The sequence below is a fragment of the Astyanax mexicanus genome, chromosome 20 (assembly GCF_023375975.1).
Source record: "Astyanax mexicanus isolate ESR-SI-001 chromosome 20, AstMex3_surface, whole genome shotgun sequence".
Taxonomy (NCBI): Eukaryota; Metazoa; Chordata; class Actinopteri; order Characiformes; family Acestrorhamphidae; genus Astyanax; species Astyanax mexicanus.
This window is the reverse complement of record NC_064427.1, coordinates 17064667-17314239: the sequence shown is the minus strand read 5'-3', so window position 1 is coordinate 17314239 and position 249573 is coordinate 17064667. Positions and strand designations below refer to the sequence as shown.

At 37.8% G+C, this 249573-nt stretch overlaps 3 protein-coding genes and 3 long non-coding RNA genes across 13 annotated transcripts; 5 read left to right on the top strand and 1 right to left on the bottom strand.

Annotated features, from left to right (window-relative positions):
- Positions 1 to 52004: 52004 nt before the first annotated feature.
- si:ch211-127i16.2 (probable flavin-containing monoamine oxidase A) lies at positions 52005 to 181335 on the bottom strand. The gene is made up of 12 exons (XM_022685306.2): positions 181007 to 181335; positions 180797 to 180884; positions 178658 to 178838; positions 177410 to 177524; positions 175645 to 175802; positions 168519 to 168608; positions 152212 to 152299; positions 106267 to 106367; positions 100733 to 100891; positions 90534 to 90620; positions 58790 to 58890; positions 52005 to 53449 (listed from the first exon to the last, which is right to left on the bottom strand). The coding sequence occupies exons 1-12, from the start codon at positions 181122 to 181124 to the stop codon at positions 53104 to 53106; spliced, it is 1632 nt and encodes a 543-aa protein (XP_022541027.2). The 5' UTR covers positions 181125 to 181335; the 3' UTR covers positions 52005 to 53103.
- On the top strand, positions 119545 to 120444 carry LOC125784880 (uncharacterized). The gene is made up of 2 exons (XR_007427489.1): positions 119545 to 119822; positions 120326 to 120444. It is a non-coding gene; the product is annotated as an uncharacterized LOC125784880 (long non-coding RNA).
- Positions 181336 to 183537: 2202 nt separating the features above from the next.
- On the top strand, positions 183538 to 204450 carry vsig8a (V-set and immunoglobulin domain containing 8a). Of its 2 annotated transcripts, none has more exons than XM_049469042.1 (9): positions 183538 to 183623; positions 184004 to 184088; positions 187670 to 187749; positions 189781 to 189950; positions 191443 to 191641; positions 198136 to 198288; positions 199030 to 199152; positions 200871 to 201009; positions 202519 to 204450. In XM_049469042.1, exons 2-9 carry the CDS (start codon positions 184054 to 184056, stop codon positions 202685 to 202687), a joined length of 1068 nt encoding a protein of 355 aa, XP_049324999.1. In that variant the 5' UTR covers positions 183538 to 183623; positions 184004 to 184053; the 3' UTR covers positions 202688 to 204450. The 2 variants fall into 2 exon arrangements, with proteins under 2 accessions (XP_049324999.1, XP_007229973.3); XM_007229911.3 differs by lacking the exon at positions 183538 to 183623 and adding an exon at positions 183804 to 183875.
- A 590-nt stretch (positions 204451 to 205040) lies between these two features.
- On the top strand, positions 205041 to 243148 carry atp6v1b2 (ATPase H+ transporting V1 subunit B2). Its single transcript, XM_007229909.4, has 14 exons — positions 205041 to 205264; positions 207446 to 207501; positions 209903 to 210001; positions 210132 to 210225; positions 211748 to 211825; positions 212140 to 212279; positions 232183 to 232284; positions 233196 to 233293; positions 234165 to 234288; positions 235891 to 236041; positions 237124 to 237206; positions 239457 to 239561; positions 239645 to 239774; positions 241092 to 243148. Exons 1-14 carry the CDS (start codon positions 205132 to 205134, stop codon positions 241226 to 241228), a joined length of 1530 nt encoding a protein of 509 aa, XP_007229971.1. The 5' UTR covers positions 205041 to 205131; the 3' UTR covers positions 241229 to 243148.
- On the top strand, positions 212650 to 215535 carry LOC125784853 (uncharacterized). 7 transcript variants are annotated; one of them, XR_007427446.1, is made up of 4 exons: positions 212650 to 213447; positions 213604 to 213681; positions 213738 to 214049; positions 214285 to 215535. It is a non-coding gene; the product is annotated as an uncharacterized LOC125784853 (long non-coding RNA). The 7 variants fall into 7 exon arrangements; XR_007427445.1 differs by having other exon boundaries at positions 212650 to 213473; positions 213630 to 213681; XR_007427447.1 differs by having other exon boundaries at positions 212650 to 213473; positions 213946 to 214049.
- On the top strand, positions 223008 to 228413 carry LOC125784852 (uncharacterized). Its single transcript, XR_007427440.1, has 3 exons — positions 223008 to 223651; positions 225504 to 225681; positions 225717 to 228413. It is a non-coding gene; the product is annotated as an uncharacterized LOC125784852 (long non-coding RNA).
- Positions 243149 to 249573: the final 6425 nt, after the last annotated feature.

Below are 249573 nucleotides of genomic sequence, written 5' to 3'. Positions count from 1 at the left end.
AACAAAATTGCATGATTTAAAATGTGTGCATGGTTAACTACAGTAGTTTGGTTCTTCAAGGGTTTGTTAGTAGATACTAATTTTAATTTATAGAAACATTTGAGTGCTAAAAAGTCTGTTTATTTTTTTAATCTATTTTTTTATGGTTCCTTTCGATAAAGAACTGCATGAGTACCTTTGTTTAAAACATCAAATAAGGTGTTTTATAGAGCCTGTATGTTAGAGAAACTGTTATTATTGAGTATCCACTATGAATTATCCAGTATCCACTGTGAAGTGTTTTGTGTCCATTATAAAATTGTCATATTCATCTATGGATAATTTAGGTTCTATTAGGTTCTATTAAGGTTCTCTAAGGTATTCAGTTTCTTTTATGAATTTTATCAGACCATTTTATCAGACCCTTCTGTTATTATGACTTAAGGGTCCACTATGAATCATGCAGTATCCAGTATGAATTATTCAGTATCTCAGACCCCACTAAGAATCATGCAGTATCTAGTGTGAATTTTTCAAACCCCACTATGAATTATCCAGGGCCCACTAAGAATCTTGCAGTATCCAGTGTGAATTATTCAATGTCTACTATTAGGTATTCAGACACCACTATGATTCATACAGTATATATTATGAATTGTTTAGGGTCTACTTTAAAGTATTTAGGGCCCACTATGAATCATGCAGTATCTAGTATGACTTTTTCAGACCCCACTATGAATTATCCAGGGCCCACTATGAATCATGCAGTATCTAGTATGAATTTTTCAGACCCCACCATAAATTATCCAGGGCCCACTAAGAATCATGCAGTACCTAGTATGAATTTTTCAGACCGCACTATAAATTATCCAGGGCCAACTATGAATCTTGCATTATCTAGTATGAATTATTCAGTGTCTACTATTAGGTATTCAGACACCACTATGATTCATACAGTATGTATTATGAATTGTTTAGGGTCTACTGTAAATAATTTAGGGCCCACTATGAATCATGCAGTATCTAGTATGAATTTTTCAGACCCCACTATAAATTATCCAGGGCCCACTAAGAATCATGCAGTATCTAGTATAATTTTTTTAGACCTCACTATGAATTATCCAGGGCCCACTATGAATCTTGCAGTATCCAGTGTGAATTATTCAATGTCTATTATTAGGTATTCAGACACCACTATGATTCATACAGAATATATTATGAATTGTTTAGGGTCTACTGTAAAGAATTTAGGGCCCACTAAGAATCATGCAGTAACTAGTATGAATTTTTCAGACCCCACTATAAATTATCCAGGGCCCACTAAGAATCATGCAGTATCTAGTATGAATTTTTCAGACCCCGCTATAAATTATCCAGGGCCCACTAAGAATCATGCAGTATCTAGTATGAATTTTTCAGACCGCACTATGAATTATCCAGGGCCCACTAAGAATCATGCAGTATCTAGTATGAATTTTTCAGACCCCGCTATAAATTATCCAGGGCCCACTAAGAATCATGCAGTATCTAGTATGAATTTTTCAGACCCCACTATAAATTATCCAGGGCCCACTAAGAATCATGCAGTATCTAGTATGAATTTTTCTGACCGCCCTATGAATTATCCAGGGCCCGCTATGAATCTTGCAGTATCCAGTGTGAATTATTCAGTGTACTATCAGGTATTCAGACACCACTATGATTCATACAGTAAATATATTATGAATTGTTTAGGGTCTACTGTACAGACATCATGGCCCACTATGAATCACACAGCATCTAACATGAATTGTTAATGGTCTACTTTGAATAATTCAGGGCCCACTATGAATTATGCAGTATTCAGTATGAGTTATTCAGTATCTACTACAAGGTATTCAGCCCCCATTATGAATCATGCCGTATTGTGTATAAATTGTTTAGGGGTCTATTGAAAAGTATTAAGGAATCTCTATTAATCATGCATTAGCCAGTATGAATTGTTTTGGGGTCTACTGTAAATTATTCAGGACCTACTATGAATCATGCAGTATCCAGTATGAATTAATCAGAATCTATTTTGATCCAAATCTTTATGAATTGTGCTGTATCCATAAATAACCCTTTCAGTATGATCTATGGATTATTACCTGCTATAAATTATCCAGGGCCCACTTTCAATTATGAAGTATCCACTATGTCGGTGTACACTCATGATTATTTTACACCCTCTATGAAGTATTCATAATTTACTGTAAAATATTTAATAATAATTTTGAATCATTCATTGTCTTCTATGTCATTATTTAGTATCCAGTATGAATCACCCAAGGTGTAAAATAAAAATGTATTCACTATCCATTATGAACTATATTCTTTATGAATATACTATGGAATTAGTTCGGAAGCTCTATAAACAATTCATGATCAACTATGAATTATTTAATATGTGCTGCGGAATATTTAGTATCCGCTATGAATTGTTTTAGTACATCCTTCAGATTCTGCTATGAAATATTCAGTTATCTATAAAGTTATGAGTCTTATGTTGGTTTTGTTGTTTATGTCTGTACAACTTTCAGTTCAGTCTTGTAATTACTGGCATGAGCTGTTAGGGAATGGTTTTAAAGTCATGGTTTATGAATGTGTTATTCACTGCTTATGCATGTGTAATAAAGTCTCTGTGCAGGCAGACCATCAATAAGGGTCAATAAGTACTAAACTGATTAAATGCCTCAGCAGTGCTCAGAGTTATTAACTACAATGTTACTCTCTTTACATCTCTCTCTCTCTCTACACCTTTATCTCTCTTTCACACACTCTCTCTTTCTCTCTCCAAATCTTTATCTTCTTCTTAAAGTCTGATGTTACTCTCTTTCTCTAGCTCTCTTTCTCTTACCCTCTCTCTCTCTAATTCACTTTCTCTCTCCCTGTCTCTCTCCACCTCTCACTCATACCCTCTATTTATCCACCTCTCTCTTTCTCTCTCTCTCTAAATCCCTCTTCTTCTTACAGTCCGATGTTACTCTCTCTCCATCTCTTTTTCTCTTACTCTCTTTCCCTCTCTCTATCTCTCTCTCTCTACACCTTTCTCTCTCTCTCTCTGTCTTATTATCTCAGTCACTCTCTTACTCCTACATTCTCTCCCTCTCTCTACACAACTCTCTCTCTCTTTCTCTGTCTACACCTCTCACTCTCTTTCTCTCTTTCACACACTCTCTCTCTCTACACCTCTATCTTTCTTTCACACACACTCTCTCTCTCTTTCACACATATACTCTCATTATACACATACTCTCACACACACACACACACACACACACATCTTTCTCTCTCTTTCTATCTCGCTCTCTAAATCTCTCTCTTTCTCTTACAGCCCGATGTTACTCTCTCTCTCTTTCTCTCTCTCTCCTCATGTCTCTCGCTCTCTCTCCACCTCTATCTCTATCTTTTTTTCTCTCTCTCTCTCTCTCTCTCTCTCTCTCTCTCTCTCTCTGTCTCTTCGTCTGATTGGAGGACAGCCTGTAACTGTTTACATTATCTTCTCGGGAGCTGGTCAGTGTAACGGAGAGGACACGGACACGGCACTGATCCCAACTCATCACACACTGACTCTGTGCCAAATCAACATGTGTGTGTGTGTGTGTGTGTGTGTGTGTGTGTGCATGAGGTTAGGATGTCAGCACTGTGTGTGATGGCATTTTAGGGCAAATTGTATGAAATAATGTTTTTTTTTTTGTTTTGTTTTTCCGGTTTATTTGTTTGTTTTATGAGCTTCTTTAAATCTGTATTCACTGTTGCGTGTGTGTGTGTGTGTGTGTGTGTGAGAGAGAGAGAGAGAGGCGAGTGTGTGTTTTGCTTACGTTGAGATTTGACCTTGATGCTCAGACTTAGCCTGTCACTTTAAACTAGCGGTTTTGTAATCTCTACCCACGCTCCCCCCGTTATAATTTAATAACTGGATTTTGTAATGAACTGTATAAATTGTACACGGCTCTAATGTTCTGTTTTATAATGGGAATACTGTCCAATCAATGGTGAGAAATATACATTTGTCAAAAGGAAATGGCTATTGATGTGCGTTAATGATGCCTGATGAATAATGCATCTCAAAAACCCACAGGAACACAGGCAGCTGTAAGTATACTGCATGGACAGAAGTAATGGGACAACTCATCGTTTGCTTTTTCTTTTAAAATGTATGGGATTTAAGCAGAATTCAACTTTCCTCATAGGATAACACCTCACAACATATACAGGTGTGGCTATTCATCCTTACATACTGCTCTCCCATGACTGTTGGCTTTTGCTTACAGGTTAAGTCATAAAACATTAGTAACACTTTACAATAAGGGTCACTATTAACAGTTATAACAGTGCTTATGACAGTAGTAATAAACATTTAAATGAATTTCTGCAACATTTTAATGCTAGGAGTGTTTTAAATAATTATTGAGACTTTAATTTGAATTAGTTTAATTAGTTTAGACATACTGTTCATACTGTTAATTATGTAGAACAGAAAAAAAAGAATCAGTTAAAAAATCCAGTCCAATAATCATAAAATCATAGGTAAGAAAATCAAAGGTAATAAAAGCATCATAAGCATGCAACTACAGATGAAATAAAAGTTAAAAGTACATTAAGGAGTAAAAGAAAAAAAAGGAAAAAAATAAATAAAATAAAACTATAAAAAGAGATAAAAGGACAGCTAAAACAAACCAAAATTAACTTAACACAGTTTTTTAAGCTGTATATGAACGGAGATTACTGTTTTTTGTAAAGTAAATCCAAAGCTAACCAGTACATTTAGAATAAACATATAACTTACCACCACATGCTTTCTCAGGTTTAATGTGAAGGCACATTTTGTACTGCATGAGGAATTTATTGCTTCGTCATTCCACATGCGGGAATTTTATTTATTTTTTTTTTCAATTCAGGCAATTGTTTTTTTTTTCCCCAGCATTTTTTTATTTACTCAGTAATTAGGAGTTTTCCAATCTAGCAAAGTAAATTACTTGTGTCAAAATGTACTTGAGTAAAAGTAAAATTACCTATTTTAAAAACTATTTTAAAAATGACAAATTACTCATAAAATCTACACAGGAAATTTGGCAGTGTTAAATCAACACTGTTAGTGTTAAATCAACACTTATTAGTGTTAAACTCTACACTCCCAGTGTTAATTTAACACTAATAGTGTTGGTTTAACACTGCCAAATTTCCTGTGTACTCAATTACAGTAACTTGAGTAAATGTAATTAGTTACTTTTCACCTCTGTATATAATACAATTAACAATGTTTAAGAATATAAAACACTTGCTGAACAAACAAACAATTTAATATATAGCGTATAGCCTACGTCCAAAAACACACAAAAAACATCAATAAGGTTATTTACAATATATTTACATATTTATAATTTACAGTATAATTTATAGTGATTTTTCTCTACTCTAATATACGTAATTAACAAGGTTCAAAAATATAAAACACTATTTAATTTTTTTTTATTTTAAGCATATAGCCTGAGTGTGAAAACATGCACTTTGCAGGTCAAAGCTGCATAATTATAATGTGAGTCTAACTTGTGCAACTTTGTTTAAAAACAGAGTTTGATTTGTTACTTTGTTATACTGAGATTATCACACTTTAGCTTTATATAAAATAAAAAAAGCATTAAAAAAACAGACGCATACATCACAGACCATTTTCTTGAGCCTGACCCGACCATATTGAAGCTTGTTTCCTGTAGAGGATTTGTTGAGGGATTTTTTGAGCCTGTTTGTTGAGCCTGTTTTTTACCCAGTTTTGTTCAAAAGATCACTAATATCCAGCATCTCGCCCCAAATATGAGCATTGTAAGGATGAGTGATGTCCCATTTCTGTGTTCATAAGACCTTTTGAGAAGCTTTATAATAGTCATTACCATCCATGTGCTATGTCAAGGAGTCTATGAAGAGAGGACAACCCATAATAACCTCATTGTGACCCTCAGGAATGGATCCATTGTCAGTGTTTTCTTATTATTTCCTCTTCTTTTCTGAACACAGAAACGCCAGCAGCCCAAACAGCGCTTCTGTAGCCATGATTGACAGTTCTTCTGACTTACTTCTTTCCTGAGGACCTATTAACTCACACATGTGCTGACATCATATTTAGGCACAATTTATAGCACAATTAGGTCTTAATATGGCATTTTGAAGACAAAATATAGTGTATTATGGGATTAGCTATAGAAAATAACACAAAAATGGGTTTAAAGAGATTCAATCTCTGATATAAAGACAGAACTCTATATTCTATACCTAGCACAAGGTGCATTTTGATGCTCATTGCTATCTTACACCCCGCCAACAGCCTGTTTTCACACCTTCACCTGCCTGGTTTAAAAACCGACAGTGCTTCTAGATGTATCTACACCGATGGATGTGGTGGTCTGGAAATGAGGAGTGTTCTCAGGTACATTTCAGACGTTCATTGCTATCTTGGCAAAGCAAAGCAAGGTAAGTTTATTTATATAGCTTATATACCTTATCGTTATACTCAACGGTCACTCAAAGTGCTTAACAAATTAGAATTAGAAATACAAAGAGAAACCAAATTACAAACATGTAAAAGATAAAAAATAAATTTGAAATATAAATGAAATAAGAATGAAGCATGAATAAAACATGATTCAAACATGATTAAAAAAAATATATATATATATATATATATATATATTTAATATATATATATATTTAAAAGAAGGACAATTAACAATATGGATGCAGTGTTTTTTTTTTTTTTTAACTGATCTGGAGTTCTACTCAAACATGAAGGTTTCTAACCCCAGGTTCACAAAACCCAACTTTAACATCCACAATAAACAGAATAGAAAATAAAATAACATTGGAGTTCCATTAAATAAGTTCCACACCGGGCTCTCAAGGGAATGGTGAGTAATGCTCCTCTGAAAACACACCCATGAATAATTAAAATAATTAGTACATACCTTTTGCGCATTTCAAGACATGCAAGGTTTACTTTTCCCGTCGTTATGATAGCAAAGACCTAAAGATCATTGTCAAAAAGCAACGAGTACATCTGCACTTAGGTTATTTTTGCTACTTTTTAGTGTTTATATGTATTTGTCCATAATATTTATCAATAAACATCAAATTACAATCATACTATTAGTATTATACACTACTAACAGATTTTACAAGTACTTTAATTTCAGTAATATCCACAAATTGTGAAGAGAAGAAAAATAAAAAGGGGAGTTTTGTTAATTATACTAATGACTATGGGTCAACAGTGTTCTTGTATTCAGATATATTTATTCTTATTTAACTCATTTAATGTGGTGTCATATATATTTTAGATTTTTTTTTCCAGTTATCAGCACATTATCACAGCTTTTCCCCTTAATCAGAGCTTAAAAGTCTTTTTCTTTTTCTTTTTCTAATACATAGATTTGTTTAACAGTTTCTATCCATTCTTTTTTTTCATTAAAAAAAACTCTGACAAAATGACACTTTAACACAATGAAAAGTAGTCTGTGTGCAGCTTTTTATGTAACAGTGTACATTTATTCTTCTTCCCTTAAAATAATTTACTATACAGCCATTAATGTCTAAAAACCACCCGCAACAAAAGTAAGTACACCCCTAAAAGAGACCACACCCCTAAATGTCCAAACTGAGCACTGCTTTTAATTTTTTTTTTCCTCCAAAATGTCAAGTGACTCATTAGTGTTACTAGATCTCAGAGGTGCATAGGGAACAGGTGTGTGTTTGTAGTACAGCTCTCACACTCTCTCATACTGCTCACTGAAAGTTCCAACATGGCACCTCATGGCAAAGAACTCTCTTAATGACCTTAAAAGATTAATTGTTGCGCTACATGAAGACGCCAAGGCTAAAAGAAGCTTACCAACACCCTGAAACTGAGCTGCAGAAAAGAGACCAAGATCATCCAGCGTTTTAAAAGAGCAGAGTCCACTCAGAACAGACCTCGCATCGGTCGTTCAAAGAAGCTGAGGTCACGTGAAGCTCATATTGAGTTATTTTAGGGAAAGAATAAATTTACACTGTTATATAAGCTGCCCACAGGCTTCTTTGATTGACTAAACTCAATTAGGGAGAAAACTGGGTAAAAGAAAATACACTTTGGACAATGCGCCAGTGTGATACGCCAGGATTCAGGGTACCACACACTTTCATTCACTCACACACTCAAACCCAAAGCTAATTTAGCATCGATATTTTACCTACCCTGTATATGTTTGTCCTAGATGGGAAGAAACCAATGGAAACACCAGTGTCTAAAGAAAACACAGATCTTTAAAAGACAAGACACAAACCCAGGCCTCTGAATCTGCTCAACCCATATTACTGTACATATACTACCTGTGGCACAGCTGTGCTGCCGCCCTATAAATACAAAAGCAATATAAATGTTAAATTCCTTTATGGAAAAAAGAACAGGATCATTTAGACGGAGCTGGATTCTCTCAAGTGGAACCGGAGTCAAATCTGGTGTAAGAGGCGGAGGTGGGTTTCCATAATGCCTCACAAAACACGTCTTACAAAAAGGTGTTTATGTGAAACAGGTTTCCTGTAAGAAGTTTAATTATATCTCAGTAAAAGAAGAGTCAAATTCAGCTTATTAGTTTATTTATATAGCACCTTTTATACACAACGGTCATTTAAAGTGCATTACAAGTTAGAGAGTCACATAAATATATATGAGTATGAAAATAAACATGGAAATAAAAATACAATAAGAATAAAGCATTAATAAAACATGATTAAAACAATATTAGAATTAGAATAAAAGTGAAGTTACAGCTAGAAAAAACATTACAATGTATAAAATTTGAATATAAAAAAATACATTTAGGAGATAATACAGAACAATTTAAAAAGAAAATTACAAGAACTCTGATTTTTATGCCATTTCTTCCAACCACCTCCACCTCTACATCATTGGAAGGATCATCTCAGGATAATCGCAGGACACCATTAGGAACCTCTACAGCTCTATACCATGACATTGTGCTACACACGTGTTACACACTACTTCTACATGTGTAGCTAAAAAATATATATATTGGCCAAATCAATGAAAAATGTATATAATTTATTCTTCCCGGTACCCAACGATTCAATGATCTCGAGGTACAATTTTATTTTTTAATGATGTGTATAAAAAAAGTACATAAATAAGTTAGTGTTCTCCATTCAGGAATCCCAAGGGTTTTCAATGGACCTAATGACTTCCTGGAATGGGAAAATATAGAATTCCATATGCATTTCTGTACATTGGCATGATATTCCATAGCTTCTGGGCAGATACAGCTTAACAAGCTTTTCCATTGGTTAGGACGCCGTTTTTTGGAGAAAAAAGGATAAAAGTATAAATCTGAAAACTAAACTAAACCAACACATGCTATTATGGTCAGTGTAGTGTTTATCAGTTCAGTTTTCTGAGAGTTTAAGGGTAAATTTAAAATAAGGTGTAAAACTTTTTTATTTATGTTTGTATGTTTTCTTCTTTTTCATTTCTGCCTCATCAGGATTTGAATGTTCAATTTTTATCTCTTGTAAAAAAAAAAGTAGGTTTGTTACGAGTGAGGAAGGGATGGACGTAAGTGCAGAATATAATTATTTGTTAAATAAACAAACTAAAACAAACAAACAAACAAACAAACAAGATAAACCAAAGTTACACTGAATACAAAACTACAGAAGACTTAAACTAGAAAACAGGAACCTAACAAACAGCATGAGACAAGAACCAAACCTGACAAGACTACGAACCACAAACAAACCAACAAAAGACTAGACAAGGAAGACTTGAAACAAAGGGCTATTTATACACAAGGAGGGTGAGGACCGGTAATGAGGGGGCGGGGTTACAAACAAGACACAAGGTGATAACACTAATGGCTAGGGAACAATGCCATCTGCTCAAAAACGCACATGGCTGGGGACACAAGACAGGAAAACAGGGCAGGAGCACAGAAAACCAAAAAAGGGAAAAACACAGGACAGACACAGGCTAAGGTGTGACAGGTTGAGTTATACCATCAGATTTTAATAATGCAAAAAATGTAAAATCAGAAAACTGAATAGAAATCATTTTTTTTTCATGTATATCTGATCATAATCACTTTTCTGAACAATCTTTAGGACCCAAACCAGTCTGGCTTCAAACCTGCACATTCTACTGAAACTGCCCTCATTGCAGCAAAAGCTACCAAACGGTCCTCTCTCCTGATTCTTCTGGATCTCTGTGCTGCTTTCGACGCGGTCAACCACAAGATTCTCCTTTCTATCCTCACCGGTCTTGGAATCACTGGCAGTGGTTTGCATCGTACCTGGAGGACCGTTCCTACCTGGTTACATGGCAAGGGGCAACATCTGCGCCATGCAGGCTCTCCACTGGGGTTCCACAAGGCTCTGTGCTTAGTCCTCTTCTGTTCTTGCTCTATACTCTATGCTCTCTGGGTAAAATAATAACTTCTCATGGATTCTTATAACACTGCTATGCTGACGACACGCAAATAATCCTTTCTTTTCCTCCTTCTCACACTCAGATTTCCTCCCGCATCTCAGCATTTCTCACCGATGTCTCTTCATCGGCAGAAGAACAAAGCCTTGACGTAGTAATGGATGACCAGTTATCATTTTCATGCCATGTTGCAAATCTGACTTGGTCGTGCAGAATTCTCCTGTATAACATCCAAAGAATTTGAGCATTTTTCTCACAGGAAGCCACTCAGGTGCTTCTGCAGTCTCTCTCTTGTCATCTAAAGACTTGAGGACTACTGCAACTCTCTACTGGGCTGATCTTCCACTGAGAGCCACCAAAACCCTGCAACTAGTTTAGAATCAGCAGCAGCACGACTTTTCAGTCTTCAATCTTCAGATGTTCAGTCATGTTTGGACTAGGGTTGTCACGATACCAAAATTTTGACTTCGATACCGATACCAACTGTAGTATCACGATTCTCGATACCAAAACGATACTTGGAAGAAGAAAAAAAACAATAAAAATATCTGAACATAAAATGTTTATTTTTGACTGAACTGGATTGAACACTGAACAATCGGTGCAAACGTTTTTATTCTAAAATGAAACATTTGAACAAAAAACAAGTTTCGTTATTATAACCTTAACTATAACATAATTATCTAAACACTTCCTAAAAACTAAAACTAAAACCAGAGGTAATGGTAGCCTGACTATGTGAACCTGACGGGCAGGCAGAAGTTAAGTTCTGAATAAGGAAAATAAAGAGACAGAAGAACATTACAATGTTATGTTCATTTTAACACTCACTGCTCCGTTTTATTAATCAACCGTTTACCGTTTTTAATAAGCCCATGTTCAGTGTAACGATCAAGCAGGCTACGTGCCTGACCACAGATTTGCGATGGAAACGCGAAAACGTGAACATCTTGAGTTTATGTTTCACAGCCAATGGGATAATGGAGAAATAGAGAAAACCACGGGTCCAAAACAAAACTCCTGCACACTCCTCTCCGTGTTAACGTGATTTACTAGCAGTCGCTAGTAAATCTTAGTAAAGCTACAGACAGAGTGTATCTTGACTAACTCCACTAACCTGTCGACTTCTCAGCTCTTTGTAGAGATCAGGGTGCTTGTCTGCTAAATGAATGAGCGAAATATGATCAGAATTATGTTAAATAACACTGTAACATAGAAGCATAGAACTATTATTTAATTAAAATGATTTTTAAGAACAGCTAAACACAGTGCTGCAGGTCAAACGCGGAGGCGTTCACGTGCGAGAGAGAGAGACAGAGAGAGACACAGAGAAAGAGACACAGCGAGAGTGAGAGAAAGAGAGATTTGCGTGTTCTGATGTGAGCTACTCACAGGTAAAGGTTCTCTTTTATCTCCTCGTGCTCATATTCTAGTCCCACATGTAAGTCTCCCTCAGTGTTTTCTGTCGTATTTTGCGGCTAGCGCGAGCGCTTACAACTAACACCGCGGACCGCGAGGTGCCGCCGCGCTTGTGCCGAATCCGCTACTGAATCCGACTCCCGCTTCGCGGACAGAATCGGCACAACACCGCTGTACAACTGCGGGAGTGAAAACAGCGCTAATAAATAAAGTAGTTTAGTTTCACTTTCAGTTTTCGTTATTTTATTTAAAAATAAAAATATAAATAAAAAACAGATGCCTACATCTCAGACTATTTTCCCACACTTCACTCCCCGCGCCCGTTTTGTCCACAAGTCGCGGATGAGAGACATCTGTTATTTTAGCCGTCGCCATTCTACACTCGCTGCTGCTCTGCTGGCTTGCGCGTGAATCGATTCATTTGTTCAGAACACTAAGTTTATCTGAATACTGCCACACCGACTGTTGCGGTGTGAATCAGTTTTCTTATGAACTGAATCAAATCGCGCCTACTAATTTGACTCATTTGAAGCTAGTGACTGGGCTATATACAGTATCGAAAGCATCGAACGCTAAAGAACCGAATCGTTTGTGATGACGTAGTATCGAAAAAGAATCGAACCTTCGGTACACCGTGCAACTCTAGTTTGGACTAATTTAGACTCCTTTGCTGAGTTCCCTCCACTGGCTTCGTGTTGCTTTACCTGCATCAAATTCAGAACCTTGGCTCTGTTCTACAAATCCAAAAAACAAACCAGCTCCTTCCTACTTGATGGCACTGATGATGGTCAAAGCCGGATCTTGTCACGTCTGGTGCTGTAGGCACTCCTTGCCCTTCCACACTTAGGTGGGAAGGTTACTCACACTTAGGTTAGGAGGTTCTCAGTTAAACAACTACAATACCCAGAATGCACCACCCGCTGACATCACACACTGCCGATCACGTGACACCTCACCTGGCCAGGAAGTCCCAAATATTGATTAGGACAGCTCACACACACACCTGTTCTGCGTATTGCCTGGTTTCACCCACATTACAAAGCGTTTATTCTGTGATTGTTTTCTCGTGTATGACCTTGCCTTTTGTTTTCCGACCTTGATTTTTGCCTTGTATTACCTGGACTGTTTATCGCTTCTGTTTTTGGATCACCTCTGATACTGCCTGCCTTGTGTATGACCATTGGACTGCCTCACTATCCTGTTATGGTCTTTGCCTCCAGGTATCTGTTTACTGGTGTTTTTTCTCACTGCTATTATCTCTTTTTATACCCTGTGGGTTTTTAATAAAATCCTTAACTGGTTCCACAAGTGTCTGTATTCTTTACCCCACCATGACAGATCTGTACCAACCAAGAGCTCTTCCAGTATGGCTCGACTCGAACCACCATCCCTCAGAATAACCAACAGAAAACAAACAAACATCCCGAATCTTCTCTGTTCTAGAGGTCAGTGGAACAAACTTCCACTGGGTGTCAGAACAGCGACTGAAGATTCATCTTTTTAAAAAGTTCGTAAACTAATCTTAAAAAAAATATAATAAATAAATAATTAAATTCTCCTAGTCTTTAAAACATTATCAAGCTTGGTGTATCTCTTGATCATACTCTCTACAAACTAGCTGTAGATATTTTTGAAGTAAACAATGAAGCATTGTTGTAAGTCACTCTGGATAAGGGCATCTGCTAAATAACTTAAATGTAAATGTAAATGTTTTCAGTCAACAGTACAAATAAAATGGATTGGACTCACTGTTTCAATACTTTTAGAGGGGACTGTATATCCAGTTAATTTATTTTTTTACACTGACTTCATGGCTCTACAAGACTTATTCCAAGAGGGAAATTTCCTTTACAGCGTTTATTTCTCGAGTAGACTCTGGTAGATGCAGTCTGATGAGCTCTGGGGCAGTTTCGGTTTGCAATTAGTCGCTCAAATTCAAAGGACAGAAATCAAGAATCCCCATCATCATTAACCGAACAGACTCTGCAGCTCATCAGAATGCACTGATTGGTCTTCTCTGCCCAAAAACGTCTGGGGAAATGTTGAGAACTGGAGCCAAACAAAGAGAAAGTTTATTTAAAGTTTCAGGATTGCTCCCTATGTTAGATTTTTATTTTATTTTTTTTAATGTAGAGCTTTCTAATTACTAGAGTTGGGAAAACATCAAAATGCAGTTATTGCCCACACCATATACACCCCCCAAGACTGAACACACTGATGCATCCCTACTGTAATACAACAGAGTCAATCTCAAGCCAACTGTGAGCATCATCATCTCTGAATGGTGCAGAACATGTTTTACAGTCCTCCAATCGCTGCTTAGCAACCGTTGCTACGTGTCCTTAGCTAATCTTGCAGTTTTATAGCCATGCACCCATCACATGGACATCAATTTCAAATTTGAAATTAAAGGTAAGATATAAAAAGCTACAGTATACAAAACACCTACATACACAGACCAGCCACAACAATAAAACAAAATTACTGACTGGTAAAAGAAACATAAAAAAAATAAGCTTAAAGGCTTCTGCATAGCCGACCTCCTGAAAAATAAAGAGAGTGTGAGCATTGCATGCAGCTGAAGACGTCTTTGCAAGCTGGTATACATTTCTAGAAATACAAGTACAAACAGACCCCATCATTCGATTACTTAAACCACTTCAAGAGGTGGTCTAAGGCAAGCATTTAAAACAAGTAAAAATCTCTTCATTTAAACTGTTTACCAGGTGGTTTGAGGTGGTTGCTGTGATTAACAAAGTCTGAATTTCGTTCCCACTCCAGCCTTGCTGACATCCCTGACCATCACAAAACAGTTTTCTGTACTGTAATCCATGTACTGGATTGTAAAGTTCTGTATAATATTATCTGTGGTGTACCACTAGGCTCTGTCCCGGGGCCACTCTTATTTCCCTGGATATGCTGCCATTAGGTCAGATTACTACAAAGCATAGAGTCCGTTTATACAGATACTGTATTTATAGGTTTATGTTTGAGTAAAATGAACATTGTTGTTTTATTAAAATATTATCATTTGGAGCATTTATTTGGAGAAAATGAGAAATGGCTATAATAGCAAAAAAAAAAAAAAAAGATGCAGAGCTTTAAGACCTCAAATAATGCAAAGAAAACAAGTTCATATTCCTAAATTATTAAGAGTTCAGAGTTTTTATCACAGTTTTCATGCATTTTGGCTTCACGTTCTCCTCCACCAGTCTTACACACTGTTTTTGGATAACTTTATGCTGTTTTATTCCTGGTGCAAAATTTTATTCAAGCAGTTCAGCTTGGTGGTTTGATGGCTTGAGATCATCCATCTTCCTCTTGATTATATTCCAGAGGTTTACAATTCGGTAAAATCAAAGAATCATTTTTAAGTATCTGTTTCTCTGCATATTTAATTATTATCCTCATTATAATATTATCCTGACAGGATAGACCAACACATTAAAAAAAGCATTGTAAAACACGTTTTCACAGCTATTCTAATGGCATGCAGCTGTAGCCTAAAGACATTACTTGCCATAACAGTTGATGTTAATGTCATAAATACCATTTTAAACATTTTAGTAGTGAATGAAGAAATAAAACTACTAGAATTTGAATTGCTGGTAATCGGCAACGACCCTGGACTTGGACTGGATTATTCAAACCCTAGCAAATAACTGTGTTTATAGGAGCTCCTCTGATGACTGCATTGCAATTTCTGGGTCAAAAAGCATTCATTAAACATATCCCGGGCCTTTGTTTCGGTGAGCATTATTCCAGAGCTTCTAGCGGTGGGCTTCCCTGCCATTTGTTGGAGGCTATTTCGAATAAATCCCATTTCATAGCATGCCAGTGTTTTTTTTTGTTTGTTTGTCTGGGGAAGAAGGATGGCTCCTGGATGGCTCGGGCACACGCTGCTAAGGAGAAGCCATTGGCTATACTACTGAATTATATTTAGAAAAACGCTGTTTTTTGTCTTTCTCTCGGAGAGAGAGCATGCGTGCCGTTCCTCTCGCTCTGTGCGCTAAGCTAATTTATGCAAGCTTCCGGTGCGAGGCGATTGGCCCTTGTAGGAACAGGAGGAGGTGGAGGAAGGGAGGGATGGAAGGAGAGAGGGATGGAGAAAGAGAGAGAGAGAGAGGGAGAGGAAACCAATGCTGCCTCTCATCTTTCTTGCGAATTTGCTACAGCGGTTTAGGAAGCCCTTCAGATGAAGGCTCAGAGTATCTCAGAGTGAGAGCGGTGAGAGCACTGAGAGAGGTGAGAGCACTGAGAGAGGTGAGAGCAGTGGAGCGAGTGTGAGTGCGACTATAAGCGCGAGAGTGAGACCGAAACCAAAACCTACATTCTACATCCGAGTCTCAGACGATGCACGTTTCTTCTAGATTAGCTTCCCCCTCCTCGTCCTGAAAAGAGCCCCATTGATTAGCGCGAGTGCTCATCATGCTGTCGCGCCGCCGCTCTCATGCCGCCGTGCTGTAATGAAGTGGCTTGACGAAAGCTGGCTTGATGCTCTCTCAAATTAACCAAAGTACATTCCTTGTACCAGGGATTCACCTAAATAGAAATTGTTTGTCTGAAATCAAAAGCAGAGTTATTCGTTATATTATATATATATATATATATATATTTCTAATTCTCAAATTTCTTTATTATCATTGCAAAGTTACTTTATTTCAGTAATTCAGTTCAAAATGTGTAACCCATATATTACATAGTGTAATGATCAGATATACTCAGACAAGCGCAGATGCAGTATAAAGAATATTTTATTAAATAGAGCAGATATCAATAATAACAACAGGATAGTCAGACTGAAATATAAGGTCAGCGGGAGCAAACAACAACCAGAGAGGAAAAGCACTAACCAGAGTGAGGGACAGTCCAAAGTTCATGCACGGGAAGGCAAACAAGAGAGGATAATCCAAACAATCAGAATCGGTAACAGTCCAGGTAATACACAGAGTTCCAACAATAGGGAGAAGGCAAAAATCAGAATCGAGAATAACAAACCAGAGAGTCAAAACCAGGAGATCAAAATTATAGATAACAAGAATATGCTTTGTAATGAGGGCTAACCAATCGATTACTCTGCACAGAGTGTAAGTGAAGGGGGTTTTTATAGTGTGGGTAATCAATATTCAGGGCTTCCGGGTGGTGGCAGGTGAACAGGTGAGTGCGTGATGTCAGAGTGTGGTGTGTTCTGGGAAGTGTAGTTGGGAGACTGGAGATCGTCTGCAGCGCTGAATGTGGGAGAGACAGCAGTGCTTCTAGCACCAGACCTGACACATAGATGTACTTTTATTACTTTTTTTAACAGTTTCTGTACTATTGCTGTACTATAACTTTTGTTTGATTTTATTTGTTTTTTAGTTAATTTATTTATTTGATTTTTTTGTTTTAGGTAAAAGTTAGTTTTAGCTTAATTTTGTTTAGGTATTCTTTATTTTCATTATGTTTTTTTAATTCTAAAAAAAAAAAAAAAAAAAAAAAAAAATATATATATATATATATATATATATATATATATATATTATGGCAAGCCAAACAGGAAATATATAATAAAAGCTGATATATATATAATGAAAGCCGATATATATATAATGAAAGCCGATATATATATAATGAAAGCCGATATATATATAATGAAAGCGATATATATATAATGAAAGCGATATATATATAATGAAAGCCGATATATATATAATGAAAGCCGATATATATATAATGAAAGCGATATATATATAATGAAAGCCGATATATATATAATGAAAGCGATATATATATAATGAAAGCCGATATATATATAATGAAAGCCGATATATATATAATGAAAGCGATATATATATAATGAAAGCCGATATATATATAATGAAAGCGATATATATATAATGAAAGCCGATATATATATAATGAAAGCCGATATATATATATAATGAAAGCCGATATATATATAATGAAAGCGATATATATATAATGAAAGCCGATATATATATAATGAAAGCCGATATATATATAATGAAAGCGATATATATATAATGAAAGCCGATATATATATAATGAAAGCTGATATATATATAATGAAAGCTGATATATATATAATGAAAGCTGATATATATATATATATATATATATATATATATATATATATAACGAAAGCTGTTAAGACCCTTTAAGAGGTAAACGGGTGGTCTGCACAGTCAGCCTGAGAGACTGAAGGTGGCGTTGTGGTTCAGCCGGCCGCAGCTCCTCGCGCAGGGGAGGCCGACCACCGGCAGGCAGCGCGGCGCATTCTCTTCACGGAGGTGCAGCGCGACCGGCCTCGGACTGGCTTTAAAGTGTCAGGGGGCGAAGGTGGCAAAAAAGCACCGGCCCGCGAGCTGCTTTCACTTTCCCCGAGCCGGGGACGGTCTACCAGCGTTCATTATATATATATATATATCAGCTTTCATTATATATATATCAGCTTTCATTATATATATATCAGCTTTCATTATATATATATCAGCTTTCATTATATATATATCAGCTTTCATTATATATATATCAGCTTTCATTATATATATATCGCTTTTATTATATATATATCAGCTTTCATTATATATATATCAGCTTTCATTATATATATATCAGCTTTCATTATATATATATCACTTTCATTATATATATATCGCTTTTATTATATATATATCGCTTTCATTATATATATATATCAGCTTTCATTATATATATATCAGCTTTCATTATATATATATATCGCTTTTATTATATATATATATCGCTTTCATTATATATATATCAGAGTTTATTATATATATATATCAGCGTTCATTATATATATATCAGAGTTCATTATATATATATCAGTGCTATCCTTACTTCCTTTTCCTGATGATTTAATTTCCTGTTCCTATTTTTCCCCCCAAGCTAGCTGCTGTTGTTAAAAAAACTTATGGAGTGTTATTTGTAACAATATCATATAAATAAATGAATAAAGAAATAATTGCTTAAAATGTTAAATAAATATTTAAAATGAGATTTAATTAATTAAAAAATAATTAATAATTAGTTTCCCAAATCCCTATATTTCCCTATATATATACGGAAAAAATAATTAATAATTAGTTTCCCAAATCCCTATATTTCCCTATATATACATATATAGGGAAATATAGGGATTTGGGAAACTAATTATTAATTATTTTTTCCGTATATATATAGGGAATTATAGGGATTTGGGAAACTAATTATTAATTATTTTTTAATTCCTATATGTATATATAGGGAAATATAGGGATTTGGGAAACTAATTATTAATTATTTTTTTCGTATATATATATATATATATATATATATATATATAGGGAAATATAGGGATTTGGGAAACTAATTATTAATTATTTTTAATTAATTAAATCTCATTTTAAATATTTATTTAACATTTTAAGCAATTATTTCTTTATTCATTTATTTATATGATATTGTTACAAATAACACTCCATAAGTTTTTTTAACAACAGCAGCTAGCTTGGGGGGAAAAATGGGAACAGGAAATTAAATCATCAGGAAAAGGAAGTAAGGATAGCACTGATATATATATAATGAACTCTGATATATATATAATGAACGCTGATATATATATAATAAACTCTGATATATATATAATGAAAGCGATATATATATATATAATAAAAGCGATATATATATAATGAAAGCTGATATATATATAATGAAAGCTGATATATATATAATAAAAGCGATATATATATATATAATGAAAGCTGATATATATATATAATGAAAGCTGATATATATATAATAAAAGCGATATATATATAATGAAAGCTGATATATATATAATGAAAGCTGATATATATATAATGAAAGCTGATATATATATAATGAAAGCTGATATATATATATATAATGAACGCTGGTAGACCGTCCCCGGCTCGGGGAAAGTGAAAGCAGCTCGCGGGCCGGTGCTTTTTTGCCACCTTCGCCCCCTGACACTTTAAAGCCAGTCCGAGGCCGGTCGCGCTGCACCTCCGTGGAGAGAATGAGCCGCGCTGCCTGCCGGTGGTCGGCCTCCCCTGCGCGAGGAGCTGCGGCCGGCTGAACCACAACGCCACCTTCAGTCTCTCAGGCTGACTGTGCGGACCACCCGTTTACCTCTTAAAGGGTCTTAACAGCTTTCGTTATATATATATATATATATATATCAGCTTTCATTATATATATATCAGCTTTCATTATATATATATATCAGCTTTCATTATATATATATCGGCTTTCATTATATATATATATCAGCTTTCATTATATATATATCAGCTTTTATTATATATATATCAGCTTTTATTATATATATATCAGAGTTCATTATATATATATCAGAGTTCATTATATATATATCAGCTTTCATTATATATATATCGGCTTTCATTATATATATATCGCTTTTATTATATATATATCAGCTTTCATTATATATATATCAGCTTTCATTATATATATATCACTTTTATTATATATATATCAGCTTTCATTATATATATATCACTTTTATTATATATATATCAGCTTTCATTATATATATATCGGAGTTCATTATATATATATCGGCTTTCATTATATATATATCGCTTTTATTATATATATATATCAGCTTTCATTATATATATATCAGCTTTCATTATATATATATCAGAGTTCATTATATATATATCGACTTTCATTATATATATATCAGCTTTTATTATATATTTCCTGTTTGGCTTGCCATAATATATATATATATATATATATATATATATATATATATATATATATATATTAAAAAGTTACTTGATTTTAGTAATTCAGTTAAAAATGTGAAACTTATATATTATATTTTGTACTATTGCTCTTTTATTATTATAATTATTATTTTTTATTTTTTATTAATTATACTTTTTTATGATTATTATTGCTTTTATTTTTTTAGTTCATTTATTTATTTGTATTTTTGTTTTATTATGTAAAAGTTAGTTTTAGCTTTATTTTAACTATTTTTGGTGTATTAATTTTATCTTCTTTTGATATTCTTTTAATTTCTTATCAATTAAAACAAGTTTAATTATAGTTATTATTATTGTTATTATTTTTTTGTATTCTAATTCTATTTTTTTTCTATTTTTATCTTTTATTTACTGTTATTGTAAAATGATTAAATCAACAAAAATATATATTTTCTTTGTCATGTCAATCCCTGTGTTTGTAAATGCTCAGCTATATTAAAAATGAGGGTTGCCCTCAATGTACTTCTGAGTCAAAATAAAGGTTAATTGATTGATCCATTTTAAATGTCTATTTATTTTATTTTTGAAGATTATGGTTTACAGGCAAAGAAAACCCAACAACCAGTATCTCAGAAAATTAAAATATTATACAAGACCAATTGGTAGTTTTGGCAGTGTGGGCAGTGTGCCAAGTCCTGCTGGAAAATGAAATCCCCATCTCCATAAAAGTCAGCAGAGGGAAGCTGTAAGATATGAAGTGCTGTAAGATTTTGTGGGAAAACAAAACTGCACTGACTTTAGACTTGATAATAAACACAGTGGATCAACACCAGCAGATGATAAACATGTCTCTCCAAACAAACCATCACTGATCATCAGTAAATCTTACATTTTATTTACCGAAAATCAAGTTTCCATTTTTTTTAGGCAAACTTCATACACAACCCTACCCAACACTTGGCATTGCATTGGGTATGTGTGGTGACCTTTGGTTCACGTATGGCTTGATCCATTCTACAGGTCAATTATTTTCTATGGAGAGCACAGCCGGTACTTTAAATCTGCTGATGACTTTATTACACAGGAGCAGATGAGTAAAATGATGCTGTACTTGTGTAATTATGTTAAATTATGTAGAATATGCATGTTAAATTTTACCCCACGGCCAGAAAATGAGCGATTACTCCATTAGTTAGAATGGGATTTTACACTAAGATATTTATGTTACTAATTCATGAATATATTTACACATTAAAATACCCATGATTTTGTATTTTATTTATATTTGCAAATGTATGGGACAACATTGAAACCAGACCTGGATGCAGTTGCCTATATACTATTTGCCTGTGCCTATATTGACCTATATTTACCTGACATTTGGTGTCCACAGTCTCAGCTAGTTTTTGCCGTGGGCTTAAACTGGTTGGCCATTGGATACTTGATGGTGAGCTTAAATTAACCTTCTGTTGGTTGTAAACCAGCGTTTCATGGTTGGTTTATGTTGGCCAGATGTTGGGTTTCAACAGTGGGCTTATGTTGACATGAGAATTGGTGCTTGACCTGGGCTTAAATTGGCCTTCTGTTGGGTGTCAACTGGTGCTTGACGTTAAGTTTATCTTGGTCTGACATTGGGCCAAGTGGTAAACTGGTGCTTAACAGTGGGCTTACATTGAGCTGCCATTTGATGCCAATTAGTTTTTTTCTGGTGGGCTTAGACTGGCCTATCATTGGGTGTCAACTGATGCTTGATGGTGAGTTTATGTGGTCCTATTGTTGTGTGTAAACCAATGTTTCATGGTGGGTTTATGTTAGCTTGACAATGGGTGTCAACTGGTGCTTGACCATGGGCTTACCTTGGCCTGACATTGGGTGTCAATCATTGTTTGATGGTGGGCATAGATTAACCTGCCATTGAGTGTCATTTGGTGCTTAACCATAGGCTTACATTGCCCTAGCATTGGGTGTCAACTGGTGCTTGATGGTGAGTTTACATTGGAATACAGTTGAGAGTAAACCAGTGGTTCATGGTGGGTTTATGCTGGCCAGTTGTTTGCAGTGAACCAGTAAAGGTGGGCTTATGTCAGCTTTAAAATTGATGTCAATTGGTGCTTGTCCATGGGCTTACATTGGTCTGACAGTGGGTGTCAACCAGTACTTAACAGTGGGCTTTCATTAGCCTGTGATTGGGTGTCAACTGGCGCTTAATGGTGGGTTTATGTTGGTCTACTGTTGGGCGTCAACCAGTGCTTGATTGTTGGCTTACATTGACCTGCCATTAAGTGTCAACTGGTGCTTAACCATAGACTTATACTGTGCTAGCATTGGGTGTCAACCAGTGTTGACTTATGTCAGCCTGAAATGCTTGCTATTGGGTGTCAACTGGTGATTGACGCTGAGTTTATTTTGGTCTGCCATTGGACATCAACTGGTGCTTGATGTTGGGTTTAGGTTAGTCTGCCACTGGGCAGCAACTGGTGCTTAAAGTTGAGTTTATTTTGGTCTGCCATTGAACGTTAACTGGTGGTTGATGTTGGCCTATCATTGGGCGTCAATCTGTGATTGATATTGGGTTTATGTTGGCCTGTAATTGGGCATCAACTGGTGTTTGATGTTGGGTTTATGTTGGTCTATCATTGGGTATAACCCAGTGTTTGATGTTGAGTTTAATTGGACTATAATATGGCATCAACTGATGCTTGATGTTGGGTTTATTTTGGACTGTAATATGGCATCAACTGGTGCTTGATCTTGGGTTTATTTTGGCCTGCCATTGGGCATAAACCTTGACTGGCTGGTGATGTTGTAGATTGGCATCTGTTGGCCAAAAGATAGAAAAGGCATGCCTTTATCCTGACTCTCCTAGTTTTATGGTCATCTAAAGTAATAGGAGGAGGGTCCTAGTGAGTGTTTAAGAGTGTTTGAACTCTTGTGAACTTTGAGATCTTTAATAAATCCACATTTCAAAGTAAAAGAAAACTCATTTCAAAAACTGCAAACTGAAAAATATGCTTATTAAGAAAAAATCACTGCTTCACTGCTTCGCTAATCTTTTTGAGTTAGCTCGAAAAACACTATGGCTACAGGGTAAATGTCTGGAATGATTATTCTTCTACAGCTGTTAACTTTGTGCAAACGTTCCTTCCATACTCAAATATTAAGCGTATGTTCTTCAGATTGATTTGTGTGTAGAAGATGTCTGAAGTGAATTTCTGCTCATTGATTGTAAAGCCAGAATTCATCAAACTTCCATACTTATAACTACGAGCAGCAGCAGAAATGAAAAAATGCTGCTGTTAAACATTTGGGGAGCATCAGCTGAAGCGTATAAAAAGATGCTGTTACTGAAAACAGGCCCTTATACACTTTACACACAAACAGTCAGCTGTATCCCTCAGCTTATCACAGACCTTTAGAGTCCAATAACTTCTAAAGCTTCCCCCAAAACCCGGCCAGATTAGGACCGAATGCTTCTGGACAAGCTGAAACCCAGCTTCTCTGGGCTGTTATGAGGCATATAGAGAGAGCCGGAGATAGAGAGATAGATAGAGAAAGAGAGAGAGAGAGAGAGAGAGAGAGAGAGAGAGAGAGATCATTTGTATGATTGCCGATGGCCATGTACTGAGGGTACAGTTCTCTCAGCAGCCCACTCACATAGTGGCTGGGAATCGTGCCTGTGCTCCTTATGGCCGGTCCATCCCTGATACAATACTACATTTCTCTGTCCAATAATGAAATTGAGATCTTAAAAAAGCAATATATATATATATATATATATATATATATATATATATATATATATATATATATATATATATATAATAGACAAACGCAGTCTGCGTAAACTAATACCACACATGAATATGTGAATCCCTAGGCTAATTACTTTTCTAAGAGCTAATTGGATGCAGGATGTGATGAGATGTAATGGTTAAAGCTGCCCTGCCCTATAAAAACACACACCAGTTTTGAGTTTGCTGTTCTTAAAAAGCATTGCTTGGTATGAATCATGCTTCGCAAAAAAAATCAAGCTCTCAGAAAACCTACGTTCAAGAATTGTTGACTTGCATGAAGCTGGAAAGGGTTATAAAAGTATCTCTTAAAGCCTTGATGTTCATGTGTCCACGGTAAAACAGACAGATGCTCTACAAATAGAGAAAGTCCAGCACTGCTGTTGCTACTCTCCCTAGGCATGGTAAAGTCCTGTAAAGATGACTGCAAGAGCACAGCGCATAATGAGGTGAATCAATGAGGTGAGGAAGAATCCTAGAGTGTCAGCTGAAGACTAAATACAGAAAACTCTGGCACATGCTAACATTTTTGTTAACAAATTTACAATAAGGAAAACATTACACAAGAACGGAGGACATGGGAGGACACCACGGGAGGACATGGGAGGACAATGTTTTTTCCAAAAAAACATTGCTGCACATTTTGCAAGTTTGCAAAAAAAAAAAAGGCAGTGCACAGCAGTACTGGCTAAATATACTGTGGACAGACTAAACCAAAATTGAGTTGTTTGGAAGGAAAACACAGCAGAGAAAAAAGGCACAGCACACCATCATCAAAACCTCATCCCAACTGTGAAACATGGTGGAGGGGGCATCATGGTTTGGGGCTGCTTTGCTGCCTCAGGGTCTGGACGGATTGCTGTCATTAACAGAAGAATGAATTCCTAAGTTTACCAAGACATTTTGCAGGAAAACTTAAAACCATCTGTCCACCAACTGAAGCTCAACAGAGGATGGATGATGCAACAGGACAACGACCCAAAACATAGAAGTAAATCAACAACCTAACGGCTTCAACAGAAGAAAATAAACACAGCGCCTTTTGGAGAGTCCTGACCTCCTGAACCCAACTGAGATGCTGTTGCATCATGACCTCAACAGAGCGATTCACACCAGATAGTTATTGCTGAACTGAAACAGTTTAGTGAAGAGGAATGATCCAAAATTCCTCCGGACCGTTCTGCAGGTCTGATCTGCAGCTACAGGAAACGTTTGGTTGAGGTTATTGGTTGAGGTTATAGTCAACCAGTTATTAAATCTAAAGGTTCACATACTTTTCCCCCTCACTGTGAATTAGTTTAAGCCGACTGTGTTTGTCTATTGTTGTGACTTAGATAAAGATCAGAACACATTTAATTACCAATTTATGCAGAAATCCAAGCAATCTTAAAGGGTTCACATGCTTTTTCTTGCAACTGTATACATTAGTGATTCATTTACTACTAGTAAGTGGATCTAGGTGAGCATATTAGGTGGGAAATTCCACCTAAACAGCATCTCCAGTGCTGAGAGGGGAACGTCCTTACCACCAAACCACCACCAGTATGTTATTGAAGACTTTCTTTATAATGAAAAACCTTTATTTAATAAATACAAATGTATTGCTGTCTATATTAGATGTGTGGAGCTGTACAGCTACAGTATTAATATGATTTATTTTAGCATTTCTTAAAGGGTATCTTTGCAAATACCATCACCAGGTACAGATAAAGTGCAATATCACTGTATTTTATAATTTCTAACACATTAAATCAGCGTTTAACTGAAATGAAACTGCAGGCCCAGATGGAGACCTCATTCCAACTGTGAAACATGGTGGAGGGGGCATCTTTGGGGCTGCTTTGCTGCCTCAGAGCCTGGGTGGATTGCCGTCATCAACGAAAAAATGGATTCCCAAGTTTACCAAGACATTTCCCAAGGGGGTATCTCAAAGGGTATCTTTGTAAATACTTTTACAAGGTACAGATAAAGTACAATATCACAGTATTTTATCATCTCTAACACATTAAATCTGTGTTTAACTAAAAAGAAACTACAGGCCGAGGCGGAATTACTCACTTTTACTTACAGATGCTGCTGGTGGCACTGCTGGTAAAAGGACTGCAGTAAAGGTAATGGTAAAAGTGAGTAATGGTGATCTGAACAGAGAACAAACACAGCAAACAGCCTCGGAGCTTTCTGTGATTCAGTGGTGAAAACTGTGTGAGTAACGATATCTCAACATCACAGGCGTGAAACACACTGCTGTATACGTTTATAGAGACGAGGATGTCTCTATAAAGTCTTTGTGAGTGTTTGGTTTTGATGCTTTAAGTTCTTCAGTTTGAACAGATAAATTATATTTCTGAGTTAAATGATAAGTAAAAATAGTAATAAATCTTCTCATTGTTCTATACTGTTGATTCTTCAAAACATACATTATATAAAATCTGTATTATTTATATGGCTTTATTTATACAACAATAAATGATGAAATAGAAAAACAAAGGCCCATCTCAAGTAAACAAACAGGTCCAATCTCTAAATGTGTATATTATTTGTAAATTTGCACAAACTGTCTAAATGCCTAAAATGCCTAAAAACTGTAAGAATTTATGACAAGCTTTCGATGGCCTCTTGTTAATATTTCTCTATTGTATGTTTTCATGCTGTCTTCTATATTGGTTTTTATGTATCATCTTAAAACTTTAAACAAAAGTTTAAATATATATGAGAAAAGGTTTGACAGCATGATAACCGATAATTGCACTTAATATATAATTACAACTGTATGAGACACACAAGCACACAATCATGTGCGGGAAAAAAAAAGAGAAGTTGGCTCCCGTCGTTCATTTCTAAGAACCAACTTCATTCACTAAGGGAATTGTCCTGGTCCTCCTCATGTCCCTTCAGTCCCTGGTTTCTGTGTATAATTTGATGGTCTGACGTGGTGTTTTTGGAGCAAAGGCCGAACTTTTGCAGTTTGTTTCCACATCCGGTGCTCCTGCATCGTCAAGCTGTCCACTTCGTGGTCCAGATGGTGAACGTACGTGCTGTTCTAGTGAGCTGAGCTTTTTTTTTTTTTTTTTCTCGGTGCGACGGCTGATCAGAGCGTGCACTGTGTGTGACCTCATCTCTACGTGTGAATCATTCATTAGCTGCTCGTATCCACTTCCCTCCGACAAGCCTTCACCGAGCGGCAGGTCTCGCCCGACCCGTCACTCCTCAGGAAGAGTCTGGAAGTGCAGAATGATGTAGGAACCGCCACTGATCTCATGGAACAGTCGATTCACGACACTGTAAACTGATTTTTCAGAACGGTGTGTTTGGTATGGTTGGATAACGTGACAAAAAAATAAATAAATAAAATAACATCACGATCATGCTTGTCTGCAATTTCGCAGATGGTTATGCAATCAGTTTGCTGACGTTCGTGAAAACAAAACATGTTAAAAGCCACAGAAACTTGCATAATGGCCTGACATCCGAATGAAATCAGAGCTCATTATTATAATGAACTGTATTGAGTTTTTGTTCACAGACTGCTGCTGCTGCTGCTGTTTTTTTTTTTTTTTTGTTTACTGGCTCTTAATTACTGAACTAGAAATATTATATTATCATATAACAGAGAATATCTTATAACAATGCAAAAAACTTGCATAATAACTAAAGTAAATAGAAAAGATGAAAGTTGTTATGGTGTTGCAGTGGTGTCCATGATGGTTGGTAAGGTGTTGCTAAGCAGTTGCTCGGTTTTTGCTATGGTGTTTCTATGATGTCCATGATGGTTGGTAAGGTGTCGCTAAGCAGATGCTAAGGTGTTTTTAAGTAGTTGCTAAGGTGTTGCTAGGCAGTTGCTATGGTGTTCATGATGGTTGGTAAGGTGTGGCTAATCAGTTGCTGCGTGGTTGCTACAGTGTTGCTAAGTGGTTGCTAAGGTGTTGCTAGGCAGTTACTAGGTGGTTGCTAATGTGTTGCTATGGTACCCGTGGTGGTTGCTATGTTGCTGCTAAGTTGTGGCTAGGTGGTTGCTATGGGATCCATGGTGGTTGCTAAGGTGTTGCTAGATGGTTGCTAAACAGTTGCTAGGTGGTTGCTATGGTGGTGTTATGGTGTCCATGGTGGTTGGTAAGGTGTTGCTAAGCAGTTGCTAGGTGGTTGCTAAGGCATTGCTATGATCTCTGTGGTGGTTGCTAGGTGTTTGCTATGTTGTTGCTAAGTGGTTGCCTGGTGGCTGCTAAGGTGTTGCTAGGTGGTTGCTAAGGTGTTGCTACGGTTTCCGTTGTGGTTGCTAGGTGGTTGTGACGGTATTGCTAAACGGTTGCTAAGGTGTTGCAGGGTGTTAACAACACGCTCTAAAAATAGGTCCCCCAGTGTTTAATCAAACCACACATTTTATAATTTACATATCTGCCTAAAACCTATGTAATATTTTTTTGCCTTTTTCTGAAAAGAGATGGTGAAATCCGTCCAGTTAGCATTAACTGTTCTGCCTAATCAGAGTTTATCTTGACTTCAAATCAGACTTTGTTTGAGGGAGGGATTTGTACCTACTGTCTGTAAAGAGTCAGCAGATGAGGGAGGTGTAAGTACTTTCAAATAATAATTGAGAATTATTCTTTGCGCCCTCATGCTCTAAATCCAGCTGCGCTATAGTTCACTAAAATAACCCCCCCCAGTGTTTAATCAGTAATCAGACCACACCTGCCATAATTTACATATCTACCTGAGGCCTAACTTCATGCATGAGTTTTGCATCAATCCTGGATGTAATATTTTTGCCGTTTCTGAACTGAGGGTGAAATCCGTCCAGTTAGCGTTAGCTGTTCTGCCTAATCATTTTATATCTTCACTTGTAAATCAAAAATCTTGAATATTGAATCTGAAAATCTGTATCATCCCATTAAATATACATACAATTAAATTAGTTTTAAAGTCGTCTGAAGATGTTCTCAAATTCACTAAAAGTAACTTGGTCAAATTTTAACAGCTTGTGACTTTTGATCAGCTGCGAGTGATCTGAGAGGCGGCCGTGGCCGAGGGGCATTTATGCAAATTTAAATCTGAACCTCTGTCACAATTTAGAATAGCTGTGAGGAGATGATTATTAAACACGACCTTCAGCATAATGAGATTCAGAGCAGCGCTAGTCTTATTCTCTCCGTCCCTCTAAAAACCCATAAACCAGCAGAACAGACAGACGTCTGGCTAGAAAAGAGAAATAAATCTTACCCTGCGCAACACAACTTTCTTATGTTAAAATATCCACTATAGAAACTTGCGTCTTAAGAAGAACAAATGCAATTAATTACACTTAATCACAGATCATTAATTGTTAATAATCTGATTATATTTTATTTCAATTGACACCACTAGTTTTAGTTTTGTCTTGTTTGATCTTTCTTATTGTTATGAGATCTCTGTGAAGGTGATCACTTTCTCATTCTCTCTCTCTCTCTCTCTGCGCATGCGTGGCGTTTGTGGAGCGTGTGGAGCGAGTGTGTGTGTGAGAGCGACTGTTTCCCTTTCTTTTGTGTTTATTTTTGTTTTTCTTTGGTTATTTGGGGTTTAGTTTAGGTTTTTGGGTGTAAGGGGGGGTAGTGAGCACAGGACTGGGCGGGTGGGGGCAGTGGGGTAGGGGGTTTTTGTGGGGTTTAGCGGGGGTGGACGCCGGCGTGCAGCATGGCGGGGGTGGCGGGTGCAGGTGTAGGTGTAGGTGGGAAGTTTGACGGGCTTTCTCGCCGGCATGGCGTTAAAGTGCCGGTCGGGGTTGATTTTTCGGTTGAGGAGGTCAGTTTAAAGGTGGGGGCTGTTGTGGGGTATGACTCCATTTTTTTCAGCCTCCCGAATGAACAGTGCCGTTGTTTTATTTTTGGACAGTGTTGAAAAGGTGAATCAGCTGGTGGTGTCGGGGATTTCACTGAAAGGCACACACATCACTGTGTTTCCCCTGGTTAAACCAACCAAGAAAGTTATACTGAGCAACGTCCCTCCTTTTATTAGTGATTCTGTTCTGACCCGCGAGCTGTCCCGGCATGGCCAAGTAATGTCGGGGATAATTAAGGTTCCCTTAGGCTGTAAATCTCATCTCCTCAAACACGTCGTTTCTTTTAGGAGAAGGGTTTTTATGGTTTTAAATGACAATGCTGAGGAATTAAATCTGGCTCTCAGATTCAAGATAGATGGCTTTGATTATGTTGTGTTTGCTACTACTGAGACCATGAAGTGTTTCGGTTGCGGGGCTGAGGGGCACATGGTGCGTAGCTGCCCGGAGCGGGCAGGGGGGGCTCGGGCTGAGTCTGCCGCTGCTGACGCTGCGCAGCCCGCGGTGAGCCGGGCGGAGGCTCCGTCGGCCACGGAGCGGGAGGAGGCGGAGGAGGAGGCGGATAAGGTGGATGAGGCGGACGTTGCTGCCGCGGAGATCGGCGACACGGTAACGCTCTCTGATTCCCAAAACAGTGTAAACAGTTTTAATGCTGACGAAATGGAGTGCGGAACGAGTCAGGCGCGAGAAAAAGAGCCCGTGTTTAAACGGCCGGCTCAGAAGGAAACCTCCGGCCGCCAGGCAAAAAAATCTAAAGTATCTAAAAGCCCAAAACCCAGTGTGTCCTCTCAGCCCCGGGCTGAAACCGGTTCAGCGAGTGAGTCGGAGGATTCTGCTGCGGAGTGTGCGCGCGGATCCTCCGACTCACCGCGCTCTGATAACCGCACTCTCAGTAGTTGCAAATACACTCCTGATCAGGTGCATAAATTCTTAAATGAAACTAAAGGTAAACGAAATGTAAAAGTAGAGGATTTTTTCCCTGATCTGGAGATGTTTTTAAAGTGTTCTAAAGTTTTAACGAGGAGTGAGGAGGAGGGGGGGATAGGAGAGCCAGATGTGCACAGGTTGCGTAAACACGTTACAGCTGTAAGGAAACTACTTGGCCATCCCGATGACGACTCAAAGGTATGAACTGCTCTTTTTCTCCGTCTCTGTTCTGTTTTTTAGCTTTGCTTTGTTTTTATTAATGAGTGATTTTAAAGTAGCCTCTTTTAATGTTAACGGAGCACGAGACGTGAGAAAAAGAGCAGTTCTCTTTGAACTTTTAAAAACTAAGCGAGTGGACGTTGCTCTGGTTCAGGAGACTCACAGTGATGGGGTGAACGCGGTGGACTGGCAGAGGGAGTGGGGGGGGGGAGGTGTGTCTTTCACATGGAACCTCTAACTCCAGCGGTGTTGCTGTCCTTTTCTCACCTTTTTTTAAGCCCCAGTCCTGTGTGTCTGAAGAGGTAGTTGGGGGTCGTCTTTTAAAAGTAACTGTAAAATTTGAGCTTTTTTATTTGATTTTTATTTGTATTTATTCGCCAGTAATACCAAGAGACAGGTGTGTTTTTTTAGAAAAACTCTCTGCTACAGTGGCACAGTGTGATACACAACACTTTTTATTTATTGGGGGTGATTTTAACTGTACAGGTGATGTTTTAGATCGAAACCGCTTTGAACCTGATCCAGCTTCCAGGCGCATCCTTAATAATTTTATTGAAACTCATGACTTGGCTGATGTGTGGCGCTCCAAACATAAGACTGCCCGACAATATACTTGGGCGCACACTAGGGATGGTTTTATTTCTATGGCTAGATTGGATAGGTTTTATTGTTTTAGACATCATTTGCAGATTTTTAAGGAGTGTTTTATCACCCCGGTTGGTTTTTCGGATCACAGTATGGTGTCAGGTAGAGTTTTTATTAATCATGTAAAACCTAAGAGCGCTTACTGGCATTTTAACACAAGTCTTTTACATGATCTTAATTTTAGACGTTGTTTTACTTTTTTGGGGGGCACTTGGAGGTCTAAAAAAGTTGATTTTATTTCTGTACAACAATGGTGGGATGTTGGCAAAATACAAATCCAGCAATTCTGTAAGCAGTACACTCTCAATGTCACGAACAGCATAACACAATCTGTTACTGTTTTAGAGAAAGAGATATTGTTTTTACAGAGCACTGCAGAGGCTGGGGTGGACCAGGACCGCACCCAGACACTTAAGGGCAAGAAGGCTGCCCTAGCTGACCTGCTTGGCCTTCGGGCACAGGGTGCTCTGATCAGATCTCGTTTTCAGAACCTCTCTGAAATGGATGCCCCGTCGCAGTTTTTCTTCAGTTTGGAGAAGAAGAATGGCCAGAGTAAGGTCATTCACTGTCTCCGTGCAGCCGATGGCAGGGAGCTCTCTGACCCATCAGAGGTCAGAGAGAGAGCTGTGGAGTTTTACTCGGAGCTCTATTCCCCTGAATGGATGGAGGACCAGTCGGCACAGCAGCGCTTTTTTGAAGGTTTGCCACAGGTGTCTCCTGCGGCCAATGAAGAGCTGGAGCAACCCGTGTCCATGCAGGAGCTGCATGGGGCACTTCAGGGCATGGCCAATGGGAAGGCTCCTGGGGTTGATGGTCTGCCTGTGGACTTCTATAAGTCTTTCTGGGAGGTGGTGGGGGAGGACCTGCTGGAAGTGCTAAATGGCAGTCTGGCTGGGGGGCAGTTACCCCTGAGCTGCAGAAGAGCGGTCCTTGCCCTGCTGCCGAAAAAAGGAGACCTCACGGACATCAAGAACTGGAGACCCGTGAGCTTGCTGTGTGCTGACTACAAAGTTCTCTCCAAAGTACTAGCAAACCGGCTGAAGGAGGTGATTGGGCAGGCCATACATACGGATCAGGCATACTGTGTTCCGGGTAGGTCAATTTTTGATAACATTTCTCTTATTAGAGATTTATTGGAAGTGTCTGGGTGGGGTCCCCGCTTTGGACTGGTCTCCCTGGACCAAGAAAAAGCTTTTGATCGGGTTGAGCATGAATATTTGTGGGATACTTTTAAAGCTTTTGGTTTTACATCGACTTTTATTTCCATGATAAAAGTGCTTTATACTGACATTGAGAGCGTACTGAAGGTCAATGGTGGCTTGTGTGCTCCTTTTAAAGTTGGGAGGGGTATTAGACAGGGCTGTTCCCTATCAGGAATGCTGTACTCTTTAGCAATTGAACCAATGCTTCACCGTCTTAGAAAAGAACTTTTAGGTGTTTTTATTCACTCTGAAATTCCACGCTTTTATTTATCAGCTTATGCCGATGATGTCGTTCTTGGCATCACAGGTAATCGAGATGTTGAAATTTTAACTGATATTATTGGAGATTTTAATCAAATTTCATCAGCAAAAGTGAACTGGTCTAAGAGTACAGGACTCCTGGTAGGGAACTGGGGAAGAGAGGAGCCAACCTTGCCAGAGGGTTTAAAATGGGCTAATGATGGTTTTAAATATCTAGGGGTTTTTCTGGGAAGTGATACTGTAGTTAAAAAGAACTGGGAGGGGGTTTTACAGTCGGTACAGAACAAGCTTGACAAATGGCGGTGGCTTTTACCCAGAATGTCTTTTAGAGGAAGAACACTGATTGTTAATAATCTTGTAGCATCTTCCCTCTGGCATAGGTTGGCTGTTCTTGAACCCCCTCGGGGACTTTTAACTGGTATTCAAGCTTTAATTGTTAATTTTATGTGGGATAATCTTCACTGGGTCCAGCGCAGTGTTTTGTTTTTATCAAGGGATGAGGGTGGGCAGGGTCTCATTCACCTTGACAGCAGGAGGGCTACTTTTAGATTACAGTTTTTACAAAGGTTTTTATTTGGTTCTTTTAACACCCTTTGGAGACATGTGACTGGTTTTATTTTGCGTAGAGCGGGGGGGCTGGGTCTAGAGGACAGTGTGTTTTTATTACAAACTGATGAGTTTTTATGTGCCGGAATGTCTTCTTTTTATGCAAGTGTTTTTAGGGCCTGGCAGTTATACTTGGTGGAGAGACAGGCCTCCAGTTTGTCCATGTACTGGTTTCTTCAAGAGCCTGTGGTCCATGGAGCCCGCCTGGCCATCGCAGAAGGTTCCTTGTCCAAAAGACTGATGGAAGTGGGACTGGTTACTGTGGAGCATCTCCTAAAGACTGTTGGGACGACCCTGGATGGTGTGGAGGAACTGGCTCACAAGCTTGGAATACGGTCAGTCAGGGTCGTTTCTCAGATGCTCCACAGGTTTCGGAAGGCGCTGACAACAAAAGAAAGGAACCTTCTGGAAAAATGGACACCTGGGCAGGCGGAGCTTCAGAGGACGGACCCTTTTCCATGTCTTTGGGTCAGGCCCAATTTTAACATTTTAGACACACAGAGCCCTCTTTTATCGCTGGACGGACTAACAGACATGCGGTTTGACAGTCTACATGCCAAGGCCATGTACAGGGGGTGTGTGAAGGTGTTCCATCAAGACAAACTGGCCGGGCTGGTCGACACCCCCTGGAGGGCGCACTTTGGCCTTGGCAGTGACGTCAGACCAGCATGGAGAGCACTGTACAAGCCACCATTGACCAAGTCCGCTGGAGACTTGCAGTGGAGAATCTTGCATGGAATTATCGCTGTGAATGCTTTTGTATCCATTTTAAACCCTGCAGTGACCTCTGAGTGCCCTTTTTGTTTTGAAAGGGAAACTGTTTTTCATTGTTTTACTCAGTGTACGAGACTGGCTTTACTGTTCAGGGTTTTAACCTCCCTTTTTACTTGTTTTAATGAATGTTTTACACTGTCACTTTTTATTTTGGGTTTTCCATACTCTCAAAAGAGGAAAAAGAAATGTCACTTGTTGAATTTTATTTTGGGGCAGGCCAAGAGTGCAATTTATTTTAGCAGAAAGAAGAAAATAGACTCTGGCCAAGATTGTGATGTTCTTTTACTTTTTAAACGGTTAATACAGGCCAGGGTGAGGGTTGATTTTATGTTTTATGATGCGATGGACAATCATGTTGGTTTTAAAAATGTGTGGGACTATGATGGAATTTTATGTGAAATATTAAATGGTGAACTCATTTTTAATGACCTTTTAGCATAAAACAACCTGTGTTTTTATGTAACTGATGGTCTGTTTTAACCAATATTGTTAATAAAGTGTGGTTAAAACTCAAACTCTCTCTCTCTCTCTCTCTCTCTCTCTCTTTCTCATTCTCTCTCTCTCTCTCTCTCTCTCTCTTTTTCTCATTCTCTCTCTCTCTCTCTTTTTCTCATTCTCTCTCTCTCTCTTTTTCTCATTCTCTCTTTCTCTCTCTCTCTCTTTTTCTTATTCTCTCTTTCTTGCTCTTGATCATTCTCTCTTTCTTATTCCCTCCCTCTTTCTCATTCTCTCTCTCGTTCTCTCTTTCTCATTCTCTATCTTGTTCTCTCTTTCTCATTCTCTATCTTGTTCTCTCTTTCTCATTCTCTTTCTTGTTTTCGTCCTCTCTTTCTCTCTAATTTTCTCTATTACTTGTTCTTGTTCTTTCTAATTCTCTCTTTTTCTCATTCTCTTTCTCATTCTCCCTTTCTCTCGTTTTCTCTCTTTTTCATTCTTGTTCTCTCTCTCGTTCTCTCTCATTTTCTCTTTCTCCTTATCTTGTTAGGGCAGAGATCTACCCGGCATGCCAAGATCATCCTGGACTTGTTAAGTGGCAGGTTGTCTTCAGAGGACAAATCTCTTTTGCAGGAATATGGGAATGGGAACTTAACACCACATAGAACGAACCCTTTTCCAAAAAGACTGGTATTACGCCCGACCTAGAAGGCGTGTCGGGTCCTTTATTGTCTTTTTCGTCAGGTCGGGTTTTATATAAATGTTGTGTGAAAGTTTTTAATAAGTCAGTGCTGAATGGACGGTCTGACACAGTCTGGAGGGACAAGCTTGGAGTGGGTTTAGACAAAAGACCAGTGTGGAGGGTACTGTACAAGTCCCCTCTGGTAAAGAGGTCTGGGGATCTGCAATGGAGAATTCTGCATGGCGTTTTTGCTGTTAATGCTTTTGTTTCAGTTATTCATCCAGCAGTCAGTGATTTATGTGTTTTTTGTGGTCTTAGAGAGACAGTGTTCCATTGTTTTTTAGAATGTCGGAGGCTAAGACCCCTTTTTGATACACTTGGTTTGATTTTTCAGAGGGGTGGGGTTGTTTTTAATCCTACAACGTTTATTTTTGGGGCTGGGTACAGTCAGAAGGAGAGGGTTAAGTGGTAACTGTTAAATGTTCTATCTGGTCAAGCAAAACTGGCTGTGTACAATTCGAGGAAAAACAGAATGGAGGATAAATCAGGCCAAGAGGTGTTGCCACTGTTTCTAGCTCTAGTAGAGTCCAGGATCCGTTTTGAATTTGGTTTCCATAAGCTTATGGATACAATTGAGATTTTTTAACTGGAATGGTGTTATAAGCACATTTTGTGTAGTGTAGAGGAAGGAGAGATAGCCTTCCCTTGGAACTAAGTGTGCCAAAGGATTTTTTGCCTCTTTTAATTTTGATTGTCTTAAGATATTGATTGGACTGTGTGAAGGAGGGTCATTTTTGTTTAAGGATTTAATAAAATGTATTTAAAAAAAAATAAAAAATCCTTCTCTCTTCCTCTCATTCTCCCTTTCTCGTTCTCTCTTTCTCATTCTCTTCCTCATTCTCTCTCTTTTTCATTTTCATTCTCTCTCTTGTTCTTTCTTTTTCATTCTCTCTTTCTCCTTCTCTCTTCTTCTCATTCTCTCTTTCTCCTTCTCTATTCTTCTCATTCTCTCTTTCTCCTTCTCTCTTCTTCTCATTCTCTCTTTCTCCTTCTCTCTTCTTCTCATTCTCCCTTTCTCCTTCTCTTTTTCTCATTCTCTCTACTTCTCATTTTCTTTCTCATTCTCTCTCTCATTCTCTTTCTCGTTCTCTCATTCTCATTCTCTCTATTGTTAGATTAGAGTGTTTATGAGTTGAAAGCATAAGAATACTGATGATTTGAGTTCATTACATGGCTTATTAATTATTACTTTGATAAAATACATGGAGAAACAGCATCAGACGGAGTTATTTTTCTTGATAATCACGTCTCTAGGATACATGTAGATACTAAAAACCTGACACTCAGAGCAGCCTATGCCTTTCAGTTAATCAGGACACACAAAGAAAACTATATACAAAAATGTAAACTTTTTAGGCTAAATAAATACAAATTTAGTTTAGTGCAAAATAATTACTTAGTAAAAATATGCAAGTAAAACGATTAAAAACTATATCAAGTAGTGCGCACACCATACCTAGCTTTAGTTTGAGGAAAGCAGGTAGTTTCACACTTTTTCTGTGGACACCTTTGAGTCATTTACTGATATTATTTGGTTTGAAACATCATATAAATATGTTTGAAGCACTAAAGGTAAATAATATTAGTTGGGGAAGGAGATCTCACTTTTTTAGGTGTTTTTCTCAATGGGTTTCTTGTAGATTTAGCTTTACTGCACTGGGATGTCATTGCTATTTTTAGAAAGAGTAAGCTCCACCCTTTCTAACCATATATGGATTATGTTTATGTGTGAAGGGATTCCTGAGTAATTAAGCTGAGAACACAAGGTGAGATTTTGGATGTAAAATCCGTCCGTAGGGTTCTAAGGGTTAAACAAAATGATAAAAACGCCTTATTTTTCTTTGCCATTTCCAGGCTTTTATTAATCGTGCAACTTGCTTTGGCAGGAGGAAACAACTCCGCAACTCTCAAACTCATAAATAACATCATGTTATTGACTGAATCTCTGCTTATTCGGAAGCTCATTTGACTGAAGACGTGAGGCAGTGTTCCAAAAATACAAAAATATTCATGATTCACTTTAAAAAACTGAAGCTAAAATAGTATTTATTTTGTTGATTTTATTTACAGAGCAGAAAGAGATTTTTGTGACCTTGCATTTTGTGCATTATTTTCTCTAAAGATGAATTTCTGGAGTTCAAATTTTTGGTCCATGTTTTTCTCTCTTTCCCTGATCAAACCTTACCTGATACTAAACAAAATGAAAAAAAAAAAAAAAAAAAAAAACGGAATAAGATATATCGTATTTTACTCACAATTTTTTAAGGTGCCTTAAAATCCTTTGATTTTCCCCCAAAATTTTACCAGTCAGGTATTAAGGAGCAGTAATACTGCTCTGCTAAAGTACAGAGTTATACAGGAGTTTCAGTAAAGTTTCTCCAGCACCAAGACTGGGAGCAGTATTAGCATTAATCCACTATCCATGCTAAGCGCTAGCTCTAATGCCGTTCAGAGGTGAGTATTATTGGCCTGCAGCTTACCCCGGCTAGCACTGCTGGAGCAGCATTAGCATTAGTAGCTAACTGTGCTAGGCTCTTACTCTTGTTTCTAAGTAGTTGCTATGTTGTTGCTATGGTATCCATGGTGGACGCTATGTTGCTATGGTATCAGTGGTGGATGCTATGATGCTTTAGTATCCATGGTGGACGCTATGTTGCTATGGTATCAGTGGTGGATGCTATGTTGCTATAGTATTCATGGTGGACGCGATGTTGGTATGGTATCAGTGGTGGATGCTATGGTGTTGCTAAGCAGGTGCAAGGTGGTTGCTAAGGCATTGTTATGGTATCCATGGTGGTTGCTAGGTGTTTTTTAATTAACACCACTAATATAAATATAATCATTCTCTCTTTCTCTCTCTTTCTCATTCTCTCTCTCTTTCTCATTCTATCTCATTCTCTCTTTCTTGTTCTCCTTTTAATTCTCTCTTTATTTTTCTCTCTTTCTTGTTCTTCTTCTTTTTCTAATTATCTCTCTTTTTCTCATTCTCTCGCTCTCATTCTCTCTTTCTTGTTCTCCTCATCATTCTCTTTTCAATTTTCTCTTTCTTGTTCTCGTTCTCTTTCTAACTCTCACTCTTTTTCTCATTCTCTCTTTCTTGTTCTCTTTCTCATTCTGTCTCTCATTCTCTTTCTCATCCTCTCTTTAATATCCTCTCCTTCTTGTTTTCGTTCTCTCTTTAAAGCTCTCTCTTTCTCACTATATTTCTTGATCTCATTTTCTCTCTCTTTCTCATTATCTCTCTCTCAGTCTCTCTCTCATTCTCTCTTTCTCGTTGGATCTTTTGTGTCTTATTGTTATGAGATCTCTGTGTAGCTGGTTTGCGAAAAGAGCAGTTAAATATAATAGTATTAAGTATAATTTGATTTGATGAAATTGCTGAAATAGTTAACTTTCAATCTTGATATTTATTTTATTTCCGCTTCAGAGCTTCTGCGTCAGTCGCCAGAAGCACATTTGAGAAATTGCTGTCATTAACCTTGTTAAAGACCTGAGACTTTAGTGTGTTTATGTCAGAAATCTTCAGCCATTTCCATGGAAACGGTGGAGGTTACTGTGTTACAGTACAGGATCAGGTCTGGAGAATCTGAATCACTTTTATGCTTTTTTTCCCCTGCTTTTGGTTTCATACCAAAGACCTGGTGATGATCTGCATTAGCTGTGATACATGCTGACTGATCTGATCTGAGCAGCTTCCGTCTGATTAGCTGCACTTATCAGAAATATGACGTATAGACTGCTCACTCTCCTCGAGCGAATTCTGAAGAGCTTGCCTCTGAAACTCTGCTATTAGCCAGAGCTGAATGTTCGAGATGTTTGTGAGATGTTTGTCATTGATCAGTAACCCTGAATTTTTCTGAGTGGAATTTTTCTTTCACACACTGTAAAAAGAATTACTTGGCTACGGCGAAAAGCCTTGGATCAAATAATGCAACAAGCAACATCTAATTAATGTTTTTATTAATATAAACTGAAAGAACATTGCCTGCGCACACTGCTAAAAAAATATGTGAACTTCTATCTCTGTTCACTTAGTGAATAAATGAGGTTCTTTAATCCCTTAAAATGCTTTTTTCCATATATGAGCTACAGATGTAGGTGATGCAAAACACTTTTTTTCTTTTTTTCTGCAGTAAAATAACTTTTTATACTTTGAAATCTCCTACAGGACACTTGGAGAAGCTGCCTATTCCAGACCAGTAATAGGAATCAACCCAAATTCTGCATGTGTTGGAAAATAAAGAAGTAAAAACTAGACAAACGTAATGAAACTAAAGGTTTGGTGGAGATGAACTGTTTGATTTGTATTCAGGAAAATATTGATTTTAAAATGAAGTTCAGGAAAGAGCCGATTTTATGAGTTTATTCATTATATTTTGACATTAGCAGGTTTATTAAATATTTCTTTGACTATTTTCTATTACAGTTACAACTAGATTGCAGTTCCTGCAGATACTGAGAGTGTGGTTGCAGTGCTGATTCGTGGCTGGTTGCTATGGTGTTGTTAAGCAGTTGCAAAGATGTTGCTAAGGTGTTGCTAGGTGGTTGCGAAGGTGTTGCTCTGATATCCGTGGTAGTTGCTATGGTGTTGCTAGGTGGTTGCTAAGGAGTTGCTATGGTAGCCGTGGTGGTTGCTATGGTGTTGCTAGGTGGTTGCTAAGGTGTTGCCAAGAATTTGCTAGGAGGTTACTAAGGTGTTACTAGGTGGGTTGCCAAGGTGTTGCTATGGTGTCTGTAGTGGTTGATACAGATACAAAGGCGCAAGGCGTGTAGGCATTCTGGGTACCCAATGCATGTACACTCCCTGCAACAATACACAGAATACTAAATAAAATAACATTGCAGTTCCCGTAAATGAGCTCAGTTTCCTCTGCTGAGAAGCGTTTGTTAGACATGTCCAGGTAGCTACACCATTAAAATAGCAATCCACCAAAGTCAGAGCTCATCTGATTTTTAAAGGGAATGATGAGCAAGAGACACTCTGATTGGTTTATTTCACATTACGCCCAAAATTAATTAACACCACACCCATGATTAATTAAAAGAATTAGTATGACTTTTAGCAATCTATTTGCCAATGAACTGCTAAAATAGGGCCCTAAATTTGATCAGGCATTGTACAAAATTGCTGACCATGGTACCATAAATCCATGACAGTCTGGCCTGACAACCCACCACATTTCACTCCTGTTGGTAGATTCGTTCTGGATGCAACTGGATGCAAATTTGTTTTTTTGAGTTCTTAAGTGTGTAATTTTGCTAGGCTTTTATCAAACTATTTTAATTCCAGCAGTAATATGTTCTATATTTTGCATTGAGAGCAATAACAGGTATCTCTTTTTAATTTTTAATTTCTATTAATAAAACAGCTGTTACGTGTCCATCAGATAGACAGATTGAATTAAAACAATATTCTTCTATTCTATCAGAGTTCCAGTGGTTATTTATCATTAATGCCGCAGTGTGTTTATTCTGTTTATCAGCTTCAGGTATGTATTAATTTATACAGTTAGTTATATATCTCTCGAGGCTACGGCACCGAAACCAGATTACTTCTGTCACATGCTAATTAGCAGCTTAGAGATAAAACTGTATGTCACGCAAACGCAAGCCTGCTGTAAACGTGAGGCATTACCGATAACAAAAGGCCAGCCGAGATGATTACAGTGCATTAAAACGCCCAAATCATCAAAACTGCTACACAGTGCATATAAGGAAACAAGATTTTAAGAAAATAAGGCTTTTTAGATGCATAAATGTCACGAAAACAAACTCTATCTAACTATAAAATCATTTTTATCCATTTCTGATTGGTCAGAGGTTATCAGTGCTGTTCAGAACGAAGATAAAAGTTACCAGGAACAATAAATGACTATAATTTTAGACTGATATGGGAAACCTTGGTCATATTTATTAATCTACATATACTGAAGTAGTGTACAATGTGTGTGTTCTTAATAAAGTCCAGAGGTGATGGTAACCTTAAATCCAAGATTTGCGGATTGTTATCACACATTTTTTTCAACTAAATAATTCCTAGGGTATCCTACAGAATTGGCATTAAGGAAGTGGAATTTAATTGTATTTTAGAGAAATTCAGTTTTATCACAGATCAGTGAGAATTTGATACTTTTAACAAATGCAAAAGTCGTGCTTTAACTTCAGTGTCAACACACAGGTCAGTATCCTCTGCTGAGACGCTCAAAAGTGCTGCGCTGTTAAGATACGAACGTGCTAAAGTCAGAGCTCACCTGACTCTTAAAGGGAACAACAATTCGCTCACTGTTTATTTCACGCCGTGTCATATAGAGCATTTATTTGCAGAAAATGAGAAATGGCTGAAATAACAACAAAAAAAAAAAGATGCAGAGCTTTCAGACCTCAAATAATGCAAAGAAAACAAGTTTATATTCATAAAGTTTTAAGAGTTCAGAAATCAATATTTGGTGGAATAACCCTGTTTTTTATCAGTCTTTTTTATGCAACTTGGCATCAAGTTCTCCTCCACCAGTCTTACACACTTCTTTTGAATAACTTTATGCTTTTACTCCTGGTGCAATGAGAATTCAGCTTGTTCAGTTTGGTTTAATGGCTTGTGATCATCCATCTTCATCTTGATTATATTCCAGAGGTTTTCAATTTGGTAAAATCAAAGAAACTCATCATTTTTAAGAGCTCTCTTATTTTTTTTACAGAGCTGTATGTATACATGAGTGTATATACTATATTACTTTATTTCTGTATACCGTAAATATACATGTCATGTAGACCCAGGCAGGGTGACGAGGAAAGCGGACACAAGTGCAGGTAGGGTGAAATCAATAAATAATAATTTAATAAATAAATAACAAGTAACAAAGAAACAAGAAACAAGTAAACACTTAAATACGGAACAGGGAGATAAATACAAGGAACAACCAAAAACCAATAACCAAAATAAACAGTGAAACAAAATAACATAAACCTAAACAAACAAGAGATAATAAATAGCAAAATAAACTGGGAGTAAATAAACAAAGAAACAAACGAGGGACTGAATAAATACAATACTAAACAAGGCAGGGATATATACAAGGAAAACTAACAAGAGGCTAAACTAGACAGGGAAAAACTAAACTAGACAAGAATAAATAAACTAAGCAGGGAACTAAAGGGAAGAAGAAACAAGAAGATGTAAACAAGGAACTAGGGCTAGGGCTAAGGCTGAAATCACAAAGAGACACGGAGAGACAAACAACAGGGGTTAGTGCAAAGACCGACGGAGACAAAGTGGCACAGGGGATCTATTTAAAGAAACAGGAAACACACTAGAATTGGAAACACCTGGGGAAGGGGCGGAGCTACAAATGAGAAACACATGGTGGAAATCTACTAACAAGAGACACAGAGGAGTACAGGTCACGTGAGGAAAACACACAGAGACATGAGACAGGGCTAAGACATGACAATACACAGGCATATGAAACAAGTTGAATCATATTATAGATCTGATATTATTAATGGCAGGGCTTTCCAGAGCTTTCCTTTAATAAAAAAGGGAGGAGACGAAGGCGGAGGTTAAAAAAAGAGGGATCAATTTATAGACTGACAGCTTGTCACCGTGACGTGGGAGTCAGATATCAGAGCTGCCAGAGAGAGAGAGAGCGAGCGAGAGAGAGACAGACAGACATTTATATACATATACATTTATAGTGGCTTGCAAAAGTATTCATTCTACATTATGACCGCAAACATAAATGTATTTAATAGAGATTTTAAGTGATAAACCAACACAAAATATTGCATAAGTGTAAAGTGGAACAGAAATGATACATGGTTTTCATGTTTGTTATAAGATAAAATAAATATGTATTGTTAAGTCTGTAAATAACTCAAGTTCTGTTGTTGTAATTGTATCGATGTATGTAATCATTCTCTTATTATTTGTGTTTTATGTTTTATGCTTTGGCAATAGTGTTTATTATTATGTTCATGCCAATAAAGCACTGTAGAACTGAACTGAGAGAGAGAGATACAGAGAGAGAAAGAGAGAGAGAGAGATAGAGGGAGACAGAGAGAGAGAGATAAAGAGAGAGAGAGATTTACTTGATTTACTTTTATATATAATATTATAATATATGTATTATTATATGTACTGTTATTTTTTTAACCTTTTGTAAATTAACTTATTTTATTGCTTTGGCAAAAGTAGTTAATAGCAATTCATGAAAAATCATGAAAAAATGAAACATTGAGAAAGAGAGAGATACAGAGAGATACAAAGAAAGAGAATGAAAGATAGAGATACACAGAGAGAGAGAAAGAAAGATACAGAAAAATAGAATGAAATATATATATATATAGAGAGAAGAGAGAGAGAGAGAGAAATACAGAGAGAGAATGAAAGAGAATGGGAGATACAAAGAGAGAGAATGAAAGAGAGATACAGAGAGATACAGAGAGATACAGAGAGAGAGAATGAAAGAGAATGGGAGATACAAAGAGAGAGAGAATGAAAGAGAGATACAGAGAGATACAGAGAAAGAGAATAAAAGAGAGATACAGAGAGAGAGTGAAAGAGAGAGAGAGATACAGAGAGAGAATGAAAGAGAGATAAAGAGAGAGAGAATGAAAGATAGAGAGAGAATGAAAGATAGAGAGAGAATGAAAGAGAATGGGAGAGAGAATGAAAGAGAGAGAGAGAGAGAGATACAGAGAGAGAATGAAAGAGAGAGAGATAGAGAGAGAATGAGAGAGAGAGAGAGAATAACATGCATCAGCATGCTGCGATGATCAGTTGAGCAGTGGGTCAGTAAGCAGGTCAGGGGGTTCATGTGATGCTACAGGGTGGCTGTCCGCCTCCTGACACAGCAGCTCTTACGCCGTCACGACCTTTGGCTGACCCTGAGCGAATTACACGACCCGGGAAGTGAAATAAATAAAGATGAAGGTAAATTGAATTTGATCTCACCCCGGATTCATGATCAAGCGCTGAAAAACAGAGGCGGCCAATCACGGCCCTCGTTTAAATTCTCCGCAGGAACGAGTGAAGTACCTGAGCTGACTCTAACTGCTCTACTTAACTTCCGCTGCTTTCGGAAGGTTGTTCGGCCGTAGGTTGTAGAGTCTGCTCTCGAACAGGACCAAGGACCTGGTAAATTATTTGGAAGCGATGCAGTTACTCCACTAAAACCGCTGATGAAGTCTCTGAGGTTGAGCAGATGGCGAGGGCAAGGGTGGAATACAAACCAGAAGAGCTGCAGATTAAATTATCTCCCCTAACAAACTTGAATTCGCCTCAAAAACGCTCTTTACTTGCATGAGCTTTCGCAAATAAGCTCTCGCGTATGAGCTCTCGCGCATGCAGAGCTGCTGCAGTGACTGCAGTGGTGTTTTGTGTGCACATTCACACATTCAGCTTAATAATAATAATTGTACACCTCTACATGGTGCACAAGGTACGTTGTGATGCTCATTGCTATCTTACACTCTATTTTTTTACAGTCTATTTTCATGATTTTCACCTGCCTCGCTTAAATAGCAGCAGAGCTTCTGAATATATCTACACTGATGGGCATGGTGGTCTGGAAATTAGGTGTGTTCAGCCACAGTAAATTTCTGGAGTTTTGCTTGTTTATCTTGGCAACAGAAAAAACACAGGAGCTCGTTCATTGCTATCTTGTCATGGACATAGACATGCAGCAGTGCACAAACCCATAGCGCATGCTAGTTGGCACCTATACAAACTTTAACATCAACAATACAACAGATGAGAAGCGTTGGACACGTCCAGGTAGCTGCGCTGTTAAAATAGCAATCCGCCAAGGTCAGAGCTCACCAGGATCTTAAAGATGAGGAAATGACAAGCAAGTGACACTCTCATTTGTTTATTATTTTATGTTATGGCCAAAATTAACCACACACATGAATGATTAAGAGAATTAGCACAAGTCTTTTGTGCATTTTGATCCTGTCGTTACAATAGCAAAGACACACTGACCACTCCTTAAATCAAACCGCATGGTGCACGGTTGATGGCTCGCCTATAAATTTATGCTTTATCTTTAACATTCCTGTTGCATGTATGTATTATTAAGTGAATATTAGGTGCATTTGTCATATTTCCTGTATTATTTAAAAGTATTAAATAATTCACTTGTAGTATCCTTAATTTTGTTTAGCTATTGTTTTATTAAGGGGTCCAAACACTGCATATACTAGTAGTCATTATTAGTAGTAGTCAAAGTAGTAGTAGTAGTAGTAGTAGTAGTAGTAGTTCATGTGTTGTATTTAATGTTTTTTTTACATATAAAATCTATATACAGGAATATCTAATATTATATAGTTAGTACAACTAAGCCATAGGCTATAGGTTTTATTTTTTATGTTTTCTGCTTTGAAATATATAGCAAAGCATTCTCATTCTCTAGTTCTTGAACCCTTCAACGCTCAGCTACTTTGTAAATCAGTCACCCTCTGCTCAGCATTTAATTACAGATTGATTGGTTAATTGATTTTCTTTCAATTTATATTCATTCCCACTTGGGCTCGACTAATGATCCTTCTGAGGGTTTATATATCTAAAACCATCACTCATTCAAACATTACCATTTCCCTTATTCCCAATTTTTTTGTCTATTGCTAGAAATAAACCAGCTGATGTTTAAGACTAGTATACAGCTCTGGAAAAAAACAAATAATAGAGCCCTTAAAAATTTGATTTTACCAAACTGACAACCTCTGGAATATAATCAAGAGGAAGATGGATGATCACAAGCCATCAAACCACCAAGCTGAACTGCTTGATTTTTTGCACCAGGAATAAAGCAGCATAAAGTTATCCAAAAGCAGTGTGTAAGACTGGTGGAGGAGAACATGATGCCAAGATGCATGAAAACTGTGATTAAAAACCAGGGTTATTCCAACAAATATTGATTTCTGAACTCTTAAAACTCTAAAAACTCTTAATGAAAATTAACTTGTATTCTTTGCATTATTTGAGGATCTGAAAGCTCTGCATCTTTTTTGTTGTTTTATTTCAGGCTTTTCTCATTTTCTGCAAATAATTTCGCTAAAGGACTAAATATATATAAAGCTTTATGTAAATTAGCTATTTTTTGATTTTCCATCCAACATTGTGCCTTATTTAAAATGCAATGGTGCTTTTCTTTCACTCTTTATAGTAACAGTGAGAATGGAGAATAGAAAGGAGCTTAACAGCTGAAGCCTGAACAAGGAGCAAATACAGTATATCAGTTATTTCTTATAGTTTTGAATATTAAAAATCTTAAAAGAACTAAATTCAAAAGGTAGTTGCTGTAGTTTGCAGTATATATATTAGAATATGTACTCAAATTTTACTCCACTGTTGTACAAACCCCCCCCCCCATTCCAGCTGTAAACATGCATTTCTGGACAAGCTGAGAGATACAGAACTATCATTTGAAATGAGAGAAGCATGTGGATTGAGGCGGTACAATAATATGACGTGTTTTACAGTTCTGGAGCATCAATATGATTCTGAAGTTGATATATTGTTGAGTAAAATTGCTTTATTTGCTCAAAACTGCAATGTTACTTGAGGTGCATTCGTTTTACAGCTCTAGAACAAAAAATATAGGAGACCAGGACGAGTTTCTTTGATTGGACCAAATTTAAAAACCTCTGGATTATATAATCAAGAGGAAGATGGATGATCACAAGCCATCAAAACAAATTTTTGCACCGGGATAAAAGATAAGAATTACAACTTTGAGCAAGGAAATGTTACTATTTTAATACGTATAAAATAAGGACTTTTACAGTATATCTCTATTCACCCTCAGCCCTGTGGTGGAGCTTCTTCCCTTTCGGTGCAGCCTAGATTACCTAACTCTGAAAATACGTTAGGGAATTCTGAGAGCCCGAGTAGAACAGTCTAAGCTGTTTGGGACATCCGTAATTTACTTGACGGCTCTGCCGTCGCAACTTAAGGGCAGGCGCGAGAGGAAGAGAATGCAGACGAATGCGTCGTGGCGGAGGGGATGATATTCTGGAATGCAGGAGAGGTTCAGCAGCAGGCTTGCAGTGGAAAGCCTGTGCCAGTCCCGCGAGTGCCAGCGAGAAACCTCCCGCTAAACCTGTTATACTGCAGCACTGGAAGGAAGCCATCTGTACTCACTGGCACATGTGCACCCCCTGTTAGAAATATGCTTTAAAAAAATATTATAATCAATAACTTTACTATAATGAAATATAATCAACTGCATTACTATCATTCCAAAACTAATCAGTTTAATGAAGTATAACTAAATGCATGATGAATAAGAGTGTGATACTGCGTTAGGCAACATGGCTTGACATAAAGCTTGCCCCTCTGATCTAGAGGTTAGCTAAAGAGAAGGTGTTGACATGTTACGAGCAGAGTGGAGGAAGGCAGCTGAGACAGTTCTCTTAGGGTGTTTTCACACCAGCATTGTTTGGTCCGGTTTATGCCCGAATCAGACTACGCAATTTTAGCCCGATTTTGACCCAATTTTGTCGGCGCCGTCACATTGCGTGTGTCCAGGGGCCGATCTAGCCATTTTGGGGCCCTAGGCAAAATATAAACAAGGGGCCCTCATTCTTGAAACACACACATAAACCAAATAACTAGAGATGGATTGATCGATTGGCAGTGTATCGGTATCTGCCGATTTTCAGCCAAAATAAGGTATTGGCGATCGTCAGATATTCTTCAGATTTTAGCCGATCTGATTCAGGAGTTTAGGGTTAAGCAGTTTATCAGAGCTATGTGTGGCTGAAACTAGTGAAACCGGTGAAACTGCTCGCTTACAGGAAGCTGCAGTTCCTCATCCAACCACTAGTCGGAGCTGCAGCAGCAGCACAAGCCCCGCTGTCTTTACTTACTCAGAGCTACAGCCCAGCCACGGGCTACAGTCAAAGCTCAGCTTTTCTTAAGTTCATCTGTGTAGGAAATAAAAGTTTTAACCCCACTAAACGGATAATACAGCTCTCTACACTTCATCTTTCAGCCCAAGCAGCTAACAGCAGCCTAATCACTGCTGGGATTACATTATGAACAGGTTAGTTAGCGCACTGCTAACCTCATGATGTTTATAACTACGGAGTTTAGTGGGCAGCCAGGTTAGACTGTTGAAGGCTACTGAAGACTAGCGCTGTCACAGTGATGTTTATTGACGTCATTAAAACAGATTTTGTCAGGTATTGTCTTATAAATATTTACACATAACTTAGAACTTTCCTAAAAAGCGTTTATTTTGGTCAGTAACACTCGTGTTTATTTACTAGCAGCGTAAATTACCAGTGTTTGCTTTGCCGTGGATGTAAGTAGGGGAATCAGTTCCAGGTTTGCCTGGCATCTGTGTGGCATTAATGTGGCATTTGGCCCCGCCCAATATCGGTATCGGCGATCGGCCGATCGTGGTGAAAGACGCCCCAAAAACACTGATCGGTCCAGGAGGTGTAAAAAAATTAGGTGAGTTTTGGCAGTGCATCTGCGATTCTTTTGCTCTCTGCCCGTTTCTTTCTTTTAGCACAACCACTGCTGGTATGTGTGTTTAGACAATTAGTATTTAGACATTAATTCGGTATTCTACTGATATTTCTGTTGTTTTTTTAATAGAATAATTTTTTCTTTACTTTACATAAGTAACAAATTAACATTGTTTTTGGTGTATTTACTGTTGCTGGGATGGTCAGATTTGGGGGCCCCTATGGAGGACAGATTTGGTCGAGGCCCTAGGCAAATGCCTAGGTTTGCCTAATTAAAGAACCGCCTCTGATGTGCGGACTGTGCTGCGTCACTGCTCACAGCTGCGTGACTATGTTTACATCTGCGCTGCTGCACGTCCCTTTAAAAACACTGTTTGAAAGCACAGCGTTTAAGAGTTCAGTGTTAAAGAAAGTTAAATATTGGCGCTGGAAAACAGAATCTTCACCCTATATTTACTTTTTTCGTATATTTATATTTACTCCCTTATCAGACAGCTCTGACCAATCAGAGGACACAGCCTGCTCGCGTGGTTTATTGGTGCGCATTTTGGTGCGTTTATATTTATGTCTGTGTGAATCCAGACCAAACAGAGGGAGAAAATGCTCCAAGTAAACAAACTCATCAACTGATTCGAATCAGAGAAACAAACTACAGGTGTGAAAATGCCCTAAAATACTTCTGTTTTAACTATCAGTTACTTGCAAGATCTGGCCGTTAGAGCCTAGTCCCCAAAATCGTAGTTAGGCAAAGATAATTGAGTCCTACTGTATGCGTAAGAAAGATTTTGACAGATAAACTTCTGATCACGAATCAGCCAGAACCAGTTTTTGGGGAACTTACCAGGGTGCCTTTCTCTGTGACCTTGAGGTGGGGTTTGTCTATAAATGCTTGTGTCTGTGAAAAATACTCTTTGGACTATTTCTTTTTAACTCCTTGTGAGTGGAAGTGGTTCCCAGAGGTCTCTGTACAAATACATTTTGAGGTGCACCTCAGTTTCTTTTCCCATTGCAAACAAACTCATGAGAAGCGCCAATATATAGGATTTTAGAGCGTACTCAACAACCCCATACACCGCCCAGCCTCCTCTCACGTTCCCCGTCCCTTCCCATACACCCTCAGCCACTCAGCCACTCGCCGCCAGTCTGCAGTCTTCAGTCGCTCACTCGCTCACTCACTGGCTCTTTCACATGCATACTGTCCATGCTCCACTGAGGGCGTGATGGATGAGCCATTCATTGGACGTTAACGTCCCTGTGAAAGTGATTTAATCGCGAGCTCTTGATTGCGCCTCTGATGAAGAACCCCGCTGTCAGTGCCAGACGCTCTCGCCCAGGGATATCTAACTCATTCTGGACACTGGACAGCAGCGATCAGGCCGCGGTCACCCCCACCGTCCTCCCCGCAGCACCTTATCTGTCTTTGTTATCCATCTTTCGCAGGGGATCAACTCTTCCTTTCTTCCCCTCGGTTGGATTCTGCCCCGTCAAGATTAAACTCTGCTCCCGACGACGTCCCTTTGTAACCCGTTCAATTTATAAGACCCTCCGGAGGGCAGAAAGGGACAGAGCCAGCTTCCTTCCACTTCCTTTCCTTTGCTTAGTCCCAGAAAGCCTAGTCTTTGGCGAGGCGAGGCCTCTGGCGATGGCGAATCTGATTTTCCATTCCATTTAGTAGATTAACTCCACGTCCTGTCGGCTCGCTGCACGTCCTCGTCCGTCGCCCCTTGCAACTCGCTTCTCGCTCCGCCGTGTGGATTGGCCATTATTTAGCCTCCCCCAAAAAAACACTTCATGATTCTGTCTCAGGGTGGGTGAGCAACTTCCTCGCCGGACACCAGACGCCGGAGGCTCGAAAGCTTAAAGCTTTTTCATACAGGCCTCTTTTTTTTATTTTCTTTTTTATTCCGCACTCTGGCAGCTTTCCCACGTCACCCACTGTCTGCTTTCTGTAGCTACTGGACACAAACTGACACCGAAAAACTTTTTTCCGGATTAGCCCTTAAGGACCTGAGTGAGAAATGAGTGCTGAAAAAAGTCCTGATGATGAACCGAACTTTCAGGACTTGAAGGTCGCGCCATTCGTGTTGCTGTTATTGTTGCTGTTGTTGGTGATGGAGTTTCATGTGTGACTCTACGCAGCAGCCTGTGAGATTAAACGTATTTTAAAAAAAAAAGCGTATTTACTTGTGCTTCAATTGCAGCTGTTACTGCAGGGAATGTTTTCACACTTACCTTACAGACTTACAGTACTTTAATCAAAGGAAGGGACAGTTAAGTCCAAGTCTAAATTTGGTAAAACCTTTACAGTAATACAACTCTGGAAAGAAATTAAACCACTTCAGTTTCTGAATCAGTGTAATTTTCTTTGATTTTGCTATTTATAGGTATAGGTTTGAGTCAAATAAAAAAAAAACATTGCTTTATTCTATAAACTACGGACAACCTTTCTCCCAAATTCAAATTCCAAATACAAATATTGTCATACAAAGCATTTATTTATATAAAATTTACAAAAAAGACGCAGGGCTTTCAGACCTAAAAGAATGCAAAGAAAAAAACAAGTTCATATTCATAAAAAAGCTTTAAGAGTTCAGAAATCAATATTTGTTGAATTAACCCTGGTTTTTAATTAAAGTTTTTTTTTTTAATACATCTTTGCATAATATTCTCCTCCACCAGTCTTACACACTGCTTTTGGATAACTTTATGCTGCTTTACTCCTGGTGCAAAAATCAAGCTGTTGTCTTAAATGTACGCACAAGCCCCATGAAATCTGCATGAAAAAGGCAACTCTTGGAATTAAATTCAAAATTCAAAGTTCAAGTCTGTTTATTATTATTAATGCATCACTTTGTAAAAAGAAATAAGGATACACACTCGTGATGATATGTTGATATACAGTAAAAACAGCTCTGGAAAAAAAAAATTCAGGTCTCTCTGTTTTTGCTATTTGTAGGTATATGTTTGAGTAAAATAAAAAAAATGTTATTGTTTTATTCTATAAACTACAGACAACATTCCTCCCAAATTCAAATTCCAAATAAAAATATTGTCATTTGGAGAAATTTATTCACAGAAAATTAACGCAGAGCTTTCAGACCTCAAATAATGCAAAGAAAAAAACAAGCTTATATTCATAAAAAGCTTTAAGAGTTAAGAAATCAATATTTGGTGGAAAAACCCTGTTTTTTAATCACAGACTTTTTTTTTTATAAATCTTGGCATCATGTTCTCCTCCACCAGTCTTACACACTGCTTTTGAATAACTTTATGCTGATTTACTCCTGGTGCAAAAATCAAGCAGTTTCAAGCAGTTCAGCTTGGTTTGATGGCTTGTGATCATCTAACTTCCTCATCATTTTTAAGTTGTCCTATATTATTCTTTTTTTTCTGAGCTCTATAAGCTGCATAAAATCTGCATGGAAAAAGGCGACTCTTGAAATCAAATAAAGTTCAAATCTGTGTTTATTATTATTAATGCATCACTTTGTACTCATGATACATTATGATACTCTATGGATCTTATCTGAAATCAGAATCAGTATTTAGTGATAAGACATTTTCCAGTCGCACTTAAACCCCCTTCCTCTGGAGTAGAACCGAAACCTGGTCCATCCAATTACGGCCCCGTTCCGGCATGGCCCAAAACAGGGCTCCGCCCACAGACAGCACCCCCACGGTCACAGCCAGGCTGAAGAAGATGCGGGATGCCGTGCGGGAGGACCTGCGGTTCCAAGATTCAGCCAAGTGCGCCGGCACCCGATTGGACCGAGCCCTCGCCGCCCGGAGCTCGTCCTCAGACAGTGCTGAGGGACAGACGCCTGACAGGACCTCCAGGGCTGCCCGCCGGCCGGCTTGGACGGCCCCGCTGAGGTACCCGCACCACTGGGTAGCCGTCTCAGTTCCAGCCCAGTGAATCCTGGAAGCAGAGGTGTGAAGAAGGAGAGAGGAATTAGGGCGGCGGTGGCGTTCAGACTCCGCCACGGGCGTTTCTATAATAGCTTCAGTGAGGAAAGCCTGAGCTCAGGCCTTTGAAGTCTGGAGATATTACTGTCAATTTACTATACTATACATCTGCTTTAAATGTCATAATTATATACAGTACATGTAAGTGCATAATTAGATAATTGGTTACACACTCATCCACACATTACATCCTGTGTCGACAGATTTAGGTCTGAACTCCTGACCTAGTTCTAGGTATAGAATGTATATGTTTATTCAGACACTAAAAAGCCGGGAAAAAACATGTCAAAAACATGACGAGTGTCTTTTCGTTAAACAGAAAAAGACTGTAAAGATTATGAATCACATTTACAGTGAAAGTGGGTCACAGTTGCGCATTTGTCTCGTTCACAAACAAGGATTTCTCGCCTCTTTATGATTGTAGGATATGTATGTGGTGCTACTGTCTCTTTTTCCCTTATTTTCAAAATAAATGCAAAAAACATGCTAATTTTGCCTTCAAGTCGTGTCGGAAATATCCTACTGACGAGATAAGAGCACAGAGCACATGAAGGCAAGGCAAGCTTATTTATATAACACCTTTTAATACACAATGGTCATTCAAAGTGTTTTACAAACTAGAAAACTCAAACAGAAGTAAAAAAAAAATATGTAATAGAATAAAGAAATAAAACTAAAGTTTAGGTCTGAACTTCTGACTTAGTTCTATGTATATTTCTATAAACACCGCCGCACAAACTCGCATTTTTCAGTGGGGAAACTTTTTACATAAGCCCCGAATTTCCGCATGTCAAGTCGTAATTACAACCTCTATCTTCATAAGTAGCTTTTTTCCAGCAGGTAACTGTTGTATGAGAGCCTCAGGGAAACGTTATCTGCAGATTTTTCAGTAAGTGGATAACTTCCCTCCATCAGTTCATTAGTATTCATGCTTTGTTCTTCTCCCTAATTTTAGTATCTAGGTTAGGTTTTTAAATGCTAGATAACTAGTTAACTAGGTTAGCAAACTCAGGTTAGCTAACTTGTTAGGTGAAAATGACAGTGAAAGGCAAAGAGTAATTGAAGGGGAGGGCCTCAGTGTTTTGGCAGTCACACGGCTCTGCCTCCCACCTCTGCCGTGCCAGTTCTGGCTCCAATATGCCTCTATACTGCGCAAGCACATGCAAAGATGGCAGCTTCCATTTCGGCCATATTTTGGCTTCAAAACGCTGAAATGAGAGTGAATGGGGACGCCCTGTCCACACTCATATACAGTCTATGGAATACTACAAAAAGGGAAGTTAACATGGCCACCCCCCCTCCCAATCGAGGACAACAACTAGGTAAGTATATTTTGTATATTTAAACACCTTTATTTAAGTATTTAATTAATGTTCCCAGCAGTACTGGTGATTTGGCCAGGCCTCTGCCATCATCACACATTCATAGTCTAAAAATAACAACACCAGAAGATATGAAAGCGTTTTAAAAGCAGTGTAATACAATTGCTTTGTTTGAAGTGTCTTTATTCAAGTGTCCATCACCATTTAAAAAAAAACAAAAAAAACGTAGAGTTCTCATTTCCCCCGACGGCGTGATGGTGATACGGCGTGATGGTGATACGATGCAGCTCATCGCTGCAATCGCAAGATTACCTAAAGCTGTGTGATTCGAGTGTAGCAGCTATTCTACTCTTAATCCGCGGCTCCTTCGCTGTATTGTTACAGGTTTCTTCAGCTGGCATTCATGTGGAGCCGCCGGCACGTGCCAACATGCACGGGTTCAATGTCACCTACACCACGCTGCATCGTATCACCAACACTTGTTAGCATTGGCGAAGTGGCATCATCGCATCAAAGCCGCCGCCGCACTTCGGAGAGGATCTATAGAAATACCTGGAAGTGTGTGCTGTGTACTGTCAATATATATGCACACATGCACATGCATATCTATATACACACACTCATGAGCTTTGAGCCTTGTCACACAAAAAAATGTGCAGGTTTTTTTTATTTCATCTCCATCTCCGCGCTATCTGAGGCTGTTTCTCTGTTTATTCGTCATGCATTATGGATGCGTCAGCCGGGGCTGTGCGTGAAACCCCCGAGGCGTGTTTTTACCCATACTGCCTCTCTTTCACCTGTAGTCTAGCCGCATGCAGATCACTCGCACTTGAAAGGCGGTTCTGAGCGGGTTCTGTTCCACCGGGTTACAGCAGCGCAGGACGAGCGGGTTACGCCGCATTGGAGGACGAGCTGAGTGAGTGAGTGAGCTCTGGAGTGCTGAATGGGCCTCCAGGAAGAAAAGAAAAAACTAAAAAAGAGCAGAAGAAAAGACATAATCCTTCATCAGCCAGAATCCTGCCATCCTCTCTTCTCTTGGCACTGCTGCAATCAGTTTATTCAGATTAGGCCGAGAGACTGGCACAGCATGGCACAGCACGGTGTGGTATGGCGTGGTGCGGCATGCCATATAGTAATCTCGCGTTCATCACCCTTTGTGTTCATCTGTGTCTCATTTGTAACCCAACCCTCTTGTTATCTTCCCCAGGAGTTCCTTGTCTGTGTGTGTATATACAGTATGTGTTCAAGTCCAGTCAGTTTGTGATGTGTTTGGAGTTTATTTCAGTTTATTTAATTAAAATGACTTGCTGCAACTGTGACATTTGGTCATAATAATGTATAGTACATGAAAAAACAAAATAAATAAAATATCATTTGTGTGTATATATATATATATATATATATATATATATATATATATATATATATATATCATTTAATAACATTCTAGGGTTATTTATTATTATTTTTGTAATTTTTTGTCTTATTATTATTTATGATAAATGCATATATAATTTAATAATTTATTAAAACATTTTTTTATAATGATCCCAGTGAATTTTTAGAGGTTTGTATAAATGATGATACACCTGGTTTTAAAGGGTGCTGTATGTATTTACTGATGTACCTCTATGAGGAGAATCTGTGTTATATGGGGTTTATCAGTGCTGAAAGGACGCTGTAGGTGTATTGTGGCGTTTCTGAAAGTGGGCAAGCTGCATTTGGTCTGTGTTTAAGTGGGTCAAGGACAGATTACGGATTGCTTTCAGTTTACACAGCACGGTCCCCACCGTCCCCGCCCCCCACACCGTCGCCCCACAGCGTCCCCCTCACTCAGCCCCGTTAAGGCCGATCTTTACATCCTTCATCCTCCTGATTTGATGAGATCATTCTCCTCCCTGTGGATTTAATTCTATTATGGAAATGGATTACCTAGCCGGAACCCCCCCACCCCTAACTCCCACTTCCCTCACCCCATCCCCCCTCCCACCCCCTGGACCCAGCAGCACTGCCAACAAACCAACGGCCCACCGGCCTCGCAGTGCCCTCCCCTTCCCAGAATCCTTCATGGCCGAGCGTTCATCAGGGAGCCATTACCAATGGATTATGCGAGTGTTTTCCTCTGGAGAGTGCTGTCCCCCCGACCTCCAGCCCATCGGTCTGAGGTGCATTAGTGCTTCACACACACACACATATACACACACACACTTCTGTCCTGTCAATTAACACACTCCTAATTACACACTGGTGTCTCATCTGTCCTCTACAGAGTGGCGACTAACAGGGACCAGACAGCTGAACGCAACTGTTTTGGAGACTTTCTTGGCTTCTCTAGTATTAGACCTTCTGTAAAAATGGGGTTTGTGCAGATTCATCCATCAATCCATCCATCAAAAATTATCAGTATTAATTTAATCTGACCAAATTCCCACCTTTCATTTTTCAATAATTTGAAGTGACAATTGGTTTTGTCAGCAATTTCTGTGAATTTTAGATCGTTGTCGCAAATCACATTGAATTGAGGGGAACTTGGTCGGTCACTTAAAGCCCCTGGGAACATAATTTAATATATTGATTTTTTTTTTTTTGTATAATACCAAGGGGGAAGTGTAAGGGTTAGAAGTGGCCAGAGGATATGGTTAAGGTCTAAGGTTAGGGTTTGAGCTGGGTTTGGTCTAGGATTAATGTCTAAAGGTGCGCTAAAGTTGGGTTGGGTCTAGTATTAAGGTCTTAGGTTGGGGTTAGATTTGAATTGGAGTTAGGGATAAAGTCTAAGGCTTGGGTTAGAGTTGGGTTTGTAGTATAGGTTTGGCTTAATGTCTAAGGTTATGGTTAGCGTTGGGTTTTGCTTTGGCTTAAGGTCTAAGGGTTGGGTCTAGTATTAAGGTCTAAGATAAGGGGAAAGTGTTGAGATGTTGTTAGAGTTAAGGTGTAGTTAGAGTAAGAAATGGGTTAAGGTCTTGGGTTAGGGTTAGAGCTGGGTTGGCGTTTTGGTCTAGGGTTAAGATTAAGGCTAGAGTTGGGTTGGGATTTGGGTTTGGCTTAAGGTTAGGGTCAGATTTGGGTTGGGTGTAGGGTTAAGGTCTAAGGTTAGAGTTGGGTTGGGATTTGGCTTAAGGTCAAAGGTTAGGGTAAGAGTTTGGCTGAGGTTTAGATTTGGGTTAAGGTCTAAGGTTAGTGTTAGAGTTGAGTTGGGGACAGTGTTAAGGTTTAAGGTTAGGGTAAGGGTTGTCTTACAGTCTTACAAGTTTGGCTTAGAGTTTGGTTTGGTCTGGGATTAATGTCTAAAGGTGTGCTAAATTTGGGTAGCATCTAGTAAGGTCTAAGGTTAGTGTTAGAGTTGGGTAGGGGATAAGGGTAAAGACTAAAGTTAGAGTTGGATTGGGGATAAGGGTAAGGGTTGGGTTGGGCGTAGGGTTAAGGTCAAAGGTTTGGATCAGAGTTGAGTTGGGATTTGGCTTAAGGTCTAAGGTTAGCGTTGAGGTCTGGGTCTAGGATTAAGGTCTAAGGTTAGGGTTAGAGCTGGGTTGGGTTTGGGTTAAGGTGTAATTTTAGGGTTATGGATAGTATTAAGATCTAAGGTTAGGGTAGAGTTGAGATGGGTCTAGGATTAAGGTCTACGTTTAGGGTTAGAGTTGGGTTGGTGATAAGGTTAAGGCCTAATGGTAGGGTTAGAGTTGGATTGGGGTTTGGGTTGAGATTTTAAGAATGAGGTTAGGCATGGGTTGAGACTTGGATTAAAGTCTAAGGGAACAGGTGTTGGCTGAAGAATAGGATGGGGTGTTTGAAGGTTTAGGGATTTAATTAATGGTCAGTCAATGGGTATGTGTACAAACAAGGACACAATTATATTTTAATGCCTAACTGCAAAAGAAAACCATGCTAATTTTAAGGAAAGGTATTACTGATAAACTGGTAGAAACTTGACAATTTTAAATATTTGAATCTATTTAAGCAGTGCAGTGTGTTACCTGCCACAAGGCTTTCGGAGGGCGGGGTGGTAGTAGGTTAGCATTCCTGGAACCATGACATTGACAGGACATCCTCCATTATATTCCTCTTTAGACCAGTCCTACAATACACACACAAACACACACACACACACTTTCTTAGACACAGTTACAAATTCAGCTCACAGTATCAGTCCATTCATTTTGTATTCTCCACCACTGGCAGTGTTTACCACCCAGCACATGCTTGGAGCTGGGAGACGTGGGGGTTTCCAGCTGGCCACACGTGTCTCCCAAATAAACACATTCGTTTTCTTGACACATCGGAGATACCGAGACTAGCGTGAGAGCTAACCACGGCCTGTTGACTCAAAGGATCCATGAAACACTGGTATTCCAGCGCTGCACAAAACAGAAAGAAATAATCCAATACGGACTCCCTGCCAAACCTCCTAGTTCTCTCCCAGCAACGAGAAAAGAGACGCCAGCTGAGAAGGATCTGCTGGACCTTCTTTTATGAAGAAGCCGGGGGCTCGTGGGTGGGCAATCATTCTAACACTGGTCTGAAACTCTTCTAAAATCTTATACCCAAACCCATCTGCAACCCTGCACGCAGCTTCCAGGTCTTCAAATCGAGAAGCTGAGAAAGGCATTCATCCAAATATTGCTTCAGGAGTCCAAGAGAAAATAATTGGCATTGCTCTTTGGTGAGGATAACCTGAATCCCAACTAATTTCTGGGTTTTCTCCTTTCTTTTGTCTTAAAATTCAATTGTAGCCCTAATGCATTTCTAACTTTAACTATTTTTTTTAGTAAGACTTTAATCGTAACTCTGTTCTTTCTCTAAACCTAACTCTTAACCCTTTAGTTCCCTACAATGAAAATCTACCTTGCCAGCTGGTCTGACAACATCAATAAACACTAATTTCAGGTTGAATATTGGTCATGACATCAGATAACAAAAGATTCTGTCAGGATAACGTCTAATATCGTTTCGTGCAGGCAGAATTAATAATAACTCATTCCAATCCGTACACTTTTCTTATTTAACTATAATTTTAATCCCAACCAATCCCTAAACCAAACATTAACCCTAACCATAATACATCCCTAATCCTAATGTTTTCTTTCTTAAACCTAAATCCATTTATACCTCTGACTTTTGTCTTTTAGACCATAATCTGACTGTTTTGTTATTTATCCTTGAACCATAAACCACAGTCCATCTCTAATTCCATATGTATTCCCTTAGAATTTAACCCTAAGGTGTATCCTGCACTAGACTTCAGGAAGCTTCAGGTAAAACCATTAATATATTGTCAGATATTATCAACCAATTAAAAAATGATATATTATTATTTTGTTTTCTCTTTTCCCTATATTGAATCTCAGTTCAGCATAATTATTATTATTTTTATGTTTATATGGTCTATATTTGTGTTTCTCATTACCCATTGTACTGACCTGTCCCACTGCTCATCTTTTCAATAAACAAAAAGTTGTTCACCCCCCCCCCCCCCCCCCCCAAAAAAAAAAGTACTTTAAATATTACGACTTTACTCTCCGGACTTTTCCTGGTAGGCTACTGTTTTTTTTTTTTTTTATCAGCCATGTCGCAGCACTGTCCTTGGTACATAACATTATTTGTGTATATAGCTTATTTAATTAAAGGTGCGGCATACAGTTTGGTGTGGCCTGGCAGGTAGTGTTCTCCTCCAAGCATGTTGATCCAATTTTCTTTTTACACACGCTTCGAGCACTGTAGCTTATATAACGGTGCAACTAATATATGTTTATTTTTATTTTTTTTACGGCAAAACAAGCTTAAAAAGTGCTTTACTCACTGAAAATAAACTGTGTTCAGAAGAGATAAGTGTGTAGATGAGTCCAGGGCTCATCAGGACACAGTATTTGCAGCTACTCAACATCACGGCATGCTCTCCCACCACGGCATCTTGCGGCGGGGGTGATAAAGCTGAAGCACAATATAGCTAGGCTAAGCTACTGGTAGCGACACCGCGCAAAATCTTAACACAGTTTTATCTAACTTTAGCACTAGAGCATTAATAAGTAATAAGTAGCAGTTGATAAATGTAGATAACTGATGGTAATCACAGCAGCCTTGTAACAGATCATGGGCAGAAAATGCTCCTTTCCCTCTGAGCTTCTTAAACTGGCAGCACAATTTGAGTAATTAATCTGCTTTTCTCTTTTAGCATTATGACTTTAACTTTACTCTCGTGACTTTTCCTAGAAGAGGATAGATTTTTTTTTAATTAGCCATGTCGCAGCGCATTGCATAACCCGGAAATGATGGTATATTGTATCAGTAGCTCAATAAGATTTGATGGTCTATTACGACTTTCCTGTCTAGACTCTCTCTCTCAGTACTAAAAGGAAATTTCTACAAACCTGGATGTTTGCATCACATACATGATCACATGATCACATCGAATTTAAAGTTGATGATACTGTGCCTGAGAAACGCTGGATGACTTTAGAATCACCCCTTCAGTCAGCCTGTGGGATCCGGCTTTTCTAACCGGCTTCATTTTGGTTCTCCTCCTGCTAATGATCTCCCAGTGCAGAGAGGATGGAAACTGAGTAAACGGTTCAGAGACTCCTCCAAAGCGTGCATCATTTCCAGCTTCTGGAAGTATTTAATATGAATATGTGCTTTAATAACTAAATACAGCCAGTAGCAGTGGCCAGATCTCTTTTTTTCCCCTCATCTATTACAGAACAAAATGAGATTCCAACCATCTGCTCTGCAAAAAAAAACAAAAAAAAAAACTTTCTATGGAGTGTGCTTTTTAAAACAAAATAAACAATTGTAATATCTTCAAAAGGCTGGATTTTATGGCTTTTAAAAATATGCAAATGCATGCGCATTTTAATAGATAATGTATGATTTGCATATCTTTGTCGTTTATGGGAATTCTTCCAATGGAACAAAAAAATACAAATATTCTAGCAATATCAGCAATCCACTGGCAAAGATTCATCCTGGTATCTAATATAATCTAATAAATATCTATATTCCAAAAGTCATAGGAGAGTATATATGTATATTGGTCATTACCAATGTAGTATAGTGTCACCACAGGGGAGGACAACTTGGGTGCACGCGCACTTGTATAAGTTGTGAGGTGTTATCTTGTGAGCGAGGTTGAGAACACAGGCCAGTATGTTTATGGCAACGTCTTGTGAATTATTGATATTTACAAAGTTATATGTACAGTTGTTATGCATTTAAAATGAATTGATTCACAGAAGTCATGAAATTCCACCAAGATTGCACAGTGCATCGGGTGGTAATGATTGTGACCGGTGGTATCTGGCTAGAATTACAGAGTACAGGAGACCCCACACACATTCTAGAGCTTCTACCAGTTTCCATGATTTTTAATGTGTTCTTCATCAAAAATGACTTCACTCATGCATCATCAACCAACAGGAATGAAACTTGATGGGTAGTCGTACCAAACTGTCATGGAGTGATGGTTCATCTTCAGTGACGAGTCCTGTTTTGGTCTTCGTGGAGAAGACCATGGTCAGCACCAAAATCAACATCCAGAAGATCGTGTCGGGATGCTCATTGCTATCTTACACCCCATCAACAGTCTATTTTCACCTGTCTGCGCTGTTAAAATAGCGTCAGAGTTTGGGAATATATCTATGCTGGGAAATACAGTTGCGCCACAGACTGATTAAAACTCAGTCAACCATCTAATCTTATCTTATTCAAAACGAGGCATTAATAACTTAAAAAGTGCACAAGAAGCTTATTAAAAATGAACATAGAATCATAGAATCTCTCTTTCTCTCTCTCTCTCTCTCTCTCTATATATATATATATATATATATATATATATATATATACGTATATATATATATTATCAGTACAGTAATGGCGGTGCATGGAACTGAAGCTAGCGTTATTGGATGTAAACAGTGTTTTTTTAATAAGCTTCTTCTGCACTTTTTAAGTATCGTTTTAAGTATCAGTGTTTTTCAGATTCTAGCAAGGAGGTGTGGAGCTACTTTGAGCTGGATAACGGTGGAAACAGCAATTTATTGGGGCACATTATGCCCTTACATGGTAGTTGTACAGAGTGCTGAGCAAAAAGTATAAAATTACTGGATCACAGAAAGAGTGGAGCAGGGCTATTCAACAAAGGTAAGTACTATTTATCATGTTTTACTACACTAAAAGTAAATTTCACAACAGATTTCTCCTTTAATAAATATGAACAAAGGTTTCCTATATCAAAATTTTGAATCATTTATGGTTCTTGCTAACTTTTATCCTTCTTTCGATTAGCACTGCGATCCTACAGTTCACTGAAAAAAGGATGAGTAAAATTGACTTTTTTTGCATTTGCTTTTTTAAAATAAAAATTTTATTTCATGTAAATTTAAGTAACTTCAATTCGGTTTTAAGACTTAAATTATACATAGAGTAAAAAAGTGAACTGAACTTCAGTCAATTCTTTCTTTTATTAAACTTTACTTCATTTCTGCATTTAATATTTCCTAAATACAATTACTTTTTTTTACAATTTACAATTTTACAATTAATTTATACAATATTACTTAAATAATAATATTTTAGTTAAAACACACATATTAAACTGTTTCAACACATGGATGGCATGTAATACATTTTTTATACTACTATATAATAAAAATAATGTATTACATGCCATCCATTTGTTGAAACAGTGAGACTTGGTAAAAATATTTAAATTATAATATATTATGTATCATAAATTATTTGAGTAATATTGTATAAATTAAGTCATTGTAATTAGTGTAGTTGTGTAATATAGTATGCAGAAATGAAGTAAAGTTTACTAAAAGAAAGGATTGACTGAAGTTCAGTTCACTTATTTACTCTATGTAACATTTAGGTATTGAAACCGAGTTAAAGTTACTTACATTTATCTGAAATTAAATTTACAAAAAAAAAGGAAATGCAGAAAGTTGAGAAACTTTTTTAAAGTAAATTTTACTCATCATTTATTTCAGTGTATACAGCACGCACAACCTCTACAGCTCTCTCTCAGCTCAAACTCACTGAACTTTAAAAGGGAACAGCCAGTTCATTTTACCAGCAGATTTATTTTGGGTTGTTCAGGTTGAATTAAGCGGTCTGGAACAATCCATTTCCAGGGTCTTGCTCCTTTTCTACCGTCCAGCGTCTCGTCTCTCCAGCAGGATCTGACCCCGGCACTGAGAGGATTCCTGCACACGGCAAGAGCCAGCATCGATTCGACTCCTACTTATTATCAGAGCATCTCCCTCGCACCAGGAGATCGGAACAGACACGCTCCGCTTCACTCCAGCTCACTACCAGGAGAACATCACAGATTTAGAGGCTGAGGCTTCGGGGGAAGAACTTCCATATCAACAGAGAAGTGGAGAAATGTCGAGTTTACTTCTTCTGAGGCGATGCGTCTTTATTACCCGGCTTTGAGGATTGATTTATTGAGGTGTACCACTGCCTGTCCAAACTCTGACTCCTCCTGAAATGAGAAAACTAGACTCTTCAAACAGTTTTAGCCTTAAAATTGTGCCTGATAGCATCAAGGCTTTAACCTCTGCCTAGTTTTGCTGATGTATCTGTTTAGCAATGCTGTTATAACAATGCTATGGTTTTAACCCTGCTATGGCTGACTGTTAGCTTAGCATAACGGCTAAACCACCCTAAACCTGCAGAGACTAGCTGATGTGTCTGTTAGCAATGCTATGGTTTTAACGCTGCTATGGCTGACTGTTAGCTTAGCATAACGGCTAAACCACCCCAAACCTGCAGAGATTAGCTGAGGTGTTTGTTAGCAATGCTATGGTTTTAACCCTGCTATGTGATGTATCTGTTAGCAATGCTGTTATAACAATGCTATAGTTGTAACCCTGTATTGACTGATGTGTCTCTTAGCAATGCTATGGTTTTAACCCTGCTATAGCTGACTGTTAGCATAACGGCTAAACCACCTAAAATCCTGCAGATCCTAGCTGCTGGGTCTGTCGGCAATGCTATGATTTTAACCCTCCTATGGTTGACTGTTAGCATAATGACTAAACCACCTTAAACCTGCAGACCCCAGCTGCTGGGTCTGTTAGCAATGCTATGGTTTTAATCTGATTATGACTGACTGTTAGCATAATGGCTAAACCACTCCAAACCTGCAAAGCCTGGCTGATGTGTCTGTTAGCAATGCTGTTATAACAGTGCTATAGTTTTAACCCTGTATTGACTGATGTGTCTGTTAGAAGTGCTATGGTTTTAACCCTGCTATGGCTGACTGTTAGCTTAGCATAACGGCTAAACCACCCCAAACCTGCAAAGCCTAGCTGATGTACCTGTTAGCAATAACAAACTATAACAATGCTATAGTTTTAATCCTGTATTGACTGATGTGTCTGTTACCAATGCTGTGGTTTTAACCCTGCTATGGCTGACTGTTAGCTTAGCATAACGGCTAAACCACCCCAAACCTGCAGAGATTAGCTGAGGTGTTTGTTAGCAATGCTATGGTTTTAACCCTGCTATGTGATGTATCTGTTAGCAATGCTGTTATAACAATGCTATAGTTGTAACCCTGTATTGACTGATGTGTCTCTTAGCAATGCTATGGTTTTAACCCTGCTATAGCTGACTGTTAGCATAACGGCTAAACCACCTAAAATCCTGCAGATCCTAGCTGCTGGGTCTGTCGGCAATGCTATGATTTTAACCCTCCTATGGTTGACTGTTAGCATAATGACTAAACCACCTTAAACCTGCAGACCCCAGCTGCTGGGTCTGTTAGCAATGCTATGGTTTTAATCTGATTATGACTGACTGTTAGCATAATGGCTAAACCACTCCAAACCTGCAAAGCCTGGCTGATGTGTCTGTTAGCAATGCTGTTATAACAGTGCTATAGTTTTAACCCTGTATTGACTGATGTGTCTGTTAGAAGTGCTATGGTTTTAACCCTGCTATGGCTGACTGTTAGCTTAGCATAACGGCTAAACCACCCCAAACCTGCAAAGCCTAGCTGATGTACCTGTTAGCAATAACAAACTATAACAATGCTATAGTTTTAATCCTGTATTGACTGATGTGTCTGTTACCAATGCTGTGGTTTTAACCCTGCTATGGCTGACTGTTGGCTTAGCATAACGGCTAAACCACCCTAAACCTGCAGAGACTAGCTGATGTGTCTGTTAGCAATGCTATGGTTTTAACGCTGCTATGGCTGACTGTTAGCTTAGCATAACGGCTAAACCACCCTAAACCTGCAGAGACTAGCTGATGTGTCTGTTAGCAATGCTATGGTTTTAACGCTGCTATGGCTGACTGTTAGCTTAGCATAACGGCTAAACCACCCCAAACCTGCAGAGACTAGCTGATGTGTCTGTTAGCAATGGTATGGTTTTAACGCTGCTATGGCTGACTGTTAGCTTAGCATAACGGCTAAACCACCCCAAACCTGCAGAGATTAGCTGAGGTGTTTGTTAGCAATGCTATGGTTTTAACCCTGCTATGTGATGTATCTGTTAGCAATGCTGTTATAACAATGCTATAGTTGTAACCCTGTATTGACTGATGTGTCTCTTAGCAATGCTATGGTTTTAACCCTGCTATAGCTGACTGTTAGCATAACGGCTAAACCACCTAAAATCCTGCAGATCCTAGCTGCTGGGTCTGTCGGCAATGCTATGATTTTAACCCTCCTATGGTTGACTGTTAGCATAATGACTAAACCACCTTAAACCTGCAGACCCCAGCTGCTGGGTCTGTTAGCAATGCTATGGTTTTAATCTGATTATGACTGACTGTTAGCATAATGGCTAAACCACTCCAAACCTGCAAAGCCTGGCTGATGTGTCTGTTAGCAATGCTGTTATAACAGTGCTATAGTTTTAACCCTGTATTGACTGATGTGTCTGTTAGAAGTGCTATGGTTTTAACCCTGCTATGGCTGACTGTTAGCTTAGCATAACGGCTAAACCACCCCAAACCTGCAAAGCCTAGCTGATGTACCTGTTAGCAATAACAAACTATAACAATGCTATAGTTTTAATCCTGTATTGACTGATGTGTCTGTTACCAATGCTGTGGTTTTAACCCTGATATAGCTGACTGTTAGCATAATGGCTAAACCACCTAAAATCCTGCAGATCCTAGCTGCTCGGTCTGTCAGCAATGCTACGATTTTAACCCTGCTATGGTTGACTGTTAGCATAACGGCTAAACCACCCCAAACCTGCAAAGCCTGACTGATGCATCTGTTAGCAATGCTGTTATAACAGTGCTATAGTTTTAATCCTGTATTGACTGATGTGTCTGTTAGCAATGCTATGGTTTTATGTACTGTTAGCAGAATGGCTACACCACCCTACACCTGTAGAGCCTAGCTTATGTCTGTTACCAATGCTATGGTTTTAACCCTGCTATGGCTGACTGTTAACAGTAATTTAAAGTCATGCAAGATCTTTCATCTTTTTGAATGGGTAGAGACTAAAATACTTTCCCTACTAGCATGCATGCTACCAGCAATCTGATTGGTTCTTTTTGTCCTTGAATGGATGCCAGTTATATTAATATTTCAAGTTTAATACTGTTTATATTACTAAATATCAGTGGTTGGTCTCTTCATTAATAATAATGATCATTAATAATCTCTGATCCTGCCAAACCCAGCTGTTAGCATCACCTTGCAAACACGCTCTAACTATGTGGATCAGGGCTGTTTACCAGTTAGCATCACAGCTATCCTGCTGTAGACCTTAAATTTCAAACACTGCACTGTTTTAATATATTTGAATAGATGCTTGTATCTAAATGAATGAGCATGCTGCACTCTATCATCTTGCATGTGCAGTGCAATGTATGTTTGGTCATAATCTTGTCTGTTAGCATCACTAGTCCAACCCTGCCAAGGCTGACTGTTAGCATCTTGGGTAGCTAAGCACTGAAGCTTATTATTATCTTATTAGAATTTCCATCACACCAGGAGATTCAAACAGACTTCCATATGGTTTATCTATGGAGCGAATTTTGTGCCAAAAGTTTTACACAAAAAAAATAAAATCCGTAATTAAAATTTTAAGAATCAAAAGGAAAAAATGTATGTTGCAAATTTAAAAGAGAAATAATCAATAGCAAATATATATTTTTAAATATACTTGGTTACTTTTTATCCTTTGCAGTTAATAAAAAAAATACTGTTTGAATTTTGCCAGTCTTTGCTTTTATTTTTGTGTTTTTGTGAATTTTCTGTGGATTTTTCTGCTAAAGAATATCACAGATCTAAGGCAAAGGTTATAGCACTAAAGCTTCCGTATCTACAAAAATATATATACAATAAAATAAAGAAACACTGCATTTATTTCTTCAGACATGATGCTCCTCTTCTACCAGACTTTGAGTAACTCTTTGAGGACGGATTTATTGAGGCATGCATTGCCTGTCAAGAACATTGCTTTTTCTCCTGAAATTAAAATGTTTTCCCAGTTTGTTTTCAATTAAGTGAAGAAAAACCTGCAGATGTGGTGCTGCTTTAAACAGCCTCATGCTAATCCTTCGAGTTCGCTCATCTTCAGCACTTCAGACTGATTACTCTGCTATAAAAAAAACAGGTTCTGCTTAAATAATGATTTGACAGTTTACCTTTTTCCAAGCTATTATTCTGTAAGAGCATCGACTGAAACTGGTGCTGTCAAAGTTAACATGTTAATAATGATTTAATTATAGATTATTAATGCCACTATATAAATACACTGGTCACTTTGCTATAAAATATATGGGATTGGATGCTCTATCAACACTCCTAATGAACTGTGTAAGTATATTGGAGCTGCATGGATCTGATCTCCATTAGGAACCTCTACAACTCTTTACATGTGAAGACATCTGGCATGTTGCAGCGTTAAACATGCATTACACACTACGTCTTTTTGTGTAGCTCAGTAAATATGACTAATATGACCCTATTTTAGTGATCTATAGTTGAGCCATCAACGGTGTACCATGCATCTTGATTTAGGGTATGTCTGTGTGTCTTTGCTATCATAACGATGGGAAAAGTACACCTTGTGCAACTCAAAACATGCAAGAGGCATGTACTAATTCTCTTGATTAATTATGGGTGTGGTTAATTTTGTGCGTAACGTGAAATAAACCAATCAGAGTGTCACTCGCTCATCACTACCTTTAAGAACCAGGTGTACTCTGACTTTGGCGGATAGCTATTTTAACAGTGCAGCTACCTGGACGTGTCCAACTCTTCTCAGCAGAGGAAACTGAGCTGCTGGTTCACGTTCGTTCATGTTGATTCACGGCTAATTCACTGCCAAGATAGCAATGAACATCTCACTGTTGGCGTCTGACTAGGATGTATTCAGTCAGTGGAGCATGTGTTTTTTTGTTGTCAAGGTAGCAATATACCTCATTTCCAAACCACCACAACCATTACCGTAGATACAGCTCTGCAAAAACTGAAGAGAGCACTTTAGTTTCTGAATCAGTTTCTCTGATTTTGCTATTTATAGGTTTATGTTTTAGTAAAATTAACATTGTTGTTTTATTCTACTGTATAAACTATGGACAACATTTCCCAAATTCCAAATAAAACTATTGCAATTTAGAGCATTTTCTGTATTTGCAGAAAATGAGAAATGGCTGAAATAACAAAACAAAAGATGCAGAGCTTTCAGACCTTAAATAATGATGCAAATATATATATATATATACAAGTTCATATTCATATAATTTTAAGAGTTCAGAAATCAATATTTGGTGGAATAACTCCGGTTTTTAATCACAGTTTTTTTTTCATGCATCTTGGCATCATGTTCTCCTCCACACAGCTTTTGGATAACTTTATGATAAACACACCTGGTGCAAAAACTTAAGCAGTTCAGTTTGGTTTGGTTCTTCCTCTTGATTATATTCCAGAGGTTTTCAATTGGGAAAAATCAAATGTTTGGTAAATAACTCATCATTTTAAAGTGTCTCTTTTTTTTTTACAGAGCTATATTTTCACACACACTGTTGCTATAGTTGCTCAGTTTCCAATTCCACATCTTCCACAAAACTCCATGCATTCCTTTATTCATACTGACCCACACTCATGTATATGCAATTTTCTCTTTTTTCACACCCCTCGTTTCTCTCACTTTAGCTTTGCAGCCATCCTGGTCCACAACACCAGTTGTTCTCAAACAGGTCCTCAGGGACTCCCAGATGGTCCAGATTTCTGCTCTATTTTTTACTCCATCCTCATGTTTGCGGGATGGTCGGGCGCTTATATCGAGACTGTCTGGGGCGTCCCTGAGGAGAGGTTTGAGAAGCAGTGCTTCAGACGGTGTACTGTGAGCTGCGAGGGTGCTCAGATCAATAACCCACTAAAACTGCTTTACAAACACCAAATAAAGTGTGGCAGAGCTGTGGGAGCTTATGAAACCAGAGCAGCTCAGCACTTCTGAAGAACCTTTGGTGAAACTGGGGCTTCTTCAGCTTTTGTGGCTTGTTTATTACTGAGTTCGAGCACAGAAAGTGTTGGGACAGTAAAGAAAATACTCTCCCAGCTCTAAACTACATGTACTCTGACTTTGACTTTTTACTTCTTTTTTGGTCCTTTAACACTTAAAACCCTACGGACGGATTTTCCGTTCAAAACAGCACCTTGTGTTTTCAGCTTAATTACTCAGGAATCCCTTCACATAAACATAATCCATATATGATTAGAAAGGGTGGAACTTACTCTTTCTAAAAATAGTAATGACACCACAGTGCGGTAAAGCTAAATCTACAAGAAACCCATTGAGAAAAACACCTAAAAAAGTGAAATCTTCTTCCCCAACCAATATTATTTACCTTTAGTGCTTCAAACATATTTATATGATGTTTTCAAACCAAATCGTCCACAGAAAAAGTGTGAAACTACCTGCTTTACTCAAACTAAAGCTAGGTATGGTGTGCGCACTACTTTATATAGTTTTTAATCATTTTACTTGCACATTTTTACTAAGTAGTTATTTTGCACTAAACTAAATTTTTATTTATTTAGACTAAAAAGTTTACATTTTTGGGTTAATTTGTTGACACACATTTCTGCATTTCGGATTAAAGTTACTGCAACAGATTAAAGTTAAACAATAAAACTTGGGACAGTCAATAATTTCACTCTATAATGTTGTCATTGCTTTTTCAACACTTAAAAGAGGTTTTGGCACTGAAGAAACCAATTGGTAAAGTCCAGTATGCTCTTTTGTCACAGCCATGGCTTTGTAATAATGTGTGCAGCATGTGGTTTTGCGTTGTCTTGTTGAAAAGTGGGTGCATGGATGTCCTTAATATGTTGCTCTAATATCTCAATGTACTTTAATGCTGCATTATTTGTTGCACTGACACACCCTATATCATGACAGAACCCTGGACTTTAGACTTGCTCATGAGCAGAGAAGTGGACGGCGCTTCTGGACATGGTGAACATAAGGCTTCTGTTCTGCACAAGTAAGTGTAAAAAGCTAGTAAAAAAAAAGTAGTATTAGTGAATGTAACTCTGTATGGTAAAAAGAAAAACATAAAAAAATGTCAAAGAGGGCGCTGAGTGGTCCAGCAGTCTAAAGCGCTGCCACTATGAGCAGGAGGTCGCAGGTTCGAACCCCCGCTCATGCAGCTTTGCCATCAAGCTGCCGGCGCTCAGAGGGAGCAAAATTGGCCCTGCTCCCTCTGGGTGGGTAGATGGCGCTCTCTCCCCACATCACTCTTACGGTGATGTCTGCAGCACAGGGCGTCTGTGAGCTGATGTATCGGAACTGAGTTGCTGCGCTTTCCTCCGAGCGCGCTGTGATGCTGCTCGGTAATGCTGCATCAGTAGCAGCTCGAAAAGAAGTGGTGGCTGACTTCACATGTATTGGAGGAAGCATCTGTTAGTCTTCACCCTCCTGGTGTGTTGGGGCATCACTAGTGATAGGGGGAGTCCTAATGAGTGGGTTGGGTAATTGGCCGTGTAAATTGGGGAGAAAATGGGAAAAAATAGAAAAAGAAAAAGTCAAACAAATCAGAATATGTTCTATATTTTAGATTGTTTAAAGACCATAAAAATGTTATGATGAAACTGGCCTTAAATTATTACCACCCTACAGGTGGTAGGGTAGTAGCACAATGCAGCAAAGACAATTTTTTTTTATTATCTCTGAAAAAAGGTCTTTGAACCAATTACAAAAACCCATTTTGCTGTGCAACTTTAAGATATTTCCTTGCTTATTTCTGATTGGCTCTTTGAGTCATATATATAAAAGCGGGAGACTGTTTAGAGGAGATCATTCAGAGATGTTCTGGTTCAGTACGATGGGTCCTGTCAGTGTGAACTTGTAAGGCAGGGATATATAAGGCCAAATGAAACACTTCTTACAGATTAAACTTTAGACTTTCACACAGTAACATTTGCAAAACTGTGGTGATTTGTTGCTCAGTGTCACTGGCTTTTAACCCTTTTGTTGCTTAACTTGTAGTATTAGCAGGTCGCTGTTAAGCAAGTTACTAACTTTGTTAAAAGCAGCTGACCTCTCCCAACACAGATGTAACTTGATACCCCTCTGCACTGTAGGAAAGCCTATAATGCATCCTTTTCTCTTTACAGAGCTCAGCGCGATGGCAAGAACGAAGCAGACCTAAGCAGTCTCTGTTTAAAGATCAAGCTCCCAGACTTCTTGTCTCTTCACTGAAAACCAGCGTCTCTATCCAAGCTGTTTTAAAAGAGCAAGATCAAAGAAAGGAGCCAAGCCAAGCGCGCAGCGCACCGCACCGCAGCGCAGCACCGCGAGGTGCCTGCGAGAGCCAAGTAAGAAGACCTAATGGCGTCTGTTGCCTCACGTATCAAGCACTGGGTTAAGCTGAAGTTCATCGGCCATGACGACCCCCCTGAGAGGAACATTGTGGGCCGGATGATTTTAGATTCTCATTGGATAACTGCTCAAGATCTACTATCTTTCATTGGACTCCCCAACAAGAAGGAGTTTGAAGTATGTTTTAAGGAACAAAGAGCTTTTTCAACTTTTATTGACAATTTTAACAACAATACTGAGAAATGGAAAGATTTTGAAATTTTTTCCCCAAATGAAGATGAAGTCAAGAACATCATTGTCAAATTCTGGACAGGAAGAATTCAAGATGAAGACATCGAAACTTATCTGAAAAGATATTGTGATATCCTGAAACCTGTCATCAAACCAACAGACAATCTTGGATTATGGTACGGTGTGAGGAAATATGTGGTCAAGATGAAGAAAACAAATGGACAAATTATGCGAATTCCTAATTCAGTTTCTTTGGGGCCTTATACTGGCAAAATCAGCTATCCTGGACAAGTTTCTGCATGTTTCATATGTAACTCTACTGAGCATCAAGCAAGAGAATGCTCAGAAACAAAGTGCTGGCAATGTGGTAGCCTTGGGCATAAATCAAAAGACTGCAGCAGTGTGCCTTTGTGCAGTTTGTGTGGAGAAAAAGGGCATAATTACTTCAACTGCCCCAATTCTTACGCGAACAGATCCAGAATGTCTAATAACAACCAGACAAGTACATCAAGGGATCCAACACTGTCTGCAGTTCTAAGACCAAGAACCCAAGAAGAAGCAGCTTCAAGACCAAAAGCTCAAGATCATACAGTCACAAGACCAAGAATCCAAGAAGAAGCAGCCTCAAGATCAAAAGCTCAAGATCACACAGCCACAAGACCAAGAACCCAAGATGAAGCAGCTCAAGACCAAACAGTCACAAGACCAAGAATCCAAGAAGAAGCAGCTATAAGACCAAGACCTCAAGATCACACAAACACAAGACCAATAACTCAAACTCAAATGGTTCCAAGACCAAGAAACCAAGATCATGCAGTAATTGAAGATTTTCCACCTCTCCCAAGATCAAGTTTCCCAGTAACCCCACCAAAGAATAATAGTCACAAAGTTAAGTCTACACATCAAGACAAAGGAAAGCAAAAGATTAAAGTTCCAAGTATCCAGCCTGCAACGCCGACAAGTACTCCAAGAACGTCACCGAAACAACGTACTCAAAACACTGGGGAGACATCTACAGAAGGTGACTTTAGCTCTGATTCCTTAACACCTCAAGCACCAAGATGTCTCACCCACCATCCAAGAAAGACTCAGCAAAAGACACTGACCAATGACGAAATAAATGCGTTATGGTCTCTCTCTGTTACGGAATATAAAAGAAAGAGACATTCGTCGACTGAAACAGATGGTGGAAATTCAACGCTGCAGCCAAGACCCAGTAAACCCACCTCATGAAGACTCAGCTTTAACTCTGCACCTGTTGTGATTTTATTTCCTTTGTGGTATGTCTTTTAAGACTCTCTTAATTGCGAGCTGTAACATCAGAAGCATTCAATCAAAAAGATTTCAATCTACTAAATTAAACAAATTTAAGAGAGAAAAATTAGACATTGTCTTCTTACAGGAAACACAGTTAACATCCTTTAACGATGCAAAGGAAGCTCAGTGTAGATGGGGTATAAATACTTCTGTTTTCTCTGTCGGACCAGACAGAGCAGATGGAGTCGCTATTCTATTTTATAATAAGGTTAATATAATAAAAAAAAAGAGAAATAATTCCAGGAAGACTTCTATTTATTGATGTGTATATTAAAAATATCAAAATTAGATTAATAAATATATATGCTCCACATAAGAGGAGTGAAAAATTTAATCTGTTTAGAAAATTAGAAACAATAATGAATGTCAGTTTTCCTATTGTAATCTGTGGAGATTTTAACACAATAACAGACATAAAAGATACCACAGCAAAGTCATGTTTAAACATTACACGAGATGGTGAAATTCTTAAAGAATGTATGGAAAGAAATAAATTTAATGATATTTTTAAGTTAGTATATCCTAATAAAATTGATTATACATATTATGGTTATTTAACAAATACACGAACAGTAGACAGAACTGCAGACAGAGTATATATTAATGAACACTTTAAAGCTCTCATATAAAACTAAAATGATTATAAACTCTGACCATCTAACTATTATAAGCAAAATTCAATTTGGGAATCAGCTAAATAAATCACAAGGGTGTTGGAAAATGAATTCACTTATCCTTAAAAATAAGGACATGATAGCAACACTTTACGATCAAATAGAGGGGACTTTAACACTTAAGGATTTTCTAAACTCTGATGGTGAAATATGGGAATTAATTAAAATACGATTAGCTGACCAAAGTAAACGTTTAAGTATAGAATTAAATAAAGAAAGAAATAAAATATATAGTTCACTAGTCAGAGATTATATTAATTTAAAAAAGAAAAAAAAAAGACTAAATATATTTTATCTTTATTAAAGATAAAATAAATGAAAACGAAGTAAAAAAAATATATATGTTCCGACATCAGATGATGACAAACAAAAACTTGAGCTTGAAAATATCTTTTATAATGTTTCTCAAAAAAATTCTAATATTACTAAAATTGCACATAATGGAAATATTACTACAGAATTAGAAGAAATTAAAGAAAGAATTAAAGAGGTATGTAAAGAAATGTATAAAAAGATAGATATAGATAAAACAATTATTGATAATTATTTAAAAGCTTTAAAACTACAACAAGTAGAGCAGATAAATAATGACATTACAGAAGAAGAAATTTTGAAAGCTATTAATTCTCTAAATGATTGTAAATCTCCTGGGCCTGATGGATTGTCCGCCGAGCTTTATAAAAAATGTAAACATCGATTAGTAAAAACTTTAAAATATGCGTATGATGAAGGAATTAAAAACGGAAAAATGCACGAGTCTTTTTTACCAAGGTATTTTAACTCTTATTCTGAAGAAAGGGCCTGAAGAAAATCTAAATAATTATAGACACATTACACTTATGAACATGGACTATAAGGTTTTTGCAAAAATCATAGCTAACAAAATAGAAGAACATCTGGGCATGATTGTTGACGATGAACAATCGTGCGCCATTAAAGGAAGATATATGTGGGACAACCTAAATACACTAAGGGAGATCATTTTGACCAAACAAGAGTCACATTTTTATTTAATTGCTCTAGACCAAAAAAAAGCCTTCGACCTTATATCACAGGAATATATATGGTGTGTCCTCAAAAAATATGTTTTTTGTGAACATTTTATTAATTTGGTGAAGTGTCTGTACGCAAAATCTATAGTAAAAGTAAATGTCAATGGCCAACTGACAGAGCAATTTGAGATTTCGAGAGGTGTAAAGCAAGGTTGTCCACTCAGTGCAGCTTTATATATCCTAGCAACTAGTCCTTTAATTAAATGCATCAAAGACGATCCCAGAATACAAGGTGTCCAAATTAATGGTAATAAATATGTCATATTCGCATACGCGGATGATATTACAGTTCTGGTTAAATCTAATAAAGATCTCGAATATATATATGAACATTTTAAAAACTATGAGATGGTATCTGGTGCTGAACTAAACAAAGATAAATGTGAATGTGTATGGATTGGAGACACAGGGAGTAAAAGTAAATTTTCAATAGACATTCAAGAACAAAAACAAATAAAGATTTTAGGCATATATTTTGATAACAATCAGTGTGTTGATTTTAACTGGTCTAAGAAAGAGGTGGAAATTGATAAAGAAATCGAAAAATATTCTAAAATAAAGTTGAATTATAAAACAAAAATAAATATTATAAATACTTTTATTTTACCAAAAACCCTTTTTTTAGCTTCGGTTTTTCCGCCCACACAAAAATGGGCTGTAAGAATAAATAAGAAAACGTGCACATTCATATGGGGAAGCTACAGAGAAATAGCTAAAAGAGATTTACTATTTAAACACAAGAAAAAAGGAGGGTTAGGAGCAATAAACATCGTTCTTAAATTTAACATCTCTTTCTGTAAAATAACTGCAAACGCAATAGAAAGAGAAACTAAATGGATAGGTGACAAAAATCAGTGGGTAAGAAAGCGTGGCCTTAAACGAAATTCCATCCCTTATTATAAATTAATTTATCTAGACTTTATAAATAAATATAAACATCTTAAAATAAACTGGATTACTGAAACAAATAAGAATATATATAAAACAATACAAGAAGCCGATTATGGCGAAATGGCTAATTATAATGGACTAAATAATTTAGAAACTGAAAAAACTGTAAAAAATCTTATGAGCTTTAATCTAACAGAAAATATAAAAGATACTGCCTGGTTAATAGCAAATGAAAGATTACCTGTTAAAAGATTGTTAAAATGGAATTACAACGTGGACAGCCCGACCTGTCCTATACCAGATTGCCATGCAGAAGAAACAATAGATCACTTAATTCTTGAATGTCATAGAGCAAAATTAATCTGGGATTTTTCTGAAAAAATCTTTAAATTTAAAATAACCTTTGACTTAAAAACCATAAAATACGGAATTAGTAAAGAAAACCCCTCGAGATCCCAAATAGATTTCGTATGGTTATGGGTATGTATTGTTAAAAATAAAATGTGGAAAACTCGATGTAAGATTGCTATGGATAATTGTGTAATTCCAGGTCTCTGTGTTTTAAAACAAGCTCTTGCTGATATTAAAAAAAGAAGAAAAGATTCTGAAAAATACTTAAATGATGTTGGAAATACATTTGTTTTATTTTAAAATGTTTAGAATTTTGTATGAAACTGTAACCTGTATTTTATTTCTCACTTTTATTGATGTATGTAACAAGGATGTAATGATGAAACATGACTGGAATTTTCTGTATGTACTGTTTTCTTGTAAATTGACTTGTAAACAAACTTTAATAAAATTTATATAAAAGAAGAATATTGATGATAGTTGGATGATACATGGCTTATTAATTATTACTTTGATAAAATACATGGAGAAACAGCATCAGGCGGAGTTATTTTTCTTGATAATCACACCTCTAGGATACATGTAGATACTAAAAACCTGACACTCAGAGCAGCCTTTCAGTATTTTAATCAGGACACACAAAGAAAACTATATACAAAAATGTAAACTTTTTAATCTAAATCAATAAAAAATTAGTTTAGTGCAAAATAACTACTTAGTAAAAATGTGGAAGTAAAATGATTAAAAACTATATCAAGTAGTGCGCACACCATACCTAGCTTTAGTTTGAGTAAAGCAGGTAGTTTCACACTTTTTCTGTGGACACTTTTGAGTCTTTATTTACTGATATTATTTGGTTTGAAACATCATATAAATATGTTTGAAGCACTAAAGGTAAATAATATTGGTTGGGGAAGGAGATCTCACTTTTTTAGGTGTTTTTCTTAATGGGTTTCTTGTAGATGTTTTTCCGCACTGGGATGTCATCACTATTTTTAGAAAGGTAAGTTCCACCCTTTCTAATCATATATGAATTATGTTTATGTGTGATGGGATTCCTGAGTAATTAAGCTGAGAACACAAGGTGCGATTTTGGATGTAAAATCCGTCCGTAGGGTTCTAAGGGTCAATGATGAAGACTGAATGCAAACTTACTGAAAAGCGATAAAGAAAGCTGAAACTTTTGACGAGCCGTGTGGAAAAAAGTCATAATTCTAGATACAAACACATTTAAATGAATTAAAACTGCGTCTCTGGGAGTAGCAGCAGTAACGGCAGTGAGCCGCCAGCAGCTCATTCTTCTTAATTCAGACTCACAGCATCGGGGTGACCATGAATCTCCTCCAGCTCTGCCGCAATATCTCATAAAACCCACCGGTTCCTCCTGTGCATCTCTCGGCAAGTCGTTGCATATTTGATGAGGTCACTCCCTCAGCTGGAGGCGGAGAGAGGCTTTAATGTGATATTCGCTCGCTGTTCTCGTAACCACTTGTTCAAATCATGTTCGGGCTGCTCGCCGACCGACGCCGAAAAATACAAGTGCACTGTTTCATTATTTAGACCCAACTTTTACCGAAAACAAACTCTGACGAACTGCTTACTCCTAAAAATACGGTCTATATTAACATGAAGACAGCGTAACACTGTAATAGTGTTTTATAGCTGCGCATTATTATACTATACTAACTCATCATCTGAAGCCTGGTACTGAGATCATCAAACTAAATAGAAAAGCTGAAACCAAACCAAATCTGGTTCTTCTGTGGCTTTCTGAGGTCTTTAAATTGGGATCTAAGGATCCAGACCATATATATATATATATATATATATATATATATATATGCTTTGCTATTTACAAAAAAATGCAATTTGTTTTGTTCTGAGGCTAAATAATAGTGTGGTAAATAGGCTTTAATGATACAGGTGCATCGCAAAAAATAATTTAGAATATAATTTTTAAAAAGTTACTTTATTTCATTAATAAATCAGTAAAAAATGTGAAACTCATATATTATATAGATGTATTAAACACAGAGTGATCTATTTTAAGTGTTTATTTCTTTCATTGTTGATGATAAGAACCAAAAATGAAAACAGAAAAAATCTATAAAAAATGTATATATATTTATATAAGTTTCACATTTTGAACTGAATTACTGAAATAAAGTAACTTTTCAATGATATTGTCATATTTGAGATGCACCTGTATCTGAGATTTTTACCCCAACCAAGGGGAAAGTCACATGAGTCACATGCTGGGGTACATTAAGGAGTGAACTTGCACTGCTGAGTTAAATTTACAACTAAATTTGCACTGCTGAGGTAAATATATGACTACAATTGCATTGCTAAGGTAAATTTATGACTAAAATTGCACAGCTCAGGTACATATATGACGAAACTTGCACTGCTGAGGTAAGTATATGACTAAACTTGCACTGCTGAGGTAAATGTATGACTAAAGTTGCACTGCTGAGGTAAATGTGCCGAAACTTGCACTGCTGAGGTAAATTTATGACTAAAATTGCATTGCTAAGGTAAATTTATGACTAAAATTGAACTGCTGAGGTAAATCCATGACTACAGTTGCACTGCTGAGATAAATTTATGACTAAAATTGCACTGCTGAGGTAAATATATGACTAAACTTGCACTGCTGAAGTAAATATATGACTAAACTTCCACTGCTGAGGTATGTTTACCACTTAAGTTGCACTGCTGAGGTAAATTTATGACTAAAAATCTACCTAGCCTAGGTGTTGTAGGCTATAGTGTCATGATGTTTACTCTATAGCATTTTATGAAATGAAAATGAAACCAAGAAGAAAATAAATGTAAATCTAATTTATTTACCTATAAATTGCAAAGCAATTCATTAATCTACAATTAAGGCATGAAAACTAAATAATCTGAGTATTATTAACTTAAATAATTTCAGTTTATCTTGGCTGACATTGCATATATGCTGACACATATATTATAGGTGTTCCCCAGAGCAACTGGCAGCAAATTCAGTGCTTTTACACATTATTCGCTTCAAAAGACATAAAGAAAACTAAATTATGTGTGACAGCACAGGGAAAAGTGCAGATTTATTATATGTTTAACGTATTATTTAGTGTTATACATGCTGTATATGTGTTGTATATGTTATATCTCTGTATGTATCCTCCGTATATTGATGCATCCCTCGTTGCTGTATGATTGAAAGCTCTGAAGGGGGGATGCTGTGTTTCATAACACAGAGATCAAATCACAGAACAGTTCTCCCTTAGCATTAGCATAACTGCTAACTCTGCTCCCTTCCCCTTTCCCATCACTGCCGGTAGATTCTCATCATATTTCATTTTTATATTTCACAAATCAGCCTGTGATTAAAGTAATCCTAACTGGAGCTTCAGGAACCTTGTACAAAATGAATCACTGAAAATAGAACCAATACCCTTTTAATTAGACAGAGATATTAAAATATATGGACTTTTGATCAGTAGGAATTAGTGCTGTTGATGTTAACGCAATGCTAAACTAGCACAGCAAAATGTTTAATAACTGGGTGTCTTTGGGAGCTATTTATTGCGTTTTTTTATGTTATATTCAACATTATATTAATTTGTTTTTTTTTTCTGCCTTTTTAGGGATGCACCATATATTTGGCAACCACAATCATTTTGCCAAAAATGCCAAAAAAGCACTTTTGGTGTTCAGCTGAACAAGTAAAAAGGCTGAATAATTAATACAGAACAATGACACATTTTAAAGACTTGAGGTTCAATGCTGAGGTAAATTTGGGACTAACATTGCACTGCTGAGGTAAATTCATGATTACTACTGCACTACTGAGATAAATGTATTACTACAATTACAATGCTGAGGTAAATTTCTGAGTAAAATTGCATTGAGGTGATTTTTTATATTAGGTGATTAGGACTATAATTGCACGGCTGAGGTAAATGTATCACCAAAATTGCACTGCTGAGGTAAATATATGACTAAAATTAGACTGATGGCATAAAGTTAAGAATAAATTGCTCTTTTGAGGTAAATTTATCACAAAGTGCACTGTTGAGGAAATGTATGATTAAAATTGCACTACTGAAGTAAAATCAGGACTACAATAGCATTGCTGGGGTAAATATATGACTACAATTGCACTGCTAAGGTAAATTTATGACTACAATTGCACTGCTGAGGTAAATATATGACTGAAATTGCACTGATGAGGTAAATTTATGACTACAATTGCATTGCTGAGATAAATGTTTGACTACAATTGCACTGATGAGGTAAATGTATAACTACAATAGCACTGCTAAGTTAAATGTATGACTACAATTGCACTGCTGAGGTAAATTTAAGACTACAATTGCACTGCTGAGTTTAATTTATCACTAAAAAGCACCACTGAAGTAAATATATAACTACAATTGCACTGCTGAGGTAAATTAAATGCTAAATTTGAACTTTTTATGTAAATATATGACTAAAATTGCACTGCTGAGGTAGATATATGACTAAACTCATTCTTATTCTTCTTATTATTTTATTTGATTTTTTTCTGTATTTTCTAATTTGTGAAGCACTTTGAATGACTGTAGTGTGTGCAAGGTGCTGTATAAATAAACTTGCCTTGCCTAAAAGTGCACTCCCAAGGTTAATTTAGCACTACAATAGCACGGCTGAGGTAAATTCATGACTAAAATTGCCCTGCTGAAGTACATATATGACTACAATTGCACTGCTGAGGTACATTTGTGACTAAAATTTTATTTTATACAGTTTTATTTGAGTTTTCATGTACAGTTCACTCCAATGGTTCAATGAGATCAAAGCTGGTCTTTGATCATCTGCTTATCTAAATGAAAATATACTCTGTACTGGTAAGCTAGCTGGTTATCCAGCTCTTGACCAGCATAGAGGATGTTGCATTTGGTTTTGCTCATGCTTGGTCATGTTGGTCATCTGCATTGGTGATGTTGGTCAACCAGTGTGGTCATTCATGCCCATGACCATCTTAACCAGATGAACCAGTTTTTACCAGTTTAAGATATTAACAGCATTGTTTTATAGAACAAAGCATGTGTCTCATCTTAATGTACATATTTATAATTAATATTAAAGCAGATCTAAAATGTGCAACATTTCAACACGAAGCTCAGGAGATCTGTCTCAGAATGAGTCAGTGGGCAATTACCCCTAACCCCCGAACACGAGGCGTATAGAAAACCATCTGGACGTTTCATGAGTTTGTGTTTCAGTGTTTGGGTGAGTTGGTTAATTCATGCTGGCACCACAATCTGAAAACCAAGACCCGAGAAATTAACTTCAGACGTTAATTCCCTCATATTGTACAGATTCTTTGGAGAAGTTGATTATATTAAATATTTATTGTATAATAATGTAATAATGCCAGGCTTGGCTCGGTGCCCCGCCGGTCTGAAGACAGCGCTCTGAAGTTCTGGGCGAGTTTGCTGTCAGCCCTCCAGAACCACAGACGGCCGGCGTGCCACTCTGACCCCGCAGCCATGAACACACTCTTTAATTCAAGATGCTGCACTTTATTTGCTTTAGGCAGAAGTTTAAATAATGTAATGTAATGCAAATGAAGTTTAAGTGCTGCATTCACTACCATTTAAAAGTGTGGACAGTAAATAATTCAACATTTAGACTGGAATAGAAAACTCAGTTACCATATTTTTTCCTTGTAATGGTGAAGCTGGGAGAAGCGCTTAATTAAACAAAACTGCAATTTAAAAAAAAAAACTTATTTTAAAGATAAATGAGTGACACACAGATTTCTCTCCTAAAAACTGTTTATTTGGGTGAGTAAAGCACTTCCGTTTATTTACAGTAAGCTTAGATTTCCATAATGTTGTCTAAGGTTGAGTTTCTCCAGCACTAAGGCTAGGTGCAGCAGCATTAGCATTAGCCGCTTGCTATCTTGGCAACATAAAACACAGATGCACCACTGTATGAATACAACCTAGACAGATGTCAACAGTCAGATGTTTATTGCTATCTTGGCGCATCACATTTCAAGCATGCCCAACAAGTGTTACACCTACGCTTTTTACACAAAAACATGGACACACAGCAGTGCACAAACCCAACTTTCACATCAACAATAAACAGAATACTTTACATTGCTGTTCCTGTAAATGAGCTGCTTGCACACCCTCACAATGTGAATGAGCAGGTCAGTTTCCTCTGCTGAGAAGTGCAGAAGTGCTGTGCTGTTAGAATAGCAATAGCCAAAGTCAGAGCACACCTGGCTCTTAAAGGGAATGATAAGCAAGTGACACACACACATTGGTTTATTTCACGTTACGCCCAAAACTCAGGCATAATTAATTAATTAAGTGAATTAATAAATGCCTTTTAGGGGTTTTGAGCCATGAAAGGTGTACTTTTCCCATCGTTACGGTAGCAAAGACACACTGACACGTCTTAAATCAAGCTGCACGGTGCACAGTGGTTGACAGCTCGCCTGTAGATCGATAAAATTAGGCTCTTAGTGTTAATATTAACTGTAACACTTATTTGGATGGTCCATTTTATAGCTTCATTCATGCTTAACATTTAACTAATATTCAACTGCATGTCTATTAAATAATAATCTTTAAATCTCACCTTAAACACAATCCTAAAATGTTAAGATCAGAGTTTGATTTGATTTGGATGTAGAGTTACATTCAGTGGGCGTCATGGTGGCATAGTGGTTAGCACATTCGCCTCCCAGCACTGGGGTCTTGGGTTCAAGTGTTTGGGTTCATCTGCGTGGGTTTCCTCCCACAGTCCAAAAACATGGAGATCAGATAAATTGTATATTCTACGTATGTGTATGTGTACGTGTAAAGTGTGTAAGTAAGTATGTTGTACGTATGTACGTTTTTGTGCATGTGTGTATAAATGTATGTATGACTGGGTGCCCAGGTAATAATTGGCACTCTGTCCTGCGTAAATGCTGCAGTGCCTGATGCAGTCCTCCAGGTTTACAGTTGTTTCCGGTTGAGAGTATGCTGTACGTTATTGGCTGTCACTTCTCACCGGTGTGTGGATTATGGAGTGCTGAGTATGAATGGTTGTGTGTAAAATGTGTAAACTGTAAAGCTATATAAGTTGAACATTGATTCATTCATTCATTCAATAAAGAATTATTTACTTTCACCTTTCAGTTCAATTGCATTTAATAGACATGCAGTTGAAAGCAGTGGCGGATGCCAGTCTTTCAAGGAGGGGAAGCTCAATTTCGGCCTACATCTTAAAATGTGTCAGTTTATTTATATGAAAATTCTTCCCTCCCTGAGATGGTTTCATCAAGAGGCGTGGCCAACAGTACAGTTTATGTGTTACAGCACTTCCTGTCTGCCAGCTCACTTTCTCATACCAGGACACCTGAAAAAGACCTGTTACTTTTCAGTACACCTTTTGCACCAAATTAATCTGAGCAGTTGATCTGCCCTGCTGTTTAGGTTTTTCTTCATAAGGAAGACTATTAAATGGCTTCACCAAAATCTGGTCCACAACATTAAAACTGTCTGACATTATGTGCAGCTTTCTAGTGTTTTGTGGCAGTGAAGGGGCTCAGCAGCACCCGCTGGACAGACACTGCGATAGAAATCAGAAAGAGTGATAGAAGTCAGAAGGAGTGATAGAAGTCAGAAATAGTGATAGAAGTCAGTCTCCAAACACAAGCAGCTACAAAAAAACACCAGAAATAGAAGCTCGATTTGTCGCTAGTCGTTTTTAACAAAGAAAATGCCGCTAAAAGGATTAGCAAAGTCTCCGGTTCAACTCAGAACAGAATGAAAATTAAAAGCTCCCAGCACGGATGTTTACACCAATTTTTCTCAGACAGAGCATCCAATCATCACGCAGAAGCTGAGCGCCCGGGCCAGCCGAGGCCAGCCCACTGCCCCATAGACCCCCAGAAACGCTGAGCGTCTGATGGGCGGGACAAAGCCCAGCATTTATCCAATGAATCATCTCGTTTCGCTGCACTCTTTGCTTCACTATTGAACTCTGTGGATGCTCAGCGTCCGCACTGTTTAAAGCAGCGCTGTGAAGCTGCGGGAATGAGTGAGAGGAAAGCTGCGTCGTTATCAGTGATAAGAAACTGACTCTGAACAATAGTTGAGCGCGCTGTCACTTATTTTTCCGACATTTTAGGGGAAGCTGAGCTTCCCTTGCAGTCCTAGAGCAATCACCTCTGGTTGAAAGTTAGTTGAATGTTGAAAGTTGAGCATCAATGAGGCCATTGACCAAATGGACCATCCAAGTAAATTGTTACTGAATTAACATCCTTGCTGTTTAGATTAGATTGAAAACACTAGACTGAAAACACATTAGATTGAAAGAGTTTTCTGTATAGTGATTATATAACATTCCAGTCACGGATAAACATAACTCATAACTTGCAAATACAGGGTGTGTGTTAACAGGCAGCATGTGTACACCTTAATTAATATCACTTGTCTCGGCTCAGCTGCATGGAGAGTTCACATGGGGATCATTAGCATTAGCGAGTCTCTAGCATAAAGACACTCTGGCCTTTCCCTCCCTCCCTCTCTTTCTCTCTCTCTCTTTCTTTCTTTTTTTCTCTCTTTTTCGTAGAGTTCCTCCAGGCGAGTGTGTCAGTTGGTTGGAATGGCGAGCGCTGCACGACCGTTCTCGCCACTGAAGAAGGAAGAAGAAGAAGTGGAAAAAAGCTCTGCGGTACAGATCGGCACCGTGACGAGTGTGTCAGGCCGATGTGTCCATCTGTCAGTCTCACTTACACCTCGCGCGTCTCCGTCTGTACGCACAGGCCTGCATCTCAACTCCTTCAGGGGGGGGAATAAATAGCCGTTTTGGCTCCGACAGACAGCAGAACACCTTTTTGGATGTGACCGTGCGTCTTTTGAAGGTGCTTACCTCCCTCCTCCCACAGCTTTACTGAAAGAGAGGTGTATAAAAAGAAGCTGCTGGAGTTCTGTGGCTTCCTGACAGCACAGGCAGAACTTCTTGTGCAGGAAGTGGAAGCGTAGGGAGCGTAGGGTGTCAGGAATGAGGTGACGAACTCCTGACGTTCTCCTCCCCGAGCCAAGCTTGGTGTTCTGGAGATGTTAAACTCACGCCGGCGAGAGATTTCACTATCTGACTTATTCATGAGGAGCAGACGTACCCGTGACAGGCCGAGACGGAGGTTTACGGCACGGAGAAGTGAGCTAATGGTCTCAACCCTCAACCAACCCGACCCACGGAAAAAACCCAGACATCTGGTCAAGTTGAGGAGCAGCTGTGGACCTAAATTCGGGTGTGTTTTACGGTGTAAAACCTTCATCACTGAGCTGTAAAACCACACAGTCCGAAGTGGGTTTAGTTGATGGGAAGTAGAGCTTAGATCCTCTGCCCGAACCCGACCTGACATCTGTTAACTGAAACTAATAAAAATGGTAATAAAAAAAACATGGTAACTAACTGGAACTGTACTGTGTGTTTTTTTTTTTTATATAAATCTAACAGAACCACTTTTAAACAAGATTACCCTTATAAAGGGTTTATAAAGGTGTTTATTATTGGTTATTAATTTGGTTGGAAATACTTTAAAACCTATTAATAAGCAGTTAATAAATATATGACAATGCAAAAACTGTGTTTTTTTCATCAATTAGCGTTAAACTTGTCATAGTAATATATTTGTCAGTATGTTTATCTCTTTACTATAAATTAAATGACTAAGCAAAACCACAGATTTGACACTGTTGTCTTTTCAATTGATGTGTTTTAACTGTTTATCAAAGGTTTTTAAACATTTACAACCTAATCAATAATAATTAATTAAGGAACTTATAAACCATTTATAAACCCTTTATAAATGTAGTCTTATTTTAAAGTGGTACCAAACTAACTAAAACTAACTGAAATTACAGATAGAAAACCTCTCATTTTCGCGTTTGTTAATTTATTCATAAGCGCTGTGTCCACTCCAGCAGTGTGAAAAAAACTAATAAAAACTAGCAAACCCCAGTCTAAAAAACAATTAAAACTAACTGACTTGGAAAAAAAATAAACAAAATAAAATTAAACTATAATGAAACATTCAAAACTACTATAACCTTGTAAGTAACAAATCAAACTGTCTAAAAAAATTGCACCAGTCAGAATGTTATAATCACGCAGCTCCTCCACGTGTCCGTGTTTAATTTGCAGCGCTGTGTTTAGCTGTTCTTGCACATTTTTTTTAAATAATAGGTCTGTGCTTCTTCAGTGTTGCAATGTTCATTAACATCATTATGAACAGATTTTGCTCATTTAAACAGCCTGAAAACAGACAGTTTATGGTTCGAATCAGGCTCGGGCTCATAATGACCCTTTTTTTTTGGGTTGGTTTGGGTCAGGCTCAGGCAGAAAGTGCACAGGCTCTGGCCGGGTCAGGTCAGATTTTGGGCCCGATCTAAGTTCTAATGGTAAGTGGGTTCCTTTGCCTTTCTTTGCCTTTCTTTGCCTTTCTTTGCCTTTCTTTGCCTTTCTTTTGCCTTCCTATGTTTTAAAATTTTCAGAACATTCATGGAGCGGAGTTCACGTGGAGCCAACCTCAATGGTCATAGTCATGCATTAAGAATCCTGTCATGAATTCTTAAACTCCATAGAGGCCATAAACTCCATTCCATCCAGGCAGCTACTGGCGCTTGGTCTGAAGCAACCGGTGAGTCACTGACATCCTGTGGAGATGCCCTACCTCTGCGTCTCGGCGCGTGTGGGACACTTCAGACAGCGTCCTCGCCAAAAGATACCCTAAAAAATAGACTCCACGTCCAAAAAAAAGAGTTGAACTCAGAAGAAATCAAGAGGAATCGAGGAGAAACTTGAGTGGAAAGGTGAGTAGAAGGTTGGGTTAGTCATAGAAACTGTCATAGAGCGACTTTTTCAGGATGACAGAGGGTCATCTTCAGTGAGGAATTCTGTTTTTGCCTTGTGTGGAGGCACTGTGGTCAACGCCAACATGTCACAATGTCACATGTCTAAACAGCCCAAAGTTATTTCAATGAGGTCCAGCAACCAAAGGTTCTAGCTTTTTTTTTTGCTTTTTTTCTGATTGGTTGCTGTGGTGGTGTGGTGCAGTGGATAACAACACCGCCTGCTAGTAATGCCACCACATCATGTGGGAGACTGGGGTTCAATTCCAGGTCTGGGTGACTGAATTAAGTCATTCTGGATAAGAGTGTAAGATAAATGTCATAAATGTAAATGATTGCATGCTCTGGTGTGGTACTTTCCAACAAGACAATGCTCATCCACATGCGGCTTGCATGTCAGACACTACAGATATTATATATCCAGTTGTATCACCAGACCTATCACTTATTGAAATGTGTAGGATGCATAATTAGCAGGGTTTGTTTGAGAATATACATTCAGCTAATTGGGATCGATTTTGGTGCACACCTTTAGGAACCTCTACAACTTGTCTGGCATGCATTACACATACAGGTCTGGAAAAAAAAATAAGAGACCACTTCAGTTTCTGAATCAGTTTCTCTGATTTTGCTATTTATAGGTTTATGTTTGATTAAAATGAACATTGTTGTTTTATTCTATAAACTATGGACAACATTTCTCACTAATTCCAAATAAAAATATGGTCATTTAGAGCATTAATTTGCAGAAAATGAGAAATGAATGAAATAACAAAAAAAGATACAGAGCTTTCAGACCTCAAATAATGAGTTCATATTCATAAAGTTTTAAGAGTTCAGAAATCAATATTTGGTGGAATAACCCTGTTTTTTAATCACAGTTACATCTTGCATCTTCGCATCATGTTCTTCTCCACCAGTCTTACACACTGCTTTTGGATAACTTTTTTACGCTTTACTCCTGGTGCAAAAAATTCAAGCAGTTCAGCTTGGTTTGATGGCTTGTGATCATCCATCTTCCTCTTGCAAAGCAAAGAAACTAATCATTTTTAAGTGGTCTTTTATTATTTATTTTTTTTCAGAGCTGAATGTTACACACAAATTCTGAATGTGTAAGTCAATATCTGGTAGCTTGGTTTATTTTCCTTATGAATAGCACTGTTATCTGCAATTCGACAACTCTTTTGTTAATTATTTCTTTATTACAAGCCTTAAAAATGAAAGAGAAACCTACTATAAAACTTTTGAGCGAATTGTTGAGCATGCTAGCCAGCTAACTTCTTCTAACCTCCTGTCAAAAACGCCACCACTGCTGTAGCTTCAGGCCCGGCCACGGCTGGAGACTATCGTCAGACAGTCGCCTGTCCAAACACACGAGTTTAAATTCAGTGTTAAAGTCTGCTGTCCAAACAGTTCCTGCGAGAATTTGTCAGGACACATTAGCATGTTTTCTTAACCCACCACCCCCCTATACGCCCTGCACTGCAGCCTAGCAATTATCATAAAGCCGCCATAATTAACCTTTTGGTTTTGGTGTGTTTTTATTCGTTTTTTGTCAGTTCCTCTTTCAGATCATCTCTTTTACTCCAGAAGACATACAGCTGCTCAAAAATATAATCATTTAAAATGTAAAAGGAAGCAGAATTGTTATATTTACCTCGAACTGATCTAAATTTTACCAAGCGCCTGTTTTTTTTCACTTATTTTTGAATGTATAGACTTTAAATATATTCACACCTAAGATTTCTTTTCAAAAATGGTTAGACCAGAGTGTTTATGGGTTGAAAACATAAGAATATTGATGATAACAGTTCATTACATGGCTTATTAATTATTATTTTGACAAAGTAAGAAACATCATCAGGCGGACTTTTCGTTTTTTTCTTGATAATCACACCTCTAGGATACATGTAGATACTAAAAACCTGAGACTCAGAGCAGCCTATGCCTTTCAGTATTTTAATCAGGACACACAAAGAAAACTATATACAAAAATGTAAACTTTTTACGCTAAATAAATAAAAATGTAGTTTAGTGCAAAATAACTACTTGGTAAAAATATGGAAGTAAAATGACTACAAACTATATAAAGTAGTGCGCACACCATACCTAGCTTTAGTTTGAGTAAAGCAGGTAGTTTCACACTTTTTCTGTGGACACTTTTGAGTCATTTACTGATATTATTTGGTTTGAAACATCATATAAATATGTTTGAAGCACTAAAGGTAAATAATATTGGTTGGGGAAGAAGATCTCACTTTTTTAGGTGATTTTCTCAATGGGTTTCTTGTAGATTTATCTTTACCACACTGGGATGTCATCACTATTTTTAGAAAGAGTGACTTCTGCACTTTCTAACCATATATGGATTATGTTTATGTGTGAAGGGATTCCTGAGTAATTAAGCTGAGAACACAAGGTGCGATTTTGGACGGAAACAAGCTCATGGCCGCACAGGGCGATGACTCAGGGGTCGTGTCAGAAGCAAGTCAAGCTCAGGACTTACTTTCTCCTGGTAGTGGATGTAGGTGGTTGCTTCTGGGCCCAGGTACTTGGCCAGGCTGGAGACGACAGCATCCCTCCTCTCCTCCATCTGAAAGAGAAGCAGGAATAGATATAGGATAGAGCTTCTTTCATTTTTAGATCTCTCTCTCTCTCTCTCTCTCTGCAGAGCGAGTCGTGATGGCTTCTCTCTGGCTCTCTGAGAGGAAATGAAAATGGCGAGGGCTGATCCTTCTGGAGAGCTGGGTGGTGGAGATACAATTTAATTTCAGGAGAAGCTTCTGAAGACATGTCAAGAGTGTAGACATGACATGATTTTTAATTTTTCTTTTTTCTTTCATCCAATACTGATAATGAAGCAAAAATATTGTAGAACCATACTGTAGTTCTGGTTAGCAACTTTTTAAACTATTTAAAAAGAAAGAGAACATGAATGCTATACTGCCAAAAGTATTCATTCATTCACTCACCCATCCAAATAATTGAATTCATTGAGTTTCTTTAATTTTACCAAATTGAAAACCTCTGGAATATAATCAAAAGGGAGGTGAATGATCACAAGCCATCAAACCACCAAACTGAACTGCTTGATTTTTTGCACCAGGAGTGAAGCAGCATAAAGTTATCCAAAAGCAGTGTGTAAGACTGGTGGAGGAGAACTGTGATTAAAAACCAACCAGGATTATTCCACCAAATATTGATTTCTGAACTCTTAAAACGTATGAACTTATGAATATGAACTTGTTTTCTTTGCATTATTCTTTGAGGTCTGAAAGCTCTGCATCTTTTTTTTTTTATTTCTGCCATTTCTCATTTTCTGTAAATAAATGCTCTAAATGACAATATTTTTATTTGTAATTTGGGAGAAATGTTGTCTGTAGTTTATAGAATAAAACAACAATGTTCATTTTACTCAAACATAAACCTATAAATAGCAAAATCAGAGAAACTGATTCAGAAACTGAAGTGCTCTCTATATTTTCTTTTCCAGAGCTGTATAAGCAGTTGAAACAGGGAACAGGCTAGTGCATGCCAAATATATCAACAATAACATTTTAATATAACATTATAGTCATTATGTTATATTTTGTTTTAGAATAATGTGTTTTGGGGAAGGGGTAGGACCTTTGTGGTGCCCCACCTAAGCTTTTTTTATTAATGGCTTTATTTTTCTTAAATTATTTACACTTTTATACTTATACTATAGTTTTAAAACCATTACTTTTATTATACTTTTATTTAAAGTGTAAAAAGCTTCAACTTCTACAGAAGTATTTTAAACCCTAGTATGTATACTTTTACCTACAGACTAATTAATGTGAATATGATTAACACATTTCGGTGCCACTTTAAAATAAGACTACCTTTATAACGGGTTTATAAATGGTTTACAATTAGTTTATTAATGGTTACTAATTAGGTTGTAAATGCCTTAAAAATCATTAATAATCAGTTATAGAACATACGCAGAAAGGGCATTTGTAAACCATTTATAAACCCTTTATAAAGGTAGTACCCACATTTCTTAATACCCATTTGGTTATATAATATATTTAGAGACTCTTTTTTTCCCAAAGAACTGTCAATACTGCACCAATATGCATGGCCATGAGCACATCTACAGTTCAAGGCAGCGTTCTTTAGCTTCCATTGGACGGTATACTAGTTTGTGCTCCAATGACATTTGTCATGTCAGTATATTTTGCTATGAAAGTATTGCTATATCTGAATACAATATTATGGTACACTGGCGGAGTATTTATAGGAATATATCATCCGGTGCTAGAAGCCGTAAACCTGCCATAAAAGCTGCAGTCCGGGCTGCGTGAGGGGGCGGGTCACTGAGTGTCTGATCGATTAGAATTAATCCGCCCCTCGCTCTAACTCATACTGTGAGTTATGAATGTCAGCAAAATGGACCCAGCAGCTGCAGATCGGCTATAACTACAGACTGACAGATGCTACAGAACATCTGCAAGCTGGAGGCTAACACCGTCTTCCCGCCCTGGTGAAAAAAATATATACTTAATTGTCCTAAAAAAATATTGCAAAATGTCTTAATATGCTGTAAATATACTAACAGATTTATGTACTTAGTTAAAATATGTTAAAAATACATTAAAATTATGCTTTCATCAAATGTTTGAAAGTAAAAAGTACAATATAGTATATTTAAATATACTTCTATGAAGTACACTTTTAGTTTAATGTAATTCAATATACTTCTAAAATACATATTTCCAAATATACTTTCTTACATTTTTTTTTGCAGTGTGTAAAAAAAAACAACTGTTACAGTAGTTCACTTAAAGTACAATGTATCGTGTAACTTTTTAGAAAGTAAATCAAATTACTACTACTAATTAAAAAAATATTAAAGTAAATGTTTAACAGGCTTAAAATTGTAGCACATTATATTACAATATATGTTTATACCCAACTAAGTATAGTGCTACTTACAAAAGACAGGAACAAGAAGCATGTATATTTGTACTCTAATGTAAATATAGATCACATATATTTAACATCAATTCTTAGTACATTTGTAATATACTTGGTCACTATAGTAGTGATACAGTTGTAATACTGTGTATTAATGTAATAATGTGTATTAATGTATTATAATTTTACTGTAAGCATTTTTAAAATATGGGGTTAAATACATGAATGTTACGTATATTTAAATTTAATATTTAGTACAGTTTAGTACACTTTGCACAATTTAAGTAGGACTTTTATGCTATTTTTATACCTTTAAAGTAAAATAAAAAATGTGTTCTGTTTTAGCATTTTAGCACTCTTTAAATATACTGATTAATAATAATGTGGCTACAAGAAAACACTTTAGTGCACTATAGCATAATAATGCTTAGTATACTTTAATCTACTTTTTTTTTTTTTTGCTAGGGCGAGCAATAACTGATCTGAGGAGCAGCGGGGGGTCTGTGGAGTTGAGCCAACCGGAGATCATACATGGTGTGATCAGACAGCAGAAGATCAGACCGAAGCTAACGAGGGGGTATGAAAGTGTCTGTAAGGATCGGCCGGGCTAAGCATTAATACCTGCTAATAAAACCAGGCTTGCAGAATCACTCGGCGTGTGCAGCACTCTCTAAACTCTGACAGCTCTCTACAGTGAGATGAATGCTAAATAACTGCCAGCTTGGGCCTGGAAAAACGAAAGAGCAGCATGATGGAGCAGAAAACGTCGAGCCTCAGAAGTTTGGGGACAAACGTCCTACCGAAATATATTTAAAGTGGACATGGAACACTTCAAGTACTTAGTATAATTCACAAGATGTATTTTCACTCTAACAAATCTTATATGTTTAACAGCTGTCAGTGAAACGGAATTAAAATAATAAGCAATCTAAATGTCATTTTTTAAGTAAGCGCAGCGCCATCTTGTCCCAGCGCTGAAAGTGACGTCACAAGGTTTGTTCCTGAACGCCTCACTAACATAAACTATGAGCCTACAGAAACTTAGTTCCTCAATAGATAATAAAAGCTAAACCAAGAATCGATGCAAAGGGGGGCACTTTTGTATTGCCCCTGGATGTAGTAATACTGGGTGTAGTGACATTTTTATAGGGTAAAGAATGAGACAAAGATTTACTTTCACTTTCAGATCTCACCTCTTAAGCGGACAGCTGTTTTTCGGGGGTGGCTAGCGGCGCTGAAGTGCGAGAATCCTCCGGTTAGCTGCAATGCTAGGGGTTAGGAGCGAGCACTTTCTAGACCAGGACTATGTGTGGGAGAGGGTTTTTGAGTCAGGAGCATTAAGTTAGTCGTTGTCCGAAAAAATAAGATGAAGTCCGAGGCTTTTTTCCACTGATCAGCTGGGATGTACAGACCATCCGACTGAGGGTACTATAAAAGCAGCAGCTGTGAGCCGCAAGAAATGAGGCAAACGACGTGCCCACCCAGCAGAGCAGCGAGAGGTACCGAAAGTCTAGATAAGCTGACAGTTAAAAGATAATATAGCTAGCGTTAGCTACGTATCTAGCTATCTTACCATAGCTATCCAATGCTAGCTAACTAGCTAACGCTAACTAGATGAAGCTAGCTACCAGCAAGCCTTCTAACTTCCAAACTGAACAGTTTATCAACCAAACAGCGCCTGGGTGTTTCAATATCCACTTAAATCATGTACGTTTCATTCAGTCTTAATGAACTCTGGACTTTACATGTTAAATAGCTGAATGTATATAAAGAAGCTAATGTTAGTTAAATGGAGGGCAGTAAGTTACCTGCTGTTGACGGGCTGCAGGGTTTTGCACGGATCTCCCGTAGAGAGAGAGTAGACACCTCCAAAATGTGTCGCTCTCAGAAAAGCATCTGAAAATTTCTGCTCAGGTTTATGGAGGAAAGATCTCTAAGGAAAATGCTCCACGTTAGCCTAGTTCAGCTTCGTCTTCATCCATAATCTACACAAACAACAAGCTCTTTTTCTTAACCGTGACCGCTAGCTATGTGCCTGGACTCTTCAACCAACCATCCTCGTGACGTCACCAGTGCTGCATGGGCGAAATGGCGGTGCACTAGCCCAAACGTAACAAACATAAATATATTATAATTTAGTGTGTAAACATTTTATATAAAAATCCCCCCCAAATAAATTCCATTATATATAATCCCTTAGAAAACTTGTACAAACTGAAATGTTTCATGTCCACTTTAAAGCAGCGTTACACTGTAAGTAATTACTTAATACAGGAAGATATTAAATCTTGCACCTAACAACTGGGGTTATCCCTAGGGATAACCTCAGCCAGGGTGTATATTTATTATTCTCCCAACAAACAGAACAACCACAACTGCAACAATCAGCAATTTCATTAAATGCACAGTACAGTATCATGTACAGTATCAGTTAACTTTTTACTTGTGTCTGTGGATTTAAAAATGGTCTCCTTCCGCTAAAATCCACTTTTTCTTGTTCTTTGTGAAATACTACAGGTCTCTCTGAGTTGTTTATTATGCTGCATATGAAACTGTTTCTCAGCCTCTCTTTTCTGTAGTAGCTAGTAAAAATGAAAATCCTCAGAAATACAAGTTGATCAGGAAAGGCTCAAGGCCTCGCCCACCTCGGCTCAGGACCACCCGCAGGCGATCTTGATCTGAGAAGGACCTTACAGCTCTGTTTACAAAGCTATTTTTAGCTTTCGTTAGCTATAGTTTTCTAATCGGATCTCCGGTTGATTCTGCGTTTTACTGAGACCTTAAATATACACTGGGGAAGCACGGTTTGACAATTCAGCACAACTCAACAGAACAGCACTCAAAGGGAGCGTCGTTCACGTCAGATTTTATGACATAGAGTGTATGTACTTTCTGGGGTTTTGATGTGGTGAAACTGACTAAGAACCAAATCACCAAGTCTGAGGTAAGAGTTAAGTAGCTTTAGTTTAGCTAAAAGAAACACTATCAATACTGGGAGACAGCAGCGCTGAGAGTCTGACATTTAGCGAAATTTAAGGGTTAATTTTACCGAGCACTCAGTACTGTATCTACTGTATCTTTATAACTAATGCTGTATCTCTGAAAACATTTTGTCCTTTGAGTTTTAGCGCTGTAAAATTGACAGTGGGGGGGAGTGGGAGGCAGGTAGGCATTCTCTGCTGCAGTGCTGTTAGCCAATCAGAGACGATATGTTTGCATGTATGAATATTTATGAGCAAGAGCGGAAATCCTGTCTTTTTTTTAAGAGACCACTAGTTCAGTGATCTAAAGCAGGGCTAAATAGAAACACCTGAACGCTTTTTTTTCACCAAAAACAGTTCACATGGTGTTCATTTATACTAGAGACACAACAAAACATTTTAAAAACGATGAAATGCGATCTTTAAATGCAATGGAATCGAATAGTGTGCATTAATCAAGTCAGGCCTCAGCGTTTTAACATCTGAGGAGAAATGGACAGAACAGATTTCATTACCAAATATGTGAGTGGTCCAAATTGGAGTTTACAATGTGAAATTTAGTGTGTTTTTTGTGTGCTGTTCACACTGATGCACATATAACCCTTCTGGTTTGCAAATGATGAAATATATAAGGTTAGATAGGGACAATATTGGGACTTTTGCTCCCAATGAATTTCGTTTTTTTTTAATGGATGGAGGGATGGACAGTACAAATTTTATTAACACATCCAGCAGTTGGAATGAAACTAAAGCACCTGTCATTTTAGTGTGGGAGGTTTCATGGCTAAATTGGAGCAGCCGGGTGTTCAACCTTCATTATTGCACATTGCACCAGTAAGATCAGAGTGTGAAGGTTCAATTAGCAGGGTAAGAGAACAGTTCTGCTCAAAATATTGCAATGCACACAACATTTTGGGTGACATACCAGAGTTCAAAAGAGGACAAATTGTTGGTGCACGTCTTGCTGGCGCATCTGTGACCAAGACAGCAAGTCTTTGTGATGCATCAAGAGCCACGGTATCCAGGGTAATGTCAGCATACCACCAAGAAGAACGAACCACATCCAACAGGATTAACTGTGGACGCTGTAAGAGGAAGCTGTCTGAAAGGGATGTTCGCATGCTAACCCGGATTGTGTTCAAAAAACATAAAACCACGGCTGAACCCAAATCACGGCAGAATTCAATGTGCACCTCAACTCTCCTGTTTCCACCAGAACTGTCTGTCACCACAATAAATTATTGTGCTCTAAAACCAGGTGTTTCAGTTTCATTCTCCAACCGCTGTATGTGAGTGGCCCATTATTAGAATTTACAATGTCAGATTTAGCGTGTGTTTATTTTATTTATTTATTGTTTTATTTTTTATATAACACATTTGCTTATGCTTTAACATACAGGGTTGGATAGGGACAATATTGGGACTTTTGCACCCAATGATTTTCGGTTGGCTTTGCTCTGGATCTAACACAACCTTATAAAAAGCGAATAAAAAGAAAGATGGATGAGTTGATGGATGGACAGATGGATGGATGGATGGACATGTAATGTATTAATTAAAAAAGGAAGTGTCCCAAAAAATCGAAACAACACCCATCTGTCTGCGTTTCTGACGGGCAGCGGATTCATCACAAACATAACAGATAATAGGAAGATGGCGCACGCATGGAAGAGCCTGTTTATGGAACATGACGCGAGGATGAGCATGTCCATCTTAAAAGTTGATGATGTTGCTGAATTGGGAATGAAGGCAGCAGCAGCAGCAGCAGCAGGACGGAGGCTGAGCTGTATCTATAATGAATGAATGCCACCGGTGTGATGCTTTATCAGCGGCGGAAGGAAAAGTGCCCGTTATCAGACATGTAGCCTCAAAGAGCTCAGCGCCATGGAATCATCTGCATCTTTAGCTTAGAGACAACATGCTGTGTGTGTGTGTGTGTGTGTGTGTGTGTCTGTTGAAGCAATGAGTGATAAAGTGATATCATGCCCATGCACACACACACACACACACACACACACACTGCAGGACCAGTAAAATACCTTGAAATATTTTACTGTAGTAAATAAGGACTGCCAATAGAATAAGACCCCTTAGATTTAAACTTACTGTATCTACAATCTACAATAGATGAAACCTATCCTTATCCGGACAGTTACTCCAATTAAATCAGGATGCATTGTGAATTTTAGTAGAAGCAACAAATAAGCAGGTGTTTTACTTTTGTCTATAGATTTTATACAGTTTTTACAGTGACCACACTTATTATCCCTCTTTGTCTACAGGGTTTTCAATACATTTATTTTCTAAATTGTAAAAAATTCACAAAATCTCCTGTTGGAAACACCCCCAAAATAGAAAGTAAAAATGATTATGGCTTACAGCCAATAAAAAACGAAGAATTTGTGTCTCAGAAAATTAAAATATTATATAAGACCAATTGGTAGTTTTGGCCTGCGATGGATTGGCAGCCTGTTCAGGGTGTTTCCTGCCTTCCGCCCGTTGCCGGCTGGGATAAGCTCCAGCCCCCCCGCGACCCTTAACGGATCAAGCGGTTGACAATGAGTGAGTGAGTGAGTGGTAGTTTTGGCAGTGTGGGCAGTGTGCCAAGTCCTGCTGAAAAATGAAATCCGCATCTCCAAACCATCACTGTTTGAGGACACTTCACACTAGACCTCGAGCAGCTTGGACTGTGTGTCGCTCTTCCTCCAGACTTTGCTCCCTTGATTTACAAATGAAACGTAAAATGTACTGATGATCAGTGATGGTTTGTTTGGAGAGACATGTCATCTGCTGGTGTTGATCCACTGTGTTTTATTATCAAGTCTAAAGTCAGTGCAGTGCCCTGCTGATAACCTTTATGGAGATGCGGATTTCATTTTCCAGCAGGACTTGGCACACTGCCCACAATGTTAGAAACACTGCTTGAGATATTCTGAAATTGCTTCATATCCATATAAACAGACAAGCACCTCTAACTATCTATGGTTATTTCTTTGGGATATGGCAGAAGTAATGGCGCTCCGATATTATTCCCGTCCCTTGACTTTTGCCATGTCAGTGTATGGCTGAGAGGCTTAGTTTCTGTTTTTTTTTTTTTTTTCATATGTTGTGTTTAATATAGCAACAATCTGAGTCTGTTTATTGGATTTCCATTGGTGATAATGATACACACACCTCAGCAAACACATGCCGACACACACACACACACACACACACACAGTCATATATATTTAAAGTGCTGAAAGCCGTCACTTAGGAAATGTCTTCTAAGCTCGCTGCCTGAAGGCTGCATCCATTTGCACCTCCGTCCCTCAAGTGTGTAAATATTCCTCTCTTGCTCCTTTGCCCTTGTGCCCCCCTCACCACCCTCTCGCGCCACCCTCTCGTGCCAGGCTGCAAACAGCTCTGCCCGTGGGACACACTCACTTCACACACTCCGTACAGTTCAGTGTGCTGTTAAACCCAGTCACTCACTCTCTCTCTCTCACTCGCTCTCACACACACTTTACTCTCTCGCTCTCACTCACTCAGACTCTCACGCCCTCTTTCACTCCATCACCAGCCTATCACTTTCACATTCCTTCTGTTTTGTCTTTCCTGTGCTCTCTCCCTCTCTCTCTTTTTCTTTTCTCTCGCTTTATCTCTCTATCACCAATTAATAACTTTTTTCTCTCTCTATCACTTTCTCCTCTGCTGTTCCACTTTTTGCTTTGCTCTTCTTACACTCTCTCATCCCTCTCTCTCTCCCTCTCTTTCCATCATTCAAGCTTGCGTCCTCTCTTTCACTGATGCTTTCTCTCCATCACCAGCCTTTCACATTCCTTCTGTTTTGCCTGTGCTCTCTCTCTGTCTCTCTTTCTTTCTCTTACTCTATCTCTCTATCACCAATTATTACATTTTTTCTCTTTCTAACAATTCCCCCCTCTTTCTCTTTTGTCGTTCTCAGTCTCTCTCATCTCTAGCCTTCTCTCTCTCTCTCTCTCTCTCTCTCTCTCTGTTTTACCAATGTTTTCTCACTTTCTCACTCTTTCTTTCTTCTCTTCTCTCTCTTTCTCTCTCTATATGACCAACATTTTATATCTCTTTCTTCTTATTACTGTCTTCTGTGTTCCTGCACTTCCTTGCTTTGCTCAATTTCTTCATTCAATCCATCATCCATCTTTCTATGCTCTCTCTCTCTCTCTCTCTCTCTCTCTCTCTTAATTTTAATAACTTTTTCTCTATATATCCGTTCTTACACACTCTCACCCCACCTCTGTATCTCTCTCTCTCTCTCTTTAATTACAACTTTTCTTCCGTCTTCTATGTTCTTGCACTTCTTTCTCTCTTTATGTCTCTTTCTGTTTTTGATATTATCTCTCTATCACCTTATTTCTGTCCCTCTCTCTCTCTCTCTCTCTCTCTCTCTCCGTGTCTTTGCTATTCTCTTTCTTTGCTCAATTGCAATTTAAATGGCTTTATTAGCATGACTGCTCTGAAAACAATGTTGCCAAAGAACACAAAAGTCAATAACTGAACATATAGCAAAACAACAACAAAAATATTAACAGAACAATCATTAAAAATATATAGTAATATATTATTAATATAATATATTATAATATATAATAAATTGACTATATAAAATAGTCAAATATAAATATCTTTGTTAAGCTCACACGTTTTCTCTCTCTTTTTCTCTCTCTTCCTCTCTCTCTCACACACACACACACACACACACACACACACACCTTCTTTCACACTCTTTCACCTTCTCTCTCTCTCTCTCTCCCTCTCTCACCTCTCGGCTGTTCCAGTAGCAGGCCTGCACCCCAGCGATAAACCCCACCAGCGCAGGGCTTCCTCTGGGGGTGGAGGCGTCGAAGGTGACGGCGAAAGGGCAGTCTTCACCTGGACGAGACACGATCTCCCCGGAAAAGCCCTTCTGCTTCCAGAAAGCCTGAACACACCACACAACACACACCCTGTCAAACAACACCCTTTAAAACAGGCTGTAAACACTGTTAGATAAGCAGAGGCTGCTGATTATAGGATGTAGGTGTGCAGTTAATTAGTACAAAAGCAAAGGTTTTCACTGGAAAATGAGAAAAATGACAGTAAACATACAAAACTGGAGGAAGAGCAGCTTAGAAACAGTTCAGAGCACTTGACCAACAGACACGCTGCTGGGTTCTCATGTTTACTGTAAAATATTTTCACACTGCAGAATCTAAACTGCTCTCTTAGTTTCTGAGATCATTCTTTGCTTTTTCCAAATGAGGTTTTCAAATCATTTTTACATTTTTAGCAGAGCCTTTAAACTGGATTGAACTGAAACATCCACTGGACCATATCCAATGGGTTGTGTTAGACTGGGACATCCATTGGATTGTATAAGATTGAGACATCCAATGGATCAGAACATGCAGTGGATTAGGATTGGGATTGGATTAGACTAGCACCTCCAATAGACTGGAATGAATCAGTACAGCAAATGGATTGTATTAGAGTAGGATTTCTAATGGATTGTATTAGATTGAGATATCTAATGGATTGGATTAGACTGGAACATCCAATGAACTGTATTAGAGTGGGACATTCAATGGATTGGATTGAATGGGGACATGCAATAGATTGGAATGGATCAGAACATCCAATGGATTGAATTAACTGGGACATTCAACGGATTGGATTAAACATTCAAAAGATCGGAATGAATCAGTACATTCAATAATTTGTATTAGACTGGGAAATCCAATAGATTAAATTAGACTGGGACATCCAATAGATTGGATTAGACTGGGACATCCAGTGGATTGGATTAGACTGGGACATCCAATAGAGAGGAATGAATATAATAGATCGGATTAGACTAAGACATCCAATGAATTGGATCAGAGTAGGACATCCAATGAATTTGATTAGACTAGGATATCCAATGGATTGGATTAGACTGGGAAATCCAATAGATTAAAGTAGACTGGGACATCAATTTAATTTGATTAGAGTAGGACATCTAATGAATTGTATTAGACTTGGCAATCCAATAGATTAAAGTAGACTGGGACATGCAATAGATTAGATTAGACTAGGAGATCCAATTGATTGGATTAGACTGGGATATCCAATTGATTAAATTGGTACATCCAATGGGTTACACTAGACAGAGACATCCAATGAATTTGATTAGACTGGGACATCCAATAGATCAGAATAAATCAGTACATCAAATGGATTAGATTAGACTGGGACATCCAACAATTTAGATCAAATTGGGATATTCAATGGACTGTAATGAATCAGTACATCTAAGGGATTGGATTAGACTAGGACGTCTAATATATTGGATTAGATGGGGAAATGAATTAGATTTGAATGGATCAAAACATCCAATAGATTGAACTAGACTGGGACATCCAGTAATTTGGATTAGATTAGATTAGATTAGATAGGTCATCAGGTGTTATGGCTGATTGAAGTTAATTGAGTAAGATTGGGACATCCAAAACATTTTATTTGATCTGGAAAACAAATAGATTGAACTGATTCAGTGAATTCAATATCCTATGGATTTTGTTGGATCAAGACATCCAGTGGTTTGGATTAGATTTGGACGTCCAGTTGTTTGGATTAGAGTTGCTTTGTTATGACTGATTAAAGTATACAGTTAGCACTGACTTAACATGTACAGGTTAATTCAATAACAAAGAATATTTTCACTTTAACACATGAAACAAGACCAAGAATCGCTGTAATAATTTTCAAACAACAGCACCTACGACTCTTCATGCAGAATAAAAGACTGGATATTTACTGGAAAAGCACCAGGGAGGAGATCCCAGCATTCTCTGCATAAACGTCTGCATGCTTGTTCAACTTCATGCATTTATGATTATTCATAGCACATTCTTCGTGTGCATGCTCAGAGTCTCTGGAGCTCACAACACCACTGTTTCTGACTCTCTAAATTACTGCTAGAGCAGCGGCTTCATGCTTGTATGTAAGCAATGTAAAACCCATGTTTTTATAGTTTACATTGCTGAACGTTTGAAAAACACTTAAATGTGCTAAAAAACGCATGTATTTAAATGTATGCATTTTGAGTCATGTCTCATGGAAGATTATGCATGCATACATTGACACTGATTATATTTTTTGGTAACCCTTTACTTGGATGGTCCACTTCATGGCCTTGTTGCTGCTCAACTGACATTCAACTAACACTGAATTTAATGTCCATTAAATTTAACTTAACCACTGCTGTTCACTCTGCTGACTCATGACTGTACTGCAAAGTACAGCTCAAACCACATCATCAAGTTCGCTGATGACACAACTGTAGTTGGCCTCATCAGCAAGAACGACGAGTCAGCATACAGAGAGGAGGTGCAGTGGCTGACGGACTGGTGCAGAACCAACAACCTATCTCTTAACGTGGATAAAACCAAGGAGATGGTTGTTGACTTCAGGAGAGCTCCAGGTGTCCACCACCCGCTGAACATCAACGGCTCTGCTGTGGAAATTGTGGATAACACCAAGTTCCTCGGTGTTCACATTGCAGAGAACCTCACCTGGTCCCTCAACACCAGCTCCATAACCAAGAAAGCCCAGCAGCGCCTCTACTTCCTGCAGAGACTGAGGAAAGCACATCTCCCACCCCCCATCCTCACCATGTTCTACAGAGGCACTGTAGAAAGCATCCTGAGCACCTGCTTTACCGTCTGGTTTGGGAACTGCAACACCTCAGACCGCAAGACCCTACAGCGGATAGTGAGGACAGCTGAGAAGATCATCGGAGTCTCTCTTCCCTCCATCACCGATATCTACACCACACACTGCATCCGCAAAGCCACCAGCATTGTGGAAGACCCCACCCATCCCTCACACGGACTCTTCGCTCTGATGCCGTCCGGCAGAAGATACAGGAGCATCCGAGCCTCCACTACTAGACTCTGCAACAGCTTCATCCACCAGGCAGTCAGACTTCTCAATGCACAGAGACAGAACTGAACCCCCACCCCACCCACCACTCACCCAACACACTCGCACAAAACTAAACTGTACACCCCCCCCTTTAAACAAAACTAAAATGTACACCCCCCCCCCCCCTTTACACTCACAAAGAACTGAACTTCACCCACACACACCCAGTCAGCACACAGAGGCTGACATGACTTTATTTGCTGCACTCTTAAAAACTATAAACTCTACCTCAGTAACTGCTGTGATTATATATGTTCTATATGTTACAGTATGTCACACATCTCTGCACCTTATCCCCACTATACACTTTATTATACCGTATCGGTACTGCACTGTCCTGTCTTTAAATTGTCTCGTCTTTTGTATTTATTGTATTTATTGTTATTTAGTGTTATCATTTTATAATTTTATGTTGCACTGTCGTCACTCCTGCACTTTATGTTGTCTATTGCTTGTTGTTCTATGTTGCACCATGGTTCCGGAGGAACGTAATTTCATCACACTGTGTACCTGTACTCAGATGTAATGACAATAAAAGCCTCTTGACTTGACTTGACTTGACTTGGAGAAATGCATACAAGTAAAACTAAAACGGTGATTATAAGGTGCATAATCAGATGTCTGTGGAAGGGAAGGATGGAAGACATAATTCCAAAAGGTAGGAAGGAAGGAAGGTCAGAAATGATTCCAGAAAAAAAGAAAGAAAAAAGGAAGTCCAAAAGGAAAGAAGGAATCAATTCCTAAAGGAAAAAATGAAGTCCAGAAGGAAGGAAGGAATTTTAGAAGGAAGGAAGGAATCCCACAAGAAAGGAAGAAATTTTAGATGGAAGGAATCCCATAAGGAAGGATGGAATTCCAAAAGGAAAATAATTATTATTAATCTTATATTTTTACCATACTCAGCTTAAAATGGTTAAGTTTAATTTACCCTGTCATCGTAAAATATCACAGGAAAATCTAAATGTATCTGTTTGAATCAGAGCAACAAATCAACATGTCTGCAACTCTTACTAAAAATGCTAATTTTTGCAGACTTTTTCCCACCCTGTTGCGTAGCTTGCTTTGAAACAGTGGAGGTATGCATGCAAGAAAAAAAAGGTGATTAATCTGAAAAATCTGCTGAAAGATTTCCAGAAGAAGGAAATGAATATTAATCTCATATTGTTCTTATAGTTAAACTAATAATAAAGAGGTAAAGTATAAGCTTAAGTCCAAGCTGTCACTGTAAAATATCACAGTAATTACAATGATTTTAGAAAATCTAAATAATATTAGATTTATCTGTTTATATCTGTTTGAAACAAGAACCATGTCACCATAGCAATTCAACATGTCTGCTGCTCCAACTCAAACATGTTTATATTAAATGATAAAGCACAACTGCCTGTTGTGCATCTTGGTGTAAAAGTGTGGAGTCATGCATGCAAGTGAAATAATCTGGTTTCTGTGAAAGGGAGGAAGGAGAGAAGGAAATACTTCCAAATGGAAGGAAGGAAGGAATTTCAGAAAGAAGGAAGAAACTCCAGAAGGAAAGAAATATTTCCAGCTGGAAGGAAGGAAGGAATTCCAGAATGAAGGAAGAAACAAAATAATTCCAGAAGGAAGGAATTTCAGAAGGAAGGAAATAATTTCAGATGAAGGGCAGGAAGGAATTTTAGAAGGAAGAAACAAAAGAATTCCAGAAGGAAGGAAGGAATTCTAGAAAGAATGAAAGGAGAAAGTCCAGAAGGAAGGAATATCAGAAGGAAGGAAGGAATTCCATCATAAAGGAAGGACATCCATAAGAATAGAAGAAAGTCTACAAGGAAGGAAGGAAGCAAGCCATTCTTGAAAGAAGAAAGGAAGTCCAGAAGGAAGGAATTACAGAAGAAAGAAAGGAGGGAATTTGATCGATTGGAGACATGCATGTAAGTGAAAATAAGAGGTGATTAAAAGGTAATTAATCTGGATAATCTAAATTTCTGTATAATCTAAAGTCTTATAAACAGGATAAATGGCATGTGGGTATAGAGTCTCACTGCTGTTAAATATATAAGTCATATATACTCAGTAAAGCCGGCGGTGAGCGAGTGAGTGAATGCGCTACACAGCAGACAGTGAGCTTTATAAAATGATATTTGGGCTCCGGCGCTCGGGGACAGCGGCGGCACACCGAGCGAAAGCCCGGCTGGATGGAGGAGTGTGGATGAAAGAAGGGCAGTGGAGGAAAAAGAGGGAGGAGAGGAGGACAGATGAAAGTGAAATGGAGATGAGAGTATCGGAGGATGAGCAGAGAGAAACAGGGGAAAAGAGGACAGACAGGATGAGAGTGAGGGAGGTGGAAGAATGGAGGGAATAAAGTGCAGCACTCACGGAGGGATAAGTAATGATGAACTTGGTCATGTGACCCACGGGCATGCACTGCGTGAGGCGCTGGCGCTCCAGCGGGAGGGGGGGCTGGTACTGGATCTGAGCTGGGGAGATAAAAGGGGACACGGTGAGGACACGGCAGGGTTAAAGAGGGGACGACACAGGAGGACTGACATCTTTATGACCCTAAAATACAGCGGTTTTTAATTCTGACCAATCCAGAGCACCCAAAGATGGATGGGTTTAACCTCTTTCAATACAGTAAAACATATAATAAAAAAATAATAATAATAAAAGAAGAAGCTGTGCAGAGTCAATCACATTTTTATTCCTTCAGTCATTAATTTGCTCTTTTATATATACGATAAAATAGACTAGAGTCATATATCATACAACAGACAAATTATCTGTAATCTAATTATCTGAAAAATTTAAGAACTAAAAAATGTGTGTATTGTAACAATCTGTAAGAAAGAAGGGAACAAAGGAAGGAAGGAAGGAATTTCATAAGGAAGGAAATAATACCAGAAGGAAGGAAGGAAGGAATTCCAGAAAGCAGGAAGGAAGAAAGCACACAATATTAAAGGATGGAATTCCATAAAGAAGGATGGAGGAAGGAATTCTAGATGGAAGGAAGGAAGGAAGGAAGGAAGGAAGGAAGGAAGGAAGGAAATAATACCAGAAGGAAGGAAGATATTTTAAAAGGAAAGAAAATAATACCAGAAGGAAGGAAGGAAGGAAGCAGGATATATTAAAGGAAGGGATTCCAGAAAGAAGGAAAGGGGGAGGAATGAACAGAAGGAAGCAAGGGATTCTAGATGGAAGGAAGGGTGAGCCAACATGAAGAAAGTACTTTCAGAATGAAGGAAGGAAGGAAGGAAGGAAGGAAGGAATTTTGAGAAAAGGAAGTGTGTTTAGAAGGAAAAAACATTCCAAGAAAATGGAAGTCTTAATGCAAAGGAGGGTGAATGAGATGGGATGTCCGAATTTAAGTAATTATGGGAAAAAAGAAGGAAGTGGGGAAAGAAGGAGGGAAGGAAGGAGGGAAAGATGTCAGGAAGTCCAGAAGAAAGTTTAAACTAAGGAAGGAAATATGGACGGAAGTGCCTTAAAAAGAAAAGAAAATTGTAATTAAACCCAGAAGGAAAGATGGGAGTCTGAAAAGAAAGAAGAAAGGAAGAAAGAAAATAATAAAATAGACATGGAAAAGAAATAAAACCTTTTTTATTTAAATACATTAATCAAAAAATGCATATATATAGTTTTTCTCTAGAATATCCTGTTTTGTGATTGGGTAATTTTAGTGGTTTGTTCTTGATTTCTCTGATTCTCTCTGTGCTGCTCTGTTTTTCTTTTTTATGCATAAAACACACTTTTCCTGCAGGTGGTGGCGCACATGCCTGTGTTTGAGTTCAGCTATTTATGGAAATAATAAAGTGAAATATGACGAATGTAAAACAAAAGCTTTATTAAATGTCACACAGGGGCTCTCAGCAACATCAGCTCACTTCTTCAACTTCCTTTGAGGAAACCCACCCAACGCTTTGATATGAATACTGGAACACTGCCACCTGCTGCGCTGGTTAACCAAATATTTGATTACCCATAAACATCCTTATTAATTAGTGCCATGAGGGATTATGCAGCGTGCCTCAGATATCCAGCGTGAATACTAAAAGCACAGGAGCTCATTTCTTTATTCAGTATACAGCAGAGACCACTTAGCTCAGGGGTTCTGCTAGGGAAAGGCTGGCTATTTAAGTCTGCATCGTTTAATTAGGTAAAAAAGAAATGCGCCAAAGTATTTACAAATATGAGGAAATAGTATTTTAATAATTATACGTATTTATATAATACTATTATAAATATATATATATTTATTAAGATAAGATAAACTAGTTAGCAATAATGATATACCTGGGCACACATATTGTCATAGAGGCCAAACACAGGCTAAATACATGAAGATCTCAGTTTATTAAATAAAAAGCTTAATCTACAGTATACGAATGGTCAGGGACAGGTAAGGTCAGTAACAAAAAGGCAGCAAAGAGAAACAACATACTAAAGTGTGCAGTCAAATAGATCATACACAGGAAATCTCCATAAAATGCAAAGAAGGGCAAGGTAAAAGAATAGTCAAAATACAAAAACAGGTCACCAACAAGAAAGCTAAGAAACAACGAAGGGCTGGTCAAAAAAAAGAGTGGTCAAGTATAAAGAAAAACAGGGTTGATAACAAAATGACAAAAGCAAAGGAAAATGCAGGTAAAAGAGCTGTGTAAATATATTCAGTACAGGGCAACTTGGATCTGAAACAGGGGGCTATTTATACTAGAAGGACTAGGTGAAAATAATTAGAATGCTGGCGAGTTAGAACACTGAAGTGTTACGTAATCAGGCATGTCCAGAAGGTTAGGCGCAGGTGCATTCTGGGAAGTGGAGTCTTTAGTGCTTAAAATAAGCTCCAACAAGTTGTGATCGTGAGTTATTGTTGTTTTACTTCATTAATTTAAGTATTTAAGTAAATTACCAAGAATTTGGTAATTATGCAGTAACAATGCTTTAAAAACTACAGAAAAAAAGTGTTATAGTGCATTTATACAGCATAACGTTGTGACTATTACTACATTAATGCCCATTACAGCCTGTTTCCTTACAGTAGAGAACGCAAATAAACCTGACACCTGTTTATTTATAGCAGGTACTGAATAGAAACATGTATAAACTGTATAAAATAAGCTCCTAGAAGTCGATTTGTTGATCGTGAGTTATTGTGGTTTTACCTCATTAATTAATTGATGTACATGATTGCATGTTTATTTAAGTACTTAGCTGTGTAGTTAGTTCTATTTATTGTCATCCAGTCCTAAATATAATGAAATATCACCTCTTCTACAGTAAGATTTTGGTATTTCAATGCTGTGAAAACTATATTATTACTACATTAATGCTCATTACAGCCTGTTTCCTCACAGTAGACACAGTATAGAGTCTTTTATCTGCTTGGAGATGCTGATTTGTAGGATGAGCTAAATTGTGAGTAATTAAATGAACCCTTAGGAGTAATTATTGTGGATGTTTTGCTGTACGCGCTGTTTTCCCGCTACATTAATGACTGTGATTTGTAGCTTGTACAGCTTGTGTGTTTACAGTAGATACAGTAGTGGAGCTTCGTTCTGCCTGGAGACGCTGATTTCGAGGTAAAACCCAACTGTGACTGATTACATTAACGCTTAGAGAGCACAAATAAACCTGAAGCCTGTTTATATACAGTAGATAATGGGTAGAAACATGTGTAAAATGCTTAAAATAAGCCCCTAGAAGTCGTGATTGTGAGTTATTGTTGCTTTACCTCATTAATTAATGGATGTACATAATTATATGTTTATTTAAGTACTAAGCTGTGTATTTCATTCTATTTATGCTCATCCAGTCCAAAATATAATGATGTATCACCTCTTCTACCTACAAACGCACACTGTCTCAATGATCTGTCAGTGATTAATAATTTATATAGAGTTATTACAGCACTCTGTCATGGTGTGAGACAGCGGTGTGGCTGTAAGGGTTAAATATTGACCGGAATGAGTGAAAGGGTGAGATTTGATTTTGGGAGGATGGGAGATACAATAAATCAGAGGTGTGTGTGTGTGTGTGTGATAGAGAGAGATGTGCAGAGATACTGTATATAAAGAAGAAAAGAAAGAAAGAAAGAAAGAAAGAAAGAGGGAAGGAGATAAAAAAACTGAGAAACCCAGTTTTTTTTATTTAACCAAATTGAAAACCTCTGGAATATAATTAAGAGTAGGATAGATGATCTCAAGCCATCAAACCAAGCTGAACTGCTTGAATTTTTGCACCAGGAGTAAAGCAGTGTGTAAGACTGGTGGAGGAGAACATGATGCAAAGATGCATGAAAAAAACTGTGATTAAAAACCAGCGTTATTCCAACTCAAAAGAATGAATGAATATGAACTTGTTTTTTGAAAGCTCTGCATCTTTTTCGTTACTTCAGCCATTTATTTCTCATTTTCTGCAAATAAATGCTCTAAATGATGATATGTTTCATATTTTTATTTGGAATTTGAGAGAAATGTTGTCTGTAGTTTATAGAACAACAATGTTCATTCTACTCAAATATAAACTTATAGAAATCGATTAAGAAACTGAAGTGGTATTTAAGTTTTTTCTAGAGCTGTATATATACAGGTGTATAGAGGGGGAAATATAGGGAGAAATTATGGTTGAGAGAAAAAGAGATGGGGTAGAGAGAGAAAAGGAGAGAGAGGTTGAGATATAGAGAGATAGAGGTAAAGAAAGGCAGAAAAGAAAGAGAAAAACAAGCAAATTGTCATCCTGAGGAAAAAAGCAATCAGAATGAACTGATCAGAACCTTCTGACACATTTTGGGTCGTTCATCTGTGAAATATCTGAACTGAACGAAAAACAGAAAGTGAGGGAGAGAGAGCAAGAGGTAAGAACTGAAAAAGAGAGAGAAAAAAAAAAGAAAGTGAGATAGAGAGGAGGACTGAGGCTTCCATTAACAGAAGGATCTGTAAAAAGTACAATCAGTGAAGCAGTGAAAGGAGGATGAGATGAGAACACAGATAAAGAAGAGTGAGAAAGGGACCAAGAATTGGTAGAGATAGAGAGAAGTAGAGAAAGAGAGAGAGAGAAAGGTAAAGACATAGAGTGAGAGAGACCATGAAAGATATTGGTAGAGGAAAAGAGAAAGAGAGAGAGAGCGAGAGTTAGAGAGAATGGTAGAGGAGCATTAACAGAAGGACCTTCAAAAAGTACAATCAGTAAAGCAGTAAAAGATGAGGACACAGATAAAGAAAAAGAGATAGAGAGATAATGAGAGAGAGGAAGGTAAAGAGAGTGGTAGAGGGAGGGAAATAAAGGTAGAGAAAAGAATGGAAGAGAGATATACAGAAGGAAACAGAAGGACCTGCTAAAAGTGCAATCAGTAAAGCAGTAAAAGATGAGGACACAGATAAAGACAGAGGGTCAGAGAGAGAGAGAGAGAGAGAGAGTAAAAGGTAAAGAGAGTGGCAGAAGGAGGAACAGAAGAGAGATATACAGGGGCAAAAAAGGGTTAAAAGGGTTGAGAAAGAAAGAAAGAAAGAAAGAAAGAAAGAAAGAGAGAAGTAGAGAGATGAGTGAGAGAGATAGATAAAGAGAGTGGTAGCTAAAGAGAGAGATTGAAAGAGATAGAGAGAGAGAAAGAGAGAGATAAGTAAAGATAGAGAGAAAGAGTGGTAGTTAAAGAAAGAGATTGAAAGAGATAGATAAAATAGATAAAATTTATCAAGGACACGCATCATGGGACACGAATCCAATAGAAAAATTTCACCTGGAATTCTGCAAAGAAATTTTAAAAGTCCATCACAGCACGGTGAACCTGGCGTGCAGAGCAGAGCTCGGCCAGTTTCCTCTCTCCCTATCCATCATAACCAGAGCTTTAAAATTCCACTCTCACCTGTCCCAATCCCACCCAGACTCATACCACCACACAGCATACCTCAATACCTGCACACACCCAGAAACAGACCCTCTCACACACATTAAACACCACCACCACCTTCACACCACCACCTGCTACACCCTCAAACACACACACCTCCAAACCATCCACAAAACACAGCAATCAGACTATATTAATCACTGGCTTCATGAAATTTCCTCCATTAATAAATTAGAATGTTACAGATCATTAAATAGAGAATACACCCTCGCAGATTACCTGACTAAAATTAAAAACCCCAGAGAAAGACACACGCTGACGATGTACAGACTCAGTGCCCACAGCCTGGCGATAGAGAGCGGGAGACAGAGGAAACACTGGAGACCCAGAGCAGAGCGAGTGTGTGATCACTGCAGCTCCGGACAGGTAGAAACCGAGCAGCACTTCCTCTCCTCCTGCTCTAAATACACCCAGCTCAGACTCCAGTTCCTACAGAACATCACATCCACCATCCCATCGCTCAGATTAATAACAGAGGAAGATTTGATCAGACTATATTTAGGAGAGATTCCAGAATGTGTTGGATTATCTGCTAAATATGTACACAACTGCCACACCCTGAGAAACCAGAGCCCCACCCTACACTAAACCACCCTGCTTATATAATTATATATATATTATTGCATAAACTATATGTACATTTATTTCTTATTATTATTATTTTTTTTTTATCACATATTGTAATTTATTTATTATCCTTCAATTTTGTCATAAATTGATTATTATTTTTGTATTTGTTGAATTGTTTGCTTTGGCAACAGTTGTTGTTTACAATTCATGCCAATAAAGCCATTTGAATTTGATAGAGAGAGAGTGGTAGTTAAAGCAAGAGAGATTGAAAGAGAAATAAAGAGAGACAGAAGTAAAGAGAGAGAGAGATAAAGAGACAGAGATATAATGATAGATAGAGAGCGGTAGAGAGAGACAGAAGTAAAGTACAGTGAGATGAAGAGAGTGGTAGTTAAAGAGAGAGAGATAGGAAGAGAGATAGAGAGAGACAGAAGTAAAGAGAGAGAGAAAGAGAGTGGTAGTTAAATAAAGAGATATATAGGAAGAGAGATAGAGAGAGACAGAAGTAAAGAGAGAGAGAAGAGATAAAGAGAGTGGTAGTTAAATAGAGAGAGAGATAGGAAGAGAGATAGAAAGAGAGAGAGATAAAGAGAGTGGTAGTTAAATAGAGAGAGAGATAGAAAGAGAGAGAGATAAAGAGAGTGGTAGTTAAATAGAGAGAGAGATAGGAAGAGAGATAGAAAGAGAGATAGAGAGAGACAGAAGTAAAGAGAAAGAAGAGATTAAGAGAGTGGTAGTTAAATAGAGAAAGAGATAGGAAGAGAGATAGAGAGAGAGATAAAGAGAGTGGTAGTTAAATAGAGAGAGAGATAGGAAGAGAGAGAGATAAAGAGAGTGGTAGTTAAATAGAGAGAGATATTAACAGAAGGATCTGTTCAAAGCAGAAATAGTGAAGCAGTGAATAGTGAATGGGGGGATGAGATGAGGACACAGATAAAGAAAGAGATATCGAGAGAGAGAGAGATAAAGCGGGACAGTGAGTGACGCTACAGCGGCAGACGGAGGGCAGGATAACTCATAGCACTTTGATCAACCCATCTTATCGATCCGGGAGCGCTTCCTTTCTAATCGGACAGCAGCACTCCGGCAGATTGGATCCAGTGTCCTGCTGACTGGCTCTCCATGAAATTGCCAATCTATAAAAGAATAGCGGTGATTTAACACCACTACAGCGCCTGCTCTCTTAAAAGCCATAATTAAGCCACATCCATTTGTAGACGGCGAGCGTGGGCCGGCCTATCCCATACGGTTATCGGTGTGGTTTTGGGCCGTGCCGTCGCGTGAGAGGATGCACTCTCTCTACGCGTGAGAATGAGCTTGTTTTGGCCGTGAGTGTTAGCTGTGGCTTGTTTATGCTAAATGGCTGTCAGCACCTCGACTCGCCTTTTATCCTCTACACTGTAACGCTTACAGCTAGCTGTGCTGTTTACAATCAACACTGACTTACAGGGGTTGGACAATGACTCTGAAACACCAAGTTTTAGAGCACAATAATTTATTGTGGTGACGGACAGTTCTGATGGAAACAGGAGAGTTGAGGTGCACATTGAATTCTGCCGTGATTTGTTCAGCCGTGGTTTCATGTTTTTTGGATACAATCTGGGTTAGCACCTGAACATCCCTTTCAGACAGCTTCCTCTTACAGCTTCCACAGTTAATCCTGTTGGATGTGGTTGATCCTTCTTGGTGGTATGCTGACATTACAATGGATACTGTGGCTCTTGAGGGCATCACTAAGACTGGCTGTCTTGGTCACAGATGCTCCGGTAAGACGTGCACCAACAATTTGTCCTCTTTTGAACTCTGGTTTGTCACTCATAATGTTGAGTGCATTGCAATATTTTGAGTAAAACTGTGCTCTTACCCTGCTAATTGAACCTTCACACTCTGCTCTTACTGGTGCAATGTGCAATTAATGAAGATTGGTGACAGGTGTTTCAGTTTCATTGTCCAACCCCTGTATTTACATTCTATGTACCCTTTCGAAACTTTGATTATTTCAGTTCTACACTAGTAAGGAACAGGGGTGTCGCCATGTTTTCCTTTCAATTCAGCAGGTCTCACTGCTGGATAGTGGGGAGGATAACTAAATTAAGTAAAACTAAGTTAACTAACCAAAAAAAATTTAATTCTAAAAAAAACAAAAACAAACGAGTGCTGGATTGTAATCTACATTAATCTACTAGATTTCTCTCCCAATAAATGTGTTTATTTGGGCAACTTAAAAAAAAAAAAAGTGCTTCCATTTATTTACAGTAAGCTTAAATTTCCAGATTTCCAAGAAGCATTAGCATTAGCAGCTAATGGTTAGCAACTAACCTGAGTGTTCTGGTAAGCCAGGACGATGTTAGCTAGCGTATCGTCCCACATATCTTGTTTTAACATGGTAAACTTGCAGACTACAGTCTGGCATACTGTCAGAGCTAGTGCTTAGCGCTGTGGTTAGTGCTTATCCCCTGGGTTAGCAGCAAGCTACAGGCTGGTAATACTCACTTCTAAATGGACAAAAGAGCTAGCGCTTAGCATGGTAAGTGGCTAATGCTAACACAGCTCCAGCCTTAGTGATGGAGAAACTTCACTTAAAACTCACCCTTATGATGCTGTACTACCACAGCAGAGTGGCTTTACTGCTCTTTAATTAATACCTGACTGGTAGAATTCGTACATAAGGTGCACCTTGATGATTTTTGGAAGGTTTTTAAGTGTGCCTCATAGTGTGAAAAATATGGTAGGAAACATAAGATAAGCCATGAGTACAAGGAAGAACAACATGCGAACAGGCGACAAGATAATACTAATTACTAATACATTAAAACGTTATATACTGCCTGGACAACAAAATGTCAACTCCCATTGCATAGTAATAATAATTACTGCATGGGTGATTATTGTATGTTTCAACTGGCAACAAGTTATTTAACCCCACAAACATGTGGAAAGACACTGTGATCCTATGGTCATGGAAAAAAATAAAGAATCAGGTTGAGAACTGTGCAATGCATAATTGTAAAATGGAAGGACAGTTGAGAAATATCATCTAAATAAAGGCAATAATTTAAACATTTGGTGAAATAAATCAAATGGTAGGAAAACAACACCAGAACTAAAGGTTATGTTGTTTAATAGTGAAAGTAAGAGCTTTCCCCCAAGGGATTGGGACTAAAGAGCTGTGTAGCTATAAGAAGACCAATTATCATTGAGGATAACTAACACAAACAGCTTCTATTTGCTAAAAAGTAGAGGTGTGCCAAAAAATCGATTCACATAAGAATCTTGATTCTCATTTACTACGATTCAGAATCGATTTAAAATGTCCCAAAATCGATTCTGAGGGGCGGGTTTTAGACTGATTTTGGGCTGGGTATTTTTGTTGGACCTGGCAACCCTGGGGATAGGGCTTGTCCCTTCAAACGGAGATCTTCCAGACACACACAGAGCGTAGGTGTTTGAGAATCACCGGTAAGATGGCAGAACAAGCACTATATTACATTAGATTAACGTGTAGTTTCAATGTTTTATGGCAGAATGCTTCATAACAAGCATAAAAAAGATCGCTAGTAGTTAGTTTCAGTAACTGTTAGCTAGCTAACTAGCTAACTTTCCAGTTCCACCTTAAATAACGCTACAGGTGGCAGCGGGCTGCAGCATTTAAGGCGGAACGGAAAAATAACAATAAGCTAATCAGAGCTAATTTCAGCTCCTCATCACAGAGGAATTAAGGAATGGACAATATGAATTAATTTCTCCACCTCCTGCCCCCTTTCTGAAGAAATACAACGACCTTAAAGTTAACTAGTTAATCAGCAGCTGCTCCTGAACTTTAGCGCTTCACTGCTATCATCACATCAGCCCAGCAGCGTCACCTACACACCACCGCTAGTAGCCTGGTAATAAAGCAGTGTTATTTATTATTTATTTATTGTTCATTAACGTCATTGTGATATCCCAGTGATTTCTCTGTCACTGAGGACCCACATTCCTGCACATTTTATTGTTTTTGTAACACATTACCTGCTCCAGGACCAGTGTATATTATGGAGGGTTTTTTTTCAATAAGATTCATAAGCCAGAAGCAGAAATTTTTATAATTCAAATCGTTTTGAATCAAAAATCGATTTTGAATCGAATCGTGGCCCCCAAAATCGGAATCGAATCGAATCGTGATATAGTAAACGATTCCCACCCCTACTAAAAAGCATTAAATATTAGACTCTGGATCAATGAAAGGAGATGTCAGATCTTCCAGAAGAGCAGATGAGACTAGCATCTATGGACGTTTACAGCACAGCATAAAAAAGATACTGTATACTATCCACCTAACAGTGAACAGTGCTTTTTACTTTTCTATAGGCACTTGTGCAGTGAGCATTGAGGTCACCGAGTCCATGGATACCTCCAGCTGTATAAATGAACTCATATGGTTCTTTTCTATTTGTGGACAAGCAAAGCCTTTTTATTCTGATTGCAGAACCAGTTTTGTTGGATCCTGCAGTGAGCTAGAGGTTTATAAAGTGTCAAAGGAGTCTAAGGTATAGAGATACGTCAACAGCCAAGACTGCACAAGGCTATTAAGTCCTCCACACTCTTCACACATGGGTGGTGCATGGTGACAGATGATTGATGTTGTGCACAGACTCTTCGATTCGATGTTAACACCTTCAGAATCGTCCTTCCTTAAGTCGAGGCCACATGTTGCTATTTTCCTTTGGACACAGATTTATCATTAATTCGTTAAACAAACCAGAATATGTTTCATATTATACTTTCTTTAAAGTAGGACGACTTGGTTGCATTTTCTCAGTCAGCTTTATAAGGTAGAGTCACCTGGAATTCAGACTTTCAGTTAACAGCTGTGCTGAACTCATCAAGAGTTAATTACTTGTATTTCTCATCTCTTAATAAAGTGTTTGAGAGCATCAGTTAAAGTAAAGTAATGAAGAGGTTACAGTTACAGGTATACAGTGAATAACTCTATTTCAGTAATGTTCTAATCCATATTATGAGAAGCAAGAACTACTCAACTAAATAAAGAAAACATATATTTTCTATATTTTTCTAATACTAATATATGGCATATATTTACAAATAAAAGGTGGGAAGTAATCTGTGCTTTATTTACTGTAGGTAAAATAGTGCCTCCTAGTGAGTAGACCACTTAAAAATGATGAGTTTCTTTGATTTTACCAACTTAAAAACCTCTGGAATATAATCAAGAGGAAGATGGATGATCACAAGCCATCAAACCAAACTGAACTGCTTGAATTTTTGCACCAGGAGTAAAGCAGCATAAAGCAGTGTGTAAGACTGGTGGGGTTAAATAACGATGCCAGGATGCATGATTAAAAACTATGATTAAAAACCAGGGTTATTCCACCAAATATTGATTTCTGAACTCTTAAAACCTTAAGAATATGAACTTGTTTTCTTTGTATTATTCGAGGTCTGAAAGCTCTGCATCTTTTTTTGGTATTTCAGCCATTTCTCATTTTCTGCAAATAAATGCTCTAAATGACAATATTTTTATTTGGAATTTGGGAGAAATGTTGTTTGTAGTTTATAGAATAAAACAACAATGTTCATTTTTCTCAAACATAAACCTATAAATAGCAAAATCAGAGAAACTGATTCAGAAACTGAAGTGCTCTCTTCATTTCTTCCAGAGCTATAGATAGATAGATAGATAGATAGATAGATAGATAGATAGATAGATAGATAGATAGATAGATAGATAGATAGATAGATAGATAGCTAGATAGATAGATAGATAGATAGATAGGTAGACAGACACACAGACAGACAGATAGACAGACAGATAGAGATTGTGAACACATACCAGCAAAGAGAACAGTACATAGAGGTTTCATCATTTCAAAAATGTATGTGAGTGGGTAACAGGACACCAGATTCCACCATAATCAATTAAAATATATATTTTAGAATTATATTTTTCTTCCAATTCCTCCACATTCACATCACAGTCTTGTTTACTATGATACTTACTGTAGGAGTTCAGTACTTTTATTGGTAAACATGTTTAAAATGATGCCAAAAGCAATTAAAAAAAAATGAATTTAAAAAGTTACCATCACCCCATAGCACAATTAGCTTTATGATTACCTTACAAACAAAAAACGTATGTAAAACATTCTATCGTTGCATTAAATCATAATAAATTGCAACAAATTTCATATTTTCTATTAAACAATTAACATATCAATTTTTGCTAGTCATGCGGTGTAATGGCTCTACTTAAAGAAGGTAAAGGTAAATATTAATTTAGAAAAAAATATTAATTAGGTTAAAACAGTACAATCTCTCAGTTTGCAAAATGTGCAAGTTCAAAATTGACACAATTTATACAACAAAGAAAATAATCATTTAATTTACGACAATTTAGACTTTAAACAACAGAATTTCAAAATATTAGTCTATGAAAATGAGCAGTTTAGTTTAAAAAATATAATTTTTACCCACATTTGTCACACTTCATTATGAATTATGTCATTTTAGCTACAGTACAATAAACTAACAATGTAGAAATAGAAAAGTAAGCAAAACAGTCACACAAAGTGAACAATAATTTCATTTTTAAGCCTTAGAGGTCAGCTATCACTGATCAAAACAACTGCGTGTATTCCTTTTATATTATATTAGAAGAATTATTATATTCTCTACATAATTACATCCTTAACTAAAACTGACTGAAGTCACAGTAGTGAGGAAAAGGCTTCATCATTTTCCTCTTATAATATTCACTGAAAGAAGCAAAACACGCTGCCAAAAATGCAGATTCTAAACTTCCTCTCCACACCACGCTCACCTCCGAGAGCAGAAAATGTCATTTTTCATTATGATCTGAATTTGATTATGTAACTTGTACTGTATTTATGTAACTAATTATGTAACTGTATGTAAGTGATTATGGTAATAAGGTAAATTCAGTATGTAGCACAACAGCCGCAGTAACTCAGGGCGTGTAAGGGTTAATTGAATCAGGCAGCTGTGAAGTTTTCCAACAAATTATCTTCTACAAATCTTCCCCTACTGTAAAAGAACAGCCCGTGCAGCAAAACACAGCACAACAGAGTACAGTACAACAATACGATAATATTTAATCAGATAATCAGGTTATAAAGTTACTTTCTTTCAGTAATTCAGTTCAAAATGTGTAAAAATTCATATATTAGCTGCGGTCCAATCTGAAGGGAGCTGCCCAACTAGGCAGCATTTGCAGGCAGCATAGGCGCGCTCCCGAGAAAAGGACTGTCCCATTCGGAAGGTAGCATGTGCTGCCTACCTGGGCAGCTGCCTTATTTTACCCCGATTCTGAAGGCAGCGTGAGATGTATCCTTCACGGCGAAGGCAATCCCATGATGCATTTCACCAGCTCAGAGTTCCAGCGCTCAGATTTAAAAACATGGCGGACGGAGCCGGCCTGCCACGGAGTTTCTGTACAAATGTGAGTAATTCCCTCCTGTATTTCCACTCACCGCTGCGTGGGTTTATCAAACTAGCATATTTTAGACTGTTTTAAGTTGTTTTCCATCGTTGTTTTCGCCTGTACTTCATTTAATGTAAGACCTGACCGGCGGAAGCTACCGTTAGCTTATCGCGCTAATTTACCGGGTAAGCTAACACGCATCTAGCCGACTTACAGAGTACCAAACGCGGCTGCAGCGCTGAGGAAACCCCCGCTAGGAAACAAAGATACCCTGGCCGTCCAGTATAAATTTTTTTTAACTGTTTTAAGTCACTGTTACGTATAACTAAGTGATTTACTGTGTAAATAGTGTAAACGTGTAGAATAACCTGTAATTTAGTGATTTAATGCGTAAACAGTTTAATTGTTAGAGGGAATAACTAGATTTACCTGTAACTGAGTGATTAATTGTGTAAATAGTGGAATTATGAGCGTGTTCTCCATAAACCACTGTTACTAATTCAGATTTATTTTTTCCACAGGGATGAACGTGGGCCGGGGAAGGTGAACGCTGGTCAGACCGGCTGGAGGCAGCGTTAGCTCCCTTTATGAATATATATTTTTTTCTTTGAATGTAATAAAGTTTTCTCTCTTAACATTATTATTTTTGCTTGCTGTGTTTTATAGTCACTATGCTTATTGTAGTATCACATCTCAACTAGTGGGTATGGGTAAATAAATAAATAAAAAGTTTATGAATCATGTGTTTTATGCAACTAAAAGGTAAAGATAAATTAGCTGACTGTGTATGAATGTACTATTGTGTGAAACGTAGCTTAGTTTGATAATTTAGCTCTGATGGCTCATACAAAATATTTATTATATTATGGTTTCATTACTCATGCATTTCTATGAAGCATCTAATCAAAAATAAATTAAATACATAAATAAAACTGACCATACTCTGAGAATTAAGTGAGGAAAAGTGTAGAATTAAAGTAAATCATGAATATTTAAATATATGTAATATTTGGATGAGTAAAAGAGAAATAGCTGCCGCTGCATTTTGCCACTGATTTATCCCGAGGTAAGTGATCATTAACTTTAGTTATTTATAAACAGCTCACGGGCACAGCGCGCTAGACGTGATGACGTATGCTGACTCCAGAGCGTGTCCCGAACGCGCTGCCTTATAAGATCCCTTATGGGTGAAAATGCTGCCGAACGAGGGAGCTGCATTCGAAGGCAATGACTACCTAGGCAGCTCCCTTCAGATTGGACCGCAGCTAATATATGGATGTATTAGACACAGTGATCTATTTTAAGTGTGTATTACTTTTATTGTTGATGATCATGGAATACAGCCAATGAAAAACCAAAAATCAGTGTCTTCAAAAATCTTAATATCATATAAGACTAATTGGTACGTTTGGTACCAAGTCCTGCTGGAAAATGAAATCCGCATCTCCATAAAACTTATAGTCAGCAGAGGGAAGCATGAAGTGCTGTAAGATTTTGTGGGAAAACACTGCACTGACTTGGGACTTTGGACTTCGCAATGATATTCACATTTTTTAGATGCATCTATATATTCTTCAAGGAGAAAAAGGTTCTTCGGGAGATCATTAGTAAAAACAATGATTCTACATAAAACCTTACCAAATAAAACAACTAATGGAATGAATCTGTCTGGGATTTTGGGTGAAATAAGAGGATAATTGCTATAAATAAGCAAACATTTTAAAGTTGACTTGGTCTTTACCCAATCTCACTGTCATTTATTTTCAGTCTTGACTTGGTCTCAATATATTTAGATTTTTGGACTTTTAGAATTCTTGCTCAATCATTACTTGGCTTGATCTTGGATTTGGATTTGGTCTTGATTCAGTCAGATTTTCTTTTGAGATTAGTCTTAAAAATAATCGTTCTCATCTGGATTTGGTCTTGATTTGGTCTCAGTTTCATCTGGGCTGAAACTTGATTCAGTAATAATTGCTGTTCAGTCTTGAATCAATCTCAATCTCATCTAAATACTGCCTTGACTCAAACTCAATCTTATTTGGACTCAGCCTTTTCTCAAATTCAATCTTATTTAAAATCAACCTAATCTTACACTCAATCTCATTTAGACTCAGCCTAGACTCAAACTCGATCTCATTTAGACTCAGTCTAGACTCAAACTCTATCTCATCTGGGATCAGCCTTCACTCAAACTCAATCTCATTCAGACTCAGTCTAGACTCAAACTTAATGTCATTTGGGATCAACCTAGACTCAAACTTAATGTCATTTGGACTCGGCCTTAACTCAGACTCAATCTCATTTGGGCTCAGCCTACACTCAAACTCAATCTCATTTGCATCTAGTCTTGATTCAATCGTGCTAACTAGAACTGGTCTTGCCTCAGTCTTTCTTTTGGACTCAGCATTGACTCCATCTGATTCTTATATAGACTCAGCCTTAACTCAATCTTTCGCTCATTTGAACTCTACTTCAGTTTAGACTCAACCTTTTTCTCATTTAGACTCTAACTTAGTTTAGACTTGATCTTTCTCTCTTTTGGGCTTAGCCTAAACTCAAACTCAATCTCATTTGGACTCATCCTTTACTAAAACTGAATCTCATTTGGGTCCAGCTTTGACTCAAATTCACACATATTCGCTTACAGACTTGATTCAGTCTGTTTCTCATTTGGACTTGGTCTTGCCTCAGTCTTTCTTTTGGTCTCAGCTTTGACTCTATCTTTCTCTTATTAGGACTCTAACTTAGTTTAGACTTAATCTTACTCTCATTTGGGTCAGTCTAGACTCAAACTCAATCTCAATCTCATTAAAATCAACCTAATCTTAATCTCAATCCCATTTGGACTCCTCCTTTACTCAAACTAAATCTCATTTGGACTCCTCCTTTACTCAAACTAAATCTCATTTGGACTCAACCTTTACTCAAACTCAATCTCATTTGAACTCAGCCTTTATTAAAACTCAAGCTCATTTGGACTCATCCTTTACTCAAAGTCAATCTCATTTGGACTCAACCTTTACTCAAACTCAACCTCATTTGAACTCAGCCTTTACTGAAACTCAAGCTCATTTGTACTCAGCCTAGACTCAAAATCAATCTTAGTTTATACCTGATCTTACTCTCATTTGGGTCAGTCTTGACTCAAACTCAATCTCATTTGCATCTAGTCTTGATTCAATCTTGCTCTTATCTAGAACTGGTTATGCCTCAGTCTTTCTATTGGACTTTTTGGCCTTGACTTCATATGTTTCTCATTTGGACTCAGCCTTGACTCAACCTTTCTCTCATTTGAACTTTATGAACATATTATTGGTAAAATGGTAAAAACAAAAGCAAATATACAATTTCTGGGTGTCATTAAATTATTTATAAAATATTGCAATGCTAAAAGTGCTGCATGGTGAACTCAACTACAGCACCAGTATCGACTGTATACAAACAGGCTGCAGTTGCACACAACGTATTTAATAATGGAGTAATAGATACACATTATTAGTAGTATTATTAGTATTATTACTATTATATGGACGCAGTGATGTGAAAGGAAGCTAAGTGGGAAATGTCACTGCGAGCCGCTGTTCTACACTTAAAGAAGCTCCAGAGAAATGGCTGCATATGCAGCAGGCATGCCGGGGAGGCGGCGGGGGGATGTAATTGCGGTTAATGCTAATTTTCACTCCAGCCCTGACATTTCAAAGCCGCTCGAACAACACGGCGCCACTCGGCACGGGGGAGGGAGGAGGGGAGGCGGCGGCTGCATGAGGCGGAGGCAATCAGGCAGATATTCTGATTACATTCTTCTGTCAGAAACGAGAACAAATGATTTGGGTAGCTAATTGTACATCCAGCTCTGTTTAGCATTGCATTTCCATACCATCATCCCTCTCTCTCTCTCTCTTTCACTCTCTCCTCTCCTATATATCTTTTATCTCTCTGTCTCCCTTTTGTGCTTTTATCTCCCTCTTTTTCTAGATTTACCTCTCTCTATTTAACTTTCTTTTTGTTATACTCTCTCTTCTATATACCTTTTTGTATCTCTGTCTTCCTTTTCTGTCTTTACATTTCTATTTCTTCTCTTTCTTTCTCACTCTCTTCTCTCTTATATATTGTTTTTATCTCTGTCTTTCTTTTATCTCTTTACCACCCTCTTTCTCTAGCCTTCTCTCTCTCCCTCTATCTCTCTCTCTCTATCTATCTCTCTCTCTCTATCTCTCTGTTTTGCTCTCTTTTCTCTCCAATACATCTTTTATCTCTTTGTCTTCTTTTTATCTCTTTACCACCCTCTTTCTCAGCCTTATTTCTCTCTCTCTCTCTCTCTCTCTCTCTCTCTCTCTCTCTCTCTCTCTCTGTTTTAGTCTCTCCTGTCCTTTATATCTCTCTGTCCTTTTTTATCTCTTTTTCTCCCTCTTCCTTCAGCCATCTCTTTCTCTGTCTCTCTCTTTAACTCTCCTCTTTTCTATATGTCTTTAATGTCTCTGTCTTCCTTTATCTCCTTTACCTTTACCTTCCTGTTTCTGCAGCATCTCTCTCTCTCTCTTTTATTTCCGTCCAGAACGATCATGTACGTGTTTTTTTCAGACGTCCTCTGAGACAATTAGAGGCTGAATTATCTACTGTTTTTCTCTGAACTCCATGGTCGTCTGGTAATTTTAGTCCCATCCGGACGCACATTTCTGAGTTTCGTCTCCTCGCGTTTAATAATACAGCTATTTGTCCACTGCCGCGCACCGCAATTATTGTACACTTTGCTAGTATTGACCCACGCCCTTGATTGGGCAGAGAAGAAGAAAGAGGGGGAGCGAACTCAGAGTATTTGGGATGGAGTTCGGGGCAGCTTCGCTGTAAAGCGTGAAGCCGAAGCCCCCCCTCTCATGAAAAGAAACATGAGAAGAGAATAAAATTAAAGAAGGAGGAAGATGGGGAGGAGGTGGGTGCGAGGTTTGTTCAATGAGTAGGTAGAGAGGAAGTGACTGTTTAAATAGGGATGGAAGTGGGAGGAGTGAGGGCGTGGCTCACTCCCAAAACTTAGTTATGGCACATAACTCCACTTTGCTAGTATTGACCCACGCCCTTGATTGGGCAGAGAAGAAGAAAGAGGGGGAGCGAACTCAGAGTATTTGGGATGGAGTTCGGGGCAGCTTCGCTGTAAAGCGTGAAGCCGAAGCCCCAAAAATTAAATCAGAACTTTCGACCACTGCTAGGATTTAAGAAGCAACTGAGTATTGGAAGTCCGACCTTGTAGTCTTTGAGAAAGCCAGAGGATGAACCGATGCATGGGGAAGGCAGTGTGGAAGTCAAAGGAAAGAAAGGTAGGGAATAATTAAGTAAGGTATTTGAAGGTGCTGCCAGCCTATTCGAGTATAGGAATGTATGAGGTCCTTGGTGGCAGAAATCGGTTGAAGTGGAAAGGTAGTGTTGAGCGACCGAATGGAATGATGCACGTGTTGTACATGTAGTTTAAAGGCCCCAAAAGCAGCCACCGACCCGCATGCGCAGCAGGAGCGACCTGGTAAGGTAGAAGGGGTGCTCCTGATGGTCCAACAGAAGTGAGGGGGGGGGCCGACGGAGTGGTAAGACGGTGTGGGAAGACGGGGCGATGGAGTGGGAAGACGGGGCGATGGAGTGGGAAGACTGTGTGGGAAGACGAGGCGATGGAGTGGAAGACGGGGCAATGTAGTGGGAAGACGGAGTGGGAAGACGGGGCAATGTAGTGGGAAGATGGAGTGGGAAGACGGAGTGGGAAGACGGGGCGATGTAGTGGGAAGATGGAGTGGGAAGACGGGGCGATGGAGTGGGAAGACGGGGCGATGGAGTGGGAAGACTGTGTGGGAAGACGAGGCGATGGAGTGGAAGACGGGGCAATGTAGTGGGAAGACGGAGTGGGAAGACGGGGCAATGTAGTGGGAAGATGGAGTGGGAAGACGGAGTGGGAAGACGGGGCGATGGAGCGGGAAGACGGGGCGATGGAGCGGGAAGACGGGGCGATGGAGCGGGAAGACGGGGCGATGGAGCGGGAAGACGGGGCGATGGAGCGGGAAGACGGGGCGATGGAGCGGGAAGACGGGGCGATGGAGCGGGAAGACGGGGCGATGGAGTGGGAAGACGGAGTGGGAAGACGGGGCGATGGAGTGGGAAGACGGAGTGGGAAGACGGCAGCAACGGGAGAGTAAAAAAAAAAGAGTAGGGAGGACAGACAGAATGAGGACAGTTGGAATGGCGGTGGGAAGATGGAGGATGGGCAGGGAGGACAGACCGACTGGTGTAGCGAAGATGGGTAAGGAGGCGAAGACGAGGGTGGTGGTGACAAAGGTTAGTACAGTGAGGGTGATTGTTAAAACGGCAACGAAAGATTGGAATGAAGAGGGCGAGATTACGTCCCAGATGGTGGCGATTATGCGGGTGGGGAAGGTGCAAGCTATGAAGTTGCGGCGATGATGGCGATGACCTAGGCAGAGATGGTGGCAATGATGCCGATGGTGGTGAAGATGGCCAAAGTGAGGGCAAGATGATGCCCAAGACGATGGCGGCGAAGGCAAAGAAGATTGCGGCGAAGATGGCGATGACAGACAGATGGAAACAATGAGAACGGCCATGAAAACTGTGGCAGAGGTGATGAAGGTGATGCAGGCAGAGGTGGTGGCGATGATGACCATGGTGATGAATATGGCCATAGCGAGGGCGAGGTGATGCCCAAGACGATGGCGATGAAGACGAGGAAGATGAAGACGAAGGCGAGAAGATCGCAGCGACGATGATGTCGATGACAGAGACGACGACAATGAGGATGGCCATGACAACAGCGGCAGAGATGATGAAGGTGATGCAGGCAGAGATGGTGGCGATGGTGACCATGGTGGCGAAGATGGCCAAAGCGAGGGCAAGGTGATGCCCAAGACGATGGCGATGAAGATGAGGAAGATGGAGATGAAGGCGAGAAGATCGCAGTGATGATGGCGATGACAGAGACGACGACAATGAGGATGGCCATGACAACAGTGGCAGAGATGAAGGTGATGCAGGAAGAGATGGGGGCGATGATGACCATGGTGGCGAAGATAGCCATAGCGAGGGCAAGGTGATGCCCAAGACGATGGCAATGAAGACGAGGAAGATGAAGACGTAGGTGAGAAGATCGCGCTGATGGGATGTAGGCAGAGAGTGCGGCAATGATGAGGATGAAGATGGCTACTGCAATGACGATGATAGCCACGACAAAAACTATGGCAGCGACGATGAAGGCGATGCAGACGAAGAAGGAGGCGGAGACGATTAAGGTGAAAATGGCCACGATGAGGATGAGATGATGCTCAGCATGGCGTTGATGAGAGCGAAGAAGGTGAAAGCAACGAATATGCAGGCCAGAAGATGGCGGCAACGGAGATGAAGGCAGTGATGTAGGCAGAGACAATGGCAATGGTGATGAAGACTATGGCGGCGATGAAGGCGATGCAGGCGGAGATGGTGGTGATGACGATGGCAATAAAGAGGGCAATGACGAGAGTGAGATTACACTCAAGACCACGGCAATGACGAAGGCGATGATGCAGGCGAAGCAGGTGAAAGTGATGAAGATTGCGGCGATGATGGTAATGTGGGCAAAGATGGAGGTGATTATGATGGTGAAGACTGCCACGAAGATGACGACTACGGTGGTGACGATGGTGATGCAAAGATGGTGGTGATGACGACGATGGTGAAGATGGCCATGCGATGGTGATGATGGAGGTGAGTATGATGAGGGTGCCAAGGATCGTGGTGACGACAATGGCACAATGCAATAGACAGAGCAGCGATGGTGGCAGAGATATGGAGGCAAAGACTGCAAGGGTGAAGATGCCGATGGCAAAGATGAATACGATGGTAAGATAAGTATAATGATGGCGAAAATGATTACGATCATGGTGAGGAGGGTTATGATGGAAGCAGGGAGCATATGCGACCCACGCACTCTGTCCAGCTCAAAGGATAGACACCACGTAGGATAATTGTCTTCAATTCCGAAACGAGGTCAGCATTAGAAGGAACGCCAGTTCCGGGCCGAGCAGCACGCGACCAGCAGGCGGCGCCAAATCAGCAGCAGGAATATCACAGTGGCCATGCTCGAGTACCGCCCAGTGAGGCTGCAGGGGGGCGGAGCCACACCAAGCCAGCGTGTCAGGCGGAAAGCATGCTGGAAGGGGAAAAAGGAAAGGGCGGGCCACGGGAGCGGCGAGGGCGCCGGCAGCGGCAGTGGTGACGGCGTGGGCGCCGGTAGAGGCAGAGAGAGAAAGAAGATGCTGAGAGAGAGAGAGAGAGAGAGAGAGAGAGAGAGGGGCGCTGAACTCATATGCAGAAATACCGCTGATCCATGTATATGAAGGCACGCCGACAGAGAGAGAGAGAGAGAGAGAGAGAGAGAGAGAGAGAGGAGGCGTGGCTACGCTCTAGAACGGCCCAGTGAGGCTGTAGGAAGGCGGAGCCACACCCAGCCAGCGGGTCGGGCGGAAAAGAAACACGGGCCAGAAGGGGAAAAAGGGAAGAGCGGGCCGCGTGGGCGCCGGTAGCGAGCGAGCGAGAGAGAGAGAGAGAGAGAGAGAGAGAGAGAGGCGCTGAACACATCTGCAGAAATACCGCTGATCCAAGAAGGCACGCCGACAGAGAGAGAGAGAGAGAGGAGGCGTGGCTACGCTCAAGAATGGCCCAGTGAGGCTGTAGGAAGGCGGAGCCATACCCGGCCAGCGGGTTGGGTGGAAAAGAAACGCAGGTCGGAGCGGGCCGCGGTAGCGGCAGAGAGAGAAAGAGAGAGAAAGAGAAGGGCGCTAAACACATGTGCAGTAATACCGCCGGTCCACGGATATAAAGGCACGCCGGCACTCGCACGGGAGAGAGAGAGAGAGAGGGAGGAGGCGTGACCATGCTCGAAGCTCGAGTAACGCCCAGAGAGGCAGTAGTAGGAGGAAATGCAAAACAGACGGCTCCAAGCAGTGCAGCGAGCCGCCGGAGGGGCGCGTGCAGCGCCGAAAAGGGTTGAAGAGGAGTCCGGCGAAGACGCGAGGAAGCCCTGCGAGTGTAGCAGGAGTGGTTCAGCGGAAGCGCTGAGAGAGAGAGAGAGAGAGAGAGAGAGAGACCGCCGCGGATGACAGGGTCGCGGGGAGGCTTCGTGAAGGAAGCAGCAGCGGCGAAGAGAGAGGGAGAGAGACCGCCGAGGACGCGGAGATCGCGTGGAGGCCCCGCAGTGGCAGCAGGAGAGGATAAACAGCGGCAGCGTCGCTGGAGAGATGGCGGAAAGAGAGAGAACGCGGAGAATGCGTGGAGGCCCCGCAGGGGCAGGAGGAAGGGTTTAGCAGCCGCGGCAAGAGAGACCGCCCAAGGGCCGAGGAGACCATACGGGAGCCGCCAGACCAGGTAGAGGAGACGACAGCCACAGCAGCTGAGACAAGATAAAACCACTACCAGGGAAGGCAGCCTGGAGCAGAGGCAGTGGAGGAGTCAGGGTGGACGGGAGCAGCTGGTCGCAGGAGACAGACAGGTGCAGAACCATCGTGTACCAGGTAAGGAGCGGTCGGCAACACCACATGCGAGGTTTGTTCAATGAGTAGGTAGAGAGGAAGTGACTGTTTAAATAGGGATGGAAGTGGGAGGAGTGAGGGCGTGGCTCACTCCCAAAACTTAGTTATGGCACATAACTCCACTTTGGGCACTTTGGCACACGTTTCCACAGAGATTCACGTTAAAAACACAACTGCGAGTGGAAATGGAGGAGCTACTGAATGCCGCAATGTCATGTGACCTAGAAAAGCCTGAAAACTCATTGGTCCTCCTGCTTTTTTCAATTGCAGTCCGGATGCAGGAGTTTTATCACTGAGTAGAAGTGTGAAATATTTTTCACAGATGTCCCCCTGAGAAAATAATCCCATCTGGATAGTGCTTTAACCCCACTCTTTGTCCATGCCATGAGCACATTGACCATTTTTCAACCATTTTTCACAAGATAGCACCTCACAATTTATGATTATGGGCATTCCCAAGCTGTGATTTGAGGCAACACTTTAGGATTAATAGATTATGAGTGGATTCATAGGACCATACAAAATATATACATAATGCAGTATGAATAATAATGCAGGTCTACGTACATACAGGTGATGCAGAGAATTTAGCAGTGTCTTGAGCAAAATATGCAAATATTAGTGTGTCCAAATTTTTCAAATAACAGGAAAAATGTCAGATAACTTTAACATATTCTGCCCGTCTGTTTTTTGTTTATTCTGTAGCGTTGAAAACACGTGGCTAAAGAAAGTAAAGTCCAGTGAGTATAGAATATTTCTGTGCTGTTTATTCAGTGTATAATGGCCTTTGCTCTGTTTTCTTCTTATCCTGTTGCTGCTGCTTGGTTCCTGGAGTTTTCTCGTTACGGCGTCTGCACGCCTGTATTTTGTTTATTTAAATGAGGTGGTGCTGCACTCGCCTCCAGCACTCACATTTGTTAAAGCTGACCTGACCGGGGACACCTGACAAGACTGTTCATTAACCATTCATCATTCTGTGACAGCACTTCCCCCTTAAAAACAGACAGAACCAAATAAAACATGCTGCACTCTGAGAAATAAAGCTTTCCTAATTAGATCTGAGTTTGCATGTAGAGCTGTGAATATGCTATAAGGTATCTGAAGGGTTCTGTCAGCTGTGGACGTATAATACTCTGAGCCCTAGAGTACACCCTGTGTAAGGCACATAACAATGTTCATTTTTTTGTTACTACCATATGGGGTTAAAAAATATCAAAAAATACAGCTCTGGAAAAAATAATAAAGAGATAACTTCAGTTTCTGAATCAGTTTCTCTGATTTTGCTATTTATAGGTTTATTTTTGATTAAAATAAACATTGTTGTTTTATTCTATAAACTACAAACAACATTTCTCCCAAATTCCAAATAAAAATATTGTCATTTAGAACATTTGTATTATTTATTTGTCTCATAATATTTGCAGAAAATGAGAAATGGCTGAATTATCAAAAAAGATGCAGAGCTTTCAGACCTCAAATAATGCAAAGAAAACAAGTTCATATTCATAAAGTTTTAAGAGTTCAGAAATTAATATTTGGTGGAATAACTCTGGTTTTAATCACAGTTTTCATGCATCTTGGCATCATGTTCTCCTCCACCAGTCTTACACACTGCTTTTGAATAACTTTATGTTTTACACTCCTGGTGCAAAAAATCAAGCAGTTTACTTGAGGTTTTCAATTTGGTAAAATCAAAGAAACTCATCATTTTTAAGTGCTCTCTTATTTTTTTCCAGAGCTGTATATCTAATATCACTTTTCAGAACAAAAATATTAATATTAGCTTTGATAATATTTAGATTTTTGTATTTTTTATAATATATATTTTTTGAGCACTCATTCCATGCTGGGGTATATAAATAACACCATATAAATAGTAAGTATTCAATATAATGCATGCTTTTTTTATATTAGTAATTAATTTTACATTGTATAATTCAAGAGTCAAAGAGTTTAATGTCACGTGCGCAGGGCGTGGGAATGAGATACTAAGGCATGGCCACGTCTTATTTAGGTGTGGGAACGAGATACAAAGGCATGGCCACGTCTCATTTAGGTGTGGGAACAAGATACTAAGGCGGGGCCACGTCTTATTTAGATACGAGATACTAAGGTGCGGGAACGAGATAATTAAGGCATGGGAATGAGGTACTAATGCGTGGGAACGAGTTCATTAAGGCATGGGCACAATATCATTTAGGCGTGGGCATGACTTATTAAGAAAAAGTTGATTAAATGTAGCTGGAGAATAATAAAGCTGCTCTTCTGTAAATGAAAGCTCATGAAGAATTTTACATCAAAGCTCCTTTAAAAATGTGTAATTCTAAGTTAAAGACTCTTAATTCTCATACTAGAAGCTGACCATGCCATAATGATCTCATTCCCACCCCTTAATTATCTTGTTCCCATGCATTAGTATCTTGTTCCCATGCCTTAATGATCTCATTCCCTCGCCTTAATTATCTCGTTCCCATGCATTAGTATCTTATTCCCACGCCTTAATTATATAATTCCCATGCCTTAATTATCTCATTCCCATGCATTAGTATCTTGTTTCCATGCCTTAATGATCTTATTCCCACGTCTTAATTCTCTCGTTCCCACACATTAGTATCTTGTTCCCATGCCTTAATGATCTCATTCCCACACCTTAATTATCTCATTTCCACGCATTAGTATCTTATTCCCACGCCTTAATTATCTCGTTCCCACACCTTTATTATCTCATTCCCGCGCATTAGTTTCTTGTTTTCATGCCTTAATGATCTTATCCCCACTCCTTAATTATCTAATTCCCATGCATTAGTATCTTGTTACTACACCTTACTGATCTCGTTCCTGCGCCTTAAGTATCTCGTTCCCACGCATTAGAATCTTATTCCCACGCCTTAATTATCTTGTTTCCACGCCTTTATTATCTCGTTCCCACACATTAATATCTTGTTTTCCCGCCTTAATGATCTTATCCCCACGCTTTAACTATCTTGTTCCCACACCTTAATTATCTCTTTCCCACACATTAGTATCTTTTTCCCACGCCTTAATGAGCTCGTTCCCTCGGCTTAATTATCTCGTTCCCACACATTAGTATCTTTTTCCCACGCCTTAATGAGCTCGTTCCCTCGGCTTGATTATCTTGTTCCCACACATTAGTATCTTGTTCCCACACCTCAATTATCTCATTCCTACGCCTTAATTATCTTGTTCCCATGTATTAGTAGCTTGTTCCCACTCCTTAATGAGCTTGTTCCTGCGCCTTAGTTATCTTGTTCCCACGCATTAGTATCTTGTTCCCACGCCTTGATTATCTCATTCCCACGCCTTAATTATCTCATTCTACACATTAGTATCTTGTTCCCATGCCTTTATGATCTCGTTTCTGCGTACTAGGATCTCGTTATTTAGTTTATTTAGTCACCTTAGGTGCTCCGTAGGAAAATATATAATAAAGCAAGAAATAACAAACTAACTAAATATAAATATTAAAATGGTGTTTTAATATTTACACCCAGGATGGAAATACTGTATGTTTATGATTACAGTAATGTGTTATGGATATTATTATCAAGTAATTGGGTAATAAATCAATTTAAGCAACAAAAAATCTGACAAGCCTCTTGGAAGCTAAAAAGAGTCAAAAGAGCCGACTCTCTAAATAGAGGCAGAATTTCCATCACTATTGAGACACTATTTGTCTGCTTGTCTCAGCACTGCAGGGACGTCCCTGTCCTCGTCTTCCACAGGACCGCCTGTCCAACACCTGCACCAGAGACACAAGCATGAGCGAACGCATGCCTGTCCCCATCACCAAAAGCATCCCCTCGCTTAGCGTCCGTGTTATTTCCCCACCGCCGTGTCCCCCGGATGCTGACACCTCGTCTCCGGGGTTACTAGGCGACGGCGCCCCGCAGGACGGAGCGCGTTAGCATCGCTCCAGGCTAATGGAGCAGAAGAAGCATCAAGGTTTCTGCAGGACTGCTCTCCAGCTCTCTGCCTGCAGGGATGCAGACAGGGACGAGAGAGAGAGAGAGAGAGAGGGAGAGAAAGAGAGCGCCGGGAAACTGTCTAAATGTGTCTGAGAGAGAGTGTGTGTATATGTGTGTGTGTTTGTGTGTGTGTGTGTGTTTGTGTGAGTGTGTGTGAGGTAGGGTTACAGTGAGAGACACTTCCCACACACACACATAATAAACACACAGGTCCTCACGTATAAGACGACACAAGAGACGTGAGAATAGCCACTTAATTAATGATCCAGAAACCGCCCACTCTTAAATCACTCTCACTCAGGCCTCCTGAGGTAATTTCAGGGCCCTTAACTCTTAAATAAATGTATTTTTTTAGCGCAGGATGCTAACAGCCTTTAGCTTTGTCAATTACCTCAGCAGCCAAACTCAGAATTTCTTATCTGTGCTTTTATTTTTATATTGTTTTTACAGATAAATGACAATAAAAAACATCAAAAACATAATACATATTTTAAAAATCTACTTAAATTGTTTTCCTTAATGCGATTTTGAAGTCAGATGAACAGGAAATATTGAATTGCACTGTAAATCATAGCAAACTAATTCCCTCAAGTAACATTTTAAAGTTTCTTTTTAAACGTTGGTCTAGCTAAATAATCTGGGTTGGCAAAATTTTCTAAATGTAGATTAACCTTGAGGTCAACCTTCAGGTCAACTACTTTGCACTACTGCACATGCTCAGTTTGACTTTTCAGTTTACCAGGGTCTACCGAGCAATTCTGAAGGGGTTTTCACCTGAGGTTGGTCACGCTATTTGCATATTGGGTGTTTCCTCCAATCTCTCCCTCACCTTCAGTGTGTAAATTCACCACAGGCTACTTCTTATTTGATTTATATATGTGTTATATAATAGTTAATAGTAACTGCCTGGTCTCAGTGTTGAAGGCTATAACAGCAAATTGCTATGTTGTTTTTGGTTGAGTGTGACTTTATGCTATATTTTCCTTACCATAAATGTATATGATTGACAATAAATTCCCAGATTCTAAGTTAAATTAACAAAAAATATAGTGTCGCACCACTTCATGAATTTGACTGACGTTAAATCTTCATTTTAATTTTAGTTTTTAATTGATCCGAAAGGATTACAATACATGTACAATACACATTTCTTAGAACTTAAATTAGGCCAAATAAAAATATACATTTTTAAGTCGGTGGGACTCAATATTTTAAGTTTTTACACATCTGAAAAATGAGGCTTCTAGTCGACACAACTGGTGGTGGTTTTCCTAAAAACGTAAAAGTTTGAGTTGGCCTCAAAACTCAAAAATCTAGTGCAGTAAGTTGCCTTGAAATTTTGGCTTTTCTTAACTTTTCATTTATAAAGTGTGTTTTCTTAATTTGTGTTAATCATTTTTTACCTACACACTAAAACTCCTCATATCCTCATACACAAACCCATTGCAACAGGGCAAGCAAACCAGTTGGCCGATTTATAGGCACCGAGCTTGCGTATAAATTTAATGCGTTCTTGTGGCAGGACCACAAATGTCTGCAAAAAATGTAATATGAGTTTTAAAGCTAATTTAATGGTCAGTAAACATTGGGGTGTTTTCTACAAACTAATCCTTGGCTGTTTTTAAGGGTTAAGTCTACACATGCTATAAAGTGGGGCTGTCAATGCAGAATGTCCACTGAAAAATCCCTGTCTTCAGGACCCGGCTTAATCCGTGGCTAGAACCACGACCCAATAAATGAAAGTAAGGCCTTTTGGGCTTAATATTGATTTGATATCCACTCAAACTTCTGCGGGTGACGAAAACTCATTAAAACTCGGCAGCAGCAGAGAAATGAATGCTAATGCACTGCATACCTGTCCTCTTAAAGTATAAACAGGGCCTTAAGTAAAAAAATATAAGTGGCATTTCAGTAGGGCAGATTGCCACCGCTCTCGCTGGCTGTCATTAGCGATGACTCCATCACACGAGCCGAGAGGCCGGGCGAGGCGAGGCGACGGGAGGCGAGGGGAGGCGAGGCACTCGGCCGGCAGCCAGATACAGCTTAAGGGTGTAAAATGGCATCGAAGGAGGCATCGATCTGAAGGTGCTGCCTTGACTGCTTTGATTTTAGAGTGTTAGAATCAATTACAGTTGATTAAAATAATGTAATGCCAGAATAAAAGTCTCCAACTATTTGCAAACCGAATATTTGATGTATTGCTTGTATTGTCTAACAGTCTGTTACTGAGATTTATCCACCAGAGAAGGCTAGCATGTGATTTCTTCAAGCCTAAAAGCCACATTACTGAAGATCAACATGCTTGCAACATACATGTATTTGTAATGAACCATAATGGTACAGAGATTACTGTAGATTTTTAGATCCTGTACATTTGCAGAATGTTCATTTGGTGACAAATCTGGCAATTGAGGAGGACAATGAAGTTTTGGACAAAACAGATTCCTGGGAAACACTTACAGTGTGTAATCAAGCTTTGTGTTGATGAAAAATGCCAGTTTTAAGACTTATGAAGACCTGAACTAGCTTGTGAATGAGCAGAAGCCTGTGTCATCCTTCATAAGTCTTTACTTGAGCAGAAGCCTGTGGATGGACAGAAGCTTTTGAAAGGGCAGAAGCCTGTGGATGGGCAGAAGTCTGTGGATGGGCAGAAGCCTTTGGATGGGCAGAAGCTTGTGAATGGACAGAAGCCTGTGAATGGGCAGAGGCGTGTAAATGGGCAGAGGCCTGTGAATGGGCAGAAGCCTTTAAAAGAGCAGAAGCCTGTGGATAGGCAGAAGCTTGTGAATGGACAGAAGCCTGTGAATAGACAGAAGCGTGTAAATGGGCAGAAGCCTTTAAAAGAGCAGAAGCCTGTGGATAGGCAGAAGCTTGTGAATGGACAGAAGCCTGTGAATGGGCAGAAGCTTGTGAATGGACAGAAGCCTGTGAATAGACAGAAGCGTGTAAATGGGCAGAAGCCTTTAAAAGAGCAGAAGCCTGTGGATAGGCAGAAGCTTGTGAATGGGCAGAAGCCTATGAATGGGCAGAAGCCTGTGAATGGGCAGAAGCTTGTGAATAGGCAGAAACCTTTAAAAGAGCAGAAGCCTGTGGATGGGCAGAATCCTGTGGATGGGCAGAAGCCTGTGAATGGGCAGAAGCTTGTGAATAGGCAGAAGCCTTTAAAAGAGCAGAAGCCTGTGGATGGGCAGAAGCTTGTGAATGGTCTGAAGTCTGTGAATGGGCAGAAGCTTGTGAATGGACAGAAGCCTGTCAATGGGCAGAAGCCTTTAAAAGAGCAGAAGCCTGTGGATGGGCAGAAGCTTGTGAATGGTCAGAAGTCTGTGAATGGGCAGAAGCCTTTAAAAGAGCAGAAGCCTGTGAATGGGCAGAAGCATGTGAATGGGCAGAAGCCTGTTTCATCCTTTATAAGTCTTTACTTGAGCAAAAGGTGTTCCTTGGCAGGATCCTGCGATCTCACTAAAGACATTGTAGACGTTTTAGTTTGATTTAGAGCCCCCTGATTGGTTGGTAAGCGCGAGAAGCAATGTCCTCAAAATCACAACATATCAGTTAACCTAGTGTTTATCAAGTCCACAGTCTATATTCTGAAATATTACAAATTTAGGAAGTTAATTCATATAAGTTTTGATCTGGAAATCAACTGCCAATATTAAAAAGCATGGAGTTGAGCTTATCATAATGGTATTTCATTTTAATAAGCATCAACGTTTCATTGTCTATATCAGTAAAACTTCCACCAAGGCCTGAGCTGGCATTCTGCTAATTAGACAAATACATCAGCCAACTATATATTTACTTAGAACAACACAGCAAATATGGCAGTGTTAAATCAAAACTGTAAGTGTTAAATCAACACGGCGAGTGTTACAATAACACTAATGGAGTTGATTTAACATTGGCAAGCTCAGCTCCACAAACAGCATTAGGACTGTACAATAATAGACGTATAAATTCACAGCTGAGCATTTTATACCTCACAATAAGTTACATAATTACTCTAAATACATCAAACAATTACTCAAATACTCTATAAACCAAAAGCAGTGGTAGCAAGTTCATACACAGACACACACACACACACACACAAAAACACACACTGATGCACTAACCAAACTCAATATGAGAGTCCAAACAAGTGCTGGTGTACCAGGACAACACACAGAGAGGTGTCTCACACACACACACACACACACACACTCTCCAGAACCAAGTCAAGTGCCCAAACAAATACTGCACCAATACACACACACACACACACACACACACACAGCAACCTACCTAATCACCCACATGTGCTTCACCAAACCCAGAAATCGAGAAACTGCAGCTCACCCACACACACACTCTCTCAAACACACTCTCTCTCACACACACACTCACACACACACACTCACACATCACAGCAGCAGGGTTTCGACAGGCACACATTCCTCAAAGGCAGTGAGGATGCTGCCCACACACATACACACATCTCCTGTCTCTTCCTACCAGCCCTGACACACACACACACACACACACTGAAACACACACTGACAGAGCTCCTGTAGCACAAACATCAGCACGAACTTCAGGCCTTTGCTGTTTGCTGATCAATGACATTGAGTATAATCTGAGAGTATTACAGGTCCTCAAACACCATTGAGTGTGTGACATTTAGAGTGTGAAACAAACAAACACACACACACACACACACACACACACACACACGCTTACACAGACACACACAGATACACACACATACAAACTCACATTCGAGCTATTTTAACAGCGATGGCACACGGTGTGAAAATAGACTACTGATGGGGTGTAAGATAGCAAAGAGCATTGCGACACAATTGCAATTGCAGAGAGTGTCCATGCATTTTCAGAAAGACAGTGTGAAACCACATGCTGCACATATTGCAAATTTTGGAATGTTCCTACCAGTCCTGACACACGCACACACCCACAAACACACACACACACACACACACACAGAGCTCCTACAGCACACACATCAGCATACAGTACACATATGTGAGAGTTTTCACTAAAGCTATTTTACGATCAATGACATCGAGTGTAATCTGAGAGTATTACAGGTCCTCAAACAACATTCAGTGTGTGACATTTAGAGTGTGAAACAAACACACACACACTCACACTTACGCACACACACACTTACGCATGCAGAAGTTGAGCTCATTGGCTGCAGACAGAGCAAACACACTCGGTAAACAGGGGAAGACTTAACTAATCTCCACTCAGACCCGGCTCATGAATGATAGAGTAGAACAGAGGGGTGGTGGAAAGCAGATGCACGTGATTATAAAAGATGAATGGATGGAAGTGGGGAACCTCAGAGCTCCTAAACCCAGCAAGACCCTCAGAGAAGCAGGACTGGAGAGGGCAGATGTAACATGGAAGATGAAGATGGTACATAGTGGCATGATGGCTCATGCTGGGTTTTTTCTTCTTCTTCTTCTTCTTATAGTAGCTGGAATTAGGGACAATACGACCGCAGACTCAGAAATGTGAAAAGTGAGTTTTGAATCCGAGAAGACAGCAAGCTAAAGCTTTAACCCTTTCAGACCCTGTAGCCACTACAATGGACTAGCAGTGGGCGATATGGCTCTAAAGCAATATCACGATATTTCATGGTATTTTCGCAATAACGATACTTAAAAAAAAAAATCAAGAATACACTAATGCAACAAAATGAAAATTAGCTACATTTTAACTAACTGACATATAAAAAATACAAGAATTTTATCAGATTTGTAACAGAAGTCAGTGACCCAGAACGTCATGATACTAATAATAATAATAATAATAATAATGCACTCCAAATATTTCCATATATCCAGCATTAAAGTAAAATAAATGATACTGGACAGATATAATCTGTCTCTAGTAGATATATAATGGGAAATGAGAACAGTGTGAATTTCTTTTTTTGCTAAAAATAGTAAAACAGTAGTACCCTGATGTGATGATTAGGGGTGAGTGATATGGCACCATATTTCAGGGTATAATATCTATAATATTGTTCACAATATTCAAAATTGTTGGCGATATTATTGCGTACAATACGATATAGCACACTCCTACTACATAATAACAGTAGTTATGTTATGTTGCCTGTTGTCCATCAGAATAGATCATTAACTACCCAATGAAGCAGTAGCTTAGCCCCGCCCACTGCACTGGAAAACACGGCAACACGGACATTAGGGCATGGCAGCATTGAAACCAACTAGGCAAAGTAATTTGTAAGTTGATTTTTACTAAATGGTTTAGAACAGTTTTATATTGCATATTTGACTATTTAGGGGTGGTTTGTGAAATAAAAGGTCAATATCAAACATAAAATAAAAATGCTAAACCATGCAATGGACATTAAAAAGCAATTAAATATTCTAACTTCTATTGATTACTAGGTCCAACGTGTTTCTAGTACAGGATCATGAAGGAATGGATGCCATGTGCTTCAGACCAAACATGCAGACTGTTATCAGGAATAGGAATATTTTCAAAAGCGCGGGGTCTGTTAGGTATGAGGGTGTGTCAATACATCTCTGTGACCTTAGAGAAACATATGCTTTCTTCAAGAAGAAAAGACAAGATAGGAAAGTCATTTGTCAACAAGACAATGCAAAAACTGGCTAGCACTGCTAACCGGGACTAGCTAGCACTGGTAATCACAGCTGGCTAGCACTGGTAACCGGGACTAGCTAGAATTGGTAACCACGGCAGGCTAACGCTGGTAACTGAGACTAGCTAGCACTGGTAACAGCGGCTGGCTAGCATTGCTAATCAGGGCTAGCTAGAACTGGTATCCACGACTGGCCAGCACTGCTAACCGGGGCTGACAAGAACTGTAAGCCAAGGCCGGCTAGCACTGCTAACCGGGACTAGCTAGAACTGGTAACCACAGCAGGCTAACGCTGGTAACTGGGACTATCTAGCACTGGTAACAGGGGCTGGCTAGCACTGCTAACCAGGGCTGGCAAGAACTGGTAGCCAAGGCTGGCTAGCACTGCTAACCGGGGCTGGCAAGAATTGGTAACCACGGCTGACTAGCACTAGTAACTGTGACTAGCTAGCACTGGTAACAGCGGCTGGCTAGCACTGCTAATCTGGGCTAGCTAGAACTGGTATCCACGGCTGGCTAGCACTACTAACCGGGCCTAGCTAGAACTGGTAACCGTGGCTGGCTAGCACTGCTAACCGGGGCTAGCTAGCACTGGTAACAGCAGCTGGCTACCATTGCTAATCGGGGCTAGCTAGAACTGGTAACCATGGCTGGCTAGCACTGCTAACCGGGGCTAGCTAGAACTGGTAACAGCGGCTGGCTAGCACTGCTAACCGGGGCTACCTAGAACTGGTAACCATGGCTGGCTAGCACTGCTACCCAGGGCTAGTTAGAACTGGTAACCACGGCTGGCTAGCACTGCTAACCGGGACTAGCTAAAACTGGTAACCACGGCTGGCTACCACTGCTAACCGGGACTGGCAAGAACTGGTAGCCGAGGCTGGCTAAGCACTAGGGGTGGGAATCGATTACTATCTCACGATTCGATTCGATTCCGATTTTGGGGGCCACGATTCGATTCAAAATCGATTTTTGATTCAAAACGATTTGAATTATAAAAATTTCTGCTTCTGGCTTATGAATCTTATTGAAAAAAGCCTCCAAAATATACACTGGTCCTGGAGAAGGTAATGTGTTACAAAAACAATAAAATGTGCAGGAATGTGGGTCCTCAGTGACAGAGAAATCACTGGGATATCACAATGACGTTAATGAACAATAAATAAATAATAAATAACACTGCTTTATTACCAGGCTACTAGCGGTGGTGTGTAGGTGACGCTGCTGGGCTGATGTGATGATAGCAGTGAAGCGCTAAAGTTCAGGAGCAGCTGCTGATTAACTAGTTAACTTTAAGGTCGTTGTATTTCTTCAGAAAGGGGGCAGGAGGTGGAGAAATTAATTCATATGGTCCATTCCTTAATTCCTCTGTGATGAGGAGCTGAAATGAGCTCTGATTAGCTTATTGTTATTTTTCCGTTCCGCCTTAAATGCTGCAGCCCGCAGCCACCTGTAGCGTTATTTAAGGTGGAACTGGAAAGTTAGCTTGTTAGCTAGCTAACAGTTACTGAAACTAACTACTAGCGATCTTTTTTATGCTTGTTATGAAGCATTCTGCCATAAAACATTAAAACTACACGTTAATCTAAGGTAATATAGTGCTTGTTCTGCCATCTTACCGGTGATTCTCAAACACCTACTACGCTCTGTGTGGGTCTGGAAGACCTCGGTTTGAAGGGACAAGCGGGTTGCCAGGTCCAACAAAAATACCCAGCCCAAAATCAGTCCAAAACCCGCCCCTCAGAATCGATTTTGGGACATTTTAAATCGATTCTGAATCGTAGTAAATGAGAATCAAGATTCTTATGTGAATCGATTTTTTGGCACACCTCTACTAAGCACTGCTAACCGGGGCTAGCTAGAACTGGTAACCATAGCTGGCTAGCACTGCTAACCAGGGCTAGCTATAAACTGGTAACCATGACTGGCTAGCACTGCTAACCGGGACTAGCTAGCACTGGTAACAGCAGCTGGCTAGCACTGCTGACCGGGGCTAGCTAAAACTGGTAACCACGGCTGGCTACCAATGCTAACCGGGACTGGCAAGAACTGGTAGGCGAGGCTGTCTTAGCACTGCTAACCGGGGCTAGCTAGAACTGGTAACAGCGGCTGGCTAGCACTGCTAACCAGGGCTACCTAGAACTGGTAACCATGGCTGGCTAGCACTGCTAACCGGGGCTAGCTAGAACTGGTAACCGTGGCTGGCTAGCACTGCTAACCGGGGCTAGCTAGCACTGGTAACAGCAGCTGGCTACCATTGCTAATCGGGGCTAGCTAGAACTGGTAACCATGGCTGGCTAGCACTGCTAACCGGGGCTAGCTAGAACTGGTAACAGCGGCTGGCTACCACTGCTAACCGGGACTGGCAAGAACTGGTAGCCGAGGCTGGCTAAGCACTGGTAGCCGAGGCTGGCTAAGCACTGCTAACCGGGACTAGCTAGCCCTGGTAACAGCGGCTGGCTAGCACTGCTAATCTGGGCTCGCTAGAACTGGTATCCACGGTTGGCTAGCACTACTAACCGGGCCTAGCTAGAACTGGTAACCGTGGCTGGCTAGCACTGCTAACCGGGGCTAGCTAGCACTGGTAACAGCAGCTGGCTACCATTGCTAATCGGGGCTAGCTAGAACTGGTAACCATGGCTGGCTAGCACTGCTAACCGGGGCTAGCTAGAACTGGTAACAGCGGCTGGCTAGCACTGCTAACCGGGACTAGCTAAAACTGGTAACCACGGCTGGCTACCACTGCTAACCGGGACTGGCAAGAACTGGTAGCCGAGGCTGGCTAAGCACTGCTAACCGGGGCTAGCTAGAACTGGTAACCATAGCTGGCTAGCACTGCTAACCAGGGCTAGCTAGAACTGGTAACCATGGCTGGCTAGCACTGCTAACCGGGACTAGCTAGCACTGGTAACAGCAGCTGGCTAGCACTGCTGACCGGGGCTAGCTAAAACTGGTAACCACGGCTGGCTACCAATGCTAACCGGGACTGGCAAGAACTGGTAGGCGAGGCTGTCTTAGCACTGCTAACCGGGGCTAGCTAGAACTGGTAACAGCGGCTGGCTAGCACTGCTAACCAGGGCTACCTAGAACTGGTAACCATGGCTGGCTAGCACTGCTAACCGGGGCTAGCTAGAACTGGTAACCGTGGCTGGCTAGCACTGCTAACCGGGGCTAGCTAGCACTGGTAACAGCAGCTGGCTACCATTGCTAATCGGGGCTAGCTAGAACTGGTAACCATGGCTGGCTAGCACTGTTAACCGGGATTGGCAAGAACTGGTAGCCGAGGCTGGCTAAGCACTGGTAGCCGAGGCTGGCTAAGCACTGCTAACCGGGACTAGCTAGAACTGGTAACAGTGGCTGGCTAACGCTGCTGACCAGGTACCTTCTGTGCCAAAATGTCTTTTAAATGTTGTGAGAAGAAATGGCACCATTACTGTGATAAATGCTTTACTGCACCAACTTTGTTTAGAACATTCTTCCCAAATTCCAAATAAAAACATTGTCATTTAGAGCATTTATTTGCAGAAAATGAGAAATGTCTGAGCTTTCAGACCTCAAATAATGCAAAGAAAACAAAAAGTTCATATTCATAAAGTTTTAAGAATTCAGAAATCAATATTTTGTGGAATAATCCTGGTTTTTAATCACTGTTTTAATTCCATGCATTCTGGCATCAGGTTCTCCTCCTCCAGTCTTACACACTGCTTTTGGATAACTTTATGCTGCTTTACTCCTGGTGCAAAAAATCAAGTAGTTCAGTTTGGTTTGTGATCATCCATCTTGCTCTTGATTTAATCCGGAGCTTTTTAATTTGGTGAAATCAAAGTCTCATCTCATCATTTTTAATTGCTCTCTTCTTTTTTTCCAGAGCTGTATATTGCCAAAAGTATTTGCACACCCATCCAAATGAAGTCCTAATAAAAGCAGAAAACCTTAGTGAAAGAAATGGTCGCTCTCAGGAGCTCCTGCACTGTGGTACCGTGATAGTTTTAAAAAAATATTTGTTAAAACTCAATTTTTTTTAAACATTACTTTACCAACAAAACACAATATGGGCTTTATTTTAGTGACATATAGGACAGTCATCAATCATGCACCACGCAGCTTGATTTAGGGTGCGTCAACGTGTCTTTGCTATCGTAACGATGGGAAAAGTACACCTTGCGTGTATACATCAATAATGTGAAATAAACCAATCAGTGTGTGGCTGTGTTGCCAAAGTGAACGCAATGAACCTCTGAATGTTGACGTCTGTCTAGGTGGTATTCAAATGGTGGAGCCAGAAATTGACCTGAACATACCTCAATTCGAGGCCACCACGCCCATCAGTGTAGATATATTTAGAAGCACTGTTCCTATGTAAGCGAGGCAGACATAAGGGATGAAAATAGGCTGTTGGAGGGGTGTAAGATAGCAATGAGCATCACGACTCACCTTGCTATGGTTGTAAAATAGGGCCCAATGAACTAAAAATGTTGTGATGGTAGCTTTTATGCTAAGATCTAAATACCACAAATATTCTTTCCCCTGATCTGACCCTTACCAGGTGTTTCAACCACCGCAGGGCCGAAACCAGTGAGCATTAGCATTAGCATTAGCATCAGCATCTGTGCTTGTGAGAAGAACAGTCTGGAAAAGAAAGCAGACTGTTTATTCAGGGGAAAAAGAATGTTCTTCATACCAGAAGGACACCTTGATGAAGACAAAAACGAAAAAAAAATAAAAAAATGAAGCTTAGCGAGGAGAAGGATTAGCGCAGTGCTGTAAAATGCTAAATAAACAGATTTTTTTTTATGCAAAGAAAAGTAAATAAAAGCAAGGTGTCTCCTGACGCAGCTTTGCAGGCTTTCCAGACAGTGTTGGCTAGACTTAATTGGGCAATCATCACAGGCCAGGTCTTTTAATCTGCTCTGTGATGCTGTGAAAGTGTGTAAGCAGCAGGTTTGGTTTGGAGAAGATGCTGTCAGTACACACACTAAAAAGAAAAAAGATACATTGGACCAACCTAAAAAATATACTCTAATTTGTTGCATCAAAATGTATTAGTTTTTCTTTTTTAACTTATATTACATATATTTAAACTTTATATTTATTTTGATGTTGGAATCTAACATTTCGATTTAAAATCTATCAATATATTATTTAACCCAAGCATCAAAAAAGATCTTTAAAACAAAGAAAAAATATTATTTATAATTACCGTATTTTTCGGACTATAAGGCGCACTTAAAAACTTTTAATTTTCACAAAAATTGACAGTGCGTCTTATAATACGGTGCGCCTTTTGTATGGATTTTACTCGTCAGGTTGTAAGGAGCAGTAAACACACACTCCGTGCAGCGTTATAGAGAGTTTCAGTGCTATACAGAGTCCAGAGCCGTGCAGCTCCGAGGCTGAGCAGCAATAGCATTAGCTAGATGCTAACCGCTAAGCTAGCTAGCTTATTCACTGAGATCAGTATTATCTAAATTTTACTCGTCAGGTTGTAAGGAGCAGTAAACACACACTCCGTGCAGCGTTATACAGTGTTTCAGTGCTATACAGAGTCCAGAGCCGTGCAGCTCCGAGGCTGGAGCAGCAAATAGCATTAGCTAGCTTATTCACTGTTCAGAGATCAGTATTATCTAAATTTTACCCGTCAGGTGTAAGGAGCAGTAAACACACTCCGTGCAGAGCCGTGCCGCTCCGAGGCTGGAGCAGCAATAAATAGCATTAGCTAGATGCTAACCGCTTAGCTAGCTAGCTTTTTCACTGTTCAGAGATCAGTATTTTCAAAATTTAGCACTTTTAATACTGCTGGAGCAGTATTATTAGAGTTAGATGCTAATCGCTAAGCGTTCACCGTTCAGAGGTGAGTTATCGGCCTGTAAGTCTGTGCTGCTTTGCCTGGCTAGCATTAGCTAGATGCTAAGCGCTAACTCTCTCAGAGGTGAGTTTTATCAGCCTGTAATCTGCTTGTTTACCGTGTTAAAACAAGCTACGGGGGACGAATCGCTAGCTAATATCTCACTGTCTTACCAGAACACGCAGGATTACTCAGTGTAACGCTGTCGTTTAAGTTTGGGTTAACTTTACTAGTTTAGGTGACTAGCTAGCGTGCTAGCGGATAGCTATGCTAACGCTGGTGCAGCAAGCCTTAGTGGACATCTGGAAATCTAAGCTTACTGTAAATAAACTGAAGCACGTTACTCACCCAAATAAACAGTTTTCATGAGAGGAATCTGTGTAGATTAATATCCAGCACTCGTTTGACTTTGAAAGAGCTATATTTTGTATACTGAGACGCTCCACCGGCAAGTGACCACCCCCGGTGGGGGAAGGGAAACATGGCGCCACCCCTGTTCACTTTGATATAGGCACCCTTTCTAGTGTCACTTAACGCGCCTTATAATGCGATGCGCCCTATGTATGGAAAAATAGCAGAAAATAGGCGTTCTTTGATAGTGCGTCTTATAATACGGTGCGCCTTATAGTCCGAAAAATACGGTAATACATTTTTTCAACTGTTTTTTTTAATCTGGACAAATATGTTAATTTCTTTTACAGCCATGTATAGTTTCAGCTTTAATTAAACTATTTTTTTTTATTCCGTTAGTTCATTTTATAAACTTTCTGTAATTTTCTTTTCAGCCAAAAATAAAACCTATTAATTAGAATCTAACATTTTGATTTAAATCAATCAATATTTGATTTAACCCAAGCATCAAAACGTTTTTTAAAATAAAGAAAAAATATGATTAATAATTAATACACTTTTTTACACTATTTTTTTATCTGGAAAAATCTATTAATTTCTATTACAGCCATGTATTGTTTTAGCTTTGATTAAATTTTGGATTTTACGTCCAAAATCTCACCTTGTGTTCTCAGCTTAATTACTCAGGAATCCCTTCACATATAAACATAATCCATATATGGTTAGAAAGGGTACAGCATCTACAAGAAACCCATTGAGAAAAACACCTAAAAAAGTGAGATCTCCTTCCCCAACCAATATTATTCACCTTTAGTGCTTCAAACATATTTATATGATGTTTCAAACCAAATAATATCAGTAAATGACTCAAAAGTGTCCACAGAAAAAGTGTGAAACTACCTGCTTTACTCAAACTAAAGCTGTGTATGGTGTGCGCACTACTTGATATAGTTTTTAATAATTTTACTTGCACATTTTTACTAAGTAGTTATTTTGCACTAAACTAAATTTTTATTTATTTAGACTAAAAAGTTTACATTTTTGTATCTAGTTTTCTTTGTGTGTCCTGATTAAAATACTGAAAGGCATAGGCTGCTCTGAGTGTCAGGTTTTTAGTATCTACATGTATCCTAGAGGTGTGATTATCAAGAAAAATAACTCCGCCTGATGCTGTTTCTCCATGTATTTTATCAAAGTAATAATTAATAAGCCATGAAATGAACTTAAATCATCAATGCTTTCAACTCATAAACACTCTAGTCCAACCATTTTTGAAAAGATATCTTAGGTGTGAATATATTTAAACTCTATACATTCAAAAATAAGTAAAAAAAAAAACGGGCGCTTGGTAAAATTTTGAGCAAAACATGATCAGTTCCAGGAAAATATAACAATTCTGCTTCCTTTTACATGTTAAATGATTATATTTTTGAGCAGTCGTATGTCTTCTGGAGTAAAAGAGATCAGGGCATGTGTCTGTCTGATATAATTACTGTGTTATAAGACCTGAAAGAGGAACTGAAAACAAAAACAGAGACAAAAAACACACCAAAACAGCCTAGAGTTCAAGGAGTTAAATCAATATTATGGTTGTTACACCTTTTTTCAGTGTAAATAGAAGCACGTGTCTGAGTTAGAGAGATAGCACGTGTTAGCCTCCGTCCTCCAGCTTTGTAGGTAAGCGGAGAGACCTGCATGGCAGGTGGGAAGAAATTGGGCAAAAACAAACTATAAAGACAGTGTCGGTGTGTGAAAACAGCAGCGAGCTGTAATTTATATTTGTGTGTTTGTTTGTGTGTGTGTGCAGTTCAGCTCTAAACACAGGCTTAATATCATTATCGCCATGCATGTCTCTTCCTCAGCTGCAGGCCAGACTCAGCCGAGCCTCCTCCAGCAGCGGCGCCGGGCTGGAAACGCCGAAAACACAAGCAGATTATCTCTCAGGAACATCTGAAGTGTAACGTACGGAAAGCCGGCCTCGTCGGGATGCGGCGGCGTGATGAAAGAGGACGTTCTCTTCTGAAGAATTAGCGAAATGAAGCCGAATCCACAACAACAGCATTGCTAATAAACTGCTTGGGTTCAAAAGGATGAGGCGCATAACGAACGTACGGCTGCCTGGAGCTGCTGAAGACATCTGGCGGGTGGGTATGTGTGTGTGTTGGTGTGTGTCTACATTTGCTTGTGTGTGTGTGGTTGGGTACTTTATTCTTTTAGCATAGCGCATTTTTGTAACTGTTAAAATGATTCACTTATAGCAAGAGTACTAGATATCTTCCAATTTGGTCAAACACTAGAGGGCGCTAAAGAGAAAACATATACAGCTCTGGAAAAAAATGAAGAGAGCACTTTAGTTTATGAATAAGTTTCTCTGATTTTGCTATTCATAGGTTTATGTTAGAGTAAATTTTATATGTTCGTTTTATTCTATAAACTACAGACAACATTTCTCCCAAATTCCAAATAAAAATAATGCCATTTAGAGCATACACAAGGCACACCGGATTATAAGGCGTATTTTATGCGACACTAGTGTCTAATAACTAGTAGTAGGAACAGTGGTGTCACCGTGTTTTCCTTCTAAATTCAGACCTGTGAAGCTAAGCTAAGTTAACAAAACTGTATTTATTTTTTTTTAAAAAGCCAGGGCGCTACCAGCTAGGGCTTCATACCACGTGGCTTGTTTTAACACAGTAAACACACAGACTACAGTGCGATATACTCACCTCTGAACAGCAAAAGAGGTAGCGCTGTGGTTAGCGGCTAATGCTAATGCTGCTCCAGCAGTGCTAGCCAGGGTTAGCAGCAGGGTACAGGCTGACAATACTCACCTCTGAATGGCAGAAGAGCTGTAAAGTGGCTAGTGCTTATGCTGCTCACGCAGTGCTAGCCGGGGTTAGCAGCAGGGTACAGCCTGATAATACTCACCTCTGAACGGTGAAAGAGCACTTAGCACAGTTAGCAGCTAATGCTAATACTGATGGAGAACTAAACTGAAACTCCTGTATAACTTTGTACTTCAGCAGAGTGGCTTTCCTGCTCCTTAATACCTGACTGGTAGAATTTATACATAAGGAGCTCTAATGATTTTTGGGAAAATTAAAGAATTTTAAGTGCACCTCATAGTCAAAAAAATACGGTAATCTAGGAACTTTAACACACTAATATTTTAGTGCAAACGAATAATTTGACCAGGTTCAGGCCTAAATTCCTGCAAAAAAGTTATTATTTCTACACAACCTATTATTATGCAGTATTAAAGTTAGTTTTATAAACTGTTATGAACACAGCATCGCTACAGCTGAGTTCAGTAGGTAGATTGCTTTTTATTTTATTTATGTATTAAACAATTCCTTCATTCTCTTTCATTCTTTAAATTATCCTCCGCTGTAACCGTGTGATACTCGCCAGCTCATCCTTCCACTCTCTTTCCTCCGACTGATGGTGAAGTTGGCACTTTACGAGCCGAGCCGGCCGCGTGCGAGCGGAGGACGGGTCACGCGGATGACTCGGAGCTACGCTTTCTCCATTATTTATCCCCCGATGCGTTTGGACAGGTGTCTGCGGCTCGGCGGTGCCTGCGGTTTTTAAGGCTCGCTGTCGGCCGTCGCCTCCCCTCTGATTTAGGGGCCGTTTCCCAGGAGCCCCGTCACTCGGCATAATTCACACGCCGCCTCGTTAACCCCTTAAACCACCGCGGCCCCGGCGGCAGGCCTGCACTCTAATCTCTCTCTCACAACCACACGCTCTGCATATTACTCTCATGCTCATAACTTACTGAATAAAAACAGGAATTTTAAGTCTTAAAGGGAACAGAGCTCCTAAAATAGAGCTCCTCACAATCTGAGACTGAAACCGTTCTGGCGTTCTTAAAGTTCTTTGATTTATTTTCTTTATTCATTTTGTAAAAAAAAAACTGTTGTATAAAAGCAATAGAACACTCAAGGTCGTGTGTTATCACAAATAACATCACGGCTGTGATGATCTACGTAATTCGTAATAACACACTCCCTCTCGTGTTCTATTGCTTTATTAATAACCCTTGTAATAACTTCATGGAGTAATAACTGTGTTATAACTACTGGTGAAGTTTGCATTGATACACATATATTACAGTTGTTCATGTTAATGTCAATTTTGACTTGTGTCTAACTTGTGAATAAGTCGCGTATACATAGATGGTATGTAATTGATATGTAATTAGGGCTGTGACTGTTTTTAACTCTAGTGTAATTACATAACCTGTACAACTGTAATTACTCTGTATCAATGTGCACTTCACTTATAGCCACTCAGTTATTACAGGGGTTGTTAAAACTTTGGTACCACTTAAAAAAATAAGACTGCCTTTATAAAGGGTTTATAAATGCTTTACAATGAGTTTATTAATAGTTACTAATAAAGGTTATAAATGCCATTAATAATCAGTTATAACACAGACGTAGAAAGGTCAACAATATAGATGGCTGTGGGTTCAGTATTTGACAAACAACAGGTCACTGTTGCCCTTTCTACGTATGTGTTATAACTGATTATTAATGATTTTTAAGGCATTTACAACCTCATTAGTAACCATTAATAAACTAATTGTAAACCATGTATAAACCCTATATAAAGGTAGTCTTATTTTAAAGTAATACAAAAACCTTTATAAAGTGGGTTGTAAATATATAGTTTTCTTCGTATATATCTTAATTTTTCTGTCAGATTTTTGCTGATTAACTCATTCCACAGTTCAGTTTCTGATGGCTTGGCCCGACTGTGTGATAGGCTGTAGTATACATTATTTTGTATACATTGTTTTTAACCTAATATTGTTATTTTGTCCCAAAGCAATGAATGTACACACTCCCAGCCACCTGGGATACCACAGCAACTACCTAGCAAACACCATGCACCCTCTAGCAGCTGTTTAACATCACCAACAGTATTCAATGTTCTCAATAATATAAGAAACTCCTTAAAAAGAGGAATAAAAAGGTGGAAAGCAGTATGACACGTCAAAAATCTCCCATAAATACCAGATTGAGATAAAGCCAATAATTTATTTCATTATTATGTTGTGTTAAGTTAAGTTGTGCCTCAAATATATTTTGAAACACAAATGCCAAAAAAAAAAAAATGGAACTAACACAGTTTAGAATCAAACAACATTCAGAACTAGTAAACTATTATAGCTCATAACCGGGTGGGAGGTTGCTATGTTATCACAAGGGGTTGCTTTGGTGTTGCTAAAAGAAAAATGTTGCTCTCACTATGATCGGGAGATCGCTGCTTTGAATCCCGGTCATGCAGCTTGCCATCAGCTGCTAGAGCCCCGAGAGAGCACAGTTGTCCTTGCTCTCTCTGGGTGGGTTCAGTAGATGGCGCGCTTTCTCTTTCCCCTCATCACTCCTAGGGTGATGTGAATCAGCACAAGGCTGCGTCTGTGAGCTGATGTATCAGAACCGAGTCGCTGCGCTTTCCCCCTAGCGTTAGCGCTGTGATGCTACTCGGTAATGCTACAGCATCAGCAGCAGATCAAAACGATTTTGATTGCATCTCTCATTCTACTTATAAAACATGCTGAAAATTATGTTTTTGCACGTGCCTTATGGTCTCAGTTTTAAGTTTTCACCTGGAATTATGGCCTTCAATGTTGGTTTAAAGTTTATTGTTGCTGTAAATATTAACATGGGGTTTATGAAGAGTGAAATTTTTCCATATTTAAATTGTGCACACACTCAAAATGAAATTGACCATATCTAACAATAAGCCCTTAAAAACATCACACACAGCCTCCACACGCTTCCACACCTCGAGCTGCCACCTACGCTCCAGCAGCCAATCAACCTTCCAGGGGGCGGAGCCTCAACAACCCAGGAGAGCGTCTGGGTGAGCCGTGTGACTGACAGCTGTTCTGCGTCACTGCAGCAGAGAGGGGTTTTATGAGGTGCATTCACTCACAAAACACCCTCATACACACACACACACACACACACACTCTTATACACACACACACACACACTCTTATACACACACACACCAACTCATTCACCTGCCATATGAGGGGGGCATGTAACGATGACGGCCTTGCAGGAGACGGCACCCGAGGCAGTCTTTACTTTCACACCGTCTTCTTCACTCTGCGAGGAAAAACACACACACACACACACACTCATAAGTCTATGAAGCACAGAAAACACACACTCACAAAACCGCATTTGAATACTAACACCGCAGGACTCAGGAGACACTGCAGCCAAGACCAGAGATCTCGTCCTGTTTTTCTGCGTCTTTTCAATCAGATCTGAATCTGATCTTTCTGTTTTATTCATTTAGGTACATTCGTTTAGGTCAGATTATAATCTGATCCACATTATTATCATTAGAATTAGGTGTAGACAGATATGAGGATGTGTAATTGTGTGATTGTGATAAATTATAGCATTTTTTTTGCCTGGAATTATAGTATCACATTTTGCCCGAATAGTTGTTTGTGGGTATAGTATTTTAGGAGTATATTATGAGAGTATTCACTTTATATATTCTATTTTTCCCCACAAAAAGGGCAGAAAAAGGGCTGTGGAGTTACTGGGGAAGAGGCGGTTACACCACTATAGCAACATTATATAAATATATATTTTTTGAAAATTGTTTTTTAAAAAAAAATTGGAATAGAGTGTGTATTTTGACTATTCACTATATTTATTCTATTTATTCTGTTGTAAATATAATTTTCTTGATAACACTTTATAATAACTTTCATTAATATATTTTTAACTAATGATCATTATGATCATGATATGAACAAAGCAGTAGCTCATCACAATTTGAATATTAACAAATGCTCACACATGAAACTTATTTATCAGCATGGATATTCAGATTAAAAATGGTAGCAAATCATCAGCTCATCAGAATTTAAACATTAATAAATCGCTAGTTAATACGAATTTTAAACCAGGCAATTATTTATCAATTGCAGTTCATGTTGCTAATGTGTTTATTAGTATTTACAAATGTGATAGCAACTGAAAAATAACAGTTATTAATCATTAGTTAATGGTATGAAAGTTATAATAAAGTGTTACCGTTTTCTTTATATTGTAATTTTTTCAGACAGATTTTTGCTGATTAACTGATCCAACAGCTTTTGAAATATCGACAAATCTGATTTATTTAGTTTTATTTAGATTTTATCTATCTGTCTATCTATCTGACTGTCTGTCTGCCTTCTAATCTAATTTAGGTTTGTAGGTTTGTACAGTTTTTTGACTGGACATTTATTTTCTATGTAGAAACTGATTTATGACTGAATTGTGTCTCACAGGAATAAATGCAAACACACTATTAACCACCTGGAATACCACAGAAACCACCTATAGCAACCACAACGCACCATCCTTGCAGCCACAAAGCGACCACTAAACTAACTATAGATTGTCGCAACCACCTTTGCAAGAACATTATATCACCCATCTAGCAGCTGTTTTACAACACCACATCAACCACCTGAGACACCACAGTTAAATTAATCACCTTTCTAGAAGGTTCAGAGTTCAGAGTTTCTGATCAATTACAGTAAATTTAAGAAAGGCAATCATCACACAATAAAAAATAGAAGAGGAAAAAAAGTGTTTTGCCAAAATCTGACCCCCTGTCCTAACATGCAAGCAAGTCACACAGAAGTATAGGTATAATTATTATGTTGATGAATACTGTATCTACTGTAACTGTAAATTATCCCTTACTTTTAAACAGAAATAAAATAAATTCAAAAGGAATTTGGTACACTTATTCTGCTGCAGGAAAGAGATTTGGATTCTGGCAGGGAGGCAGAATTTGGCACAACACCTAGAAAGGCAACTTGCCAAATTAACAAAACACCACAATCCAACACAAATCATTCCATGGACCAATCAGTGTCAAGTATAGAGAGATGCTGCCAATGCAGGTGATGATTACAGAATGTAGTTCTTTAGTCACTAAACTGCAGTGTGAAACCAAAACTAAATGGACTAAATGTACAGAATACAACAAACAAACACATAAACCTGGGTCTGGAGCTTGTCTACCTTTAGTTTTAGCCTTGTATAGTGGTGTAAAAAAGTATTTGCCACAAAGTCATTGATCATCTATCAGTCTGGAAAAGGTTATAAAGGCTTTGGGACCCCAGAGGGCCACAGTGATTCACTATTATTCATTAATGGAGAAAACATGGAACATGGAACCTTCCTAGGAGTGACCGGCCGACCAACCGAAATTACTCCAAAAGGGCATGAACAACTCATCCAGGAGATGCCAAAAGAATCCAGAACATGAAGGTTTTGGAGGTGCCTAGTCTGATTTAGATGCTATGGGTAATTTTAAACAGGATGTTTATGCTGGAAAACCACAAATTGTGGCTGAATTAAATCAATCCTGTAAAGAAGAGTGAAACAATTTTTTTTCACAGAGATGTGAAAGACTCGTTGCCAGTTATTGCTTTTTCACACAGGGCTGGATTGGATTGTTTTTTTTTTCTTTCCTTAAATGAAAAGAAAGGAATCTGTAGAAATCCCCTGCTGTTCTCAGTCATTTTTTTTTTTTTGCTTTCATTTAAATGCTTATATAAATGGTTGGTGTTGCGTAGTGGATAACAACACCACCTTCACCATGTAAGGCTATCGCATAACTCAGCACCAATAAAAGTCTTTGAATAAGACTTTAACCTACCAAAAATCTTGAATTCCCCAAACCAAGCCTGAGTTGCATCTGTCCGACCTTAACAACCCCGGCTGCTGAGTATAATACAACAATCTGCCTGTGCCACTTGGTCAATGCTGAGTCTTAGCCAATGCTAAGACTTGAAGGTGGTGTTGTTATCCACTACACAACACAAAACGTTTATATTACCATTTAAATTACATTAAACATTAGGGGTTAGCATAGTCCACAGTAAATGAGGAGTATGGACCTACAAGGCTTAAAACTAAAGGTTGTCTACTCCTTATACATAAAAATAAAAACCATTTAATGTAATTACCAACAGGATTCACATCAAATACTCCTATATATATAATTATAATGATAAATAATGTTTTACACAGATGGTATGCACACTATTAACATTAAGTTATCCAAAATAAACTGAGCATTTTACTTTCTACTGGAGTTCAGAGCTCATGCACTGGAGTCCCTCTGCTTCATTTGCCTGTATCACAGCAATTAGTGTCAGAATTAGAGTCTACGTTATAATTTTTGCCGTGGTGCTCTCAGGACGTATATTTATAGTTAATTGGTTGCTGATGTTCGGTTTGCGCAGCCTGTAATTAAGTGCAGTCTTTTTATTGTATAGATTTTTGAGCTAATTGTAGACTAAAATAGTACAACAAGTTATTAAATAAGGAACATACTGTATATTTTATTATATATGTAGAAGAGAATGAGAGGCTGATAATTGAGCATTTATAATTATAGTTATCATCATCTTCAGGCTTATAATGAGTCTACAAACCAAACAACCACAACCAGTCATCATTGATCATTGCTATCTTACACCCCACCAACAGACTATTTTAACATTTTCTGCCTGCATCGTTTAAATAGCAACAGAGCTTCTGAATATATCTACACTGATGGGCTTGATTGTCTGAAAATAAGGTGTGTTCAGGTACATAAATATAAAGGTGTATTGCTATCTTTTCAACAAAAAACACAGCAGCGCGATTGTCTGATTTAAACCCTGTGTCACGTCCTCGCTCTGTTCCCCTGTGTTTCAGAGTTTCCTAGTGTGTTTCCCCAGTATTTTTCCGTCATGTGTCTTTAATTTGTAGCTCCGCCCTTTCCCCAGGTGTTCAGTGTTTCATGTTAGTATAAATAGTACCTGTTAGTCTATGTTTGCTGTCGGTCTATGCACCTTCCCCCGTTGTCTGTCACGTCACGTCATTGCTTTCTAATTTACTCGCTCTTGTTTATTGTCGGTCACGTTATTTCTAGTTACGTTTATTTCCTGCTTGTTTCTTTTGTTTATTTTGTATTTATTTTGTATATTATTTACGTATTTATCCCTGTATATATCCCCAGCCCTGTTTAGTTATTATCTGTCTAGATTTAGTTCTTGGTTTGTTTCCCTGTTTATTTATGTTTTCTTTTTTTCTCATTTATTCCTTATTTGTTTGTTTGTTTATTTGTTATTTAATAAATTTGTCTGTCTTACCCACTTTTACGTCCGCCTCCCGTCTGCTCCATCGTTACACCCTGACAACAGTCAACCGTCTGCTAGAGTTCCTCAGAGCGTGAACGAGCAGCTCAGTTTCCTATATTGAGAAGCGATGGACAATAGCAATCTGCCAAAGTCAGAGCTCACCTGGCTCTTAAGGAGAATGATGAGCAAGATGCACACTGATTGGTTTATTTCACGTTACACCCGAAATTAACCACACCCATGATTAATTAAGAGAATTTGTACATGCCTAGTATATGCGGTAAAAGGTGTACTTTTCCCATGGTTACGATAGCAAAGACACACTGACACACCCCCTAAATCAATCTGCACGGTGTGCGGTTGAAATAAGCAGGTGTTTTAGTACTTTTGCATTAGTGCCAAGCATTGTCTAACCATTTCCATTTAATTCCATTTTTGGTTCAATTTCCTATGTTTTTTTCAAAGGTGAAGTAAATATAGTGCAACAACATTATCTATAAATACATTCTTTAAAAAATAAATACTGATATATTAATATTTCTTAGAAAAAGGACCAAATGTTAAAATTAAATAAAATAAGACTTTTTTTCACAAATATTTTAAGGTGTTTTTACTTTGCTAGCGACTCTTTTATGTTCCATTTTTGTCCACAAATGTCAAACAATGTATATATTAGAATCTTTCTGCACTATCAGCGACTCATATACAAAAGAACCCGTGTGTACACCATCAAATTATCTGCTGCAGACATTCCTCCCATGCTGGATGTTATTCATATGTGCAATGAAGTGCAATATTAAACTAAAATAATCATGTGAGAGCTCACAGCCACTGTGGTAAAATACTACACACTGTATCTGATCTGGAAGCGCATATGAGAAAGTGTCTCTAATCTGATCTGAAAAGCACAGCTGTAAAACATGTGGATTTCTTCCACTTCAGCTCTGATGATAACGTCATTTTTTTCCTTTCTCTCTTTCTCTCTGTCTGCTTCTTAAATACACCCATACAGAAATTGATATATGGCAAAATATGATCATTTTTTTTACTTTTAAATGCATACATACATACATACTGTATTTAAGAATACATGGGATTCTGTAATATAAAACAAATCGAGTTAATGCATGTGATTAACATGGGATCAGTAATGCATTATTCTATTTTTTAAGGTCTATTTTATTTTTTTTTTTTTAAGGTCTAAGTTTTATTATTTTATTTTTTTTCTGGAGCAGTTTGCTTGTGGTGAGAATGTGATCTGGTCTCGATCCAACCCAGCTATCATATATACTCTTTTTAATTGAGCTAAACTGCTGATAAGGCTCACTTCAATCTGACACATAGCCAGATAATATACTGTTATTAACAAACGCTAAACAAATCTCTGCTGCTCCATGCTGTTTACACACTAAAAGCACGGTCTGTGCAGCGTACACTACATTTACCACATCTGCACTGCAAGTCCCATTGAAAACACTGTGTTTAAAATTCAGACTTCACCTCTTTTTGAGCAGCATTACCGTTCAAACCAGCAATAAAATGGATGTTTTCCAACATTTTAAGCCATAATTCTAGGTGATAACCTTAAAGTGAGACCATAGGGTATGTGCAAGAACATATCATGGATATTCTGCATATTTTAAACAAAAAAGTATATTTGAGTTTTCTCCTGTTTTTCTCCCAATTTATCTGGCAAATTTTCCCACTCATTTAGCTGTTACACAGCTGTATATCCCCCCTATCACTAGTGATGCTCCAACACCAGGAGGCTGAAGACTAGCACATGCCTCCTCCGGTACATGTGAAGTCAGACTCTGCCTCTTTTTGAGCTGCTGCTGATGCAGCATCACAGCACTAACGCTCGGAGGATAGCACAGCGACTCAGTTCTGATACATCAGCTCACAGATGCAGCCTGGTGCTGATCCACATCACCCTAGGAGTGATGAGGGGAAAGAGAGCCATCTACTGTACCCACCCAGAGAGAGCAAGGACAGCTGTGCCCTCTCAGGGCTCCAGCAGCTGAAGGCAAGCTACATGACCGGGATTCGAACCAGCAATCTCCCGATCATAGGGACACCCCCTTCCAGCCGTCTTCTGGACCACTTGGAGCCTGTCATAATATTTTTGATGGTCTATGTGACTGCACTTGAGGATACTTTCAAAGTTTATAATACATCATTCAAAATATATGTCTAATCCTTTATAATATGCAGTATGTGCCCATATATATCCATATATAAGATACACATATATGCTCACAGCTTGCCAGTCTGCTGAGAAACCACTCAGTAATGGAGGTATGGGCATTAGTATGCCTGAGCACATGGTGGTCTCAGGCGGCAGTTTCTAAAACACACCCTGTAGTTCTTTCACTGCTGTTCTGAAGACGTTGAGGAGTGTTTCTGTTTGACCCTGGAAACACACAGAGTCCGCCGGGAAACCCAGCTAAATCAGCGCCGCTATTCACTGTGAATTTAATGCGCAGTAATATGCATGCTATGCTAAGCTAGCTTATAGCATTCGTGACTGCAGCTGCACTCACTGAGGATCCCTGTCTTTCTCTCTGTCTGTCTGTCTCTCTACAGTATGTTTATATGTTCTACGTTGGCTTCTTGCTTTTGCTGTTCTAAGGCTAATATCGCTAACACACAACAAGCAGTGCACTCCAGCAATTAGCAATGTTAAAAGTAACAGGATAGCAATTAGTATCAAGTCCCTCGAGCTTTTTTTTGTTCACATGGACAATTCTATCATTAATCTTGTCCACTGTGGGTGGTCATGTCCTTTATTCCCGGTACACATGTGACCCTGTTGAGGAATGTTTAAAATTCTGGCCAGTGTTCAACCTCATGCACAAGATAACACCTCACAACCTGCACAGATGTGGGAGTTCCGGTAACAGCTTATTTTGAGTGGTTCTTTTTAAATGAAATAAATGTTGATCAGTCTCCCAGTAACTTTTCTATATCTAGTATTAACAATCAACATGTTGATGATGTAAAAGCATCTGAACTTTCAGTAGATATTTAAACTTTAATAGTTAAATTCAGTTGTTTTTTAGTTTTTTTGGATTGACACCAGTTTTAAATTGGCGTGTAATGGGCCAAATTGTGGGTTTATTAGAAATAGTTTAGAAATAGGCCCATGATGATGGTTAGAATTATGTTTTTGGTTGAGGTTAAGATTGAGATCAAGATTTTGGACTAAGATTAAGATTAAGACCATGGCCAGGATGGTAGTTAGTTTTAGGATTTGGAAGTGGGCAAATGGGTAAAGTTTATTTCTACTAAAATAAACTTTACTCAGCCTTACCTTAAATATTTTTACCACAGTGTAATCAGTGGCTTCAGTACTGCTACTTCACTGATATGTTGTTAATGTGTGACTAAAATGTTGTTAAGGGTTTATTAATCTTTTACAAAGGAACACTCAAAATAAATCCTTTTATCTTTATTTAAATGGTTAAATGTTTAATTTTGTTAACAATGTTCACATGTTTTTTTTCAGTGTGTGTTTTCTTTTAATCTAATTTTATATCTAATTTTTATCCCCTTTTTCCAAAGCAGTGTAAAACACAAACTGCAACCAAGCCTTTTAACATTAGTTGTACAGCTGTTTCTGCAATTAACAACAAAATAAAGATTCTGATTGGCTATGTTTTTTACTATTCTACCACTGTAGAGAATACAGATTTAGAGTTAATTCTTGCTCTTCCTTTTTTGAGGCAGTCCTGATGAGTGCCAGTTCCATCATAATGTTTTTGATGGTCTTTGAGACTACATTTGAGAATACTTTCAAAGTTGTCCAACACTAACGTACAGTAAATGAGATTCTACCACTGTTGAGAATACAGATTCAGAGGTAATTCTTGCTCTTCCTTTTTTGAGGCAGTCCTGATGAGTGCCAGTTTCATCATAATGATTTTAATGGTCTTTGAGACTACATTTGATGATACTTTTAAAGTTGTCCAACTCTAACTTACAAAAATGGAGATTCTACCACTGTTTAGAATACAGATTCAGAGGTAATTCTTGCTCTTTCTTCCCTGCGGCAGTCCTGATGAGTGCCGGTTTCATCATAATGTCTTTGATGGCCTTTGAGACTACACTTGAGGATGCTTTCAAAGTTGTCCAACTCAAGCTTATATGGAGATTCTACCACTGTTGAGAATACAGATTCTACATTTCCTTTATGACATTTATTAAAACCTTAATCCTCTGCTGTTATTCCTTCTTTCCGGCCTCTTTCTCTGGAAAACTTACAGTCAGAATCATTCTGAGAGTGTTTTAAAACCAGCGTAGCTCATAAATCATGCAAGTTTCAAGAATCATGCAACCGCGAAAGCTCCATTTTCATGCGTACGAGTAAAATCTCCTCGTTTATGAATGAGAAAACGTGTTAAGTCTGAACACTGCGGTAAATCTGTACTGGATAGTTTTTCTCACTGTGCTGAACATCACAGGCACTTGAGCAATGAAATGAGTGGAGCATATGCAGTATACACCCCCCCCACACTAAACCCCACCCCCACAGGTACTGTAATTAGAGAGGAAAATGAATATACTTTTAATATCAAGTAAAATCTGACCTTCAGTGTTACTGCGAGAGACATTTAGAGATCTGTATGCAGTTATTAATGTCATATAAAACATGGATCTTTAACTAGTGAAGAAGAGCAGAGTCCCAAACCCAAGCTCTGCAGATACTCTGGAAATCAAATCACTTCCACTGATATAAATAATGATATTTCACATATCAATCATTCCGCTCCTCTTAGTTCAATTATTTACCCCTTTTCAAAGTCTGTGAACTGGGCAAAATGTCTTTGAATGTGTTGTGCAGACGTGTTGTAACGATCTCTCACCAGGAGGAACACTACCCAAAGACACCATCAGATATGCAGTACATGAGAAACTGTATCAACCTTATCAATCAACCTGCTGAAAAAACAGGCTATTTTTGTTGATTATTTGTAATTCTTAATTTGTCAACACATGTTGAATTTATGCTTATTCTATGCAGTATATTTGGACAAAATCCAGGATATCAGAAATATTGATGTATAAAAAGTATATAAAAATATTTTTTTTGTTCATTGATTGAATATGTCTACATTTTGACCTATTTTTATTTCTAGTTATTAATATTATAATAGCATACTGGCTCATTTAATGCATTCAAACTAAATATGCTTAATATATATATATTAAAAAAAAGTCTAAGTAGCTTAGTCTGTTTAAGTAACCTTAATATTATTTGTTTTGCAATTGAAATTGATCATTTTTTGAATATGTCTGAATTAGTTTAATCAGAGCCTATTCTATTCGTTTATCACAATGTTTTCAATTTTGCCAAAATATTATGAAACAATTGTTCATTTTTCCAAGAGAATTTCTTAATATTTTAGTCAAAACTGTTTAAGTATTTGTTCATTTTTCTAAATCAACTTCTAAATCAAATTCAAATCTGTCATGTGTACTGATTAGCTTTATTTATTTATTAGTTTTACCTTAAATTTTGTTTAATTTCATATTATATTCTTATATTCACTATATAATATTTTGTTCTCAGTGTGGTTTTTCACATTTTTTGGATTGTCTAAATCCATATGTGCGTGTATGTAAGAAGTCAAACTGACACCAGTTTTTAATTTGTACTTAATTGCATGTAAGTTAAGAAATTGAGAATTGTGTTTGGGATTAAAGTTGATTAAAGTTGAGTTTAGGACTAGGCCCATGATGATGGTTAGAATTATGTTTTGTCCTGAGATTGAGGTTAAGACTATTTACTAGGTTGATATTGAGATTAATATTTTGGACTGAGATTAAGATTAAGGCAATGTATAGCTAGTTTTAGGATTTGGATTGTAGTTAAGATTGGGAATAGGGCAATAGTTAGGGTTAGATTTTGGAAAAGGCTGGGTAAAGTTTTGGTTAGTATAAACTGTATACTGTAGGAAATAATATATTATAGTATACTAAATGTACTATAGTATACTAAATCTAAATATGTCTGAATGAATATAATCACAACCTATTCTATTAGTTCAGCAGAATGTTGTCAATTTTGCCAAAATATGATGAAACAGTTTTTCGTTTTTCCAAGTGAATTTTGTAATATTTGTATGAAAAATATTTAAGTATTGTTTAATTTTTCTAAGTAGTATTTATTAATGCCATAAAATATGGCATGTGTATTGATTAGTTGTATTTATTTAGCAGTTTTACCTTAAATTTTGTTTAATTTCATATTATATCTCAAAATTATATATTATTTTGTCTTCAGTGTGGTTGACGCTGAGCATGCTCAGTCCCGCTCCTTTGTTGCTCTCTGTATGGCACGTATTGCACCAGAGTGAGCTTTTTATTATCTATACTGGTTGACACTACAGTTAGAAACCCAATTGAAGAGCAGGGTCACTTCAGGCGCTTCCAGCTCTGTTCTGAAAGCAGATTCTTCACGAGCGGCGGCTTCACGACGGTTCTGCGGATATTCAGGAGCGCCGGTCGCGGGTCAGCGCCCGGGGGCTGCCCTCTCTCGCCGTGTGGATTATTACTGAAGAGGACGATGGGCTGTTAGAGCCGAGCCGAGCCGAGACTGAGGAAACACCTCGGCTGTTCGGCTCCGAGCCGCTGATGTAACTCAGCAGAGACCATTAAGCAGTCTAATGGATATTCTCTCACGCAGCGCGAGAGCTGCTTCGGCGCGTTCCAGGCTTAGGCCTATTCATTAACGTGATTTAAAAGCTCACAAAAAGACTTTGTGTCACCAAATCTTCAGCGAGTGCGGTTTAATACAGCGCTCTATGAGTTAGCCAATAAAAAAAAACGCTTAACGATTGTAAAGCGCTGCGGTTTTGCAGCAGTATTTCTGCATGTGTACATATGTAAATGTACATAAGAGACCACTTAAAAATTATGAGTTTCTTTGATTTTACCAAATTGACTCATTCTATCACTCTTAGGGTGTTTTTGCTAGACAAGTAATCACTAAGCTTCAGTTAGGTTGCTAATTGTAGATATATATGGAAAAACCACTTAAAATTATGAGTTTCTTTTATTTTGCCAAATGGAAAACCTCTGGAATTTAATCAAAAGGAAGATGGATGATCACAAGCCATCAAACCAAACTGAACTGCACCAGGAGTAAAGCAGCATAAAGTTATCCAAAAGCAGTGTGTAAGACTGGTGGAGGAGAACATGGTGCCAAGATGCTTGAAAAAAACTGTGATTAAAAACCGGAGTTATTCCACCAAATATTGATTTCTGAACTCTTAAAAAAACTCTTTATGAATATGAACTTGTTTTCTTTGCGTTATTTGAGGTCTGAAAGCTCTGCATGTTTTTTTGTTATTTCAGCCATTTTTCATTTTCTGCAAATAAATGCTCTAAATGACAATATTTTTGGGGGGAATTTTGGAGAAATGTTTTCTCTTATTTTCCAGAGCTATATTCAACTTAAATTATAACCATTAATTAACTCCTTTACAAACTATTAATAAAGATGTCATATAAATATGTATGTTGAACGCGTGTAAGGAGGCTCTAGATCCCTGTTGGTTCCTCTATCCTGGATAAAAGATGGGTTGTAGATGGTTGGGTATGGAGATTCTACAGGTTCATGTATACTATCCTGCAGCTGGGCCTGTAGATCCTGCTCTGCACTAGTAGGTTGCTAAAGCTAGCATCCCAACTGATGCGATAAATGGTTTATTGGCAATGAATCTGGTTACCAGGAAAGAAAGTGTTGCAATCTGTCAGCTAATGCATCACCAGGCTCTTATGTCATTAAAATATCGTGTTTAATAGTTTTAACATTAATTATATGTAATAATGCATTAACATTGACAGCCCATGCTCACCTGAAACACACCTAGCTCATACTTCTACCATGAGTTAAGCAATGCAGATAAGAGTCAGCTTTATCTCAGTGTGTGGGTTGTGTGTAAGTGTGTGTAAATGTGTTTGTGTAAGCTTGTGCATGTGTTTATAAATGTGTGAGAGAGAGAAAGATAGAGAGAGAGACAGAGAGAGAAAGAGAAAGAGGTGGGAACGTGAGGCCCGGTGGACCAATCACAGCCACGGCTGTCCACATCATGCAACACGTAAGTGCATTTCCAGGGATGTGTGCATCAAGCTACGGCATAGGTTATGGTGTAGGGTATGCAGTGATGCCTTCCTGATGAGTGCCAGTTCTATCATTACAATTTTGTACGTCTTTTCTTAGATGCGACTGCACTTAAAGATACTTTCAAATTTCATGAAATTCTTCTTTTGGGATTGACTGACCTTCATTTCTTCTTGAATTTTTTTTTACTTATTCGAGTAGTTCCTGCTTCTCATAATCTGGATTAGAACAACAGTACTCAAATAGAGTAAACCTGTAACTCTATCTCTTCACTACTTTACATTAACTGATGCTCTCAAACACTTTATTAAGAGACAAGAAATTCAAGTAATTAACTCTTCCCTTGTAAAAAGGAAGCATACTTAAGAGATAAAAGTAATACAAGTACTAAAATACTAAAAAAAAAAAATACTAAAAGTGCCTTTTGTATTTTATATACTTTATGAAAATACACATTTAAATATACTTGCTCTGTATTTCCATAAAATGTTTTTTTCTTAAGCAATATGCTCTAAATTATACATTGTGTATATATGTAGTGAGGTTAAATACTGTTTAAACTGCATTTTAGTGTAGTTTCTTTCCAGTAGCAAGGTGTACACAATATGTGCATCAATACACAAAGTAGGACATTTACAATAAATATACTTCTAAAAAATATATATTTTTAACAGTTTAAAAATGATTAAAAAACATAACTAAATCTATTTGCAGAAGTTGTACGAAAAAAACACTTAAAATCACAATTTAATGCTTTTATGTTGCACTTAAATATACAAGGGTTGGACAATGAAACTCAAACACCTGGTTTTAGAGCACAAACATTGAATTCTGCCATGATTTGATCAACCGTGGTTTTATGTTTTTTGTATACAATCCGGGTTAGCACCCGAACATCCCTTTCAGACAGCTTCCTCTTACAACATCCACAGTTAATCCTGTTGGATGTGGTTGGTCCTTCTTGGTGTTTTGCTGACATTACCCTGGATACCGTGGCTCTTGATGCATCACAAAGACTTGCTGTCTTGGTCACAGATGCTCCAGCAAGACGTGAACCAACAATTTGTCCTCTTTTGAACTCTGGTATGTCTCCCATAATGTTGTGTGCATTGCAATATTTTGAGTAAAACTGTGCTCTTACCCTGATAATTGAACCTTCACACTCTGCTCTTACTGGTGCAATGTGTAATTAATGAAGATTGAACACCCGGCTGCTCCAATTTAGCCATGAAACCTCTCACACTAAAATGACAGGTGTTTCAGTTTCATTGTCCAACCCCTGTACATATTTGAATTTTAAAAGGTATGTACTGGTTGATAAGTTAACTGAAAGCTTGAATTTCTGGTGACTCTACCTCATAAAGCTGACTGAGAAAATAACATAAAAATGACGGAAAATAGGCAGCTAAAGCTAGCATTCCAGCTGATGCCATTAATTGTTTATTGGCAATGAATCTAGTGACCAGTCTGGCACAGAAAGTGCTGCATTCTGGTGGAGATGTTCCTGGGAAACCCTTCCTTGCTGTATGTGGGTGAGCATTATCCTGCTGAAAGATGCTAACTGGAAGTTGGCTGCTATTTAAGGTGGCAACACACACATGGCCATTGGATATTCTGCACGTTTCGCTGACCTGTTAGTTTATGTCCCTCAGTAGTGGTCTTAAACACAGGGTTCATGAACTGGAGTGACCTGGAGTTCACTGGGTTCTGTGTTCTTCACTGACCCTTCATCCAGCCTCAGATCTGAACCCAGCAGAACACCGACAGGATGTGTTAGAATGGGAGATCTGCAGCATGAAAGAGCTTCTGAAGAATCTGCAGGAACTGTGTGATGCAATCACTCTAACATGTTTCTCAAAGAAGAATCTTAAAGAAATGTTTCCAGGATCTTGTGTTTTTCACAGCATGAAGTATTCAGACTGTTTGAAGAGAAGAAAAACCCAGAATAAACCCATAAACCCAGCCGGCACATTAATGTTGGTGTTTACATGGTGGAACATGGGCTCGGTGGTGTCCAGTTTGGTTCCAGTTGGGTTTTTCCACACTGTAATCTTATTTAGGTTGTATTTAGACCCCGGATGTAGTATAGGATCCAAACTATAATTTTAAACTATAAGAGTTATCTTTTTCTTCATATTTTAATTTGTTCAATTTAATTCTACTTACTACTATTCATTTACTTTCTATCCTAATGTTTGATCACTTTTTATCCTATTTTCTTAGTTCATTATTATTATTTTTATCATTCTTATCTATATTCTTATTATCTTTTTATATATTTTATATTTTATAAATTATTTAGTTTTTATGTGTCAATTTGTTTTTCTTCTTTCTTTTTACATATATTTTTTTATCTATAGCATTTTAAATGTTAACTTAAAATTAGTATCTTTTTATTTTTATTAAAAACATTATTTTTTCTTATTTAATGTTTTTAATCCCTTTTATAGTGTTGTAAATAAGGGTCATCCTCAATTGTCCCATATGATAATAAAGGTTGATTGATTGATCACTGACCCTGATGGGCATCAGAACTAGACAGTACTAGACAAAACTAGACAAAAAAGGAAACTATCTACCTTCTGAACTCGACAGTAGGGAATATTATTTTGTTCTTAAGATTCTGTTTAATAATCTTTTTAAACTTTCTGAGATTAAAAAAAAATATTTTTTAGCTAATCAGATATATTTTTCTGTTTAAAAAAAAACAATACAAAACAACTTTTTCTTTCACTTTACAGCTGCTGGGACTTTGTTTTAGGGGTGCTTGAGTATAATAAGCATAAGTGTATGAATTAATGCTTTAACATAGACAGCTCTACTGCAAACCCATTCAGAGCCCACCTCAGCCACGTTGCACCCATGGGTAAATCAATGCAACTTAAGGCTCTATTTTAGTGATCTATAGCACATTTTCCAATTGCGGATCGTGCAGCTTGATTTAGGGTGTGATGGTGTGTCTTTGGTATCTGGAGGGCACAATAAATACGCCTTGCACAGCTTGAAATGCAACATAAAAGGCATGAATTAATTCTCTATTAATTAATCAAGGGTGTGTTTAATTTTGGGCGTAACGTGAAATAAACCAATCAGTGTGCCAGTTCCTCCCTTTAAAAAGCAGGTGAGCTCTGACTTTGGCGCATTCGTATCTTAACAGTGTGGCTCTTTTGTGCGTCTCAGCAGAGGATACTGAACTGCTCATTCACACTGTGAAGATACACCAGCAGCTTATTTAAGGGAACAGAAATGTTATTTTATTCTTTATTCTGTTTGTTGTTGAGTTAAGTATCGGGTTTGTGCTCTGCAGCATTAAAATACTACAGGATAGGATGACTGACTGTTGACTGTTGTCGGGGTTTTAATCAGTCAGTGGATCTCCTGTGTTTTCCACCACTAAAATATAAAGAAATACGGCAGGTATTTACCTAAACTCTCTAAATGACGCTCTTTTAATGGAATAAGCACAAGGTGTAAAAAATGTACTGTTGATGGGGTGTAATATAAAAATTATTTCACACTTCAACTATCAGAGTGATAAAACTCCTGCATCCAGACTGCAACTGAAAAAACAGAAGGAGCAGTGAGTTTTTTTAGGATTTCTCAGTCACGTGAAATTGCGGCGTTCAGTAGCTTCTCCATTTCCACTCGTTGTTGTGTTTTTTTTACGTGAATCTCAGTGGAAACGCGCACCCAAAGTGTACAGTAATTTCGGTGCATGGCAGTGGACAAATAGCTATTTTATCAAACGTGAGGAGACGAAACTCAGAGATGTGCTACCGGACGGTACTAAAATTACCGGAGGAGCATGGAGTTCAGAGAAAAACAGTAAATAATTCAGCCTGTAATTTTCTCAGAGGACGTCTGAGAAAAACACGTACATGGTCGTTCTGGACGGTAATAAAATCACAGAGAATGAAAAAACCCATAAAAGAGAAAACTACCCCAGAAACCCCTGAGAAACTAAACTAATCTAATCCAGATAGTCCTTAAGTGTGTGTGTATGTAAGTGGTGTGTTTATGTAAGTGTGTACTCTAATAAAGCCATTACCTGCCATATCGCTGTCACAGCATCTCCCAGTCGCACATTTTCCACCCCGACCTGCTCCACCAGCCTCTCGGACAGCTGCTGAGCGCCTCCCTGTGGACAGAGAGCAGCATTACACCCAGCACCTGCATACAAGCATAGCAGCACGGAGATAAGAGCTCCCGCCTCCGCACAGCAGCAAGCAGCATAACAGCCTACAGCTGCCTCTGCAGAAAAAACACCACCATCACCACCACCATCCCCAACACCAGCACCACCATCACATTATACCCCACACAGCAGAGCAGCGCGAGGAGAGAGTTCAGCCACGCTAATGGAGCAGAAAACCGGCGAGACGGAGCCCGTTTCCCACCTCGCCAAGCTCAAAAACCATCTCCCGACAACCGACACCTCCGTCACCACACTCCTTTCATCAGAGCTTTCAAGGTCAGGAGGTTCTGAGTGAAGCAGGGTTTAGAGGAGGCCTACTGAGCTCAGATCAGACTCAGATTAAAGAAAGCTGCTGCTGAACACGAGGAGGATCATTCTGAATTACAGTCAGTTTTATAGATACGCTGACATGTGCAGTACGCTTCACCCACAATAATACAGGTGCAACAAATGGTTCCATGGTTGAGTGACACCATGGAAGAACCACTATACAATACAGTACATTTTAAGAGAAAGGTGTAACTCTAAAGAACATTTTTAAAATCTAAAAAAAAGCACTTTTGGTTGGTTCCTTAACCTCCCTTTTTCACAGCTACCATAAAATGCAATTTTCATCTATTTTCAGGGTCCCTCTGTTCAGCTTAGAATATTTTTTTAATATTTAAAACACACTCTTCCCTGGTGAATAAAGGATCATGTGAAAGTAGATACTTGGGCTACGGAAATGGATGCATTGGTTTTCATGATTTGGTAAATTAATCAGCCTCTTATTATTTAAACAGTTGTATCAAAAAATAAGAGACCACTTTAAAAATTCCTTTGATTTTCCCAAAAATGAACATTATTGTTCTATTCTATAAACTACGGACAACATTTCTCCCAAATCCCACAGTTTTCATGCGTCTTGGCATCATGTTCTCCTCCACCAGTCTTACACACTGCTTTTGGATAACTTTATGCTGCTTTATTCCTGATTGCAAAAATTCAAGCAGTTCAGCTTGGTGGTTTAATGGCTTGGGATCATCCATCTTCCTCTTGATTATATAATATTCCAGAGGTTTTCAGTTTGGTAAAATCAAAGAAACTCATAATTTTTAAGTGGTCTCTTATATTTTTCCAGGGCTGTGTAGACTATAAACACTCAGCAAAAAAAGAGAGAGCAACTTGCTCTTACAGCCTACAACACTGAGACCAGGCAGATGACTATAAGATAACACATACAGTATATAAATCCCTAGAGGAGGCGGCGGCAGCCTGTGGGGAATGACTACACACTGATGGTGAAACAGAGGTGTGAGGCCACTCCCAATACGCAAAATAACCCTGCAGAATTTCTCGGTAGACGCAATTAATTCAATTCAATTGTCTAAATGAGCATGAGCAATGGTGTGATGGTGGATCAACAGTAGCACATGACAGACATGTCTCTCCAAACCAATCAATGATGGTTTGGAGCATAGGCGTAGGAACCGGGGGGGATGGGTGGGACATGTCCCACCCAATATTAGAAACAGGTGGATTTGTCCCCCCCAAAAATGATATCAGTTCGCTCAGGTCAGCTGTACTATTAATGAGGAGACAGACCGGACCAATCACGGAGCCGGTTCAGGTATTAAGTCACGCCTCTCAGTAGAAACAGCCAATCAGCTTGCTGGTTTTGCGGCGCGCGGAGCAGAGGCAGTTTGCTGTTGGGGAAGCCCCGCCCCCTCGCTGTGAGATTTAGCAGCGGGATCGGGACGCAGCAGCTTCAGCTGATTTTAAAACAGATCTGGATATACGGAGATTTTACTAAAATAAAGGTAACGATAGGCTAACCACTTCAACTGTGATGATATGTTTCTGATAACTGGTTAAAAATACATGTCTCTGAATCAGCACACAGTTTAAACCCACTGTGATTAATAAACTGCAGCTGTGTTAGTGTGTAAGCTTATCTTTGGAATTAGCTAGATTGGGAGTCAGGGTTAAAGGAAAAAAATAAAATATATATGTAATGTTTCCCTGTACCTGATCAGCTAATCACTTTAATTTTCAAACTGTTTATTCATTTAGGATTACAGGACTTACTGTGAGCTATAATGAACGAAAATTGATTTAACTAACTAGTTATCTAGAAGCTGGATGTAGATGATCGCCAGAATTTCGTACAGTACTTTAAGTTGGTAGTTTAAAGCAGTTACTTAACCCCGATCACTGCCCTAAACTAGTGTTTTCCACCTGATCAGCTAATAAACAGTCATTTACTGAGTTTACCTGTTAAAATCCTTTAGCCCCCTATGGAGCCTAAATTAATCATGTATATCCACCAGAGGAAGCTCTAGAATATGCAGAACAGTTTTAATATGCAGTAGAATATATAAGAACTGGGTTGAGAAACACTGCTGTAACGTGACTTCTGTTCATTTGTATTTCACAGTAAGACCACATATCCTGACGTTTATAAAAGTCTCTATGAAACGTAAAGTTACATTCTTTTACATAAAAGGACACCATCTTAAGAAGAGCTCTCAGTAGAAAAAAATAAAAGTGCAGGAGAAAATATAAATATACAACAGAATTGACATGCCAATACATAATAATAATAATAATAATAATAATAATAATAATAATAATAATAATAATAATAATAACAATAATAATAATCTGTTATATTATTTTAAATATTAGGTGATAACTGAAAATTTTTGTCATATGTACATAATTCAGACATTGCTTGCATAATTTTTCTAACAACAGTAATGTGGAGTAACATGTTTAGGTTGTAAAATCACCTTATAATAATAATTTACTTTTAATTAAAAGTAATTTCCACAAATGTTGTTCTAGGAAACTATTGGGTGGGCTTGGGTTCATATTGGCAAATGTGTCCCCCCCAATATCAAGCCCGCTCCTACGCCCTTGGTTTGGAGAGACATGTCATCTGCTGGTGTTGATCCACTGTGTTTTAATAAAAAGTCTAAAGTCAGTGCAGTGCACTTCATATCTTACAGCTTCCCTCTGCTGATAACAGCTTTTATGGAGATGCAGATTTCATTTTCCAGCAGGACTTGGCACACTGCCCACATTGCAAAAAAAGTACCAATTGGTCTTACATAATATTTAAATTTTCCGAGACACTAATTGTTGGGTTTTTATTGGCTGTAAGCCATAATCAATCATCAACAATAAAAGAAATAAATGCTTAAAATAGATCACTCTGTGTGTTTAATACATCTATATAATACATGGGTTTTACATTTTGAACTGAATTACTGAATTAAAGTAACTTTATTTTCATTTAAATTAAATATTTTTGAGATAGTATAGTATAGTCCCTGATGTTTGGTATATATGTATGTATATATGTTCTGCTGTATGTATGTATGTATGAATCCTCAGGTAATGGTCTCATCCATCTCTGGCTCTGATGATTCAGCTACAGCTACAGGCTGAGTGATAAATAGGGAGGCGGTTCTAAGGAGCTGATTTGCATGTCACCAGCTTCAGGATCAGCCCCCCGGTGCACAGATAAGCCCCTCTCCGGCCCTCTCACTCTTCACCTATTCACACTCACTTTATCTTATCTAACTCCTAACAAGACCCCCATACAGAGCGTGAGGAGCACAGAGTGGAGATACGGGAGCAGAGGCTGAGCTGAGGACTCTGAAGACACATTATCACTATCTCTGTTTTTACCTGTGTGTGTGTGTGTGTGTGTGTGTGTGTATTCTGATGATACGTGAGTACAGTCATGAGCAGTTAACCCCTCAACTGATTTATCTCTACCCTTCTTTGAGTTATGAAACACTGCATTACTGAGTTACTGTCTGTTACTGACAGAACTCACAACACAATAAAGCTTCACACACTCAATATACTGTACAGTTATAACATCTATTAATTATTTTAATTAATATATATATTTATATTTACTATGAAATGATTCTAAATACTCAAATAAAAATATTTAAAAAATGTAAATAATAAAAAAAATATGGAATATATTTAGAAACTACATTATTATACTACATTACATAATTATTATGTTCACTGTCAACTATGAACAAGTCCAAAACTGCAAAAAAAATTATCATAACCTACTTTGAATTATTCTGATTATTTTATGATTTATTTCATTTCTAGTATAAATTTGTCTGTAACTACTATGTATTAATCAATGCCTTCTATGAACTCTTTAGAAACTATTGTGAATTTTTAACTCAATTTCTATTATGAATTTGTCATGTAGTACATATTGTGAATGATTAATTTGGTATGTATTATTAATTATTTAGTAAAAAATAGGGGTGTCACGATTTCGATATTTCAATGAAATCGATCAAAATTATGTCATGGTCTCGAGCCTCGAAGTCGAAAAGAGGATCAACAATCCCTCCCTCGAAGCTACGCAAACATGCGCCTGTGCTACACAAATGGTGCAGCACACTGTAGCTCAAAGAGCAGCCCTTTCTCCAGAGAATGTGGACATTGTCATCTTCTTAAAGAAAAACTTGAAAATAAAATAACAGTTGTTTTGTCTAGACTCAAATATGTTAATAGTTTTGGTACCTTAAGGAGCAGCTTTCTCTCAGATAAAGTTAATAATATATCTTTGTTAAAGAACAAAAAAAAACTTGTCTTTCTCAGGGACCGAGTCTTATTTTTCATGTTTAACTGTTATAGTAGGATAGAGTTCAGTTTGTTAAGGCTCTAATTGTTCTATTATTTTGTACATGACTGTTCCTGTATTATTTATTTTATGTTGCACATTGCTGTTTTAATAGTGCACACTGCTGCTACCAAAAAAGCCACTAGATGGCATTACATATATATCTTAATTAAATTATTTAAAATTGACCATTAGTGCCCTAATGTGGTGTATTACAGATCACTTGTATCACTTTGCATCACTTATATCAAGCCCACCTTTTGAAATAAGATATTGTAAATTTAATGAATCAAACCAATGACTGACCATAGACTAATCTAAAACTGGCATAGGCCTCTCTGCTGTAAAAAAGAAAAAAAGAAAAAAGAAAATCTAGTATTGAATCGAATCGTGACCTTAAAATCGGAAATAAAATGGAATCGAGGATTTTGAGAATCGTGACACCCCTAGTAAAAATAGAAAAATAGTAACTACTATGAATAATTCAATATCTACTGTACTTTAAACAAGTCAGTTACTATTATAAATGACTCAATATTTACTTTAAATTATTTAACTACTGCAAATGAATCAGTACCTTTTATCAAATACTCAAAGAAAAACATTTAAATGTCTTAAAAGAAATACACTTTTGTATGAAGAACCTTTTAAAAGTCTATAAAAAGAACCATAACGTAATATAAAGGTTCTTTACAAACTGAATGAAACATGGTCCTTTTTGTTCTATACCAAATTGCAATTGTGTTTTTTTTTTAAATCACTTCTTGTTCCATACTGAAACATGTTTGTAATAGAGACGTGATTGTGAAGACCCTTTTAAAGGCCTGAAGAACCATCGTTTAATGTAATGTACATTTAATTAAATATATATTGCTATGAATTATTCAGTCACACCTTTTTATTACAACTATAAACCACTATAATCACTATAAATTATTCTGGGTAACACTTTACTTGGATGGTCCACTTGATGGCCTTGTTGACACTCAACTGACATTCAACTAACATTCAACTACATGTATATTAAATGCAACTGAACTGAAAGGTGAAAGTAAATGATTCTCTATTGAGTATAACCCTACAAAGCACTTTGAATGACCGCTGTGTATGAAAGGTGCTATATAAATAAACTTGCCTTGCCTTGCCTTGCCTTACATTCAACTCTAATCCAAACGCTTAACTTAATATTTTAGGATTGAGTTTAGGGTTAGATTTTAAGCTTAGGTTAAGGTTAGTTTTAGGGTTAGGTGTAGGGTTAGATTTTAAGATTAGGTTAAGGTTAGGGTTAGGTGTAGATTTAGATTTTAAGCTTAGGTTAAGGTTAGGGTTAGGGTTAGGTGTAGGGTTAGATTTTAGGGTTGATTAAGGGTTAAGGTTAGGGTTAGGTGTAGAGTTAGGTTCTTATTTTGAATAATTTACATTCAACATAGGGTTAAGTTACATTTAATCGACATTCAATTCAGTGTTAGTTGAATGTCAGTTGAGCATCAACAAGGCCATAAAGTGGACCATCCAAGTAAAGTGTTACCTTATTCTGTAACTATTAAAATAGCGTGAATTTTAAAGTGCAGAACAGGATCTTGCAGGTTCACAAGCAGTGTTGGGCCTGTTACTCTGAGAAAGTAATTAGTTATAGTTACTAGTTACTTCTCTAAAAAAAGTAACTGAGTTACTAACTGAGTTACTCCACTATAAAAGTAACTAGTTACCGGTAAAAGTAACTATTGCGTTACTTTTGTTATTCGCCCCGTAAAAAAATGAACAAAAGAAAATAAATTATGTAATTTCTATTATTACTAGAAAAATAACAAACGAAAATAAACCCACTTGAAAAACTTGTAAACTTGAAAAAAACGCAAAAAAACAAATAAGTGTCTGGGGATTAAATTAAATTAACCAAACCACACTCAAAGAAAAAAATGTATATATAAACAACACAAAAGAATGGACAAAACCAACAATCTAATGACAGTTAAAATTATATTAATATAACAGTTTAACAGCTGGATCAAACGGCTTTACTAAGGAGAAAAAGAGAAAACAGCAGAAATCGGTGCAGCTAAAGAGAGTTTAACGCCCTTAAAACGGAACTTAAAAGTTAAAAGTAAAAAAAAAAAGTTAATTGAGCAGCTAAAGTAACGTGTAGTAACGGGGTGTGGGAAATAGTAACCGCGTTATAGTTACAGTCAGAGTAATTAGTTAGATTACTCGTTACTGAAAAAAGTAACGCCGTTAGTAACGCCGTTTATTTCAACGCCGTTACTCCCATCACTGTTCACAAGGCTCCTCCTCCATTCTCCATCCTTTGTCCTTCACCTTTCTCTGTCTCACCTTGACCTTGAACTCCTGAGCAGACCCGGGCGTGGTCTCCAGCAGCCGCATGACGCCCCCTGCTGCAGCGGAGTACATGAGGAAGTACAGGAAGGACATCTGAGACGGTTCCATTCCAAACACAGTGCGGCTGCAGAGACTCAGCTCCTCCATCAGCTCTGCAGGAGTACACACACACACACACATACACACACACACGTTCAGATCGCATTAGTTTATCAGGGGGACGACTGTAATAAAACTGTGCACGTCTCCTCAGTGATAAAACTCTCACGTCCGGACGTGCAATATAATTTACCAGAGGACAAATGAGTTTAATACCTGTATGTTTGCGTTACGCAGTCACATGATCATATTAGCTGAGACAGGAGCGCTTGCAAAGTTTTTACTTCATAATTAGATTTTTTCTCGTTTTTTGTTTTCGAGATTCAGAAAGGATTTAATATCTTCAGCACGATCTCAGATTTGTGCGCTTAGAGAGAAGCAGCTGCTAAAAGATTTTTAAATCATTTCCTCCATGTAAGAAACATCTTGCTGGAAAACTTGTAAAAAAAAAAACTTGCATATGGAAAAGTAATTTTTCCATCTTTTGTTGGATTAAAAACAAAATAGAGTCACATCTTAACCTTAAAGGATCTCAAAGTGGTCTAAAGCAGTCTAAAGCGCTGCCACTAAGATCGGGAGATTCCGGATTCGAATCCAGGTCATGCAGCTTGTCATCAGCTGCCAGAGCCCAGAAAGAGCACAACTGTCCTTGCTGTCTCTGTGTGGGTAGATGGTTAATCATAGCTATTTAATTTAACATATTAGTGAAATGCCTGGTAATATCGTAATTTAATTTAGGATCAAAAAGTGTCTATCTATCTATTATTCTACACAAATAAGTTGAATATACATTAATATTATTGTTTGAGTAAAATTGAGAAAGAAAATGCCTTGCCTTTTGTATTTAGCTAATTAATATTTACTAAAAACCTGCGTAAATAAACATTAAACTTTATGTTTTTATGCCTAAAAATTTTAAAATAATGTTTTTTTTACATCAGTTGCTTTGCACATTAATTTGACTTTGAATTTTATCTCTGTATTTTTATATATATTTTTTATATTTTCTGTAATTTTGTCTATATATAAATTTATTATTATTTGTTTGTAGATTTTCCAGAACTGTTTCTCTGTCCTTTCCTCTGTGCTGCTGTAACATTGCAAAATTCCCCATTGTGGGATTAATAAAGGATTATCTTATCCTGTCTTACCTTATTTAGTCTTATTTGTATTTAATTTAGCTAAAACATAGCTTTGAAATACTCATACAAATTAGATAGAGAAATTAAATGCTATAGAATTAACAGTATAGAGCACACAGCTCAGTAAAGGACACTTGCTCTTACAGCCTACAACACTGAGGCTGGTTAATCAATATTTATTTAATATTTAATATTTCCCAAATACTTAATTTTGTTAAGACAATGTATTGCTTTTAGAGAACTAGGTGTGTTAAATTCTGAAATATACTCAGCAGGGGAATGCCACACTTCCCTCCAGACCAGAGAAAAAGAAATAAATCTTGAGAATAAGTGGAAAACTGTGATATGAAGTGCTTCCCAACAGCAATAATAACACTATACAACGTCCTCGGTAATCACTCTGAAAATCAATATGAGCACTTACCTGAGTCACTCGTTCCTACACTGCTGTAAGAGTCTTACGCTGCTGTTTAGTCACTGTTTGGGTGATAAAAGGTGATTTAGAGCTAAATAATCACCTGTGGTCCAAACGTGCTGGTCCATGTAGGCCTGGAGTGTAGTGCTGTCCAGCTGCTGGGCGTTGGGCGTCTTCATGGGCTCTTCTACAGATACAGTCTTACTTAGACGCTCAATCTGATAAGCAGAACACACACAAATAACAATATAATAATAGTTAACAGTCTAAAAGACTCAGAACTTATTTTGAATTAAGTATTTGTTAAATTAACTTAGCATTGGCATATTTTACTTCTTGAGTTAGGCCTAAAAACATCTGTAAATAAATGACCTGGAGAAAAAAATTGTTTGAATATTATTTAAGGGCCACTCCAGAGCTTTAAAATTACGCTGCATAAAACTCAAACTCAGTTCTGAGTAAATTTACCTAACTTAGAACATCAAGATATTACAACGAAAGAGGAAGCTGATTTAACTGTTTTTTTTGTTTTGTTTTGTTTTTTCATTTTTGTTATACTGTAAGACCGGATAAGTTGAGTTTACTTAACTTTTTTAAGGCAGCCAGTTTGCTCAATTTTTTTAAGTGATGGGGAATGAAAACTTGAGTTAGCATAAATTAAAACATCAAGTTATTACAACTAAAGGAGAACTCGATTTATTTCTATTTAATTCTAAGGTAGCCCCGGGGGAATCACTACACACTGATGGTGAGTGTTAGTCAGAAACTGTTGGACACACCCAGTATGCAAATAGGTTGTGACAGAAGCCAATGGAAAAAAAGCTGTTAATGACTAAACAAACTAAACTCAGTTATTATAAGTTGGTTCAACTCAAAGATCTCAGTTTGAATAGTACAGTATATGTGCCCACAAATGTTCAACTAACTCAAAATAGTTGAGTATTGTTTAGAAATATCCAATTTTATGTAAAACAGACTTAAATCTTTTAAGTTCAAACAACGAATGGGTTTACAGTGTAGTGTATTTGATCTGGTCCCTGTAGAGACGTATGGACAATACTTTCAATACTTTCCTCTATATATAATATTTTATAAATAAGTACTCTGGCTTTTATAGCATTACAAATCACTTATCTATACAAAGCCTATATCTATACAAAGAACAACGACGCCACCGCTCTGGACTTACCGAGGAGCATATTGTCTGAGGCATTACAGAAAAGAATAGATCTTAACCTCACCTCCCCCCGTATGAAATGATAGCCATCTATCAGTCGTTTATAAAATCACCCCATAAAAGAAAGAGGGACAGTTAATAAAGTAATTGCATTCGGGCAGGACTGCGGCGTACCTTCCAGAGGAACTGGAGGAAGTCCAGCAGGACAGGCAGGGAGAAGGAGGGGATGCTGGAGGTGTAGGTGCTGATCTTAGCGTCTCGGCCGCCCATGTGGTGAACCTTCTTACCCTCCGTGAACTGGGGGTAGACCTCCAAGCCAAGCTCCTCGATCAGCTCCATGACGTGAGTCTGAGAACTAAGAAAATGAAGAGAGCACTTCAGTTTCTGAATCAGTTTCTCTGATTTTGCTATTTATAGGTTTATGTTTGAGTAAAATGAACATTGTTGTTTTATTCTATAAACTACAGACATTTCTCCCAAATTCCAAATAAAAATATTGTCATTTAGAGCATTCATTTGCAGAAAATGAGAAATTAATTCAGTATCTATTATTAATTAGCAATTCAACACCTATTATGAATCATTAATTCAGTATATATTATGAATTATTCATTCAGTATGTATTATTAATCATTCAATTAGTAAGTCAGTAACTATTATGAATTACTCAATACTGTATTTACTTTTAATTATCCAACTACTGCAAATTAGTCAATAACTGTTATCAAATACACAAAGGAAAAGACATATACAGATCTGGAACAAATGAAGAGAGCACTTCAGTTTCTGAATCAGTTTCTCTGATTTTGCTATTTATAGGTTTATGTTTGAGTAAAATGAACATTGTTGTTTTATTCTATAAACTACAGACAACATTTCTCCCAAATTCCAAATAAAAATATTTATCATTTAGAGCATTTATTTGCAGAAAATGAGAAATGGCTAAAATATCAGCACAAAAGATGCAGAGCTTTCAGACCTCAAATAACGCAAAGAAAATAAGTTCATATTCATAAAGTTTTAAGTGTTTAGAAATCAATATTTGGTGGAATAACCCTGGTTTTTAATCACAGTTTTTTTCATGCATCATGGCATCATGTTCTCCCCCACCAGTCTTACACACTGCTTTTGGATAACTTTCAAGCAGTTCAGCTTGGTTTGATGGCTTGTGATCATCCATCTTCCTCTTGATTATATTCCAGAGGTTTTCAATTTGGTAAAAGAAAGGAAAGTCATGTTTTTTTAAGTGGTGTTTACAGCATCCACTGTTTAAATATACATAAAAATATTCTGCTTGTATGTGACTCAATAAAAGCCAACATCTCTCTGGTCTCTCGTCTCTCTCGATGCGGCTCTTTATGATTCATCTCAAGGCTCTTTTATAAAAGTGCAGCTCAAAGTGTTTCACTAATGGTAAAGAAATTGGACGGATGCCACGAGCGTTTCATTTTTCAATCCAGTGTGTGCTCTCCCGCTAAGCAGCAGCAGGGCCTGGCTCGGCTTTGAGTTCAATCTAATAAACATCTAAGTAAATAAAGATCTAATACCAATGGCAGACTGAATTTAAAGGCGAAAAAATGCAATGCTATGTGTGTGTGCAATTGGCACATGTGTGTCTGTGTGTCTTTGCTATCGGAATGACAGGAAAAGTACACTTTGCACGGCTAAAAACGTGCAAAAGGCATGTAGTAACTCTCTTAATCAATCATGATGGATGTGTTTTTTTTTGGTACTAACGTGAAATAAACCAATTATCAGTGTGCCACTTGCTTATCATTCCCTTTAAGAGTCAGGTGAGGTCTGACTTTGGCGCATTCGTGTCTTAACAGCGTGGCGCGTTTGCTGAGCATCTCAGCAGAGTATACAGAGCTACTCAATCTGGGAGCACCTATAGGAACGGACTGATGGCTGACTGTTGACTGTTGTGAGGGTTTTAATCAGTCAGTGACGCTCCTGTGTTTTCCACCACCAAGATACCAACATGCCAGAAAAAATCCCATCAGTGTAGATTTATTTCCACTCTAAACTCCAAAGATATTTTAACAGCACAGAGGCAAGGGGGTGAAAATAGACTGGTGTATAGTATAGTATAGTATAGAGGTGTAAGATAGCAATGAGCATCAGAATGCACCTTTCACAGAGTGTACAAAAGAGCACATAGAGTCTGAAAGTTTCTCCGCACGTCAAAAAGCTCTGAACCTCTTGTAAAATTCCACCTTTAAAGGAAATGAATCCACAGATCTATTAAAAAGTCAGTGGGCGAAGCCACAAGTGCAGCTTATACTCACTTACTGTAAACCACTGCCAGCTTACCTGCCCACCCATTGCCCCCCCATGTCCCAGGTGTCAACGCCGTGGGCTGCTGGCAACTCTTCAACCAAGGTTCTTCCCCCCACGCGGCCTGGAAAGAGCAAACAGTGAGAAATACATATATATGTTGTTATAGAGGCTCATATCAGCAGAAGTTCTGGTCTGTGGTGCTCTGCAGAAGCTATAATCGCTGATATTGCCGTATTGACGCACCTTTGGCCTCCAGAACCAAAACTCTGAGCCCGGCGTTCCTCTTCCTGAGCATCTGAGCGGCGCTGAGTCCGGAGAGACCCGCGCCCACCACCACCACGTCCCACCGTTCCTCAGCCATGACCAGAAGAACCAGCTGCTGGATCTGAGCACCGGCTGCAGACTGTAGCTCTCACTGAACTTCCAGCTGCTTTTACTCGTGGGCTTGAAGCTGACAGTGAGATAAACTCGGGGTGAAAGTTCATCCAGAGCACTGTGGGAAAGGTGCTTCTACTATCAGCCAACGGCTGATTATACGAGATTTCCTCCTGAACTGAGAGGCCAGAGCTTCAGCTGCTCGCTACAGTAAAGACAGAATACAAAGCACCACAGATTCAGTGCCAAGGGATCATCTCAAAAGTGCACACTGTTTTTAAAAAGTGTTGAGTGGTGTTAAACAATACAAGTTAAATATACAGTAAGTGAATAAACAGTATTAGCATTCTAGTTTTGTCAAACCACACTTTGTGTTGCTTTATCACTTAAAATCTCTATTAAAAATACGTTTTTTAAGTTTGTGGTGGTAAGGTGTTAAAATGTTAAAAATTCAAGGTATATGAATACATTTGCAAGCCAGGCACGCTTTATATAAGACTCCTAGCTCTGCATTTTTCTAAATGCGTAACATAAGACACATGGAAGTTGCTTTGTCCCATGATACGACAAGTGTTACATAAAAAATACATTTTTATTAAAAAGCATAATTTGTATTCAAAATGAAATTTCATATGAATTAAGATTAATATGATTATGTCAAGAAATAAGTATGATGAATCTTTCCCATCTTTAATTCAATATTGAATTTTGCTTGTTTCAAGAAATAATTCAATAATTTTGCTCTTTTTTATGAAATAATTCTCATACTTTTACAATTCTACATGCAAAATTGTGTAAATTTGGCTGTTTTTTAAAAAATAATCCACATAGTTTTTTTTAAACCTTTTAAAGAAATAATTCTGATAATTTTGCACTTTTAAACTTATTCTGAAAAAAAGGTTCCTCTTAGGTAATAATTCACATAGTTTGGCACTTAAAAAATCATTCAGATAATTTAGCTCTTTTAGAGTAATTCAGATAATTTAGCTCTTTTAGAGTAATTCAGATAATTTAGCTCTTTTAGAGTAATTCAGATAATTTAGCTCTTTTAGAGTAATTCAGATCATTTTGATCTTTTAGAGTAATTCAGATAATTTTGATCGTATAAAGAAATGTTTTTAAAAAATAATGTGGACAATTTTGCTACTTTAAAACAAATAATTCAGATCATTTTCCTCATATTATCATTTTTTCCCATTTATATATTCACAAAAAATATAATTACATAACATAATTTTACATAATTTTAAACCAAATAAATATTTTAGCTTGTTTTCAGGAACCAATCAGAAAAAAATTACTTATCTTTTTTTTCCAAGAAAGAACTTACATAATCCTAAAACAAAATTAGATCATTAGATTTAAGATTGAATTCATATATGTGTGTACCTTATGTTTGTAAATTCTTTTTTAATAAACAAAGTTTTTAAATAGTTAAAAGTATATTGAATATGCTTTTCCGTTTCTAAAGAAATACTCTACTCTTTTACGTTTCCACAATCATTGATGGTTTCCCTCTGCTGACAACTTTTTGGTGTTCAGGATTTCATTTTCCAGCAGGACTTGGCACACTGCCCACACTGCCAAAAGTACCAATTTATATGGTCTTATATAATATTCTAATTTTCTGAGACACCGATTTTTGGATTTATATTGACTGTAAGCCATAATAATTATCAACAATAAAAGAAATAAACGCTTAAAGTAGATCAATCTGTCTGTATAATACATCTTTATACTAATATTTTAAACTGAATTTCTGAATTAAAGTAAAAACTGAAACAAAAAATATTAAAAATTTTGCTCTTTTTAAGAAAGAATTAATATAGTTTTGCTAAGTTTAAAAAATAACAATTCAGATGCATTGGATATGTCAAGAGATTATTCTGATATTTTTTTTCCATATAGAAACATAAGTTTATACTGAATTTAGCTTGTTTTAAGAAATTCTTCAGAAAATTGTGCTCTATTTACACTTTTAAAAAGTAATTCAGACAATTTAGCTCTTTTAAAGAAATAATTCTGATAATTTTGCACTTTTAAACAAATCATTCTGAAAACAGTGCTCTTTTTAAGAAATAATTCACAGAGTTTTGCACTTTTAACAAATTATTTAGATATTTTTTCAACTCTTTTTTAAGGAACAGTTAACATAATTTTGCACTGTATAGAAAATACTTAAATAATTTCACTCGTTTTCAATGATATTCAGTTTTTTTTTTTGTTGCATTAGTAAATGCTGTGTTATTTCGGTGCCGTTCTCCTGCTGTTTTGTGTTATTTAAGCTCTTTGTTCTCGTTGTTTTGTGATTCTCTCAGTCTCTTTTCCCTCCCCTTTGTTTTTCTGGGTGGAGTAACAGCTCTAGTCACCTGAGATTCGTCCCTCAGGAGCACGGCCTGTCGCCCTGACACCGCTTACCAGCAGAGCTGCGGAGGCACCTGTACAGGTACCACTTCCTGACTGACTCAGGTATTCAGGTATTCAGGTAGGAGTCTGGTGTTTAATTATGCTAATGTATTTGTGTGGTATAGTGCTTTAGTGGGGATATTTACAGCATCAGCCAGCGTTCCCAATGAAACTGTTTTGAGGTTTTATTGCCCTGCTGATCAGCTACAGTCAGCACTGCGCTTCATACATTATTCATATCCTGCTCCACCTGTGGCTGAGCTGCTCTGAGACCTGTTTGAGGAATTAAACGAAAGAAAAAGTGTGTTTAACTGTGTGGCACCTGATCAGCGTAGGTGTACAGAAGAGTAATCTGCTTTAATCAGGGTTAAGAAGAGGTGGGATTGTTCTGAAGGGATAAAATAGCTGTGTTTTATTTATTTTACTGTTTTATTTCGTGTTTTTCATGTTTCTCTGCAGGGATTAAGCAGCATGGACAGCGGCGTCGGGTTTCAGAGGGTTTAATCCAAATGGTTTCGAGTCAAGCTTTGAAAAGCATGGACAGGTAACCTGTTACGTTACTTTTTTTTACAATGATTCTTTAACATTTGTGTTATTTTGTTATGTTAAACTCACTGGTTTTGGGTTGTGGTACTCTGTGTGTGCTCTCAGACTCTGTATTTGCATTCTGATGCTATCTCTATTATCTATGTCCTGTTTGACACTGTGTGTGTGTGTGTGTGTGTGTGTGTGTGTGTGTGTGTGTGTGCGCGCGTGTATATATTTGTATATTTGTGTTTGTATGGTTGTGTTATTTGTGTATTCATGCCGTTCAGCCTCAACACAGTTACTGTGGAAGAAAAAAAATAACAGGAAATGTATGGAGACACCTCAAATACAGTGTTTTTTCAATATTTTAAATTGTTCTACCCAGTAGATTAATACTAAACTCATCCAAACTATGAAGAAAAACACATCTCTGCTGGATTTTCTCAGTCAGTTTTATGAAGTAGAGTCACCTGGAATTCAGGCTTTCAGTTAACAGCTGTGCTGAACTCATCAAGAGTTAAATACTTGTATTTCTTGTATCTTAATAAAGTGTTTGAGAGCATCAGTTAAAGTAAAGTTGTGAAGAGGTAGAGTTACAGGTTTACAGTGAATAGTGAATATTTGAGTGAATGTTCTAATCCAGATTATGAGAAGAAACAACTACTCAGCTAAATAAGGAAAAAAAATAAATCAAGAACTGAATTTTATTATCCCATTCATACTTTAGCGCTTTCAAATAAATAATTTAGATAATTTAGCAAATTTAAACGAATAGTTCAGAAAAAAATTAGCTCTCTCACAGTGTTGCGCTTTTTAAGAAATAATTAAGATACTTTCGTACTGTTTAGAAAATATTCAAATAATTTTACTCCTTTAAAAAAAAACCTTGTGTGTTCCTTCATAGTCCAAACAAATGTTTTAAACATTGTACCAAATACACAACTCTAGGGGCCCGATCACACACACTGTGCAAGGCGCATCATGATGCTCATTGCTATCTTACACCCCTTGCTCCCACGCTGTTAAAATAGCGCCAGCGTTTAGAAATAAATCTACACTGATGGTTTGGTGTGGTGGTCTGGAAGTGAGGTGTTGAGTGTTCAGGTAAATTTTTGGTGTGTTTCTATATATTTTGGTGGTGAAAAAACACAGGAGCGCCACTGAATGATTAAAACCCTGACAACAGTCAATCATCATTCCTACAGGTGCTCCCAGCACTCGTACACCCCCGCTTATAAAACACACACGGACGCACTGCAGAGCACAAACCTAATTTTTAGCTCAACAGTAAGCAAAATAAAGAATAAAATAACACTAAAAGTTAAATAAGAGCGTTTTCTGTTTTTCTGAGATTAAAACCGTGAATTCAGCTGTAACTGGAAATATCTGCACTGCAAAACTGTGCTGGACTGAGGTGCACAGCTTTCCACACGTGCTCACGTTTAGAAGCACGTGCCCAACCATGTGGATGGAGGCCATGCATGCAGTTACCTCGTGTTTACTCCTGCCTCTACCCCTCGTGCTTCTCAGGCAGCAGCAGCCTGTCACTCACACAGACTCAGAGACAGCGCTGTGCATCTACTGCTTGTTTTAAGAATTAAACATTGCAACATGACGTGTTTGATTTAATTGACCTAAGTGACATCATACGTCCTGCGATGTGACTATTGCACATGAGCACATCGCCATGACGATGCTTAAACGATACATCGTGCAGCCAAAGACACACCGACACACCCTAAATCCAGCTGAGTGATCCGTAACTGATCGATAAATACCCTATAGATCACTGAAACAGAGCCCTAGAACTGTACAGAATGTCCAAACTAAAAGTCATTTAGGAAGTTTCGGTGTTTTTTTTTTAAGCTGAGCCGCTGCAGTAGGGCTGTGATTAGTGCGGAAACCTGATAAAATCAGAGAATTTGTTTGATAACAGGACGCAGTGTGTAGAGAGTGGAGTGTGTGCAGTCAGCCTGCAGATAGAGGCTCTTTGTGAGCCTGGGCTGTAATTGTGTTTTGATGGTTGCTCCTCTCGCTAATGTGGAATCTCCATCTCGATGGAAATGTGCTTGGACAGGCATTCTGCCTAATCATCAGCACACACACTGACTCACTGTGCTTCTGGATAACGCTAGAAAACTCTCTCTCTTTTGTCTTTCCTTTTTTTCTGTTTTTTTGTGTGTTGCTTCGCTCCACCAGGCATAAGCATTTGTCTTGAGATCCCCGAGCGATTGAGTGGGATGAAGTCTCACACAAAAGAACACCCAAGCATGAATTCAGCTTATACTCTGCCTCCCGCAAACCCTCGCACACACACACACACACACACACACTCACACACACACACACACACACACACACACACACACACTCACTTAAAATGCTAAACTTACTGCATACATGCTTCTTGCACTGTAAAATTATTATTATTATTATTATTATTATTATTATTATTATTATTATTATTATTATTATTATTATTATTATTATTATAACTGTTGTTGTTGTGATAGATAGATTAATAATATATTCATGACTATATAAATACAAAAATTATACAAAGTGTGAAAATAACCAGCCGTAGACATGAGGTAGTGCAGGTAGTTGTTGTTGTTTGTCATGATTGAGTGGGTCTCAGACATGATGCAAATCAAAATATACTTTATTAAATATAAGTATAAAATAAAAATGTGTAAATCTAGGTATAAGACAATAGGATGGCAATATAAAACAAGGACGATACCAGTAAACAGCAGCAACAAAGAGATAACATAACAGAGGTCAAAACACGGGCAATATCAGAGTGCAGGCAAAAATCAAGGTTGGTAACACAAAGCAAGGTCAAAAACGAGGAATCAATCAATCAATCAATCAATCAATTAATCAATCAACCTTTATTTTAATTCAGAAGTACATTGAGTGCAAACCTTTATTTTCATTGTAGCCGAGCATTTAAAATACAGGGATTGACATGACAAAAAATAATAACTACATTTAATCATTTTAAAATAACAGTAAATAAATGATAAAAATAGATAAAAATAAAAAAAGATACAGGATGATGAATATGAATAAGAATACTTTTACAAAGTACAATAAAAATACAAAAAAAATAATTAAAATAATAATAATAAGAAGAATAAGAATATAAACTAATCAAAATTAGTTTAAAAGCAATCATACAAAACTATAAAAAATAACAAATTAAATAATAAATAAAAGGAAATAAAGAATAAGAGAATCAGAGAATAACTAAAATAAAAAAAATAAAAGTTAAGAATAAATAAGATTAAGTAGAACAGCTACGGGCTGTCTAAAGGTAGTTAGATATTAAAAGTTTAAAATGACTGAGTGACACCAGCGAGCTGAGTTTTAGAGTAAGTTAGTGAGCCCCTTATAGAGTAAGTTTAGAGCCCCTAAACCATGTGGCTACTACTCAGGTGATTTACTTCCTGGAAATTTCATACCCTGTCTCATGTGGTCGGGAGTTACTAAAGCAATGAACTAAACCCATCACTTCTGCTGTGCCATGGTAAGCTGTTTTCACTATGAACTTTGTATTGTGTAAAACTAATTTCTATCTGTTTTTTCATACAGTAATCTACAGAGACCCGCCACTGGAGGAAAGATGAAGTCTTTTACTTTACTGTTCCTGGTAACGTTATCTCTCAGTGCAGGTACGTTCCCAGCTCTTTACATATTTAAAATATTTTTTTTAGCTTTAGGATGTACGTTTATCAAGTTTAAAGTTTAACCTCATGGAAGAAACTGAGACATGTTATACTCTATATAAAATAAACCTAAAGTCAGTGGTCAGTAAGAGTGTCTACCTGTAATTAACTCTAGTATACTATTATTATAATGTCTACATAAAATGAAGCAGCAGCAGAGATGGTATTAGTTAATTGCTGTAGTAATAAAGTATCTAGGTAATAAATCAGGTTAAACTGCACCTGCACAGCCATTTAGCTCAAACATGACCAGTATATTTAAGACTGATACATATAGGCATGACTGCTATCAAATGATTATTAGTAATAGTAATAATAATAATAATAATAATTAATACTTTATAATAAAAACAAATCTAATACTATTATAGCACCTGTAATTAAGTCTTTATTACATTAGAATAAACCAAAATAAACAGCCAGTCTGCTGTTATTCAGTAAAGTTATATATATGTTGTTTAGAACTCCAAAACCGTGTATAATCACTAAGTGCACCATGTGTCTGTCCTGAGGTTGCCCGTTATTCAGCCTCAGAATCGATATGCACTGCGTGGTCGATTGGTTTTTATTTGCTGCTGTTTACAGTCAGAGTCTCAAAGCTTTTTTTTTTGTTGTTGAAAGTTCCCCTCAAAAAAGACGTGATTGCAGAGAAAATTGCAGCAAGCTTTTCTCGACTTTTCTGTAGAGAAACAATCAGAACTCACCGCTGAGACTGAAAACACCTCTGACATTTTTAAGGTCTTGCTTTAAGAAAGAGCTTCTGAGAAAGATCTTAGCTTTTATTTCACATAGTAAACAGAATGAAGAGGTTTTTCCACTTGATGTCTACACTCAGATACATACCTTAGTGAAAAAACAGTAGATTAAAGTATACTAAGCATTATTATGCTATAGTGCACTAAAGTGTTCTTGTAGCCACATTATTATTAATCAGTATATTTAAAGAATGCTAAAATGGAACAGCTTTTTTGTACTTATTATACTATAATTGTATAAAAATAGTACAAAAGTCTTACTTAAATTGTGCTAAGTGTACTTAACTGTACTAAAATGGAATTATTTTAAATATACTTAAGTAACATTTAAACATTTAAACTACTTCATGAATGTAACCCCATAATATAAATATGCTTACAGTAAAATTATAATACATTTATTGAGTATTAAACTGAATCACTATTTATTATACACCAAGTATATTAGAAATGTACTAAGAATTGATGTTAAATATATGTGATCTATTTACACATGAGTGCAAATATACATGCTTCTTGTTCCTGTCTTTTGTAAGTAGCAAGTGGCACACTTCTAGTATACTGTACATTGTTGAGTATAAAAATATATTTTAATATACTGCACTACAATTTTTAGTGTGTTACAAATGTACATTTTTCGTTAGACATTTAAATTTTATTTAACACTGTATCCTATAATATACTTATATCTGTAATATTTTCCTCATTATAATTACAGAGCATTGAAACACATTTTAACTATTATAATTAACGCAATACCTAACTATACATATATATTTTGGAAATTACCAATGTAGTCATTTCATTTACTTTCTAAAAAGTTGTAGAAAAAATGACAAAAGTATATTTGGAAATAGTTATTTTTGGGTTTTTTTTATATTATTATATTTAACTAAAAGTGTCCTTCATAGTAGTCTAGTTATTTAAATACACATTTAAATTATATATTGTAGTTTTTAAAAAGTATGATCAAATTTTACTTTTAAACATTTGGTGAAAGCAATATATTAATGTACTTTTAATATAATTTAAGTAAGCACATACATCTGTATATTTACAGCATACTTAGACATTTCTCAATATATTTTAAGTACAATTAAGTATATATATTGTTTTTCACCAGGTTTAACACAGGTGTAGCAGTGCACAGATACAGTAAATGCCCTGTTTCTGTGGTTTTGAATGAATATATTGAATAAAGTATTTCTCTGATGGTGTGTAGATGTGACTCAGGGTATGAGGGTGAGCTCCAGCGGGCCTCAGACGTTACGTCTGGCTCAGGGCGAAAAGGCGACGGTGGACTGCATCTACACTCCAGACCCTGAGGATGTGGGAGATCTGGATATCGAGTGGTCACTGGTCAGTCCGGACACCACAAAGAAAGACCAGCTGGTGAGGAGAATTGGTGAATTAAAGGCAATATCAATTAATATCATTGTTAGCATTGTTAGCATTGTTAGCATAAATCGATCAATCAACCTTTATTTCCACTCTGTAATACATTGAGAGTAACCCTTTTTCAATGCAGCTGAGCATTAACAAAATTAAAGCGACTGAAAAAATTTTAACTATAAAAACAAGCAAAAAATATAGGATTAAATTAAGAAGAATTAAAATAATCCAGAATAAAAGGATATGCAGACAGGCTAAAAGGTAAAGCAATAGAACAAAGAGATAAACAATTAGAATAACAAAATATAAACACAATTAAAGAAATAGAGGACTAAAATTACAACAGAATTATAAAAAAACTTAAATGTTGGAACTAAAATAAATTTTAAGGAAGTATAAAAAATAAAAGGAAGAAATAAATGAAATAAAAAGCTAAAAGGCCAAAAGTAAAACCAGTAATAAAACTAATAAAAGGATGAAATGAACGGGTTAAAAGGTAAAACATAAAATTAGATAAATAAAAAGACAAAATAATTAAAATTAGTCTTTCTCTTAGCAATGCCACCTAATAAAAATGTGATTGTAAAGCATGCTTGGGTTTCTAGAAAAGGCACTACATGAGTGTAACTTTATTTATCCATTCATTCTTTCATTCATTTGTTCATTCATTATTTTCACGTCTTATTTTTCCCTGTGGTGTTCAAATATTGTCGTTTAGAGTTAGGATTAAACCTACACTGATGGGCGTGATGGTGAGGTGGAAGTGAGGTGTGTTCAGGTAAATTTCTTAGGTATCTTCACAGTGGAAAACAGGTAAAACAGGAGCACCTCTGACTGATTAATACCCTCAACAGTCAACAGTCAACCATCAGAGTCCATTCCTATTGGTGTTCCCAGCACTCGTATATCCCCACTAGTTATACACACACACACACACACACACACACACAGACGCACATACGCACTACAGAGCACAAACCCAACTTTTATCTCAACAATGAACTGAATAAAGAATAAAATAAGATTGCTGTTCTCTTAAATTAGCTGCTGGTGTATCCTCACAGTGTGAACCAGCAGCTCAGCTTCTTCTACTTAGATGCACAAAAGCATCGTGCTGTTAAGATAAGAACCTGCCAAAGTCAGAGCTCACCTGCCTCTTAAAGGGAATGGGCAGTGACACACAGCTTAGCATTGTCAGTGCTCATTGGGGTGTGTAAGTGAGATGCACCTGTGTTGCCAAGATAGCAATGAGCGTCAGAGTGTCGAGGCCTGTCTAGGTTGTATTCAGTTAGTGGAGCTCCAGTGTTTTCCATTTTACCTAAACACACCTCACTTCCAGACCACCACACCCATCAGTGTAGATATATTTAAGCGAATATAGCAATAAGCATCGCAATACACCTTGTGCAGGGTGTATGATAGTGGCCTTGTTGTGTGTATACAGTATATAGAATCGATAATTTGTTGTATATCTGTGTTTTCTGTCTATCAGATCATTTCATACTCAGGTGGAAGAAAGTATATCCACGTCACTCCAGCAGGAGGAGTGGATTTTTCTGCCTCAGACCCGAGTCAGGGTGATGCGTCACTCTCCATCGGCTCAGTTCAGGCTGCCCACAGTGGAACGTACCAGTGCAAAGTGAAGAAATCTCCCGGGGTGGACATGCACAAAGTCTCACTGGTGGTGATGGGTAATGCAGTTTTTTCAGATTTCTTTGTTTCTGCAAACATCCGCTCATGACCAGACATTAACTGCAGGTAGTTAACTTGACCAACAAACCAAAATTTTGGTTATTACAGCTTTCCATCCCATAGCATGTGCCCTATTTTACTTTTTTTTTTTTTTTTTTGGACCGCCACCACCCCTCCTCTTCGGAGGAATATTAATTATTTATTGTTTATTCATTTGATTATTTACAAATTACAACAGTCACTAGTTTTTTTGTTGTGTTTTTTTTTGTTCTTATTTTTTTGTCTTTTGTGAGTATATTTAAGGGGGTTTACAATTGCAGGGATTTAGGAGTAAGACACAGGGGAGGAAGAAAGGGGGATAATTGGGGGAAGATGAGATAAAGGGGGAAAAGGAATAGAAAAGAAGTTGGAAAGCAAGACTGATAGAGAGAAAAGGAGAAAAAAAAGAAAGAAAGAAATGTATGTTTGGATGACTAAACAGAAACATGAACATGTGTGCTGATTTTTGGCCCTATTTTACTGATCCACAGAGAACTGGTCAATTGCAAATTGTATACAGCTTGATTTAGGGCATGTCGGTGTGTCTTTGCTATCGTATCGACAGGAAAAGTATGCTTGTGCGTCTCAAAATGCGTAAAAGGCATTAACTAATTCTCTTAATTAATCATGGGTGTGGTTAATTTGGAGAGTAACGTAAAACAAACCAATCAGTGAGTCACTTGCTCATTATTCTCTTTAAGAGCCAGATGAGCTCTGACTTTGGCGCGTTCGTTTCTTAACAGCGCGGAGCTTTTGTGCGTCTCAGCAGAGACAGATACTGAGCTGCTGGTTCACACTGTGAAGATACACCAGCAGCTTATTTAAGAGAACAGCAATGTTATTTTATTCTTTATTCTGTTTATTGTTGAGTTAAAAGTAGAGTCGGGTCCTGCATGACTAAGATAGGATTGGACGGCTGACTGTAGACTGTTGTCAGGGTTTTAATCAGTCAGTGGAGCTCCTGTGTTTTCCGCCACCAAGATAGAAACAAGCCAGAAATTTACCTGAACACACCTCACTTCCAGATCATCACACTCATGAGTGTAGATTTAATTCTAAACACTGATGATTTTGTAACAGAAGTAAAAAAGACTGTTGATGGGGCTTAAGATAGCAATTAGCTTTGCGACATGCCTTGTGCAGGCTGTATGATAGATCCCTCTGTCTTATTCTTTTTTTTAAATGTATTATTTACATTTATTAGACATTTATAGCATTTAGCTGATGCTCTTATCCAGAGCAATTAACAAGGTTATTTCTATTACACACTTGAGCCAGTGTAGGGTTAGGAGTCTTGCCCAAGGACTCCTATTGGTGTAGAGCAGCATTCAGTCACCCAGAGTGGGAGTTGAATCCCAGTCTCCCACATGATGTGGTAGCTCATAAGCAGGCGGTGATGTTATCCACTGCACCACACCAACCACGTTTAATGTTACATGGCATATCTACGTGCAATACAACGAGTGGATCATAAATAAAAATATGTATATGTCAAAGAATATGTAAAGAACAATATTTGGCTCCTTATATTCTTACTATATTCTTACATTTTTGTTGTAAATGTAGTAAAATGAGTCAAATCATTATCAGCTTGTTGTCAAAAGTAAAAATCTAAATTTAAGTTTGCTAAATCCAGAGGGAATCTAAAGCTTCCAAAATGTGTTTCATCCCAAATAACATAATTCTAATTCATGCCATAGAGGATTAACCCTCATTAGTGCTCATTAATCCACACACTGACTCCAGTGAACCTGTCTCTTTATTTGCGCTTGTTTTTCTGTAGATTTTGCCAGAGATAAAAGAACAGTGTGAAAACATGATGGAACGGGTTTGGCAGCTTTTTCTCTTTCTCTAAAAGCTGCTAAACAAGTAATACAGACTTTTACTGAAACAAGGAAACACAGGATTATTTGGGAACACTCGACTAGTGTAGATTAGAGGCTTCTATTGTATTTACAGAGCTGTTCTTCACACTGTATGTGCTGTATATCCGGCTGCATGAGAACTGTGTTTTAGTTCAGTGAAAGGTGAGCTTTATGAGAACAGTGTTCTGGTGTGAATTGGCTAAAATTAGCTTTTTTAAAAAATAAAAAAAGAGAGAAAAAACAAATGCTGGAATCAGACTGTTGGCTTGTACGTGCTTATTTGCTGCTGATTAAGCGTGAAGATCTTAGAGATGTGGTGACGTTAAAAAAAAACAGCTGACAAGGAAGCCAAATGGTTCAGCGGTTGACGCTGCCACTATGATCGTGAGATCGCTGGTTTAAATCCCAGCCATGCAGCTTGCCATCAGTTGGTCTTGCTCTCTTTGGGTAAATACAGTGGATGGCGCTCTTTCCCCTCATCACTCCTAGGGTGATGTGGATCAGCACAAGGCTGCGTCTGTGAGCTGATGTATCAGAACCGAGTTGCTGCACTTTCCTCCGAGCGCTAGCAGTGTGATGCTACTCGGATACTCCCTTAATTTACCTTGATTTACAAATGAAATGTAAAATTTACTGATGATCAGTGATGGTTTGGAGAGACATGTTATCTGCTGGTGTTGATCCACTGTGTTTTATTATCAAGTCTAAAGTCAGTGCATTTTTTTTTCCATAAAATCTTACAGCACTTCATATCTTACAGCTTCCCTCTGCTGACATATAATATATAGATTTTTATATAATATTCAGATTTTCTGAGACACTGATTTTGAGGGTTTTATTGGCTCTAATCCATAATCGTCATCAATAAAAGAAATAAACGCTTAAAATAGATCACTCTGTGTTTAATACATCTAAATAATAAAGTGAATTACAGATATAAAATACATTTTCAGTTATATTCAATATTTGTTGAGATTCAAAAGTATATGCTTTTATTAAGCAACAAAAAACCTACCTACCTAAGCTATTTTTTCTTAGTAAGATTTCTTTAAAAAAGCAACAACAAAGTCTCAAAAATGAGTTAAGTAACTAAAATCAAGCAAATAAATATATTACATTTTGAGACAAGAGTCAGAATAGTTTGATTACTTTTGTGCTTTTTTGAGTATAAATGACTTAAAACAAGATTAAGTTAGATAATTATTCCTAAAATATGCAAAATAATCTAACACTTCCACAATGTTTAGTAAGATGAAAAGTCTTCTCTGAGAAGAATAAGAAGAAGCCTTAATATTAGACAATTTTAGTTGATACACTGCAAAAAAACTAAATCTTAGCAAGCAATTTTCTCTATGTTTAAGGCAAAAAATCTTATTTTCTTCTCTGATAAGACTAAGAATTGTAAAAGTTAGATTACTTAACTTATTTTAGGGATAATTATCTTACTCAGAATTATTATCTTTCTTAGAATTTTCACCTTATTTTAGATAATTTGAACTTAAAATAAGCACAAAAAGTCAGCAATCAAGTTATTCTGATACTTGCGTTCAGAGGTAAGGTGATTTTTGCTTGATTTAAGTCTTTCTTCACTGATTACTAAGAAAAATTTGCTTACGCCTTTGGCAGATTTATTTGCTTAATATAAGCGTAAAAGTCTTAATTTACATATATTTCGTCTAGTTTTCACCAATGGATGTTTTGCGGTGTAGAATTAGTTTGTAGGATTATTTTTAGCAAGAGAAAATAACTAGTTTTAAGGCAATAAATCTTATTTTTTTCTATGATAGATTTTTTTTTGGTCTTACTATCATAAGTGTAAGATTGTTTTACTTATTTTAGGAATATGATCTTATTTAGTCTCACTTAGAATTTTCACTCTTTTTTAAAGTAATTTAGACTCAAAATAAGCACAAAAAGTTACTAGTCATGTTATACTGATTCTTGTGTGAAAATCTAAGCCACAAAATAGCTTATTTAAAAAAAAAATCTTACTAAGAATTTTTTTTTGCGAAGTTTAAACATTTATGTCTCAATTTACATAAATTTTGTCTAGCTTTTGCCAATGCATTTTTTGCAGTGTAGCTTTAATACAGTATTAATATTAAATGCACGATGCAAAAAAAAAGCATAAAATGAAAGAAAACACACTGAATGACGAGAGATACTGTCCCCAGCATCACAATCACAGCTTTAAAGATCTGAGGATTCAGAGGATCTATTGACATGCAGGAGGACAAAACCTATTGGATTTAGAAGATTTTTGTGCACCAGAGAGGACAATAACAGCCATTTTCAGAAACGCTCTTCGACCCGGAGCTCTTAATACGAATATGGGCATGCTGCTGACTACAGAACGACAGAACAACAATGGATATCAATAAAATAATAATAGTAATAATAATAGTAATATTAATGCATTGTGTTTAAGTGCACGTGGCACAGTGTGAGTGTTAATAACGTAAAAACACAGTGCTCTACATCTCTCACTGCATCACACCAGCCGTTTCCATTATTTTGTCTGTCCTCTTTGAACACCCGGCGCATTGATTTTTCTTTTTTGCTTTGCTACACTCAGCATTTCCTTTATTTCACTTGTACAATTCAATCTCCCTCTGCATTACTTCTCTTAGGCCAGCAGCCACTGCAGCTACACTCTCAGACTAATACTGCCTCCAATCTGCTGCCCGACGTGGAGCTTCCTGTACCTCCTGCTGCTGCTGCTGTCCTTCAGCTCTTTGTGTAAAACCCCTCTGTGTGGAGTAAACAGCCTTCTGCACTAACTAATTTCTATTCCTCTGAGAATTTATATATATATATATATACAGTACAGGCCAAAAAAACTTCTCTTTTTCAATGTGTTTTCTATATTTGCATGACTATTTACATTGTAGATTCTCACTGAAGCATCAGAACTATGAATGAACACATGTGGAGTTTTATGTATTTAACAAAAAAAGATGAAATAACTAAAAACACATGTTTTATATTCTAGTTTCTTCAAAATATCCACCCTTTGCTCTGATTACTACTTTGCACACTCTTGGCAGCATTCTCTCAATGAGCTTCATAAGGTGGTCACCTGATTTTTTTCCAGGTTTTCCAACAGTGTTAAAGGAAGGAGTTCCCAGAGGTGTTTATTAGCACTTATTCACCATCTGGATTGGGTTCAGGTCCGGTGACTGTGGAGGACAGCTCATTTTTTGTTAAGTACATAAAACTCTACATGTGTTCATTCATAGTTTTGATGCCTTCAGTGAGAATCTACAATGTAAATAATCATGAAAATAAAGAAAATGCATCGAAAAAGAGAAGGTGTGTCCAAACTTTTGGCCTGTACTGTACATATATATATATATATATCATCCTTCGCCTTTTTGCACTTTTCGTACACTGTAAAGTCTAACAGAGGTCATGACTTGAGTAAGAAATGTGTCATTTTTACTCAGGTACCAATAAAATCAACTAATAATAATTGTAATAGCTGTTTTTAAGTTCTAGTTAATTACAGGCTGCAGATAACTTAAAAAAAAAACTAAATAAATAATAAAAAGCCATAACAATGTTACTGGAGAGAGGGAGGCGTTAGATCCAAGCGAATATATAAAATATATATATTTTTTTATTATATATGTTTACTCAGGTATATTTATAATTATTTGTTTATTTGATCAATTATCTATAGAATGCTTTAATATTATTCATATCATAATTTGTTTTAATAGAACAAAAAAAGGTGAGCTTTTCTCCACAGAGAAGACTGAAAAATGTTGGTTTCAACAAGAAACCAAAGTTAAAACACAACACAGTTCAAAATATTCAGCGCCCTCGGAGGAAAGCGCAGCGACTCGGTTCTGATACATCAGCTCACAGATGCAGCCTTGTGCTGATCCACATCACCCTAGGAGTGATGAGGGGAAAGATAGAGCACCATCTACTGTACCCACCCAGAGAGAGCAAGGCCCATTCTGCTCTCTCGGGGCTCTGGCAGCTGATGGTGAGCTGCATCCCCGGGATTTGAACCAGCGACCTCTCAATATTTTTTTGGCAGCACATGAGACTGCTAGTAATTTTAAGTATGCTATACATTTACAGTAAATAATTAAGTACTTTAGTACTTAAGTATCAAGCCTTTTCAGACCCTGTGTCAATTACAATCATGGACATCATGTAGTTTTATTTTTTTCAAATGTTTTTTTGCACAGATCACAACACTAATTTAGAGTAATTAGTGTCCATTAGAATATATCATAAACCAGCCAATGAAGCAGTAGCTTAGCCCCGCCCACTGGACTGGACAAAAAAATCTGCAACACAGTCATTAGGGCGTGTCAGCACTACAGGATAAATGAGGCGAAGTAATACAAGCTCATTTTTACTAACTCTTTGTGATTTAATACACTTTATTTGATCATACTTAGGAATAAATATTTTTGTTAATTGGATTTATTGTAATATAGATTTTATTTTATTATTTTTTGTGTGTTTATTACAGACAGAAAGGCAAGATTAGGTAATTAGATTTTACAGTGTATTGTAAGTTACTAAATTTTCACTCTAAATTCTGTAACTCTTCTCTCTCCTGTTGTCAGAGAGGCCGTCAGTGCCGAGGTGCTGGGTGGACGGGGACGAGGACGTGGGACAGCCCGTGTCCCTGCGCTGTGAGTCCGATCAGGGGTCCGGACCCCTTCAGTATCAGTGGAGGAGAGAGAGCGGGGGTCAAATTCCTCCCTCCGTCCTGCAGAGTGAGTGTGCCCTCTAGTGCCGTGGGAATATTACAGTACTGCAGTCTGGAAAAGGGCTCTATTGAAAGCATTTCTACTGTAACAAAACCATTTTATTAAGTGTTCTTCAAAACTTTAAATATACTGTATATAATAATAATAATTATAATAATAATATTAATAATAATAATAATAATAATAATACAGACAAGAAGACATCACTGAAGATAAACCAATTTTATCATAACGTCGCTGTCCAATTAAAAACCAGTTATTTCCAAAACAGCAACTTTACAGGAGAGAGAAAAAACCTTGTGAACCTTCAATTGAAGTCAGTGTAAAAAGAGTTTACTTCAGGTCATTTTGAAGAGTTTCTATTGGTCCATTCTTTAATAAATTTTGGCACAGTGTAAGGGACAGTTTGTCTGTTCAAATTATTTAGTAAACTAAAAATCAACAAAAATGGAGATGTGTTTTTTTATAGGACAGCGACGGTAATAATTACTACAAACAGCAGAATCCTTTCTACTGCATGCCACAAATTATAAAAGCTTAGAAACCATAATGTGACTCATCATACTAATCATATATTTAATAACAGGAATAATAATAATAAAAACAGTATATACAATTACAGCTTTTTTTGGTAAATGAGGACTATTAAAAACCAATAAAAATAAAAGCTAATAATAGGCTTAATAATAATAATAATAATAATAATAATAATAATAATAATAATAATAATAATATTGTTTTTTTTAGGTCCTGTTTCGGGGGAGCTGTTGATCAGTAATCACTCAGTAGAGCTGGCTGGTGTTTATTCGTGTGAAGTAACCAATGCTGTGGGGAAAGAGCGCTGTCGACTCAACCTGCAGGCTATAAAACGTGAGTGTTTCTCACACACACACACACACTGTGTGCTGTTGTTCCATATACTAATCAATGATTGCTGTAACCCAGGGGTCTCAAAGTAGCGGCCCGCGGGCCGCACGCGGTTTCATACGGCCCCTCACGGGTTAACAAAATAAACATACATCTGGCCCGCAATTCAATTTAATTATTTATGCTTTATTATGTTCGTTTTCATATTTTATCTTAACTTGTATTTTGGTGTGTGTGTGTGGTTTTTGTTTTTTTTTTGCTTACGCTGCGTTGCCTGCTTTAATAGTCTCCAGTAGCCTTCAACAGTCTAACCTTGCTGCCGTGGTGTGTCCACTAAACTCCGTAGTTATAAACATCCTGAGGTTAGCAGCGCGCTAACTGACCTGTTTATAATGTAATCCGAGCAGTGCCTCCGTGACGCTGCTCTAAACTGCTGCTGTTAGCTGCTTGGGCTGAAAGATGAACTGTAGAGAGCTGTATTATCCGGTTAGTGGGGTTATTTTATTTCATACACAGAAGAACAAATTTTTAAAAACGCTACAGACTGGCTCAGCTGAGCCCTGTAGCCCGTGGCTGGGCTGCAGCTCTGACTAAGCAAAGACTGCGGGTTTGTGGTGCTGCAGCTGCAGCTCCGACTAGTGGTTGGATGAGGAACTGCTAAATCTGAGGAAATGCTAAATCTGTCACAGCTCACAATTTTTGATTTTATATTTATTAAGCCTTATTTCAGTATCAAACGTTTTGATCAAAGTTAATATAACTTATAAATTAAAAGGATTTATGTTAATAGAGCAACAAGCAACCATTTTTCCATGCAACTGTAATATTTGATTGAATAAATAGTATATTGAGAGTTATTTAACATTAAGGAGTAATTACATTCATTTTGTATTACATCTGGTTACATTTTCTTATATTTATAAGTTACATCTGGCCCTCAGAGGACAGCCAATATGCCAATGTGGCCCTCGGCAAAAATGAGTTTGAGACCCCTGCTGTAACCTATGATGATATAATCTTATAATAACTGTTAACACACCATAATTAATAGTAAAACTTAAAGGAGATCTCTGGTGTAAAATGGACTTTTGTTTGTTTTGTAGTAAAATATGATAAAAAGTACTTACCTTTCTTGTATAGCACACCCCTGCTCTCCTGCAGCTTTCTGAGATACAGTAATTTTGTGCTTTTTTCCCAGCACTCTGTACAACGGCCAAATCGCTTTTTTCACCCGTTATTCAGCTCAATTCAGCTCCACACCGCCTTTCTAGAATCCATGGAGCCTTGATTTTTAAAACGAGGCATTAATAACTTAAACTTAAAGTGCAGAAGAAGCTTATTAAAAACCACTGTTGACATCCTGTAGTGGCACCATCTTTGTACTGATAATGTTATAGACATATATACACATAGGCTCCGCATTGCCTACCTCCTGGTAGAGCAGCGGAGCTACAAAGAAGTGATATGGGATGTAAACAGTGGTTTTAATAAGCTTCTTGTGCAGTTTTTAAGTTATGAATGCCTCATTTTAAATGTCAGGGCTCTCCGGATTCTAGCAAGAAGCTACTTTGAGCTGGATAACGGTGTAAAAAGTGATTTATTGGGGCAAAATATGCCCCAAAGCGGCTGTTGTACAGAGTGCTGGGCAAAAAGCACAAAATAAGACTAGTGACTAATGTCCGTATGTGTGTGTGTGTGTGTGTGTGTGTGTGTGTGTATAGCACCTAACAGAGCTGGGGTGATCACTGGAACAGTGTGTGGATGCTTGCTGCTGATCATCATCCTGGTTCTGGTTATATGGCTGCTGGTGTTTAAGTGGGAACGAAGGCGCTATGAGAAAGAGCTCTCCAACGATATCAGGTAAAACCAGTGATCTGTACAGAAGATAAACTGTTGTTGTGCAGGTGAAGCTAATTTCTACCTTCTGTGACTGAAATAGTAATACAATTTTAAATAATAAAATAAAAAAACTGTACTTTTAGAGAGAAAAAAAAAATTAATACTAGAGTGAAATTCCCATCCATTTGTCATTTATTATTCCAGTCTAAAGTTTAAATGCAACTTCTCATTAAAAGTTTTTTTTTATTTTATTTCTTTATTAACTGTATTTTCCGCAGTATAAGGTGCACTTAAAATTCTAAAATTTTTTCCCAAAAGTCGTCAGTGCGCCTTATAATCTGGTGCTCCTTATGTATTCAATATATTCATTCTACCAGTCAGGTATTAAGAAGCAGTAAAGCCACTCTGCTGAAGTACAGCATTATAAGGGTGAGATTTCAGCAAAGTTTCTTCAGCACTAAGGCTGCAGCAGCAGCATTAGCATTAGCCACTAACCACAGCACTTCAGAGGTGAGTATTTCAGACTGTAGTTGGGTGTTTACTGTGTTAAAAGAAGCTACGTGGGAAGAATTGCTAGCTAATATTGCCCTAAATTAGCGGAACACTGAGTGTTCCTCAGTGTAGCGCTGTTGGCTGGCACTGTTGAAAGTATTGAAATTCTAAGCTTACTGTAAATAAACGGAAGCACTTTACTCACCCAAAGAGAGAAATCTGTGTAGATTAACATCCAGTGCCCGTTTGACTTTAATATAATAAATATAGTATTTTTTTCTACATTGTACATTAATATTAAAACATTAAAAAAACATTAAAAAAATTAAGACATTAAAACGATTAAGGGACACATATGGAATTACGTTGTAAACAGAAAATAGTGTTATTCCTCCACATTAATGCCCCGATCTAAACCTGATTCACTAAGATGGTGATTTGAGGTGATTTAATTGGGATGAGCTGGAGCTTCACAGCGTGAAGGAAAAGCAGAAGATCTGTCCTCAAAGAGAAACCTGATACCTGAAGCTTTTTATAAATTAAATAAAAGAGAATAATGAATATATTTGAAATGTATCTCACATAAATATATAAATGACCATATATTTATTTTCTGTTAAAAATATTACCTTAAATATTTATGAAGACCCCAAAACCCTGCGGCCTTAAGAGAAAATTTCAGTGTTTTAGAATGCTATGTTGGTGTTTTTGGGGAATATATGATTAGATGTTTTGATATGTAGTTTTACTGATATTTTGATAACTGTTTAAATCAGAGTTTGCTTTGAAACTTTAGAAACATATAAATTAATTTAATTTAATTTTATATAATTTTCTCCCCAATGCCAATTTACCAAACCCTTAGAAGAATTAGAAGAATATAAAATATAAAACATATTCTGACTTGTTATTATAAGTAATTCTGCATGTGTTCCCGCATAGCTTTAATATAGTCTTTAGTAGTGCTGTATCTCAGTACGACCCTCCTCCTCCTATATCTAATACTGTACTCTGTGTGTGTTTGCTGGGCTTTTTCAGGGAAGACTCTCCAGCGCCCGAGAGCCGCCCGGCCAGTCGTGGATCTGGCCTACACTCCAGAGCAGCCTACAGTCAGATGAGCCACGCCCACAAAGACCTGCAGTCCACGCCCAGCAGCACCATCTACACCGCCCCCACGTACAACAATACCTACGGATATATCGTCTAACACACACTCAGGAACTACAAAATATGAAATACTAAATACAACGTTTAATTTACCTACAGATAATTATTATTACACTCATATATGTTGTTGATGGTGTGCAATTATGGCGTTTTAACTGTTTTCTGTTATAATCCAAGCTAACAAACATATTAACTAAATGTTACAATTAATATTCTCAGAGATTTCAATCTTCTAAGGTTTCTGAATGTTTTTTGAATGTTTAAATGTTTTATTTAACATTTAAAACATTTTCAGGTAACACTGCTGCAACAACACTTCTATCATTCTTTATTTTTAAGTTCCAATGTTTCCATAACGTTAGTCAAGTATTTGTCTAGCTTGGAACGTTAAAAAAAAATCCAATCATTTTATATTTATTATGTCACATATTGGGTCCTATTTTAGTGATCTATAGGTGAGCCTTCAACCCTGTGCACCGTGCAGCTTGGTTTAAGGGGTGTGTCAATGTGTCTTTGCTATCGTAACGACGGGAAAAGTACACTTGCGCAGCTCAAACCTCGCAAAAGACATGTACTACTTCTCTTAATTAATCATGGGTGTGGTTAATTTTGGGCTTAATATGAAAAAACAATCAGAGTGTCACTCTTTTGCTCATCATTCCTTTTAAGAGCCAGGTGAGCTCTTACTTTGGCGGTGCATCTACCTGGACGTGTCCAACGCTTCTTAGCAGAGAAAACTGAGCTGCTGGTTCACGCTGTGAGAGTGTGTAAGCAGGTACTTTATGGGAACAGCAATGTTATTGCCAAGATAGCGAAGAACATCGAGCGGTTGACTGTTGTCAGGGTTGTAGTCAGTCAGTGGAGCACCTGTGTTTTCCACTGCCAAGATAGCAATACACCTGAAATGTACCTGAACACACCTCATTTCCAGAACATCAGTGTAGATTTATTCAGAAACACTGTTGCTATTTAAGCGACACAGACGGAAGGCATGAATATGAACTGTTGGTGGGGTGTAAGATAGCAATAAGCATTGCGACGCTTTATGTTTTCAGAATGTTCCTGGAATATTATTTCTGTAATATTCCTGGATTCTTTTCAAATCATTGCTAAAAGTTCTCAAAAAGTAGTTCTCTGTTAGCTGGGAAACTGAGTGTGAAGTTTTAAATGTTTTAAAAGTTTTATAGATGTGAAAAGTACATTTCAAGTGAATTTGCCTGAAGGACTGAAGAATTATAATCTTAGATACTTATCATCATTATTTTTTATTTCTTTAATTTAAATAGACCGCATTTTCCTTTTGTGATTTTGTACTAATTTTGTACAGAGAGATAAGAACATTACACTGGATTTAAGAGCGTAACATCGCTCAATTATCAACAGATAAGATCCTAATCAGGGAACACTGTCAAAACTTCATTAACACGCCTGCCTGAACTGATACTGTGAATAGGACACGCCAGAATTCCCATTTTCCAGTCACTTCTGTGATAACCTCACACAGAAAAGGAATATATGTTAAATTTATTTATAAAATACATTGGAAAATGTATGAAAATGAACGAAACAAATCATGAATATACTGCAGTTTTTCTTTTATTTAATTAAAAGAAAATAAATAATATATTTTAAATAAATCACACATATAAAAAAATGAATTCCCATATATTTCTTTTCTGTTTAAAATATTTCCTTAAATATTTATGAACACTCTGCAACCAAAACTCTGCGGTCTTAAGAGAAAATGTCAAGGTTTTAGAATGTTATGTTGCTGTTTTTGGGAGGTACATGATTAGATGTAAATAGATTTGTTATGTAGTTTTGCTGTTATTTTGATATTTTATAACTCTATTTATATCCCCTCCTATGATTTGTACCTTTAGAAAAAATAAAAATCATTATTGTGAAAATGATTGTACTATTTTCTTTTGTTTAATTTCATATAGACATTTGTCTTCCCTATACATTTGGTGTTTAAAAAATGTTTTTCAACATTTGCGAGTTTTTTATGATTTATTTATTAACTTTATTTCAACTGCATTGGAAGCCTGTGTGTTATAATATTTTATATTGACCTTTTTACTTCATAAACCATCCCTAAACAGTAAAAAACATGATTTAAAAGTGTTCTAATTCACATTAAATTAAGAATTATGAATTAAACTGGCCCTAGTACTACTGTTTTTCAGTGTTTTTGCAGGGGGCAGGACCAAGCTCCTGTTTTATTGGTTTATTAACTTTTTAATTGGCTGGTTAATGGTCTATTCTAGTGGATAACAAAAAAATAATAATAAAGAAAATACATGATAATAAAAATAAACTGCTGTAAATAAACTGTATGTATACAGCACCCACCAGACGGCGCCTGCAGCCTTCACTGCGCATGCGCGGCAGAGCTGCTGTCACGACCCGCAGCAGCAGCAGCAGCAGCTAGCGGAGATAACGGCTAAGCTAACGGCTAAGCTAAACTAAAGCGGAGCAGTCATGAAGGCGCTGCGGGGAATGGTGAGCGGAGCCGTGAGCGAGATTTCCTCGGCTGTAAGCGGACACAGACCCGCCGCGGCCCGGGAGCACGCCCTGGCGGTCACCCGGGACTACATCTCCCAGCCCAGGCTCAGTAAGTGCCGATTTAACTGGGAAAAACCCGGAGAATATCGGTTAACATTTAGCTTAGCTAACCTAGCCCATCATCACCCTGCAGCTGCTGCAGATTCAGCTCTCAGTGTGAATGAGTGAAAGCGTTTTAAACGGAAAAATGCAAAAATACAGCAGTTTCAATTGATTAAATGCTTTTATTTAGTATTAAATATGAATAATTCGCTGTTAGACGGTCCTCTGCTCTGTATTTAATTGTTTATAAGCTGTTGAATGATGGGGATGTCCTTGTGTGCAGCCAAGTGCATCAGTATTACTACCAGATATAAACATTAAACAAGCTAGATTATAGTTTATACTGAATATAAACTGTTAAAACTGTCGATTGAAGCCATTTTGTCAGCCTTTTATTCGCTTTATGGCCCTAAAATAATGTCACGATGTTTCAGGGTATTTTTTGCCATAAGGGTATTCTTAGCAATATGACAAAACATTGAATTTTTATAAATTTATTTTAAAAATACACTTAATAAAATTGTGGATTGAGCATTTCTGGAGATTCTTAGTAGCTCTGCTGCCACATCTGCTTCATTAAAGCTGGCTAAATGATAAGATTGTGTTTGTAAAGGCAGGTAGGAGAAGATGATCTTGAATCCTGGTTGGTAGCTAGCTATCAGGCTTGTGTATTCAGCATCCCCTGCAGAAGGCCTGATGTAGTCAAAATATAGCTATTATTGGATGCAATTGTAAAGAATAGAGGTGAGGGATATGGCACTATATGGCACTAAAATAATATCACAATATTGTAGGGTATTTCTGCAAGATGAAGAACATTGAAATCTGAAAAAAAATATTTCAAGGATACACTACTGTGAATTAAAATAAATAAAACTTTTTGACAGCCTTTTTTGTAGCTAGCTAAATCATGAGATTTGTCTCATGAGATGCATTTGTCTGGTTGGTATCTATCAGGCTTGTGTATTCAGCATCCCCTGCCGAAGGCCTGATGCAACCAAAATATCCAGGTTGGGATGCAATTATAAAGAATGGCGATAAATCATCTACCTGCCATGATGAATAGTTTATGTCTGTGATGTATCATCACAGATATTATTGCAATAATCAACATTATTGTCATATTAAGAGCATTTAAATGCCACTGATGTGATGATTGTAGAATAGCATAACAAAGTATAACAAACTATGCCCTTTTAAAAAGAAAACACATTTTAAAAACACCAAACATCACATTGTTAATCTTTTTTTGTTTAATATTATTGATTTTAAGAATATACCACTGTGTATTAAAGACTAGATGATAAGAATGCATTCATAAGGGTTGATAGCTTGTGTATTGAGCATCCTTTGCAAAAGGCCTGATGCAATCAAAATATCCAAGATTTTATGTAATTATGAAGAATGACAATAAGTCATCCACCTGTCAAGATAAATTGTTTTTGTGTGTGATTTATCGCCGCAGACATTATTGCCTTAAGCGATATTATTGTCATTTTAAAATCTATTAAATGCCTTTGATGTAATGATGGTATAATAGCATAACTAAGGAATTATTCCCTTTTAAAAAAAGTATTGAGTGAGAATATTGGTTATTATTGCATGACTAGCTAAAATACTGTTCCCTGTGAACAAACATACAAATAAACTCAATAGAAAATAATATCACAATATTCTGAGGTATTTCTGTGACATGGATATTCTTGGCAATATGACAAACATTGCATTTTTTTGTAGATTACACTACTGAGTATTAAAGTAAAAAAAAAATGAAATGCATGATTGTGTGCATTTGTGAATAATGATAGTAAAACCACTGAATTAAATGCCCACTGTAGGCTTTATCAACACTAACATTATTCCACAGCAAGTGTGTTAAGGAGAAATAATATTAATCATCATGTTAAAGCGTTTTTATGTGAATTATACAGCAATAAGACTGCAATAGGTGAAACTCAGTAATATATGAATGAGCCGTACTACTATAATGTCAATCAAATACACTGTGACTGATGATTTAATATACACAGTCAGGCTGCAGCAAAAGAAAATCCTTTATTAAAGTCATAATTGCAGGGCTATTGGAACAAAAGCTTAATGTGTTTTGATTTAAGACACATGCAGGGGTTCTGAATAGATCTATTATATTTAATATGACCTGATTTTTTTTTTTTTTTTTGGTCCACAGCGTATAAAACTGTGTCTGGTGTCAACGGCCCCCTGGTGATTTTGGACCAAGTGAAGGTATTGTGCAATACATTTACTGTAACAGCATATCAGCATATTCACGGTACAGCTCTTCAAAGTATGTGAATACTATAAATAAATAAATATATATATGCCTGTGCCAGTATAGTACAGTATAGCCTGCTTTGTTGTCTCTTGTGTAAAATGGGTCATATTCTCATGTTTATCTCACATTTTATATAGAATTATTAGCATGATTGACTTTACACATGACTGGTTAAGTGCAATATTCAAATATTCAATAGTCTTTTTTTTTTGTTTTAACTTTAGCCTATAAATGTATAGAAGTTGTAGTTGTAACCACAAAAAAATGCTTGTAATTAAAATAGAATGCACTTTTATGCAGATTTGTAAATCATGTAGATCAATTTTTTATTTACAATGGGGCATAGAACAAATATTAAATGTACGAAGTAAGACATTTTATTATTTTATGAAATATATTAATTTAGAAGATTTATTCCAGCTACAAAAGGCTGGGAAAGTAAATGTACTTATTAGAGAAGAACATCTGCAGTAGGAAAAATCTACTACTAACTTACATGACTGAGTATAAAAAGGGCAGTTTCAAGAGACAGAGTCTCACAGAAGGAAGATCTGCCAGAATTGCATCTGAAATTATGGAACAAATTCACAAAAATGTATCTGAAGAGATCTCTGTGGGTAAGGAGTAGGGAGGTAAATCACAAGATTCATTACGATACGATTATTTTAGTCAACGATACGATAATGTACGATACCTCAAATTATCTCACGATACGATACGATATGATATGATACGATACGATTCGACTTGCTGAGGGCTCCTGCATTGTGTAATTCTTAACTCAAACATGTGCTCGGCAAACAGCAGCGGAGAGTAACGGAGAATAGGCGGAGAATAACACAGAGCGGAACAATGCAATGTTCTAACCTCTTACTGCAGATCCAATTTTATGCTCATTTTGCACTACTACGATATAACAAAGAATATCTTAAGTTTTGGCTTAAATTGAAGTAGACTGTTGGGGCAAAACAATAATTCACTTCAAGACTTTCATTTCCATCATTTGAGAACATCAAATGCAGAAGAAAATGTAAAAAAAAAAAAAAAAAAAGCACCTGTTATATTTGGAGTTTACAATGTGTGTATGGATGTTGGTGATGAATAGTCATTCTCTACATTTCCTGATTCAGTAGTTGTAATTTATATCACAAAGCAAAGTTACACTGCATTATATTAGGTGTCCACCAGGCGTCTCCAAAGTGTTCAAAATCTCTCCAGGAGAAGCCTTCCGGAGAAAGGCTGATTAGACTGAACACCCACGTGATCCAGCGCTCACGCCATTGGTTCAAAAGACGATCACTCAAGAAAAGTAGTTGTTTGTGGACCAATAAAAACCACAGAATCTAGAAGAAGACAGCCTTAGCTTTGGATTCACAACTTTACCTATAAACATTACATGTGTGGTCGCTAGGAGCTTGAGAATATGACGTTGCGGCTGCGCTGAAATTAAAACAAGCAAGGAGAAGTGAGCAGGCGAATAAAGGACTTTATGGATATTTTATCTGCGGTTCAGTGCTGTATTGTGGATGCTGTGATAGTAAGTGAATGTTCTATAATATAATCTGATGTTATTTTATATACTAATAATATTTTATAAGGCTATTTTGTTGGGGAGGCGTGTTCCTCATGTAAACAATGTAAAAAAAACAGGCTGTTTTCAGGCGACTGGTTTCATGTAGATGGCTGTAAATTTGCATGCAGGTAGTTAAAGTAGTACTAATGAATATGAGTCGGTTAGTTGGTCGCTCTGTTTAGAATATTTGATGCTTTGAAGCATTCTACTTTACATAGTCAGAACGGGCCCGCCGGCGACCCGCAATACGGCGCTTCTGCAGTAACCGGTTAAACACACGTGGAAAAACACATGCATCTATGTTTTTATGTCAAATCGATGCATCGTATCGTTCATAGTTGTATCGATGTATCGATACAGATTGATGTATTGTTACAGCACTAGTAAGGAGCATGCTCCACAGTCTGTATTTAATGCTGGTGATCTTCTGGCCCTCAGGTGCTGCATTAAAAACAGGAATACTTTCAGGAATCTTTACTGTCTCTGAACACACCTGGTTTTAATCCAGTTTAAAATCAGTTTAAAGCTGGATTGTGCAGAGAAAAAGCCATATGTCAACTTAATCCAGGAACACGTTTTTACACCGTCAAAATCTGATCTGACCACAGAACAGTTTCCATTTAGCCTTAGTCCATTTTAAACTCGGTTTTACTGGGATTAGAAGCACTAGTATTAACATATATCATATAATAAAAGATTACTTGGCATAATAGTAGAATGTTATGAATGTGAAAGTTCTGTTAACACTGAGCTCGACCCATATTATTCCTTCCCTTCAGTTTCCCAGGTACGCTGAGATCGTCCACCTCACCCTTCCTGATGGAACTCAGCGCAGTGGGCAGGTGCTGGAGGTCACCGGCTCAAAAGCTGTTGTCCAGGTAAGCAGGGTTCTTCAGGAGCATAAGGAACACACCTCTGCAGGTGATGTGGGTAAATGATGGGTACTCCATTACCACTATTACTCAAGCCTTAATGCTGATGTTCTTCTGTTACTCATCTGTGTTGCAGGTATTTGAGGGAACATCAGGAATCGATGCCAAGAAGACGAGCTGTGAATTTACCGGAGACATTCTGCGCACTCCAGTATCAGAGGACATGCTGGGTGAGCAAGAAATCCCATCCATACGTACATTCACCCACCCATCTGCTCATTAATTCATCCATCCATCAACCCATCCGTCTACTAATCTTTCCATCCATCCAGCTATCTTTCCATTTATTCACCTAACCATCCATACATACAGTCATATGAAAAAGTTTGGGAACCCCTATTAATCTTAATCTTTTTTAGTTCTAAATATTTGGGTGTTTGCAACAGCCATTTCAGTTTGATATATCTAATAACTGATGGACACAGTAATATTATATGTAAATTATATTGTGCAAAGTGCGCTGTATTGTTGACCGATGCACAGTGACACCATCTGCAGCAAGATGATGCTGCAGCTCTTTGGAGGTGGTCTGTGGATTGTCCTTGACTGTTCTCACCATTCTTCTTCTCTGCCTTTCTGATATTTTTCTTGGCCTGCCGCTTCTGGGCTTAACAAGAACTGTCCCTGTGGTCTTCCATTTCCTTACTATGTTCCTCACAGTGGAAACTGACAGGTTAAATCTCTGAGACAACTTTTTGTATCCTTCCCCTGAACAACTATGTTGAACAATCTTTGTTTTTAGATAATTTGAGAGTTGTTTTGATGAGCCCAGGATGCCACTCTTCAGAGGAGATTCAAATAGGAGAACAACTTGCAATTGGCCACCTTAAATACCTTTTCTTAGGATTGGATACACCTGGCTATGAAGTTCAAAGCTTAATGAGGTTACCAAACCAATTTTGTGCTTCAGTAAGTAAAAAGTAGTTAGGAGTATTCAAATGGATAAAATGATAAGGGTGCCCATACTTTTGCACCGGTCAAATTTCATCCATCCATCCATCTATACTTTCTCCTAATCATCCATCTACTCATCTACTTATCATCTATCTATTTGTCCATACATAGATCCATCTGTCAATCCATTTAATCCAATTATCCATCCATCCATTCATCCATCCATATACACAACTGTCATTCTATTTAATACATCCATCCATCTACCTAATCATCCATCTCTCATCCATACATGCATATACACATCAATTGATTTAGTCCATCCATCATGCATCCATCAATCTAATCATTTAGTTATCCATTCATCCATGCATACATTCATGTGTCAATCGATTTAGTCCATCCATAAATCCATTCATCCATCCACCTACCAATCCATCCATCTTGACATCTGCTTATCCATACAGCCCTCTAACTATCCTTCTACCGTACCATTAATCCATCCACCAACCCATCCATCCACCAACACATCCAACCATAAATCTATGCTGCAATACTTTTATTCTATATTTCTCCCCCTTAATCCATCCACCTACCTGTCTACCATATCGATTTATTCATATATCCATCCTTTAATCAATCTACCATCCGTGCACATATTTGCTCATTCATTTATTCATTCATACCCCATTTGACCAATCCATCCATCCATTCACCCAAAGAGACTCTTTTATATGAATATGTTAATATTGAACATAACTTTCAGTAAGTTTGATTTAAACCTTGTTGTTTTTCCAGGCCGTGTTTTCAACGGATCAGGAAAGCCGATCGACCGAGGCCCCACTGTCTTGGCGGAGGATTATTTAGACATTATGGGTAATCACATGGGCTGCTGACTGGTTTAAATACGGGAATCGTGTGCAGATGCAGCACTCTTTTAAAACTGGGCTTTTGAAAATGTGCCATTAACCAAACAAATAGCAGAGATAAACTGAACATTTATATCTGAACAGCTGTGAAATCACCTAAATCTGACTGAACACAATCAGCAGTTTGTGCTCTCCAGCTGTGGAAAGCTGTTATTATTTTTGTTCTGTTTGGATTCTGTCTGCTCATCAGTGATGTGTTAATGGTCATGAGTCTGTACTTATATTAATTTTTTTGTCTAAATGATTCTGTTGTGTTTTCAGGCCAGCCCATCAACCCACAGTGTCGTATCTACCCAGAGGAGATGATCCAGACCGGCATCTCCGCCATCGATGGCATGAACAGCATCGCCAGAGGCCAGAAAATACCCATTTTCTCTGCAGCTGGTCTCCCACATAACGAGGTCCTGTTCTTTCTCTTATATTCAGTCTCATTTTCAGCAGCTTTGTGAACAAAACCAAAGCATTGTGGCTTAAATCAACAAGACTGTCAGTTGTATTTATATTATTCTAATGCTATATAGAGTTAATTACAGTTAGACACTCTCAGTGTCTAGCTGTAATTAACTCTATATAACATTAGAATACTAAACCCAAATAAACATTAATAACGTCAGTGATCAGTGGGAGTATCTAGCTGTAATTAACTCTATATAACATTCGAATACTAAACCCAAGTAAACATTAATAACGTCAGTGATCAGTGAGAGTGTCTACCTGTAATTAACTCTATATAAATTGCAGACACGTCAGTAAAGTGTGATGGGGGGGGGGGGGGGAGGAGAGAGAGAGAGAGAGAGAGAGAGAGAGAGAGAGAGAGAGAGAGAGAGAGAGAGAGAGAGAGAGAGAGAGAGAGAGAGAGAGAGAGAGAGAGAGAGAGAGAGAGAGAGAGAGAGAGAGAGAGAGAGAGAGAGACACACACCTAGTGAGAGAGTGAGCATCCTGATTGGCCTCTCCTCATTCTAGGTTGGCCAATGAGTTTTTAGTGTGGGTGGGACTTGCAACGCACAAGAGAAAGAGAGAGAGGTGGAGATGCGTGTAAAGAGAGAGAGGTGGAGATGCGTGTAAAGAGAGAGAGGTGGAGATGCGTGTAAAGAGAGAGAGGCGGAGATGCGTGTAAAGAGAGAGAGGTGGAGATGCGTGTAAAGAGAGAGAGGTGGAGATGCGTGTAAAGAGAGAGAGGCGGAGATGCGTGTAAAGAGAGAGAGGGGGAGATGCGTGTAAAGAGAGAGAGGTGGAGATGCGTGTAAAGAGAGAGAGGCGGAGATGCGTGTAAAGAGAGAGAGGCGGAGATGCGTGTAAAGAGAGAGAGGCGGAGATGCGTGTAAAGAGAGAGAGGCGGAGATGCGTGTAAAGAGAGAGAGGGGGAGATGCGTGTAAAGAGAGAGAGGGGGAGATGCGTGTAAAGAGAGAGAGGTGGAGATGCGTGTAAAGAGAGAGAGGCGGAGATGCGTGTAAAGAGAGAGAGGGGGAGATGCGTGTAAAGAGAGAGAGGTGGAGATGCGTGTAAAGAGAGAGAGGCGGAGATGCGTGTAAAGAGAGAGAGGCGGAGATGCGTGTAAAGAGAGAGAGGTGGAGATGCGTGTAAAGAGAGAGAGGTGGAGATGCGTGTAAAGAGGGAGAGGGGGAGATGCGTGTAAAGAGAGAGAGGCGGAGATGCGTGTAAAGAGAGAGAGGCGGAGATGCGTGTAAAGAGAGAGAGGGGGAGATGCGTGTAAAGAGAGAGAGGCGGAGATGCGTGTAAAGAGAGAGAGGTCGAGATGCGTGTAAAGAGAGAGAGGCGGAGATGCGTGTAAAGAGAGAGAGGTGGAGATGCGTGTAAAGAGAGAGAGAGGTGGAGATGCGTGTAAAGAGAGAGAGAGGTGGAGATGCGTGTAAAGAGAGAGAGGTGGAGATGCGTGTAAAGAGAGAGAGGCGGAGATGCGTGTAAAGAGAGAGAGGCGGAGATGCGTGTAAAGAGAGAGAGGCGGAGATGCGTGTAAAGAGAGAGAGGGGGAGATGCGTGTAAAGAGAGAGAGGGGGAGATGCGTGTAAAGAGGGAGAGGGGGAGATGCGTGTAAAGAGAGAGAGGTGGAGATGCGTGTAAAGAGAGAGAGGTGGAGATGCGTGTAAAGAGAGAGAGGCGGAGATGCGTGTAAAGAGAGAGAGGCGGAGATGCGTGTAAAGAGAGAGAGGTGGAGATGCGTGTAAAGAGAGAGAGGTGGAGATGCGTGTAAAGAGGGAGAGGGGGAGATGCGTGTAAAGAGGGAGAGGGGGGAGATGCGTGTAAAGAGAGAGAGGTGGAGATGCGTGTAAAGAGGGAGAGGGGGAGATGCGTGTAAAGAGGGAGAGGGGGAGATGCGTGTAAAGAGGGAGAGGGGGAGATGCGTGTAAAGAGAGAGAGGTGGAGATGCGTGTAAAGAGAGCGAGGTTTTCGATTATGACACGGCCCGTGTTCTTTTCTACAAAGAACGGATTTTCTGCCATTTGATCCATAAGATTAATAATCTGTTCATAGCTTTAGAAAATAACATTTTTATACAACTATGCTAACGATGACATAAAAAGACAGCGACCCAAAATACCGTGCTGTAATGTTTGGAGAAGTTGCTCCTCTTAATTTAAAAGTACAGAGCTCATTGAATTAGAACAGGGTCAAAGTAACCTCTTATTATGCAAATATAATACTACTACTATAAGTTATAATACATTGTAGATAGTAAGATAGTAGTAAATAGATGTAAGATAGACTATGAGAATTATAATGTATAGATATAACTGTAATTTATATTACACATTTATTATTCTTATTACTGAGTTTCTAAATCCTTGTTATATAGATAAACTATGAATATTCTTCAGTAAATTCGTGGACTGATATTGGCAGTAATCAGTAATTCAGTTTTTATCTGCTGTTTATTCAATAAAAGCCCCATTATGGGACGGAATGGAGCTTTTCTCACTGTGGAGTAAATAGTTCTGTGCAGCTCCTATTAACAGTACGGTTGTTTGCACGGCACGCAGAAAATTCGCGTCATGCTGGCGCCTGCGCAATCTCTCACTTTCCCGGTTAACGCCCCACGAGAAGCCGATCAGGAAGTGACACGATTGGCTTCACCTGGCTCCGTTGAAATCAGCGGGATGGCTTGGTCCAGTTAATATATACTGTCAATGGTTATTGGTCCCATAACCAGCCCTTTTACAATAACCACACCTTTTTTGAATAGAGCTGAATAACGTTTTAAAAAACGAATTCTGTGGGGATATAAAAATTTGAAAATATAAGCAGAGGTTACACTAGCTGTTGCATTCAAATAATGGAGGTAGAATTGCAGTATATTAGAAAAAAACGTGATTGAAAGTCTGTCTGTTTTGCCATTGAAACCTATGGAGATGGGTGGGGTTACACGGCTTTCTGAAACCGAACAGCAGGGGGTGCCCAACCTGTGGTGACTACACTTTTGAGAGACGATGCTCTGTCCAGCTATACACAGTCTATTGTACAGTTTAAACACTGATTTCTATATTAACCGCGGAGAGTTAAATTACTGCAGAGAGCTGCTTACCTGAGTTTAAACACGCTTCACTCCTTCATTAACATTAATAAGACTAGATAAACTAACGTTAGCTGGATAAGTGTTGGGGAGATACTGTACTCTGTCCAATCCGTTTTAAGTTATATGTTAGTAACTACAGACTTTATTTTGAGCAGAAAAAACTATTTTCTTAAAGACAAACAATAAAAAAATACATACAAGTATCCTAGAATCTCCTGAAAATAACATACAGCCTGTGTGAATGTTTCCTATAATATACTTTGGTACGTCAACTTATCAAAAGGTACTGCAAAACCGTCCTCACCAGTAGGAAATACAAATGGAGGGCATGAAAAAAAATAATCGCGACTAATCGACTAATCAAACAAATAATCAGCAGATTAGTTGACTACAAAAATAGTCATTAGTTGCAGCCCTACAGGACAGCAAGAACAACTCAGTGACGTTTCCGGTGCAGCGCGGTCTTTGCCTACCACCAACAGCACTTCTTCAATGCTGCACCATCTCAGCCGAAGAAACCCGGAATGGAGCGGCCGAGACTAGGTAAATTTAACTTATAACAAATCAATAAGATTAACATTAATGTACCATATTACCTTAATAACTGTCAAATGTGTGGCTAGTTTATTAGAACGGAGAAAAGTTAATACAGGCATTATGTAATCAGTAAACACGGCACTATCTTGATAAGAATATAAACATGTTAAATACATGTTAAATTTAGCTGAGCTTAAGTTACTTTGGCCGGAAATAATATGCTTGATTTTTTTTTTTTTTTTTTTTTTTTTTTTTTTTTTCATTTATGAGATTATTTGGCCAGTGAGACAAAACTATAATACGGAAGGTTCGTACGGTCATGAAAAAACTGGAAAAATTATGAAATTTAAAAATAGTAATTTCCAGGCCTGGATAAGTTTTGGAAAAATAGAAATACACAAAGTTTGGGTACAGATCTTTGTGTTTCAGTTTATCGATGGAGAAAATCTTTTTTGAGCTAAAAAAAATAAAAAATAAAAATACATCAGCTCAGAGTTAATTCAGTAATTTAGCCTTTACACAATGAAGCTCTCAGGATCTGACACTTATTTTAACATTTTTATTTGATTTATTTCAGACCTGTGGTGAAACAGGGAAGTGTGTGTCTCTTGGTTGATGGATAAAAATATATAAATTTACTACTATCTTAGGGTTCATAAATGCACAGTCATAAAATTACTGTATTACGTCATTTAGTCTTAGTGATGCCAATTAAATAGACTCATATAAATAACATAACTAAACAAAAAAAAAAGCAAAATGTTAAATACTTCTATTGTCACAACAGGTCCTGATATATTTTGGAGAACATCCCCTTCCCAAGAAGAAGAATCCACTGACTTGGTGGAAAAGAATGACGCGCTTATCCAACGCATCTTACAGTTTGTCAAAAAATGGCTTTATTCTTCATTCTTCAAATGTACAGATATATTTAAGCTTCTATGTAAAGGAGATTTCTGTTATTATCTTTTACACTTCAAATGTGGCAGCTTAAGACCTTTAAAAACCATGCTATCAATATTTGCTTTGATCAATATACATTATAGCATTTATCAAGAAACCACAGCATTAGACAGCATGGTATTTTCTAAAAGCTCTATACCAGGGGTGTCCAAACTACGGCCCGCGGGCCATTTGCGGTATTTTAGAAATCGAATGAAAGTTGGCCCGCTGTTAAGTTGGTTTTTAGGTGTCAGAAGAGTCTAAAAGCGGCGAAAGTGAAGTTGCGCAGAAAAACGGGCCAAAAAGTCTAAAAGCGAAGGGGGTGCGCAGTTATAGCGCAGAAAAACGACCAAAGAGTATAAAAGCAGAGAGGTTGCGCAGTTGTAGCGCAGAAAAACAGGCCAAAGAGTCTAAAAGTTGCCGTAATTAAGAAGTTTAATATTAAGAGACATCATTAAATGAAACATCAATTTGAAAAATCTTAGTTTACACAACACTGTCAAAGATAGATAAAGATAATAAGTCAAGTAAAATGGTGTGTAAATGAAAGTAATCAGGAAAATGTATAATTTAAAGTGGTATATTTCACTATTTGTTATATTACAGAGTCTGTGGCACGTGACTTCAAATATATTTCTCCTTCTGGCCCCCAACAAAAAAAGTTTGGACACCCCTGCTTTATACCAACTGGACTATTGCTCACTTACAGCACTGAACAATGCTTAAAGAGAGAAACACAATATCCACAAATCCTAAAATCCAGCCATGTGGATAAAACTGCTATAAAACTATTTCATGGTAATTTCTATTAACTGAACACCTAGATAGCATAGCCAATCCCCATAAACAGCTGCAATGCATCCCATTTAGACCCTCTGCATGCCGCTGTGCATGCTGGGTTGCCTTAAATGCAGCAGCTAAAAAGTAAATTAGAGCTTAACTTTATTGGCTGCGTCCAGCCAATCAGGAAACAGCAGGCTATGACACCACACACAGAGCAGCTGCAGTGTTTAAATAAATAATAATTTAATGCAGCCCTGGAACTTAATTAAACAGTAAAACTTAATAAGATTATAACTGCTTTCTATTTGGTTTAATAATGTGTGTTACTTTTTATTTACAGCAAAATGAAAAAAATGTAAAACTACTTTACTGGCCTGTATTTTTACACTAAAGGCTGTGTTTATATGAGTGTGTGTTTACATTGAGGCCCAATAAATTACCAATCAAACCTAAAATTGTACAGTTGTACAGTTGAGTTAAAAAACAGAGGATATTGCTCATTTAAATTTACAGGTTTCAACTGTGCTTTTACATCGGATGTATATACCATTGAAGTTTGGGTTCCGTGTCTAAGCGGTTCAAGGAAATGGGGAATTTAAAAGGCATTGTGAAATACTGGCCTCTGTCACTTTCTGTAGTAAATAAATATGTTCAGAATCTGTATGTTTTATTCTGTGTACATTTACTTCCTAAATATCACTGGATCCTCTGAATTTCGAGATCGTTTAAGGGTAATAATTTGAAAAATGCTAACTTTAAGCTAATGCTTAACTGACGTCACAGCACAGCGGCTGGAAATGACCCCGGACTGGATTCTGCATAACAACAGTTAACTCCGGTCAGATCGCGTTTTGGATTATTCTTCTTCTTCACAGAGGATCAATAAAGCATTTAAACAGGTGAAAACTCTTTCAGTAATGTTGAGCAGTGTAGTCTGTGTTTAAAAAGCAGATAATAAGAGAAAGTGGCTCTCAGTTCAGCAGTGCTTCCCCGAAGGGTTTAGTATTTAATTACTAATTACAACACCTGACCCAAATAATCAACTAACAACTAACTAATCAACTAACTACCTGCCCTCACTGAGGCGACAACCAACCAGAAACACCAGTTTATTTCACTGCATTATCAAGACGGTAAATGTTAAAACGTGTAACAGCTGGTTCTTATGGTGGCCCTGAAGTGCAAAACAAATTAACATGTCAGAAAACAAAATTACAAAAACTAAAACAAATTTACAAGACGCAAAACACTTTTCCCAGCACTGAAACACTTTTACAAACGCTGAAACACTTTTACAAACGCTAAAACACTTTTACAAACGCTAAAACACTTTTACAAACGCTGAAACACTTTTACAAACTGCGATTTCTGACGGAAAGGGAGGGTCTAACACACAGGAAGTGCTTGATGCGGACCCTCCTTGTCAGTCAAGCTGCGTTACGATGAGAGAGTGGAGTTATGGACACTAAACTATGTTTTGTGGCACGTATTTTAGCAGCAGCAGTAAATACTTAAACTATCCCTGTCCTGTTGCTACCCCCGCCGCGGGGTTCACCTAATACCCCGGGGGTTCAGCTAATGCCACGCGGCCATCAGCTAATGCCCCCGCTGCGGGGTTCAGCTAATACCCCACGGAGTTCAGCCACTGCCCCGCGGGGTTCAGCCACTCCTGTACTGTATTACCTGAACCCCGCGGGGCAGTGGCTGATGGCCGCCGGGCATTAGCTGAACCCCGCGGCGGGGGGGGGGGCAGTGACTGATAACCGCGGGGCAGTGGCTGACATAAAGCATAGTTAGCTGGGTTAGCTCTGTGGTGGTTCTTCAGTTAGCTGGGTTAGCTCTGTGGTTCTTCAGTTAGCCGCCTTAGCGAGGGCAGGTAGTTAGTTGATAAGCTAGTTGTTAGTTATTAGTTGGATCAGGTATTTTGTAATCAGTGTAAACCAGTGAGCGTAATTTACATGACTATAAAGCCTGAACTGGACAGCTGTTCTCTCTGCAATTTGTCGATTATTATCATGTTCACAGCTTAATTTAATGTTACTCTCACATTACGTAACACAGCGGAGGTAACGTTACTGAAATGCGCTGCGTGCAGTTTTTTACGATCCTCCTGACCGGAGGTACAAACCTTACCGCTAACGGTAAAATAAAATGGTGGGACAATTTTAAAAATGAAGTAGTTGTTACTGAGGAGTGATGAGAAAACGTCCAAATGTCTAGGGAATTCCTGTTCATTTCAGCGTTTTTGAGTGGTATGGCATTTCCGTGTGGATGGGGATATTTCTGAAAACGCTGCTCGTGTTGGCAAAGATATTAAAATATATATATATATATATATATGTATATATATATATATATATATATATATATATATATATATATATATATATATATATATATATATATAGATATATATAGATATATATAGATATATATATATCCGGTGTTCTGTCGAATTGCCCTAATCTGTATCTAAGTGTAAAAATACAGAAGAAGCACTATCTTAGGGCATGTACCCAGTAAAATTCCAGTAGATAGAATCCGTTAGATTTGGATTGCAGAAATCATTGTATTTTGGCAAAGTTATGGCAAATAAAGCTCATTACAAACTGCTTTTGTATTTATTTATAATTTATTTTTAATTGTAAATATTAGTTTCCAGTTACACTTTTGTGCCTTCAGGTTGTTTAATGTACACCCCCACCCCTAAAACAGATTAATTATGTAAGGGGCCGCCCGCAACGTGGTCTTCCCACCACTAAAGGGAGGCCACGCTCTAAGCCAGGTGGTAATCAGCGCGATTAACAACAGCTGGTGTCACTACCTTATAAGGGTAGTATACCTTCCTTCCAGTTCCTCGGCGCAGAGTCTTGAGTATTCCCGTCAGAAAGCAAGACCACGCCGGTTTTTCTTACGATCTCTTCAGAGTTGCCAAGTGGCTCTCTATCTTTAACCTCTATGGGAACAGTGTATACTGGGCTCAGTTCAGAGAGGTTCTCTTTAATTCTTCTAGAGCTACCTGTGTCGCTCTAACCCCTTCACCTCGCTGGTCGTGTCACCACGAGGCTGTCTGTCTCTCTTTCTCTTTGCACTTTTGTCAAAAAAAAAAAAACTTTCTTTCGTTTCTAGCGACCAGAGGGGGATACTTCTTCCCTTCTAACTTCGCTTACTTTTTCTCTCTAGCCCTTATTGTTTTTTTTCACAGTTTCTAAATCACTATTCCTGCTTGGATTATTTTTATTTCGCTTCGTTTATTTAGCTCTCCTTCTCCCGCTTGCAAGTCACTTAGTTCTTCCTTGCGCTGACGTCATCGGCTCGTCCCCGGTGGCGCAGCGTGTAGGTTGCATTCACTGCGCCTCAGAGCCTGTGCTCGCGGGTGTTCAAACCCCGCTCCGAGCGATTTTTATTTTATTATTATTATTTTTTTAAAATATCTTTCCACTGCTCTATATCTGTATTCATTTCATTTCTCAGCAGTAAAGTGGTTCTTTCTACACTTCCACACTCAATTGTGTGTATTTCTTTCAGTATTCTAAACCCTGCCCCCAGTGTTAAAACACCTACACTAGCTGCCTCTTCTTCATTTTCAACTGCGTCTTCTTCTCTTTCAGCCGCATCTGCTTCTCTTTCAGCCTCGTGCTCTTCTCTTTCAGCCGCATCTTCTTCTCTTTCAGCTGTGTCACAATGTCTATCTGCTGCATCTCCTTCTCTTCCAGCTGCATCTCCCTCTGTTTCAGCTGCATCTCAATGCCTTTTTGCTGCCTATTCTTCTGTTTCAGCTGCTTCTTAATGTCATCCAGATCCATCTCCTTCAGTTCCAGCCGAATCCCCATCTCGTACAGCTGGAACTCAATCGCTTTCACCTGCCACTCGTCATCTTGCAGCTGCATCTCAGTGTCTTCCAGCTCCTCCTCCTTTTCTTGCAGCTGTATCTCAGTGTCTTCCAGCTGCACCTCCTTTTCTTTCAGCTGCATTTCCTTCTGTTTCAGCTGCATCTCAGTGTCTTCCAGCTGCACCTCCTTTTCTTTCAGCTGCATTTCCTTCTGTTTCAGCTGCATCTCAGTGTCTTCCAGCTGCACCTCCTTTCCTTTCAGCTGGACCTCCTTCTGTTTCAGATGCATCTCAGTGTCTTTCAGCTGGACCTCCTTCTGTTTCAGATGCATCTCAGTGTCTTTCAGCTGGACCTCCTTCTGTTTCAGATGCATCTCAGTGTCTTTCAGCTGGACCTCCTTCTGTTTCAGATGCATCTCAGTGTCTTTCAGCTGGAACTCCTTCTGTTTCAGCTGCATCTCAATGTATTTCAGCTGGACCTCCTTATGTTTCAGCTTCATCTCCTCTTCCAGCTGCATTTCAGTCTCTTTCTGCACCACATCCTCTTCCAGCAGTATCTGCTTCTCTATGTCCTTCTTCTTTCTTCTGGCCTTAAAGCCCCAGAGCATGGTTTCACAGAAGCGCTTCATCGTGACGGCACAGAGACGTGTCCAGAGCTCAGTGTGATCTCACCCTAATGCGCGGGCTATTTATACCCCCCGCTCGTGTGACGTCAAGCGCTCGAATTCGAATGTCTGTTTTTTTACCCCGCTTGTGTGACGCCACGCGCTCGAATGCTCGTATCTGTTTATAACCCCGCTCGTGTGACGTCACGCGTTCGAATGCGAGCGCGCGTGTGTGTGTGAGAGAGAGAGACAATGAAAACTATTACTAAAGTTATTACCCATTTCATCAAATAATGAAAGGACCATTGGTGTAGAAACCGGGGGGGATATTAGAAACAGGTGGACTTGCCCCCCCCAAAAAATGATATTGTTTCGCTCAGATCAGCTGTACTATTAATGAGGAGACAGACCGGACCAATCAAGGAGCCGGTACAGGTATTAAGTCCCGCCTCTCAGTAGAAACAGCTTGCTGGTTTTGCGCGCGCGGAGGAGAGGCAGTTTGCTGTTGGGGAAGCCCCGCCCTCTCGCTGTAAGATTTAGCAGCGGGACCGGGCTGCAGCAGCTTCAGCTGATTTAAAAACAGATCTGGATATACGGAGATTTTACTAAAAGAAAGGTAACTTGTAGGCTAACCACGTAAACTGTGATATGTTTCTGATAGATGGTTAAAAATACACGTCTCTGAATCACCACACAGTTTAAACCCACTGTGATTAATAAACTGCAGCTGTGTTAGTGAGTTTAACTTTAGAATTACCTAGATTGGGAGTCAAGGTTAAAGAAAAAATAACTATATATGTAATGTTCAACTTGACCTGTACCTGATCAGCTAATCACTATTTCATTTTCAAACTGTGTTTATTAATTTAGCATTACAGGACTTACTGTGAGCTATAACCCACTAAACATTAGACGTCTTATGGACGTGCAGATCATGTCTATATTGCGTCGGTCGGTCCAAGACCAATTCTGTACGTCTACACGACGTGCAAACTAGGTCCGCTATTTGGACGTCTAACTATGACCCCACTTGGACGTCAATATGCAGTTAAACATTTGAACGTCGGACTAGGTCACTTTTTTGGACGTCATGGGGACGTCTAATACAGGTGCAGGAAATTAACATTATTTAAGAATATATTTATTTTTAAATGTATGTCAAAATTGTTGTTATCAATATTGTTAATCACTATGAATATAGATTATTTATGATTAAGCATAATTTATTTCTAATTATTTATTTGAGTATTATATTTTTTATCTATTTAATTAATTAACGAATGTAGGTATTTATTTACGTATGTTTTTATTTTTATTTGGAAATGCAATTTATGTGGAAAATTGTTAAGTTGATTTCAACCAGTCAACACCACTCTGATTTGCTGAGACCGCACGTCATCATAAACTCCACTCTGATATGCCGAGGCAAAACACGCTAAACATTTTTTGGCTGCTGCAGTAGCTCAGCTCAGCTCAGCTCATTCAGTTCAGCTTGCTCAGCTCAGCTCCGCTCCGGACCGGACTCAGCTGCCAAGCTATAAGGTAAGACGATATGTATAATAAGTTAATGTATTTGTAGTGTTAGTTGTTTTAGCTCTGTGGTCTTAACCTGAACCTGCTGGCGTTGCCTCTCTTCCCAGGCAGTTAGCTAACTAGCTAGCTAGCTAACGATAGCTAAACAGTGGCCATAGTTAAAATGGAATTGGAATTACTTTTGAGAACGACCGTAATGCAAATAATATTTACTGTAACCGAAGCTTTAACGTAGAAGCATTGTCCGGTCATTAAGTCGATGCACTAACCAGAGCTAGGCTGATAAGCCAATCTAAGCTAAATCAAAGAACCGTCTTTGGCTAAATTCGCTAAGCTAGCGTTAAGTTATATAAGTTTGTGGCACCCACAATTAACCTAGGCAACTGGGGGCAATATCAAGTGCATTTTGAATAGCCTGAAGAAGTAAGTTTATGTGAATATTACATAAATAAGGCAATTTAAAATAGTTTGTTGTGGGAAAAAATTAATTAAAATAGCTTAATATGATGTGTGAGAATTAAAACGGCACGATAATTCTGGTCAGGTGTTAAATGTGTATTCCCGCCTTTAGCTTAGCGTTAGCTAAGCCATAGCATGAAGAAGTAAGTTTATGTTAATATTACATAAATAAGGCAATTTAAAATAGTTTGTTGTGGGAAAAAAAATATTAAAATAGCTTAATATGATGTGTGAGAATTAAAACGGCACGATAATTCTCGTCAGGTGTTAAATGTGTATTCCCGCCTTTAGCTTAGCGTTAGCTTATCGTTAGCTTAGCATTAGCTAAGCCATAGCATGAAGAAGTAAGTTTATGTGAATATTACATAAATAAGGCAATTTAAAATAGTTTGTTGTGGGAAAAAATTAATTAAAATAGCTTAATATGATGAGTGAGAATTAAAACGGCACGATAATTCTCGTCAGGTGTTAAATGTGTATTCCCGCCTTTAGCTTAGCGTTAGCTAAGCCATAGCATGAAGAAGTAAGTTTATGTTAATATTACATAAATGAGGCAATTTAAAATAGTTTGTTGTGGAAAAAAAATATTAAAATAGCTTAATATGATGTGTGAGAATTAAAACGGCACGATAATTCTCGTCAGGTGTTAAATGTGTATTCCCGCCTTTAGCTTAGCGTTAGCTTATCGTTAGCTTAGCATTAGCTAAGCCATAGCAAGAAGAAGTAAGTTTATGTGAATATTACATAAATAAGGCAATTTAAAATAGTTTGTTGTGGGAAAAAATTAATTAAAATAGCTTAATATGATGTGTGAGAATTAAAACGGCACGATAATTCTCGTCAGGTGTTAAATGTGTATTCCCGCCTTTAGCTTAGCGTTAGCTAAGCCATAGCGTGAAGAAGGAAGTTTATGTGAATATTACATAAATAAGGCAATTTAAAATAGTTTGTTGTGGGAAAAAAATATTAAAATAGCTTAATATGATGTGTGAGAATTAAAACGGCACGATAATTCTCGTCAGGTGTTAAATGTGTATTCCCGCCTTTAGCTTAGCGTTAGCTTATCGTTAGCTTAGCATTAGCTAAGCCATAGCATGAAGAAGTAAGTTTATGTGAATATTACATAAATAAGGCAATTTAAAATAGTTTGTTGTGGGAAAAAATTAATTAAAATAGCTTAGTATGATGTGTGAGAATCAAAACGGCACGATAATTCTCGTCAGGTGTTAAATGTGTATTCCCGCCGTTAGCTTAGCGTTAGCTAAGCCATAGTGTGAAGAAGGAAGTTTATGTGAATATTACATAAATAAGGCAATTTAAAATAGTTTGTTGTGGGACAAAAATAAATGGCCATCTTCAACATTTTCTGAGATTTCTAATTTGTCTTTTTCTACTTGTGCAGATGGAGTCATGAAATGTGACGGGACAGCCACCGAGGACTTCATACTTCGGAGCATCTCAAACATGCACCACAAAGACGTGGAGGACACACCGCTGTCTCTCAGGACCTAGAATCTTAATGAAAGTATAATGATGTTAAGGGAAGGTGTAGTGGAAAGGTGTGATAGTGTTGAGGGAAGGTGTAATGTTAAAGGTGTGATAGTGTTGAGGGAAGGTGTAATAGTGTTGAGGGAAGGGGTAATGTTAAAGGTGTAATAGTGTTAAGGGAAGGTATAATATTGTTAAGGGAAGGTGTAATGCAGGGGTCTCAAACTCATTTTTGCCGAGGGCCACATTGACATATTGGCTGTCCTCTGAGGGCCAGATGTAACTTACAAATATAAGAAAATGTAACCAGATGTAATATATAAAATGAATGTAATTACTCCTTAATGTTAAATAACTCTCAATATACTATTTATTCAATCAAATATTACAGTTGCATGGAAAAATGTTTGCTTGTTGCTCTATTAACATAAATCCTTTTAATTTGTCATGTTATGAAATCCAAAAACTCCATCAATCAAGAACCAAACTATTCAAGTGAATAGAAATTACATCAGTACAAGTTATATTAACTTTGATCAAAACGTTTGATACTGAAATAAGGCTTAATAAATATAAAATCAAAAATTGTGAGCTGTGACAGATTTAGCATTTCCTCAGATTTAGCAGTTCCTCATCCAACCACTAGTCGGAGCTGCAGCTGCAGCACCACAAGCCCGCAGTCTTTGCTTAGTCAGAGCTACAGCCCAGCCACGGGCTACAGGACTCAGCTGAGCCTGTCTGGAGCGTTTTGAAATTTTTTAAGTTCTTCTGTGTATGAAATAAAATAACCCCACTAACCGGATAATACAGCTCTCTACAGTTCATCTTTCAGCCCAAGCAGCTAACAGCAGCAGTTTAGAGCAGCGTCAGGGAGTCACTGCTGGGATTACATTATAAACAGGTCAGTTAGCGCTGCTAACCTCAGGATGTTTATAACTACGGAGTTTAATGGACACACCACGGCAGCAAGGTTAGACTGTTGAAGGCTACTGAAGACTACTAAAGCAGGCAACGCAGCGTAAGCAAAACAAAAACAAAAACCACACACACACACCAAAATACAAGTTAAGATAAAATATGAAAACGAACATAATAAAGCATAAATAATTAAATTGAATTGCGGGCCAGATGTATGTTTATTTTGTTAACCCGTGAGGGGCCGTATGAAACCGCGTGGGCCGGTACTTTGAGACCCCTGGTGTAATGTAAAGGTGTAATAGTGTTGAGGGAAGGTATAATATTGTTAAGGGAAGGTGTAATGTTAAAGGTGTAATAGTTTTGAGGGAAGGTGTAATAGTTTTGAGGGAAGGTGTAATAGTGTTGAGGGAAGGTGTAATGTTAAAGGTGTAATAGTGTTAAGGGAAGGTATAATATTGTTAAGGGAAGGTGTAATGTAAAGCTGTAATAGTTTTAAGGGAAGGTAAATGTTTAGTGAAATTGTTATGGTGTGAATCTAAGGTGTATGTTATGTTGATGTAAAATAAAGGCATTAACCCTAAATGAGATTTACTCATTATTTTTATTATTATATTAATGTTTCCCCAAACAGAAAGGGTCAATTTAAAATCAACAGTGGTAAGATGGGGGTAATTAATTTATCCCTTGCTTTTACTGGTTCTTTGCAGGTTGACATGTTTTGGAAAAAGTGAGAGGGTTGAAATGCAATTTATTTGTAAAGCATATTGTGTATAACTAACGTGCATAACTAGTTCCAGAAGGTTGTGAACCTGTTCCAGTAATTGTTTGGCTTAGCTTTGTATGCGTTTCCAGTGATCTGCTGAAGCTGGAACAATGGAACAGTTGCCACCGTCTGAAATGGCACTACAGTTATGCAGGGAGCCTCAAAGTAGCTGGTCTATAAAAACGAATACATGTAAATTTCACGTAGAAAAGACGTCCACAACGACTTAATTTAAACTAGAATTAGCCCTTATCCGGAGGTCTGGGGGACGTCAATACTGGACGTGCAGAAGACGTCAGAAAAAAGACGTCGTCTGGCGTCACAGTCTGCACCTTCAGGAGACCAAAATTGGACGTGCAAAAATGACCTAGAAAAGACGTCGTTTCAACGTCTCTTTGTTTAGTGGGAATGAACGAAAATTCATTTAGCTAACTAGTTTGCTAGAAGCTGGATGTAGAGGATAGCCAGACTTTAGTACAGTACTTTGTTTGTAGTTTAAAGCAGTTTCTTAACCCCAATCACTGCCCCAAAATAGTGTTTTCCACCTGATCCAGCTGATCAGCTAATAAACAGTCATTTACTGAGTTTACCTGTTAAAATCCTTTAGCCCCCTATGGAGCCTTAATTAATCATGTATATCAGCAGTGTATTAGACACATCATACCATCACTTACTTTATTAAGTGTCTTTTAAGCAAAGGAAGCTCTAGAATCTGCAGAACAGTGTTAATATGCAGTAGAATATGTAAAAACATGGTTGAGAAACACTGCTGTAACATGACTTCTGATAATTTGTAGTTCACAGTAAGACCACATGTCCTGACGTTTATAAAAATTTCTATGAAACATAAAGTTACATTCTTTTACATAAAAGGACAACATCTTAAGAAGAGCTCTCAGTAGAAAAACTAAATAAAAGTGCAGGAGAAAATGTAAATATATGACAGAATTGACATGCCAATACATAATAATAATAATAATAATAATAATAATAATAATAACCAAATCTGTATTATTTTAAATATTAGGTGATAACTGATCATTTTTGTCATATGTATATAATTCAGACATTGCATGCATAATTTTTTCTAACAACAGTAACTGTAACATGGAGTAACATGTTTAGGTTGTAAAATCACCTTATAATAATTTACATTTAATTAGTCATTAATTAGTAATTTCCACAAATGTTGTTCTAGGAAACTGTAGGGTGGGCTTGGGTTCATATTGGCAAATGTGTCCCTCCCAATATCAAGCCCGCTCCTACGCCCTTGGAAAGGGCCATTCCACTAAACGGGTGCCATTTACTTGTTAAGTCTTCCAAATAAAACTAACTAAAACTTTTTTTTAACTCTGAATCTAATATTAAATCTAAAATTAAAACATGTACTGGTCAATCCCATGCAGCTTTACTTTATACTTTTTTACAAGGTTTCTAATCCAAAGATGGTTGCAAAACTCATGTGAAATTTAAAAAGCATGTTTAAAAGCAAGTCCACTAATTATTTTGTTTTTTTTCTCAAGAAAGTCTTTATTCTAGAGAAATGGTGACTGCATGTTCAAATAATTGATATTTATGACAAAAAAGACACTCCTGTTACTGGCACTCGTTTCTGTTACTTGTTATGTTTTGAGTAACAAGACTGAAAGTAACAGGAATTGTGTTTTTTAGCAAGAGGACACTGAGCACATTTAAGTGATTTTTTCACTTAAATAAGTAAGATGTAAGAATTAATTTAGGTAACAGGAGTGTTGAGATTTGGCTCCTCAGTCATCCTTACAATAAGATCACATATACAGAAAAATAATGAGGGAACTTTATTTTACTTACCTTGATCTTCAGAAGAACCAGCTGTTTATTTCAGAACATCTTCCTGTTGTAGATGCAACATATTGTAGAAATGTTTCTTCTAAGTTAAACCCAGGGACACAACTAAAATGTGTATTTTAACTAAAATATAATGGATTTATTACGAAAAAATATATATATATATTAAAGCATAGATGGGATTTGGAGTCACACAACAAGGCAAAAAAAAATTACTTCTCAATATGTTATGGTAAAGTTTATGGTTTGTGATTGTGGGCAGGTAACAAATGCTATTTTTTCAGTGTTCTAAGTAGTTTGTATTAATGTATTAAATTACATACCTTACTTAAATGTACAAAACACTATGCTTAATAATAAAATGTACTTTAAAGTTAATTTGTATGCACATTTATACATGTAATTTCCTGGTGACAGAAATTGCACACATTCGGTGGAGTATGCCACATATTGTGCTGTCATACAAAAAATCTTGTCTCTCAATTTTTGTACTTGTCATTTTAAACCACAATTTGCCATTTGTGTCATATAGAGTCCACATTTCTTTTGTTATTTAGCATACATGCAAGATTAGCAACCAATGTAAAATTTAATTAAGAAAAAATAAAATAGTTCAAAATTTAAGGATATGCAAACAGGAAAAATGTAGAGCAATAAAACAAAGAGATTAATACAAAGAATAATAACATTTAAGAACAGGAAAAAATAAATATAAAATAAAATAAATTAAAGGACTAAAATAACTATATATATATATATAAGGAAGAATATAAATTAAATAAAAACGTTAGGGTCAAAAGTAAAAGCAGTAACAAAACAAATAAAAAGATGAAATGAATAAAATAAAAGGGCTGAATGGTAAAACATAAATTTAGATAAATAAAAAATGTAAAATAAAAAAAATGCTGAAATAAATAACAAGGTAAAAGAAAAACTCAACTAAAACAGTTACAGGCTGTCTGAAGGTGGTTAGATATTGAAAGTTAAAAATGATTTAGTGACACCAGTGAGCTGAGTTTTAGAGTTTCCTGTAGTGAATTCCATCGCACTGGTGCTCTGTAGTTAAAAGCAGATTGTGATCCAGTCACTAGAGCAGGTCTGATAATTACTGGTGTTTATAGAAATCAGCAGAGAGCGAATTATAAATATATATAAGCCAGTGTGTTTCTCGTCGAGCTGCTAGTGAGGACCAGCCTACTTTTTAGTACAGTCTGCAGTGGTGAGTAGTGTAAGGGTCACCAGTAATGAACCTTAGAGCAGAATGATGGACTGAATTCAGAGGTTTCAGGGCACTGGCGGACGCCTGCCTATAAATTACATCAGCGTAGTCTAAAGCTTAGATTCTCTGCCCGAACCCAATCCGATCCGAGGCCGGACCAGAACTTTCCACGCCGAGTCGGGCTCCGTTTTTAATGCTATTTTTATTTTATATAAAGCTATGGCGTGATAATCACAATGAAGTAAAGTAACACATCTCACTTTGTTTTAAATAAAAGTTGCACAAGTTAGAATGTTATAATCATGCAACTCTGGAACTGCGCATTAGGCACTTAAATTGCAGGTGAGAAAACTTTGGTCCAACACTCTCAGAAATGATTCATGGCAAGAGTTAATTTTTATGCATTTACTTCTGTTTAATTTTATTTTTTTAAATCATTTTTATATTTATGCATTAAAAAGAATTATTATCTACACAAATTAATAACTTCTAAAATGTCTGCAAATTTTGCGTTCACGCAATTTTTTATTTTAATTAAATACAAAATTGTTTTGTGTTTTTCAATAAGAAGAATTTTAAAATACCTAATACAAATAAAATTGAATAAATAATAACTATACGTATTATTATTATTGTTGTTGTTATTAAAACCTCCGGAAACAGAAACATAGCGTGATTTTCCCTCCACCAGATGAGTGAGCCATGGATAACGTGCATAACTTGAAGCTGTTTAATCACTGTTTAATTTAAATCTCTCGCGCTGTTACAGTCTCGCTCTCTCTCTCATCGTATCTCTCTCTCGCGCTCGCGTATACATGAGCATGCCAGTGTTTAGTTTTTCGTACCATTTCATTCGCATGGAAAATAAGACTAGGTTGCCACACACCGCACCTTTGGATGGTTTGTAGTGTTTGGGAAATAAAAAAAATGAAAAGAGAAAAAAGCACACCTTTAACTAAACATGAATTTATTTTATTTTATTTTACCCCTGGTGCTGGAGACCCGCGAGCACGGCGGGGCGCATGAGGGAGCGCGCGTCATTGCGCCTCCTCTATTTGGCCGCGCGCGAAAATGAGTTCAGGCAAAGATAACCATATAAAACTCAGTGCAATAAAATAAACTTAACATGAGTAAAGTTAATCAAACATTTGAATATACACTAGTAGACATAGAGTTACATAGAATTACAGGTAGACACTCTCACTGATCACTGACTTTTTTAATGTTTTTTTGGGCTTAGAGTTCTAATGTTGCACACTAAGAAAAGTACAGATTTGTACTTAAAAGTACAAAGCTTGTCTCTCGGGCTGTACCTTATATCATTTAATTAATAATCTTTACTGGCACAAAAAACATGGGTACAAAAAAGGACTTTCACTGAAAGGTGTCCATGTTTTTTGTGCCTATAAAGATTATAAACATTATCTGAAATATTAACTGAATATGTGTCAAGAACTTGATGATCCAAAATTGTCTGGCTTTCAAATAAAAAAAAATGTGCAATTAAAATAAATACTGTTTATCAGTGCAGTGATACAGAATACTGAATGTACCTTTTGGCTGGTTAAATGGTACAAGTCTGTACTTATTGCTGTTAGGAATGACTTTGTACTTTAGAGGAACATCTGATCCTGTCAAGACCAATATTGTACCTTTGAGGGTACAATTATGAAGAGTGAACTTAGCGTACCTCTGTTTTTTAGAGTGTATATAGATTTAATTACAGGTAGACACTCTCACTAAACACTGACTTTATTATGTTTATTTGGGTTTAGTATTCTAATGTAATATATAGAGTTAATTACAGGTAGACACTAACTATCTAAGCTAGATGAAATATATTGAATGTCTCTGTTGAAATTTCAGATTGCTGCACAGATCTGTAGGCAGGCTGGTTTGGTAAAGAAGTCTAAAGATGTGATGGACTACAGTGAGGAAAACTTCGCCATTGTTTTCGCTGCCATGGGGGTGAGAAAAAAACACTTTCAATCACTTGACTCACCATATTTTTTGACACTGTTATCAATGCATGTCTATTTCCTGGTCTATTTTTAATACATAAGGCACACCGGATTATAAGGGGCATGAACCAACACTAGTAAGGAACAGGGGTGTTGCCATGTTTCCCCTCGTATTTCAGCAGTTAAGCTAAGTAAACAAACAAAAAAAAAAAAAAAAATATATATATATATATATTAAAGTAAAACAAGCACTGTAAGTTAATCTACACAGATTTCTCTCCTGAAAAATTGGGTGAGTACAGTAACCTTAGATTTCCAGATTTCCACTAAGGCTAGATGTAGCAGCATTAGCGTTAGCAGCTAACCGCTAGCACTAGCCACAGTTAGCACTAGGAAATGCTGCACAACAGCGCAACACTGTGGATTACACTGAGTGTTTCTGTAACCCAGGGCAATATTAGCTAGCTGTTCATCCCACGTAGCTTGTTTTAACAAAGTAAACACGAAGAGTATAGTCTGATATACTCTATATAGTCGATATACTCTAAGCTAGCGCTTAGCACAGGTAGCGGCTCATGCTAATGCTGCTTCAGCAGTACATTCACTCAGTATACTTACTTTTGAATGGTAAAAGATCTAGCACTTTGCACTGTGGTTAGCAGCTAATGCTAATACTGTTTCTCAGTCTTGGTGCTGGAGAACTACACTGAAACTCCTGTATAACTCTGTACTTCAGTGGAGTGGCTTTACTGCTCATGAATACCTGACTGGTAGAATTCATACATAAGGAACACCGGATTTTGAGGAGCTCTGATGATTCTTGGGAAAATTAAAGGATTTTAAGTGCACCTTATAGTGCGAAAAATACGATACTCAGTAAATCACAGATTTAACTTTTATAATTATGTATGTTTTCAGGTCAACATGGAGACAGCTCGATTTTTCAAGTCTGACTTTGAGGAGAACGGCTCCATGGACAATGTCTGCCTGTTTCTGAATCTTGCCAACGATCCAACGTAAGCGCATTTTAAAACTTTAAACCTGTTCAGCTCATTCAGCATCAATTTAGTGATGATCTCATGCTCCCTGAACCATCAGCACTCTTTCACAATCTAAGTAAACTCAATGAAATATTCCTATTTCATCAGAAAACAACAAAACCCACTGATGAAATAACCTGGTATTGCTCAGTATATTCAGGAAGTCAGCTAGCCTCCTTCTTTGGGCTCATAACGGTGATGAAAAAGAAGCATGACCTTCTTTCATTACTCCAGAGTCCAATCTTTATTCTCCCTAGCTAACTGAAGCTGTTCTTACCAGTTATCCTCACTATTAAGGGCTTTTCTTAAGGCTACACAGCTGTTTAGACCCAATCCCCTGAGTTTCTTGCTCATTGTGTCTTGGGTAAAGCTCTTACTTTCACTATTAAACAAGATTTACCAAATTTTTGTAGTTTCAGCAGCAGTTTCTTCTTAAGATGTTTTTTCTGCATTATTAATGCATGCCAATAATTGAACCAGACAAACTGGATATTTTCCACGAGCACAGGATCACAGTGTCTTTCCACATGGTTGTTTAATTAATGAGAAGATACTCCCTGCATCAGTTTGAGTTAAATAATATGTTGTCCGCTGAAACATACAGTATTTACCCATGCAGTAGTTTATTATAAATTGGGATTTTTATGTATAAAAATTACAAATGGAGTAATAAAAATTAATTTCAGATATTAGAATACATGTTTAGTAAAGTACAAGTTTAAAATGTTGGCTAAATGTAAATATAATTAAGTAATTGATTCAGTAAGTTCCTTTTATACATTTTTCACATGAATTTTCATGAAATAATTTGACTTATAAGCTAATTATCATTAATTCCTGTTTACAGAATTGAGCGTATCATCACTCCCCGCTTGGCGCTGACTGCTGCTGAGTTCTTGGCCTATCAGTGTGAGAAGCATGTCCTGGTGATCCTGACGGACATGAGCTCCTACGCTGAGGCTCTGCGAGAGGTCAGAGGCTTTAATATCTCCAAAATTAGCTTTAACTTTAATCATAAGATCAATCCATCATCCTGAGGGTCTGTACTGTACTTTGTACCCTTATATGTAATCTGACCTGTGGAAAGGTTTATATACGTATGTGATCTGTTGCAAAGTATTTCAATAAATACTTTATATACAGACAAAAGAAAGGACTAAGTACTGTTTTAGTATTGAGAATCGTGATGCTACACTTCAGTATCGTTATTGAAGTCAAAATTTTGGAATCGTGATTTACAGTATTAGTTTGTACACACTTTTCTGCATTATAGATCCAAACTAATTATTTACTAAATTAGCATTTTCTCAGTCAGCTTTATGAGGTAGACTCACCTGGAATTCATGCTTTCAGTTAACAGCTATGCTGAACTTGTCAAGAGTTATTACTTGACTTTCTTGTCTGTTAATAAAGTGTTTGAGAGCATCAGTTAAAGTAAAGTTGTGAAGAGGTAGAGTTACAGGTATACAGTGAATAGTGAATATTTGAGTAATGTTCTAATCCAGATTATGAGAATCAATAAATTCTCACCTAAATATAGAATAAATAAAAGGTCAGTCAACATGAAAAAAAGTATTTAAATAACTTGTGCAATTGCAAAAAGGACCGTAAGAAATGTTATGATGAAACTGGCCCTCATCAGGACCGCCCTAGGAAAGAAAGAGCAAGAGTTCCCTCTGTTGTACAGGATACGTTTATCAAAGTTACCAGCCTGAGAAACCGCAAGTTAACAGCTCGATAAATGGATGAATGTTTATTATGAATACAATAATCTACTGGTTATTTTAAAGATTCATATAAATATATATTCCTATGTATTTATTTTAAAGGAAGCTTGATTTAAATTAGAAAACAGACTCAAATAAAAGTTTAAAACCCGGTGCATAGACTTTGACTATGATTCCACTGCAGTTCCAAAGTCAAAAGTTTGGACACACCTCAATCAGTCAGGTTTAGATCAGGGGATTAAAGCTCCAATAGGTAGGATTGAGATTTTGTGCTCGTGGGCTCCCCCCACAGTTGCAAAGTGTAATAAGTGTAAACGGCACTGTCGTTTTTGCATTTACACTCTGGTTGTTTTAATAACCTTTTAACTCTCTTATTTACATTTTAAGCTCCTTACACAACAGAAATACCAACTGATTTACTTGTAATCTGTCTTTATCTGGAGCTTCTCCGGTACAGCACAGACGAACAGCACAATAGGTTCGTTCGAATGAACAAATCTTTTGAACAAATCTTTTTAGTGAACAGATTCTAATGATTCAGTTCATCTACAAGAGCTGCTGCTCACTACAAGTTAGCTTCTGTAAAGAATTAACCAAATCCAAATAGCGGGTTTTTGTAGTTCTTGTAGATTTGTAAGAACTACATACAGGTCGGAAAGCAGGTAGCAATTCTCGAAAGAGGCGCAGTTCTCACAAGCGTTGGTCGCGGCCGCCTAGGAAAACTTACAGAGTCTGGTTTGGGGAATTTAAATATATGCATTATATGCGGTGCGAAAACAGGGCTGTGTTCTATTATATGCTTCTGTGACCGGAGGAAATGATGTCGTTTATCATTTATGTTTGAAGGTGTCAGCCGCCAGAGAGGAGGTGCCAGGCCGACGAGGTTTCCCCGGGTACATGTACACTGACCTGGCTACTATCTATGAGCGAGCCGGGCGCGTGGAGGGACGCAACGGATCCATCACTCAGATCCCCATTCTCACCATGCCTAACGACGGTGAGCACCAGTCTGTTTCCTCTCATATTGATCTTAAAAGAGAACTCCGGTGTAAAATGGACTTTAGGTGAAATAGAATGTGAAAAAAATTTAACTTATCTTTGTTGAATAACTCTCCTCCGCTCTCCTGCAGCTTTCTGAGGTCCAGTATTTTGTGCACTTTGCCCAAACAGGCTGTAGAATGAGTGACATGGGGTATATTTTATTTACACCTGCAGATAAATCACTTTTTACACCGTTATCCAGCTCAAAGTAGCTCCACACTTCATTGGTAGAATCCGAAGAGCCATGTTTTCTTCCTATAGCATAGTTAAATCTCTGGGCGCCACCATCTTAAATTTAATAATCACAATAAGCAGAGTTTGTCATGAAAAACCTGGAAAAATCATGGAATCTGAAAGTAGCAATGTCCAGGCCTGAATATGTTTTGGAAAAATAAAAATACTCTGAAAGTATTGGAAAAGTCGTGGAAATTCAGTCTACAAATCTTTGTTTTAGTTTATTTTGAGCTCCAATATGTCAGCTCAGAGTTAATTCTGCAATTTACCTCACACAATGGAGCTCTCAGGATCTGATTTTTATAAACACATTTTATTATTAAAGATTGTCAGCATTTTTATAAGATTCATTTTAGACCTACTATAATCAATTTTATTTTATTGTCCATGTCTGCACTGATGTTTTAAAAATTGTACAGTCATGATAATTTGCCTTGGAGGCATGAAAAAGTCATGAAAAAAACATGGAAATTTATTGGTAAAGAGTGATAAACTTCTTGTGCACTTTTAAAGCTTAAAACACCTCGTTTTTAATGTAAGAGCTCTCCGGATTTTACCACTGAAGTATGGAGCTACTTTATGTGTGAATAACGGTGTAAAAACTGATTTAGCTGCAGGGGTAAAATAAAATATGCTCCATCTCAATCATTCTTAAGCCTCTTAAGTGCACAAAATCCTGAATCTCAGAAAGGTGCAGGAGAGCAGAGGAGCGCTATTTAACAAAGATAAGTACTTTTTATCACGTTTTAATAAATACAAATCCTTATATAAATACTTATTATTCATATTTCTCATTTCCTGCAGATATTACACATCCTATTCCTGATTTGACTGGATACATCACAGAGGGACAGATCTATGTGGACAGACAGCTTCACAACAGACAGGTGAGAAATTTCACAATGATTACTGCCATGCTAACTACTAGTACATATGTCTGCCTGTCTGTCTATCTATCTATCTATCTATCTATCTTACACAGAGTGATCTATTTTAACCTCTTAACATGCCCTGGCCCGCCGGCGGGCCAGAAAAATATGATATTTAATATCTGGCTGTGTTTATGAATAGTTATAGGTTCAATATAGACACCCATATACCATTTTAAAGCTTAGAATCTCTGCTTTTCAGTTATATAGCCTATTTAGCTGTATCTCCTTTCAGAAAATAAACATTTAGGGCGAAATATGCCTTGGTTATGAAAATATTAAATCATAATTTTCATATTTCCGTTTATCGGACGTCCATATTTGATCGAATGCGGACATGTTATACACCATTCGAACCGTCTGGCTCTCCGGATTCCGAAACTGTGTAGGATGTACGGTCCCTGAATTAGAGCTGAAAGAGCGCGTTGCAGCGCGTGTTCAGAGTTGAAAAATGCACAGGTTTGGTCCTGTAGTTACCTAAAGTCACTCCCCCCACCCCCCCAACACCCACCAGCGCGTCCCCCACTCTCTTACCTTCAAAAAGAGCCCAGACTCAAGAAAATCCATCGATCCAGTCTCCTATAATCCACAGTTATATCCCCCCCCCCCCCCCCCCCCCACGCGAGGAATAATGTGAGACGGAATCTAAACTTTAATTACGAATTAAAAGCATTTTATTCGACGCTGCTCCGATTCTGGCCCACAGCCAGACAGGGCGGAGCCTACTGGACATGACGGTATGAGAATGAGGTCTCTCAGCCAATCAGGTGGCGAGCTCGGCCAGCTGAAAGGCTAAGGAAGAGAGATGCTTGGCCATAGAAACTTTCTCTAATAGATTTTCCACTCAGCAGAACAACCGCTCTTAAAGAGACAGTGCGGATTTCTGTTTGTATATGAGTAGACCACACAAAAACCCAGAGTTTACTGCAAAATGAGTTATAAAAGTGGTAGTTTTTATGCTTATAAAGTTTCCAGTCCTTTGGAGAGAGAATAGACCATTACTGGTTCAAATCACTATAACTTCTAACCAGTAATAGGTAGCAGTTTAAAATTTTATATGATGATTGTAAACACATTATAGTAAAATATAGAGTTGTCAAAACCCTTCATCCATATAAATAGTTCATTTTATGTGTCTGAAAATAAAAAAAAATAATAGAAAATCTGAAAAGCGCCTAAAAATTTTCCTGGTTTTCACCATATATTGCCCATTACATGTTCAATTGAATAATTAAAATGCCTTAAATGAATTGTGTAAAGGCTTCTAAGTAATATTAATTCATAGAATTGACTCTAAATAATTTAATATTGGAGTGATAAGCCTTCAAATGTGAGTATGTAATTTCAGGCGGAAAATGGTAAAAATAGGCTTGGAGCTTATTTCTTTTATTATTGATGATTATGGCTTACAGCCAATGAAAACCCAAAAATCAGTACCTCAGAAAATTAGAATATTATATATTAGCAGTTGGTCAGTGTGCCACGTCCTGGAAATTGAAAGTTTAGATTGACAGAATTCCACTACAGCTGGAGCATTAGCAGCTAACCGCTAGCGATACACTGAGGAACCCTGAGTGTTCCAGTAAACCAGGGCGATATTAGTTAGCGGTTCGTCCAACGTAGGTTGTTTTAACTCTGTAAACACACAGACTACAATCCAGTATTCTCACCTCTGAACGGCAAAAGAGGTAGCGCAGCGGTTTGCAGCTAATGCTTATCCTGCTCCAGCAGTGCTAGCTGGGGTTATCGGCAGGCTACAGGCCAATAATACTCACATCTGAACAGTGAAAGAGCTAGCGTTTAGCGCAGTTAGCAGCTAATGCTAATACTGATCCAGTCTTGGTACTGGAGCACTAAACTGAAACTCCTGTATAACTCTGTACTTCAGTGGAGTGGCTTTACTGCTCCTTAATACCTGACTGTAAGAATTCATACATACGCACTGACGATTTTTGGGAAAATTAAAGGATTTTAAAGGCGACCTTTAGTGCGAAAAATGTGGTTCATCCTTATCGGACCTTATACTGATACTGGATAGGATTGATCCCATCTCTAGTAGTAAATCAGTCAGAATTTGTATCAGTATTGGTACCCTGTATTGACTTAAGATGCTTAAAAATCAGGTAATATTGTGAATCTGAATTATAAGGGAAATCAGGGCATCAGTGCATCCTTATTTTACATAAAGGATATATGTTCTGTGTGCAGATTTATCCTCCAATCAACGTGCTTCCCTCTTTGTCTCGATTGATGAAATCCGCTATTGGAGAGGGGATGACGCGCAAGGACCACTCAGATGTGTCCAATCAGCTGGTGAGATTTTTTCAAATATACAAATATTTTATGTCTGATTTCCAAATGTGTGGTTGTGTAAATGTGTGTTTCTCTGCTCTCAGTACGCATGCTACGCTATCGGGAAGGACGTGCAGGCAATGAAGGCCGTGGTGGGAGAAGAGGCTCTAACTCCTGATGATCTGCTGTACCTGGAGTTCCTGCAGAAGTTTGAGAAGAACTTCATCTCTCAGGGTGAGTACCGGTAGTTGGAGAGTTTATTTAAGGTTATGGTGAGATCTGGTCTTTGTGATATTTTTTTTTTAATTACACCTTTATCTGACTTATTTGAATTGTTTATTTAAATTATTTCCATTATCTGTTTGTAGTATCTTTTACTTTGATCCAGGATGAATTGGAAAATTTACACATTTTTTTTTTTATAAAAGCTAAACATAGTTTTAAATAAAGATGACTAAGCTAAAAATGTTGAAATGTTATAATAAGACAATGTGGCTTTATATCATCACATTGGTGCCAAATAAATTAAGACTTCTTATGAAGTCTTATAAAAAATAGCCATATTGATGGACATGGGCTAAGTGTTTCTAAGTTTGCTTATAAGCTACTAATACATTGGGTGTGTTCATGGTTGGGCTGGATGATCTAGTAAAAATAAGATTATAAAAAATATATATATTAATATAAAATATATATTTTTTAAATCTTAATGATAAACAATATTTATGATCATTCTCTCACATACAAAAATGCATTATTAACAACAGTTCCTTAAAATCCCAGGTGATTTATTTATTTTATTTATTTATTTATTTTTAATTTTTGGGTGGGACATTCTGTGCTTCATGTTGATTAGTTTATAAATTGGGCAATATGGCCATAAAATAATACCCAATATATCAAAAAGTATCGTGACATTTTAATAAATGTTGTGATGTCATTATATTTAAAGTACAAATAAATAAACAATAATATTAAAACAAATATATGTTTTATTTAGTATAAATAAAGCAGTTTCATACATTTATTAGAAACAGAATAATCTATTTTGTCTGTGTGTAACTATTTTGTAAACAATAACTGAGCAAGACCCTGATGTTGTATAAAAGAAATGATACCACTAGTGTAACAAAATAAAAGAAAAAAGTCTACAGACAACCTATAAAGTACACAATATTTAATGCATGCAGATAAACTGCAAATAAACAGTAAAAAGTTAATACAGTAAATAGCAAGAAGATAGAGATATGGATTTAAAGTGGGGTGCTGAGTGGTTCAGTGGTTGTCAGCTACCGGAGCCCCGAGAGAGCACAGTAGGTTTTGCTCTCTCTGGGTGGGTACAGTAGATGGCGCTCTCTCTTTCACCTCATCACTCCTAGGGTGATGTGGATCAGCACAAGGCTGTGTCTGTGAGCTGATGTATCAGAACCTAGTCGCTGTGCTTTCATCCGAGTATTAACGCTGTGATGCTACTTGGCAATGCTGCATCAGCAGCAGTTCAAAAAGAGGCGGAGTCTGGAGGTCATATTGCTGTTATGCTTTGATCTGTAGGTGCGTACGAAAACCGGACTGTGTACGAAACCCTCGATATCGGCTGGCAGCTGATGAGAATCTTCCCCAAGGAGATGCTGAAGAGGATCCCTCAGAGCACACTGGCAGAGTTCTACCCCCGAGACTCCAAACACTGAGCTTCCATACTTTCATTCTTCTAGCTATCTATCTATCTATCTATATTCTCTCTATCTGTATTCTCTCTATCTGTATTATTTCTATCTCTATATTGTCTCTATCTATATTCTCTCTCTGTTATCTTTCTCTTCTTGATGTTGTGTACCCTGCATCAACTCTGCCTTCCAACATCTCTCTCTCGTACAAACACACACACACACTCTGGATGTCTTATCTTATCGTTCTGATCTCTGATTGGGAGTCTGAGCGTCGTACTTCATGCTTTTTCCCTGCTGCTTTCTGCTCTCTGATCTTCTTGTTCTGTAAATTTGTTGTGAATATCGTCGCTGTTCTGAGATCTGTGCTGCTGCGTAACGTGTGGGAACATAAAAACACACAAATAGTCTATAATGGAAACTTTATTAGTCCTTTAGTGGACAGAATGGTTTGCGCCACCATTGGTTAATAACACACTTTTCAGTATCACAACTGGAGATCACCACTACAGTGCTGCAGTTATTGTTAAAGGTCATTTAATAAAAAAAATATATATATGGTGGGTTTGGTGTGAGATGTTTCAGTCCAGAGAAATGGTGAATGTTGATTAGAAGCAGAGGTCCTTTTATTTTATTGTATTTATTTATTTATTTATTTTTTCATTTATATATTAGAAAAGCCTTTTCCATGTATTTAGTGTCAAAAATGTAAAGTGATTATCCATTAATTTTATACCAGTTTTATGTGAAATATTCATTATGTTAAAACAGCAGTAAATAGTGTTTACTTCATATTCTATTTTGCCTTATATATATATATATATATATATATATATATATATATATATATATATATATATATATATATATATATATATATAATCAGCCAATAGATAATATACTAATAATATTAATAATATTAATAGTATTTATTTAAAGAATATATTAAAATATATAGACAATGTTGTCAGCATACATGTGCACATTATATAGAACCTTCTTTTAAAAACTATTGTTAGCTGCCAATTATTATTATTATGTATTTTTACAATGTAGCTATTTTAAATTTTATAATTTTGACAATACTTTCTCTTAGAGTGGAGCATTTCACACCACCTTTTGCCTACGTTGGAAAAAAACAATTTATAATTATGCAGATTTTATTTATTTATTTTTTATTTTTTGGTGGATCTCCCATTTAAAGCTGGTTGGGTGACATAATTATGGAATATAAATAATCGTTAATCTTTAAGTGAATCTGTTACGAGTGTAAGAACTGCGGCCTGACTTGTGTTACCAAACACACACACACACACGCGCGGTGTGGTGTGTATGATGTTGCTGTACGCTTGTAGAAAAGCCATATGTACCAGTAATACTTGCACATGGTGGCGCTGTATACTTCATCTTAAAACTGAGCAATATTGGTTCAATATTGGTTATTTTACAGTATTCTATTGTTTATTAATATTATTATTAATACTATGGTTTGTAACACTAACACATTTTTTTTTTATTTGTACGCCTTTGTTTTACTCATCAGGCCTTGTTCTGTAAGATGATTGGTTGGAAATTGTTGTTAAATATTGTCTGAAAGCTGAGAAAATATTTTCTGAGAGTGTTTAATTGCTTTACACATAAAACGCAAGAATGTTTTTTTTTTACTTCTGTTATTTGAAATTGTTTGTATTTATCTGTATTTATTCATTTGTGTTATAAATATGTTTTTGTATTTATTGATTGATTTATAAAACTTGTGCCATGGTTTCAGTGCGCTGCTTACCTCCGCCCTTCTTAAGTCAATGTGTGCCACAGTGAAATATGTAATACCTCATGCGAATTTCATATAAATGAATGTTTTTTTTTTTGTTGTTGAATGCATGACAATATTGTGAATCGTTTGTAATTTGTCCGATCTGTGGAATAAACTCTAAATGATCTCAAGCCACTTTTATTGATCATAATTATTAGGTAAGATGCTGATGTTTTAATTTTATATATATATACAGTTCACTTTTACACATTTGTAGTAAATGGTACACTGAGAGCCCCCTCAGGAACAGAGATACACATGCATTTGTTGACAAGCTGACATACAGTACTAGTCAAAATTACTTTCCTTTTTTCCCTACTCTTTAACCGAACAGTGAAGTAATCCAGCAATGAATATCTAACATTTGACTGTTGTCTAGGTTGTATTCAGTCAGTGGAGCACCTGTGTTTTCTGCTGCAAAGATAAAGAAGCAATTTATTCCTTTTATTCCTAAACTTTGTCGCTATTTAAACGCTATTTAAATGAAGAGAGTGTAAAAATAGGCTGCTGATGAGGTGTAAGATAGCAATGAGCATTGTGGCGTGCCTGGTGAAGGGTGTAAGATATTAGGGCCATAAGACTATAAAACAAAAGATCAAAAGATAGAAACAGAAAAGCAAAGACTAACAAGTCAGACCAGACCTAAGGCTTAGTTCACATTACCAGGCTGAAGTGACTCAAATCTGATCCTGGCTCAGATCAGATTTTTTCATGGCTGTGTGAATGTGCCAAATCTGATTTTTTTTTTTAATCGAAGGAGACGTTTTTACACGTATCAATGTGCAGCATGTGAGGCGTTTCAGGGACAGATTCGTTCACATTACACACACAAACAGATCACTCACATCAAGATAGACAACTTCGATTTGACCAAAAATTTTATTTAGTGTGAACATAGCTAAACAGTACTTTTTGACTGGTACCGCACATCAGGTTTATATACACAGACACGGACAAGAAACACCTGGGGAAGATAACAAGGGGCTGCATTACAAACAAGACACTGGTGGTAACACTAGAAAAAATCAGAGAAACTGATTCAAAACCTGAAGTGGTCTCTTCATTTTTCTCAGAGCTGTATATTCTACAGTTGTGGCAAAAGTCATGGGACACATTACTAGTCCCTAGTAAGGTCAAGTCCAGGATCTACTGTAATCTGATTCTGAGTCTCGTTTATGGAAGATAAGGTAATCGTGAGCTTGTTTTACACATTGCGGCCGGGCTGTTCAGCTCTGGAGAACTGTGTTTAGCTTGGGTTTGATTGCACTCGTCTGCCGCATTGTTGTGCAAATCTAATTGTCAGAGTTTCTAAACTTGAGCTCATGTTTTGAGGCCTTTTCTTCAGAAGAACAGCTTCAGTCTCGCTCTCCAGAGTCCGTTGGGAACGCTGTTGTTTAACGAAGAGGCGTTCGCTGCCACCTTTCTTCTTAACGATCCGCCATGGAGCTCATTTTAGTTTGACTAATGGTGTCTTCTGGTGTCTGTCTGGAGTCATTACGAGATGTTACCTCAGGAAACCTCGCGTCTCTCTCAGCTGCTGTTTTTTTTTTTTCATCTTTGTTGGACGAAAATAACCAACTTTGAGGAGGAAGACTCTCTTTCTCGGGGTCTGTTTGAGAGAAATATTGAAGACATCTCATTTAGTGGTTCCATAAAGCGTCTTCAAGTCAAGTCAAGTAGTTTTTATTGACAATTGAAATTACGTTACTCTCCTTCCCAATAATTACAGCAAGTGCAGAAAATAAGATTATAATTTAAAACAATGGGAGAAACTATGAGTAAAATACAACAAGGACACAAATAGGCATATGTCAGATAGAAGTACAAAATTGCAATAGTGATGGGGGAGGAGGTGATTAAGATGGAATGACAGTAAAAAACAGAACCCGTATAAACAGAACCTGCATGAACAGTAGTGCAAATATGGTATAATAAGGCATAAGGCTGGTAAAATGAAGTGAAATATAGAAAAATAGTATCTGTACAAAGTAAGGACACTCCTTTTTATTTAATGGTTTTTCATTTGTATTTTATTTGTATTATTGTATACATTGTATTTCAATATTGAGGACATTTAACCCTCTATGGGATAAGTGTTGACCAATTGGTTAATGCACCTTTCCATACCAAAATATCTTCTAATATCTAATAATCTTTATTTTTTGTAGTTAATAAAATTACTAGGCAAACACTACTGCATCTTAAAAAAAAGAATATCATTGAAAAGTTACTTTATTTCAGTAATTCAGTTCAAAATGTGAAACTCATATATTATATATAAATGTATTACACATTTATTATGACTTACAGCCAATGAAAACCCAAAAATCAGTGTCTCAGAAAATAAGATTATATAAGATCAATTGGTACTTTTGGCAGTGTGCCAAGTCCTGCTAGAAAATGAAATCTGCATTGATATAACACAGTGGATCAACAGCAGCAGATCACATGTCTCTCCACACCATCACTGATCATCAGTAAATTTTACATTTCATTTAAAGGAAATTAAGGGAGCAGAGTCTGGAGGAAGAGTGGAGAGACACACAGTCCAAACTGCTCGAGGTCGAGATGCGGATTTCATTTTCCAGCAGGACTTGGCACACTGCCCACACTGCCAAAGTAACAATTGGTCTTATAATAATCTATATAATCTATATAATGGTCTATATAATCTTCTAATTTTACTGAGACACTGATTTTTGGGTTTTCATTGGCTGTAAGCTTCATAATCATCAACAATAAAATAAATAAACACTTAAAATAGATCACTCGGTGTGTTTAATACATTTATATCATATATGAGTTTCACATTTTCTACTGAATTACTGAAATAAAATAACTTTTCAATGATATTTAAATTTTTTGAGATGCACTAGTAGAGAGAAACTGATAAAGAACAGAACATTATAAAAATACAGAAAAAGCATTAAATAAAAAGGGGTCTATTAAATATTTTCGATTGGAACTGTTTAGAGTTCATACTACTGTTCATTTTAATAAGAGAAGAAAAGTACCTAGAATTTATTACTCAAGTCTTACTTTATATCATACATTTTGTTTTAAAGGGTCTAAAATGCTGCTTCCCAACCTGAGATTTCTCAAACAGCCACTAGAGGTCAGTGTGGGATATAAAACAGCATCTCATAGATGATTAAACCAGAATACAGAACTGAAAAAAAAAATGAGACCACTTAAAAATTATGAGTTTCTGGAATATAATCAAGAGGAAGATGGATGATCACAAGCCATCAAACCAAACTGAACTGCTTGAATTGTTGCACCAGGAGTAAAGCAGCATAAAGTTATCCAAAAGCAGTGTGTAAGACTGATGGAGGAGAATATGATGCCAAGATGCATGAAAACTGTGATTAAAAAGTTCCACTAAATATTGATTTCTGAACTCTTAAACCTTTATGAATATGAACTTGTTTTCTTTGCATTAGGTCTAAAAACTCTCAGCCATTTTTTATTTTCTGTAAATAAATGCTGTAAATGCCAATATTTTTATTTGGAATTTGGGAGAAATGTTGTCTGTAGTTTATAGAATAAAACAACAATGTTCTCTTTACTCAAACATAAACCTATAAATAGCAAAATCAGAGAAACTAATTCAGAAACTGAAGTTTTCCAGAGCTGTATGTACAAAAGTTTGTTTCTAATAAATGCTACATTCTAATTCTACTTTATGGTACACTAATATGCTGCATTCATATAGAAGAAAAGTGTTTCCAAAAGAATAGGACCCTCTGAAGAAGATAAACCCAAATGAAAATGTTGGCACCATGAATATTTGGGATGAAATAAAGTAGTAATAAGGGTGTATCTTCTAATATCTTGACCTTACCAATGAACTAATGCTGTTAAATGTAATCAAATCCTCACAGCAATTCCCCAGAATTGGATAGAATGTCTTAGCAGGGCAGTAGAGACAGTTACTCCAACAAAAGCAGGGTAAACTCTTTTTATACCATTGATTTTAAAAGAAACAAAAGACATATGATACAGTATGAGGTGTGAATAAGTTATTAAAGCAGTTTTGATAGGCTTGGCTCATGATATGTGTCAAGGACTGCCACGCCCAGTCTGACAATCCTTCACCCAAAGAAACAAAGACAAGAGTTTTATTATTCAGATTTCTTTAGAAGCTTTTTATCTCTTCAGCAGTTAATGGATAACTTCTACAATCAGTTATATACTACACCATACTCTATACTTTAACTATCTACTACAGCCAGTCTTTAACCCTTTCTGACATCACTAACACCATGAGAATAGACCATGAACCAGCCAATAAAAAAGTAGCTTAGTTTTTCATGCTTGTTTTACTTTTTACGAATGGTTTTTAAGGTAAAAAGTTCAAGTTTAAATATAATACATGTTAAAAACAGGCTTCCTATGCAATTCACATTAATATATATTTATTTCAGGTCATTTTGAATTTCTATTGGTTCATTTATCAAGAAATGTTATAACACAGTGAGGGTTAGTTATGAGATTTAATCCATATTTCATATTCATAGATAAACTAGAAGTAATCTACCTTCTGAACTCAGCAGTAGCTATTTTGTTTTTACACTGTTAAAAAACTAATGTTAACATGTCATCAGGTTCTGTAAAAAGAGTGAATTACAGCAGGAAATCGGGGCCAAACTTGGTAAAATGATCAATTTGCGTTAAAAAATGAAATATTTCCATATTAATCATGTGAATTAACAACGACAGCACTAGTTTCTATATTAAAAGGTGAAGAGATGGGTATGATGATATGTGTGAGTGTGTGGTCTGCTTTACTCACCTCAGGTTCATCATTTCTTATGTTAAGTGTAGAATCCCAGTGAATTATTTCCTAATCTGGATTAGTCACTTCCTCTCAGATCACTCTGGTGGATCTAGTGGTCAGACCTTCCCTCAGATCGTGAACAGAACTTCCCATAAAAGGTTCTGTTTTTATGGAGCTGCTGGTATTCCTGTGTGGGAATTCCCTCCATACTGAACTTCTAGCTAATTTCAGTTAAAACAGCTGTTTCTAATAAAGCAGCACTTTTTTAACCCACCCCTATTTTGTTCATTTACATTTTTTTTTTTTTTACAATACGGGCGATCATGTGGATATATGACTGGATGGATGGATGATAAATAAATAGGTAGATGGGTGGATAGGTTGGTATGGAGATTGGGGATGGATGAATAGGTGAACTGATATATAGGTGGATGACTGTATAGGATGGATAGGTAGATAAATGGATAGATAGAAATAGGGATAGATAGGTATGTGGATGGATCGATTAATTAATAGGTAAGGGATGGAAAGAAATTTATATAAATAGATAGGTATATGGATGGATGAAAATATAGATGGATAGATGGATATGTAGATGGGTGGATAAATGGACAGAAGTACATAGGTAGGTAGGGAGATTGGGGATGATGGACGAGGGGCATATGGATGGATGTCAAGATAGTTATGTAGATAAATAGAAATATAGACATGGATATATAGATGGGTGGATAAATGGACAGACAGGTATATAGGTAAGTATGGAGATTGTGGATGAATGGATGGATGGATGGATGGATGGATGGATGGATGGATGGATGGATGGATTATACGTAGATGTATGAATAGATGGATAGATAGATAGATGATAGATAGGTATGTAGATGAATGGATAGACAGACAGTATGTGGATGGATGGATGGATGGATGGATGGATGGATGGATTATACGTAGATGTATGAATAGATGGATAGATAGATAGATAGATGATAGATAGGTATGTAGATGAATGGATAGACAGACAGTATGTGGATGGATGGATGTATTATACGTAGATGTATGAATAGATAGATAGATAGATAGATAGATAGATAGATAGATAGATAGATAGATAGATAGATAGATAGATAGATAGATAGATAGATAGATAGATAGATAGATAGATAGGTATGTAGATGAATGGATAGACAGACAATATGTGTATGGATGGATGGGTAGGTGAATGATAGGTAAAATAGGTAGGTGGATAAATGGTTAAATGGACAGATGGATAGATAGTTATGTGGAATGTATGAATAGATGAATGTTAAGTAGGTGGGTGGATCGATGGATGGATGGGTGTTAAGTAGGTAGGTTGATGGATAAATGGATGAATAGATAGGAAGGGGGTAGATAGATAAGGTAAGGAAGGTAAGTAGGTGGATATAGGTAGGTAAATTAATTAATAGGTAGATGGATGGCTAGATGGACAGATGTATAGATAGACAGATAGAGTAATGAATGGATAGGAAGGTAAAACGAGTGGAATGGAACACAGGACTGAATGTTGTGAGGTAGTAATAAGGGTAAAACACTGCTGTGGATGGATGAATGGAGGAGTTCAGTGATTCAGCAGCAGCAGTGACTCACTGATCTCCAAACTCACTGCTGGATTCCTGTAACTGACTCAAAACTTACCTTAACAAAACCAAACTGCACTGTAATACACATTAATCTCAATTAAACACAAATTAAACACAAATACCTCACATATTTACACAGTAACAGTGCAGGAGCAAA

Excerpts from the sequence above, each read along its gene's own strand:
- si:ch211-127i16.2 (XM_022685306.2), bottom strand. The coding sequence starts at position 181,124 with ATGGCTGAGGAACGGTGGGACGTGGTGGTGGTGGGCGCGGGTCTCTCC. Across the intron at positions 180,885-181,006 it reads TTTGGTTCTGGAGGCCAAAG|GCCGCGTGGGGGGAAGAACC; the intron begins GTGCGTCAATAC and ends TGCTCTTTCCAG. Across the intron at positions 152,300-168,518 it reads CTGTGACAGCGATATGGCAG|AGTGAAGAAGACGGTGTGAA; the intron begins GTAATGGCTTTA and ends TTTTCCTCGCAG.
- vsig8a (XM_049469042.1), top strand. The coding sequence starts at position 184,054 with ATGGTTTCGAGTCAAGCTTTGAAAAGCATGGACAG. Across the intron at positions 184,089-187,669 it reads GCTTTGAAAAGCATGGACAG|TAATCTACAGAGACCCGCCA; the intron begins GTAACCTGTTAC and ends TTTTTCATACAG. Across the intron at positions 189,951-191,442 it reads CCACAAAGAAAGACCAGCTG|ATCATTTCATACTCAGGTGG; the intron begins GTGAGGAGAATT and ends TCTGTCTATCAG.
- atp6v1b2 (XM_007229909.4), top strand. The coding sequence starts at position 205,132 with ATGAAGGCGCTGCGGGGAATGGTGAGCGGAGCCGTGAGCGAGATTTCC. Across the intron at positions 205,265-207,445 it reads CATCTCCCAGCCCAGGCTCA|CGTATAAAACTGTGTCTGGT; the intron begins GTAAGTGCCGAT and ends TTTGGTCCACAG. Across the intron at positions 234,289-235,890 it reads ACGCTGAGGCTCTGCGAGAG|GTGTCAGCCGCCAGAGAGGA; the intron begins GTCAGAGGCTTT and ends TTATGTTTGAAG.